General features: G+C 35.0%; 1 protein-coding gene and 1 long non-coding RNA gene across 3 annotated transcripts; one reads left to right on the top strand and one right to left on the bottom strand.

Moving 5' to 3' along the window:
• The first annotated feature begins 118,901 nt into the window (after nt 1-118,901).
• LOC141378532 (uncharacterized) lies at nt 118,902-121,931 on the top strand. The gene is made up of 7 exons (XR_012393262.1): nt 118,902-119,015; nt 119,120-119,227; nt 120,008-120,091; nt 120,212-120,266; nt 120,372-120,447; nt 120,522-120,698; nt 121,041-121,931. It is a non-coding gene; the product is annotated as an uncharacterized lncRNA (long non-coding RNA).
• Nucleotides 121,932-159,695: 37,764 nt separating this feature from the next.
• lrfn5a (leucine rich repeat and fibronectin type III domain containing 5a) lies at nt 159,696-276,340 on the bottom strand. 2 transcript variants are annotated; one of them, XM_001921639.9, is made up of 3 exons: nt 275,459-276,171; nt 176,063-177,470; nt 159,696-161,341 (listed from the first exon to the last, which is right to left on the bottom strand). In XM_001921639.9, exons 2-3 carry the CDS (start codon nt 177,448-177,450, stop codon nt 160,369-160,371), a joined length of 2,361 nt encoding a protein of 786 aa, XP_001921674.1. In that variant the 5' UTR covers nt 177,451-177,470; nt 275,459-276,171; the 3' UTR covers nt 159,696-160,368. The 2 variants fall into 2 exon arrangements, 1 of the variants encoding a protein (XP_001921674.1); XR_012393253.1 differs by lacking the exon at nt 159,696-161,341 and adding an exon at nt 175,146-175,189 and having other exon boundaries at nt 175,555-177,470; nt 275,459-276,340.
• Between the last annotated feature and the right edge of the window lie 12,018 nt (nt 276,341-288,358).

The raw sequence follows: 288,358 nt of genomic DNA, 5'->3' as shown, positions 1-288,358 counted from the left end.
AGGCACTATACAAATAACAGAAAGCAACATTTTTGCTGTAATCTGACTCAAGAAGTCTGAAAGTATTTGAAGTGTTTGTTCAGGATCTCTGATGTCCCATAAGCCGTGATGTCTTAGTTCTGATGAGTCAGTGTTTTGTGGGAGAGTTTACTCCGTCTGTAACTGCTGTGCTATGAAACTGCAGATCGTGTGAATTTGCTCTGAAATGCTCAGCAGTGACTCATGAGCTGTGGATCTCGTGGATGTAAGCAGTTGACGCTGAAAACTTCATATTGACATGCAGACATTTAAGACCCTCCTGCTTTCAAAGTTTGTATTATTATCATTTAGCAGTATTTGACAAAACCTGCATAAGAGCTTTACGCAATGATGTAGATTTAGTAATCATCTACCGAGGTATTTTTGACATCACACATCACTAAATAAGTGCAAGTGTAGTCTTTGGCAGACATAATTACAAGGTAAGAGTTTCAAGTTAATCATTGTAGTTTTCAAGTTCACTTACAATTACTATTACTATGATTATAATTATATATTTACACTATTACTATAACAAATTACTGTATTATATAAAGTAAATAAAACAACCTAATAAAAAAAATATATATTTATATATATATATATATATATATATATATATATATATATATATATATATATATATATATATATATATATATATATATATATATCAATATTGGAGTTACTTTTGCATGCTGGAGGAAGGACGACACCATGGCTGAAGTATTTCTTTTAGACAGGTAATGTTATGTTTTAACACGATTTTAGTCACACAAAACTGATGTAGATTGAATTGTTTTATGAATGGGTTATATGGAGGCAAGTGTTGTTGCCTTATAAGAACGTCTTATTTGTTTTATTTTGGCTAGAAAAATATTCTATTTTAAATTTTTTAAACACCATTTCAAGGACAAAATTATTAGCCCATTTAAGCTAGATATTTTTTCGATAGCTATATATTTTTGTGTCTACAGAACAAACAATTGTTATACAATAACTTACCTAATTACCCTAACCTGCCTAGTTGCCTAATTAACTTATTATATATATATATATATATATATAAACATATACACATATATATATACACACACATATATATATATATATATATATATATATATATATATATATATATATATATATATATATATATATATACACATTTTTTTTAATATTGGACAGTTTAAATGTTTAGAAAACATAGAAAATAGCAATATTCATGTCAACATGTTAGCATTCCACTCTAAAGGTTATTGCGCACTGAATCCGAAATTCTCGTCTGTAATTTTCATGTTAAAAAATTAATTCAACCTCAAATTGTGTCAATCGTATTCACACATTGTATTCAAACCTTTCATCCATCATAAAAAAATTCGTACCGAGTTCAGTTTTATCCGCTTTTCGCATCCGAAAAATTGCTTTGAAAGGTGTTTTGACAGTTTAGAGCCACCATACAGTGAAAAGCTAAATACAGAATGCCGTCACTTGAGGTACAGCTAACTTTATGACATAAAATAAAGAGAGAATGTGGCGGACAGTTGAAAACCCCTATATCCTAGATTCAGTGACTGTTGCACCTTTGTCTTGCTGCTGTTAGGTGTGCATATGTGTGTGTCCATACATTTGACCTACTGCCCATAGACGTTATAATAGAAAGCTTGTAGTCTCGTGGTCCGCTTTCGGCCGCAATCTATTATAATGTCAATAGGTACTGCCAGTCTTTGTTCAGGATTTGTTTAAATACAAATAATGTCAAAATTTCACTGCTTTCCTGAAATAAACTTTGCATTTGGGGTTAATCAGAGTGCAGGTCTTTGATGATGACTCTCCTTCCTCAACGCAGTATTGGAACAGAATATGTAGCCCATTTCTCTGTCAATTTCTGCTTTGGAAAAGAGAGAAGAACTAAGTATCATGGCTTGAACTGACCTTAAAATGTTTAGCATTTTTTTATAATGGATTAATAATTATGCATCAAACGCAGTGTGCCAAGGTTTGTTTACGTGACACATATTTCATATATGAATACGAAGAGAAAAAAAAAAACGCTTGTGAAAACTTGTAACTTCAGTGTGCAAAGACCTTAAGAAACGCTGGGTTATTGTTTATTTTAATGTTTGCTCATCTCAATTTAATATAAAAAGTTTTTGATTGACTGACAGTTCTCAAACATAGTAAAACTCTTACACATACAACCCAAAAAAAACTTTTACATGTGCAATTCAACGAAGAACAAGAGAAAGCAATAAGATTAGTGTCCTAAATTTAAAGAAATCTTCTTTTCCACAGCATACAGTAAATGTTTGATAACCATTACGATTAACTTAATTAGCTCATCCTGCAGTGCACCTCTTTAATTACAGAGCTCCAAAACGACTGCCATCACAGAGAAACTCTGTTTTCTGCCATTTCACATTCCATGAAGAAAAAAAAAAAAAACAAGCAGCACCTTCTTTATGGCCCTCAATTTACAATCAGTGCAATTCCAGAGATGGGCTACAGGTCATTTACTGGGCCTCTTGGAAATCAATGAAGAGTTTTGCCAGCACTGAAGGAGCGAGCCGTGGAATGACTGCTCTGTGAATATCAATCTGGTCAGCATTGCATGGCAGACGATGAAAACAACAAGTGCACGAAAGCCTGTACATCACGCTGTTATGACTTAATTAGCTTCAAATTAGACACAGTATCATTAAGCCACTCACCAAAGGTTATTTCACTGATGCGTGCTTAATAGTTGTTTTGTTCAGTCAATTGTTGAGGAACATTCACCACTGTATTTAGTAGTGTTTGTCTTTATTCTTATTCTGAAATTGTTTAAGATTTGTACTGACTTATGACATGAATACTTGTAGTGACACGCAATTGATTCAAATAGTAAACATCTGAAATAAAATGACATGCTATTGTTTATTACACAAAGTATTATTATTATTATTATGTTTCTTTATTTAACCAGATAAAAACCCATTGAGATCAAGATCTCATTTACAAGAGTGACCTGGCCAAGAGGTCTGCAACACACAATTTATATAAAAACATAAAAAATAAAAATGTAATAATATTATTAATAAATAGAAAATTTATATAATATAAAAATACAGCTCAGTTTTTCAGCTTTACCACATTTTAATATATTAAAAACACATACATTGAGAAATGGACTGTTGTTGTTTGTTAAAAAGGACATGTGTATGTGTTCAATTACACATTGTCACACAATTACACACAATTATTGGAATGCCATGAACAGGAATACAGAGTCTTGGAACTTCCTATACTCAGCAATGGAGGAAGGCGGGATACAAGCATAGAAGGGCGATGATCCAGGAGGAGGTATGGAGCCTGGAGGAGGAAGGGCGAAGGGCAAGGAGCTAGCATCCCAGGGAGCATGGATCAAGTGGGACCCACCCAAGAGGAAGATCACATGGGAAGATCTTTGGAGATTAAAACCTTTCTGTATCTCGATCTTGTTAGGATCAGTGTATGACACACTCCCAACTTCGACAAACTTGCACAAGTTAAGAGAAGACCAATTGTGCAAGCTGTGTGGGGAGAGGGGTATCATGGCACACATCCTGTCAGGGTGTAAAATAGCACTTGCCCAAGGTAGATACAGGTGGCGCCATGACAAGGTGCTCATGACACTCGCTAACATCTTAGAGCAAGAGAGACGCAAGAAACGCCAAACACACAGGAGAGCAACACCATCAATCAAGTTTGTAAGAGCGGGTCAAAAGCCACCAACCACAGTAACAACAAGAACCAATCTGCTGCAAAAGGCCCAATCATGGAAAATGAAGGAAGACCTGAGGGAAAGACTGCGATTCCCCCCGGTTGTCCAGACAACCCTAAGGACCAGATGCAGTACTGTGGTCTGAAGAGGCAAAGAAGATCATTCTTACAGTCCCGTGGGGGGAGGTTTGTGAGCAAACGTTTGAGATGAAGAGTGCCAAATACCAGGACCTCTTGCATGACTGCAGGGAGAAAGGTTGGCAGGCATGGCTCTTCCCAGTCGAGGTCAGCTGTAGAGGACTTCCTGTCCAGTCAGTATGGAGGATGCTTACAGCCACTGGGGGGATAGGGAAGGAGAGAAAGATAACTGTTCGCAGGATGGGGAGGCAGCAGAGAGAGCTTCTTGCTGGTTATGGAGCAGGAGAGAGGAGCTTAGCTTGAAGCCAAGGGGAGTTGATGGGCATTGATTTGGCCACCGCTGAACCACCAATGTTGTGGGTGTTGCAGTTTAGGGTTGAAACACCCAATGATCATTGGGTACCGCCTGATGACGTCAACTCTACCTGGCCATGGCTACATTTACCAAAAGTGAATGAAGGAGAGGTATCTTTGGATGTAATTGTAATTATAAGCAAATTAAATGTAGTAATGTTCAACCTAATTTGTTTATTTAAATTTAGCTTATATAAATTGTTTGCAACAATTTGCAATCAATAATTTCTTTCAGTGTCATTTATTTATTTCCCTTCGGCTTAGTACTTTTTTCGTCAGGGGTTGCCGCAGTGGAATGAACCGCCAGTGCACTATAATGAAATACATTTTTTGCAGAAAAATAAGGGTTACTTTTCACTTTTAGCTAAATTATTTACAATCACTGATAATATACTTGTTTTAAATATTGAATACAAAGTCAGTTCTATATAAATCAATTCAGAGAAGCAGAGCAATACAAAAATATTTGCTAGATAATTGTAAGAAATTAGTTTGTGATAATATAAAGTATAAATTTAGACAGGGCGACGTAGTGGCGCAGTAGGTAGTGCTGTCGCCTCACAGCAAGAAGGTCGCTGGGTCGCAGGTTCGAGCCTCGGCAGGGTCAGTTGGCGTTTCTGTGTGGAGTTTGCATGTTCTCCCTGCGTCCTCGTGGGTTTCCTCCGGGTGTCTGGTTTCCCCCACAGTCCAAAGACATGCGGTACAGGTGTATTGGGTAGGCTAAATTGTCTGTGGTGTACGAGTGTGTGTATGAATGAATGTGTGTGGATGGATGTTTCCCAGAGATGGGTTTCAGTTGGAATAGCTTCCGCTGCATGAAAACGTGCTGGATAAGTTGGTGGTTTATTCCACTGTGGAGACCCTGGATTAATAAGGGGACTAAGCTAAAAAGAAAATGAATGAACGAATGAATGAAAATTTAGAAAAGCAGAGTCATCAGCTACATTTCCATCCACCTTTATTAATGCACATTTTGGATATGCTCATAAAAACGGTTAATGAAAATGCGCATTAAAAAAACATGCACAAACTGAGTAATGTGAAAATAATGTTAAATTTAAATGTTAAATAACTGTTGATATTTGGTCCCAGATATTCAGGAAATTACAATATCTTTTATGCAATATAGGTATATGCAAATATATACAGTTTTGCAATCCAGCAAAATTCTTATTTTAAACGCAAAATAATCACAAATAAAATGTTGGGAGTTTTCAACTTGTGCAGTAATCAGATGCAGATGAAGGGCTAGGGATTAACATGTGAAGTCTTAGCAAATATGAGATATAGAGATCCAGTGATGCGAATTTTGTGTTTTATGCGTTTGATGCACTTCAGACTACAAAAGAAAGTTGAAGCAAACATCTAACAAACGGAGCAATGGAACAGACGAACGGAGATTGGATCACGAATTACGGCTGCTGGACATGACCAAGTTGACGGACATTATTTGTGCTGTATATGTATGGCTGATATTATGGTGTGTGTCAAATCAATAAATTTTTTTGTTTAACTCTTTACCTGCAGTTAACGAGAGTAACCGCTTTCCTGCCATGAGTCTTACGACAATCCGTGTTTTAGGTGTTTTGCAGTAGGGGAAGTCCTAACGCTTATCCTACAGTATGCGTAAGGTACATGATGTCAGATGCTCCAGTGAGTGAAATCTGAGATAAAGTAAGATCGTGGATAAGAGTTATACAAACTTCCTTTAGCTTAAACCCTCCCGTTTTAGATCTTGTCTTGACAAGAGACCGAAATATATATATATAATTAGTCATTTATATATATTTTTTAAATTGCAAAATTGTCTGCAAATTTCTGGGAATTACCGCCACAAAATCAGTAATTTTTACAGCCCCCCAAAAATTGTGAAAACTAGGGGATCTGTAATATGTATTTCGATTAAAGAATATTTTATTTGTCCGACAATTGCACAAGCTTGAGAAACAATAAAATATTTCAGAAAAGCAGATGCCTATTTATATATTATGCATATTTTAAAAATTCCTATATATATATATATATATAAATATTCATTCTTTTTCTTTTCGGCTTAGTCCCTTTATTAATCCAGGGTCGCAACAGCAGAATGAACCGCCAACTTAATCAGCCCGTTTTATGCACCGGATGCCCTTCCAGCCACAACCCATCTCTGGAAAACAATTCCCATACATAATATGCCTATATATAGAAATATGGTGTCATTTGTTTTAAATGGGTTGTGTTTTGATACGTGTTGTTTAAAATTAATTGTTATTTTTAGTTTATATTAGTCAGGGAGATACAGTATCAAATATAAAAAAAAACAGCAAGACATCAGTTGCTCCAATCTATCAGTAGAAAATTAAATTAGTTCACATTTTACTCCTCTGAATCAAACTGTACAATTATTACCTCTACAATAATATCAACAACAATATTAAGGACATAAACACTAATAATACAAAATATATCAATAACACTAAACCATCAAATAAAATAAACAAACTAAACAAAGTCAAATAAAATATCATTTTTAAAGAAGAATGGTAAAAAGACATTATGGGCCATAACAGCAATACATATAATATTTAAATACTGTACAAACGTAAAAAAAGCAGTAAAAATAATAATAATAATTAAAAAAAATATATGTAAAACATATAATTTTTCTTTGTGCCCTCAACCTAAAAGTTCTTTTTAACTCTAAGTTAAACAATTAATAGTTAAATTTTAATTTTCTACCTACAGTTGTGGATATTTAGTATTTATTCAAGTAGATAAATTATGTATTGAGTAAAGAAGTTACTTTTCAAACAAATTAATTATAAAAAGTAATTTAAATACAACTGTAACTACGTAATTAGCATTTAATTACGATACAAAACTTGCCAAATGCTGACAATGCTACTTAGGTTTTAAAGTCTCTTAGTCTTATAACTGAAAGGCTTAAGGCTTTCATGATGAATGGACCATTTCTGGGTTTAAAACATCATAAGCATTTGTAAGGAAAAGCTTAGCAGGTGCAATGTTTAACAGTTGTTCCCTCAGCAGCTATGTTTAATTCTGTATGTAAATGTAATGGCTATGTTTATATGATGCAATTATTTCTTGTCAACGCTACTAAATATTTTAATGCTGCAACATGCACACTCACCCTCATGATTGAAGTGCTCATAATCTAAACGATAAACATTAAATGAGACACTTTGAGGTCTTCTTGAATGTTTATGTACTGTATCAGTCAATACTGTAAGTGCATATATTGTATGTATAGTGGAAATGAGTGAGTATGTGCGCTGTACAGTAAAACAGTGATCCTCAACCTTTTTATCATTGCAGTCCGGTCAACGCTTTGTCAACGCTTTGACAATTTTAATGTGAAACCGGCTCTACCATATTTTTTAACAGTGGATTTTTGTCAACCACAGTTTACATTTTTTCTCCTGTAAATTTTACGGTTATTGCTACCATAAGCTGAAAAGCATTCTACTGTATTTTTACGGTAAATTTCTGGCAACTACAGCTGTCAGTTTTTTACCGTAAATTTAAAGGGATTTTTTTACAGTGCAAGTTTTACTTGTGGAGAAAAATTAAACGCGCACATTAATGATGACAGAGACCCACTAGTTCACGTCATTCGCCAGTTAGAAAACTTTATAGTACTTTATAATACTACAATTCTGAACAAAAAAGCTGTATTATATCTAGCACTTTTTTTAGTGGTGTAGCAAGCAAAACTTGTCACTTTTTACTAATCTACACTTGCCATGCTATTACTGACCGAATATTCCAAGTTGCACAGTAAACAATAAGGACTGCATCACAGGTTGTCTTTGTTAAAAAATTAACCAATCTGAATACAAAAACCAACTTCACCTCAGTAAAGCAGGTTAGGCGTTTTTTACTTAAAGTTGTATTTACTTATGTTCTGTTGTTAAACTAAATAAAAATCTACATTATCGATGCTGTAAAAGGTCGCTTTTGAAACTGAAAACAGTCATCAATCTATCACCGGAAGATTTCAGTGGCTGAACAACACTTCTTTGCATATAACCCATTCATAAAACAACAAAATCTACTTTCCGCTAAATCAGCTTTGCGTGATTAAATACTTTTAAAACATAGCATTACCTATCTAAAAGAAATACTTCAGCCATGGTGTCATCCTTCCTCCAGCTTGCAAAAGTAAATCCAATATTGATTCAGGACCATTGTCACTTGTGTCCAAATCTACATTTGTTGACAGACAGTTTGGGCTACTTATCAGAAATATGGGGATTATCGGCCGGACGAATTTTAATTAGATGAACATTTTTTAGTTTTATGCCTTAACCAGAATATAAAAATACATATAAATACATTTAGATCATTTACTTTAATCTTTACTAGTGGAATGTGAAGAGACTTTCGACCAGCACAACAAAAAATGCTTCAGAAGACAATCACCTACAGCATCTTTAATGCCACTATGAATTACCATGAACTAACAATGAACAAGTTCTTTTTCATTAGCTAATGTTTACCACGATAAACAAAAATGGTAATAAAAGTATTATTCAATGTTTGCATATACATAACTAGCTAATTAAACATTATATTGTAAAGCGTAACAAATTAATTTATTTTTTATTCCCACTAGGCAAGGCAAGGCAAGTTTATTTATATAGCACATTTCATACACAATGGCAATTCAAAGTGCTTTACATAAACAATAATAAAAGAAACAAGTAAAATAAAAATAAAAATAAATAATAAAAATGCGTAAAAACAAAACAAAACATAAAAACAGGTAAAATGTTATATGAAAGAATGAAGAAGAAGAGAAAAACATGATAGTGCAATCTGTCGGACGCAGCACAGTGCTCATTCAGTAAAGGCACAGCTAAACAGATGTGTTTTCAGTCTTGATTTGAATGTGCCTAATGTTGGAGCACATCTGATCATTTCTGGAAGCTGATTCCAGCAGCGAGGGGCGTAGTGGCTAAAAGCCGATTCACCCTGCTTTGACTGAACTCTTGGAACTTTTAGTTTATATGATCCTAATGATCTGAGTGATCTGTTAGGTTTGTATTCAGTGAGCATATCTGTGATGTATTTAGGTCCTAGGCCATTTAGTGATTTATAGACCAGTAACAATACTTTAAAATCTATTCTGAATGTAACTGGCAGCCAGTGTAAAGACCTGAGGACTGGTGTGATGTGCTAATATGTTGCTGTTTTTTTTTTTTTATTCTTGTTAATTGATCTTATATTTATTTATTCATTCATTTTTCTTTTATTGTCTACCACTTTTACCCAGCCGGTACAGTTGTCAAAGGACATCAAAAACACTTAAAAACATGTCAAAAATACAAATCAGTTTAATGTCAAAACCTTGACGTCCATTTGACATTCACAGACTGATGTCCTTTTGACCACCAAAAATAACCACACAGAAATTATAATCATATAAGAACATTTTGTTTTTCTTCTGAAAGTTTTAATTCTAAATTTACATAGCATTTTGAATCCCTACAATGCATGTAAACTAACTTGATGTCGAAACAACATCAAAATAACATCTAGTATTGGTGTCAAAACATTATTAGATTTTAAACATGTTTGACACCAATGATAGATGTCAATTAGATGTTGTTTAGACATCAAAGTATTCAACTGACATCAAATTAATTTAATTTTTGAACATATTTTGACATGTTGTTTTTAAATGTCATTCTGATAGAGCAATCAGCCACTTGTATCTTATTCTAACTAATATTTCATTTTTCAATTAAAGTTTTTTGTTTGTTTATTGTTGTTGTTTGACTAACTGACTGACTGATTCATGCATTCATTCATGCATGCATTCATTCATACTTTCTCCCACTTTGCAATCTTCCTTGAAAAATTTCATGACAACTAATGTGTCATCATTTGTCAGCAGCTCCATCTGCCTCAGTCAAAGTCCAGCCAACAAACTGTCCTTCCAAATCAGTCACTTTGTTTACATGCTAACTAACCAGAACTAATACAGTGGTAGAAAAGTGCAAATGTACATGGGAGATCTTTCTCTTTGATGATATATGTGAGAGCTGTATTATTAAAGTCTGAAGAAATGAGGTCATCGCTCAGTGGACCGACCTCCTGACTTCAAATATATGTCTACAAGTCATGAATGCAAATGACAAATTCGAGAGACCGGGTTTAACTTTGCCTTCTGCATTCACTCAGATTACCATCTATCAGCTGGTGCATTTCATCTGAGGCTTAAACCTTAATACTCTTTATTTTAATCTCTTTAGAACGACACCTAATGCGCAGTAACGAGAGCGATAATGACTTCCTATAAACAGATATCAGTCAAATATAATCTCCTAAAAGGTTTTTCTTTTTGTGTGCGTGTGTGTCAGCATCAGACTTTTGAAGCGGTTTATGCCCAACATGAGTGATGGTTTGTTCTAGGAAAGTATGTCACAGATGGTTTGTGCTTCACTTTTACAAGCTGCAGTTTCATCAATAAATATGCCATAAAGTGAAGCTCCAAAATAGTGAACAATTTATAAACAATTGACTTTTTTTTTCTCCAGAAATAATGCAATCTTCATCATTCAAAAACTGACAGGCTACACCAAGCTAAACATGTAAAACAGTGGTTTACAAAATAATCAAGACGCTTTATTTTGGCTGTTTTTAGGATCGTTCTCTTGCTGAAACGTAAACTTTGGTTTCATCTTCCTTATCCTGACAATGTAGATGTTGGACTGAAGCAGCTAATATCAATTTACACTGATGAAGGGCAGAGGGTTACTGAATAATTACTGAGAGATTTCAGCTGCTGTCTGGGATTTCACTATCTTTCAATACCTTCCTTTCTTCATGTGTTTAATACGTTTCCTTTTATCATTTCATTTTATTACACATAACTTAATTTGTAAACTAATTATTTAGTTTTTTTCTCGCATAGATGCATTTCTTTGGTTGTTTCCAACATCTTGGGAAAATTCAACAGCACCTTTAGAATTATATATATTTTTCTGTAAATTAGGGCATTTTAATGTGAATTTTGCGGTTTTCATTACTCGTTTCTCATGCGATACTTCCAAATGGAAGCCTAGCTACTGTGCCCCAAGATTATTGCCGCTTCAGTGCTAATCTGGTGGTCAGTTCTAACGTTATTGAACTTACCATTGAGATTATACAAATTATTTTAATTTGTCTTTTATGAATGACCAGTCTTTAGGGGGCCTTAAATGGTGATACAAAGGGCAACTTTTATAAAAATTCTGACTAGCAATCAGGGGTATTGCTAGACATAAGCTGCAGTTTCATCAATAAATATGCAATAAAGTGAAGCTCAAAAATAGAGAACAATTTATAAACACTTGACTTTTTTTTCTGCAGAAATAATGTAATCTTCATCATTCAAAATCTGACAAGCTACACCAAGCTAAACATGGAAAACAGTGGTTTACAAAATAACCAAGATGCTTTATTTTGTGAAAAAAGAATTCACAAAATAAAAACAATGCAATCAAAATTAAACTGAAATTATGGGAGGACAAATAAAGTTGGCAAACAACAACAACAACGTATACGTATAAGGGATAACCAGAAGAAGACACCACATGTTAAATATGAGTAATCTTAAAGTCGCATTTACCAACAAATATTACTCCAAAAGACTATGACAAATTGAGGTGAGCGAAATTAGTTAAAGACTTGTTGCAGGCACACCACATAACACAAGCATGGTGTCAGGCCTCTTTCACAGTGCACGGGCTAGCAGGGCAAAAAGCAGTGTAAGTGCACAGCGCATGAGCAGCGAGCCGGTTTTCACATTAGCAGCATCTGTTGCATTTCTATTTATCTATATACAGTTAAAGTCAAAATTATTAGGCCTCTTGAATTATATTTTTTTTACTGGGATGGCGTTCATGAGAGACTATACCTGTGCAATGATTCAATGGATTTTGATCTTTGTGCGATTGTGCACACTCCATTTATACACACATCTGGATACACATTTTGTTTTAACTTGTTTGCTTTAAATGTACTTTATTAGTTTTTATTTGTTTTATAATTGATTTGTTAATTATTTTAATAAACACAATCTCACCGCAATTCGTAACTTTTTGATTTAGTGGCTAATTCATATGAATTCGTACGATCTAATTTGTACAATTTAGTATGATTTACTCATCCCTCAATGACGGTTGGGTTTAGGAATGGCACACCTCCTTTTTAAAATCGTTCAATTTCATACGACTGAACTCCTACGAATTCGTACGAATTAGCCACTAAACTGGCAAAACAAAAAATACTTACGTTTTCTTATGAGATCAGGCTGGTTTTATTGTTATTTAGTTATAGATGAAATATTGAAATTAAGTGTTATTTTATAAGTTACAGAACCCAATGTCTAGGAGTAATAAAAATATATTTAATAAAAACTTTTGTCTGTGGTATAGACCTTTTTCTTAGAATGCAAAATTACCCATTATGCTTTGCGTGTATGCGCAAGAAGAATGCTAAAAACTTCCGGTCGGCAGCTGATGTGTATAAACATTTAGACAGCTTTGAAATGATAGTTTTAATCTATTTTAACAGCTATTCACATCTTTGAACTAATACTGATAATGATCAGCGCCACCTCCAGGATTGATCATTTAAAAAAATGCAATCTAATAGGATGGAAAACTACAGCATTGTCAGACGGCATCTTCTGTTGTTTAAATGAAGCCTCGTCATCTCTAAAGTGATCATTTTCTCTCTTTTTAAAAACATATAACCAGCCCAAACAAATGTAATTCACCAAACTGTTTAACCCACACACATAGCCTGTACTGTCCCACTAACACACTGATTTAATTGTGTAATTTAAAGTGTCACAAAGTAAAAATAAGGTGGCGTTTTGAAAAACACATACCGTGGCGAATGCTACACAATACACTAAATGAAATATAAACAGCTCCCGATTAGAATCAACATGCAAATCAGCCAGCAGAGTATCAGTAACACGCTATTGAAACCCATTTTCAGAGTGCAATTTACCAGTTGTAAATGCTGTAAACGGAAGTTATAAACATTCTACCGGAAGACGCTGTTAGCTATGGCACCCTCCATGCAGGAGCCAAGAAAAAGGTCTATATTTTTTAATTAAATACAAAATAAATCAGTAAATCAACACAAAATAATGCTGCAAATTTAAAAAAAAAAAACAACCCAGGCTCAATTTTGAAAAACTGCTTTTATTCACATTTCTGGAGAACGCCAAATACGTCCCAGGAGCTATGCTTGTTTGCAGTTTTTGTTTTCGCGAATCTACCAGAGGTCGCTGTGTACAATTTTTGAGATCTCAAATTTCTCTCGCAAGTGCCATTCGTGCCTGCTGTTCTTGCATAAATCAACCATAGTTAGCTTTCGACTAACTGATTGAATCACTGACTAACTGGCCAATCGACTGACCCACCCTCCTCCTCCCCTAAACCCAACCAATAGTATGTTTAAAAGCACGTACTGACCCGCCCAACCACTTCCCTAAACAGGACCAACAGTTATAAAAAGCAATCCAGAAAAAAAGGCTCGCCTGATTTTTAGCACTTTTTCTGATTTTACCACATTCTCACACTGTTATTTACTTTTTACTTGATTAACCGTTGTCATGGTCAGCTCCTCACTGCGTCTTAATTCCACCAATGTAAATGGCGAGCTAACTGGACAAACTGGTAACAGCGGGAAAGCAGTCCATACGGAGATAAGTGGTCAGCTGTTAAGCACGAAAATGAACTGTGTCATACCGCCCAGTATCGTTTGTTTTAAAAATGAAATGCAGACATACGTACTGGTACATAATTCGCAATCAACAAAAATGTATGTACGGCTACATTTTCAGAATGAGCCTGTGTTGGAAAAGTCACAGCAAAATCATTAATTTTTAGGTAGCAATTTTTTTTAAAGTCCTGCGAAATCTTGGAGGGACTGACAGCCCATAGTAAACGCACACCATGTCCAAATGTAGGAAAGAAGACAATGGCAAACAAAGCCGTTTTTTTTTTTTTTTTTTTTTTTTTTAGCACACAAAGTGTTCTTGGAGCTTCATATGATTATAGTTTTGTTTTAAAACTTCTTAGAATATCGTATAATCATTACTGTCTAGGAAGAGCTCTCGGATTTTATTTAAAATCTTCATTCATCATCAGAACACAAATTAAGATCTCAGCTGTTTTGAACAATATGATGGTGAGTATTAATCACAGAATTTTCTTTTATTTTTTTTCGAGGGGTAAACCCTTTGATGTTTTCTCTTCAGGTTGTAAAAGCCACCAGGCATAAATCGGGGCTGCATTTTCTCCTCTGTTGTCTTTAGTATGGTGTCCTTGGTGACCAGTTTATAGTAGCACAAATAATCCCCTTTGAATAGTGTAATGAGATGTAGACCAACCGGATCTGTCTTTCAGTGCTGCTTTGAACATGGGGGTCCGACAAAAACAACAAAATCCCCTTCTGCTCTTTGCTTTTCTCTTTATTACCGTTTAACAAATTCCTGGAGCTGTTCAAGCTCTGTAGATTAGATACAGAAGGGTGTTTTTCTGGTCTTTTGGTCCTGGTGAAAGCAAACATCAGGGCTCAGCAGGGTATTTCTAATGAAGAGGATGTTGAACACAAATGCTGTAATGGTCTTTTGCTGTAGGCTTGCACCAGAAGTGTGCTTCATTGTTGGTTTCAGCTTGTATAATTGCTTTTTTATTTTTTAATCTGCACAAACGACTGGCCAAGCATTGGTGCCGGTATTAAACCCAGTAAACTGTCTATTTGACTAAAGTAACATTTTAAGCTGCCAATCACATCCTTCTCTTCTGAAGGTTGATTCATAAAGAAATTAAAATTATGCCGCCTTATTAGATAAATCATTTTGGCTGAACTTTACAATACCCTTTCAATTTATCCTTTGCAAATATTCCAATATTAGAAAGTATTGTTTTTGCATTGCCATGTCATTTACACATACTGCACATATACACACAGTACAGAGCTGTTGAATACTTGATTTTGGTTAACTGATGAACTTTTGAAGGTGGGCAACAATTGTAAGATTACCACAGAACTAAATTAGTTCTAGAGTGGCAAATCTTGATTGTAATATAGCTCCATATAACTATGTCCAATAGTATCTATATACACTACCTGACAAAAGTTGTGTTGTTGATCCCAGTTGTAATAGTAACAAATAATAACTTGACTTCAAGTTGATCATTTAAAAGTGGCAGATGGTGGATTTTTCCAACGAATAAATTTGAACTGCATCCCAATCATCACAAATGATGCAAAATACCTATTGGAACCCGCATGGACCCAACATTCTCACAAAAATCAGTCAAGTTTGGTGAAGAAAATAAATCAGGATTTTGGGTTACACTCCATATGGGTGCGTCCAAGAGATCTGCAGAGTGGATAACATCATCAACAGCCTGAGGTACCAAGACATTTGTGCTGTCCATTACATTACAAACCACAGAAGAGGGCAAATTCTTAAGCTGGATAGCGCTCCTTATACTTCAGCCTCCACATTAGAATTGACCAGCCCAGTAACCAGACATGAATATTATTAAGCATGTCTTGGGTAAGTTGAAAAAAGAGGCTTTGAAGATGAACCTAAAGAATCTTTATAAACTCCGGGAGTCCTGCAAAAGCGCTTTCTTTGCAATTCTAGATGACTTTATTAATAAGTTATTTTTGTCATTGCAGAGATGTATGGATGCAGTCCTCCAAGCTTATGGGAGTCATACACAATATTAATTATTTTTCCACTGCACCATGACTTTATATTCTATACTGTACGTTATTTCTGTTAAGTGACAAGACTTTTATCTAAGCAAAGTCAGACCTCACTCTCCTAATTAGATTATTAAAAATCAAGGCATGATCATATTTTATATTGGTAAAATACAAAACTTTTGTCAGGTAGTGTAAATAAATTTTATTATAATATGATATCTGAACAATGTCTTTAGGTGTGGGAATTATTAGAAAATTAAATTATCTGGTAACAAAATAGTTTGTTTTCATTAGTTAATTGCAATACTTGTTAAATAACAAAGACACTATTTCTAAAGTGTTTTTTTTTTCCGTTTTAAAATTTTAAATTTGTCTTATTTCTATTTTGGTTATAAGGCAGCTGTAAGCTTGATTCTTGTGTGTTGCACACAGTAGTAACCGATCCAATTGGATGTTTTTTTTGTTTGTTTTTTTTATCAGATTAAGCATGTGTCCATTGGTGTTGTCATCTATGGTGAAGAAAAGAACTCTGATTGGCTCTGTAGTTTAGCGAGCAAGTCGTGAGAAAAAAAAAGCAAAGGGAAATAAACTAACTTAAAACTAAAAAAATTCAAATATCACAGAGAAGATCCTCTAATTTAATAAATATGTATGTGATAACTTAAATGCACAAATACAAACATAACAGCATGATTCTTCATAAGTGAAGTAATTAAAATGATTAAGCCTACTTACAGTTGATGTCAGGGCTGGGTCAATTGGCATTTTTGTGTGGAGTTTGCATGTTCTCCCCGTTTTCGCGTAGGTTTCCTCTGGGTGCTCCGGTTTGTGTACTGTATGTGTGTAAAAGAGAGTGTATGAGTGTTCCCCAGTGATGGGTTGCAGTTGGAAGGGCATTCGCTGCATATAAGGCTGCTGGATAAGTTGACAGTTCACTACGCTGTGGTGACCCCAGATTAACAGGAGGGACTAAGCCGAAAAAAAAATGAATGAATGAATGAATGATAACAGTACATAATATTTTACTAGATATTTTTCAAGATACTAGTATTCAGCTTAGTGACATTTACAGGCTTAACTTAGTTAAAAAGACAAGTTAGGTTAATTAGGCAAGTCATTGTAGAACAGTGATCAAAAACGATATTGCTTCAAGGGGCTGATCATTTTGACCTTAAAATGTTTTTTAAAAAATGTAAAATTAGCCGAAATAAAACAAATAAGACTTTCTCCAGAAGAAAAAAACATTATGGGAAATACTGTGATAAATTGCCTTGCTCTGTTAAACATCATTTGGGAAATAATTGATAAACAAATGTATATATGCGGCCCTAATTTTCATTTTCCTATGTAAATGATAAATATGAACTATTAATAATAACTACCTGCTGATAAGGACAATTATTTCCTCTCACACCGGCATTCCTGTTCATTTGCATCATATTGCATTAAATCAGCTGCACCTCAGGTATAACAAGCACCATGAAAACATCACAAAGATTACAGTCAACGAGAATCCAGACAAAGCCAACGCTGTGCAATGCCAGTCGGCTTTCATCGCCTCTAGTTTTCTGGCCCTTATGCAGCTCACTGGGATGTGCAAAAGAGCCACTCACTCTTTTGCTGTCCTTCTCCCTTTGCCTCTCATTCTTTATCCCTTTTTTTCTCTTTTCCGCTGTTGGACAGAAACTAGAAGTGCTTTTCATTTCCCACTGGCAGGTCCAGCGGTGCTGCCACTTTGCTCATCCTCCTGTGGAGCTTTTTTTTTGCCTCATCCTTCTGAATCCCCCTCAGCAGAAGCCCAATGTTCTCGCTTCATCTCCATCACATCCACACTGACTGATCCGATCAATATTCCTGCACTACCACACGCTTCAACAGAACTGATTTTTCTTTCTCTTTCAACCTTGACAACTTTAGGGGTGCCAATAGAGATTTGAAGGATCTGCTGAGCACTTTTGTAGTCATTTGAAAGATTCTGTCCTTATTATATATGTGGGCAAATAACCGTTGTTCATGTTCACCACTGCAGCCACACATTCTTTTTTTAAGGAATAGTTCACACAAAAATCAAAATTCTGTCAACGTTTACTCAGTCTTTGCTTGTTCCAGGTTCTTTCTTCGGTTGAACGCAAAAGAAGATGAAGAAGGTTAAAAAGCAGTAGCCATTGACTTACATGGTATTTTCTTTTTCTACAATGAAAGTCAGTCGATACTGGTTTACTGATACGAAAAAAAAAAACATATCTCCTTTTGCGTTACACACAAGAAAAAGAAAGAAAGAGGTTTGGAACAAATATGTCACCAAGTCTAAAGCCTCATTCACACTACGAGCGATTGATAATCGACCGTTCATTTCAACGAAGAATAAACGGCTTCTGCTTGTGCGACAGCGTCTGTTGTCGACCGGGTCAACTTTATGCGAACGAAGAGCAACTTTCTTGAGCAACAGCCAGTAGGAGCCCCAGTAGAGCTCACATGATCTCTCAGCTAGCTCAAAGGCCAGTTGTATTCTCTGTGCTGTAGACCTACACATCCCTGCGTTTGCAGCAGATTTCCACCCCGAGTGGCAGGCAGCAACAAAGTCGCTGATAGTGTGAATGAGGCATTACTGGTTGATAGCATCGGTTGAATGCTTTCAGTTTTACTTTGATTTTCCTGTTTGTTATAATCCAAATCCGATATACAATATAGACAACCTGTTGGTAACAATTGGAAGATGTACTGTATGATAGAGGATGTCTCTCATTATTGACAATCATTATAACATTTTTGGTATGCTTTCTTTGTATATACTATCAATGCTCTTTAGTTTTATTCTTAACAACTCACTGGCTGTTGTTACCACCCTCCCCAGTTACGTCTTCTGGGTCTCAGAAGCACTTCCATACCAACAGATTACAAAATGTTTTAATACTTTCAATAAAAGCACTATAAAACATGATCAACAATGTGTTGTCAACATTAAAAGACAGTAATTTCTTTAAGAAGCACATTCTCTGTTGAAGCTTTTTCCTTACACAGTCAGTCCATTCATCCCACTTAGGTTTATTGCCCAACATCACACCCAAATATTTATAATTTGTTACCAACTGAATTTGCTCACCATTATTTAATATGAGATGAGTTTAGCTTTGTGTTCTCTCTCTAAAATCAAAAACTATCTCCTTATGTTTTAGTTTGAATTTGTCCCACTAAAAAGAAGTCAAGAACAGGGTCGTGTTTATCTACGTGAAGGCTACATGAATCAAAGCAATAGTGAGCGATCTCAATGGCTCAGACACGCATGTGGGAATAGTGGGCAGGGAAAAACAGCTCATTTGCATTAAGCTTGCGATCACTCATGTGCACGTCTATATTTTAAATAAAGAACTTCTTGAGCTGCTGATAAAAACGTGCGCATGATTATAGAAGCACTTCTGATGTCCGATCCTTTCATAAAAGGACAAACACAAGCATGAAAAGTATGAAAAAACAAAGAAAAAGCCAGAAAAAACAAAGAGAAAATTGTTTCAGAAGCCTAAAAGATGAACAAACTGACATACTTATCATCGCCCTTTGGACTATTATGAGCTCGGAATTACTATCTAACAGAGGTTACATGTGCTGCTGAAGATTAAAGATACCGATGAGAGGTTTGCCCTGACTGTGAGCTATATTATGTTCCGTGTTGTTTTTGAAGCCAAATAAGGACTAATTGTATGCTGCGTGTAGTTTTTCTGTAATTGGTAACATATCGGAGACTGTAAGGGTCTGTATGTGTTCATATATGCTTCATTTATTTATTTATTTTATATAATTGCAGGCGTTACGGTTTAGGCTATTTCACACTGTCATTGATCTGCAGTTATAATTAAATCCTGTTCATAGAACGGTTAGTAACGAACATTTATACACAAGTATTTATGTGTATAAAGCATCTGTTTTGTGACAAGAGCTTCTCATATGATATATAAATGACCCGTACAGCTTTACTTTGACATTTCCTCGAGCGAGAATGACATCGACTGAAACTTTCTGTTGTATACCACACTCATCAAAAGGGTATCCTTGGTACCTTTCAGACAGTGAAAACGCAAGCCTGATAAAGGTGACCAGTACCGTACTGTACAGTACCAGTCGGTGAAATAGTTCATAATAGAATGGAATAGGCCGATAGTTCATACTTATTACCTGAATTTTTCATAAAACATTTATTACACTGTATTTTATTAACTTTAATTTAGACAGCTTGACCAAATCTTTAAACCTAGCTGATCCAGCTTTACTTTTTTTTTTCTTTTATTAAGAGGCAATGTCAGTGTGTGTGTCTTTGCATGCATATGTGCGCTTCCAAAGTAATTTGTGGTCACCTGGTCACTGCAAAACCATCAAATAGATTATTTTATTAGCAGAAATGTTATAGAAATTGAGAAATAGTTCAGCTCCAAATGAGAGCTGGCTGTTGATTAGGGCAGCATAAATTGAAATGTCAAATTCCCATCTTGACTTCAAAAAAGGTCATTAAATGCAGACTCCTCTGAGAGAGACGTTCACAGGTTGTCTGAGGTTTTAGTTCCTCAAATCCTTATCACAGGCTTAACAGCATCTGCCTGTTCTCACGGGTCTGCTTCAAAGATTACGGAGATGAAGAAAAAATGCAATAGTTTTAATAAGCCCAACGCAACATTTGCTTTCTACAGAACAAACCGAAAGACTTTTTTCAAGAGTTAACAGAGAAAAAGTACTGATTCAGAACACTCAGATTACCGTTATTGAAGGAATCATTCTCAAACCTCACAAAAACAATCAAGCGGATGATATGCAAGTGATTTCTGAAACTGCGTAAAGATTATCAGGATTGCTGAAAGATAATCACAGAAACTCATCAACTCCGAGTGTAATATTCATTTAAAGCACGCACTCGCACAATCTCATAAAGGTATAATGTGGGACGCACAGCAGCATGAAGAGAGCAATATCACAAACTAATAAACATCGCAATGAGTCGAATTAGGGCTGAAATTGCATATGTTGTAATATACAGCTATTGTGATGTACTTTGCACATAATTGATTTGTTTGGCAGTTTTATGTATTTGGCAGTTTTTATCGAAAGCACTGCCAGATTCAGAGATACTGACGAACATCTGATGAACTGCTCTCTATGTGAATTATTGATTTAAATAAATAGTAGACTACTGGAAAAAGAAATGAAGTCTACTGTATTACATAATAAAAGTAGTGCTGATATTTCTTAAATTGTGCTTATATATTTTCTAACACTTCTGTCTGAATCTGACTGGATGATCGAGCACTCGTACAGCCTCTTTACACTTGTGTATTACTCTGCTCACATAGAGTGACAGTGGATCAATAGACTCCTATAGTTTGACAAATATTGCAGCTGTTGGACAACATAATTTACTTTTAAGGCTTTTTAGACGAGAATGTAGTTGTTTACATTGCAGCTATGCAGTTTATTTATAAGGATAATGCCTATTTTAATGACTTAAAATTTCGGAACATTCAGCGTGTCAGTAACCATCAGCCTGTCATAATGAGCACAGCAAAGACGGTTGATGTTCCACCACAAGATGGCAACAGAGACTGCATAATAAGTCCTTAAATACCCAAATAAATACCCAGCGTAAATTTCAAACTACATCTGATCAAATCATTATAAAACTGGTAAGTGCACTTATAAGTTAATCTCTCTCTTTTCTATATAGCGCTATATTTATACCATATCAATCTGGCAGAGTTTGCATTGCTTTGGCTTTTTCGAAGTTAATTATTGTGATCTCTCGATTACAACAAAGAAATACTGGGAAATCTCTGTAGACTGATGGCATTTCATGCCGTTCAGCCTTATAATCTTAAAATATGAGCAAAATCACCTGTTTTGTCATCACTTTAGAAATTACGCTAGAAAATCATTCAAATACCAGCTCTAAAGATCATTGGTAAATTAGCATCGGTTTCTGCTGTTCTGATGTCAGCTGCAGATGTGAATAATTGATGGAAGAAAGTAGTTCCTTTTATAAAATGGTTTTTGAGGCTCTGTGTTTGTTTTTCCTCTTTATGTACACTCGGCCAGTAGCCTTGAGCCAACGCATGCAACCGGCCAGTGTCTATATATATATATATGTCATCAACTTCAACTATATATATATATATATATATATATATATATATATATATATATATATATATATATATATATATATATATATATATATATATATATATATATAGTTGAAGTTGATGACAAAATTATTAGTATATAATATTACATAATAGTATATAATATATTTTTTAAAAGCATTAAACAGGTTTTTGGTGCGTTAGTTCACGATGACAGTATATAACTTTTTCTTTTTCTTTTTATTTTTTAGGTAAAAGTAGTTTTAAAATGAAAACTGCTTTTATTTTAGCCAAACTAAGAGAAGTATGACATTTCCCAGAAGAAAAAATATATAATGAGAAATACTGTAAACATTTGCTGTGGGGACCCGTGATATATAAGGGACTAAGCAGAAGGAAAATAGATGAAGGATTTTTTTTTTTAATCTTGTTTTTTTACGTTTCATTTATTTTTCTTCACCTTAGTTCCTTATATATCAGTGGTCGGCACAGTGGAATGAACCGCCAACTATAATATATGTGGTCACACTTTATTTTGATGGTCCGTTTAATAAATTTGAGTTACATTGCAACTAATTATCATTTGATTAAAGGTGACTGTTAGGTTGGAGTTAGGGTTAGCGTAAATTGACATGTACTTGCTAAGCTTTTTATACTCTACTAAATGTCTGTTGAAGAAGCAGTATCAACAGATATTAAGCAAACAGTCTACTAGTACTCAAATGGACCATCAAAATAAAGTGTTTACATACATGTTTTATGCAGTGGATGCCCTTCTAGGGGCAACCCAGCACTAGGAACTACCCATACACTCTCGCATTCACATTCATATACTAAGGCCAATTTTGTTTGCACAATTCTTTTATCATGCATGTCTTTGGACTGTGGGGGAAACCAGAGCACTCACGCCAACACAGAAAGCAAACTCCACACAGAAATGCCAACTGGTGCAGCCGGGTCTCGAACTAGTGACCTTCATGCTGTGAGGCAACAGCTAACCACTAAGCCACCATGTTGCCCCGTTTTTATTGGCTAGGAATAGTTTTTAAGCACACAATCCATATGGAAAACATGATTGACAACCATATGCTAATGCAATGAAAGCATTGTCGGAAACTCATAAAAAAAGATTAAGGTAAATAATACAACACACATTTCCTCCTGATATCATGCATAACTTGTCACTGTGTGTGTTTTTTTTACATATGCATATTTTGACACCTGCTTCCAGGCATGTCACAAACCTCACGAGACAGCCGTATAAACATATTTTGCTTTGTATTATAATCAGTTTCCCTATTTTTAGACATGCAATATACTCCAGCATAAAACACAGCTGTCAAACGCTGAAAGGAGTCTTATAGAGGATTGCAGTAAATGTGATCCTAGACATGCATTTATATAACCTGTAACTGTGATCTTTATTAGATCAGATGGTTTGTTTTTCTACTGCTTTTAACTGCCAATTTTCTATGGCTGATCAATAGATGGCACTGTTTTCTTTTTTGCAGCTGCCCTGTTGGTGTCTAATGCAGCCTGTTCTAGGTTTCCTCAGATGTTTAACTGAATCAAGCCGCTTCCCATTTGATGCTTTTCTCTTCCTGAAAGTACCTGGCAACAGCATCTGCTTGCTACTGTAAGTATCAGTGAGATCCTAGTTTTGTATTTCACTCAAGATGGATCTAAGATGATCTATTGAGGTCATTTACTGCACAAAAGCTAAGTCAAAACAGGATTATTCTAAAATGGCTTGCTGTAATGATTCAAATAATGAACATATGCCAACATACTACTGCATTTATATAGCAACACCATTTTGTTACTTTTTTATTTATATGGGTCTGTATTGGTGAATAATGTTAGGAAAAAAACTGTTTAAAATCTATTTCCCTGCTGTTTTTATTAAAGGTTGTACACTTTCAGCTTGTTTTAGTGTATAATGCTGCTTTTATACCGATAACATACAAATATAAAGTCTCACTTTACATTAATTGTCCTTAACTACTATGTACTTTGATCAAAATATAAATGCAATGTCCTTAATGTGTTGATAATGAGCACTTCTGGTGCTTTTGAGGTGTAATACAAGTGGGTTAAGGAAAAGTTTGGTGGTATGGGTAGGTTTAAGGGTGGGTTAATGTGTCAACAGTGTATTTCTAAGTATAATTACAGAAATAATTATATGTATGTATTTAATTAAGCATGAGTACAATCCAAAAACATGTATTTACACAATAAGTGCATTTTAACAAATAATTTTAGTGTAAGTACATATTAGTTAAGGCCACTTAATTTAAAGTGAGACCATGAAATCTTAAAAAGTACACAGCAAAATTCACTTCACAAGAAGGAGTTTTTATTTCTATGTGATCCTGGATCACAACATTAAAGGGTGTATTTGTAAGAAATACCAACACCACATTGTATGCAAGAAAATGCTTATGAACAAATGATTAGAATATTATTAAACAAATATAATGTTCCATGAAGACATTATCCATTGCTAAGAGCCTAATTTAGACAACTTCCAAGGTGATCTTATCACTAGATTTTTTTTAAAACATTTAGATTCCAGATTTTCAAATAGTACTTTGAATAAAAATGGTGACTTTGTGTCCTCTGCATTACAACTGTTTTACATTCATAATAGTTCGGTTGCAATACAAGCTCATTTGAAAATGAACCCCAGTATACATTTCTGGAGAGCACAAATTATGTAGCCAGAGCTACTTACGGCTGCATTTCGTCTTTAAAGCAATTGTTACAGGGCAGTATGACGCTGCAGATGACCTGTTAATTTTCATGCTACCAGCTGACATATTATTTCCATGTGGATGGCTTTTCCGCTGTTACCAGTTTGCCCATTGGCTCACCGTTTACGTCAGCGGACTTGAAATGCAGAGAGCAGTTGACCGCGATGACGATATTCGGGTCTGGCGAAGAACGGTTCCAGAAAGCAGGTAAAACAAAAATAAAAGGCAATAAAAGAAATAAGTAAATAAGAGGGTGAGAAAGTGGTAAGATCTGAAAAGGTCCTAAAAATCAGGCTTTTCTATTTCTGGATCGGTCTTTCAGTCAGTCCGTCTGATGGATTTATGTGAAAACATCAGGCGCAAATGGCACTCAAGAGAACTTTGAGGTCTGAAAAACGCGTACACAGCGACCTCTGGTAGATTCAGGAAACAAAAAATGCAAAAAAATTTACTTCCTGAGACATATTTCGTGCTCTCTAGAAATGTATATAGGAATATGTATCCATAATTAGCCTGGGTTGGTTCTGTACAATTTCATAATGAAATCTTGAATTGTGCTCCAACTTTAAACTTTAAAAAATATGTGGAAACAGTATTCGAAAGTAAGAGTAACACATTACTTGAAGGGGACTTTATGAAACATTTATAATCATGACATGACATGAACATGTTCACCATGAAGGGAGGTTTTATGCCTGCCTATGACAACTGTGATTAAGTGTCATTAGCTCAATCATGTAATTATATAAAGGTGACATGAGTGATGTATGATATCTCTTTGTTATGAAAACTTGATATTATCAAGACAAGATAACTTGTCATAAATCTGTCTTAAACATGATTGTCAAGATACCATTATAATAGTGTCATGAATTTTTTAACAGCATCATTAATATTTTTTTAGGCCTTGACTACAGTATTACAAATTGAATAGTTTTTTTAATGTCAACTAAAATCAATTAAATTAAACATTAATTATACATATTAAATATTAATCATATTTATTCATTCATTCATTTTCTTGTCGGCTTAGTCCCTTTATTAATCCGGAGTTGCCACAGCGGAATAAACCGCCAACTTATCCAGCACATTTTTACACAGCCAATGCCCTTCCAGCCGCAACCCATGTCTGGGAAATTAAATATATTCATGATTATGATTTAGGATAAGTTCTGTTGTCTTCATAATTTGAAGTTGCCATAACAAAGACAGGTATTTATTTGTTTAAATCAAGTTGTCATGACATAGACTGTCACTGGACGTTTAAAATGGCGTAACGGAGCTAATGACACTTAATGACAGTTGTCATAAGCATGCAATAAATCTTTCATATTCATGACATGTCATGATTATAAGATGACAGTGTTATGAACACCCCATGTAGTGTTATCAAAGTGAGAACATGGAAGCAAGAAGCTGCGATTGTTTTAAATATAACGTGTTCTCCAGTGTTTGCTTTCTTTCTTTCTTTCTTTCTTTCTCTTACTTTCTTTTTCATCTCAGCATATGTTTAGTAACTCCTGAAAATATATAGTGCGCAGAAAATAAGTATTGCACACGTCATGCTTTTATCCTGGGAATATTATTTCCTGTGAATATGGAATTGGAACAAATTTTGTTAAAAACATAAAAACAAAACACACACACACACACACACACACACACACACACACAAAAAGAGTTGTGTGTGTAATAATGAAATGACACAAAGAGAAAGTACTAAACTACTGAAATGTATTTAATACTTTATATAAAAGGCTTTTTCGGTGATGGCAGCTTAAAGGCGCCTCACATTGGAAACATATGACTTCAACAGGGTGTAAAAAATCTTGAAGAATCTATGAGTTTCTTCTATCAAATCTGATCTTTATTTTGTATTTTATATTGGATTCAAGCCAGATTATTGGCTGGGCCACTGTACAGCATGATTTGCTTTCTTTGTAAGCATTTGAGAGTTTCCTTGACTGCGTTTTGGATCATTGTCTTGCTGAAATGTCCACTCTGGTTTAATCTTCATCATCCTGATAATGTAGATGTTGGACTGAAGCAGCTGATATTCATTTACAATGACGAAGGGCAGAAGATTACTGAAGAACTACTGAAAGATTTCAGCTGCTGTCTGGGCTTTCACTGCATTTCTACACCTCCGTTTCTTCATGTGTTCAATACTTTTTCCCTGTGTCGTTTCATTACACATAACTTAATTTGCAAACTAATTGGATTTGTTTTCAGTGCATATATAGAATTTATTGGTTGTTACCAACATCCGGGGAATATTTTTATTCAACAGCATCTTTAGAAACATGTTTTCTGAGAATAAAATGTTGAAGTGTTCAATACTTATTTTCCTTGCTGTATATTAATGCCATTGACACAAAGTAATGTTTATTTTTATTTTATTTTGCACAGTCAGAGGCAAAATTATGAGTGTGGGGGACCCTTAAAATCAATCAGCCTTTATTTGTCACAACACTTTCGTATTAAAAGGTCAACAAAATGTATCAGGGGTGTGAAAAAAGGCCCCTTTAAGCGCAATATAGCAGCGTTTACGCATACAAACAAGTCATTTGTCCTGTAAATGTACAATGTGTGTTATGTATGTAAGCGTGACCCTTAACAGCAGCAGAACCAGACCCTCATACAATTTCACAACGGGAATCACAAATTCTGCTGATCCACAGTGTCCTTGATTGGGATGTGCTGGTGTCGCGGGGGCATGTTTGTTTGGGCTGGGGAAGGCATGTTGGCAGGTGGAGGTTGTAAGGTTACGATCTGTGTAGATACATGGAGTCAGAAAGCGGTGATTCAGAAGCACCAGCTGCTCTGTGGAATCACAGTAAATGTGTCAGCAGTTGTGTGAAGTGTCAGCCACAAGAAGAGGACTTGCGTCAGCAACCCTTCGCTACCCGGAACAGCAATGGCCCCGCACATTTTGTCACGTTAGGTTTTTAGATTGCATTATAAATCAGTATGTGGTCGTGCATTTAAGCATTTATTGGCCAAATTAACTCCCGTCATCGAAAATGGGTGAGTTGTGATGAGTATAATGTGTCAGGGGAACTAGTGATGGTGTTTATGTGAAGTGATAAAGTGTACAGCGTTTGCTTAGTGGGTGTACCGGAATTGCTTAGCGAGCTCTTACTGTACGAACTGTGCGAATCAGGGTTCCCACTCCAAGCCAAATTCTAAAAGATTTTAGGTCTTATCATACACCAAGCGCAAGACATGTTTGGCGTGATTTGTTGCTATTTTGCACCATGTTGAAATAAATAGCAAATCTCTTTGTGGACTCTTGGATGTGCTGGTCTAAAAAAAGAAGTGTGTTAAGGCACATTGTTGGCGCGTTGCTATTTTGAGGAACTGAAATACTGCGCCATTGACCAACTAAAAGTTGGTCTAAAGGTTAGTTATGCATCTATGTGGTCCAAATGCTGATACATTGCTTAATACACACAGGATGTACAGCAATACACAAATATATTTACATATAAAAAAATAAAATATTAAAATGTTACAAAAATTATTATTTACATAAATATAAAAATCACTACCCCGACTCCTTACCCCGGGGGACTTTTTTTTTGTTTATTTATGACAGTTTGCATTTGTATAATGTTATTATTATTAGCAGTATTATTTATTATATGCATATTTATATCTGTTTTAATAAAAACAAGTTTAGATTGGTCCACCTGTCGGGTTTTGGAGATGTATGCATCACCATATGCCATAAGAACAAGACATGTGTTTGAATATAACCAAAGAATATAGAGCGATGTGTGTTTGTCTAAATAACACAGTTGAGAACCTGTGCTGTTAGTAACTGTACTATGGACTGGGTGCTGTGATCAGATACTAAACCAAACTACCCAAAAGAAATAATAAAATGGAAGGGTGGTGGAAGATGGGTCTGAAATGTTGGCAGGATATGTTCATTGGATTTATATTTTTTAAGGTAACTGATTGCAAACAATGTATATGGGCTGAATTTAAATAAATAAATTAGGGAAAAAATAACCAAAAATGAATTGTTTGTTTAAATTCAGCCCCATTTAAATTGTTTGCGATCACTTACCTTAAAAAATAGTAATCCAATCAAAAAGTTTTCAAAGGTAACTGGCTGCAAACAATGTATATGGGCTGAATATAAACAAACAAACTAAGGTGAACATTACTAAAAAAAATTGTTTAAATTCAGCCCATATACATTGTTTGCAACACTGTTTTCAGTGTACATTCTTGCAGCACCGTTATTATCTATTTGAAACACTAAGCACGCACACAGACAAAGACTAGATTACCCAAGATATGTCACTTGTATAGTTTGGAATGGGATAATATGCCACAGTGACTATGGGCTCTCCAGCAAACAAAGCCCTGTCTTCAAGTATAGCAACCAGATATCAATAGCTATGTATATATAGCGATATATGCATGTTATTTACGTCAGCTACTGCTGCTGTATGGTTATGAACCCCATGGGATCAGCAAATGCACCAAGTGTGAGAAGCTGAATCTCAGAGAATACTTTCCTCACAGACCTGAAAAATGGCTTCACACGTATTTTCTGCATGTCTCCCATATTTAACACACATAACTCTATGCATGAGCTGTGTTCTGACTGACACTCCCCTACGCAGTGTGCATTGCTTCCTAGTCCCTTCTCTTTCATTTCTCTCTACCTGAGCACGAGAAACATTTATTTAACTTGGCACGCTGAAGTATGTCAACGCACGGCTATGCACAAGGCATGCGCCGTGGGTCACATGATCATTTGATGCACATGTATAAATCAGCTTTTAAGGTCAGAGGCTGATTTATTCTTCTGCGGCCACTTTGCAGCCACATCTAATCTCTGGTTATGTAATATGACGAACCAATTCTTGAACCTTACTTTGCACTACATTGATGATGATTGTAAGCTGCTCCAGAGATGCCTTGAGACGGCATATTTACCACTAAATTCTAATTATTATTTACGTTAAAATATTTGTTTACAGGAGATGAAAGAAATGCACTGTTTAAAATATTATTGACAGGATATACAAGAGTTATTATATTTAGAAGAGATACATTTAATGTGAAAACAATTTATTTTGCTAAAAAGAATTGCTGAAAGAATTGACTGTTGGTCTTAGGCAATGTGTGTTTTAATTCCAGTTGTTCATTGTTAATGTTCAAAAAATAACCATAGATAGTAGTGTGTTTTCTTCAGTTATTAAAAAAAAAAATCAAGTAATGCTTCCTTCACTCGAAAATCTCTGACTTGTAATACATGAGCATATTTACTGTGCAAAACTTGTCAGTGAACCATGAAGGCAAAAAATATAAAAATAAAAACAAAATAATTGTTCATTAACCATAGTCAAGTTAAAATATTCAATTAATCGAGATTTTGATTTTAGGCCAAATCGCCCAGCCCTATCACACATTGTCAAAACATCCAATGCAAAGACAATAAATATGTATCAAACAACACTAGATTCAAGCAAATATATAATATTCAATTTAAAAATAATGTCAATTTTAAAAATGTATTGTATGATCCATATGTCCCATGATGCAATCTGGATTTCACACATGTTGTCTTTGTGTATTTACATTGTAGATATTAGAGGGCTCATTTATGTGATTCAAATTTATCCGCATGAACTTTGCAAGCAAAAGGATCAACAGTATTTATTTTTTCATCGTTTTTGCCACTCTCAGAATGCACAGCTTCTGGAACGGTTTTTCTGTTAGTAAAAACATGATATGGCCCCTTTAAGAGCTCTACAGTGAAAAACCTATTCTCCATGTAAATAAGCAACCGGCCTAATTTTTCTTTAGCCTCATAACTAAACAACAGCTATAATTGGGTTTGAGGAAAAAAAAAAAAAAACATGCAATGTTCTTTGCTTCTGCTCAGACTGCATCATGCAATACTCATTTTATCAGACTATCGTCTGGAATAATTATTTATCACTTGAACTGGAACTTCTCCACCCTGGTCTTTAAATTGGCTGATTAAATGTGACCACCGGGAGTCATTTCGAAAGGATCGTTGCAGTGCAGATATGATTTAAATCCATGAAATATGTCAGCATGAATGCATCCATCAAATGGACCCCCAGGAATTATTATCGATACATCACCCAAAAGCCTGTTACATTACAATCATCAATGAAATCTCACTTGTGGGCTTTTTCCAGGTGGATATGAGCATGTATACATGCATTTATGGATATTTTCCCTGAACCAGTGTACTGTATGTTGAGAACATTGAAAGGCAGAGGATAGTATAAATCATTAAAACTGTATTGCTGGTTAAATTACACTAATACAATACCTGAAGTGTGTGTTACCCATACAGATGCCCTCCAACACAATACAGAAACAGACTGTGAATTTTTATGTTGACTGTAAAGACCAATATACATATAAATTAATTCCCACACCAAAATTAATACCCACCAGGACAACATTGCAGCTTCTCATTCAAAAAAATGTTTATATAGCGGGTTATAATCGCACAAAAATGTATTAAAATGTAAGTGAATTATAATGGAGCAAACCTTTCTGTAATCGTAGTAGTGCTGTGTGTAATTTGTTTAAACCTTTAAGGTGACATGCTGACTGACTGACAGGGCTGCGTGATGCCTGCAAACACAACGTAGCTCGTAACTTGTTACATAAACGCACTAAATCAACCTTCAGCAGCATTTAGTTGAGATTGCACAAGAAAATCTGATAAAGAACAGAGGAAATCACCATGCAAGCAAAGAGATTTGCATGCTTTTACTCCTGAATGCGATCTCAACTTTTAATACTGCACTCACGAAATCTGTCACACACACACACACACACACACACACACACACACACATATACATTTATATATATATATATATATATATATATATATATATATATATATATATATATATATATATATACACTATTGAAAATGTAAGTTTCTCTGAATTTACAGGATTTACTATAGTAGATATGGTATTGAGTGAAGGATTAAGATTTTTATTCATTAGTTTTGACTGAAAATCAAGGATATTACAGATATATTCCAATCACAAAAAAGTGAAACAAACTATTCTTATCAGCTGTCATGATATGACAAATCATACCTCATTCATTCATTTTATTTTTCATCTTAGTCCTTTTATTGATCTGGAATCGCCACAATTGAATGAACTTATCCAGCATATGTTTTATGCAGCGGATGCCCTTCCAGATTGTTCCTTTAGTACAAAAAAAAAAGTAAAGAACTGTTTTAATAATTGAAAATCCCTCAAACCTAAAGCTAGTAAGTTCAGTGGGGGGCTCGAGCTTTGCTGTCATTTGATCATTTGTCTTATTATTTTTTAAATCTTAAGAGTTATTCTGGCGGTAAACATCTGCAGGGCTGCCTTGGGGCCAGGAAGCAAACTGGAGCCTAAAAATGTGCCGGAGAGAAGAACCTGGAGCTGCTTCCCACTGGCAGAGACGGCGTGACTGCTGTGTGTCGTTTCACAAGAATAAACCTGCTAACAAGACTCGGGACGGATGATATTCCAGCTCAACAAAAGCACTGTGATAATAACGTCTTAAGGCTAAGATGCTTTCTCACATGTGCTATTTAAAACACCCTGTAAACCTGACTACATTAGTTTAATGGCTGTTCAGCATGACACTATTACACCAGTAAACAGACTGGGCATTTAATAAAGTCTCCACACCAGCAGGAGGCCTCAGTGAGTTACAAATAGTGCAATTTAAGAAAATGGTTCAGAATGTTTAATTCCTGCTTTCAAATTTGCCTATTTTGATAAATATTAGATTAAATAAAAAGCAATAGGTCATAATTGGTGGTAACAACAGCCAAAATAGTTCAATATAAACAACAAGGCTGCAATTTCTACAGTTAAAAATGCTAAAACAAAAGTGACAGTGATCATTTGTAACATGATTAACAGCAAACTACCTTAATATATGGTAAATAACTGTGAATTGATTGCATGACAATTTTCTGTCTCTACTACTTTTTTTTCTTTTCTTTTTTCTTTTTTGTATATCAATGATGTACATTAGAGTTTAGTGTCACATCTTTTTTTTAATTCTACTTTAATTTTCAAGCAGGGCTCATTTTGAAAACGTACTGCTAAAAACATTTCTGGAGATCGCGAAATTAATACTAGGAACTACGTTTTTGTTTTCGGAAATCCCCCAGGGGCCACTGTTTACGTGTTTACGTGTGGCAGTCAGCTGTCAGAGTGAAAAGGAACTGTGTCATACCACCCGTAGTGTTCGCTTTAAAGACGAAATGCAGCCATACGTACTTCTGGCTACATAATTTGCGATCTTCAGAAATGTATATAGGGCTACATTTTCAGAATGAGCCTATGTTGTTAATGTTATGTGTTAACATGATGGTTTTTGTAAGTGGTGGGAATGATACATCCTAGTATGTTAATCTGCCTTTGGGAAAAGTTATTTGTTATAAGTTTTGGCTAATCACGTGACTTTTCCATCCCTACATGCTTATGCTTCCAGTTTGAAAGGGTAATAAAGCTTTAAAACATATGTGTATAAATTAATGAAATATGTCAAATTTACCATACAATTTTGAAATATCTTTATCACATTTTTAAGTGTTAAAATCTATTTTAAAAAACGATTCAAGTAATATTTTGTGAACACATAAAAAGTACTATTCTATATTTTACTCGGGTAAATACAGCATATTTTAAATATCAAAACTACATAGTTACAGCAACAAGTGCACATCTGTCAACCCCCTATTTTTACATCCCAATGCTGACAGGTATATTGACAGGTATACTGACAGCAATAAACAAATTTGACACTTTCAGGAACAAGTTTGGTGACCCCTGCGTTAGATTAACAATAAAGCTGACACCTTTCAAATACATAAAAAAAAAAAAAATTATATATATATATATATATATATATATATATATATATATATATATATATATATATATATATATATATATATATATATATGCCACAACTGAACATTAAAGATGATCTGAGTGGCGGTCTCCAAAACAAAATTAAATCAAGAACAGACTTGAAAATGTTGTGCCCACAGGTGTCTTTAAGTGAGTTTAATATTAAATTATACAAATTAATAAATGACTATAAAAATTAAATGATTGTTTGGTGTCGCGAGTCATTGGCATTGTTATTTTGGGGATCTCCAGCTGAAAATTTTGGAAACCCCTGGCTTAACAGATGCTGTAGAAGTACAAGTCATTGAACACTTTGCCCTGCCAGCCATTTGTATCATGAAATCCTATATGACAGTGAAGTGTTTATAAAATCTTTAATCTCTAATCCAATCTACCTTTTAAACAGTGTGTCAGGACAAAATTATATTACTTTGTAATATGCATATGGCATATAGGCTCATTACAAACAAGAGTAAATTAAACTGAACTGAAAATGACGTGTAATATAATGCAGTCAGTTCTTCTTTCGTATTGAAGCTACAGTAAAAGAAGAGCAACGCTTTGTCTCTAACCTGTTCTGACAGTTAATTATAAAGCAAAGTAGAGAATTTATACTTCCTTTACATTTTAGGCTTCTTTTGTCATGCTTTAAAAAGCAGGCACATTCATTATCATCAAACATGAAATGGTGCCCAACTACAGCAACAATGGGAACAAAGTTATTTTATGGCAGCTCAAATGATTTGATGTCAGCCGCAGAGGCGGTGTTTCCATACACCGTGTCAGAAAAGCATCACAAAGCATACTTATCTGCATCGCATTCGTCACATAGTGCGCATGGTAAAATTAATTAGCCTTAGTACAATCATAAAACATTAATAGAAGCAAAATCAACCTGTTATCAAATTTACATTGCCTATGGCTCCTGGAATTTACTTTATTCATAATAAATTTGCAGCAGTGTTTTTTTAATATAATCAAGATACTATTGTAGTTTGTATTAAGAATTTACTTTTGTACTTTAAGGTTTTTTAAACTGCAAACTTAAATCCACATGGTATCGTTGTGCTTGGCTGGAGTGTAGTTTACCATATTAAAAATGTTTGTAGTGCGAATCGACACATTAATAAATAATCATATTTATTTCTGAACTAAATTTACCGAGATTGACAGCTGCTGACATTTGCCAAGCAGATTAACAATAGAAACGTGGCGCGGATGTGAATGTGTCAAAGAGTCGAGGAGTAGTCTTTCTGTGAAAATCAACTGAGGCTTTACGAGGAATAATGTGGCTAAGACGTGAAGGCTGGCGTATCTGAATTTCATGAGTCTTTGATGGGGACCTCGCTTTGATGGAGGTGATGAAAAACACATTAGAGTGGAGACTGCTAGATACTCTGATACCTGCGCTCATTTTCAGCCCGGCCAGGATTGATGCATTATCCAGTGCTGAAAAACCTTTCTCCACCTCAAAATGTGTTTGCACATAGTATGTTTGGTGTTAATTTCTTGTCACATTTTTCTGTGGTTCTGTTGTGTACATGTATGTATGTATGTATGTATGTATGTATGCATGTATGTATGCATGTACGTACGTACATATGTATGTATTAGGGCTGCACAATATATACAGTTGAAGTCAGAATTATTAGCCCCCCTTTGATTTTTTTTTCTTTTTTAAATATTTCCCAAATTATGATTAACAGAGCAAGGAACTTTCAATTTTAACAGTATGTCTGATAATATTTTTTCTTCTGGAGAAAGTCTTTTTTGTTTTATTTTGACTAGAACAAAAGCAGTTATTAATTTTTTTAAACACCATTTAAAAGAACAAAATTATTAGCCCTCTTAAGCTAATTATTTTTCAGTAGTCTACAGAACAAACCATCGTTATACAATGACTTGCCTAATCACCCTAACCTGCCTAGTTAACCTAATCAACCTAGATAAGCCTTTAAATGTCACTTTAAGCTATATGGAAGTGTCTTGAAAATTATATCTATCTGTGAATGCTCCCACCAACGCAGATATAGAGCCAGATCGCACTGCTACTGGTATGATATTGCTCATTTACATAAAGAGCACTACTCTTTAACTTTTTTTAATTTCTATTTTCTATAGCATGCTATATAATGCATATAGAATATACAATAATATATTTGTGCATATACATTAGATTGATCAGAACCAAATTCAAAACTGGAACTAATCGATTAAAAAAAGAAAAAAATATATATTCATATTTTTAATAATTAGTATTAAATGAAATAATATTAATAATAGGATCAAAGTCCAACAATTAGTGCACATTAAAATGAATATGTTGGGGGAAGCATTAATTAAAATTGAAATAAACAGGAAAAATAAAGATATGAATTCTAAAAAAAATAAATACATATACATTTTGCAATTTGTAATTTTTATTTATTTTTATTTTTTTTTGCAAAACCTAATTCAAATTTAAATGTATTATCTTCCTATTCCTAAAGATTTTCTTTGTCCAAACTATTTTAATCAATATAACTGTGCAAATTCACCAAAATTATTGACTATACTCACTGGGAAATGAAAAAAAATAAAAAATTCAAAAGAGGATGTACTCATTTATGAAGAGTGCATTGTATATAATAGCTTTAATAACTAATTTATAATCACAAATATCATAAAAAATATTTCTTAAGGAGGCTTATAATATTGACCTTAAAATTGCTTTACATTACTGTTGTTTTTTCTAGCCAAACTAAACTGAAAGACTTCCTTCAAAAGGAAATAAATATTAAAGGAAATACTGTTCTACATCATGATGTAGAACATGATGCTCTACATCACTTGCACAATATTTGAAAAAAACAAAATAATAAAAAACAAAAATCACACTTCAACAGTAAATGTTTAAAGAAACAGGAACAGCCTTTAACCTGACTTACTGACAATAAAGATGATTAGAAAAAGCATAGCTGCTCTCTTCCATTCATAACCACCATGGGACTAATTATAGCGATATAAGCAAGACATAATCTAATTATGTTCCGCCCAGTGCTCACGTATTCCGATGAATTCACTCTCAGCCTGAACGAACAGCTTTTCTCTTTACATTGGACATGAGGATGATGGTTAACATTCTCCAGACGCAACCTTTCATTTTGTTCTCTCATTATATTATTTTATGGACTTCAGATGTAATTATACACTCAATCCAGACAGAGTGCTAACATTAAGATATGCTGTAGCACATTCATTAGGTATTTGATGTTTTTATGGGTACACTGTGGTCCTAAAGAGAAGAACGTAGTCAGCAGCAATACCCAGGTCAGCTGAGGTGTTTAAACAATGCACAATTAGTACTAATATGCCAAAGTGTGTCAAGAAATGTACCCTACATTAGATGTCTCAAGCTCAAATTGGCCCAAAAAGGCAGCTTTAACATTAAATGACAAGAACTCACCATCCTACAAACACTGAATATTAGAAGTATTATTGCGTCTTAAACTCAAGCACCTTAAATACACCATCCGAGGCTCTACAAAAAAAATAAAATTAAAAAAATTAAAATTAAAATTATGAGGTTTGGCACCCTCTTCTATCCTATATTGAATGCTCAGGGGTTACTATATCCTGAGGGAAAGTTTGAAAGTGAACGTTTTTTTTTCCTATTTTTCTATGGGGTGTAAGTATATTTGTTGCTGTGTAACGTGTTAATATGTTGTTCAATTTGTGTGTTTAGTGAAAATTGAATACTTTTGACAATCAATTAAATATTTGAATAATAATAATAATTAATGCATCTCAGAACAACAGAAATTACATTTATATTTCAAGCATTAACTGTCACCAGTAATAATGCACATCAGCATGTTCAACCATGTCACACAGCTGGTGAAATGTATGTTTGGCTGTGCATTAGATACAAACTCAGCCGTTCTTCCACAGAGCATATGCAGTGAACACTATCTTTTTTTTATCTCTTGTTGTACGTATTAAAGCGATAGTTTAAATTGCTATAAATTGTTATTATTGTACTACAAATAATAGGCATATTTATTATTATTCTGCAATCAATTATTTCTTTACCAAAAGTTTAACAGACGCATGTAAACAACAGAAAGCAGTTTGGGTAACTTAAGTGACTTTACTGGCAATTGTTCTTCTCAACAGCTTTGTTTTTTCTTTTGTAAAACTACAACAAAGAGGGAAAAAGTATGGATATATTCACATTTACTTCAGTATGTTCATTTCATCCAACTCGACATCAAAATTGTACAATTGTACACATGTTTTTTAATATAAATCTTAATACACATATGAGAAAAATGTATTAAATGAGACAATTTGTATATAATTAGCATAAGTATAGCACGAAAGCCCAAAAAAAGTCAAAATGCAGGTGGTATAAAACTGATAATAATTGAATGACTGATAAAAATTGAATATTTTTACAAAAGTTTTAGTACAACTACACATATTTTCAATGTTTAAATTAGTCACAGAAAGAAACTGCACGTGTGTTGGTTGATTAAATACATTGAGAAACTGAAAGTAAAACTAAATCATACATATGCACAGTAGTACTGAAAGGCCCAATCCCAATTTTATTTTTGTACCCCTACCATTTCTCCTTGGCCCTTGAAACAAAGTATAAAGGGAAAGGGCTTCAAAATGTAACCCTAAGTAAATGGCACAGCACTACAACACCTGCATACATCATCGCGATCTCTTGCTTCTTATGAGATCGATGATAGCGACTGCTGTAGTTGTTCCAGTTCGGTATTTATATTCAAAAGTATTTATATACAAAAGTTATTATTATTGATTATAGACAGCGAAATTGATCTGTTTTTATTTTAGCGGCATTTTTAAAATGCATGACAGTAAAACACAAACACTTATGAGTGCATTAAAACATGTCATTGTTTGTTTTAAAAATTTGTAATAATGACAAAAAAATACTAATTTGTGCATCTCCTGACTTCCGTGTGCAGCCATGCTGCCATTATAGATGGTGTATTCTGGAAAATGTTTTTACCCCTTGGTTTTGAGTGTGGTCCTAAAAAAATCTCTGTTTCAAGGGCTGTCTAGCCCTTCTCCTTAGACCTACGCCTTCAAGCTAAAGAGAATTGGAACAAGGCTAAAGGGTAAAATTGGGCCTAAGTGTAAGATAAAAACCACAAGTGGCTATGCAACAGCACAACAACATAAGTAATCGGTATATGCAGGAATCGTAAAGGTATTTTCAATACCTTTTTAACACTTTTTAAAGACCTTCTTAGAATATTTTTAGACCAAATCGCCACTTTAAGTTCTAATCAGTATTAAACCTTTAACCTAACAAACAGTTGTTAATAATCAGTTGTAGTTAAATAAATCAATGGAGCACAAATATGCAACAGAACTCAGATAAGCTCAGAAGAAACAAAGCTCGCAAGAATAAATTAGTTTTTTTGTTATTAGTTAAATTGTTTTCAGCGACAGGCTTCAGCCACTGTTTAAACTTATCTTTCTCCAATAAGGAGTACGCAAACTTACATTTTCCCATTGTGCCATCTGTTTCACTCTATGGTTTCGATACAACTTCCGGTTTGTCACAAATTATGTGAGATCAACTGGACAGAGGAGCTTGGCTGGACACGCCCCAGCCCGAACCAATCGCGTGGATCGAGCACACAGTTGTTAATAATAGGAGGAAAATAAAGATTTTTATGCTTTTTTCCTAGCTTGCAGCTAGCTCTCTGCAACTCTCAAATGGTCACCATCTGAAGCTAAACAGGGCTGCGCCGGTCAGTACCTGGATGGGAGACCACATGGGAAAGCTAGGTTGCTGTTGGAAGTGGTGTTAGTGAGGCCAGCAGAGGGCGCCCAACCTGCCGTCTGTGTGGGTCCTAATGCCCCTGTATAGTGACGGGGACACTATAATGCTTAAGTGAGCGGTGTCTTTCGGATGAGATAAATAATATATATATTACATAAATGTGTTATATTTTTTACATCAGTTACGGGTCAGAGCGAGGAGGTGTAAATAGCCTTAAAAAACTGTGCATACAGCCCATAGATACTTACACTAAAATGTTACATAAAATTGATTGTATTAAAAATATAAATATGGTATCAAAAGTATGCAGAGCGAGATATTAATGAATAGTTATACATCCTTGCACCTTGAAAAAATAAATCAATCGATCAATCAATCAATCAATCAATCATTCAATCAGTCAATGTCTTTGTTATATTTAGTCAATACCTGCAAATATTTTACTGAATATTTTACTTTCATTTGCAATAGTATCCAGCTGCAGACTTTCACATGCAAGCTGAGATACGCAGTCTCAGACATTTGGTCTAAATAGAGCTAGTGACATCACTTTGAGGGGTAGGGTTAGGGGCGGGGTTAGTTGTATGCACTAAAAGCATGCATGCAGGCTTAGCTTGCATGTGAACCCTGTATTCAGCTAGACCCTTCTCATTATTTGTGCAAAATCTTTTATTAGTGAACTTTAAGTAACAATAAAATGACCCCATTAAATATAAAAACATCATGAAAACACAGACCCATACAGATCTCATTACACTTTTGACATCAGTTAGGGGTCAGAGGGAGGAGGTGTAAATGGCCCGCAGGTTGGCAGTTTGACACCCTTTTCCTACACAAACCTGTACCACTGATACAGTACAAGAAAGGACAAATCCATGCATCATGTCAAAGCTGACTACGTATCAAAATGTTGCATCTAATCAAGTCTCATCAGACCAGACAAACTTTGGCAATTTTTTTTTTTTTATAATTTCTGACTAAAGTTTATATGAATTGTAGCCTCAGTTTGCTGTCACCAAAGTCTCGTGTCCTTCAAGGATAGATGTGCTGTGTTTAGAGATGCTCTTCTTCAAACCTCAGTTGTAAAGCTGGTTATTTGAGCTACTGTTATCTTTCTATCAGCTGAACCAATCTGACAATTCTCTTCTGACCTCTGCTTTAAGGCTGTGTTTTCTATTGTGGTTCAGGCAGTAAAGAATAAGGGTGTCAAGATCCTCCAAATCCTCGATTCGATTACATTTTCGATTCTAAAGTCACGATTCGATTCGATTTTCGATTATGAATAATTTATTAATTAATGACCAATTAATTATTTATAGCCTACTGTTTAAACTACCTGACCTGCATGGTCTTTGTTTTACCCATAAACAAATCATACAGTAAATGAATAAAGGCTAGATACACACAAAATTAACACCTGTCAATTTTCTGCGGGACTCGTGAATAGGCAGTGATCTGTGTCGTTATAATAGCGACGGTAAAAAAAACGCACAACCAACAGTATCTGAGGTGTTTGCTAAAATGACTAAGTACAAGTGAGTGAAAGATTGAAGCAGTCCTCTGACTGCCTGGACCTGCTGTCTCGAGCGCATGGCTGTGTGTGCGTCTGTGTCTGTGTGGTCACGTGATGTGCATTTTCAGAGGTAGAGAGGAAGGAGGGCTGCTCAGAAATGCTAAACGCCACTGTGGATGTCAAATCGTTGTCATTCTAAAATGCCATTTAAAAACAAAGACAGTGTAAACAGGGCCTGAGTGTGTACTTTTCGTGAGCGGATTTGCAACGGGGGCGGGCGGAGGATCGCGATGCCGGTGTCTATCGGACGAACCGTACGTAATACGTACATAGCAGAGCTTGCAAAACTGTGGGGTTTTTTTGTCGACAACACGAACGTTGTCAACATAACTCACTGGAAATCCAAAATGCTTACACATCGGCGACTTCATTGAAAGAGGAGAGGGTTTAAGTTCTGTCAACGGGTCTCCTGCTTCTGCAGTTTAACAAGCACTTCAACTAACAAGCCTGTTTTTTTCCCGCTTGGCAAGCCAAGCTGACGTGACATGGGGGCGTGGCAGCATCGACGATTCTATTTTTTGATTTGATAATCGAAATTGAGCATACATTTCGATCGATTTCGATTAAAAATCGAAATCGTGACACCCCTAGCAAAGAAATCTGCACAATTATGGTCTCGCCACCTTCTGCCACATATACCAGTGACAGAAATAAACCCAGTTAGAATAGCAATCTACAGATATGCACAATTCATATAGGCACAATAAATTCATAGCTGTGTTTTTGCATTCACCTCATGTGTAGGCTAAAGTAAATAGATTTTTCAATGTCCTTACCTGGCTAATACCACAGCCCCGGGGTCTCCAACTCTATATGAGATCCCTCTTCTATATAAGATTCCACTTCACTGTGGGAATCAACTGCATTCCGCAGGATGAATTGCAAGATTCTGCAAGAAAACAAATGTGCACTCTTAATAGCCACATCTGTATGTTGTATGTAAACATTACTATTATGTAGTATTATACTGTATATACTGTAGTATTGCAACATTTAATGTTAATGCTAAATCAAAAGTAATCCACAGGATATTTGAGAGTGAAATGGCTTAAAAGTATTTTCTTACGGCTACACTTGAATTGATTACAAAATTAATGAACTGAATGATAAAACAAATGATAAAACAAATATTTCTGCCCACACTGTAAAAAAGAGGAATCTTTCTTGTCTTAATTTTTTTGTTAGTTGAATAAAATGAACTTTTCTTGCAACCTAAATTATTCCAACTGACGATAAAATATTAGTTTAAACTTTGTACAGCTAAAAAAATTGTTAAATCCTGATTAAGTTAAAGTAACAATAAAACATTTGTTGTCATGACTTTAAAGCTACACTGTAAAAATTATATGATAATTTAGAAAGTTAACTGATAAAGAGAGAGAGGGAAATAGCAAGGCCTAAAAAAACAACCCTTCCATTACCATGTGACCAAAACCACATTGCAGACCCCCAATGTCTACATCTCAGACCACGATTACAGTTCTAGCTTTAAAACATAATTTTAGCTACATTTGTGCCTTCTGTCCACGCTATCCCAGGGTTTTCACCCAACAAAAATTAAGACTTGAAAATGTGGCAAGAGGGCATTTACATATGGAGGACATCAGAGGCATGACTGATGACATTTTCTCCCTGATTGGTTCTTTTAGGTAATTGTGTATCCTCCCCTTATTCCTCAATCCCATATCACATGACCAATATGCTATCAGAAGACAATAACAACATGGACACAGACATGGAAACATTGCTAACAATGTTATTCACACATTCACTCATTGATCAATCGCTTATTCATTGTTCAACTGGTCAGCATTGTAAACTAAATTCAAAGGGGAGCAAATACATCCTGTTTATACTTGAATACACATGCCGAGAGTGCGTTTTGGTAAATTGATGTAGTTTGGTCACATGTTCAGGAGTATTTATCTTGCAATTTGAATAATTTTGGCATGAGACCTCGTCTCATTTACTTCCATTCATTTTTAGACCTTAAAAATTGCTTGTTGCACTGTTTGAAGTTGCAAACTGATATTTTCTTGTAGTATTATTCTACTTTGTATAGATATGAACACACTTGTTTGTAGAGTGAGAAGTTAATTGTTCCTAGTCATTCCTCCCAAAGGCTACTGAATTAGAAGTTCTAAAACAATTGCAAAAAAAACAGAGTTATCTTTGAAGAATTAAGTCAATATCGTGAATAGGGATCTTTTTAAAAATTCTAGATGAAATGCCAGTGTGGACGTGGATCGTGTTCGTTCTTAAACACCATTTTTGGCCACAGCCATGTCACCCTGTAGCCCAACACCGGTTACTCACTGAAGCTAAGCAGGGCTGAGCCTGGTCAGTAGGGAACACTAGGTTGCTGTTGGAAGTGGTGGTAGTGAGGCCAGCAGAGGGCGCTCAACCTGTGGTCTGCGTGAGTCCTAATGCCCCAGTAAAATTGAAGGGGACACTACACTGTCAGTGGGTGCCATCTTTCAAATGAGACGTTAAACCGAGGTCCTGACTCTCAGTGGTCATTAAAAATCCCATGGCACTTCTCGTAAAAGAGCAGGGGTGTAACCCCGGGGTCCTTGACAAAGTCCCTCAATCGGCCCTTACGATCATGGCCTCCCAATCATCCCCATCCACCGAATTGGCTCTATCACTGTCTCTCCACTCCACCAATAGCTGGTGTGTGGTAAGCGCACTGGCGCCGTTGTCTTGTGGCAGCTGTCGCATCATCCAAGTGGATGCTGCACACTGGTGGCGGTGTGGAGAGACCCCCCCCCCCCCCCATGATTGTGAAGCGCTTTGGGTGTATGGCCATACACAATAAATGCGCTATATAAATACACATTACATTTACATTACATTTTAAAACTAAAACGCATTAGCTTAAACAGCATCTCGGCCTTTTTTTTAAAGCAAATTGCATTAAAACATTCCTAAAAGTGAATGTTTACCAGAGTAAATTAAAATGTATTTAAAAATTTTGACTCATGATTATGTCCCATATGATGATTTAGAGTGGATCAATTAAGTCAATATTTGAGTTAAACATGTTTACTTAAAACTGCACAAATTCTCCCATCAAGTTTGTTTTTTATAGATGACTACATTTGCTCTGAAGAGGCATACACACATTTCTGCCAGTTTTTATAAATGAGACTTTCATGGCCTATACCTTGCATTTGGTAAGAAACACATGGTTTGCGATTAAAAATAAATAAATGTTTATGATGATTCTCAGTTTTTCACTGCATCAAAAAGACATTCTCACCCCCAGAACTACCACTTAGGGTTGTGGGTGAAATCCCATCAACAACTACCATCTTACATTCAGAGTCACTTTAATCATTTCTTCTTAAACATGATGCTCAGTTTGAACTTCAGGAGATCATCTCAACCCCGTCTACATGGCTAAATAGATCGAGTTGCATATGCATGCGATTTGCTTATTTCAAGAAAGCTGAAGTTGAAACTTTGAATTGAAAAAGCACATCAGAAAAACTGAGCACATCTCTCCTGCCTTCAGCTTACAGTCTAAAAGAAAGTCAATGTTTGCCATCACGACTGATCTATCAGCTGTGAGCATAACAGATATTATTAGTGCAAATTTAGTATGGCAATCGATAGCATCCACAGTTCAAGCTCCAGCTGTGCAAACACTGCCGTCATGCAGAAATGTGGACTGGATGGTTTAATTGAACCACTGAACTGTGATTCCATCAATATCCTTTTTCATGATGTTTTTATATTTAATGGGGTCATTTTAATGTTACTTAAAGTTCACTAATAAACAAGTTATGCACAAATAATGAGAAGGATCTGGCTGAAGACAGAGGTTACATGCAAGCTAAGCCTGCACACATGCTTTTAGTGCATACACCTAACCCCGGCCAAAACCCTACCCCTCACAGTGATGTCAATAGCTCTGTTCAGACCAAATGTCTGAGACTGCGTATCTCAGCTTGCATGTGAAAGTCTGCAGCCCAGATATTGATTAAATATAACAAAGACATTGATTGGTTGGTTGGTTGGTGGGTTGATTGATTGATTGATTGATTGATTGATTGACTGATTGATTGATTGATTGATTGATTGATTGATTGATTGATTGATTGATTGATTGATTGATTGATTGATTGATTTTTCAAGGTGCAAGGATGTTTAACTATTCATCAATATCTCGCTCTGGATACTTTTGATATAATATTTATATTTTTAATACAATCAGTTGTTTATGTATCGTTGGGCCGTATGTTTTCAAAGCTGCCGAAAAACATCCTGTGAAAGTTTGCCATTTCTTTATCTTTCATTTTCATAAGGATTCCTAGAACCAGAGTTCATACGGTCATGGAAAACCTGGAAAAGTCATGGAGTTTTGACAAGGCATTTTAAAGGCCTGGAAAAGTTTTGGAAAAACAGAAAAACCCACAAAGTTTTGGAAAGGTCATGGAAATTACATTTACATTTAGTCACACTTAAGCTGAGGTCACACTAGAGCTTTTGCCTGCAAAATTCTGTCGCACAGTGCTGAGAAAAGGGGCACGGTTAAACAATGTGATTAGACATAAATAAAAGTGAGCGATTACTCCATATTTTAACTTATTTTCTATTGCTCTAACACAGGCGGTTCATTCAACCCCAGATTAATAAAGTGACTAAGCCGAAAAGAAAATGAACGGATGAATGACAGGTCTTATCCAAACACATAATGCAATTTAGCGGGTAAGAATTCGGCATGCTTAAACTTTCGAATGCAGTGTAAAGAGAAACTTGTTGCACGTGCTTGCATTTCTGGTCTGCTGCATTCGCATGCCTATGAATAAAAATATATGGAGCGAAATGTGCCGTGTGATCGCAGCTTTACAACAGAAGTTGTTTTACCTACTATTAGTAGTTTAACAAACTATTAGCATCATCTAAAATTGGATTGACAAATATCTTTATACTGGAATGGAGGTTAGTTGTTTTTATTTCTTTTCTTGGCCAATAACACACTCTCACGTGATAGTGCTGTGTAAGCATCATCTATTTTAAATAGATATAAAAGTAAATTAAAACTAAAGTGATTGTTGCATGTTTTATAATATGCTATATGATATAATAATTGCTTTTCCTATGATTTACCAAGTGCATGTAGACATTACATGAAACACCAGGGGCATCATGTACGAAGACTTACGTGGAAATCTTACTAAAACATTGCGTACGCACAAAGCTGTAAATGTGCGTACACATAAAAAAATTCAGATGTATAAAACACTGCGTACTCCGAATCTCACGCATATTCTTTTGTACATCCGAATGAACGTGAAACTGAGCGCAACATGCACGAGCACAAAACCCCTCCCTGCCTCCTCCCCCGTATGAATATGCTAATGACTATGCTAATGGCAAAACCCAACGAAAAAGCAATGGCAAAATCAAGCAAAAAGAGAAACTTTGAACAGAATGTGAATTGGAGGCGCTGCTTTCGGAGGTAGACCGGAGAAAAGCGGTGTTATTTGCAGGTTTGTTCTCCGGAATTAATAACAAAAGAAAAAAAATAGAGTGGGAGAGTTTAGCTGATGCGGTTAACACAGTTGGGTCTGAACATCGCACTGAGAGCATTTAAAAAAGAAATAGTGTGGTTTATATTTGTAAAATGTTGCAGCACCCTCAGCAGTCTCAGTGGCGCACCTCGTAAGACGCATGTGATCATGTATTGACACGTTCGAGCATAAACTCGGCTCGAATCCAGCGTCTGATGAACTCCTTCTTCTTTTTTTCCCCGCTACATATCAGATTTTGCCCACTATTTATCACGAGAAAGACAAGTAGGAATCATCAATAAGCTTGTGCATCATATTTTATTTGCACATTTATTGAATGGAAATGTTTTTGATTTACGCATGCAAATTCATCTTCAGATAGTGTCTTTATAGCAATGTGCGTGCAGTAGGTAGCTCAGATTACATTGGGAAAACAGGCGACTGCTGCAAATTGTGCTTTAATGTTAAGCTGGTCAACTGTATGGTATGGAAACCTTACATACCTACTAGATGAACCCGTCTCATACAGCTGCCATTGCAAGGCTCAGACACTTTGTAGAGAGGAATTTAACACAACTGCCTCTAGGAGTCGCCAATGGAAATAAAACAGACACGCACAAAAAATGTGCGTACGCCAGCCAGAAAGCTGCCGTGAAGCTGCGCACATTCCCACGTTCAGTTCATCGTTAGTAAATCCAAACATTAGCGACTCTGAGCGTGAAACCTGGCGTACGCAAAGTTTTTGTGCGTACGCAGCGTTGATACATGAGGCCCCTGGTCATGAAAATGGACTCGAAAATCATGAAAAAAACATTGAATTTTTGGAGAAAAAATGTAAATGAACAGTGTAGAACAACAAGTATGGTGTAAAAATAATCAGAATACAGTTAATACATAATGCAGATCAATAGACACAAGTACTCACTCAGTTGAAACGATGTTTAAATGCAAGCACTGTAAGAAACAACAGCTAACCACTGAAAACAAGTAGTGAATATTGTAAAACACAATTTAAGTCGCCTGGCATTCCATGATTAAATTCAGTGATTAATGCCCGATGTGGAAAACACATTATATTGAACCTCGATCAGACACTGTAGAATGTTTTAAGATTTTAATCATGGTATGGCATGACACCTCACCAGAAGCTTCCAGGCAGCAGGGATGCCAGGTAAAAGAAAAAATTCCAGCACAATAACAACACAACATTTGTCCAAAAAAAAAAAAAAAAAAAAAAAAAGTAGCTTAATTGTTTGTTTGTTTTCCTTGTCCAGCATCAATTGCATGATTTCCGCAAAGGCCAATATTCACCTTTTTTTTTTTTTACAATTTTATATGACAATATTTTGCAGGATACATGTTAAAATTAGTAAAAAAAAAAAATTAAAAAAAAAAAACCAAATTAGATCCGCATAACTATCGTTCTGCTCATTTAATGTCGTGCCGTCAGACTGTATTCTTCACAAGAAAGAATTCTATGAAGAACATTATGAAAGTAGGCCAAAGATCAAATAAATAAATGCTACCCACAACTGTGTTTTCAAAACAGCCCAATTGTTCAAAAAAGAATGACCCTGTCAATACTGCTGGGTGGCCTTATTAATATTAAAATCCTTATTTTCTCTTTTAACTAGTATCATATTACCTGCCTATTATTAAGATATTGGCTGCCAATTAGTATTATTATAAAGAACATATACAGGATGATTCTACACTACTAATCATAACTAATACCTACACCCAACTACTACCTTACTTACTATTATTAAGCAGCACGAGAAGCTTTTTGTAGCACAATTCATAGTTAATAGTTTGTAAATAGCATTAATTTACCCTAAAACATATGACGGAATTTTACACATCACAACTATTTTACATGTTAATATGAGGTTGTATGTTTTAGGGATGACATACAGTATTTTATTTAACAAAACAAAGATAAAGCCATCTTTCTAGTAAACTCTTTATATTTTACAAAAATGAAGAGTCTCTTGCATTTCATGAGCTCACCAATAAAGTCCATGAACAGCATTAAACACTTCACTTTTCTTTTTTTTTTACCCATGAGCCCCTGTGTGTGACTCTTTCCTAAAATTATCTCCAACCACGAGGCGCTGGCATGTATTTGGAAGTGATGTTTTGGCGGAGCATTGTTGTGCTTATGCAGCGTGAGATGGATTCAAGCTGTGATACTCATGTGCTACACAGGAACATTTCGCTTCCCCCAAAAAAGAAAAAAAAGAAAAGAAACTGTAGCACATGGCAGCTCAGAGTCTCCAGCTCACTGCTCTCCACTTTCATTAGTTTACCTCACTTTCTGTTTCCCAAACAGATGGCACCTCTGTGAACACAAGACAACTAATTTCCTGGGAAAGTTACCATTCTTCATCCACGCTTTTTAATCACTGCAATAACGCTGCTTTACAGACATTTAATTCCTTGTTGAAATTACACAAGAGAAGCTCTTGATCTGGCTTTGATAAAGTGTAAGGATGAGCTGTAAAGACCAAAACAAATGTGTGTTTGACAGAAGTTCAAATCTTAATTTTTGGGTTTTATTAGAATACATTATATTAAAGGTGCTGTAAGTCTTTTACCATAATATGTTTGCAAATATTTAAGAAACATGCTATGAAAACATTCTTGTTTATCTGAAGAACAATGCTGAAGTCCGATATTTTGCTTTGAAATTGTGCTTTCCATGTCGGAACTGTCTTTGTTTTGGTCCCTTTTACCAACCCAATGCAAGTTTAGCCAATTATATTCCGGCACCCTGGCTTGGTTTGGTGGAAAACTGTATATTTCATTCATTCAGTCATGAAGGCTCTCAGAGTAAGCGTCTGTGACCAAAATGCGAACTTTGATGGACAGAAGCAGACTCCGAAATGAGATTCAGATCGAGGGCTCTATTTTGACGATCCATGCGCAGAGCGCAAAGCGCAGGGCGCAAACGCATTCAGGGCGTGTCAGAATCCATTTTTGCTAATGTAAGGACGGAAAAATTCGATTTGCGGCATAGCGCATGGTCTAAAAGGGTTGAGTTTATTTTCTTAATGAGTTATAGGTTTGTTTTGAGGATAAACCAATTAGAGTCTCATCTCCCATTCCCTTTAAGAGCCATTTGCGTCGCGCCATGGCACATTTGCTACTTACATGACGTAAAGTAAGTGTAAGTGGGAAAACTGAGCACTTCACTATAGCAAGAAAACAGTTAAACAGAGCATCTGCAGCGCGAGAATGAGAGATAAATTATCTAGTTTCACTTTCGCTCTCGTGGATGGGGAGACGTTGTACGCACAGACATCAGTTAGCCTATAAATAATTAATTTTGTTTGTTAAGCGTAAATGTTTGTTTCAAAACTATTTCTAAATTCAGTTCTAATTTCCAGCCAACGAATAAATGAACAACAATAACGAAGTGTGGTCAAAAATGATTAGAATCCTAATACACATGCTGTGCCCCATATGGTCTAAAACCTGACAGGTGGGAAAATCTAAGCTTGTTTTTTAATAAAACAAATATAAATATGGATATAATAAATAATACTGCTAATATTATTAACATTATTCAAAAGCAAATTGAATTAACTGAAAAAGCCTCCCGAGATGAAGGCATGAAGGCAGTGATTTTCATATTTATGTAGGCTAGAAAATAATATGTTTTGTAATATTTTAATCCTTTATATTTATATCTGATATATATATATTCTTATTATATCCTATATATCCTAAAATATTTTTTAACTTTTTCATATGTAAAGTTATTTGGTTATTGCTCTACATCTTGTGTGTATTAAGCAGTGTGTAAGCGAGGCGCACAACTAACTAGCTCTGCGCTGGAATTTAGTTCGGCTTTGTTTTGGTCTAAAGAACAGTTTCTCAAAATAGCAACGTGCCAGCAACCAACCAAAATGCGCCTGCTTTTTTTTAGATCAGAACGCCTATGGGTGCATATAAGAGTGCAAATACATTTGCTATTTAAATAGCGTAGCGCAAAACGACTCTTGCCCCGAGCTGAAACAATTTTTTATGACAATATTTTGCAAGATACATGTTAAAATTAGTAAAAAAAAAAAAGAAAAAAAAACACCAAATTAGATCCGTATAACTATTGTTCTGCTCATTTAATGTCGTGCCGTCAGACTGTATTCTTCACAAGAAAGAATTCTATGAAGAACATTATGAAAGTAGGCCAAAGATCAAATAAATAAATGCTACCCACAACTGTGTTTTCAAAACAGCCCAATTGTTCAAAAAAGAATGACCCTGTCAATACTGCTGGGTGGCCTTATTAATATTAAAATCCTTATTTTCTCTTTTAACTAGTATCATATTACCTGCCTATTATTAAGATATTGGCTGCCAATTAGTATTATTATAAAGAACATATACAGGATGATTCTACACTACTAATCATAACTAATACCTACACCCAACTACTACCTTACTTAATATTATTAAGCAGCACGAGAAGCTTTTTGTAGCACAATTCAAATTGAATTAACTGAAAAAGCCTCCCGAGATGAAGGCATGAAGGCAGTGATTTTCATATTTATTTAGGCTAGAAAATAATATGTTTTGTAATATTTTAATCCTTTATATTTATATCTGATATATATATATTCTTATTATATCCTATATATCCTAAAATATTTTTTAACTTTTTCATATGTAAAGTTATTTGGTTATTGCTCTACATCTTGTGTGTATTAAGCAGTGTGTAAGCGAGGCGCACAACTAACTAGCTCTGCGCTGGAATTTAGTTCGGCTTTGTTTTGGTCTAAAGAACAGTTTCTCAAAATAGCAACGTGCCAGCAACCAACCAAAATGCGCCTGCTTTTTTTTAGATCAGAACGCCTATGGGTGCATATAAGAGTGCAAATACATTTGCTATTTAAATAGCGTAGCGCAAAACGACTCTTGCCCCGAGCTGAAACTTGGCGCTCAGAGTTCCACATGAGGTGGTTTTTATCGATTCAGTTCAATTCGACATCTCGGTGCATCACGGTGCTTTCCATACACAGTTTTGTATTTTCTTCACAGCACAGCAATTGTTGTATTAAAATGTATGTATGTACGTAATTATATATATATATATATATATATATATATATATATATATATATATATATATATATATATATATATATACATACATACATAATAAACAGCAGTGACGATCACAGCTGATCCATGATAGACACGGTGAAAAAAAACTCTGCAGACATGCGCTCGTGTCTGTATCATACCTGCCAACACTCCCGTTTTTCCAGAGTCTCTCGTATTTTAGACCCATCTTCTGCCCATCTCCCATATTGTTCTATCTCCCGGAATACTCCCGGAAACTCATTTTGGCCGGTTTGGCACAGCCGGAGCCAGGTCTGGGGTTGGTGCTCATATGCGAGATCCTCGTGGCGGGGTTTTATCCCATGAAACCTGGCTGGGCTCAGCCTGAAGGAGCAAGGCCAACCACTTGCAGAGGGAGCCGTTCGGGGCCGGTGCATTGTGGAACAGGTAGTGGTCGAAGGTTAGGACCACGACAATCGACGATCATCAGGCACAGAATCTAACCAACGTAATGGTAAGATTTATAATCTAATTATTACCTATTAAACGTCTTTAACATTATTAAATATAGATGCTGAACCGCTGATAATTGTTCACTTGCACTGAGTCAAAGTTTTAAAGGTCAATTTCAAACGGTTTATTTTATTTTCAAGATCTAAGGTGAACTATCTGCTGCTGCTTTCAGTAATATGGCAATAAATGTCACGCAGAATGGCATTTAAACCTACCTATCTGTTAACACTAAATAAAGCACATAAGGTGTACCTGAGGTGATCATTGTCAGTTTATCCTGTTGTTTATCTGCAAGAAATAGAAGCCTTTCTAAAATATTAAATAAATAAAAAATTCAGGTGTTGGTTAGGACAAAAACATATATTCCTTTTATCGCATGCCGTTGCTTTTATTTAGAACACGACTTAAATCACTCTTTAGGCATGATAGTTAGGAATTCTCCTGTTGCTGTTGTGAATCTGGCAACCTGCACTTGCCAGGAATGCATTACCTAGTTCAACCATTTTATTATAATGACAATTATGCCTATTTTGCAAATCTACATTCAACAACTATGGCTACACAAATAAAATCAACAAACAAAGAAATAAAAAAAGAACATAAATAATGACTGAATATTGGAATTATTTTGCAACTTGTTACAAAAGAAAAAAAAAAAGCTTTGTGAACGCAATTTACAAACCACTAAGAAAAGACAAGAAATCTATACAAAAATGACTCACACTGTAATATAACAGGTTTCTATTGTCTATTTCATAATAGGAAAAAAATCAAGGATGGGTCAAACTGTTTTTAAACCTAGAGCGCCAGACTGTCTGTTTTCATTCTACAAAAGCAAGAAATATGAGAAAGAAGCGATCAAGGTGTAATCATCTAATCAAAAAAAAAAAAGTAGCCAATTACACACACAGCATCTTAAAATTACCTCTCCACAGACAGAAGTCAACAGAAGATCCCAGTAAGTCTGAGACCACGCTCATTCATGCAGTCTGATGATTGCAATTACTGCATAAATGGCCATTATCATCTGAGTAATTATGTTGCATTGTTAAGGAGTTCGACTGCTGAGAGTTCTGCGAGTTTGAAGGGAGCATGGAAAACACATGAATGCAATATTTCACCAGGACTCTTTTCACAAACATGACAGGCAGCAGAGCAGTCGGGTTGCTGCAGAGACTGCATGCATTCAATAGAAGTCTACAGTGCAGTAGTCATGCACACTGCAGTCACAAATAAAGGCTGTGCTTTACAGTGTGATTTACAGTGACTGAATCAGATTTTAAACAAACAAACAAACCAAATGGATAAAAAAAGAAATAAATATAAAATAAATAAATGCTTGCCTAAACAAAGTAATAAATGTATGTTTAAAAAAAGAAAAGCATATCATTATACAACAAACAATTCCTTTATTATACGTGTTTTTGTCACTGTCATTTTGTTCCACTAAGAATTAAGGCTGTGCAATTAATTGAAAATTTGATTTCAATTTTGGCTTTTAACGATTATGAAAAAGTATTATTCGAGATAAAATGAATATTGCATCATATACTGCCCCCTTTCCAGTTGTACACATTTGTTGCCCTGCAAAGCTCAGTTCCACAAGAATATGACTAAAAGCATGTACTGCTATGTAACCTTTGCAGCACGGGATGCACAAAAGTCAATGTCAAAGCGTGGTGTTTATTTTTTATTCATATTTATGTAATAAACAAATGAGTTGAGGATAAAAAGACATGTGAAAGTGAAACCATTAATCAGAACCGCACTGCTCTTAAAGTGACAGCGCGCAATATTCCTGCTGCTGACTGTTTTTATCCTTAATTAAACAACAAAAAAACAAAATCACTCACTGCTCTAGACTGAAGGACTTTTGTAGCTGCATTCAAGTTTTCCTTACAGTGAAGATGCTGAAAGCACAGTTTGTTAGATATTTGTATTTTATTGTATTTATTTCCCTTTCTTTATTTACAGGAAGGAAAATAACTGTGTGTGTGTGTGTATACAGCTGAAGTCAGAATTATTAGCCCCCCTGAATTATTAGACCATCTGTTTATTTTTCCCCAATTTATATTTAATGGAGAGCAGATTTCTTCAACACATTTCTAAACATGATAGTTTTAATAACTCATTTCTAATAATGGATTTATTTTATCTTTACCATGATGACAGTGAATAATATTTTACTAGATATTTTTCAAGACACTTCTATACAGCTTAAAGTGACATTTAAAGGCTAAACTAGGTTAATTAGGTTAACTAGGCAAGTTAGCGTAATTAGGCAAGTTATTGTATAACGATGGTTTGTTCTGTAGACTATCGAGAAAAAAATTGCTTACAAGGGCTAATAATTTTGTTCCTAAAATTGTGTTTAAAAATCTTAAAACTGCTTTTATTTTAGCCGAAATAAAACAAATAAGACTTTATCCAGAAGGAAAAATATTATCAGACATACTGTAAAAAGTCCCTTGCTCTGTTAAACATAATTTGGAAAATATTTAAAAATGAAGAAAAAAATTAGTAGGGGGGCTAATAATTCTGACTTCAACTATATATATATATATATATATATATATATATATATATTTATATATATATATATATATATATATATATATATATATATATATATATATATATATATATATATATATAGTTGAAGTCAGAATTATTAGCATCTTAAGGCTCAATTAGCGTAATTAGACATTGTATAACAGTAGTTTCTTCACCAGACAATCAAAAATATTGCTTAAAAGGGGCTAATAATATTGACCTTAAAATAGGTTTCAAAATATTTAAACATGTTGTTATTCTAGCCAAAATAAATCGAATAAGCCTTTCTCCAGCAGAAAAAAATATTATAGAATATACTGTGAAAAATACCTTGCTCTGTTAAACATCATTTGGGTAATATTTTTATTTTTAATATATTTTTTAGATAATTATTAATAAAAAAAAATTACAGGAGGGCTAAAAATTTTGACTTCAGCTGATAATCATTTTGAATAACCGAGATTACGACCAAAATAATCGTTATTATAATTTTTCCCATAATCAAAAAGCCCTACTAAGAATACTTCTATCACAAAAACAAAGTCCTCATATACGTAAACCTACCCCAAAATAAAGCTCTTTCTGGTTCTGATTCTAATATCTTAATGTTTTACTTAATACTTTAACTATACAACTGAATAATATTTTGACAGTTGTAATAAATATATTGAAAAAAAAGTAGCAAAACACTTTATTGAGGGAAAAAATACTTTTGATCAGTCATAGCCAAATCTCATTCTCTGCCAAAGTTGTTGTTTACGCGCTCTTTTTGGTGACATGTTTTCAGCATGTTTCAACAGACACACAGTGCGAGTCAAACATGGTTCCTCACAGCATGTGGGACATGGTGTTTGCAGCCCGGGGTCCAGAAAGCAAACACCCATCAACTTACAACTTTCCCAAAGAGATCAATAAGGGGGTACTGAACATAATATGTGGCTTGTGCACAAATTGACGGGTGTGTTTTTTTTCCCCCTCTCATTGTCGCTGCTCTTCCTCTGTGAGCGTTGCGTGAGTTGCTGGAGATTTGGAAGTGTGTGATTTAGACAGATGGATCTTCTCATTTGAGCTGACTGACAGTTCACAAGCTGTCAATCATCCAGGAGAAGATGAATGTGAGAGAAATGCACCAGTGAAGGGCTCAGAAACACATCCCACCTTCTTGCATGCTGGGATAGACTGATCCTCTATCTACAGTAATGACTGATTTTACAGCAGTTAAACTATGCCTTAAAGGGATATTTCACCCCAAAAATTCAATCATTTACTCATTAACTTGATCCAACCTGTTTTACTTTCTTTATTCTGTTGAATATAAAAGAATACATTTTCAGAAAGACTGGAAACTTGTAACTATTGACTTCCATAGAATTTCTTTTTCTTACTATGGAAGTCAATGGTTACAGGTATTTAGCATTCTTCAAAATATCTTCTTTGGTGAAGAAACTCATGGAGGTTTGCATTTGCAATTTTAGGTTAAATATGCCTTTAAGAATTACTTCAGAAATCAAAATGTGCTCTTAATTTAATTTTTTTATTCTGTTTTTATTCTTCAGAAAATTTAGGACAATTTTTAGCTGAAACTGAAGTCCATGTAAACTGAAAGCTGCATTTACATGGACCCAAATATGAACCCAATCTTAAAAAGGACACATATAGGCTTTAAATAACTGGCCAAATTCCATAAAAAATTAACATTGAATTAAATTACAAAACTAAATCTAAATGATCTAGATCAGAGATGCCCAAAACAGGGCTCGCGGGCCAAAGCTAGCCCATGGGAACCTTTGATTTGGCCCACCATCCTATCTAAGAAGAAAAGGAGAGTGATGTGGATGGTTTAGAGATTGTCCTTTCAAATCTAAAGCAACCTTTCGTTTGTTTCTTTTATCATTAAAAGCTAACTGAAAACAATGTTTTAATTAAATAGTGTAAATTAATCAGATTTAGTTTAAATGTACATACCGTCACCTGATGAATAGGAGGACAAATCAAGACAGAGGCAGCTTCTGCGTGACTAGTATTTAGCATGGAACTCGGCTGTGTTAAGTGTGATTTTGTTTTTATTGCACTAAGTTATAATTTCACTTTATTAGGTAAAAATAACTATATTTATTATAGTTTTAGAATTTGTTATCATTTATTTTTGTTATAATTTAAGTTAATTTAAAGTAATGTTTTCCAATAAATTAGTAAACTACCCATGGCACCTATAATGTAATACAGTTTGGTATATTTACCTTCGGCCAATGCACATTTTGCATGCTACTATTTTTAATGTTTTATGACATTTGTTTCAATTCAGCAACAAGTGCCCTGCAAAGTGGACTCTACAGGCTATTCCACCACGATTTCAGCAAAAGGAGCATTCAAATATTATTTAGTGTGATGCAATGCAAATGTGCAACATAGAGGGTTGTCGAGGACCATGACTAAGAAAATGGCGACTTATGCCGAGTTCAGACTGCATGGGTTTAGCCCAGATTTTGATTTTGAGAAATCTTCAAACAAATGGCAAAAAAATAAAATAAAATAAAAAATCGGTGCTCGTGCACGTGAGTGACAATCATACAGCATGAACTATCAAAGACGAGATGTGAGAGAATCGCTGACGAGTTGCCCACACCCGTGAGATATTTGGCATGCTAAATATCTGGAACTGTCTGCGATTCAAATCATGCTGTGTATAATGTGTTCTGATTGAAAACAACATTGACGATCACCTACAAAAAATGAGAGAGCAGCATCCACTAGTATGGACATCTGCAGGCCAGTGGGAGGTTAGGGGAGAAGTTGAAAGCGCTCATTTTCAGTCCATTTCGACCCAAGAATTGGATGAAAAACTAGTGGAAATTTGACAGGAGAACCTGTGTCTGTTTAACGTGTCATCTGAGCAATATCACAACCAGGTTGAAAAAGAAAAAAGTTAAGGAGAAATTGCTAATTCCCTTTTATGCCAGGCAAAAGAAGTATCTTTTCTACTCCACTAAAGGCTTCTTTCTCATTATGTAATTAATAACAAAAGATATAACGTTACTACATGACCTCGTGTTGCTTCCATGTCACTTCTCGCATGTGTTTGGTTGTGAGACATAGTTTGGACAAAGTTGTCGGCAGTTCTTCCTATTGTAAAGTCATGCAGTGTGAAAGCCTCTGTCGCCAATGCATCTTGCAGTTTAAGCAAAGCAGTGACGAAACGCTACCCCAGATAGTCATGCAGTGTGAAAACATCTGTGACACGACTACAGTCTGAACTCTGAACTAAGAAGTGAGTCAGCAGAGCGATCAGCAAACAGGCATTCAGTCAGGCATTTACTATAGATCTTATCAAATACAAATGTGACCGTGTTGATTGTAATTGGTGATGACCTGAAATCTTGATGCACGCACCATGCTCGACCAGACGCAATGCTTTCACCACAAAACAGTCACCCGCGTGCAAGGACTCCAAAAGTGACTAGGCCTTAAAAAAGCATCCTTGTCGCATGTGTGAGATAGATAAATACCTATTTTCTTTACACATCCATTTTGTGGGAGTCCCGCAGATAATTTAAAGCACTCACAATCCACAGATTACTATTTTAACACTCACACCAGCATTCACCGATCAAATCTTGGCCCTGTTGCATCGAGTTCTACAAGTGCAGGTCTGTAGGTCAGACGAGCAGTTAAAACAAGCACAGAACTGCTTTAAATAAGCAGGTTATTAAGCCAATCTGTGATTCTGAATGATGAGTGCAAAGTAAAAACAACATATTATTTATTTCTCATTATACATAAAATGTCTAGAGATTTATTTATATATTACCAGTTATTTCTGGTTGTATAAGATGGTGGCCCACCTGCAATGAGCCACAGGTTGAAAACAACCAATCTAGATGGTCTAAAAATACCACAGTGACATGTAACACATGGAAAAAGCTGTTGTTGGTGATCATAAGAGTGTCATAGTAGTGTGAAATCGCTGCTTCACAGTTGTTTTCAATGAGTGTACCACTTTTTTTTTTTTTTAACAGCAAAAGTGTGACAAGGGTTGGGTGCATGATTTAAATCTAATGACATACTGCATAAATGCACACATCAATCGCATCAATGTGCATGCAAAGCCCATGTTCATATGGATCAATCAGAAGCATTTCATTCTGATAAACAAATATAATGTTTACTGGGACTTAAAAACATATACAAACATATATAAGCTAAATTAATACCCCTTGCTCTGGATGATAATTTGAGTTTTTTTACAGCTCAACGAATAATCTGTGCAAAAAACTGAACATTATTTACAACAGTAGCCGATTTCCACTGTCAGACCTGTGCAAGCAGGGCCAGACCGGCCCAGTAACCTCAGACCTCGAGCAGCGAGGGCAAAATCAGGCTGTGTTTTCACCGTCAGACCAGAAGCCTCACAGCATAGGGAAAACCACCTTTAACACGGCTTTCTAAAACAATGTCACACAACATAGCAAAGCAGAAGCTGAAAGAAATCTAGATAACAAAACGATCAGAACAGAAGCTGATGTTAGGCCTTTACATACAGCAAATGTATTTCACCTCTTCAACCATAGCATGTACTGTAATGTAGTTTAGTAGCATGTAATGTAGCAGTAATGTAGCAAAAAAATGCAGCTGCAATGTTACAAAGTTAACTCTAAAAGGAGAAAATTCGGTGCTTTCTAATTTCTGCACTATTCAATTCTATACATATTCATATATTCAATTCTATTTTTAAATATACAAGTAGGGGCGTAAAAGTTTACAAATTGTTTTAATACAAAAGAAAATACATATATATATTTTACATTTGATGAAACTAATATCATAAACCATTGCCGTATACTATCCATCCTAAATAGTATCTTAAAATACAATTAGTATGCCCCAAACCATAGCTAAAAAGCATATGCCAAAGGTTCCCGGGTGGTTTACTACTTCCGGTAAAAATTCAAAGTGTAGAAGCGTCCATACTCTAATCGTTAATATTGCCCACAATACATTGCATGTTTGACATAAATTTGATTAGAACTACAAATCGGGTAAAAAGTGTAAACAAACTACAAACATGGCGGACGTGTGAGACCAATCATCAGGTAGAGAAGCTTCAGTAAAGTTGTTTGAGTTGTTAATCTAGCCAACTGGAACATATTTAAACCGTGTTTTCAGTGTTGTATTTAATCTGCACCAACAATAGTTGTTTCCTTCCAAAAATGCGAATAACTTTATGCTCAATACTGGATTATCGCATAAAGGATGTGCAAATAAAGCAGCGTTTCCATCCAACGAGTCACTTCCTGATTAACTGGCGCCAAATTTCAACAGTAAAAATGAAATTTGCTGTGGTAAAAGAAGCTGCGTGAATCTTTTCTTCAATTAATAAATGACCTCAGAAGGCAATCCTGACATGCAGTGAACGCATGGTGGCATTTGAAGGTGTGAGACGCAGAGCACAGACACTTTTGATTCTGGAGGTCATTAATAATATAATAACACTAATACTGACACGGTTAAGGCGTTTTAGAATGACCAAAACAACATTTCAGATGATTTACAGTGTACACAGCCTCCTGGTTTGTCCATTCACACACATTATAACAAAGTCACATGACTATTTTTAATGAACATACTGGTTTCGCTAAAAGTGTTCCGATCATAGTTTATGCGCATCTTATCGAATAAAAAGTTTATCCTACTCATTTTCAAAATTGATAAGCATTTTGTGATTTCCATCAACTGTTTTTTTAATGTCATACCCATGTCATTATACACATTTGTGTCCTGATATATATAAAATATGCACACGGGCACACACAAATAAAAAGTAATGATGTTCCTGCACCACGAGTTTCCACTCAAGGCAGTCATTTTTCATGGGTCAAAACCTGTAAATGTTTAGTTATTGGTTAGCTTTTCAATGCTAAGCTATACAGCATGTTGTCAATATAAAGTGAGGAAAGGGCAAGGCTGTTTAACTCTGCTATCATTACACTTTTGACTAAACCCCAAAAATGACTGCCATATTCTAGAAGGTAATTCTTTAAACAGTGATACAACACAAAATAGTGCCGCTCCCTCCATCTCCTTACCCTGAAGACTAAAATCAATCTTTATCTATTTTATGACACTTCAGTTTGTAGTGCGTATTAAGTGGCGGTCATGTTTCAGGATTCGTTACCTTTGCAAAGTCTCTGGAGACTCTAAGTAAAGGCTGCAGTTGTGGAATAACAGATGCGGTTTCTATTCTTTTACATCCTACTTGTTGCTGTTCAGTCCCTTTTGAGCAAGTTAAAGCTTTTTTTGGTGCTATTTTACCAGTAAAAGTAAAGCTGCTTAATAGTAGTACACAAAGACATTTTTCGCTTCCAGACCTTCTTTAAAAGTACAGTATACATCTAATGTACAAAAATATTAGCTATAAAGAGTGATTGGTTTGGAATTGGTGAAATGCGTTTGGGGGAAAAAAATAAAACATATGGTCAAAATATATATTTGTTTTGCCTCTCAGAGTACAGGGGTCTGTTCTTCGTACCTCGCTTAAATGATCTAAGATTATTTGGCAGATCCTGGATCTTTTAATCTTGATAACTGATCTCTCGCTAATTTGGTTCTTCAAACAAGTTCGCGAATCAGATTAGAATGTCTGGATGAACTGATCTGAGATCGCTGCGTGTGTTGTGAAGGACAGATCTATCGATCCTAGAAATCATGATCAGCAATGCAACGATTGGCTGACGGCACAGCAGCGTAATGACATCATCTGATTAATATTCAATTATCCATGTGAGCAAAATTGCATCAAATTAGCAGTAAACGGCTTGTTAAATATGACACGCAATAACTTTACACATTTGTTGTGAGCTGCAGGCTTTACACTTTCATGTGTCAAGAGTATTCATCATGTATTTTAATGCATATCAATGTATTTAGTTCTACATTTAGAAAAGATTTTCTTTATTATAGTAGCCGTTTTTTAATCAGTGTAAAGAATAACTGGTTGTTTACAAAAGCATTGGTAAAGGCGTCTGCAACTTTTGTGAAGCATCAAATCACCGTCATATTAACTATCAAAACATGTTTATGACTGCATAAATGTATTATTGCTTTAAAAAAGTCACATATTGTGCATGTTTATTATACACAATTTGTACTAAGCGATCTAAAAAGTTCATATCAATAAGTTTTCTCTTTGCACCACCAGGTGGCAGTCTTTGTACTTTCATTTCGAGAGTGCAGATTGCATAAGTTTTATTAATATATATAACTTTATTTATTTTATTAATAACTATACCTTTATATATATAGTTTAAAAAATATTTACTCTTTTCCCAAGTGTATATAACTACTACTGTAAGAAAATATCAGAATTCGGTGCATACTTTCTGTATTATATTTGCTTGAACTGAGCCGATCTAATCCTGTTTATATAAATTGAACCTGCTCCTGATCAGGTTTAAGCTAGCAGAACTGTTGCTATGACAACAACTCTCGGATCAGCTTTGAAGAACGAATCGATCCTGGATCGTTTCAAATCGTCAACATCCAAATCCAGCTAACTGAGTAATCCACGTACGAAGAACGGACCCCTGGACAGCAGTTTCAGCTTAAAAAAATAAAAAAATAAATAATATTTCCCACTTTGAAACAAAACAAAAACATCACCTACATCTTGAATGACCTGATGGTGAATAACTAAGTCTATGTGAACCAGAAGTTGCTGCAGAATGATGACTTATTCTCAACTGAAATAGAATTAAAGGGCGATGCGATGGTGTAGTGGGTAGCTCTATCGCCTTACAGCAAGAAGGTCGCTGGTTCGAGCTGGGGCAGTTGGCGGTTCTGCGTGGAGTTTACATGTTCTCTCTGTGTTCAAGTGGGTTTTCTCTAGATGCTCCACTTTTTCCCACAAGTGCAAAGACATGTGGTATAGGCGAATTGGGTGAGCTAAAATTGTTTGTGTGTGAATGAGTGTATATGGATGTTTCCTGGTGATGGGTTGCAGCTGGAAGGGCATACGCTGCATAAAACATATGCTGGATAAGTTGGCGGTTCATTCCACTGTGGTGACACCAGATTAATAAAGGGGAAAAAAGCAAATGAATGAATAAATTAAATGGAATTAGAGTAGAAGCCAGGTTTTTTGTGTTTCTCCTATCACCTTTCACTCATTATTGACTTAAGGGGTGTGTTTTTTCTGTGGGTTAACTTACACAGATTCATTGTTCACCTTAAAGAAACACTGCTTTTTTTTTTTTTTTGTAAATATGCTCATTTTACAAGTCACCTAGAATTTTATCAGTTGAGTTTTTTTTTTTTTTTTAATCCATAAGGGTGTGGCAGGAGTATTTTTAGCTTAGCATAAACCATTAAATAGAAATTGACCATTAGTATATTGTTCAAAAATTCTAAAGAAAGTTTAGATATATTTAAAGCTTGACTCTTATGTAGTTACATCATATACTAAGACTATATAAATAAATAAATAAAAAGTAGTAATTTTCTAGGCAGATATGATTTATACTCTCATTTTAGCGTAATAATCAAGGAACTTTGCTGCTGTACCATGGCTCCAGCAAGCACAATGCTATTATGCAGATCTGTGACTAACGTCCAATTCACATAAGGTGTCAGTGTCAACGATTCCCATTCACTTTGATTGGGTGACGTCAAGCATTGGCAAACTGATTTGTGCATCCATCAGCGTCCTGTGGGGAATTTTTTAAATGCCAACGGAAGTGTCAGCCAATTAGTTTGATTTATGCAAATACTCCAGCTAGAAAGTAGCCAACTACGAATTAATTTAATTGGCTGACGATGCTATGATAATCGAGTCAGCCCCAAATTCAGACATGCCCTCTATCAAGCATTGACACTAAAGCCCCCTGTGAATCGGGTGTTAGTTACTAAGCTGAGGACTATTTTCAGACGCTGTGTGGTCAGCAAAATAGGAGTATAGTTCCTAGCCATATCAACTTAAAAAAATAGCACATTTTTATTTTTAAATCGGTCTTCGTACACAATCTAACTAAGAGAAGAAAAATGATTGAAACACTTTTACATGTCTTTGTTCAAGATGCTAATGGTCCAATTTTTTATGCTAAGCTACGCTAAAAGTGCTTCCGCAAAATCTGTAGATCACCTAAATGGATTTAAAAATGATCAAATTCAATTGTTTATTAAAAAAACAAAAAAAGTGTAGTGTAGTCTAACAATGTGTGCTAGCAAATTAGACATAGTACATTTGGATTTCATGCAGACTATGACTCCACATTTTCCTTTTTGAATGATAATTCTTGTTTTCTGTATTGCTTTAGTTTTCCGTTTGGTTTTGTTTACACTTGGCAATATGCTAATAGCAGTTGCTCTTGATGGTGTGTTGACCGCAATAAGTCATGATTAGTAATGAGGGAACTTTTACCATTACCCAAACCACCCACAATGCTAAATGTAAATACTGATGTGCCTACGACCGAGGACATTTATTCAGTTTGAGTGGGTTGAGGTGCCATAACATGCAGGATTTGTGCCATAAGTGGGGGGTTTTATCCTCAGATGGTTTGAAGACACTAGTCGCTCAGTCATTTACTCACCAATTTGTCCAGCATTGTGAAATAAGCAATCTGAGAATGAAAAAGACCCTTTTGGTATTCGATATCTAGCAGTTTTCTTTCCTAATGATGTCTGCTTGTGCATTCAAAGTAAACAATGGTGCTTCTGAGAAAGGCAGACAAACAGCTCACCTCATCGATGCGGCTTTAAACATAAACGAAAAGAATTGATTTGTTCAAGATTTGAGAGACCAATAGACTTGTTATGTAGCTTGTTTAATGTCAATATCACTGCTAAACAGTTGTAGTTCATATATAATTTTTGACATTCATTATGCGATCCATTTCATGTCATGTAAATTAGGTAACTTATGTAAATGCATTTGTGATGACAAGGGAGGTGAAATAGAGTTTTTGAACTTAAACGGTTTGTTCAAACAAAAGTTAAAATAATGTTATTAATTACTTTGCTTGTCTTTGAAACAAAAATGTATACATTTTAGGTACATTTTGAGAGCTCACTCATTCTCCATATACTGTAAAGCAATGGTCCTGAAAAACACCATAAAATACCTTAGAAATTACTCTAAATCAGGGGTGCCCATACATTTACTTAAAAAGGGCCAAACACATAACTTGTTTGAGTGATGTGGGCCAAAGTTAAATATACTTGTACAACATTAAATTTGCCATGGGTAATTTATTTTCTCATATTTCAAAATAACAAAATAATGTTGCTTAATAAAACACAAATTAATGATGCAGTATCATCCATCATGTTTTATAATGAACTTTTTATAAACAATCTATAACATGATGGAGTTCAATGCTGAATACACTAGTCAAGCTGCTCCTGCATTTGCCTTGATTTGCTCACCTATGTCTTGTGCATTGTGCTCTGTCTGTCAACTGACAGTATTTATATTTTATGAAATGATTTGAAACTATCATTTTTTGTAGCTCATCGGTTAAACAATAAAACTAAAGGATATGTTACATTTGAAATGATGATCTCTGTCAAAGGAATTTGCCCTAACCCAACTTATCATTCTCCCTCTCTTTAGGGTGGTAGGCCAAACCTACTTTGGACACCTCTGCTCTAAATAGACCATATGCCTTTATTGGTCCACACTGAACATTATCAAGCTACAAAAATACTTTTGTGAGCACATATAATATCAAATGACTTTCGGTGTCAGTATGGGGTGTGCTTTATTTATTTTTGAATGAAACCTTAACCTTTTAATAAATATTATTAAGGGGAACCTTTTTTTGTTGTTATTATTATTGTTTTATTACACATTCATTACCCAGTTTAAATACTCTAGTTCAGTATGCCTGACCATAAGTTATTGTTTTAATTTGCTCAATTATTTAGATGTGTAATTGTGAGATGTATTTTAAAGTAGAAAGTTACATATCATATTACATTATTTTGAAAATACTTAATATGTTGATAGTATTTTTAGATATACATTTAAAGTATAAATTGCATAATATAGTTAACATTGATACAGCTTTAAAATAACTTAAAACTACAAATACTGAGATATTAAAATATTATATAAGGGATATATAATATCGTGGCCAACCTGTGACCTCAATCAAGACTGACCAATAGAATAAGGTGTTTTAGAAGATCCCGCCCACTGAGCTGCAGCTTTCAACTCGCAAAACTTTTCAACTCAAAAGCAAAGATTTCAAATCCGCAAAAATGAAACAAAACCGAAAGCAAAATGAATGAGCACACAATGAATTAATCTGTTGGTAACTACATAAAATGGCAATAGTTTATTTTTTTTTTTTTTTGCAGTATGATTTTTTTTTAAATAAATGTTTTTATTATTATTATTTAATAATCTTTTATTTTTTATTGCATTGTACCTAATTTTGGACAAAAACTTCATATGTTTGTTTGAATAATAAAGACGCAAAATTAACCCCAGCATTCATGGGTTCAAAACTTTTTAACCCACAAGCAAAACATTTCAACTCGCAAGCAACGATTCTAGATGTACAATAAATGACAGCAGAAAAAAAAAAACTAAAAAAATGAATGAGTGTGCAATGAAAATTCTGGTAACTGCATAATAGAACAATTGTTTATTTTTTGCAATCCAAAATATTTTATCATTGACATACGTTTTTTAAATAAACATGTTTTTTATTTGAAATCTTTTATTTTTTAATTACTACACACTTAATTTTTCTTTAAAACAAAATATTTTTGATTGAATAATTAAGAAACAAATCTAACTCCATATTTAATTAGGGTTGAAGCACAACTGTGCAGAGCTGCGGCCCTCCAGGAATCCAGTTTGAGACCTATAGTTTAAAGCACTTTGAAGCAAATTGGTTAGTTCTACTTGCATGAATCGTAGTGCGCTTACGGCATTCTGGAAAGTTTAGATGTTTTTCATCTAGATGCAGCTGGAAAATGCACCCATATGCAAGTCATGCAAGTTGCGCGCCTCCATTGGAAGTGACAAACTTACACCCTAAGCTTATTGGCATTGCTTCCAAAGTATGCGCTCAGCAGCCACATTTAAATACTATACTATAGTATATATATATTTAAATACTATACTATAGTATATATATTTAAATACTATACTATAGTATACATTTAAATACTATACTATAACAAAGATAGCGCTTCATATCAAACTTTTTTGAATCTTTATTGACAATGGTGTTCGGTCAATAAATACGATACAGATTTTATCGCCCAGCCCTAAAATATAATCTTTCATAGTTGGCTGAAATAAGCTGTTTAATTATGTTACCAGTGACATTAAACAACCCACATAAGCCTATTGGTCTCTCTAAAGTCTTGAACAAATCAATTATGTTTGATTAAAGCTGTATTGATGTGGTAAAATTCTTATCCGTCTTCCTCGGAAGCGCCACTGTTTATATGAACACATTAGAGAACATTACCCTGCACCTGTTTCCCTATGGCGAACTGTGCGTGCTCTGTTTCTATCAAGTCTCATAAAAGTTTAATAAGTGAATCTAAAAAGTAGAGGCTTTAATGTGGCAGATGCGGAGATAAAATGAGGTGGAGTTTTAAGCAGCAGCAATTTTTACTGTGCTCTTTCCTCACACTGATTCACACAACAATGTCTTTCAGCGTCTGCGCGATCGGAGATGTGTGTGTGCATGCGTGCATATGTGTGTGTGCATGCTGCAGGGGCGATACTCCACCTCGACACAATTAAACAGACGTGATTAGAGGAAAGGGTGGTGATGGAGATATTGATAATGACAGTGGCATTAATTAAGATGAGCAAGTAGAGTGAATGTCTGCCGCTCTGCCCCTAAGCAGATCTGAGAATTATATGACAGTCGTGTTAAGTGCAGTCGAGGGGCATATGCAGCATTAAAGGGAAATATGGCAAAACGAGTCGATTTAGAAACAGTATTTCATAAACAGGGGCTTGTATTCCGTTTAGAGCCTTATGACTGATTTATGACTGATGATTCTGTAACAACTTAAGGGATTTAAAGTGTGATGATCTAAATTTAAATAAATTATAGGATGTTATAAAATTAAGTTATATACATTTTGTTTAGGTAGGTAGGTTGTTAAGTAGGGTGATTTGTTACTTTAAAAAAGTGAGTTAAACCATTGCCTTAAATGCAGCAAGTTGAATTTACTTTAAAAAGTCAGTAAATCCATTGACTAGTTAACTTTTTTTATTATTATACACTTTATTTAAAAATTATAGGGCAAAGAGTTTGCTCTGTCAACTAATCCCTTTTTACAGTATAAAAAGCACCAGTTACATAAATGTCTACACATTTTCAATACTACAGAAAGCACAAAAGAGTTCAAAAGAATATATTTAATAAAGAATAGTAAAATATGTACTGTACTTTTTAAATTAAATTTAACTTTAGGAAGTTTAATAATATATATTTTAAAATATTTTTCACAGCACAATTTCACTCATGTATCGCATCATTATTTCATTTTATCATTATTGGAGACATACAGTTGAAGTCAGAATTATTAGCCCCCCCTGAAATATTTCTAAACATGATGGTTTTAATTACTCATTTCTAATAACTGATTTATTTTATCTTTGCCATGATGAAGGTAAATAATATTTGACTAGATATATTTCAAGACACTTCTATTCAGCTTTAAGTGACATTTAAAGGCTTAACTAGGTTAATTAAATTAACTAGGCAGGTTAGGGAAATTGGGCAAGTTAGTGTATAATGATGGTATTTTGTTTTGTGAACTATCGAGAAAAAAAAATTGCTTAATTGGGCTTATTATTTTGATCTTAAATTTTTTATTATTATTATTATTAAAAACTGCTTTTATACTAGCCAAAAAAAAAACAAATAAGAATTTTTTCAAAAGAAAAAAATATTATCAAACATACTGTGAAAATTTCTTTGCTCTGTTAAACATAATTTGGGAAATATTTAAAAAACAAAAATTAATACAAAAGGGGGCTTATAATTCTGACTTAAACTGTATATAAATATATATGTATACACACACACACACACACACACAAAATTGTTGTGTGTGTAATAATGAAATTATTATATTAATATATATATATACAAATATACATATACATGTATACATGGTAACACTCTATAATAATGCACACAAGGAATTATTTATTAAGCATTAGCAAATAGTTAATTCATCATTTGTTAAACAATAACTCTAAAAGACATTAGTAAATAGCCTAAAAATAAAACTACAAATACTGTATTCTCAACTCAAAAACACATGTATGATATTGTTTAATTATTTAATTTGTATACTATGTTAATGGCACTTTCGTTAAGAGTTTAAGAGTTGGTGGTTTTTAAGTTCATTCTGAATAAGTAAATTATTAATAAACTATTCAAATTAACATTTATACATATAATTTAATTTAAATTTATATATTTATTATAGATTTCTATCATTTATCATTTAATAATATGTATTTACTTATTACTTAGCCATACAGTAATACACTGTAAAACCCAACAGTCAACTTTATCAAATGAGCATAGTTAACTCAATTTACTGAAAGTTAATTCTACTCATTTGAAAAGAGTTTTGAACTCAATGTTGAAGGTAATGAGTTAATTAAACGCCTCATTACTTCAACTTAAATGGATTAAGTTCACAGTACTCATATAGATTCATTTTTAACTCAAATGGTTTGCAATCGGTTTCTTCAAACGGTTTGAGTTGCTTTAACTTATTGGGTTTTAGAGTACTCTGATGGTTTGAGTTATCTTCGTTTATTGGGTTTTACTGTGCTCAAATTGCTTCTTTTACTCAAATGGATTAAGTTCACAGTACAAATTAGGATTAGTTGTTGAACTTAAATGATTTGTTGCAATCAGTTTCCTCAAATTGTTTGAGTTACCTTAACTTTTTGGATTTTGCAGTGTAGTTACTTTGTATGTTAATGCATACTTTATTAACACAACTTGCAGTTTTGGGACATAATCTAAAGTTGTTTGTAAAGTTGTAAAGTTGCTAAACACAAACTGTAATGCGTAATGTTTCTTAAGCTCCAAATTAGCATAAAATAATCCCTGCATTACAAAACTTAGCATACAGAAGTTTTATAGCAATAATATTGAACTGTCATTGCTGTATTTTTCAATTAAGAGTCTGCTCTTGAGGATGCAGTGGATGTTATTGTTGTATTGTATAGTGGATGTGTTGTGTTAGTCTGAATTGAAAAGCAGTGTGTATTTGTGCGCATCTGAATGGCCTTAGCTGCCCTCTGAAAGTCAGCAGACAGAACAAAAGCAGCGCCGGTGCTCTGGGGTCACTACGAACACTCAAACAACAGTCTTTCCTGCTGTTTCTCTGGCCTGGTGATGTACTGAAAAACCTCTGGGACAAAAGCTGCACGCTCACGAATCAATCCTCCCAGTCTGCAACTTCCCTTACATAACCGCTCGTATTTCTTCATATCTCATTATTCCTTCATTTGTTTCTTTAATTAAGATAATGAATTTGTTATGAAACACAGTGAAGGAAGGAAGCCCAACTGATAACAACATTTCACAGGTGACGGAGCATTTATAAAAGTGAAATGTTGTTCACGAGGTGTTGACAAAGAGGAAATTATTTCCAACCTCCACTGGCCTTTGATTAAGCAAGACTGAATTTGTAATCAAGCAGCTCACATTTTTCCCAGCTCGTTTATGACTGTCTGTTTAGAGCAACAGTACTGCAGATTATTCCAAGACTTCACAAAAGCTGAAAGACTACAGTAAAGTCAGTCAGTTTGTATTGATGTACAGTGTTACATAGTTGAGTCTTTTGAATACAGTAAACTGTTCTTGAATGGCTGCACTGTAAATTACAAAATAAAATAAAAAACATGCCATCCCCTTTGAATAAAAAGTAATATAAAAGAGACATTAAAATATTTTCAAAAGTGGCTTTTTTCAGCAGAAAATTCATGACATTTTTTTAGCTGAAATTATGGTCCTTGGTAAAACAAAAAGAATACTCATGGCTCCTGAAGATAATTGAGTTCTTTAAAAGGGTAGTCAAGAGTGTATTATAAGGTTTGGTTGTGTTTAAGGGGTGCAAAGCAATGTGCAAGTAATGTAAAATGTTTATATATATTTTGAAAGTTCGTTATGAGATGTATAATTCAGGGAAAGAGGCCACACTAAGAGACATTGCAGCTCAAGTAAAGATTGTGGGTGTTTACAGTGGTTTGATAGATAAATACAAATTTTTAGCTAAATTGTTAGCGGTGCCAAACAGCATTTCCCGTTGTTTATATTACTGTTAGCACAGATCAATTTTAACAAATAAAAATACGTAAGCCGCCTTTCCACTGCACACAATATTTGGACATGACTGTCGGAATACGCCCCCTTGTGGCAGTTGCACAAAATTTTCAGTTCTGACGTGCACCATGGGAGAGAGGCTGTTCTCGCAGTGTCCAAAATAATGGAGTGCAAAAGCAATTCTCCGTGGTTGAATGAATAAATTAATGAATACTAGAAACTCAGACTGCTAAAAATATTGGAGGGAATGTGGGGAAAACAAAAAACATTATATTTTTATTACTTTATTACTTACATTTATGAATAGAAATGTTTATATATATATATATATATATATATATATATATATATATATATATAGACTTTTTCTGATTTAAAAAATAAACAAATAAAGACGTATTTCGCATCTCGCGCACATGAAACTGCTTGAACAACACTGGAATACATCACATCCGGTCACATACTGTCTAGTCCCAGGAGTTCAAATATTTCAACGGATCCACAGCTCAATCCGGATCAGAATTTTCCGCATACAAGATGATCGAAATTCCACGCAACTACCGGACTACTCTGGTCTGTCACTTGTCATTTGTCGTGTGCAGTGGAAAGGAGGCTTTACAGGTTGTGGCTCACAATATACAGCTTCTGCTATCATGGTAGGAGAATCCAGAATCATTAGCCGAATCCAGCACCAAACTGGGAGGGATTAGAAGCTGTCCTTTGTCAAATGCTAGAGCTATAATTTTTATAATTCTCTGGAACATATATAAAATTAAATTGTTAGCACTTCTGTCTTTCTGTTGTGTCCTCTGGAAGCCCAAAAACAGAAACAGAACAAGCTCTGTGGAAATAGCAGCGTTTGGACAGCATTTTAGTTTTCTCTGCTTTAACATTACAGCGCCTCTGGCCACGGCTCTTCGCTGTGAACTTCATTAACCCGGATGTTTTTTTTGTAGTCCTCAAACTTCATTCGCTTAGGTTTTGCTAAGCTAACTTTGTAAAAATCCAATATCTCCCTTTAAGTTAAACTTTGAGCATATTACATTACACAACAACTAAAGTTTAAAATAATATACCATAGTAGACCCCCTTTAAATGTTCAAAACTAACGATTGGATTTTGAAAAAAAATCAATGATTGATCATTGTGTTAACTTTATATTAACTTATTAATATTAACTTTAATCCACAGCCTTGGCAAATAGTACAGATTGAGTTCATGGCAGAAAGCAGCATGACATTTTGTTTTGTTCTGTTGTTTTAGTTTTATGGTTAGTTTTAGATTTAGTTAACTCCAATCATCCAATTATCTACACAAAGCTTTCGAGTTTTGTCTATATTTATTTTATGAGCATTTTAAATGCTTTATGTAACATCAAAATAAAGATATTTATAGACCCCTTTCACAAGATGATTCTGATGTTTTTAGCAGTCATCCTTGAAAGTTTGTAATATTTGAAAAAAAAGTACATTCATAAAGCTATACTTTGTATTATATCATGCTTAAAATTGCGGAAACAAAAACTGCTGCTTATGCAAGGTGTTTGAATTACAGCATCAATGGGTGAGACAGTAAATTTGACATTATTCTCTCTTCTGTCTGCTGTTATCAGTCTCAGATGTGTTTTCTTTTTTCTGAAGGTCTTGATAACACTGTCATTGAGATTTTCTTTTATTATTTGAGCAAATAGGAAAGTAACAAAATAATTTGAGTACTTTCCTATTCACTGTGCAAAGACTAGCATAATGCCATTCAAAAGAAACTATAATTATAGTTAGCATAATACATGTGACAATGGTTTGTTACATTTTAGAAAATATTGGACAATATTTAGAAAAAATTATTGGTCAATTTTTGTCTCACAAATTTCAAAACAAACAATTAACTTTTTATTCCATTTTATTTTTTATCTTGTACACAACATGCTTAGTAAAACACTACAAATATTTTACTCGCAATATTGAGACCCTGAACTGTCCGGCTTGACGGCTCCATTTTCAACTTCACCCCCACCTGCGCTCGGCTAATCTTGTTAATCGCTGGCTGCAGCCGTGCTTCATGTCGAACGGTTCAAATGATTCTTGAAGACAATAGGTGCGTTCGACTTCATGCAGCGCTGCGCAGATCGATCGAAATCTGTCTTAAAGCGGTGCATTCTGGTTAGAAATCTTGTCCGGATTGATGCTGCGCCGACGCCACGTGACTGTCACATGTGGCATCAAAGTACCGCGACAGCGCTCCGAGATCAGACGGCAAACTCAGACCATGCAGCTTCTGAAGAGCGACTGCAGGAGCTTTGATGACGACACCGATATTACACGATTGGCCAAGTTCACCACATGACAACAAACACGTGTATTTCGGGTTTATAATTGGACAAATTCCGATTCAAAAGTTTCAAAACAAACAATTCACTTTTCACACCCTCTCTATCCTGTACACATCTTGCTGATTAAAAGACTACAAATATTTTACTGCAGTATCATCTTTTGTTAAATAATCTGGTTATAAAGGTTAGCTTGTTTGCACAGGTTTATTTTTTAATTTTTTTTATACAGACTATTTACTGCATTCATCTCCATGAACGATTTAAATGATATATTTTAGTGTATATTTTAGTGAATAACCTAAATATGAACTCAAATAAGTCTTACAGACTTGAAATAAGAAAATCATCATCATTGATCCTGCCCCCCTAAAGCTCTCTTAACAAATTAAAGTAAAGAACTATTCTATTAAATAATTATAAAATGGCTTTATTATTATAATATAAATATATATTTTATTTTCTATCTAGCAGTTTAAAGGCTACCTGCTCTTTCTGGGAAACTTCTACATAGCTCACTTATTTTACCTTTTGTTCTTTTCAACACAATCTTTTTGGATTAAAATGCTTTTTTGAAAATTCATTCATCATCCAAAATAATGTCATTTATTAAGACCTAATCAAAACACCTTGTTTTGCTTTTTACATAGGAAATTTTTATATCTATAAATGTACATATATGTAAACCCTTTTTTAGCAGATTCAAACAAGAAGTATTAGCCTAAAGATTGATGTTTAACTCCTAGAATTTGAAAACGAACCTGTTCGTTTTTATGTTTATATTAACCTCTCATTTCCTCTTATTTCTCTCATGCATTTGTTATATATTTTATTCATAATTCTCTCTTATTGTTTAAAAAGGAACTACAGTTTGAAGAGCCTGTATTCTGTTTTATTTGTAAATGTTTTGTTGTTATAAATAAAAATAACAAAAAAATATGATGACGCCATGTGATCGGTCATCATGACTGCAGCAACTTTGAGTCCCGAAGTGTCCAGCTGTCCGTCTTGACGGCTCCGTTTTCAACTCCGACCCCTCTGCGCTCGGCTAATCTCGTTGATCACCGGCTGCAGCTGAGCTTCATGTCGAACGCACCTATCACTTGTGTTTAAGTGAATCAGTCCATTTTGCTCAATAATACAGGGATTTCCTGCCACCTACTGACAGTTTTTAAATCATACAATATATATATATATATATATATATATATATATATATATATATATATATATATATATATATATATATTATCCACGACATGCCAGTCAGTCTTAAATAATAATTATTGACAAAATTAGGGGTGTGAACCTACACTGGTCTTATGATTCAGTTCCGTTACGATTATCATGTCATCAATTTGGTTCAATTCAATGGGCTCTATTTTGACGGTCCATGCACAGAGCGCAAAACGCAGGGCGCAAACGCTTTCAGGGCGTGTCAGGACGCGTTTTTGCTAATTTAAGGACGGGAAATCAGTTCTAAAAGGGTTGAGTTTATTTTCTTAATGAGTTATAGGTGTGTTTTGAGAATAAACCAATTAAAATCTCATCTCCCATTCCCTTTAAGACCCAGCTGCGTCACGCCAAGAGCGCATTCGCCATTTACAGGACGCAAAGTAAGTCTAAGTGGAAAAAAATGAGCATTTCACAAGCAAACAGTTAACAGTTAACAGTTTTTTTTTAACAGAAAACTGTTAAACAGAGCATCTACTGCGTGAGAATGAGAGATAATGGATCTACTTTCACATTCGCTCTTGGATAGGGAAACCTTTACGCAAAGAGACATCAATTAGTCTATAAATAAATACTTTTGTTTGTTAAGCGCAAATATTCGTTTCAAAACTATTTTTAAATTCAGTTCTAATTTCCAGCAAACGAATAAATGAATAATAATAGCAAAATGTGCTCTAAAACCTGAGTTATATCCTAAAACACATGCTGTGCCCCATATGGTCTAAAACCTGACAGGTGGGCAAATCTAAGCTTGTTTTTAATAAAACAAATATAAATATGGATATAATAAATAATACTGCTAATAATAATAACATTAGACCGGGTTAGTTTTGGTCAAATGAAAAATCTATTATAGTTTCTCAAAATAGCGACGCACCAGCGGTCCGCATCAGAACGCCTTCCTTTTTAGACCAGAACGCCTATGGACGCAAAAATGAGCGCTAATGCATTTGCTATTTAAAGACCGTAGCGCAACGCCTCAAAACGACTCTTGCGCCAAGCTGAAACTACCAAAAGACTACTGCGCCACGCCTTGCGCCACACTGCGCCGGGTGTATGATAGGGCTCAATATCTCTGTGCACTATGGTGAATTGAGTGAGAGTGAAGTGAGAGTGAGAGAAAAGAGAGAGAGATGGAGTTTTACAGCTTTCATTTTCTTCCAAGCAATGAAATAGTAGCTCCTGTGTTCTGCAGTACCTTCAGTGTCAGTGAAAGACTGTCCAGCAAACTTACAAGCAGTGAATTGTGCACAGTTGACTGTTTTTAAGTAGTTGGAACATTTAATCACTCATCCTCGCCTATTATGCCATAAGGCATATGAAATAAATGAGTATGCAATAACCATAGACTGCAAAAGATATGGACGTATTATTTGTGACGTCAACCCTAGGTTTCTGAAGAGCGCATATAAAGCTACCAGTAGCCGTGGCCAACAGTCACCATTTTTTTTTTCGCTCGTCATCACACCGACCAGGGGTGACCAAAAAAGGGCAAAGAGGCGGAGCATGAGTGACGCTACAGACACCTGCTAGCATTTTGCTAAGACAAGCTTTTCTTTGGGAGAAACGCTTAATACTTTATTACCTGCGACTCTCTTGTTTTCTGACATCATGGACTTGGTTTTATACTATTTCATTAAAGTGTTTAGTCTTTTAAAAACACTGTTGTAACACATTGAGCCACTAAGCATTGTTCTTGTGACGTTTTGCTACTGGAGGAAAGTGCGAATTACTTCTTAACACTTAAAAACTACATAGTACATTTAAGGCTATTGATGAAACCCAGGCACAATACTGAATGACAACGCTCCAGATGACTGTTCTAGAGCCTACAGCTAATCAATCTGTCAGATTCTGGAATGCATTATAGTTCTATACACAATTATAAATAATAAATTATCTTAAATTAAACAAATACATCTATAGATGTGGTATATAAGTATATAAGTGCACTCACTTAGGAAATAGAGGCAACTTAAACGGTTTGTGAACCCAATTAAGTGCACATAGCATGCCATTTCATCTGATAATTGTAAGAAATATTTCTAAAAGGCAATTGACTGTGTAAAGCCACATAAAACAAAACAAAAAGACAATATATATGCTGAGTTTAGCAGCTAATCAGCCGTAATCAGCTGAGGTGACATGACAGTGACCAGCAAGACCTAGCACCCTTAATAAAGCAGACCTAATACAACCTAATATAAACTAAACTGATTGAATTATAAAAAATTCACCCCCTCACGATTGTCATAAAGGTTAATATTAGATATATACACCAAAACCATCTTTTAAACCAGGCTGTAAACATGTTTTTATCAGCTGTAAAATTGGAAAATTTAGCATTGCAGACAGTGAACATCTGGAGTTCCTGGAGCCAGCCCCTAAAGGTGAGTTGATGAATTGCAGTTTCAGTTACTTCTGTAATGGTTTCACAAGAGAGGGAGCGGGATGTTGCCGGTTATGACCTTTTACTGAACCGATATTAAATTGTTCGCATGTTCATCATAGTGTAGTGAAAAAACAATTAATTTTGACACCCCTAGACAAAATCCTAGTAAACACCAATACATTTTTTTGACAATGTCTCCCATCAACTACCTAACTTGTCCAATGTAAAATCTAGGTCACGTTGTGAAGTGTCACACATAAACATCAGTATTTGTCAGCATACTACAGTCAGAGATCACAACACCGCAGATTCCAGCTGGTCAGACATTGCTTCTCACAGAAAAAAGAACGTCATAGAAAGGATTCTATTTATTATTTAGCGTATGCTATTAGAAAACTTACCCTAGTCCTCTGTGTAAATAATTGATGAACAGTTGTATAAGTTACAGTTAGGAGATTACCACCACTGGCAGTGCACGGAGAAAGCCATAATACTTTTATGGGGCTTAATTTCCACTGGATTATACATAAATAGCTTCTTTTTTCATGTAATTGAATTGAAGGATTTAACGGCAGCTCAAACTCCTCATTTCGCACAAGTCTCATATGCAGATCAGTTAATTGTGGTACAAAGGACAAATAGGGCAAAGCTTCCTTCCAGATTCATGCTCAATTTAATAGAGATTCTAACCATCCCCCTTTTATATCTTAAATAAAAAACACAATTCACTCATGTCAATCTTGTTTAATTTTTAATGATAATGTATTAAAAGTAGACTTCCTCTAGACGTACCTGCCCGAGGCATATGAAATTTTAAATATGCTAATGCGTCACGCTTCCAATATCTCCCCTCTCGTTAATATCCATGATGCTCTATTGCACATGAACAAAGACATTTACGCTGCTTGAGCAAGTGTCACATGCAAAACTCCGAAAATATCATGTTAAAAAAAACACATCAAAATGCTCAATAAATCTGTAATGTTTTGACTTGGTGAAAACATTTACAGTCGAGGTCACAATTAATAGCCCTCTTGAATTATTAGCCCCCATGTATCAGAGTATATACACAGGAATCAGAGAGTAAAATTTAAAGGATATTTGCATCCTTTTTTAACACTCTTTTCATACATTTCAAGACCTTAAAACCAATTTAGGTGCCAAAGAGGCAACCAGAAACCCTGGCAAGATTTTGACTTATACAGTTTATTTACTAAATATTAATGTAAGAAACTAACCCAACACTAAAACATTAATCATATACTGAATAAACATCTATTAAATCTAGCTAATTCAGCAGGTTGGTGCAAATAGAACTGCAGAAATTATGGTGTTGCCTTGGTTACTGCAGTAAACAAAGCAGCATGATGTCAAATCTAGTAGATTTCATTAGATTTGATAAACTAAACCGCATCCTGATATTTGCAGAGTTAATTCAGGCAAACCTTAGCACACAACCATACATTGCATAATCAAAAATTATACATTTTAATGCCTTGCACAATAGCATTTAAGACTTTTTAACAGCCTTAAATTTCCCCACATTGATTCATTAACTTTTAATAGTTTTTGAGACCCTGTAGACAACCAGTGTATATTTTGTTCCCCAATTTCTGTTTAATAGAATGAATATTTCTTCAACACATTTCTAAACATAATAGTTTTCTCATTTCTAATAACTGATTTCTTTTATCTTTGCCTTGACAACAGTATAAAATATTTTACAAGAAATTGTTCAAGATGTATATATACCGTTATATGTATATATACCGAAAGTACCGTTGTAATTTCTTTGAGACCTACACTGTATGCAGTTTAAGTGTAAAATGTTTTCAATCAGATAATGTAGCAAATTTGGTTTTGGCGATCTAAACGAACAGGGCTGTGACTCACTAATTTAAATGTCATGAGTCTATTAACCCTGATGCTTCAGGCCTGCAGACTTAACAGGACGTCGCCCCTCTCTGTGACATTTCATTGTCTGTTTGTGTCATGTGCAGAGCGAAATATCATTACCAAAAATAGAGTGAGCAAGCTCCCAAAGCAAGTAAATTTAATATGAATAAAAATACCTGATATTCTTATTATTATTTAACTGTTTATGCCATTTGTGTATTTTATAATATCCATCATTACAGTAGAATTATTAGTATTTATTATTTCACTGGATTTACATTTTATAGTTATGTCTGGGTAAAACGTACACTGTAAAACCCAAAACGTTAAGCTAATTCAAACTGTTTGAGAAGATTGATTGCGGTAAACCATTTAGGTTGTGAAACCAAATGGTTTAACTACTGTAAATAAAGTACTGCAAAAATATTGTGTGTTTACATTGTCAAATATTTAGATTAACTTCATTTCGGTTATTAAATCAGTATGAGTTTTGGTAATAGAAATAATTAAGTCCAAACAGCTATATAGCTACTCAAATGGTTTGGTACTGGCTTCTAGCATTAGAGTTAAGTCAACACACACAAAAAAAAAAAAAACTAATTTATTAATTCACAACTCATTTGGTTTGAGTTCTGCTTAATGAAATAAGTTTAAGTTACCATAAATATAACACTACTATATAAAGGTTGATGTGAATTTCTCTGGTCTGACTCACGGCACCAAACTGTTGTGAAACCTTTGGTTGTCTTCAAAGCAGAATCCTTTAATAAGAAGAACTCAGCATGGCGTCATCGAAAGAAACTCAGTTGGTACAACGGACACTCAGTTTAAATACATTTGATACATGTAGGGGTGGACAGTCATGGTGGGGACAGTCAAACAAAGCATGCAAATCAAGTGTTGTTGTCGGCAGGGTAACATGCCTTTCCAGGCCCGATCTCATCAGCATATAAGTACATATTCACGATACATTTAAGCATTAAAACAGTGTGCAAATGATGTTCTGGAGACAGAGAAGACAATAGATACAGCCGTGCTGTGAAACTGATCATTTGCATTACTTTGGAGACCGTCAGGGCTCAGGAAACCAAAACATTTTAAGGTCTGTTACTCCCTTAAAACAACTTTTTAGTTATAGATAATATAAATGTATATTTCCACATGGTCACAGTATCAAATGTAATACAGCATGCTATTTTTCACACTTTCCACTATTTATGTCTACATCTGTACAGATTAGATCATCTTTATTCTAAATTTGACCTTGAGAGATGTTATATCCACGTGATATCTGACCCATTTATATGAAGTTCAGTCATCTTATAACTTGGCAGCATCCTCTAATACAGGAAGTGCAATGCTAGACACTTTTCTTGGCACAGACAGCTTGGCAGAACTGTCCACAAACACACACATACACTCACACACACAACACCCTCACATGCTGCCTTTGTAAAGATATACGCTCATCGGGGACACAGTATCCTCACAGAAAGTCCAAAATAGTCCACTGGCAAAGCACTTCAGAGCTTGCTCATGGGAAGGACAGTCATGTGTTGCTAATTTAGGGTCTTAATATGAGGTCTTGCTGATGATGCTGGAAAGAAACTCAAGGCTATAGGGAAATGGTGTGAATGAAGCATTTCCAAGTCACTGGCTGAACAGAACTGTGGCTCATTTGCAGTTTTCTGACTGTGCAGCTTCACTTTTAGATCTTTTGAAAAGACAGCTGGTGACTGGGAGAAAATCTTGTGTCATGGAGGAAAGAAAAAAATAAATAAAAAGAGTATCCATCCCACATACATTAGTAAAATCGAAAAAGTACCTCATGCCTAGATAAAAATGAACCCCTAGCAGTGAATTAGTACTGACTGCAGTAAGAGATCAAGGATTGTAAGTTTAGTCCCTGCCAGCTTAAAATCACAAGGAAATATAACTAGTTTACATAATGTCTTCATTTATCTCTGCTGGCCTTCATTCTGCCTGGATGTACTTTATCTCTTACTTAAAGGTCTTGTGAAGTGCTTTGAAACGGTTGTTTTTATTTCGTGTTTGACGTAATCTCAACCAAAACATAAAGAGAGGGTGGGACATAGTGTAGCTCCTCCCCCTTTTAAAAAACAGTCAATAGCGTTTTGCTTTACCACCACTCTGCCAGTGGGAGTGGTTGGGCTCAAGTGCATCAACTGTGAAGCGTCTTGAAGGTGGTGGGACATGTGCAATACCAGAGAGAATTTGATTGGTCACAATTGTTTGTGAAATTGATGTAGGAGGTGAAGTGAATAAAACCGTTAAACCATTTAGGCCAGGGGTCTCAAACTCGCGGCCTGCAGGCCATTTGCGGCCCTCAGTGCAATATTTTGTGGCCCGCGCCGACCGCTGTACACTGACAGAATCAGCGGAGCGGGGAGAGAGAGCGCTCCCCGCTCCGCTGATTCTATCCGTACACAGCGGTCACTGGCATTCCCCGCCCGCCATGTAAACAAAGGGGCGAGGATGCCGGTGACGTTACCACGCACCCCGCCCCTTTGTTAGATGCTGTGACGGGCGGGAAGTGTGGAGGGGCGTTGTCGCGCGCGTTCTGATCAGCTGTGTTGTCGCGCGCGTACTCAAGAGCGGTGTTATCGCGCGCCTAGGGCAGGACCGAGGGTGTGTTGCGTCGCGGGGGCACTTTTGATCATTTTGGAAGGGCACTTTCTATGCAAAACTAAAAAGGGCATGTGCTCTGCACAGGTTGAGCCCTATGTGTGCACGTGCCTGCCCTGCATCTTATATATATTATAGGTAGATACAGACTGGTACAGACTGGAGTGGGGTGGGGGTGTTTTATTTATACATATATACGCCTTTTTTTTAGGTGAGGGAATGGAAGTTTTGAGTGAGTTCCCCCACTTTTTTCCCTAGGACTTCAATAAGTCAAAGTACAGGTCTAGACTTATTGATGATCATCTTCAAGCCATACTGAGGGTCTCAACTGCTTTCGCTCTAAAGCCAAATGTGGTTCAGATTTGTGAGAAGAAGCGCGGTCAAGTCTCTGGCAGCAAGAAGTAGGCAAAAGATGCCATGTTCAGAAGAACTGTTCATAATCTGTTCACTCAATGTTCTATTAATGTTCAGGACACTTCATGTTCAGAAGAAATAATTAAAACTGTTAATAATGACATTTGAGGACTTTTTTTTGTGAAATCCCTTATGCGGCCCAGCCTCACCCAGACTTTGCCTCCTGTGGCCCCCAGGTAAATTGAGTTTGAGACCCCTGATTTAGGCAGAAGTGAAAAACTACACGCTTAATATGTTTAATTTTTTTTTTTATTTTCTAAAACTGAAATCGGTCACTGTTGGTCACTAAAAAATGAACAATACTGATAGTATGTTAAGAGTGACGTCACGCGAAGCGGCTTCCGCGTCCAATCGCTCAATAGGGTATATGCCGAGCTAGTGTTGTTCCCATACTGATAAACTTCCAGTGACCTGTTATTGTGGGGTTTTTTTCCATTTATTACGGTTCCTTTTATAGCATCGATGTTGTAATGTCATTAAAATACAATCAGTTAAATAGACTTTGGCATTTAATGATAAAAAGCCGTTAACTCGCACGAGCCCGTCAGAATCGTCAGGGTAGCGCAGAAGCTCCATTGACTATACTGGGGTAAAATAAATGCTCATATTATAAAGACAAGGCGAGGGAAAATGTAATTTAATGCGGTGCTTCTTGTATAATCTGAGAACTACATTATATAGGATATCACTCAGCCAGTGGTTATTGGCAAATAAAAAGTCCTATTAGCATTGCATTCTTCTGCATATACCCTATTAAGCTGTATGGGGAGGCTCATCAAATGGTAATAATAAACGTTTACAAATCGCTGTAATATTTTCGAAAATCTCGATCGCAATATATATGTCCATGCATAATATCCAATGGCCAGAAAGTGATTCACTTATTAATAAATTGTTAAAATGTTGGTATTTGTGATGCAGCAAGTCCAGAGACTCTCATGTACACCATGATTGTAAATACAACTCACTTTAATTTGTGATATAAATAAAAAGTGGCTATAAACAAATATTTTCTCAATTTAAATGAGGCAGCTTGGACCCGGAAACAGTAATTCAAACGTCACCAACACGTCACCACTTAACAAGCGGATAATAATTATATTTCCACTAGATTTTAACCCTAACCTAGCCTAACCTTTATTAATGAGACTTTATTGTAAAGTGTTTAATAGGATGTAACATTTCACCTGACTCACGATTCGATACGATTCACGATACTAAACTCACGATTCACGATTTAGTCATGATTTAACAAAGTTTTTTTTTTCTTAAATTCTGCACATTGTTTTGCAAAATACAATATATTTTCTGCCATAACTACATTGCTATTTTAAAAATAAATAAAAAAATAAAAGTATAATACGAACGGAAGACTCATTATTATAAACTAAACTGTGACTGTGCTGCTATTTTACATATTTAAAAAGAAATATCAGAATATCTGTGTTATATCTATGTTTTCTGGCATAAACTGAGGTATTTGCACATTTACAACCTCCCCTGTTAAAAAAAAAAAACTCTTTCACTGGGGACTCAGATGGCTGGTGTGGAGAGGGAAGCTTTTTCTAGACCAGAGAGCAGTGTGTACAGAGCTGGTCAAAAGGCCCTCTGCTCTAGTGGACTGGCCACTGGCATCAAATACTGATCATAAAATGACTAATTATATAGTAGCATAGAGACAGGAGTTAAACATAATTATGAAGGTGAATAATTAATAATACTTGTATAAATATTTGGTATACGTATCAGTGTGATACACTTAATAATCTTAAACCTTTTTAAATGTTCAATATTAACCTCCTAGGGCTTAGTGGCCACATAAGCAGACAGCACATTTTAGCTCTTAAGTGGCTATTTAAAATACTTTGAATGTTATTTTATTTTGTTACAGAAATGCAGTGTCATACTGCAACTGTTTTGTAGCATACAAAATGTTACAAACATTATTGTTAACTGTCTAAAATGGGGGAAAATTGTTGTTTTTACTCTTTGATAGTCAAAACATGTAAAAAATAAATAAATAAATAAATAAATAAATGTTATGTATGCATTAAAAACAGTCAGGAAAATTTTTTATGTAAATTCGGACCATGAGTCCACATATATAGACATAATTTTTCTCTAAAAGTACATCATATCAAAAGATGATACTTGGGTTTTATTCTAATTAGGTTCTAATAAGCTCAAATAGCAAAGAAAAAAAAAAAACGCATGAAAAAAAAAAAACACATTGGGCCTTAAAAGGGTAAACAAATACTTGTTTCATTACATTGCAATTTCAGGCAAAAAGGGGGTCCAGGCACATTCTAGCAAAGTAAAAAAATTATCTTATAGTTCATAAAGTTTCAAACACAAGCCAGAATGACGTAACAAAGGTGTTATCAATCAAGCGTGCATTTTACATACAAAACCAATGCACTGTAATAGAATGCAAAAATAATATTTTTATTTCCAAAATCAAAAGAGCTTATCTCCATTCTCCAGACTGTTTACTTTCTCTTTGTATCGTAGGTTTCCTCTCATGGAGTGCTGCTTGAAAGCTGCCAACACTTGTACAAATTGATTCAGCTTTAAGTAAGTCTAAATGTCTGTATTAAAGGTAGATTATGGAACTTGATGAAGAACTGCAGATGTGCACTATTCACAGATGTCCCATAAGTGAATTCAAATAGATTGCTAAAATAGCCCCATTAATCATAAAACCAGATATTATTTAGGATAAGAACTGCATTGTGCCAGAGAAGCACTTGTTCTGCAATAAATCTCACTGATAATGCACTTGGTTGAAACCCAAACGCTGCTCTCATCACTTTAACATCCAGCCCTTGTTAGTGGACTCTGTTTCTGATCGAGGACGACTCCTTATGCGCAAGCCAACACAGTAGCCCTTCACACACCTACAGGTTTTACTAGAAACTAAATATTTTAAAGATCATGTTGCACAAAGCCAGTTTGGGTTTTTACAAGTAAGTTCGCTTTTTGTTTCAGCAAACTGTGCTTTCGGCCTCAAGAAGGTGCTGGTTTTTATCAAATTTAATCTAATTAATACAGTGTATCCAGAAAGTATTCATAGCGCTTCACTTTTTCCATAATTTTTTTATGTTACAGCCTTATTCCAATATGAATTAAATTAATTTATTTCCTCAAAATTTTACACAAAATACCCCATAATGACATTGTGAAAAAAGAGTTTTTGAAATTGTTGCAAATTTATCAAAAATAAAAACCTGAAAAATCACATTTACAGAAGTATTCACAGCCTTTCTTAATACTTTGTTGATGCACCTTTGGCAGCAATTACAACCTCAAGTCTTTTGAATATGATGCTACAAGCTTGGCACACCTGTTTTTGGATGCCAATTCCTCTTTGCAGTACCTCTAAAGCTCTATCAGGTTGGATGGGAAGCGATGGTGTACAGCCATTTTCAGATCTGTCCAGAGATGTTCGATAGGATTTAGCTCTGGGCTCAGGCTGCGCCACTCAAGGACATTTACCGAGTTGTTGTAAAGCCACTCCATTGATATTTTGGTGCTGTGCTTTGGGTCATTGTCCTGCTGGAAGATAAAGTGTTGCCCCAGTCTGAGGTCAAGAGCACTCTGAAGCAGGTTTTCATTCAGGATTTCTATGTACATTGCTGCATTCATCTTTCCCTCCATCCTGACTAGTCTTCCTGAAAAACTGCTGAAAAACATCCCCACAGCATGATGCTGCCACCACCATGCTTCACTGTAGGGATGGTGTTAGCCTGGTGATGAGCGGTGCCTGGTTTTCTCTAAACGTAACGCCTGGCATTCCCTTAAAAGTCTCTTGTTTCTTATGGTCTGAGAGTTCTTCAGATGCCTTCTGGCAAATTCCAGGCGCGGGGGTGGCTTATGTCTGGCCACTCTACCACACAGGCCGGAATGGTGGATTGCTGCACAGATGGTTGTCCTTCTGTAAGGTTCTCCTCTCTCCTGAGAAGGTTATTGATATATAGGTTATATAGGTTATTGATCACCTCCCTGACTAAGGCCCTTCACCGCTGATCATCAGCTTAGATGGCCGGCCAGCTCTAGGAAGAGTCCTGGTGGTTCCAAAGATATTGTACTTCCAGATGATGGAGGCCACTGTGCTCATTGGAACTTTCAGAGCAGCAGAAATTTTTCTGTAACCTTCCCCAGCCTTGTGCCTCAAGACAGTCCTGTCTCTGAGGTCTACAGACAATTCCTTTGTCTTCATGCTTTGTTTGTGCTTTGACATGCACTGTCAACCCTGGGACCTTTTAAAGACAGCTGTATGCCTTTTCAATCATGTTCAATCGAATGAATTTACCACAGAGAACTGCAATTAAACTGCTGAATCTCACAACAATTCATAACTTTTTAGTGGCTAATTCGTATGATCTCATCCGTACAATTTAGTACTATTTGCTTATTCCACAATGACGGTTGGGTTTAGAGGTGGGGTTTGGTGCCATGCCTCCTCTATCTGTCTTTGCCTCCTTTTTTTAAAATCATGCTTTTTTCATACAACTGAACTCATGTAATTTGTATGAAATAGCCACTAGACTGACAACATGTAAAATACTTCTGTTTCCTCATGAGATCAGGCTGATATATTTGATACAATAAAGCCACTCCCAGTCCCTGCACTAAAAAAGAAACATTTGTTCAAACTACTTATTTAAAACAAATAGACACAACACAATTTTTGAGGATTTTTTTTTTCAGGACAGTGTTTTAAGATCAGTCCACTTTTTCAATTTGTAAAAACAATTAAGTACACTTAACCGATTAAATCCAGCATTTTTTACAGCGCGTGTCTCTTTTGTCCCAAACAAAGTTTTTATACTAAAAATATTTTTTAGTAAAAAAAGTATTTCATTCTTGTTGCTAATTTTTATTTTAATATTATATTATTTGTCCATTCATTATATTTTAATATTATTATACAATCAACAATTTTTTTATTATTAACATTAATAATGACTTTAAATTAATCATTTTACATTTAAATATTCACATACTGTATAAGTTTGCTTTAATATATGCAGCTTTAAAAAAAATGACTTTTAAGGTTTTGGTGAGCCTACATTATCAAAATCAATTTACTAATTTGCAATTACAGAATATTTCATTTAAGTTGCCTTCTCAAACATTTGCTGCATTAGCACTGTTTATTTCTGCCTTGTAAAAGTGTTTCATTTGATTATATATTGTGATAATGATTTCTCTTAATCTTCAACAGAGATGCAAGTTGTTTGACTCTCTTATGAGAAACTAATCAAGCTAACAATCGCATGTGCCATGTGAATGGTTGTTTGCTGCATGTGTCACACGTTCAGCTGCATGGGCTCCAGAGTTAATTAAAAAACTCTGAGTTAGCCCCAGAGTTGACAGAGAGTGTTATATCAAGCATTGTAAAGCAACTTAACCTGATCTTAACCAGGTTATATCTGTTCAATTGTAGTCTGCAGCCTGGCACTCATTAAACACGTTTTTGTTCAACATGTGTCTGTGTTTAGTCACAGTGTTATGACAAGTTGCAATATAACCAGCGAATTACTGTTAAGATGCTGCCTGAAAACAGCAGCCAAGTTTCTGTTGATTTCTGACAAGATCAGACGACAAAAACTGTGTAATCAGATTGGTGTCATTGTATAATTTTAACATTTTAGCCTATGATTCCACTCTGATTATCTCAAGATCTTTGCATTGTGTTGTTTTGTATTTGGGCTCATTTAATGAGCTTTAAATTCAAAACCTGCTTTAAATAAATATGGGTGAGCTATGCTTTACCAATGTCTGCTTGCATATACTACTGTTTTTACATATACTTAGTATTGTTTGCTGCCTGAAACAATACTGCTTGTCCATCTTTGTAAAATAGCTCCAATTGTAACAAAGCTCAAACTAAACACCTGAAGAAGCAGTGATATTCAAGTTTGCTGTGCAGTGACCCATTTAAATGCTTTTAAATAATTATTCAACTGTATTTTATAATGACATTTCTCTATTCTGTCTTGTTCATACACTCCTATTTAAGAGGTATATCTATAGACTGATCACAGTATGTCTAATCCCCATGTCATACAGATGACACAACCTTGCAAGTTTTATTTACTTTAAATCAGTTTGCTAATAAAGATAATCACTCATTTTGTTGAAGAACTGTTGACTTGATTAACCAAAGTTTGAAGGGTTAGTGGAAAATCACACGGCTGCCCTCATAGTTCATCATAATGTACACTGTTTTCTTTTCTGTGTTTCTTTTCAAGCCACAATCATTCATCTTCTCTATTGTTATTCCTCCGTCGGCTGGAGGTTGTCATGGAAATCAAAGCAGACAAAGCTGGCTGACTCCAGAGAGGGATTGAGGACGTCTGAGGTTGAGCTTAAAGGAAATAAGCATCAGCAACATGTCTGTGAAAGATGAATCTGAGAAATCCCTCTGACGGTGGTTATTATGGCCATAACAGAAGGTGTAATGTGTTTTTAATGGCCGTGTCAACCACTGCATAAATGTATGAAATAAAAAATAAATAAATAAAAAACCATGTACCTAGATTAGACATCATTTCTGAAGCAAATTTAAGAATTTGTTGAGTGAGTGTGAGTCTAAATTGAATCACACACACATACCACAATATGCTGAATTAATAAAGTACTATTTAAACTGAAAGATTCCTGAAGTTTATAGATACTATATTAGCAAACCACTTGTGAGTAGTCATTCATTTTGACCCGTTATGTACTATAAAATGTACTATGGGATAAAACAATACCTCCAGGAAAGTGGTTGAGAAACACTGCGTTAGAAAAGCTTGGGATATTTGGAACTTTGGATTTTCCATTAAATTGTGACAGTTTGCAAAGGTTATGAATAATTTTGGATGTGCAAATTTAGTTTGAGAACTATAAAAGCTGAGAAATGTTTTTCCACGATGATGCCTCTTTTACTGTACATCGTCTTTTTATTAACTAGATTAGACAAAAAAAAAATCCTTTTTGGTTGAATAAAAGTAACTAAGTTAGAATTTGCCAGGGGTATGAATAATTTTTAGTTTGACGATATATTATATATATATATATATATATATATATATATATATATATATATATATATTAGGGCTGTAACGATACACCAAACCCACGATTCGGTTCGTATCACGATTTTTGACCCACGATTCGATTCGTATCACGATTTTTTATTTTATTTTTTTCGTGTGGGGTGGGGAAAAAAAAGATTTTTAAAACTATTTTTAATTAAATAACATTTGAAAAATGTTTATAAACTAAACATCAAAGAACAATATTAACTATGCAAATTATTAACAATATAAATAGCCATATATAAAATAAATAAATAGCCAAAGCTATATCACTTCTGTTTTCTTTGTAACAAAATACTGTTGAAAAACCAAACTAAACTCCATTGTTTAGATGGTTCAAGCATGTTGAAAATTATTTTTCAATCAAGTTCTCTTGCATAGAAAAAGTAAATTAAATAGGGATGCTCATTTCGTTAATTTTGCTAACCGACAACCGCCGCTCATTAATCGGTTATTAACGGTGAACTGGTCAGATTACTATTAATTTTATATTAAACAAATTGACGTGTCTATTTTGTGTATGACACATTAAATATTGCATTTTAAAATACTGATTTATTTTTATATATTAATAGCGGAACAGAACAACAGAGCATCTTCACGCACCTGCAGTGTTTAGCACAGAAGAGCAGAATAATCTAAATAAAATGAATAAAATAAATAGGACTGCCCTAAATTATTTTCACTTAAATAATTAATTTATTTTACAAACCGAAAATACTGACTGATTCTTTTTAATAACCGGCATAGGCTTTTTTTCCAATCATATGTTTATTTCTTCCGTCAAATAAAAATCGCAGACTTCCTCAAATTGCTCGCTCCACGGAAAATATGCATTTATTTAATGCCCTGCTGTTATTATTATAATCACAAAACCTTTTACATTTTAATAGAAATCATTATTTTAAAGATTATGTCCTGATATGGTTTCCTCTCTCTCCCTCGCGGTTCAAGTGCGCGCGCTGCCTGATGAAAAGACAACAACACGCGCGCATATGTAGACTTTTTGTAAACAGTTTGTTCCAATATGATATTGCATTAATCTGCGTACATGCTTTAAGCTGTAAAATAAAAAGTTAAGCCTATTTGTTGAGTTTATTACGCAGATCCAGGTCAACATAAGCGCTGGTTTAGTATCAACAGGTCTGTATCAAACAGCAATATTCTTCTTCCATTTGCTTCTTTGGCAAATGTGTCTGTAGGCACGGGTTATACGTTATCATCCCGCAAATTAAGTATGCCTTGCAGTTAAACAAGTGGCCGAAAACAAGGCGCACCTTACTGCCTTTATGTTGACAAGGAAAAAAGAAGAGGCTCGGTCCTCTTATAAACGACTGAATCAGCCGGGTATCGATTGTGCAAAAGTGTTGCTGTCTGTGTTGTTGCAATTGTAATATTTAATACTATTGTGATATTCAAGATGTGTATATTCATACAGCTCTGGATAACTTAAAACAACGATTAGACCTTCAGAGCGGCATTAATGCGTCCTGAAGTAAAGCGAAACGGCTATAAACTCCAGCAAGATAGAGTGATTATATGCAGAGCCATATACCTTTATCTCTAAATAAAGTAGGCTATAACTATAGAAACTGTGTTTATTTTAACTGAAAGCTTCGTCGTGTTTTCTGACCTCACGCACCTGTCAGTCAGCACTCCCAAAGGTTCAAACAGAAAGCGCACTGCACAGTTACAGAAAAGTGTGGCTGTTACCTGACATCTGGCGAATGCCCATCCCTCTCTGCGCAGCCACATTAACAGTGTGAGCAAATCATCGTATATGCGCTGAAAATCCGGCCGCTTTGACAGCATTGGCAATGTTTCTGGCGTTGTCGGTTGTCAAGCGGGGTTAAGTTGGTTTTGTTTTTGATATTCTTGACACATTCAGACGGCCCCTTACTAAGAGCTCTGTGCGAGCTCTCCCGGCTAAATATTGCGAGGGCTTAAACGGAGCAGTGCTTGTAATGTCGAACGAAAAAAAGTGTTAATTAGCTCAACTTTTGCAGGCACGCGTGACGTTATTGGAAAGGTATCACGGGGTGGGTGTGTCGCGATTCTTCCTTATTACACCGCGACACAGGATCGTAGATCTGAGTGTCGCGATTTCGATTTTATATCGTGTATCGTTACAGCCCTAATATATATACACACACAGTGCATCCGGAAGGTGTATGCCTTTTCAAATCCAAATGTCCAATCAACTGAATTTACCACAGGTGAACTCCAATTCTGCTGCTGAAACATCTCAAGAATGATCAGTGGAAACAGAATGTACCTGAGCTCAATTTAGAGCTTCACAGCAAAAGGCTGTAAATGATGTGCATTTGATTTTTCAGGTTTTTTATTTGTAATAAATTTGCAACAATTTTAAAATAATCTTTTTTTCACATTGCCATTATGCGGTATTGTGTGTAGAATTTTGAGGAAATAAATGAATCTAATCTATTTTGAAATAAGGAAAAAAAAATTGGAAAAAGTGAAGCATTATCAATACTTTCGGGATGCACTGTATTGCTTTTTCTAAAATCTGAAACTTAAGATATTTGAGTATCTTTCCACATTAGATATCTATACCATATTCAGTTTCCTGGTAAATCAACTTGCATAAAAATGCGCAGTAACCGTATTTCTTCTGCTTATAAAAAATATCACATTTTCCAGAGCACCACAGGCTACCGCAAATCACAAACAATGTTCTGACGCTCCACTAAAGTGCATCATCTTTCTTAGACATCTCAAATGGCTTTGTAAATGTATGGTAACGCTCATAATAACAGTAATGAACGTTTAGAGTCAGACTGGTCCAGAGAACTGCTGGATAATAACACCCAGATGCAGACAGCAGGGATTCTGGGTATAAAAAGCAGATATTTTTCTAGGAAGCCAGGCCTATTTCACTTCTTAGATATATGATGCAATCCATAAATAATTTTTTATATAAAGGAACAGCCAGTTAACACTTTACAACTTCAAGGGGGGAAAAAGCTGATAAAAGAATTTAGTAGAACAATAGAGTTTGCCTAATGGGATGTCTAAACAGTTTTCTGAATGGTGACATTTAATCATATCTAAAATCCTGTTCTAAACAAACTTTATGCAGTTTTAAAAAGTGCATCTAAAAAAAAGCTTTAGAGCAGATGGATGACGTAAAAAACCTGTACTGTGCTGAAGAGGTATTTTAAATAGACTATCATTGCAAGTCATTAAGCACAGTTCAGCTATTGCTCTAATTTGATATCAATACAAAAACCAGCTTTAAAGATCATGCGGTGTGACCCGGGAGTGCTTTTATTTCGCTTTATACGAATGCAGATTTGTCCGGGGGATGAAAAATTCCCTCACCAATCCATCTCGTTGATCCATGCGCATTAATTAGGCCCACTTGAGCTGAACGCTGACTCCTTTCTTTTGTAACACCTTGGGTTTTTTTAGGACCATCCCCATGGTGCTTTTCGTGCATTCCTAACAGTAGCTTAGTTATTCAAACAAATATTAAAAGTTGATTTGCTTATTGAATAGCCTTGGCCAGAGCACTGTCCAAGCTCCTTATTAAAGCTAGTGGGTGTTTCTTTCAATATAAATCCACATTGTAAGAAAATGCTTTTTAATTATTTCAGAATAAATCACCTATGGTCATGCAGTTTAAGTTCATTTTAAGCAGCCCCTTAAGAGTATACATTTTTTCGTGTAAAACTGCTTTGCAAACTCAAAAATAAATAAATAAATAACTTAAACTTACAGAATTACATTATAAAATATGCTTGTTTTCAGTGTTCTATATTCGGATATATGTTATATATGCTTATGTATTCAGAAGGCTGAGAAGATCTTGCATCCATTCGGTTAGTTAAAGGTCGTTTCAGGATAATGTGACATATTGTACAGTGGCATGACAAGGAAATGATGTGGATGTGGTTTGCTTGTCTATAAGAGGCCTTGTCAGTGTAAATCTGCCCTCACAAAGTAATATGATTAAAATTACATTAACCCCAGCTGATTCTTTTAGATCTGTTCTGACAGCATGTGAGGGAACAGCACCACATTCTACTGTTTCACTGAGACTTGTTTATGTCCTTAACTCTGTCTGTCAAGCCATCTGTTTGTCTGCCTATCTATCAGTCTATCTATCAATCTACCTATCCATCCATCCATCCATCCATCCATATATCTGTCTATTTATCTGTCTACCTATCTAATTATCTACATATCGGTCTATCTATCTGTCTATCAATTAATTCATATTTGTATCTGTCTGTTTGTCCACTATTCTTTAGATATGTCAGTCTATAAAACCTGTCTGTCTGTGCATCTATCTATCTATCTATCTATCTATCTATCTATCTATCTATCTATCTATCTATCTATCTATCTATCTATCTATCTATCTATCTATCTATTTATCTATCTATCTATCTATCTATCTATCCATCCATCCATCCATCCATCCATCCATCCATCCATCCATCCATCCATCCATCCATCCATCCATCCATCCATCTTTATATCTGTCTGTTTATTTACCTGTCTGCATATATATTTATCTACATATTGATCTATCTATCAGTCTATCAATCCATCCATCTTTGTATCTGTCTGTCTGTCCATCCACTATTCTTTAGATATGTCAGTCTATCCATTTGTCCATCCGTCCATCCGTCCATCTATCTATCTATCGCCTTTCCATTTTTCATGTGTTTCTAACACCTAATTTATATGTCTGTCTACATATCTATTTGTCTTTGTGTCTGTCAATCTACCCATCCATCTAACCATCCATCCATCCGTCTATAAATTTATCTGTCTTTCTGTCAATCAGTCTGTCTGTATACATGTGTCTATCAATCTACCTTATCCATCTATCTGTCTTTATATCTGTCTGTCTATTTATCTGTCTGCATATCTATTTATCGACATATCGGTCTATCTGTCTATCAATCCATCTATATTTGTATCTGGCTGTCTGTCTGTGCACTATTCTTTAGATATGTCAGTCTATCCGTCCGTCCGTCCGTCCGTCTGTCTGTCTGTCTATCTATCGTCTATCCATTTTTCTGTCTGTCAGACTGTCTAAATCTGTTTTTAATCACCTATCAATTTATCTGTATGTCTATCTGTCTTTACGCCTGTCTGTCTATGAATTTCTGTCTTTTTCAATATGTCTATCCATCTTTCTATCTATGTGTCTGTCTGTTCGTCTATCTATCTATCTATCTATCTATCTATCTATCTATCTATCTATCTATCTATCTATCTATCTATCTATCTATCTATCATTACATGTACATTTATTTATACACTCAGTCTCTTAATGAATGAGCTATTACTGTGCCATGTTAAATATGCAACAGAATACAGACACATTTTAGTACTTATCCTGCTTAAAAGACAAAATCGGTGATTGGCATTTAAAGACATAGCTTGTTTGTTTTCCCATCTAGACTGTAATTAATGTTATGCTCTGTGAATCTCTAATTACAGTGATTTTCTCTGGCAGTGAGGCAGAGAGCAGAGAAAAATGCTCTGACAGCTATCAGCATATGCATTTTGGGAGGAAGGTGATTTCAGTCACGAATCCCCCAGTACATATACTGCTTGCATGGTCAAAAAGATTGACAACATTCTGTCAGTGAGTTGTTAATCTATGTTTCGTTTGTGGGGAATGCAGCCTGCTTGTTTAAGAGTTACTGGAGCCTTGCATTGATGGAGTTGTATTGATGGCTAAAGCGGCTGGTTAATTACCCGTGGATTAGCAATGCCACTCATTTAAAGAACTGGCAGGAAATCTCAGGTATTGCATGCAATTACTTACTCTGTGCAGTAAAGTTACTTATATAAAATAATAACAACAACAACAACAACATGAATAATAATATATATTTTATTATATTTAATTCATAATATTATAATGGTATAATTTGTATATACCTATTTATATTTATTTTATTTTGTGGGGTTACTTAATCGTTGTATTTTGTTTTATTTTATTTTTGAATTAATTGTATACTTTTTCAGCAATAATGCATACATAGATACAAACAACAAATTAAGATAATTAACAATTACTACTTAAATTACATGAAGCCTTGTTAAAGCAAGCATGCATAAAAAAATAATAATAAATAATAATAATAATGCCAATCATTTATTTTTTTGGTTCAGTTTATTTGTTTATTATTTAATTTGATTGGTTTTATATTTCTTTTATGATTATTATTTTATATTTTGAAAGAAATGTATACTTTTTCAGCAATAATGCATAAATAAGTACAAACAACAATTTTACATAATTAAAGAGCCCCTATTATGCATTGTAAAAGGTCATATTTTGGTCTTGGGGTTCTCCAATAATAGGCAACCAATGTCAAAAAACACTTTCATTGTCTTTTAATATGCATTTATTTTACTTAATTATCCCAAAAACTCCCACATGATTTGTTTAGCGATTCATTTGTTCCCAAACCCCTCATTCACATGAGGCTAATCTGCGCTGATTGGTCGGATGACCCAGTCTGTTGGGATTGGTCGACTGCGTTCAACACGTTTATGAAGTAGCACAGAGTATGTCTTAAACCTAACTCCCTAAGTAATAACAACCACACATTAAGTATAAATCCACACAGGGGCAAAAGAACTATTTTGAAAATTTACTGTGCTATATGTGTGTAGAAACAGCTGATGGTGGCCAAATAACAGACAGATGAAATGCATTTAAATCGGTAAAGGAAGAAGCACGAGTTGCATTTTCATCATGGTTTTACATGCAGTAAATAAATAGCCCATAAAGAGAGATACAGTACAAGCACTGTATTCTGTATTTTGCAAACTACAGAAAACAAGACAATAATTTTAGTTACACTTTAATGTTATGATCCGGAGGAAGAAACCGAGCCATATGAACTATAACAGTTACTGACAAAGTCCCATACATAATAGTTTATGCTCCTCCTTTAATTTAGCAAACAGCCAATGAATCCCAGGTTGCAGCATACTGTAGGTTATTGTATCAATAATCTAAAAAATGACAGGAACAAATGCGGCACTAGGATGGCTATACTGTGGTATCATTGTGAAAATGAACTTTAACCCTTTATTCCCCACAGCCAAATCTGTCAACGATCATCATCTTCGCATCATGATCATTCTCGTGATCCCCTGCGCTCTGCTAGTGTCTGAAAGGAAAGGCACGTTCACGTTTTATCAGATCGACACTTCGTATTTGGTGAAGCCTCATATCAATGTCGATGCATTCGGGCAAAAGATCCGCACCCAACACAAGTCATTTATTCGACTCTGAGTCAACCATTTTGTTGAAGAGTTAATAGTTTTATACACAGTGCACTTTCAGATTTAAACCTCAGCTGGATGTTTTCATTCACTTAGTGCTGATACACACTGCAATGAAGGTCATTTTCAAAAAAAAAAACATAATAGGGACTGTTTTAATTAAATGAAGCCTTAATTGTTAATTAAATAAAGTCTTGGTGAATATACATACATTCTAAACGATTAATGCAGCATGTTTATTATTTGATTGTATGTATTTGCTATTTCATTGCTATTTTATTTTATATTATTTTGAAAGAAATTATATTTTTTCAGCAATAATGCATAAATAAATAAATACATAAATTAAATAAATATATTACGATAATTAATTACTGTTTAAGATGAATCCTTATTTGTTAAATAACTGAAGCCTTAGTGAGCAGAAATAAAAATTTAAAAATTTTTAATAAGTTATTAATGCCAACCATTAGTCAGTTTGGAGTCAGTTCATTACTTATTTAATTTTATTTCACTGCTATTTTATAGTTTTAAAGAAATATATATTTTTTTAGCAATGATGCAAAAATAAATTCAATAAATTAAGATAATTAACAAATCACTAATTAAATTGTACCAAGCCTTGATAAATAAGTAAATCTTGTTGAGCAAACATAAAACCTTAAGTGATTACTGCAACTTGTGCCTTTTTAAATACCCTCAAATGCAGGTGTCACATGCTTTGCTTGTTTAATGAGAGCATGACCTAATTGTTTGAGTGGGTCTTTATCAAAGTTAGAGATGTGAAACAGGAACTGGATCAAGCCTCTAATGAGAAACCATGTTTGTTTGCGCCTTTAAGTAGCAATTGTTCAGCATCCATCCCAGCCATGTCTTCACCCGCAGTTTCTCCTGCCATTACAGGCCATTAATCTTCAGCAGGAGGTGCAGTGATCTTGAGCTAAATATAGCCGTGAGTCTGTGGGCTTGTGCAGAGTTGCTGAATGACTGATCATTGCTTCTTCTACACCTCTACAGCTAAAACTACACCACTCTTTCTCTCACTCATCTGTACACGGAAATCCTCATTTTATGGCATATAATAAACCTTCATTAATTCAGCGAAGAGTATACAGCCTGAGACATTTTTTATTGTGTTTAAGTTTTATATAAATAGGCAAGTTAGGTTAAATAGGCAAGTTATTGAATAACAGAGGTTTGTTCTGTAGATGATCAAAAAAATGCAAATGATAAAGTGGCAAATAGTTTTGACTTGATTTTTTATTTGCTTTCTTTGGCTTTTTACTAAAGCCAAAATAAAATATATAAGACTTTCCTCGAAAGATAAATATATACAGTATATATAGGAAATACTCTTAAAAATCCCTTTGTTTGTTAAACATCACTTAAGAAAGATAAAAAAAATAAAAAATTATTTTGACTTCAACTGTATATAATGATAATTATTTGGTTAGTTTTCTATTTGTTAGTTTTCCATTTGTTCACCACTTGCTTTAAAGCGTCTTTAGCAGCTGCATCAGCTCGCTCATTTCCTAAAAGCCCGCCATGTCCTGGAACCCAGCAAACAATGATGTGATAAAACTGATTTTGTAGTTGGTAAACTTTAGTTAAAATATCGCCAATCAAAGGATCATCATTCCTTGAAGATTTCATAACTTGGAGGCATGATTTGGAGTCTGTAAAAATTATAGATTTCTTTTGTTGGGCATCATATACTGCAATGCTAAAAGTATATAATGCTGAAGATGGCCATTTTGAGCTCAGAGAAAATAGTAGCTGTTTTTGTAGAATGTGCCTTTAAATGCAAATGAGCAGGTTCTCCCTGCCCACCGTGCTCACACGTGTCTGCTTCTCCTGCGTTATGTCACATAAACAGCACTTAGTGACAGAGATAAAAACAAAGCAGAATTTCAGTTTACAGGGTACCCCTGGGATCCTCCAAATGAAATTCAAAGCTTTAAAAACCTTTTTAATACCATTTCAAATGAAATTTAATGCCAACTGTGTACCCATTCCGACAGAAGTATGAGGGGAAAATGTCAAATCTGTATACATTTTAAACCCTAGAAAATAATTATGTACAAGTGGGCTACTTGAATTAAATAAAACATATTATTTAAATTATCAATAATATATAATACATACGCAATAGCGTAGTCGTCCACCTAGTAGCGAATATGAAGGTCAATAGGTGGTTGGCGCTGACGAGCAGTACTGCACAAGGTGTGTTTGGCACCCCTCATATGGAAGTCCAGGACCATAACACCCATCGTCGCTAGCTTGAAAGATTTCTGGCACCAACAGAATTAGGCGTCGCGGTCATTTCCTGGCAGAGGCTTGACCCAAACGTAATTCGGATTCCATGGCAACAGCAAATTAAACCAACACTTTTAGCAATTTTAGCTGACACAATTTTAGCTGACAAACTAGGCTAGTGTCTATCTTGTTCTATATCTCACTTGCCTAGTAACGGGTGCGTACGCTTTCACGTTTTCTGTTATGATGTGGAGCGCGAGGTGCACTCAATGTTATGCTACATGAATTTTTAATTAGCCAACATTATTAACAGTTAATTTTGTTACGGTAACTTACTTCAAGGAAAGGCAAAAATAAAAGAATAAAATAAAAACTCAATGTAACAAAATCGAAGACTTTGTATAGCAAATTCAAGGCTATTAAGGCCTTAATTTGAGATTATTAAATGTAAAACTTTTTTCAATGCTTTTAAGACCCCGCAGGTACTCTGGTTTATTAGTACCAAGTGAGGATATTTGATGTACTTGTGTTGGAGATTTTTTGACTTTTGTCAGGTAGTGTTGTTTTATGATTACCTGAATAAATTACAAAATGTTATGTTTCTTTTATCAACGCATTAGCTGTGTTTGCTATCAATTGGTTTCTAGACTTTGTAACCAGTCCTTTTTCAACCACCCCCGCCCCCCCAAAAAAAATCTAGCTTATCCATACCAATCACAAAATAATTTTAGAATACATAACTTGTATTAGTATTTCATTTCTTCTCTTCTTTGTAATCTATATTTTACTGAAGAGCAAAGGTTAATTTATTCATCTGCCTCAAAACAGGCAGTTGTACTGTTTTTGCAATCTTTAAACGTTACACGAAGAGCTGCTTGCTTTTGCACACAGACATACAATGTAAAGCTAATGGAAGGGCTATCAGGTGTCAGAGGGTTTTAACCTGCCTGCTACAGTCATCGGGGAGCTGACTCTAATATTAATACAAAGCCGATTAAGTCTCCACCACTAGACCCCTCACATAAAAAGACAGGCCAGGATTGGATGGCACCCTGAAGTGATACTATTACAGACGTATGCTGAGCAGACCATTGCTGTCTCTTTTTTTCTCATTCTGTCAAGGTCAGGCCTGTAGCTTGACACCTCTGCAGATCTTCCCATCATACACATGCTGCCACGGGCAATATTGCAAAAACTGACACTGCGTGCTACAGAAATGCTATTTTTATGTAGATATCAAGAGACGCTGAAATATATATAACACAAACTTAACAGAGAAAAATCTGCATACATCAACACTGTGCAAATCGCTGCATATAACAGGAATTACCAAATGCCATTCAAAATGTCTCGTTCTGGCATGTGGAAAATGTCAAATGTGACAGAGTGGGAACCTGCAGAAATAGCACTGGTGTTATGGAATGAGACTCTGAAAGCAAACAAAAGAGAACTGTATTTGCAAAGGGAGATATTACAAGGACAGGATCTTATTTCGTCTAATTAAATGTAAAAGCATTTAATTAACAGAAGGAGTTTTGGAGTTGCTTTATTCCTTCTCGGACAACTCAAAACTTTCACCATTGCTAACCGGAAACAACCAACAAGGCTAGTAATTTCATATTGTGTCCTACACATGGTGACATGGTATCTTTTCCATGTTAATACAAGTTTTTGACCTAACCATTCCAAACGACGCCATGGGAAATTTATATTTTAGAAACATTTTTTATTTCAAAATAGTCACAGCAAAAAAACAACATAAACTGCTATGTAGGATTGTCAAGATACCATCAATTCAGACCACGATACTATACCAGCTGAAGTATCACGATACCAAGTAGTATTGCAATACTGTATTAATTCATAACTCAAATCTACGAAATAAAGCAAATTGTCAGACATACTTTATTTTATATGTCATAATACTTGAATCAACTCCATTACCATCAGGGCTCAAAATTGCGACCATTTTGGTCGCATATGCGCCCGAAATTTTATCTATGCGACATCACAATAAATTTGGGAGCATTTGAGCTAGTGCATAAAATTGATGTTGTGCGATCGTTTTTTTACAGCAAAATGTTCACCACATGCACAGAATTAGGAGGCATTCACTCATTAAGCATCTTTGCACTTAAAAACACCAAAAGCAGCGCCCAGGAATGGTTTAAGACAGTTGACATGTCAACTTGCTGCAGTGAACAAAGCATGCAATGCTTGCCCCACCTTCAAGCTCTTCTTATTTGGCCCACTGCGCTAGAACAAAACGCGAATGGATTAGTTAATATCAGCCGTCTTAATATCAACTCAGTCCCGATGACAGGAAGCTAGAGCCGCGAAAATGTAAAGGTCCGGTTACAAGAGAATGAAAACAACACTGACAGATTTCGTTTTAAAAACCACCTAAAGCTACTAATAATGGCACATCTGATTAGTAAACATGTAATGAACGTCAATTCAGCATTTACACTTTTAGAGGAGTGAATAAAAGACTTCCAGTGTTTAAAGTCCGCTATGAAAATGACTGAAGCATTCACAGTAAAGCCGGTGGGACAGAGTTTTCAGGTAACAGTGTTTGCACTGAATCTACACATTTTAAGCATGAGATGTTCTACCGTTCACGGAGCATTTACCAAGATAAAACTAATATTGCAGCTTATGAAAAGACCTTTATTGCTATTAAGTTGACGTATGCAATTAATAAGTTATATGTCAATACCCTCTGTGAAATATGAGACACCACCTGTGAGAACAAAGTACAGTTATTATTGTTAATTCAGTTAATCTCATTTCACATCACGCTGAGTGTGCAGGGCCAGTGAGCGCATGCAGATTTTTGTTAATTTGTTAGTTGTGATTAGAGTGTTAATATATTATAAAATCTGTTAATATAAAACGTGTATTAACGGTGCTCATAATTTTTGGTGGATGCGACAAAATTTTGTCTGGTGCGCCTAAATTTTTGAAGTTTGGATCGTTAGTTGTGCACCTCGCTTAAACATTGCTTAATACACATAGGATGAACAACAATACGCAAATATCTTTACAAATGAAAAAGAATTAAAGGATTAAAATATTACAAAAATGATTACCTTCTAGCCTACATAAATATAAAAACCACCACTGCCTCCATGCCTTCATCTCAGGGGCTTTTTCAGTTTGTTCATAACAATTTGCTTTTGTATAATGTTATTAGTTGTAGTAGTAATTATTATAGACATATTTACATTTCTTTTATTAAAAACAAGCTTAAATTTGCCCACCTGTCAGGTTTTAGACGATATAGGCCATACCATGTGTATTTGGATATAACTCCGTTTTTTGAGCACACTTCGTTAATATCGTTCACTTATTCGTTTGCTTTAAATTAGAACTGAATTTAGAAATAGTTGACACAAATCTTTGCGCTTAACAGATGAAATTAATTATGTAGGCTAATGGATGTCTGTTTCCCTATCCACATGAGTACGCGCACAGAGTGAAAGTGAAAGTAAAGAATGAGGAGGCTCATTCTTTCATTCTCGCTAGTGAAGCATTAAGTTTTTCTTACCTATAAATTCTGTCATATAAATAGCTAATGCGCTATGGCACACACAACTGACTCTTAAAGGGAATGGGAGATGACTGGTTTGTTCTCAAAACACATCTATAACTTATCAAAAGAACAAGCTCAACCCTGTTAGAGCATGCGCCGTGGCGCAAAGCAAATTAATGCCATTAATGCTTTTGCGCCCTGCGCTTTGGACTTTGCGCCTAGATCGTCAAAATAGAGCCCTTATTATTACACTATGCCTAAGTATATCCAGATTTTCATGGCATGGCACCTTAAAACAACTGCATATATCAACAGCCTATATATAAAAAAGTGTGATTTGTTTCAACTCCAGGCTTTATTGTGTGCTTCTTTATTATAAACCTTTTCTTGGGATCTCCAGGATGTCAGTAGACAGGGTTTCGGTCTATTAACCTGAAGACTACAACGACTATCAATGTTCTAAAGTATTTTGAAAATTCCCGGCCTTGTATTCCTGCCATTGTAGGCAATATTTATCAAGGACACTTTTTTGTAGGACAAAACACAGGCAACTCACACAGTTAAACGTTTAAAGGTGCGAAACAAACCACTGGGAAAAGCATTTCTTCACAGCACAACCACACACTTTCTAGTAGGACCTTCTTTCACAGTTCATTAACCTACTTTCATATGCACATCTATTCAGAAAAGCAATCTCAGGCCAAGATGAGAGAAAGAAAGGCGATTTCTTTGAAGGCCTGCTCTCAGTCTGAAGGTGGCTGATTATTCTTGCATCTTTGTGCTCCAGTGCAGCTGAATTAAATTCTGGAATCAGATGTTTTTATTTGAATCGAGCCGGTGTGCTCTGAAGATAAGAATGGACTTTTTTTTATTCATCTTTCTAGTTCACCACTCATGTAACCAGAAGATTAAGCTAGGATGTGTGAACACAACATTTTTGCTTTAAAAGTAACTTTTTTCTTTCTTCTGAAGAGCTTGCTAAAAATCAGTTTATTTGCACAATATTAAGCGCGGAAAGAATTATGCAAATCAGACAACAGTACAAACACGCCTAAAAAAAATGTAGAGCTGAATGCAATTTGTATGGTGCAATTACCAATCTCACAGGAGTTGTACATTGTGAGAAATCCTACAACAATCTGCCAAATTGACTGCCAGCATCTCTCCAATGCATTCAAATACTTTGCACATTTGGATATGTGCCTGCCTTTGTTGCCTTCGCCATCATTTGATCATCGTTTGATAAAATAACCATGATCATTAGATGGGTTTTCCAACCCTGTTCCTGAAGGCACACCAACAGTACACATTTTCAACTTCTCTCTAATCAAACACACCTGAATAAACTCGCTCATTCATTAATTTTTCTTTAGCTTAGTCAACATTTCAGAGGAATACCAGAGCAAAATGAACCGCTAGCATATGTTTTACACAGCAGATGCTCTTCCAGCTGCAACCCAGGAGTGGGAAACACCCATATGCACTCATTCACTCACACACACACACACACACTCACACACTATGGTCAGTTTAGTTTATTCAATTCACCTACAGATGTTAACACTTCAATATGTTTCTTCTGCTCGCCGTCGCAGCAGTAAATGCACCTACAACTTTTGACCAATGGGATGCACTTTAATTATAGACTTTGTCAGCTAAAACATTAACACACAATTTTCAGCTTTTCCTTTTCACAATGCTGTATGTGTACTAGGGCTGGGCGGTATATCGGGTTCTGGGGATATATCGATACGATTCCCAACGCGATGTGGTATTTTCCAAAGTTATTCATATCGATATGGTTTGAGGCCACCCATGCGCATTCTGTGTGAAACAGACCACTTCAAGGTAGCACGTGAGCACCACTTGCACAAATGTGCGCATGCCCAAATGAATGATTCAATCCCCGAGTCATACAAAAGATTTGTTCAAAATGAACGAATCATTCAAGAATGACCCATCACTGATGCAACATGCAGGAACATGCAGTGCCGGTGTTGTATCTAAATCTGGCGACCCGGACAAATTTGACTCCCCTTCGGGTGCACGCACGTCATACAGCACCTGCTGCTGTCACCGCGGTTTATCAGAAACCTTTTATCGATCATTTCTTCTGCAACTGACAGAAAGAACGAACATAGAAGCTTTGACAAATTGACAAGCAGCACTTGAATGTGTTGAAAAGAATAAAAAAATGCCAAAATGGGAGGAACTTATACAGCATTTCGAAAATAAAACCACCTCATACTCACTGATTATATGTTCAGTATTTTTTACACGACAGTCTCTTCTTTACATGACTATTTAAATTTATTTGCTTAATCTGCCTTTCATCACAGTACTTTGAAACAATTTTGTTACTTCTCATATCTATAGTCTGTTCGTTTTCATCTCCTTATTTAATATTTAGCAAAACAAGTTAAGACAAGACTAAATAAAAAGTGTAGTATTATTTATATGGAGTGAAAGACTGATCTTTAGATATCTTTGATATGTGCACTGTTTAATAATTGTGCACAATACATACATGTAAATGTGTAACTAAAAAACACATACAGCTGATTTAATTGTTGCTGATTTAATCACACAACTGTGGTATACAGGATTACATAGAACACTGTAATTGTGACATAAAATGCTGTGTTTTTATTATTTTTATATTCAATGTGGTTGTTTTCTGTCCTACAATACTTTTTGTTGTGTTACTATTTAAGTGTTTTCTTTTTTGCTCTGACAATGTAGCAGTGTTTTCTATGGTTCTGTTTATTTTGTTATTTGCACAATAGCACAGTAGTGTATAGTTTTAAGCAATAAATGGTGAGAAGCATAGTCCTAGGTTGCGAATATTAAGCAAATATAAGAATTAAGTCCTTTAGCCTATATAGTGCTCTATTAAATTGCGTTGGGGTAAAAATAACGTTCGATTTCTAAACCCCTTTAGTTTTATCGAATATGAAAAAAAATCTCAAAATTTGCAATCAAATAAATAAATTAAACACAGATTGTAATGGTATACGTCAGTGGTTCCCAACAGGGGTGTCCTGGCCCACAAGCGGGCCTCAGCAAGCGTCATTTTTTTAACATTGCTTTGCAGTGGACAATTAGGAGAATGATCATCTTGCCTTAGTTCATTTTATTCCCTAGCTCATCAGTGGTCCTCAACCAGTTCGTGGATCAATTGGTAACAGAGTCTGAACAATATTTTAATAAGGATTTATTAAAAAAATAAATGTTCCCCTTAAAGGTATATCAATCAGTTATGTAAACAAAAAGTTTCGATAAAAGGAATTTTTGGTGCTTTAATAACCCTGTGGTTTGAGCATTGACACAAAGTGCGCTGCACTTCAAGCTTCCAATGCATGTTCCTGCTTTTGAGGTGTCACCCACTGTTTACTGCACGTCTTTAAACTGCAGGGGGAAACTGGAGCACCCAGAGGAAACCCACATGAACACGGAGAGAACATGGAAATTCCAAACAGAAATGCCAACTGGCCCAGCCAGGACTCAAACCAGTGATGTTCTTCCTGAGGCGACAGTGCTAACCTGAATCAACTCATCAGAACATAAGAGAATCAAATCCAAAACTTGAAATTATTGAGTCAGATAAGGAAGTCATCCCAAAAATGTACTGTTGGTGTGTCTCCAGGAACAGGGTTGGGAAACACTGCATTAGAGAATGCATATAAATATCTATTTAAATAAAATCATGTTTACTGCCTGCTTTTCGTGTGCTGTAACAACATGACATTAATTGCACCAGAAGAAAAGCAACGAGATCTGAGACCACAGTGTGTTTTATAATGAGCCTGTTTTAAATATGAGGCATGTTTGCACTAAAGACTGACAGTGACTTCAATTAAATATGGCACAGCTCTTTTTCAGAGCATTTAGCACCTGGCTTTGTTAGAATGTGGTAGTTAGAAAATGAGACGAGATGTTTTTCATGCTTAAGCGCTGCACGCAAAAGTTCAACTGTTTCATTAACATGCTATGCTTTTCATGTGTTGAGTTAAAGATTTAATGACTTGAAAATGTAGTTTGCGTATCTACACAGACAAACAGCAGTCCATTTATAAAGCATTTAAATGAGCGCAACTAAACCAAAGCAAGCGTATCGATTTTCTTTAATTTCTAAGGTGTTAGTAGGAACATCTAGGGAAATAAGAAAATTCTTTAATGTGTGCCAAATCAATATGTTAATTATATTCTGTGTGGCATTCTATTAGGCGGCTATCATGTAATGTACTCTGCACTCCTCTAAATGACTGACCTTTATTTTATGTCGTGTATTGATTTCTTCAGCTTCATGATGGTCAACCGAATCACATTTTCTGTTGATTTCTTTCCACTTATGATGCAGTATTGATGTGTTTTGGGTTGAGGAGCATCAATCAAGGACACAGAAACCGGTGAAGTGCCCTTATTATGGTATTTTCTGCTGGGTTCATATGTACTACACAGTCGATTTTGACTCCCAGGTCTTTTTTACACTATAGATGGGAAACCGCAGATTACACGCTGGTTTCTGAGCAATCATTAACAAGCCATTTTTAATGACATCTTTGAAGACGGAATAAGCTATTGACTTTCTGAAACAAGAGAGTAAACAAACCTTGAGGAAATATCATAATTGGTGACCTATTGTTGTCGCACTGTAAAAAAAACGTGTAAATTAGCAGGTTTTTCTTTGCTCATTTATGCTTTTGAATTGCATTATGATACCAAAGCAGAGATCAAGGTCCCGTAATTGAGTTTATGAACACAAATAAATGAATAACATTTGAGAATCACAAAATACTGAAACTGTTAAAGAGATAGTTCACCTAAAACTGAACATTCATCATTTACTCATCGTTCACTTCTTCCAAATCTGTTTTTTTTCTTCTGTTGAACCCACAATAAAATGTATTTTAAAGAAAGCTGAAAAACATATTGTTAAAATGTTTCTGATAAACCGCTGTTTGTTTACCTTCAAGCTCTGCTTCAGTTGCTTGATGCGTGTGCACATGAAGGAGTGCTCCAGTGAACGCCAGCACACACACACACACACACATTATGTACATCTCGACATGCGAAAGTGTTCCTCCGAATGTTTTTATCGAAGTAGTGAAATGTGTAAACATTTAGCTGCAGTCTGCACTTCTGCCTTTGTATGTCTGTGGGACAAATGCTAAAGCTTTAAATAAAAGTGAAAGCATCAACTAAAGCCTGACCGCTTCTACTGTATGTTTACAAATACAAGCGCTGCCATTTAGAGCTCGTTACTGGTTAATGATGTCAGAATTTACTGGCATTTTGGAATGAATGTGTGAATGGTCTTTTCCAAAAAAAAAAATTTAATTCTGGAACGTCCTTGCCTGTGTGAACAGCTCTTTTTTTAAAATTTAGCAGTAAAGTCGCTTCGGAAATTTTCCTAATATTAACTGGTATCGCTGTGTGAAAGGAGCTGATGTTTGTGGGGAACCAAGAAAAACCATTTGTTTAATGTTCAAATTGACAACTTTAACAACAGTAAAAATGACAAATTCTTCCCATTAGGGAAAACCAGCAACAATAAAGAATGCATGATTATATGGTGTTATGATTTGCTATCAAAAATTGTCATTAAAATAGAAGTCAATGGGGCAAAAACATCCACGGACATAATGAAAGGGTAGTAAATTTGCCCAAAGAGAGAATTGTTTAATTTTTTTGAACAGTTTCAAACCAATTTCCCAAAATATGAGTCAAAAAAAGATTTGTCACCAAAAAGCATTCCATTTGCTGAAACACAGAGAAAGTTGTGGCCAAATTAAGACTCTAACCACCCCAGAGTGGATGAAAACATCCCCAACAGCACATAAGGGTTAACTAACATTATACGAATTTGAAGCAAACACACACAGTGTTGTCCAGACGATTTAAAAAGACTGACCACTCATTCCAGGCAGTTCAGAATTGCTTCTCTATTTTTGGTAAACCAACTCCATTTATTGTGCACTTTGATACGTTTCAGACCTTTTACATGATACCCATGATGCAATGAAGCATTTGAGCTCTATGGAAGGAAAAGACTATTGACAATCAATTCAATGGTGCACTTGGTGGCTGCAAGGCATTTGACAGATGCAATTGACTGATTCCAGCTCTTCCTGGCTTTCGGATCATGTTTCCAACTCGTGGATGTCGTACCAATAAGTGAGCACGAATCTGATGCCGATGGAAACGCAACCCATCGATAGCCTAACATGAACAAACTGAACACAATACCTCAGCGTAGAACATGGCCGAGATTACAGCAGGATCTTTAGAGATTCAATCATGTCTGCTAAGCGGCTGTGAGCGGAATGCACTAGATAAATCACAGCGAACATGATCCTGCAAAGGCACACTCAAGGACAGCCGGCCACTTAATTCCGTGCATATCATTTTGTTTTAATGGTAGGCGGCAAAGTGTTTAAACTGTTTGCATTTTAATAGCGTCTGTGTTGGAAGAGAAGATGAGCTGGAATGAATATTAGAGTGGTCTATTTTACAGCCCATTCCTCGGGGGACATCCCCAGCCCAGCGGTATTTGTCACGCTCTGTATGGGAGTTAGAGACTTTAAAATATGAAGCCAACTTAATTTGGTAGGGTTTATCCCTCAGCTGAAATTGAAACAGCGATGTGTGTGTGTGTGTGATGTAATTCGTAGGTGTACCCTGTATCATCTTAACCCAAGTCTGTGCAAAGAGTTTGACTGGGAATATGTATTTGGTTTTGGTCATATTAGCTTCACATGCTATTTCATAGCATTAAAAAAAAAAAACATTTTAAAACAATTTCTTTTCTATAACAGTAATGAGAAATAAAAAGACATCAACCAAAATAAATACACAAAATAAGATGCCAATCTTAAACTGACTTACATTGATAAAAAAAATAATAATCTACAATCTACAACCATTTTTAAGGCTTTACATTAAAAAAAAAAATAATTCCTTTAAAGTCTATCCAAATAAAAATAATTGTCTTATAATATCAAAAATAGGTCATTGCAAAAGTATATGTTTGACAGATAGGTTGCCACTGCAATACTGACAACATTAAGTATTTTCTTTAAGTGTCCACGAGTGTGTCTCGAGCAGGGGTTCCCAAACTTTTTCTTATAAAGGGACAAAAATCAAACTTGATTGAGAGCTGTGTACCGAAGTAAAACATACCCAATTGTATTAAATTAAATATGCCATGGGTAATAATTAAAAATAATGCTGTTTTAAAAAATATTAATTAATGATGCAGCATCTTTTTTTGACCATTTATAATAAACTTATTATAGTAAAAACATAATCTCATTTATATCACATTGAAGTTCAATGCCTAATACACTAGTCGAGCTGCTCCTGCCTTTGCCTTGATTTGCTCACAGATGTCTTTTGCGTTGTTCTCTGTCTGCCAACTGACAGGATTTATATTTTCAAAGTCTGATTTATTTGCAACATTTAATTGAAACATCAACTTTTTTGTAGCTCCACAATTAAACAAAGAAACCAAAGCTTCCATTAAATTTGAAACGACGATCTCTGTTAAAAGCTATTCGCTCAACCAACTCCCCATTATTCACCCTCTCTTTTCACTATATACAGTGCATCCAGAAAGTATTTATAGTGCTTCACTTTTTTTTTTTACTTTTTTTTTTGTTACAGTCTTATTCCAAAATTTATTAAATTCATTTATTTCCTCAAAATTTTACACACAAAACCTCATAATGGCAATGTGAAAAAAAGATGTTTTGAAATTGTTGCAAATTTATTAAAAATAAAAAACTCAAACCAAATTTGCTGTGGCCCTACTTTGGGCACCTCTGGTATAGAGTGTCCAATACTTTTAATGATTTATAAATAACCTTATCATGTCTTTGATTAAAAAACAGTTAGATTTAAACTTATAAATTGAGCAAATTTGCTTTGAGTAACATTTTATAATACTGATTTTAAAAAAAACAATACAAATAATGTAAGATATGTGTATCTTAAAAAGCTCAGAGCTGGTGTACATAATGGTATGCTGTTAACTGCATCTCAAATCGCACTATCACTATTCAATAAAATTTTGTAGATTAAACAGTATAACTCATGCATTCACTTAAAAAAAAAAAAAAAAAATATATATATATATATATATATATATATATATATATATATATATATATAAAGGGAAATATAAAGCATAAATAGTCATCACTTTAGATTAGGTCACAAAACTGCATAAAGTTGAGTTAGTTCAGCAATAATTAACATCCATAGTAACTATTAATATATGCCTGAATAATAATATATATAAACATTGATTTCAATAGTTTATTAATCAATTACTAACTCATTCTGAATGATCTTAAAAAACAACCATCTATGCTTTAATAACTGCTTTGTAAATAACGCAATACTGAATTTAGTAATGAAAAATAAATCATTAACAAAGTATGAAAGTACAATTAATAAGCACATTATAAATGTGGGTATACGTCTAGAGCATTTATAGCAGCAGTTATAAACTGCTTACTAATGTTTATTAATGTAGAGTTGATGCTTAACAGATAATGAATTCCCTATTTGCTAATGCTTAATAAATGGCTCATAGTGTGTAGTTATTATAAAGAGTTACCAACATTTTTTATTATCAATTAATCTAAATTTTAAAAAAAATCCCAGCAAGTATAAGAAAATTCACAGTAGCTTCTAAGGATTTGTTTTGGTTTTCAAAATAATGTTGAACTCTTTATGCACTCAACAGTTGCAGATTCGCTAAGATAGTGGAAGGAGATGAGCTATCGACCACTGAGGTTGGATTACTTTAATTATTTTGGATTGTGCAAGCAAAAATCTCCAACGCAAGCAATTATTCCCCATATACCCTCCCAATGGTGAATGCGATTGTACCCAGGATAGGTATTATTTGGTAGTTTAGTCATTTATTTCACATATTTGGCAACTGTTAAACATCAACTGGAAAATAGTTTGAATATCTGTTTAGTGAAAATAAATGTTAGTGTTCCATTTAGACACACTCATACACCACTTATTTGAATGTAAATGTGCACAGTGTTTCATTTAGGATGCAACCTATATGTATTAATGGTACAAATAATAGCACTTTTAATATATAGTTATTTTAATATGTAATATATTTAATATATAATCACAAACATTTACAGTTTTTGTTCTGTTCCATGTTGCACATTATAAAAATGATGCTGCAGTTTCAGACTTGCTTTCTAATTAGATGTTCTATATCTGTTCTATATTAGTCTGCCATGTTGCTTAGTGACAATCAAGTGATAATCAGAATAAAAGACTATAATAAATGAACTGCTTATTTGTGTAAACCTGGTAATACATGTATGCGGTGACATTTGAACTTGTCCTACTTCAGAGATGTCTTTTGTCTCCATATCATAATCATGAGAGAAATGTAGAGTAAGACATATTTAGAACCACTTATTTTCAATGCTCTCAAGATTTACAGGAAGAAATAAAACCAATTCACTTGTGCAAAACACAGGATACAGAAAGTGATGCGCCCAGCACTTAGCCCCAACTCAGTGTTATTAATACTAGATGCTGCAGTCCATCAGATCAATGACAAGAAGCTAATAATTTCTATCAACAACCTGTGCTGCTAAGCAAAAAGCTGGTTATAGGACAACTGAGCTGCGGTCACCTATAATTAGGCACTGGCAGCTCTTTTGTGTGTGTGTGTGTAGCTGAACTAGTGCTTTTTTGAAACAGTGAATAAAAGAATAATTGGACATTGTATAATGAGTGTGTTGTAAAGCGAGTCCGTTAGTAGGTGTTTGAGAGTGGGTGTTCAAGGCTTTTGGCTTCCTCTGTTTAAATTGAATATCTCAACAAAAGCAGCACATGGGATTGTTAGAATCAAGAGTGGAGATTCTATTCAGATTTTAATTGATTCTAGACTGAAACGAGCTAAACTGTTAGACAACAGTTTCAGGGCACACTGACATGGTGGTCATATCACATTGTGCTTTTACAGCACATATCTTTCACAAATAGGTGACCCATGATGACATTGAAATGAGATCTGTATTGGATATGTTACAAAATCTCATTTGAATGTGATATATGAACAGTTTAAAATGAATAAACAAATTAAAATGCATATATACTAGGGCTGCATGATATTGGAAAAATCTGATTTTGCGATAATTTATTTTTCTTTAATGTGTATTGCAATACGAAGACAGTTCTGGGGAGTCAAAACAGTGTTCAGGTAAAAAAAAATAATAATAATCACAATGCAAGAAATACTTTTCTTACTTTGTCTCGTTTCTAGTCCAAATATTTAAAAACTTTTAAGTTTTAGGTTTTCCTTAAAACAAGCAAAATTATCAGCCAGTGGGGTAAGTCAAATAATCTTGTCTTAGCATACACATAAAAGACAAATGCATTTGAAATTCAAATCCTCTAAAGCAGGGCTATTCAATTAGCGGCCCATGGACCGAACTTGGCCACTGATACAATTTGTTCTGACCCTTCAAATAGTGTGACCATCAAAAATAATTTTAGCTGGACATCCATCGTAAAGAACTGCAGGTATGAGTAGGTAACTGGTGGGCGATCAGGCTGGCCCACAATGTAAAGCGCTATAGAAATAAAGATGAATTAAATTGAAAATTTTATTGTCTTTGCTTTGAAAATTGCATGTTTGAACTAAAAACAAGACAAATTTCTAAGAAAAACATTTTGCATAAATCGTATATATATTCCATATAAATACAGTAATTAAATACAATTCTGTGGCTTCCATTCAACTATAAATCAGACTTAACATTAGGCATGGGACAATAACTGTGTTCAAGGTATAAAGCACTTTTGGAAAAGTCAAGGTTTTAACTTTTTTTTTTAAAATGTCTAAATTTTCTGCTACAGTATACTGTTCCTATGGTGTGAGTGAGATTTTTTTTATTTTATTTTTTTACATTTTTTTGTTGTTGTTTTTTTTTTTTCAGGACAACATTATCTCCAGCAGAAAAGATCTCCACAGTTTCCGTTTTAATTTTTGTAAAAAAATAAAAAAATTAATAAATAAATAAAAAAATCTATGTTGACAAATGAAGCCAGAAGTCAATAATTCATTTAAATGATTTAGCCTGACATGTTTACGGCTCCAAAATATTTGAACTGTTTCTCAAATTATAATATATTTTGTTTACAAAAGGTTTTGTTTTTTACCCAGACATTTAAAAGGAATATATTTTAGAGCACTAATCTCTATATCGTGATACTGTGCAACCGTGATATTTTTATCTAAGGTTATCATACCATCAGAATCTCATACCGGCCCATGCCAACTTAACATTGCATTACTTGTGATGTGACTATTGCGGGTACGCACATTGAGATATTGATGCTGAAATAATTTATATTTAGCAGCCCTAATTTGTCCTTAAAATAGATGTTTAGCTTGCCCAATCTCTGAAAATAAATAACTTATTAATTAAAAACTTTACTTATACAATTATACAAAAATATACAATTTTAAACTACCTTTTGGGGAAAAAAAGCAGAAATGAAAAAAGTATTGTTGCAGATCTCGTTAAATAGAGAACACACTTCACAACTCACTGATCGACTGAAATGGACAATAAAAACATTTTATAAAGGTTGGTTGGTCGTTTATGGGCTGTTAAATATGACATCTGTTAACCCTTGAAATAATCATTCTGGTCTTGACCTTCTCAGCTGTAACAATGTTAAAAAAGGATACAAAAAATATACCATACTACAGTATTCTAAATTATTATGTTACTTTTTACAGTAGCTGCCAAAACAAAACAGTTTTAATAAATGAACGATACACTCAATACTTCATTTAAAACATTTTAAATTAATACAAATATCCATTTTATTTAATATTAAGTTAATATTAAGTATCTTCTGGCTGAAATACTTTACAAATTACAAATAATGGATTTAAATTGTTAAAAAGACAAATGGAAAAATGCAAACCTCACAAAATGTGAAGAAAAGAAGAAAGTGGATAAAAAATATATAATAATAATACAGTAGTTTGACCTTGTGAGATGGATAATGAAAAATTCAACATTCCCTGAAGGCTAAGCGTAGGCTTTCTCTGATAATTTTACAGAAAAATGGACAATGCATCAAAATGGATGCATTTGCAGTGAATTTCAAAATGCTTCACTAATTGTCAAGAGTGGCAGGTTCCCATTTTCTATCATATTCATGTAAAGTGCCAGCTGGCAAGACTGTATTTCTGTATATGTGCCAATCACTGACCGCTGACCATTCTCATCACACACACGCACACACAAACACGCAGTCACAATGTGCTGGCACTGATAGGCATTCAAAATGTCTAAACCAACAAAAAGCGATTTTTTAAAAACTATTTAAACTCAAAAAAGCTGCTGTTACCATTTATCATAAACCACAGCTCTGCACAAGACAGAATGACAAATTCTGAGTGATGATCATTGTTTTATTAGTGTCCTTAATAAATCATCTCAACACTGACTGTATTTTCTGACTGAATGTGATGGATTATGCCTAAATGCACAAACAAGATTATGTATCGCAGATCAATGTTATTATGTGAAACAACAAATTAAACACATGGAGAATTTAAGTGTCCATACACTCTCAGAAAAAAAGGTACAATGAGGGTACAATTTTATTCCTAGAGGGAACAAAATATAAAATTGTACCTTTAAAGGTCCCATATTGGTCCTTAGGGTACAATTTTGTACTCAAATGGGCAGTTACCAACCAAAAAGCGGCCTGCTCCACAACCACCTATGAGCCCACCTGGAAGAGCCCTCCGATCACACCGCCAGGGCCCAAACAACAACGCCCCATCTTCAGCTGGTGAACACAAGAGCTCTCTGTGATGTGTGTCGGGGACCTGCTTAGATAACAGTGTCTTTATCAAATGTTTTCAGAACAAGCAGGAACCCAGTGTGTCTGTAGCTTTCTCTAAGCAGATATGTGTTGTGTTAAGTGACAGAAAACCAAAGACTTCATCAGGCCGTATAGCAAATCATTCAAATCTGGTGTCTATTAAATGTAGATCTGAGACTACTATAGAAAAAACAGCTAAAACTGTTAAGTTAGCGCTTTTAAACATCAGATCGCTCAACAATAAGTCTCTTTTAGTCAATGATTTTATCAACACAAATTGCCTTGATTTTATGCTTTTAACTGAAACTTGGCTAGATGACAGTTGTAGCGCAGCAGTTCTAAATGAAGCAGCTCCTTTAAACTTTGACTTTTTGAGTGTTTGCAGAGCTAATAGGAGAGGTGGAGGCATCGTTGCCCTGTTTAAAGATGACTATGAATGTAAACAAGTGTCATTTGGTGACTATCTGTCTTTTGAATATCTGAGTATAGCACTAAAAGGTGCTCCACGCATCTTACTAATCATTATCTACAGACCTCCAAAATATTCTCCAGCTTTTATTGAGGATTTTACAGAGCTGTTATCAATAGTAACCTCTGAATTTGATTATTTTAGTATTGCTGGGGATTTTAATATTCACATTGATAATCCAGAAATCAATGCTGTAAAAGAACTGATGACTGTTTTTAACACTTTTGATCTGACTCAGCATGTTCAAGGACCCACACACAATCGTGGACACACTCTTGATCTACTTATAACTAAGGGTTTACACATTTCATCAACTGTTGTTAAGGATGTGGCACTATCTGATCATTTCTGTATCTTTTTTGATATATTGATCACTCCAGCTATTAAAGACAGATCAGTCTCTGTCAGAAAGAGATGCATAAATGAGAACACTAGTGAGCAGTTTATGAAGGCCATATCACTAGCACCAAGTATATCTGCAGATTCTGTTGATTCTCTCCTTGATTTATTCAATTCGAAAATTGAGAATGTCATAAATGACATCGCTCCTGTTAAAGTCAAGAAGATGACTGGCAGGCAAAAGGGATCTTGGACAAGGTCACCGAAAGTACAAATGATGAAAAGACAGTGCAGAAAAGCTGAGCGTATGTGGAGAAAAACGAAACTAGTAGTCCATTATAACATCTATAAAGACAGTCTTCATGCCTTTAATATGGAACTAAACACTGCTAGACAGACTTTCTTTTCAAGCCTTATAAACAGCAACTTAAATAATGCTCGTACACTCTTTGCAACGATAGAGAGACTCACAAACCCCCCCAGTCAGATTCCCAGTGAGCTCCTCTCTGAAAGCAAATGTAATGAGTTTGCTCATTTCTTCACTGATAAGATTTATAATATCAGAAAGGCAATCAGCTCATCCAATCAACCAAGTTGTGTCGATATCAAACAAGCTCAACCACAACTTAAGAAATCAGACACTATGTCTGATTTCATGGCAATTAACAGCAAAATCTTAGAAGAGACTGTGCAAGTTATGAAAACATCAACCTGCAGTCTTGACACGCTCCCCACATCATTCTTCAAAACGGTGTTTACATGTTTAGAAATGGATCTTCTTAAAGTGGTAAATGCTTCACTTCTATCAGGGGTTTTTCCAACCTCACTTAAAACTGCAGTTGTTAAACCCCTCTTGAAGAAGAGCAACCTGGATAACACCCTATTGAGCAATTACAGGCCAATCTCAAATCTCCCTTTCATTGGCAAAATCATTGAAAAAGTTGTTTTTAACCAGGTTAACAAGTTCTTAAACTTCAGGGGGTGTTTAGACAATTTTCAATCGGGGTTCAGAGCACATCACAGTACAGAGAGCGCTCTTATAAAGATAATCAATGATATACGCCTAAATACAGATTCAGGTAAAATAACAGTGCTGGTATTGTTGGATCTCAGTGCTGCATTTGACACTGTCGATCACAGCATACTTCTGGATAGGCTGGAAAACTGGGTCGGGCTATCTGGCACGGTCCTCAAATGGTTTAGATCTTACCTAGAAGGTAGAGGTTACCATGTCAGTATAGGTGACCATAGGTCGAGGTGGACACCCATGACGTGTGGAGTCCCACAAGGCTCGATTCTTGCACCTCTCCTGTTCAACCTTTACATGCTCCCTCTAAGCCAAATAATGAGAAAGAACCAAATCTCCTACCACAGCTATGCTGATGACACTCAGATCTACCTAGCCTTACTGCCTAATGACTACAGCCCCATTGACACCCTCTGCCAATGCATTGATGAAATGAGCAATTGGATGTGCCAAAACTTTCTTCAGTTAAACAAAGAGAAAACTGAAATTATTGTGTTTGGAAACAAAGATGAGGTTCTCAAGGTAAATGCGTACCTTGACACTAAAGGTCAAACGACAAAAAATAAGGTCAAGAATCTTGGTGTGACTCTGGAGTCAGATCTGAGTTTCAACAGTCATGTCAAAGCAGTCAGTAAATCAGCATACTATCATCTCAAAAACATAGCAAGAATCAGATGCTTTGTTTCTAGTGAAGATTTAGAAAAACTTGTTCATGCTTTTATCAGCAGCAGGGTGGATTACTGTAATGGACTCCTCACTGGCCTTCCTAAAAAGACAGTCAGACAGTTGCAGCTCATCCAGAACGCTGCAGCCAGAATTCTAACCAGAACCAGAAAATCAGAGCACATCACACCTGTCCTCAGGTCTTTACACTGGCTGCCAGTTACATTCAGAATAGATTTTAAAGTATTATTACTGGTCTATAAATCACTAAATGGCCTAGGACCTAAATACATCACAGATATGCTCACTCAATACAAACCTAACAGATCACTCAGATCTTTAGGATCATATAAACTAGAAGTTCCAAGAGTTCAGTCAAAGCAGGGTGAATCGGCTTTTAGCCACTACGCCCCTCGCTGCTGGAATCAGCTTCCAGAAATGATCAGATGTGCTCCAACATTAGGCACATTCAAATCAAGACTGAAAACACTTCTGTTTAGCTGTGCCTTTACTGAATGAGCACTGTGCTGCGTCCGACAGATTGCACTATCATGTTTTTCTCTTCTTCTTCATTCTTTTATATCACATTTTACCTGTTTTTATGTTTTGTTTTGTTTTTATGCATTTTTATTATTTGTTTTTATTTTTATTTATTTTTTTACTTGTTTCTTTTATTCTTGTTTATGTAAAGCACTTTGAATTGCCACTGTGTATGAAATGTGCTATATAAATAAACTTGCCTTGCCTTGCCTTGCCTATAAAGGTACAAATGTCCAGATTTAGGTTTGAAAGGTACATTTTTGTACCTTTTATAGCACATTTGGATACAAAATTGTACCGTAAAGGACCAATTTGGCACCTTTAAAGGTACAATTATATATTTTGTTTCCCTATAGGAACAAAATTGTACCCTCAGCTCATGATAAGATCAAGACACCATATAACACTAATTTAAATGTATTAATCCTAAAAATTAATACTAAAATACATAATTTAAAAATATAATAAATAAATAAATTGATTGAATTAAATATTTTAATAATGACATTTTTTCATGTATTTAAATTACATTTTTACTCAAAAATGTTAATAAATTAATTTATAATTGAATGTAATTTTAATCATTAAAAAACGTAAATACTGGTCTTTGCTTACTGTTTAAGACCTTATAGTTTATAGGATGTAGAATAAGAACCATGCAGAGTGACAGCATCTTCATACAGGTGGTGATGTTGCTGTCTCTTTAAGAATTTGGCTTGTTGAGACGTTATAGTAGTGTTTGTTACTGAGGCGGTCCGTCGAGTATGCTGGCTGTTTACACAGAACTTCGCACGCTTTTCAAAGAAAAGTCTATTTTGGAGTCCACACTTTTCAGGTAAGAATGTATTAAAGATGTATTTTCAGTCTCATTTTTACATGTGAAGCCGTGTTCTGTTGATTTTGTCTGACTCTCGGGTCTCGGCTTTCCCCCGCTTTAAGTGCTCCGGGCAGGCCTGCAGGATGGAGTTTGCTAAGATGTCTGCTGCTTATTAAAGAAGTTAATACAATGTGATATCGAAGTCACCGAGGGACATAACGTTATAGACGGTGAGTACTATATGCTGTTAGTTCCCTTTATCGCCTACGTTACGTATTCGCGCCTTATATCTTACGTTACGTTACTGCTTTATTAATAAGTGTTGCCGCGGCGGAATATAATCGCAACCAAGATAGCAAAATACACTCGAGCCAGTTGCGGCGGCAGAAGCGAGCCGACGCTGCCGTATCCGTGCACCGGAATCGGGCCGTGAGTAATGTGCGGTGTGGCCCGGAGCTGGCTTCGTATACCTTGATATAAAACCTTTTGTTATTAATACTGGAAATTTGTAATTATCGATAATGTTTTATATTCTGAGGCCATTTTTCTAGCCACGGTTGACCGCTGAAATGTAATTTTAGACAGTTATATAAGTTACACCGCCATTTTGTGAAGAAAAATCACAATTTTGTCAGCGGCAAATCGACTGATTATGTAAACGTGGCTAGTTACAAACGTGGCGTGTGTATGCTTGTACATATCTTCGTTTTAGTGTCTAAGTTACATTAATGTTGAGGAGTGTCCACAAACTCTCATGTCCAGAATTGTTGGTGCTTTACTATCGTTTAACGTTATACTTATGTTAATGTAGAATTATTAACATACCATGTTGTATAAATCTACGTTTTAAGTTATACTTTGTTCCTTAATGTAATAATTTGTCTCATCTGTTCTGAAACTGGTACCTTGAGCTATTTTACCTATTTTATTAATATCCCAAAATAAATAAATAGTTATTGCTTTATCTTATTGCTTTCCAGAAGTTTTTGAAGTTTCCAATTGTCTTTCAGGACAAGATTGAACAACAGACTGCAGCCTAACAGCATCAGACAAATGAAGGCATGTCATATGAAAGCATGGCTCAGTTACAAGATGTAAGTATGTCTCATTATCTATACCATGGTTTTAATGGCTTACATACTATTTTAAATTTGTAGGTTTTTACTTACAAACAACAATAAATGTACACCCACATGTTTAAAATTATTTTCTAGGTTTTCATCGAAAGATGAGAGATCAACTGAAGAATGCTATGGACCTGACTCTAAGGTACTCTTTCTAAACTTTCTCCGCTTGATTATTATTATTAAATTCTAGCTTTGGATGGATTCCTTCATATTTGTTTGTATGCCACTGCCACATCTTATGTTCCAGGAATTGATTTTACAGCAGCTCTTCTCATGTTGCCAGCCTTGTTAAGCGAGACACTTCAACATTTCGTTGTGCTCTGGTGCGTATGTTGTTTTCTGTTTAGTATATGCTGTGATAAATGCATTTTATAATGCTTGATATTCTTTATATTAGGATGACGCAGTGGGTAGTGCTGTCACCTTACAGCAAGAAGGTCGCTGGTTCGAGCCTCGGCTGGGTCAGTTGGCATTTGTGTGAGGAGTTTGCATATTCTTCCAGTGTTCGTGAGGGTTTCCTCCAAGTGCTCCGGTTTCCCCACAAGTCCAAAGACATGCGCTATAGCTGAATTTGGTAAGCTTATTTGTCTGTAGTGTATAAATGTGTGTGTGAATAAGTGTGTCTGGATGTTTCGTAATACTGGGTTGCAGCTAGAAGGGCATTTGCTGAATAAAACATATGCTGGATAAGTTGGTGGTTCATTCCACTGTGGCAACCCCAGATAAATAAAGGGACTAAGCTGAAAAAAAATCGAATGAATTAATGAAATTAATATTAGTCTTTTAATCTGTGATACTTTTTTTTTTTTTTTTAATCAGTGAATATTAATTATTTTACTTTCTATGCATGTTGATTTTCTCTTCATCAGTGATAGAGTGACTGATATTAATGTAATTATTGCTTTGTCGCTTACAGTGAACCGTCTTCACCACATCCAACAATTCAAGTACAGGAGGAGGCCACTGACTGGACAACTGTGTTAACAAGACGAGTCACGGCAGTCTTCAGAGTTGATGGGATTGCGATTGGCCGGGCTAATGATGTAAACGAATATACATTTTTGACATATCCATCTTATTAGAAGAACACCTTGATGTTTCTACAGTGGAATGTTTTGAATGAACGGTGGACGGTGACAAGCCTCGATCTACTCCAGTTACCAGAGTGATCTACCAGAGTGATCAACCTTGTTTTTTGTTTCTCTACATGCTCTTGGGATAATCACAATCATCAAGTTAATCCAGCACTCTGCTATCATTAATGCATAAAGCAAATTTTTAAATAACTTGTGGTCCTAATGACTATCAAAGAACATTTTCCAGATATGAGTGCTTTACATGTCATGTTTATCAAAAGCATAAACACATATTGTGTTACAACAAATTACAACTCCACTTGAGGAGTAATCTACTGATGTTGAGGAAGAGGCTACTGATGTTTTTGGTTTTCTGCACTGTTGAAACAATTTATAGAGAAAGTTTGCCTTCATTCTGAAATTCAGAGAAAATGTTGATGACAAATTATTTATTATGACCGAGTATTCTGACTAAAACAAATACTTTGGACTTTATAAAGTGCAGTACTTGATGTAGCCTGTGTAATGTGTTTATACATCTTAAACAGTATTCTTGTGGTCTTTGTATTAAGTGTAGATTATTTAGTTTTTATTCTTATCTAAATTGTTCTTTTTACTGTTTTACATGTCTGCTTTATACTTGCTGTGTAATTTTATTTCTTAACACATTCAGTTGTGAGTTGTAATGAAATATTTCTACATTAATAAATAAAAATGGACATCTGTGAACCAAAATATTTTATTTATTTATTTGTGCATGCAGTCACCAAAGGATCAAAATGCCTGGGTCAGTACCCTGAAAATACTATATAATATAAAAAGGTACATTTTTGTACCTTCAGTGTCTAGGGTACAAAATTGTCCCTTAAAGGGTACAAATGTAGAAGGTACAATTTTGTACCTTTAAATAGAGGTACAAATTTGTACCCTTAAGGGTACCACCCCAGTGACGGGCCATTTGTACCCTAAAAGGTACAATTTTGTATCTTTTTTTCTGAGAGTGTAGAGAAAAATCCTTTTTTTTTTTTTTTTTTTTTTTTTGCTTCACAACCTTCCACAGATTATGCTTTTTAAAAACAGATGGCTATTATTATTATTATTATTATTATATCTTGCACATAAACGTTTTAGGACTCACATATTCCTGAGACTCACTTCTGGAAGCATTAATCACAGAGGTGCTCTGTCAAATGTCATTGCAGCATTGAGAAGCAACACTGGATATCAATGATGTGTTTCATCTAAAGGCCAGCCATTACATTACAAGCTTCTTAAACGTTTCTATTGCTAGAGAGGCTTTGAAAGACGGCTGAGGTTTTCTGAGACACCAAAGGTATTTTCTGAGGACACCAAAATACTTCAAAAAAGTATTTAATTACTAATCAAAATTATTGTTAAATTAATTTTCTAAAAACTGGGTTTGAATACTCAATTAGTTAATATGTATTGTTTTGGCGCTACTGTATGTATGTAGTGGTGTTGTTTTGCTTGTGCACACTCTCTCTCTCTCTCTGTCAAATCTCTTAGGATCCCCAATTCCATTTTCCATTTTCCAGTTCCATTCCAATTCCATTCCATTTTCCCATTCGTCCATGGAGACCTACATCATCATTACTCCCTGTGGCATCATCACCTTTGCTGCCAATCAGAAAGGAAGCTCAAAGTTTAAAGCAGGGGTGCCCAAACTTGGTCCAGGAGGGGCAGTGTCCTGCTTATTTTAGTTCCAACCCCACACCTGAACCAGCTAAACAAGCTCTTTCTAGGTATACTAAAATGTCCAGGCAAGTGTGTTGAAGGAAGTTAAAGCTAAACTATGCAGGACACCAGCCCTCCAGGACCGAGTTTGGTTTAAAGGGACGCTAGAACGGAAGCTCACTCTCTTGTTCTGCTTTGTTTGTGTGTTTTTGGCTTGTGTTGTTGATATTATGATGATTTGACTTTAAAGTTTGATTTTGTTCGTGTTTCAAAGGTGGTACCTTTTTGTAAAAGCTTGTTTCACAATCTCTGATCATCAGTGTCTGAATTCCCCTTGGGAATTGAGGAGTTTAGAAGTCAGGTGACCTTCATCTTGCAACACGCAAAAAACTCCTATATCTATATACAAGTCTATAAGTGAGAGTCACTCGCTGTAAGTTTTTATACACATTTTTGGTTAGAAGTGTAGTCTAGATATGGCATGCAAATGCTGAAAATGTTTTATTTGTTTGTTTGTTTATGTTCTATTTAGCAGTTTAGATAATAATTTTCAGCCAGTTTTTTTTGTTATATTGCTTTCTTTTAATTTAAATCATCTTTCCCTTAACAACATACATTCATTGATTTATTTTCTTTTGTAAAATACTTCAACTTGTACATCTTATTTTTTCTGTTTGAAATCTTTTCACTTGTGTAAATAAATTCACTTATTTTGTCATATTTGGCTGGCATTTCGTTATTTTGCCACCAACTCTCATCACATTGAGTCACATCAAAATGTTACCCATTTAACCTAGAGCTAAACGTTACAGTCATAACAGTATTTTTATTATTTGACTCAATACTACTTAAAATGCATATGAGCAATTCCGTTTAAATGTCAACCTTGCCATGAAAAAAATAAGTTTTTACCAAATTTCACAAAAAACACAGAAACAGTTTCTGTAAGCAAGTATTTCATAGTACTTTAAAAATACTCAGAAATGTATCGTCAGTGTTTCAAACTATTCTTTTAAATTTGCCAAAATAACACAATTGGCAATTTCACAGCTGTCACATTCATAAGGGAAAAGTGTCACATCCATAACTAAATTTTTTCCTTATAAATGTGAAAATATGAAATAAAATAAAACCAATAAGTTTTGTTCTATAAAGAGCCAACTCTTACCCTTTTGATTAGAATTGTTTCCTTTGGGTTGTGCAGTTCATATCACAGAAATTCTACAAAGTATGCTGTATACTGTAATCTTGCAGACTTTTTTTGTCACATCCACAACGTATGTTTATTTTCCACATTTAAAGTACAAAACATGTTTACAGATATAAATTTTTCTGGTCCCATAACTCTGGGGTGAGTTGTTCTGGAAAATATAAACAAAACTTTTAATGTAATGTTAAAATATGCTTTCTATGTGAATTTATGTTTTGAGTTTTTACTGCAAATGTCACATCCATGAGCAACGCTGGAATTGCTCATATAAATCTCAATGAATGCATAGACAAAAGACATTGAACTCTTTTAATTATGTAAATTTAAGTCAAATAATAACAATAAAAAATTTTTGAACATTATATGTTTTAATTTCATTTTTACACAAGTGCAACTGCTGTACAAATTTACCATTCTTTAGTTCAAAAATTGGGTTATGAATATCCCATTAACACACAAAATCTGCATGCGCAGAGATCCACAGATTTCTAGCCTATCATTGAGTCTATTTAATTCATTGTTTAAATGTGTGTAAATGTATTCAGTTTTTAAACTAATTTCAGCAAAAGCATTGACTAATATAAAAAGTGTTTATTAGATTTATTTACAATACAGTTTGTAAAGTAATATTTTCTGTCTTTTAGAAGATATATTATATGATAGACTTGCTTTGTTCACCAAATAAGTGGATCTAGATGAATATGGATTGCAACCATTAAATAAAATATAAAAAGCTATTTTTTTATACTTTGCAAGTACATGTCAACTTACACTAACCTTAACCCCAAGCCTAACAGTCTACTTATAATCTATTGAGAATTAGTTGGCATGTAGATGCAACGTTGCTTAAAATCAACAAATGGACCGCTAAAATAAAGTGTGACCAAAAATATCTGCAGATTCTGTCTGGCCCTAGTAATGAATAACTATACAGTATGTATGTGCAATTGTCTTGCAACCTTCTTTAGATGAAAAGTTTTATCATATTGCAAAATAAATTTGATTAACAATAAATACAATGATTACATTGCTTAGCTGAATTTATACAGAAAGAACTGTACCACTTATGTGCACTATTTAAGGCAAGTAACATATAAATATCTGTTACTAAATTACCTAGGAATTAAAAGTAATCCCTTCACTTTTTTAGCAGAAAAGTCATTTAATATAGTAGCTTTGTAACTAATCACACCCAACACTGACTGAGGGTCACTACTCATACACTTAGCAGGATAAAGAATATCCTGAATTACAGATCATTCATATTTATAAGTTCCATTAATACTGATATATTCAAAAATCAGGTTGATATTTTTAGGGAAGAACCTAAATTCAAAACTGGGTTACTGCAGTGGCGAATGACACCTGTCTTAAGGAAGACCTTCAATAATTAATGAAGGAAGAAAGAAAAATGTACTCACCCTTCACAGATATGGCATACATGAATGAGTGATGAGCTTCCTCCTTGCTTGTCCTTTCCTGTAGGACAAAGAAACACATTAATTCAAATATTGGCCTTAATAACATCATTTTACCAATTGTTACCTCATTATTATGCTTTACAGGCATAGTTCATGCATCAATTGAAGTGTGTAAAACAGCTCAGATTAAGATATTGGTAATACGACTTCGGCTTTTTGACACAATAAAAAGGCAACTTTCTTTCTATTCTACAAAAAAAAAAAAAAAAAAAAAAAAAAAACTATATATATATATATATATATATATATATATATATATACACACACAAGACCTAAGATGTAGGCTGTCATTAGTCAATAATGGTTGCTTTAATTTTCAAATAAATAGTATAATTTTATTTCTACATTATTAATTCCTACTTTCTTATCTTTACTGGTGTGTTTTGTGTTTGATTTGTTTTTGGATAAGTATTTGAATTAGCGAGCACTCCCTCTCAAATAATGGTAGTGGCTTTTGTTTATAGAGAAAACAGAGTTACTTTAAATAAAATTGAGACATGCAATTTCATACTAAAATAAAATTTAAAGGGTTAGATGACCTAATCAATTATTCTCCCCTTTAAGTTCCTTTCTTCTGCTGAACTTTAAAAAATAAAATATTTTGACTAATGCTGGTTGCTGAGACCCATCGACTTCCATAAAAGGAAAAAAAAATACTACGGAATGCCTAGTCAACCAGCATTTTTCAAAACATATTATTGTGTTCAAAAGAAGAAAGAAACCCAAATAGTGTTTGAACAGGGGAGTAAATAATTTTACGGGTGAAATATCTCTTAAACTTCAACATTTGGGATTTAGATTCCTAACTAGTGAGCTAAAACATGCTAGAAATGTGATAAACATTGCTGTTAAATCATCTTATTATTCTAGCAACATGATAAAACATGTTAGCTGCGTGAAATCAATCCGAGTATGAACCTGATAAACCATATGCTAAGATTGTACTAACGTTATTTATCAAGTGTCAAATCATGTTAAGATATTTAGCAACCTGATCCAACATGATAGCCCTGTGCTCATGTTCAAAACATGTTAGCAACCTAATAAAGCATGCTGTTTAGCGAAATAATGTCAGAATCATGCTAGCATCATGCTATTTATCTAACGTATACCTTAATCCTGTTTCTAACGTTAACCTTATGCTTTACAACTATTCGAAGTTTTTTTTTCTCGACTTACGTTGTTACAAGCACTTCTCTGTCTTTCATTTCAGTAGTTTGAGTACCTGTTTGTACGACAGTGAAAACAAGGAGGGTGCAGGAAGCGAGTTGGAAGTTGACGGTAAGAACACTATCTGATTGATCCATTTAGTTCATCCATTCAGTGAATGAATCACCGTGAGTGAAATTGATTCATTTAAAGAACCGGTTCACTTGAGTCATGGTGATTTAAACTGCAGTTCTTCTCGTTCTTCACGCCCTTTGTAATTTGGAGAACGAAGGGCTAGTGGACGCGCAAACTCTTTTTTATGTCGTGTTTTTTAAATATTTACAGCTTGTGTTACAAATATGCATTTTTGAGCTTTATCACTGTACTTTGTGCGCCCCACGAAATGAATATATATATATATATATATATATATATATATATATATATATATATATATATATATATATATATATATATATATATATATATATATATATATATATATATATATAYACACACACACACACACACACACACAYATATATATATATATATATATATATATATATATATATATATATATATATATATATATATATATGTATATATATATGTGTGTGTGTGTGTGTGTGTGTGTGTGTGTGTRTATATACACACACACACACAYATATATATATATATATATATATATATATATATATATATATATATATATATACATACATATATATATATATATATATATATATATATATATATATATATATATATATATATATATATATATACATATACGAAATCGTGATATATATTTACATTATTGTAAGAAATGGGTCAATAGAGCCACCGTTTTAGTCCTCTGAAATGAATATCCCTGCGTCTCAATGTGCATATCCACCTTTGTGATCGAAATGGTATACAACGTTTTTAATATTCAATAATCAGGGTGGAAAGCATGCATATTGAGGCACAGGCACTGTTATCAGGCACACTTAAGTTACTTCAAAAACTAGCAGTTGCACTTAGCCGACAATAAGTTTTCATATTTCATTTACATTTTTTGCTGATTTTATTTAACAAAACTAAGCAATTGAGAGCAATTGTGAGTTGATGCTACTTTGCCTTATGGCTAGTCCAGTAAATGACTTACCATCAATAATGTTACTCGTTTTGCACAAAAGTTCGTAACACAAAAAAAAAAACATATTCTATCATTCATTCATTTTCTTTTCAGCTTAGTCACTTTATTTATCTGGGGTCGCCACAGCGGAATGAACCGCCAACTTATCCAGCATGTTTTACGCAGGAGATGACCTTCCAGCTGCAACTGTCACTGGGAAACGCATACACTCCCAATCACACACAAACACTACGGACAATTTAGCTTACCCAATTCACCTGTACCTTGTGGGGGAAACCGGAGCACCCGGAGGAAACCCATGTGAACACGGGGAGAACATGCAAAGTCCACACATAATGGCGACTGACCTAGCCGAGGCTCGAACCAGTGACATTCTTGCTGTGAGGCAACACCGCTAACCACTGCGCCACCGTGCACCCACACAAAAAAATGCAGAAAACTAAATCTAACATATAAAATGTTATGCCTTTATGCTTTGTTTGCTCATTACTACATCTATCTGTGTATGAAGTCAAACTAAAAAGAGGGGAAAACGCTATGAAAATGGCAAAAATATCTAAATTGACAGGTGTGTCTGCCTGCAGTGTCTCACCTGAGGGTTTTCCCCCGCACATAACATCCATTTTGAGGCCAACCATTGTTTGTTTATGATTGCATGTCATTTTCAATGGCTGCTTAAAACTGTTCCAGAAAATTGAAAGTTGTCTTGCATTTCACCGTTTTATGAAGGTAGTAGATTCTTTTTTATTTTTCTTTCTTTAAATCGCCTTTGTGGATTTAATTTTGGTCCTGAAAAGAATCTATCATTTAAACAGAAAGCGTTGTCTGGTTAGAGTAAAAGTAAGGCATTAGAATTCAATACACGCCGTGTTCTGTTTAAATGGATGGCTATTAAATGAACTGTCGGATTCTTCATTTTCACTCCTCTCCAAAAGTGAATAGAGGTCTCATTGTTGAGTTTTGTTTGGTGACAGAACACAAACCGTCAAACATTAGCTTGCCAACACTTCTCTTCAGGTGCTTTTATCACAAGCAGAAGCATTTAATGAGAGAGGAAAATTTGTTTCAACTGTGTAGCAGACATGAGTGATTTAATTTCAGATACTACACAGCTGGGATAAACACTGCTGTAATCAAAACCAAATGCAAACATGGCCATCCGTGGAGCTCAGCGACTTTTCTAAACTGCCTTTCAGTTCATAGGATTTCTACACTACTCACTGTATGTGCAGGATAACATTTTTTAAGAGCGGAGGGGGGATTAGAAAGGCAACCATAACTCAAATAACTACTCGTTACAACCGAGATAAGCAGAAGAGCATCTCTGAATGCACAACACGTCCAACCTTGAGGCAGATGGGCTACAGCAGCAGAAGATCACACCAGGTGCCACCACTGTCAGCTAAGAACAGGAAACAGAGGCTAAAATTCGCAGTTGCGTTGTCTGATGAGTCTCAAATTCTACTGTGACATTTGGATGGTAGGGTTAGAATTTGGCGTCAACAACATGAAAGCATGAATCCATCCTGTCTTGTATCAATGGTTCAGGCTGGTGGTGGTGGTGTAATGGTGTGGGGGATTTTTTCTTGGCACACTTTGGGCCTATCAGTACCAATTGAGCTTTGTGTCAATGCCACAGCCTACCCGAGTATTGTTGCTGACCATGTCTATTCTTTTATGACCACAGCGTACCCATCTTCCGGCAGGATAATGCACCATGTCATAAAGCGTGAATCATCTCAGACTGGTTTCATGAACATGACTATGAGTTCACTGTACTCAAATGGCCTCCACAGTCCCGATATCTCAATCCAATAGAGCACAATTGCGATGTGGTGGAACGGGAGATTCGCATCATGGATGTGCAGCCGACAAATCTGCAGAAACTGCGTGATGCTATCATGTCAATATTGACCAAAACCTTTGAGGAATATTTCTAGTACCTTGTTGAATCTATGCCATGAAGGATTAAGGCAGTTTTGAAAGCTAATGTGGGTCCAACTCGGTATGTACCTAAAAAAGTGGCCGGTGAACGTATATTTATATTTAAACAAATTTATTATGCTTAAAATGTGAATGTTATGCTGGAGATTCACCTTTGCCTTTAGCCGACAAGAATGAATAGGATTTTAAAACATATTCAAAATGATTCACAATATTACTGTGTATATATATATATATATATATATATATATATATATATATATATATATATATATATATATATATATATATATATATATATATATATATATAAATTTAGCATTAGTCAAAAACATTTTTAAAAATATTATATTATATGGAAAGGTGAAGCACAATTTTATTTGAATTGTGAACATTCAAAAAAAATGTTAATTTAGAATTTATAGGTAATATTTTGATTTAGTGCACAAGAACTTGTAATTGTCATAGTTAAGAAAAAGTCTGTGCTGCTTATTTTTTACAGAATTGAAAAAGTTAAAATAAAATTATAAATATCTTAAATTTTTTGATAAATTAAAAAATGACTGAAAGTGTTAATTCATTTTTTTAAATGCATACTTCATAATTTGAGCTTTTAGTATAAAACTTAATATCATGGTCTACTTAAAAACAAATTAAAGAATTATTCTTTGAGTTTATTTGATTAAACATCAATTAAAGAACCCACAGGTTTTTTTCTGCAATTGAGAATCATTTTATAAACAAAAACTAATTATAAATGATAATATTAAGGGGATGACATTTCAAATATCATACAACCCATTTATTTTTAATAAATATTTAATTTATTTAACTATTAATTATTCAATTTAACTATAGTATGTTTTATTTCAATTAACAAGATATTATAAATTTAAAATTTATTTAATATGTTTCCTATATTTTCCCACATTTTCTTGTATTGACCCACTTTTATTTTTGATAAATATTTTTTAAATAAATGTATTTATACATTTTCGTTTGTTCTTTTATTTTTGGTATTTCAGTTAACAACAATATATTAAGAATTTGTAATAATTTATTTAATACGTTTACTTTATTTACTCAAATTTTGTTTAATTCACCCCATTTTATTTTTAATGCATATTTAATAATTGTAATTTATAATAAATAAATGTATTTAGAGAAACTTGTTCGTGCTTTTATCAGCAGCAGCAGGGTGGATTACTATAATGGACTCCTTACCAGCCTTCCCAAAAAGACAGTCAGACATTTGCAGCTCATCCAGAACACTGCTGCCAGGATTCTGACCAGAAGCAGAAAATCAGAGCACATCACACCGGTCCTCAGGTCTCTACACTGGCTCCCAGTTACATACAGAAAAGATTTTAATGTATTATTACTGGTCTATAAATCACTAAATGGGCTAGGACCTCAAACATTACAGATATGCTCACTGAATACAAACCCAACAGATCACTTAGATCACTAGGATCAAATAAACTAGACGTTCCAAGAGTTACTTCAAAGCAGGGTGAATCTACCTTCAGCCACTATGCCCCCTGATGCAGGAATCAGCTTCTAGAAATGATCAGATGTTCTCCAACATTAGGCACATTCAAATCAAGACTGAAAACACATCTGTTTACCTTTATTGAATGATCACTGAGCTATATCCGACAGATCAAACCATTGTGTCTTTCTTTTCTTTTTTATGCTTTTATAACCTGTTTTAACACATTTTAATCTGGTTTAATCACTTTTTATTCTTTGTTCTTTTTATTTTCTTATACTTGTCTCTTTTATTCCTGTTTATGTAAAGCACTTTGAATTACCTTTGTGTATGAAATTTGACTTGCTTTGCCTTATATTTTTCTTGCTTTTATTTTTATTTCAATTAAAAACAATTTATTAAATATTTTATTTGATTTTTTCAATAAGTTTCCCACATTTTCACGCCTTTGCTCCAGCAGTCACGAAGTCCACTTTACAGAACAGAACACGATGTACCCTAGAGTTCCTCCACTAATTTGATTTCCTTTCTTACATTTTTGGACTATTTCCAGTCAATAAACCTTTTTGAAATGCCCCGATGAGCAAGACTGAGTGCATGTGCTACAACCGTAACATCCATGCACTGATATATTCTCTTGTAATTGCCTTCTAACCGAATATGCAAATGCCCAACTACAGAGTAAAATAAAAAAGCCTATATTTGCGAATAGAAAGCTTTGTTCTTTTATTTAAACATTCCTATTTTAGACTTATTCATACAGTCTATTAAAGTCATTGATAACTAGGAGGCCGTTTGCTGGCAGAAGTCACATTTAGGTTGGTTTTAAAACAGGACGAATGTACTATTATATTCTCTATAATAGACCTCTGGGGTTTCTTTGAAAGCCATTACACTGGCTGAAACAGCGTCGAGATTCACGAGCTTAAGAGAAGGAGTCATTTGCATAATGCGCACCTGCAGATCTTTTTAATGTGTTTTAAAGTGCTTACCACCCCAAAAAACTCGGCCTTTTCAAATAACTTTACATGAAAGTTTTCTCAAAGCTGCGTGATTGCATCCAATTATTTATTAATAAGGTTTTTTCGCAGCCACTGTGAATGGGAGTTTTGGGTTTTTTCTCCGTCACATCTCATGATGATCTTGTTCATTACAGACGCTCTGTGTGCTTGAAGTTCAGAGAAACACAGAAAAAATGATTTCAGGCCACTCAAAAGGATTGTATCTCAAAGGCTGAGAGAAAAAGAGACAGATCTATTGTAATGAGATGTTCCTCTACTGTAGAGTACAGGCAAAAATAGCTTTTCTTGCTGCCTTTTGAAGGGCTCTTTTGGAAATATGATGGATACCTGCTTGTGGAGGCCTGATGAAAAGAGCCAATTCAATTAATGTTTTTGTCAGTGAAGCTTGTTGTTACTTAGGAAGTTACATGTCATTTGTCCTGTGTGATCTTACGTTTGAAGTGAGTGATGGGATGGGATGTCATTTCACCCAATTGGTCCTTCTGAATGGTTTATTTTGATGAAGCTGTTCAAATGAATGGTTCAGTACACTGTGTGGCACTTTATGAGATAAAACATTGCAAAAAGTCAGGATTTTCATTGTGATTCCTGTATTTTCTGGAAAACAAGTCACACTGTCTTATTTTAACATCTCATTATAAAATAATGCCAATGTTAAATGTGCTGTATGTAAGTTTTTGAAACTTTTAAAGGATAAAAATACCATAATATGTTTGCAGATATTAAGGAAACATGCTAAGTGAACGTTCTTGTTTATCTGAAAAAGAATTCGCATTTAAAAATGTGTGTTACGCGCTGAAGCGTCTGTCTTTGTTTTGGTCTCTTTAACTCGCCCAATGCGAGTTTAGCCAACTATATTTCAACACTCTAGGTTGCCTTGGCGTATTTCATTTATTCATTCAGTCATGAAAGCTTTTAAAGTAAACGACTAAAATGTGACCTCCGGTGGACATTAGCAGCCTCTAAAATGAGATGCAGATTCAGAGTTTCACATGAGATGGTCATTAATTAGAAAAAAATACAATTATTACGAACAACATTAGATGAGAAGGATACATTGTAACCCTGTGTCCTAACAAAACACTACTTGACAGGATTTGCAGCGATAAGCAATTTGGCTGTTTGCACCAGATGAAACACGACAGAAATTTAAATATGGCTATTCATAAGCACAGAATATGCACTCACTGCACTCCAACAAAATGGTAAGGTTTATAATCTGATTAATGCATATTAAACCTCTTTAACATAGTTAAATGTACATGCTGAATGATTGATATGTGTTGTCTTGCACTGAATTACAGTTTTAAAGTTCAATTCCAAACGAAATTGAAGAAATAGAAGTTGGTTTTAAAATATAAATTTCAGTTGTTGGTTAGAACAAAGACTCCTTTTACTATGAAAAATATTCCTTCAACCGTGTGCCATTGCTTTTATTTAGAACATTGTTTAAATCAGCTTTAAATCAACCTCAAGCACACTGCTGTAGGTGTCGTCAATCTGGCAACCTGCATTTGTGTGTGTTTTGAACCAGTAGTGCAATACCTAGTTCTACCACTGTGTGACAAACATACTGCGCCTTTAATGTTCATAAAAACAATAGTGTATATTAATGATACAGTGAGTGTTGAATCATGAATCATTATAGCTATCCTATGGGACTTCTGCAAAAATCCTGTTCAAACTTATTATCATGGTATGAAGCAGAGTAAAACTAAAAGTGAAATTAAATGCTGAAGCAATTGCTTATAAGGGATGATCTCGGCATGAAAGCAGGGGTGTTTTATTATCCCATGGTCTACTGCATCCTGTTCTTCTATTGCGATCATGTGGAGAAGCAGTGCTGTCATTTTATGTACTGTAAATATATTTTAAGTTTCAGTTAATGCTGCTCTGTGCAGTCTAATAAAACACACAACATATTAAAACACATTTGGTGTTTCTGGTGCTTCCAACCAGAACTCTAATGTGTATAACGTCACTAGCATGAACACCGATCATAGTCCATCTCACTACTCTCTAAACAATAAAGGTGCAAAACCTGTCACTGAGGTGGTCCTTTTCAAAAGGAACACTTTTGTTCCTTACAGGTGAACACTGGTACCTTAAAGTTACACTTTCTTACCTTTAAGGTACTATGAGGTACACATTCTTACATTTAATGCATTATTATATACCTTTAAGGTACAAATTTGTACCTTACAAATTTTAAGGTAAAAAAGTGTACCTTTTGAAAAAAGGTACTACCCCAGTGATAGGCTTAGTACCATTATTTATGTAAGTGTAGTTATTGCACACGCAAAATTGCACATTTTTTGGATTTGAATAGTCATAATCATTTGGGATAATGTAATCTGTAAAATGTATCTATTAGTTCCCTTCAGTCCACAGCAAATCTAAAATGCTGATGCAACAACCCAGTAGTGGTTGTTTCAGCTTATTATATTAGTAATGTAACAAGTTCAGTTGTGCAAAATGTATGATTTTTAAAAATGCACCAAACTCCACCCCTAAACCCAACTATTATTGAGGGATGACCAAATTGTACAAAACTGAACAAATAAGATCATACAAATGTATAGGATTTAGCCACAAATTTTAATGGTACAAACAGCCATGAGACAGCATTGCAACATAATACAGTAATTTTCAATCCAAAATGGTGCCGTGTTGCAATTTCAGTCCAATAACTAGAAAACTACAATGGTTTTAGTAAAGTACATGGAATTGAAAATGCTCATTTCTGAAAATAGAACCTCTGTCTACTCTGTGAAGACACAGTTTAATTCATACTCACACAAAATCACCTGAAACATGGGACGTTGCCATCTGAAATGAGGCAGACACTTCTTGAACTTAAAGCAGCAGTTTTTTATTATAATAACAAGCACAGGTTTTGACGCATGAAGTCCCTGTCAAGGATAGAGATGAAGTATTCTGAATAAAGGTCTGTTCCAGTCACAGCATGACTAAAAACACTTACCTTTTTCTCCATCAGCCTGCAGCTGAACTTCTGTTTCAAGTGTTGCGTCTCTGCTCATAATGAATCAGAATCATTTAGAGACATAAAAAGACATTTCTGTATTCAGTGACTGAATGAACCCAGTGAAGTTACAAAGAAAAAGGGTAGATCGCTCTAATTTGAATCCAAAAAGCCAGACTGATGACCTCTTTTGTTAGTTAAAACTAGCTCTTAAAGTAATAGTTCACCCATTTAACATCTAGCTGACGTTTGTCTAGAGTAGAACAGTAAAGAAGCTGAAATCGTTGTCCCATATAATGGAGGCCTTTAGGTGCCATTACTTTAAGATTTGACTACCTGAGGCTTCTGGCAGTGGGATGAGGTCTTATGAAGGGAAAGGTTCACTCAGCCTGCAGAGGAATCAAAGTCCTGGTCAAACCTTAAGACCTCACTGTTTAATCTACAGTGTTCTAAATTTACTAGGTTTATGTTTAAGTGAACAGATCTGATAACATTTCTTCTATATTTCAAATAATAATATTGTCAACTTTGAGTACTTTAACCCTTCAAATGTTTTCATTTGATTTATTTTAAACAGAAAAACCATACACAAAACAATTCTTTAAACAAAATACATTTCAACATGATCGAAATGGAGCGGGATGAAGCACAAGCTTATCATTTTGCCCAACTTATTACCACACACATCATTCGTCTGTTACTACAACTTATTTCTTATTTTACTTATCTCTTCTTTTCACATGAGAAATATATGCTTTACATGAGAGAGATTTCATCCTTTTGGCATCTTTACATATTATATGTTTTATTCCATTTGTACATTTACATTTTATAACACGGACCCAAAAACTACATAGAGCTCTATTTTAACGGTCTAGGCGCAAAGTCTGAAGCACAGGGCGCAAAAGCATTAAGGGCGTGTCCGAATCCACCTCCTCCAATCGGCCTTTACTTTCACTTTCTCACTTTCGTGGATAAGAAAACAGTGTTGTACGCACTCCACTGAAGACATCCATTATATATAAATAATTTCATTTGTTAAACGCAAAGATTATTTTCAAAATTATTTCTAAAATCAGATCTAATTTCCAGCAAACAAATAAATGAACAATAATAACAAAGTGTGCTCAAAAACTGAGCTATATCCAAACAAACATGCTATGGCTTATGGTCCAAAACCTGACAGGTGGACAAGTCTAAGCTTGTTTTTAATAAAACAATTATAAATATGCATAAAATAAATAATACTAATGATAATAATAACAATATACAAAAGCAAGTTGTCATGAATAAACTGATAAAAGCCCCCCGAAGAAACCATGGAGGCAGTGGTTTTTATATTTATGTAAGAAGTAATAATTTTTGTAATATTTTAGTCCATTAATTATTTTTCATTTGTAAATATATTTCTGTATTGCTCTACATCCTGCATGTTTTAAGCAATGTTTAAGCAAAGCGCACAACTAACATGCTCTGCGGTAGACTTTAGACCTGATTTCAGCTGGTCTATTGTACAGTCTGTTTTAGCTCCTCAAAATAGCAAAGCGCCAGCAATGCGACTTAACTCACCTCTTTTCTAGACCAGAACACCCATGAGTTTAAAAAGTGGCACAAATGGATTTGCTATTTAAACAGCAAAAGGTTGCGTTGTTCTGACAATAGCAACATGTCGTGGCAAACACGTCTTGCGCCTTATTGCGCCGGGTGTATGATAGGGCCCATAGTATTGCAAACAGCCATTATTTAAAATTTCATCATACCTTTCTCATTTATTCTTTCTCAATCTCCTCCATTCATCATTATATTCCATTAATAATAATAATAATAATATTAATAATAATATATATATATATATATATATATATATATATATATATATATATATATATATATATATATATATATATATATCTTTTTAAATTGGAGATGCGTTCTTAAAACAGTCTAAGAAGAAGAAGACGAAAGAATAATAAGGTTAATATAACGGTATGTTGGTTTTCTCAAGCCACTATAACAAGATGACAAGGGGGTGGATACAGTTAATGCCGGCAGCTAGCTCTCTGCAACTCTTACATGGTCGCCCACTGAAGCTAAGCAGGGCTGCGCCCGGTCAGTACCTAGATGGGAGACCACATGGGAAAGCTAGGTTGCTGCCGGAAGTGGTGTTATTGAGGCCAGCAGGGGGCACCCAACCTGCGGTCTGTGTGCCCCAGTTTAGTGACAGGGATGCTATACTGCTCAGTGAACGCCGTCTTTCGGATGAGACGTTAAACCGAGGTCCCGACTCTCTGTGGTTGTTAAAAATCCCAGGATTTCCTTCGAGAAGAGTAGGGGTTTAACCCCGGCATCCTGGCCAAATCTGCCCACTGGCCTCTGTCCATCATGGCCTCCTAACCATCCCCATATTCAATTGGCATCATCAATGTCTCCTCTCCACCAATCAGCTGGTTTGTGGTGTGCGTTTTGGCCCAAAATGGCTGCCGTCGCGTCATCCAGGTGGATGCTGCACACTGGTGGTGGATGAGGAGATCCCCCCCCATTGTGTAAAGCGATCTGAGTGCCCAGAAAAGCACTGTATAAATGTAAGGAATTATTATTATTATTATTATTAATAGGCAAGACAACCAATAAACACAGGAGAACTAACTTGAAGGCGTGTGACATGAATAAAAACACAGACAGGGTTACATAGGCAAATCATTGGACAACAGTAGTTTGTTCTGTAGCCAATCGAAGAAAAATAAGGTCTAATAATATTGACCTTACAAATTATTTTTTTAAAATGTCAAATAAAAAAGGCTTTTAATCCAGGCAAATTAATCAAATAAGACTTTCTCCATAATTCAAAAAAATTATACTATGAAAATTATCGTGCTCTGTTAAACAGCACTTGAGAAGTAAAAAAAAATTCCCAGCAGGGATACTAATTCTGCCTTCATCTGTATATAAGAGAACGGTAATCTCGACTACAGTATGCGTTCATTAATTTTAGCACAGACAGTCCAGGTTTAGATTTTTGCTAAACTGACTAACACATGTACTGTAAGCATAAAGCAGCAGTTTTCTGCAGGAGCAGTGGTGTTGCATTGATCTGTGTATATCTGAATGGATTTATCATCATTGTGAGTGTGTTTAGCTCTGCAGATAAACCCTGACCCGCAGTAAATGCATCTCTCTTCTGCTGAGTGTTGATTGTGTGGTGATGGATGGCGGCGCTGTGTGTTTGAGCTTTATCTGGAGAAGCTGCGCTGACACTGATGGACAGAGTTTGCTTTGGTGATCTACATTGCTGGTGGTTGATGTTTAACTTTGAGAAAGACTTGATCCTCTCTCTGTGTGCTTCAATAACTGAGTTTGATGTTCGTTCATGTTGTGTGAATTTAAAGGGCAAGGATTAAACTCTTTCACTCGCGCATTCTGGGGCTGCTACAGTAGGTTGAAATGATCCTTTCAATATTGTTTATTATTTGAACAAACTTCTGTCAAATAAAATACATACTAAAATACATATTATTTTATAAATTTACTAAAATATAATGCATTTGTTTTTTCCAGTGTAGTGAGAGACTGCAGATTATATTAGTAAGTATATTTTTAATTTCGCTTTTCTTTAAAAAAATATTAAAATAAATTAAATTAAATTATATATATATATATATATATATATATATATATATATATATATATATATATATATATATATATATATATATATATATATATATATATATATATATATATATATATATGAAGAGTTCAGATGCAAAAGCCGCCAAACTGAATTTCTGCCAAAAATAAGCTAATTATATTAAGTGAATGCTTTGGGTAGTACATGTTCGTCAAAAAGTTTTGTTTGAAATCATCTAAATCCCAGCGTCAGCCCATTTAAAAATAGTAGTTTGTTGGCAAAAGCCGCTAAATGTCACTTGTCTTTGACAGCAAAAGTCGCTGTTTTCCGAGAACCAATCAGATGTGCGAATCATCAAGTTTTTAATGTAGCATCGCGCTGATACGCCGGCTTTATGAGGCTTTTCTATTCCACTCTCAATTTCGATTTTAAAAGATGAAGTTTGATGAGCTCCATGAGCTTGTCTGACTGTCAGTGAATGGCAAATGAAAACGTCCCTTACCTCAAAACACTTTGCATTATAAAAAAAAAAAAAAACACAATTTACAGTCAGAAGTGCAACATGCATTCATAACGTGTTTTTGACCAGTGACGGTACTTTAAATGACTATATAGATGTGACTATATCCGATTTATTATACATTAAATAGCAACTCCATTTCACAAAATACGAAGTTAAGATGCCGTTCTTTTATCCCGCATGGGTGCTCTGAGGATAAACAAGAGACAAAAAAGAGACCAATATCTTGAGTATAGTGAGGATGAATAAATGACAGTTTCTGAGAGAAATCCTCTTTTTTTCACAGTAGGCCTACCTTTTGCTTTATTTGCTGATGTAAGTTATGTTTTAAAAGATAAATATAATGTATAAAACTATACATTATTTTTATTACTTCAATTTTTTTTTTCAGTAATAGACAATGCACAGATATTGATGTTTCACAATGTTTTTACTGCATTACTTGAATCTAACAAGCTTATTTACAATGTTTACATTGCTCCACTTACATTAAATCCAAATCCCAAATATCAGCAATGACAGCAGATTGTTAAGATTTAATTAAAGTCAATTTTAATGTTATTGATTAATGCACTTGACAGATTTCATTCATTCATTCATTTTCCTTCTGCTTACTCCCTGGTTTATCAGGGGTTACCCCAGTAGAATGAACCACCACTCATTTGACAGATTTATCTTTTAATTTCAGGTGGTTTGTGTATGTTTTCAGTTTGGTAAAATAATCTCTAATTACATCTTTAGGGATTTTCAACTAATTCAAATGTCTTGTACCAATAAGTGGATTAGAGGGTTTTGCATTAAAAGCAGACGAGGATTTCGCTGGTTTTGACAAAAAAAAAATTTAAGTTGTTAAAAAACAACACAACTGTCTAAAGTGACAATTTGATTTGATAATAAGTAGTATTTTATTTTATGAATTTTAAGAGTAGTGGTTGCATGAGCACACTGCATATAATTCAGTTATTTTTAATAAGCATAGAATTTATATAACAGTACAACACATAATACTATTATTATTGTTTTTTTAACCAATTTTTGTACATTTAATTTTATTTTAAAACTCCAAACAACCTTTTTTTTCCTGCAGAGATGTGGCCTTACTTCACTTTTTTTCTTTTAGACAACACAGTGCTCTATAAATAAGAAAACAAGTGATAGGCAATGAAGCCGAGAGCTGCGGTGGGTTTGCTGTTAATGCCAATCACTGGATGTCAGGCTTAAGTCAGGATTATTGACCCTGTCAGTCACGATGGACAGTAATCCAGATTCACTGAAACGCTGCTTTTCTGTTGGACCTGCAGACACTGAGAATGAAGGCCAGTAGAGCAATGATATGCAGTCACTCATGATCATGACCATGTGTGGGAATATTCAGTGTCAACATCATTTCAAGCACAAGACTTCACTTTCAGGCTTCACCTCAGTTTAACTGTCAGAACATAAACTACAGAGATCGAAATCACTGTTATCAGTGATATCACTTCCAAAACCATTCAGGGATTGAAGTTTATCACTTAATTTTTGCAACCCAGTTTATACAAGCAAATACAAAGCATAGAAAAGTACTATTACTTTTATTTCCTTTTCAAAATGTGAGCAATAATTATTATTACAAACAAATATAATTCTAACCAGGAGCACGTTTAACCAGATCTTCTCGATGTTCTTTCTTATTAATCTGAAACACAGTCTGAGGAATTGTGTTTTGTATCATAATGACAAATATGATAAAACTGGTAAAGACTGGTAAAACTGAATGCAGAAGTAATCCCACCGGTTCTACCCCAGCCAACCCGCTCCAAGCTGGTATCGAACAGACGACCTTCTGCATGGGAGTCGGTTGCTCTGCCAAGGAGGCAGAAGACCATGGCCTCTAGCATCTGTCGCCAGAGCACCTTTAAAGTCAGAAGTGTGAGGTTTACCTGCACAGCACTTACTAGCTGGCCTCTGTTACACTCACGCCCCTAAACCTCACTCCCATCCGGGTCACGGCATCAATGTAACCCCGACAGTCCTATTCCACCCAACCCGCTCTAAGCTGGTATCAAACCGACGACCTTCCGCATGCGAGTCGATTGCTCTACCAGGGAGGCTAAAGACCATCATGGCCTCTTGCATCTGTAGCCAGAGCACCTTTAGAGGTCAGAGGCGTGAGGTTTACCTGCACAGCACTTACCAGCTTGCCTCCGTTATACAGGTTAACTATGTCTATTTATAATACCTTATATTTGAGTGTAACTTCATTTGAGTTTAATGCAATTCTGTGCACGACTCGATTGTGTAAAACTGCTTTGAAACAATAACTATTGTGAAAAGTGCTTAAATTGATTTGGAAAAAGTACATCCATCCATTCATTCATTCATTCATTCATTCATTCATTCATTCATTCATTCATTCATTCATTCATTCATTCATTCATTTGTTTTCAACCGCTTTTCCGGGGCCGGGTTGCAGGGGGCAGCAGTCTTAGGAGAAAACCCCGCACCTCCCTCTTTCCAGACACTGCCTTCAACTTCTCTGGGAGGGTCCCGAAGTGTTCCCTGGCCAGCCAAGAGACATAGTCCCTCCAGCGTGTCCTGGGTCTTCCCCGAGGCCTCCCTCCGGTGGGAAATGCTTGGCGTCCAGGTTTCCAGGAGGCATCCGAAACAGATGCCTGAGCCACCTCAGCTGACTTCTTTCGATGTGGAGGAGCAGCCACTCTACTCCGAGCTTCTCACTCCATCTGCTGTATAAGGGTGGACCCTGCCGCCCTGTAAAGGATGGTATCCGAGATATTGTCCTTTTGGTCATGACCCAAAGCTCATGACTATAGGTGAGAGTAGGAATGTAGATTGACTGGTTAATCGAGAGCTTTGCCTTTCGGCTCAGCTCCTTCTTTATTACAATGGACCGGTACATCGACTGCATTCCTGCTGCCGCTGCACCAATCCCAAAAGGAAATGGTGGCTTGCCATCTCCAAACGGGAGGAAAGTCTTTACCCCAGGCGGAGGAGTTCAAGTGTCTTGGGGTTTTGTTCACAATTGAGGAAAGGATGTGGAAAAAAAGTAGATCTATTTAATTTATTTAGTTTTTTAAAAATTTGAAACATTTACCAACGACTATTTTTATTTCATTTGTATTAGCTTAAAAAACAGCAACAGCTTTAAAAATTTGGTAAATATGGTTGATAATGCTCCTGGTTACACTCTAAAAAACATTGGGTTGTATTAACCCAACGCTGGTTAGAATAAGGATTAACAAATGGGTTAAAGAAATACAATTTTTGACCCAACATTGGGTTAAAATAACCCAGCATTTCTTAAAAGTGGAACCAGGAGCATTATCAAATCATCAAATATTTGGCAAATCTTTAAAGCTGTTGCTAAAGTTAATACAAGTTCAATAATAATTTGTATTCTTTTAAATTTATTCATTCTTTCGTTTTCTTTTCGACTTAGTCCCTTTAATAATCAGGGGTCGCCACAGCAGAATGAACTGCCAACTCATGCAGCATATGTTTTTTATGCAGCAGATGCTCTTGCTGCTGCAACCCATCAAGGGGAAACATCCATACACTCTTATTCACACACAAACACTATGGAGAATTTAGCTTAGCCAATTCACCGATAGTGTATGTCTTTAGACTGTGGGGGAAACCGGAGCACCAGGTGGAAACCCACGCAAACACGGCAAAAACATGCAAACTCCACAAAGAAATGCCAACTGATCCAACCAAGACTCGAACCAGCGACCTTCTTGCTGTGAGGTGATCGTGCTACCCCCTGCGCCCCAAAATGAACCCAACATTTGTTTAAAAGAACCCAGCATTTTTTAAAGTGCATTCAGAAGCACTAATAGCCAAATATTTACCAAACTGTCAAATCGGTTACTTCTTTTATTCCAAGCTAACAAATGAAATATTGATTTTTACGATATTGTCAGATTTTGTAATGAACAGAAATATTTTTTTCTATGTTCAAAACCAACAGACTTTAATTTCTAGAAAAGAGCAGCAGAAACTGAACATCATGTACTGTATGAGCCTTTAAGACGAACTAAAATGACTAAATTATTATTACAAATAACTAAAATCAGTCGATGATTTGCACTGATAAAATATTTTCTTTACGTTGCCTTCTCAATTATATATTTTTAATTATACTTTTTCTTTTACATGTGCTAATGAATCATTCTCAATATGACTTTTTTTGTTTTCATTTTGTCTCACTCAAAACAAAACGTTTGTGTCTGACTTTTCAGCCATGACTGCACTGCTGTGTGTATCTTCTGTCTGAGTTTGTGTTTGTGTGTGTGCTTACCTGAAACCTCTCAGACTAATTCATCCCTCATGTTTACATGCTCATTTCTTCCACACAATAGAGAGAAGCTATATCGTGGAGAAGAACACACTTGAATTTCACTCTCTTAAAGTGCAAATCAATGCTAATGGAGAGGAATCAGAAAGTGGACGGGACACACCAGAAACTGTCCAAACTGCTGTCCTCGAGCCTTTTAAAGCTCTCCGGCGAAGCTTTGGGAAAATCATCAAATAGCAGCTTCTGGGTTTCAGATATACGCTAATTGAATTATGGCTAAATGGAAAACATTTTGCCTCATCACTATGAAGTTGCTCAGACGTATAAATAACACTGTCACTCTCACCAAGCACTGAAACTGTTCTGATTTTGCTTTCACAATAGTTAGCTGAAATAATGTTGAATTTTCTAGATTTCTTGACTCTGTGGAATTTACACAGGACACAAATCTTTATGGTTATGATTTCATAAATATTCTCAGTTTGTCTGAATTGCTATGATTGAGTACCAGTTTTCTACAAAGCCTCGCCTTCTGAAAGTCTGGACTATTTGATTGGCCTGCGGACCCTCATTGGCCTTCTTTTCCTCATCCTGCTTTGAGCAGATGTTTAGCTGAAATAAAAATCTGGCTTTCAGCTAACTTTTTAAAATTTAACAGCGACAAAACTGAAGCCACACAAAACTGAACACACACACTCTGGCAGGCGATGCAGCGTATGTGGACGTCTGAGCTCCAGGCAGTCATCTACCCATATGAGAGCTGTGCACGTTGGACTGTTCATTTCAAGAGTTCACCCTTAGCAGGTGATTGATTATAAAGCTTGTTTGGCATGCTGTCTCGGGAGAGAGCCCTGAACTCATGAGATCCGCGAGCCCGGGGCTCCCCCCGTTGCAGGGCGAGAGGGAAGTCCAAGTTCAGGTAGGTCTCGAGTACTCCCCTGCTTGGTAATGTTGGAAGTAGAATAAAATGCTATGAAGTGTCTATGCTGTCAATTTAGATTTGTCAATTTACTTATGTTACATGTTTTTGGTCTGTGGGAGGAAACCGTAGAGCCCGGTGAAAACCCACGCAAACACGAGGAGAACATGCAAACTCTGCACAGAAACGCCGACCTGGCCAGGTAGAGTCCGAGCCAGTGGCATTCTTGCTGTGCGACCGTGGTGCTAACCAATAGGCCTCCGTGCTGCCCTGACAAGGAAACGGGAGGAGTAGGGGTGGAAGGGGGGATTCTTCAAGACAAAGATGGTTGAGGTAAGATACTCTGGTTATTTATAGTGGTTAAGGAGTCGTCTGATTGGTGAATCAGCATTAGCTAATGTGGACCAGGTGCTATCAATCATAAGCACGTGCTCCTCTCGAAATTAGTTTATAAATAAACTTCACCAAAAATCTACCGCTGGATCTAATTTCACTATATTTCTTAAACGGGATATCCAATTCATCTTGTTCTCTGTCCAACAATATATTCCCCGACTTTTTGAATCTATTACATGTTCTCAGGTAACAGGTTCTCAGGTTTTGACTGAGTGCAAAGATAAGTTCATAATCATAGAGGTGAATGTCTGCAGCTCCGCCAGCAGCATTTTAAAATGAAATAGCCTCTTCAGACTTTCAAAAACTCAGTTTTTGGCGCTCGAAAACTCTGGTGTAGCGTGGAAGGGAGGCATAACCGTAGCAAAACTTACGTGATTTAAAACTAAAACGTATTAGTGTAAACAAGGCTTTAGTCTACTTAGCTGTTTTCCGACCAGTCATCATTTACCATCTTTAATGACATGCATGATGTCATCAAGAAGGCAGAACTTATGGGTGACTTCCAGAAAAAAAAAATCAAAAACAAACAACAGCTACTAAAATGGAGTAGCTATAAATGCTACGAAATGGCTATAAACACTACTAGTACAGCTATAAATGCTGCTACTAAAACTGGCTGCTATCATTTTTATTATTATTATTCAATCATTCATTCATTTTCTTTTCAACCTAGTCCCTTTATTAATCCGGGGTCGCCACAGCAGAATAAACTGCCAACTTATTCAGCACGTTTTACGCAGCGGATGCCCTTCCAGCTGCAACCCATCTCTGGGAAACATCCACATACACTCATTCACACTCATACACTACGGACAATTTAGCTTACCCAATTTACCTGCATGTCTTTGAACTTATGGGGAAACCGGAGCACCCGAGGGAAACCCACGTGAACATGGGGAGAACATGCAAACTCCACACAGAAACACCAACTGACCCAGTCAAGGCTCAAACCAGCAACCTTCTTGCTGTGAGGTGACAGGAATACCTACTGTGTCATTCATAGTTTATTACTGTCCAGAGATTTATATATATATATATATATATATATATATATATATATATATATATATATATATATATATATATATATATATATATATATATATATATAGGACAGATAGATTTAGAGGATTTCGATCTAATGCACACGTTTGCCAATCATTTTTCATAAGCCAAATCTATTCCTGATTTAATTAAAACAGTTAATAAAAGAATGCTGCATTATTGAAGCGAACAAAGCAAACATGGCATCTCCTTCTGTATAATCAGACAGTGTTTCAGCTTTGCATACTGATTTTCTGATTTTGGGTATATGTATTATAAAGCTGACACACAGGCAGAGAGTAATGGAGATGCTGATTTAGATTTGTGTTTTGATGGAGGATTCTGAGCGCTAGCAGATATTATTGGCTGTTGGGAAAGTTGTGATGACATTATGTGCAGTCAAGATTGGCTCCTCTTAGAGATGCAAGCCTTGAAACAATCATTAACCTAACATTTAAAATACATGTTTTTGTTATTATGATTAAAATAATTGGTGGTTCATTCCGCTGTGGAGACAAGTTTAAGACAAGTATTTGTTGCAACATAGGCTCATTCTGAAAACGTAGCCCTATATACATTTCTGGAGATCGCGAATTATGTAGCCAGAAGAACTTTACGTATGGCTGCATTTTTCTTTAAAACGAACACTACGGGGCGGTATGATGCCATTCCTTTTTCGCAGCGGACTGCTTAACCTCCATATGGATGGCTTTCTCACTGTTACCAGTTTTTCTTGCTTGCAGCATACATCGTCGGACTTGGGACGCAGAGAGGAGTTCGAGCCTGAAAAAGAATGGTTCCAGAAAGCTCGTAAGACAAAAACAAAAGCTGCTAGTAAATCGATGCTTTTTAAAGCACTATTAGTTGGGTTTAGGGAAGGGGGTGGGCCTATCGGTCGGTTGGTCAGTCAGTCAGTTGACAGCGGCCTCTGGTGGATTTACACAAGAAAAGCAGGCACAAAAGGCACTCACGAGAGAAGTTTTAGATCTCAAAAGGTGTACACAGTGGTCTTTGATGGATTCGCGAAAAACAAAAACGGCAAAAATCCTAGCACTTGGGACGTATTTGGCACTCTCCAGAAATATATATATAGGGCTATGTTTTCAGAATGAGCCTGGGTTGATTCCATGTGCAATTGTGTTTAGGGCTCCACAATATATTGTTTCGGCATCAATTTTGCAATGTGCAAGTGTGCAATAGACACATCGCAAGTTCTGCAATGTCAAGTTGTGATTATATTTAATCAGGCATTACAGTTCACAACACAGTAGCTTCTTTTTGAAATGTTAACCTTAGAGTGAAAGTAAATTATTAGCATTTGTTTTTAAGGCCTGTGTTTAAGCATTTCAAGCTAATTTAATGCATTTGCGTACTATGAATAAAACGTTTGTAACTTAAAGATTATTGTACATTTATTTAATTATTTACTATTATTTAGAAAGCGATTTCTTTTCTGTTGCTGAATTCTGTTCGAGTCCCCAGTAAGTCATAAGTTATTGTTTATTTCATTTGTATGCTTGCTTTGTTACACGTATTTTACTTTGCTTGTCATTTTTGAATTGTATTTTAGGCACATACACTCTCCTATAGGGCGACAAGGTGGCTCAGTGGTTAGCACTGTCACCTCACAGTAAGAAGGTCGCTGGTTCGAGTCCAGACTGGGTCAGTTGGCATTTCTGTGTGGAGTTATTTTGCTTATTTTAAAGAAATAATAATAATAAAAAAAAAACGCTTGTTGAATTAAGATTTTTTAGATAGTTGTTCTAAATTAAAAACAAAAACCAAGTAAATATTTTTGCAATGTATTTTTGCATTCCACATAATGTTATGTATATTATCAATAAACTACATTTAAGCTAATAAATAAATATATATATATATATATATATATATATATATATATATATATATATATATATATATATATATATATATATATATATATATATATATATATATATATATATATATATATATATATATATATTTTTTTTTTTTTTTTTTAAACCCACGTTTAAACATGATTGTGTAGATTTGACAATCCAAAGCCTACAGCAATAATACTTGGTTCAGAGGAACTATAAAACAAGCATGTTGTCAAAATACAATATTTCCAAATCCAGCTTTTCTGAGTATTATTTTTAAAGTCTCATAAAAGCAAATGAAACATCCCGCATCTTCACAAAAAACTTCACTGTGGATTATAAAGACATCTGTTCATTTTTAATCTTGCAAGCAAACCACATACAGAAGGTCTCTTGGTTTACAGAATTGTGTTTTTTTACAATTTAGTTTATGGAATTCTTTATTATTGTACAGTAGTATCAGAACATGAACATGATGATAATTTTTTACATTTAAAAGTAAATCAAAACAATCTTTCATTACGAAGCAGAAGGATAATCTTAGGTTGTCCGGCAAGGCTTTATTCTAGGATATAAATAAATAAACACTTATTTTTTCTTGTTTGAAACATTTCTCTAATTTGAGCAGCAAATATTCTAAAACAACTAAGTCAGCTATTAAAGTGAAAAAAAAAAAGTTAAATAAATAAGTTAAATAAAAATAAATCTAAAATTATATCAAAATAAAATCTAAAAATAATTCAAAAATAAAATCTAAAATTATTTAAATTTTAAATCTAAAATAAATAAAAAAATTAAAATAAAAAATAAAATCTAAAATTAAATAAAAAATAAGATCCAAAATTAAATAAAAAAATCTAAAATAAAAAAATTAAATTAAATAAAAATAAAAATCTAAAATTAATTCAAAATAAAATCATAAATTAAATAAAAATAAAATCTAAAATTAATTAAAAATAAAATCAAAAGTTAAAAAAAGTAAAAAAAAAAAATAAAAAATTGAATTAAAAAATAAAATCTAAAATTGTATTATATATAGTATTAATATGTATTATCTTATATTATCTGTTAATGAATGTCATCGATTCTCAGCCTGCAGATGATGTGCAGATCTGTTGTTAATTTTCCCTTGCATTCATGTGCATCAATTCATAAACAATATAAAATGTATTATGATTATCATTAGCAGTAATTTACAAGTTATTTCAGTTTAAAATACCGGAAATATTGCTCATTGAAGCAAGTTGAGCAGACATCCCTGCGAATAACAATTATGCTTTAATTTCCCCCTCAAGACTTGGTTTTAGTTCTGTGGTGGGTTTTCCTCTTCCTCTAATGAGCTGACACATGCCGATTAAAGACTCGTGACAGAAAAAGTAGAGTGAGGGTTGTTAAAATGTCAGCGCCCTTGGCTAAATCTTGATGGCAGAGACACATGGGCCTCTGACTTGTGAATCTCCCTGTGAGACAATAAAGCTGAAGAGGGATGTAACTACTCCGAGCGGAAAGCATATGTGTTCACAGAAATCTTCCCAAAGCTACTTACCATTAAGAGTCCAGGGCTTAACCGGGCCACAGCAAGGACATTTTTACATGAGCTTCTGTCACTTGAGTCATTGGAAGAAGCTGACTTTTTTCCTCCTCTGACAATGGTGAATTTATCTATTCATGTATTGTTTACATCTTGAAATTTTGCCCAGATAATTAAGACTTCACATCTCACAATTCAGACTTTCCCCTCCCAATTATATGTATACATGTTCTGTTAAAGTCCTCCTTATTAGCTGCCCTTTTTTTCTTTTTTTTTTCTTTTTTTCAAATATTTCCGTATTATTGTCTAAGAGATCAAGGAAATCAGTATTTCACAGATAATATTTTTTCTTCTAGAGAAAGCCTTATTTGTTTTATTTCGGCTAGAATAAAAGCAGGTTTTAATTATTTTAAAATCAATATTATAAGTCCCCTCAAGTAATATATTTTTAGAATGTCTACAGAGCATGTTATACAATGATTTGCATAATTGCCCTAACTTGCCTAATTAACCAAGTTAAGCCTTTAAATGTCCTGAATACTAGCATCTTGAAAATGTTCTAGTAGATATTATTTACTGTCATTCAATGGCAGTTCTAGACTAGAGCAACTGGGGGGCTGGGCAGGGGCCACTTGTACTTTTAGGGAGCACGCTTTAACCTACATCACAAACTACTAAAACAATTATTAAGTCTATTTTTTCATGCATCACTCTGCAGTCTTCATAAACAAGCTACATAAAAAAAACTTAAACTCAAAATAATCATCTATGTAAATTTATCTGACAAGTAACTTTGTATTGGTGAATGACAACACATTTCTAACATTCAACTACATCAAGGCACATTTTTGCGCATGTAAATTTCAGCTCCCGTTAATTTAAAATAATGTTTCCCGAGTGATCTTTAACAAACCAAAGAGATTTTCACAGTATTTCTTATTTCTGAAGTCATTATAAATCTTATTTCTCATAGTTTGTCTTGAATAAAAGGAGTTTATTATTTTTTTTAAACTATTTTAAGGTCAGTGTTATTAGCCTCCTCAAGAAATATTTACTTTATATTTTTTGATTGTCTAAACCAGGGGTCACCAATCCTGGTCCTGGAGGGCCGGTGTCCCTGCAGGGTTTAGCTCCAACTTGCCTCAACACACCTGCCTGGGTGTTTCAAGTATAGTGAGAGCTTGATTAGCTTGTTCAGGTGTGTTTGATTAGGGTTGGAGCTAAAATCTGCAGGACACCGGCCCTCCAGGACCGAGATTGGTGACCCCTGGTCTAAACAACAAACCAGTTCTACAATAACTTGACTAATAATTCTAACTGTCCTACTTAACATAACCTAATTGAGTCTTTAAATTACACATTAATCTGAATACTACTATCTTGCAAAATAATTAATAAAATATTATGCACTCATTTTCACCTTGGGAAAGACAAAAAGTAGTTATTAGAAATAGTCTTTTTAAAAACTTTTATTTTTAAAAGCGGAACTAAACGAGAAGAATAAGACCTTTACATGAGTGAGACTGAAAACTAAATTTGATCAATGTGTTACATCTGTTCTTCGGTACTTGCTGACTGTAAATTCAAGACTGCATTTCCTGACGTAAACCTATGTACACTCAATTTCTGATTAATAATAGACTATGCATGATGCTAGAGGTCTGCATTCCTGCGGCTGTACCGTGGGAGCCGCGGGACCTGACCAGATTTCTGCGGCGCGGGAATAAATTTCCGAATTAAACGCAGGATCGGTCGGTAACTGGTTTAATTTTGGACGGGAGCGGGCCGTCTAGCAACATCGCTCCCGACTCCCGAGCACATGTATGTGTGTGAACGAGACAGCGTGATGCTGCTTAGCTTGTTTGTTGCTGTGTGTGTGTGTGTGTGTGTGCGCAAATGAGAGAGAGAGAGCTTTGTCTGTGTGTGTGTGTGTTTATACAGACAGCTTGTTAAAGGCTGTCTAGACTATGTATAGCTGGGTGGTTTTCGGGTTTTGTTCTCCCCTGCTCTTTAGCGGGATCGGGCATGGCGGGTAGAAAATGGGGTGGGGGTGTGATGTCAGGTGACCAAAGTTCAATGTCTAGCCAGCGTCTAAGGACAACGTTATTTTGATGTCCAATAATGATGTCGAGCCAACATCTTAAACAAACATCATATTGACATCAAATACTGACATTTATTGGTCAGGAATGGCAACCAAAATCCAGTATCTGATAGACTTCATAGTGGTAACGTTCACACAACATCAAGCTGTAACATCATTAGACGTTAATATTCGGGTGATTTTAGGTTGGACATTGACATCGTCAGCCTGATGTTGGGTTCTGATGACAACCCGATTTTCATTTCCAAACCAAATGCAAAGTCCCCATGATGTTGGGGTACACGTCAATCTGACGTCATGTTGACGTCTTGTGTCTGCTGGGTGTTTAAGGCCACTTCGGTCATCATCCAGTAAACATCCTTCATCTTCTCATCAGTGACATGCATCTAAACATGCATCTGGTTCAATCCGTGTAAAGATTTTGGACATCTCTTTGGACGTTTTTAACGCTTCCAAACAGTTTGCTGCAATTATAAATTGCACGTCTTGAGGTATTTCATTATGTGTGATTTGATTGGACAGGAATCACAGGATGGATTTTTCTAACCCCCATCAACAGGAAATTATAAAGTAGTGACTGCAGGCTGAAGAAAAGTTGTGGAGTAAAAGTACCAATACAGCACTACAAATGTACTCAAGGAAAGTAAAAGTACACATTTTGAAAACTACTTAGTAAATAACAACTTCTGAGAAAAACTTCTGTTACAGTAATCTGAGTTTTTATAGTTTGCTATTTTTCACCACTGCCTATAGGATACACTCCTTCTCTTATGCACCAGGCACTTTGTTAGAAACACTTTTATGTTTCTGTTTGTACAGATACCTCTTTTTTTTATATTTTCATACTTTGTACTTTTTCTATTTCATAACTTCTAATTATTATTATTATTTTTGATGATGTTGTTATTATTTGAATTTATTTGTATTATTTGTGTAAGCATTTCACTGCATATCAAACTGTGAATTTAATATTTATGTAACAGATTTTTAAATAATAAAAGTCTGACTTGTGGGATGATCTGAACTGTGTTTGAATTGTGTAAAAAGTGTGATTTTGGACATAAAGACTTGCAATTACCTTTTCACTTATAATGATGAGGCCGAAACAAGCTTCCAACTCAGAATGTAAGTACAGCTGCTAATCCACTTTGTTGATTCTCAGCTTTAATGTTGACCCGAGCCTGCTTGAAGACCTAGAGGGTAATTCCTCATACTTTGTTTAAAGTCTCAGAGGACGTTACTTAACCTGTTAAAAAGAAATGGGGGTATCAGCTCCTTATACAAGAGTATAATATCATTAACACATTCTAAACACTCGTTGCTCTCATTCCTTCTGCGCCAATGAGTAAATGATGTGTTGCACTGTCATCTTAATCAGTGCATAATGCAGATGCTTTAACGAATGATGAACCACCGAGAATCAGGTTCTGTTATTTGCTCACATTATCATTGAGCTGGATTGGAGCTCACACTAGAAGTACATACTAAGGAAACCAGCACGCTGACAGATCTGTTTTTATTTTTCATTGAGCTTAGAATTTTAGGTTTTTGTTTAATAAAAAAAAAAAAAAAAAAAAAAAAAAAATATATATATATATATATATATATATATATATATATATATATATATATATAAATATATATATATATATATATATATATATATATATATATATATATATATACACACACACACACACACACACACACACACACACACACACACACACACACACACACACACACACACACACACACACACACACACACACACACACACACACACACACACACACAGTTGAAGTCAGAATTATTAGCCCTTTTATTTTTTTTTAAACATTTTTTTATATTTTCCAAATGATGTTTAACAGAGCAAGGACATTTTCACAGTATTTCTGATAATATTTTTTTCTTCTGGAGAAAGTCTTATTTGTTTTATTTCAGCTAGAACAAAAGCAGTTTTTATTTTTTTATAAACCATTTTAGGGTCAAAATTATTAGGCCCTTTAAGCTTTATTTGTTTTCGATAGTCTACAGAACAAACCATCATTATACAATAACTTGTCTAATTACCCTAACCTGCCTGGTTACCTTAATTAACCTAGTTAAGCCTTTAAATGTCACTTTAAGCTGTGTAGAAGTGTCTTGACAAATATCTAGTCAAATATTATTTACTGTCATCATGGCAAAGATAAATCCGTTATTAGAAATGATTTATTAAAACTATTCTGTTTAGAAATTTGTTGAAAAAATCTCATCTCCGTTAAACAGAAATTGGGGAAAGAAATAAACAGGGGGCCTAATAATTCAAACTTCAACTCCATATATAAATTTTTTAACTTTTCTAACAACTTTGACTGTTTACATCTTGCAATTCAGGGTATTTTTCATGCTATTCGGACATTTCACAATTATATCTGAACATTTTTGACACGTTAGTCACTGACTTCTAGGGCTGCACGATTCTGGCAAAAATGTGAATCACGATTTTTTTTTGCTTAAAATCAAGATCATGATTTTCTCACGATTCTGTAAATGTAAAATAAGGGTTATTATGATTAACAATAATAATAGGCTAATTCTCAAACATATGATAAGACAAGAATAATAATATTAGGCCTGTGTGTAGGTCTACTGTTGCATTAAATGCTAAATTCTGTATAGTCATGCTGGACTTGAACAGACTTTCCATACTGTATGTCCTGTTTGTTAATTCACAGTAAAATGATGACATTAGAATATAACTATTCATAATTATACAATTGAATTATTATGTTTAAGACATGTGCTTGTCATTTGTTATTGAAAACATTTTTAGACCATTTGTTTTCACTGGTAAAATTAGATTTTTGTTTTTATCAGATATCTTCTTGCATTATATTCAACATTATATATACATTTACATTTAGTCATTTAGCAGACGCTTTTGTTCAAAGCGACTTACAAATACATTATATATAGGCTAGGGTTGTTATACTGACACAGTAAACATTTATTTTCATGCACAACACTTTGTGTTAATATAAAGGAAAAAAAACTTATCAAATGCTTGTCGTAATCATAACTCTAAAATGCAATAGGATCATTTAATTGATGTGCGCACAGGTTTCACTTTCACTTCCGAGTGCGGCTCATGGCTGCTGTCACTGTGAGAAAAAACACACACATGCAAATAATTAAACCTTCCGCACGGCCCTCAAATGATCGCGCTGTGCAACAAACTGAACGTTATTTACAACTTCATCACCTGTTATTCACAGCCTATGCAGGTTGTGTTTAATAAAGTAGGCGTCATGCATGCACACACGTTCTCGGTAGTAAACAAACATTGCGTCAGCTCACGTGTGATTTCGCGGCCACAAATACATCATTACATGAAGACAGAAATGACATTTCTGGGTAAATTATACCTTATAAATACAGTATGTGACACTTCAAATGCCATTTGAAAGTGTCAATGTTGCTGTGAAGACTTGTGCGAATATAATTGGCTGAATCGTAGAAAAGCTGAATTAAGAGCGTGTGTAGTGTCGAACCGAGATCATGATCTTTTTTTCGATTAATCGTACAGCCCTAGTGTCTTCTATATATAATACTAAAAAGTTATGACATTTTTATTTAAAAAAAAAGAAACATTATAAAATATTTTTGTGGTGGATTAAAGGTGTATAACGCATTTATAGTTTCGGTGCTTAAACTTGCTTCTTACCTGAAGCTCATTATAATAAACACAAACAAAATAGTTTCAATTTTTTATTATTATTTTACACAACATAAGAACACAGCAGATGTTGTCTTCTGTACATGGATTTTTTTTTTGTGCCTTACAACAAAGGCAAAACCAATGTCACCGAAAAGAAAACGCTTTGTTTTTTTAAAAAATATCAATTTAATAACAGGTCCCAGTATCAAGTCCTTATATACTTGTGTGTTTTTTTTTATAAGAGTTTTCTATAATATGCAGGAAATGTCATTTCCTTGAATAGAAAGGCTTTTTTGTGAAATCTCTTATGTTTCTTTCCATCCGTGTAAGCGATCCAGTAGGAGCCCCTGATAAGAGGACACAGGAAGGCACCGATGCTTTCCTCTTACCGTGTGAAGTGAAGATGGCGACGTGTGAATCTCACTCTTACACCTCCATCAAGGCAAGCATCCACAGTAATCCATGGGTTTCCAGAAAACAAAAAACTTCAATAAAAAAAGCTGAAAATATGATTCGTAGATGGAAACAAAAGAAATGGTGCAAAACGTGCACATTCATACAATCACATACAGTACAATTAGATATTGTGAGAGTCTAAAGCAGGGGGTGAGCAAGTTCAGTTCTGAAGAGATGAAGTTCTGCAGAGTTTTAATCAAACTACTTTAATAAAACACAACCAAACAGATTTAAGGGATGATTCATGCAAAAATGATACATTTCTTACCATTTCCTCAACTTTTATGAATTTTGATCTTCTGTTGGACACAAAAGATATTATGAAAAATGATGTAAAAAACTGCCACTGCCACCCATAGTAGAATTTTTTTTCCCCAATGTAAATTTTTTTTTCAACATTCTTCAATATATCTTTCTTTGTGTTCAACAGAAGAAAGAAACTCAAAAAAAAGTAAGAAAATTAGCAAATGATATCAGAATTTTCATTTTATTTTGAGGTGAACTAAGGCTGCACAATATATTGTTTCAGAATCAATATCACAAAGTGGCCATCTGTAGTAATCATACCATAATATTTGCAATGTTGAGTCTGAATTATAGTTGAACAGGAACGACAGAATTGTATTTAATTACTGTTTTTATAGGAAATTTATGCAGCAAAACAAAAACGCTTTTCTCACTTACAATTTTCGTCTTGTTATTAGTTAAAATATTTACATTTCAAAGCAACACGATTATTTTACTTACACCACTTGCAGATAATTGTACTTGTTTTAAAGAAAGAATAATCTTAATTTTGATTTATTTCTTCTGAAGTTGAATACAAAACTACATTTCTTATTTAATATAAGAATTTTTAGATATTTGGACTAGAAAAGAGACAAAAGTAAGTAAGAAAAGCATTTTTTTTTTAAATTGTGATTATTAAGTTTCTGTCTCTGAATACTGTTAGATTCCACAGAAAACCATCAAATAGAGCTATCTGTCTATCTTGTGAAGCTGTATTCATATCGCAATATTTATCGCAGAAAAATGAAGTATCACAATATTAGATGTTTCCAATACTGTGCAGCCCTAGGGTGAACCAAATCAAATCACTTTTATTGTCACATCATCACCAGCACGTGTGCTATGATGAGTAAAAAGCTTAGATATTATAGAAAACCCTTCCTTTAAACAAGGTTTTCTAGAGCTTTGTGTGAAACTGCATCTACCCAGCGGGCACCTTGATGTCAAACACCATCAAACATGATGTCAAAAATGCTAATGAATTTGATGTCAAAATCTTGGCGTCCTTTTGACAATCCTACACTGATGTCCTTTTGACCACTAAAATAACGCAAAAAGTATTACAATAGAAAAAAAATCTGAAAAGCCTCCATTCTCTGTGTTGGGCACGTTCCTTTAAAAAGAGTCATTAGTTATAGTTACTAGTTATTTCTCACAAATAGTAACTGAGTTAGTTACCGAGTTACATACTTATAAAAGTAACTGCGAATGAAAAACATTGTAACATAAATATAAAACATTGTACACTAATCCACACTATTTTAATGTTGTTGTCTTCACATTCTCAGTTACACCAATCATCAGCACTCGTTGGTTATGTGTCCCGCTCTAGCCCACACACACACAATGCAGAGAAAGAGAGGTCCTATGGCAGAGAGACACTGCTCGCATGAAAACCACTTCAGTGTTGTCAATTATAGTAATGTACATTTTATTAACAGTAATGTTAATGGCATTGTAATAAGGGGAAATAGTAATCCAATTGATTACTCGTTACTGAAAAAAGTATCGCCATTAGTAACCTTGTTTATTAATAGCGCCGTTGTTCCCATCACTGTCCTTTCCAAATTCAACATTTAGATAGGGTTTTGTATCCTTATAATGCTTGTTAACTACCTTGATGTCAAAACTACATCAAATTGACATCTAACATTGGCACAATTTTGATGTGTGTTTTGAAGTCAGTTTTAGATGTCAATTTGACATCAAGGTAGTAAACTGACATAAAATCGATTAGCAATGTTGACATGTTTTTTTTACAGTTGAAGTCAGAATTATTACCCCCCCCCTTTGTTTTTCTTTTCTTTTTTAATTATTTCCTAAATTATGTTTAACAGAGCGAGGAAATTTTCACAGTATGTCTGATAATATTTTATCTTCAGAAGAGAGTCTTATTCATTTTATTTTGGCTAGAATAAAAGCAGTTTTTAATTTTTTAAGCACAATTTTAGGGTCAAAATTATTAGCCCCTTTAAGCTACTTTTTTTTTGGTTGGTTGCCTACAAAACGAACCATCATTATACAATAACTTGCCTAATTACTTTAACCTGCTTAGTTAACCTAATTAACCTAGTTAAGCCTTTAAATGTCACTTTAAGCTGTACAGAAGTGTCTTGAAAAACATCTAGTAAAATGTTATTTACTGTCATCATGGCAAAGATAAAATAAATCAGTTATTAGAAATTAGTAATTAAAACTATTATGTTTAGAAATGTGTTGAAAAATTCTTCTCTTCATAAAACAGAAATTGCGGAAAAAAAATAAACAGGGGGGCTAAAAATCTGACTTCAACTGTAGCTTTGACATCAAGGTGCTCTCTGGGTAGACACTATAGTGCCTTATATCAGTGTTTCTCAACCATCTTCCCGGAGAACCACTAGGACTGCACATTTTTCGTGTCTTCTAAACCAAACACACCTGATTCAGATCATCAGCTCATTAGCAGAGAATGAAAGACCTGTATTGTTTGTGACAGACAAAGAAGAGATCTAAAATATGCAGTGTTGCTGGTCACCTAGAAACACTGCATTATATTATTGTCTTGGTATGGTATCTTGGTATGGTATAGCATTGTCTGACTTCATTGCTTTCTTCTGTTCATTATTTTTACCCACAATCCATCCAATGTACACTCGTTGAAACACCAATTTTCCAAAATGCAACGTGAGCCAGTAAAAAAGCAAAAGATGAGGAAACATGACTGACATTTTCCTTCTCTTGTTTATAATTTATAAGCCAGGATTGCTGGAGAAAATAATAAATAATGTATGTTCACACGTGTTGGGTTGATGATAGCTATTTCTTAAATATTTTTAGATACATTTATATTTTTTGATCTATATCTTATTTGTTTAAATAAATAATGTATGGACAACATTTAAATGACGTATAAACAAATAAATGTCAGAGTAAGTTTATACAGGATATATATACAACAGTTCTGTCTGGTTCTTGAATCTAATTGGCTGATAGCCATGAGATATTAAAGTAATATCAGCATTCATACAGCCGCTTTACCCTCGTGTATTACTCCACCACACCAGTGGCAAGCAGACGACTACAGTTTGACAAATATTGCAGCTGTTGGACAACATATTTTTCTTTTAAGGCTTTTTTACATGAGACTGTAGTTTAGAGTGCAACTATGCAGTTTATTTAGAAGGATAGTGCCTATTTTAAATATTTATAATTTCTGAGATTCAGTGCGTTGGTGGCCAGCCTGTCATACTGAGCAGAGCAAAGACAGTTGACGTTCTGCCACAAGATGGCGACAGAGACCGCATAACATTTCCTAAGGGGAGAAAATCAGCATTTTTTTGTGTCTATTTCAAACTACAACTGAACAAATCATTACAGAACAGGTAAGTGACATTCTAAGTCGATCTTTCTCTTTTGTATTTTTTAGTGCAGTATGTATGCCACAGTAATCTGGTGGTGTTTGCTTTGCTGTGGCTTTTTAAAGGTTAAATTCTTCTGATCTCCCAATTGCAACAGTAAAATACTGGGAAATCTCTGTAAACTGATGGCATATACTGTAAATATTTCATGCCGTTCAGCCTTATAATCTTAAAATATAAGCAAAATCACCTGTTTAGTCATTATTTTAGACATTACGCTAGAGAATCATTCAAATACTAACTCTAAAGTGAAATTGGTGAATTAGCTACGGTTGTTGCTGTTCTGACGACAGCTGCAGATGTAAATGAAAGGGGTTTTTCGACTCTGTGTTTAATTTTCTTTTTTTTATATACACGATTATGCCGTCAAACTGTTGTATAAATGCAATATCACACGAGTAGCAGTGGGATATGGCTATATTCAGTCACTGGTGGGACACTAAGGCACTCAGCCTGCGGCCTCGAGCCAATGCACGCTTCCCATATACAGCCATATCGCACTGCTACTCGTCTGATATTGCTCATATATAGTATGAAGAAAATAAAAACAGCAAGTAGAGGTTTTTTCTCCTTTTTGTAAACAAATTATACAATAACTGAACGGTGACATTCAGCTAGTGGTAGGTCGCTAGCTGAAGGCTCTCATTCCAATTCTCAATTTAGTTCCTGATATAGGAACTGCCATACACTTTATGGAGATTAGTAAATGAGTGAATGGTTTCAGACGCAGTTTAGAAAGCTACATTCAGGTGAGTTTTATTCTAAGCCAGATTAAAACTCTGCAGGACTTCAGTTATCCAAAACTAAAATGACCTACCACTGATTTAAACACACACACACAAACACACCCACACATACATACATACATACATACAATGAGATGCAGGCACTCCATCATACATTCACACTGTGCTCTCAAGAATCCACTCGGAACTGGAAAATGCCGCTTTTTCACTGTCTAGATTAGAGTTTGCCATTTGGACAAGCATTCCGTTCATGGACATACTCCGCTTGCAAAACACATTTCCCAGCTTCTGCGAGCCAATGTAGCAGTGATGTTTTGACAGGTTCTCGTTCAAAGAGTACCTGCGTTTGGCCCACGCTCCTTCAACGGGCAGAGTCATATACTTGGACGTAGACGGACGCGCCCTTCTTAAAATGGGGGTGTCTTTGAAGCGGGACGGGGGTGGAGGGAGTGGGGCAGGTTGGTAAAGGGCGGTGGAGTTGTTGCGATTGGTATTTTGCGTCTCTGCATTGGGCAGCACTTCTGCTTTGGGCTGCTCAGCTGTCGGGACGGGCTTTGGCGCTGGTTTGCGCTTTGGCTTTAGTGACCCTGAAGAGCCGGGAGTCGCCCAGCTTTGACTTACCGTGGAGGTGGAGGTGGAGCAGTCTGGGATGGAGGTCTCTGAGGTGTGCGTTTGGGAATCCGGAGGTGGAGGAAGAGGTGCGGCGGAGCTCTTTTTGCCCCCCTCACCCTCCTCCAAGCTCAAAGCACCTTGTTTGGATGCAGACGGAGTGACGGTACATCCTTGCGCACCGTTGGTTTGTGAGTGCACATCGATGACTGACGTTCCCTTTGCTGCGTCGCCGCTGTTGCACACTTTATAGCGGATCATGAGGATGATGATGAAGACGAGGACGGAGGCCACGATTATGCCACCGATGATGATGATCATAGTGCCGCCTAAGAACTGGGACTGCATGAAGTGGCAGCGCAGATATTCAGACTCTGTGGTGAACTGGACGCAGCCCACAACCCGCGTGGCCGTCAGGGAGGTCATGCCATCATCATAAATGGCCAGCACACAAAGGTCGTACTGTGTCCCGGCCGCCAGGTTATTCACAAGGAAGTTTTTACTCGTTGGGGGAATCATTCTGTTGGGGGAAAGAAAAGAACAGTATTTCAATAAAACATTACATGTTTCATTCATTAAACTGCTCTACACATTCTTAACAACCTCAAGAGTAGTGGCAGTTCTTGCAAAAGTGTAATTTACATATTTTTTGGGTCCAGCGGTAGCCCTAAGAGTAATCTCATACATATATTCAGAAAGAGGGAAAAATATGTTTTAGGTACTAGGGATGTACAGATCACAGTTTTTTTTTTGCCCTCGAGTCCGAGTCATTTAATTTTGAGTATCAACCAATACCAAAACCCGATCCGATACTTCTATAATACATAAAAAAAAAGAATAAAGAAGAGAGAAGAAACAGATCAAAGATGTTCCTTATTTTTTATTTAATCCACCTTATTTTAACATTTAACAACAATCAAGTAAATATAAAATAAATCTAATATAAAAACAAACAGCACCTCAACTTAAAATACCCAGCAGCCAAACCCAAGTTTACTATGACAATGTTGTCATAATCAACTTTATAATACCTCCAGACCGTAGACTTCAAGCTGCTTCCATGTTCTACTTTGCCAGCATTTAACCAATAGCATGTTATGATAGTGATGTTATTCTGCAAACGTTGCTGTTTCTGTGTGAAGTCAAGAGATCAGCAGGCATATATATATAGTCCTTATTGGGAGGTAACGTCCGGTTCCTATGAAGTCTGAAACCGCATGATCAGGCACGATTTCCAATCACATGATCGGATCTGCCATTCCTATTAGGTACGGTGTTTTTTTTAAACTTTTTTACACCAACTGTTTTTTGAGTGTGTGTGTTTTATTGATTTGTATTAGGGATACACTGAGATGAAAATTCTGGGCTGAAACATTTAATATTCTTAATACACTTGGTTCTTAGTAATACGTATTTATTAAAAAATTTAATATTAAAAGTATTATATTATGAGTTGATAGGCACCATTTTACCAGTGCTGCCACGACAGAACAGTAGCTCTATTGCAAGCAACAGTACCAAGCACCTGGAAATGTCCCGTCGGCACATTAATTGAGTAGATATTGCTTTTATGGTAAGCAAAACCAAAGCTGCATACCGGCAGATAATTTCTGTTGCCCAAAATTTTGTGCATATCTAATCTGTAGTTTAAGTCTATTAAACAACTAAAGTTTCATGACTATGTAAAATGTTTAGAGAAAAAAACATTTACTACAGCACGTTGTTATTATTGTCATGATGGATCATTGCTTGTCAATTACTGACCCATAAATTTGCATTTGAGTCTCTTCTGGTTAATATTATATAATGTACGTATTGTACACTACTATTTAAAAGAGAGTGGTAATAAAATAAAATAAGAGAGAAAAATAAATAAGTGAAATAAAGAGGTGTAAGGGCATCCGCTACGTAAAAAAAACACCACAGAGAAAGTGGCATATAACACCACACCAGCAAAGGGAGCCCTTGCTCAGTGTTGCCAGATTGGACGGTTTTTAATTTGAAATTTAATTGTGTGTGTAAAAATTAGCATAGGCGGGCTGGCAAAATGTAAGCGGTTTTGAAAAGTAACTTTTATATGCAACTTATTCAACAAAACTGTGTGCTCCTACTCCATTCAGTTGGTAATGACCAGTGCTTAGCGCAAACTGCGAGGACCCACCCACATGAGAAGATGAAGGAAAGTTGCATCAAAATCTCCCCTTTGCGTGCACGCGCATCACACAGCGCCTGCTGTTAAGCTTACAGCAGTTTATTATGATACCTTAATCAATCTTTTTTTTCCACAATTGATAGCAATAACAAACATTGAAGTGTTGTCTGATTGACAAGCAGCATCTAATTATGTTCAAAAGAATTGAAATGCCAGATAGGACAAATTTATAGCCCATTTCAAAAGTAACTCATGGTCTAACATTAAGTGCAGTGTGCGAGTGAGAGAGGGGCAGTGTTTCAATGTGCTCCAGTTATGTTGTGATTCTGTGATTGCTGGTGGTGGTTGCTACATGGTTAAAAATTATGACAGGTTAATTAACTGGGTTAATTTTGATTTAAATAAATTCAAATCAAATAAAATATTTATCTAATATTTTGGGTGTTTTTTGTGCGTTTTGGACAGCTTTTGGGCTGGATAGTCAGTTATATCTGGCAACGCAGTTTGCCAGTTTACATGCCTTACTGAGCGTTCTTCTATGTTATATCCAGCCTGCATTTCTATGTATGATCCAGCCTGTTTATTCAAACATACATACCTTGCATTTGCCCTTTTGCTCTGTTTTTTGGACTGTTGTTTTTCCCTTGACCCATTGCCTGCCTTATCACTCTCGCCTTTCGGATTTTCCCTATGTATGTTGAATGATTCGGACTGCTTCTCTGGTTGACACTCTGTCTGATTTCAAATTCATTTTAATTTCCATGCATCCATCCATCCATCCATCCATCCATCCATCTATCCATCCATCCATCCATCCATCCTTTTTGGCTATAGCACTGGAAATCAAATCCTAAATTAACAACCTTAACAAGAAACTAAGCAGAAATAACAGGTTTGCAGATCGGCAGACTGTACAAAAACACACCATTGCTATAAGCTACAGATCAACATGCTAATATTTAAGTCGCATTTCCATGTGTGTATCAGACTCGCATCAGAAACACACAGTAAACCCATTGTGCTATTCCCGAGCATACAATAAGCACATAAAGCAAAGGCTGGTATCAGCCCTATCTCTTATCTACTCCATGTTTGCTCTGCTGCAGGCCTGTTTAATCACATCATCTAGAGAGCGTAAGTCTGAAACGCGACGGTAAATCAGCTTCGCCTCTGTATCTACAGGAAGTCCTGCTGTACCTGCAGGATCCCGAGGTCTGCTATCAGTCTCCAAACGTTCACTTCAGATGCCAACAATGACATCTCTTATCATTCGTCCCCACGCGTTCCACCTGTCGCTAACATTCAGCCCATTCAGCCGTTCAGCTCAAAGAAGTGCTCTGTGATTTTCCAAAGCAAACCAACTGGATTTGGGAGCACAAAGGCCCCGGTCAAAGCGTCCGCTGTCACACATACAAATGAATGAGCCGAGCGCTTTAAATACAGGGTTGTTCTAAGTAACTCAGTGTGTGTTTAATGATGTCAAGAGGCTAGTTGCTAGGGTCATGTTTCATCGAAGGGCTTGAAATATTTGCATCGTTTTAGTCTTTGAGTGAGTGCTAATTTAATGCAGTTGGACTTCATTGTTAGATGTAACATGTAATTAGCTGACTACTTAGACTATATTAGTGTGAGTATGTCTGAGGAGCATACGTTTAGTTTTTGTGGAGGAGTTAGTTGATAGGAGGCAGTTGATGCTGGTAATATGTGAAGCGGTTGAAATGTTTGCAATGCTTGGTAATGGCCAAAAATATTGGGTGTAAAAAAGTATTCAGACCACATACTGCACTTTTGCAAAAGTTTTAACATTTAACTGCACTTTTTAACTGTAAGATCTGTTTCAAAGTGAAATCGGCAGGGGACTTGGCTATTAAATATCTTTGATAGTCAAACTGTGCAAAGAAATTCTTTATAACAGAGATTTCTGAAATGTGACACAATTGAGTAGAGGATAAATGATCATTTTATGCCTTCAATTCACCTTCAGTTAGAGTTATAACATGCATTTCATATTCAAAACAATACTAAGGGCACTAAAAAATAATAGGGACTGGAGAACTTGCAATGATGAAATGACTATAGTTGTAAGCATTGTAAGCTTGTATACTGATTTAATAATAATAATAATAATAATAATAATAATAATAACAATAATAATAATAATAATAAATTAATAATAATAATAATAAAAATAAATATTATTATTATTATTATTATTATCTTTATTATTATTATTTATTAAAAGGAAAATAATAATAATAATGAAGATAATAATGATAATTTTATAATAATGATAATAATAATAATAATAATAATAATAATTATTATTATTATTATCCTCATTTATTATTATTATTATTATTATTATTATTATTATTATTATTATTATTATTATAAAAAGGAAAATAATAATAATAACAACAATGTAATGTAATGTAATGATAATTTAATAATAATAAGAAAATAATAATAATAATTGAATATTAATAAAGCAACAAAAGAAAATAATAATAACTATGAAAAAAATGAAGATAATAATAATTAAGTAATATTAATAAAAATAAAAATTAAATAATAATCATAATATTAATTACAATTATTATCATCATCATTATTAATAATAAATTGTTTTAAGTTGAATAAAGCTAAAGTGCATGCTACAGGACTTTTTTCTAGTGATTATTTTCTTTAAAAAATTTTAAGAGATTAAAATTGTAAAAATTAGGGTTTTAAAAATACTTTGTTACATTATTTATGAATTTATTTTAGTGTCAATTATATGTAATATATTTAGCCTTTCCCTCAATCTAACATACTTTTGGCAACTGATTTTTAATAAACATGGTATATATGCCTATACTGTCAAACCATTGGAGCATGAAACATTCATCACACATCACAAGAAAATGAAATATAAATGAAAATCAATTTACGTTGTTTGAAATATTTTATGTTAATATCAATGCTATTTTTGATGCTGTTTATAAGAAATGCGTAGATTAGATTCCAATAATTGGTCATTCTTAAAAATTGTGTACAAAGAAACAAAAATATATAGTTTTTTTTTTGTATAGCTCATGTATAAGCAAAAAAGGTTATGCAAAGTAATATCATGGTAAAAAAAAAAAAAAAAAAGCTAATTTATTTGTTCACAATCATTTGTTAAGTTAATTAGGTACAATGTGGTTAAAAAACAAACTAATCCAATATTTACTCCTCAGAAAAATGACCTATTTTAAAACATTTAAAAGCAATTTAAAATATCTTACAGAAAAAAAGTCAAATATAGGTGGTAAAATTTACTGCATTAACATAGCGCCGATTATTATTGCATGTACATGATTGATCATTATGGTGTCTTATTTATTCATTTTCCTTTGGCTTAGTCTCTATTTATAGATTTCTATCCAAACATATTTATTTACACACTCATACACTACAGCCAATTTAGTTTATTCAATTCACCTATAGCGGATGTCTTTGGACTGTGGGGGAAACCGGAGCACCGGGAGGAATCCCACACCAACACGGGGAGAACATGTAAACTCCACACAGAAATAACAAGTGGCCCTGCCGGGACTTGAACCAGCGACCTTCTTGCTGTGAGGAGACAATGCTAACCACTAAGCCACCTGTTATCTTATATAATTAAAATAATAATATTAATTTAAAAAAATTATTCATCTGTTAAGTGACATTTCTTCGCCTTACACAAGATTACTTAAGATAGCAAAACCCAATCAATTTTCCACTGGACATTTGGTGTAACTATGAAACATATTGTATTATGAAATCATGAAGAGCATTTCATATCAACTTAAAGTAGAGTAATAGCCGAAAGGTTTCAGAGCAACAAGAATCAAGGTAACAGCCATCATCATTGTGCCCATGACCGAGACACTTAACCCCGGGCTTGGCAGGGGATTGTCTCTCTTATAAGTTCATGGCACTAATCCGCGGCTTTATCACAGAAACAAATTCCAATAGCCCTGTTTTTGTGGCGAAAATTCAATTATGGTCCATGTTTCACAGCGACCGGCCTCTTGCTAAATGTGTTAACTGAGAAGGGAGCACTTGATAACAACAGGGGGTATCAGCCAGATGCTTCTCTAGTAACAAAAAAAAAAAAGGTCGAGATGTATCTGTGGTCCTTCTGTATGCCTCATTCTCTTTTTCTTTTTTTTTTTTTTGTGAAAAGAGCTTCCCACACAATGTGGTCGGTACACAAAATGACGAGGTAATGGCTCAGCTTCTGCAGTGTTTCCCATTGAGCACTCATGGCCAGTGTGTGTATGTGTGTGTTATTGTAATTAGCAGACTGTGGCTCATTTACAGCAGCCCATTGAGATAAAGTAAGCCAAAAAAAAAAAATAAGAATCTCTTTTTGATTCCCCCGAGCGAGTCTGTAAAGAATGTAATAATGAGAATGTATTAATGAGTACAGAGTATGTGAAAGGAAATACTGTTGGAGATAGCACTGACACAGATTGGGAGACATGTACATTGGTTTCTGAATATTATCAGTGCAGTAAACTGTAGTCGTTATTTAATTGCATGCTTTAACACACTCTAGGTGACCAGTCTCCCACAACCTCTTTAAATCACCAATCCAGATTGGCTAAGGCTGGTTTAAGATGCATCTTTCAGCAGGATTAACTGCAATTAAGAACAACAAACTAAAAAGCACTTTGTGAACTATTCAAGTATTGATCAGTTAATCAAATAGTCCCACTCCACACTCACATTGGTTGATTATTATGAGGATGCTGAAAGAGGATAGTTCACCCAAGTTTTTCTACTTTTTTATATATACATAATTATATTTAGGATTTTTTCACCTTTAATTGGGATGGTATAGTGGAGGTTATAGACAGGAAAGTATGGGGAGCAAAGAGCAGGGAAGGGCTGGTAAAGGACTGCGAGCTGGGAATCGCGGAGCTATATGTCAGCATACTTAACCACTAGGCTATTGGCACCAACAAAATCTACTTCCACTTGTTTTAAATTGTTCCACTGTTGTCAGCAAGTTACTGCAACTGCACCTTTACAGTAACATAAATGTGTTTTACAGTAGCTGGGCGCTGCCGCAATTTCATTTTACTGTAAAATAGCATTACCACAACTTCTATTTTTGGTAAAATGCCTTTTACTACATTTTAATTTTGTATTTGTAGTATAACAACTTTTACAGTACTTTTACTGTAATTTATTTACATTCTACTTGAGCTGCACGATTCTGGCTAAAATGAGAATGACAATTTTTTTTGTGCTTAAAGATCACGATTTTCTCTTGATTCTGTAGATGTAAAATAAAGCTTAATATGAGATTTTAGTTTTTTTCTCAAACATATGGTCAAACAAAAATATTAATATTATGTGTCAGTCTACTGGTTTCTAAAAATAATTCTTTTTTACTAAAATTTACAAAAATTTACTAAAATTCTGATGTTGAATTATGTTTGAGATATATTCTTGCAATTTGTCATTGAGAACAATATTAGACCATTTAATTCACTGGTAAAATCAACATTATATAGGCTAGAGTAGTTATACTGACACTGTGAACATTTATTTTTATGCACAACTGTGTGTTCACTATGAAAAAAAAATGTATCAAATGCTTGTCGTTATCATAACTTTAAAATGCGATATGATTATGTAAATGATGTGCACGCTTTCGGTAACATTTTCACTGCTAAGTGCTATTCATACTTCGTGCGTGGCTCTCAAACGATCACTCTGTGCCACAAATTGAATATTATTTACAACTTTATTCGCTGTTACTAACAGCATATGCAGGTTCTGTTCACTAAAGTAGACTCGCGCGCGTCTATCATTAAGTAGGGCGCGCGCCCGCACAGTCAGCAGCTCAAGTCACGTGTGTTTTCCCGGCCGCGAATACAGCATTATATGAAGACAAAAATATTATAATTATAATATTATATTATAATATATAATTTTTAGGTGAATTATACCTTATAAATACAATATGTGACTCTTTTAACATCATTTGCAGGTGTCCATGTCGCTAAGCAACGTGTGTGAAACAATGAAAAGACTCGTACAGCCGCCTTTGCTTCTCTCCTGAACTTGAAAATATGATTGACAGAATCGTATAAATGCTGAATTAAGATCATCCAGGGGGTCGAATCGAGATCGCGATCTTTTTTCGATTATCTGTGCAGCTCTACATTGTACACTAGCAGTATGCGTCACGGTGGCTCAGTGGTTAGCACTGTCGCCTCACAGCAAGGAGGTCGCTGGTTCCTGAATGAGCCACTTGGCATTTCTGTGAAGAGTTTGCACGTTCTCTGCGTGTTGGTGTGAGTTTCCTCCGGGTGCTCACATGCAATATTTGGTGTAGTTTGGCAGAGAACTATGGCTCTGTGTAGTAAACACTGCTCTATACACACACATGCTGGAGATTCATTGCTGATTACAGAGCCGGCTTTATTGAAAAAGCACACAACAATCACACGACTTTTCATTCAGATCAAGTTATATATAAATGACTTAACACAATAATTCATGAATTACTTTCGCCAGTTGTACCACTTAAAATGTATGGTGCAGAAGTGAAAAAAAAATACATAATTATTGTAATTTGTAAAGAATTTAGCAAAAAGAAAGCTGCTTTTTTGCAATTTCCTTGTTTTCTGAAGTAAAGCTTGTAAAATTAAATCAGCTGCCAACAGTACAGTAAATGTTTTCCTTTTGCTTTAGTAATTAAGCTAAGAACAATTCATACAATTATATATACTGAATATATACAGTTCCATTATTAGCTGCCTTTTTATTTTTCCCCCAATTTCAGTTTAACGGTAAGAACATTTCTTGAACACATTTCTAAACATAATAGTTTTAATAACTTGTTTCCTTAAAAAAGTAAATCCAATGAATTTAGTAAAATATTTTATTTTAGTTTTTTGGAAAATTTTGTAAATCCAATGAATATTTTCAAATATAAAGAATGATTGATATCTGCAAAAAAATCATATTGGCAAATCCCTATTGACATTTTCTTCTGTTAAACACATAAGAAGGTATTCAGAAGAAAATTAGTCGACTGTACCCTTGGTAACTTTGGTATTTCTTTTGTATTCAAAGGCTACCATCAACTGTCTGTTTATTAGTATTCTTCAAAATATCATAACTCATGTTTTGAACAGCCTGAACTTTCCTAAATTGTAAGCACGTGTTCATTTTTGGGTGAACTACTGATTTAAATGAGTACAGCAAAGTTTTGTAATGGTATGTTTATATATGTAGGGTTGGACGATTTGCCCTAAAATCAAAATCTCAAAAAAAATTTAACATTTTAACTCGATTACAATTATTTATTTATTTATTTTTTGGTCCTCATCGTTCACTGATAAGTTTTGTACAGTGAATATACTCACATATTACAAGTCAGAGATTTTTAAATGAAGAGTGCATTACTGATTTTTAAAAAATTAAAGGAAACACACACTACCTATATCTGTGATTATTTATTGTACATCAACGTTGAACAACTGAAATTAAAATGCCTAAAATGCAATGTCACTTTTTTCTTATAAAAAAGTGAAAATAAATTACTTGATAAACAAAATAAATTATTTTATTTATAAAATAAAAATAATATATATGTAATTTTCATATTAAAAATCGAAAATAAGCAGTCTTTCTTCTAAATAAAATAACTTCTGTTTATCCTGTAAATAATATTTTAAACCGTGCATTTCTTGCATCTTCTGTAAACAAATTCATTTTATTGTAATAGAAAATATGCCGTCTCAAGGCATCTCAGGCGCAGCTTACAATCATCGGCAATTTAGTGCAAACCTGTGACGTGTAGTTACATTTTTTGAAAGGTGCGCAGGTATGCAACCAAGCGAAGGCTGCACAGGACCATAACCATGCGATCGACACATAAGTAAAAAATCAAACTTAACAGAGCGGGGTCACATGACTCCAAACACAGTAGGAAACTAATTGAAAAAACTGACCTGGAAAAATTGGATCGATTATAGATTCTGAATGTTGATTTCGATTACTTTTCGATTAATCACCCAGCCCCATGTATATACTTTTTGGTAAATCAGCCTACAAATGTTTTCCTTGTAGACATCTCCTCACAACAATAGAAAAAGCATTTTTAGACTGACAGAATACGGATTAACATAAAGCAATACAAACAATACCATAATAAATCACAGTCACAATAGGAATAAAACACAGTACAGTCTAGTACACAAACAATCCCAGCATTATTCATTTAAGAGAAAATTAGAAATGGATTTCTAGCATTTCACAAAAAGCACAGCATTGATCCATCCATTAGAACAACATAAACTGGTGATGGATTTTTCTGCTAATGTACTGAATAAGATCTTTTTTTTTCACTTTGCTGTTGTTCAAAGGTCCAAAGTCGGCTCATTTGTGCGTCTAGACTGATTTTTGGGGTAGCTCTCTGCTTGCCAGTTCAACTGTGTTAGACAGATTTTTAAAGTCAATCTAGAATCTACAAATCTATTATTTTAAAGAGCGTACGTATGTATCTGACAATTTCCCACGTACACATTTTAAGAAATGAATGGGGTCTCAAATTACTTAATTTTCCAATTAAATCTACTCAAGTGGAAATTTAAATAGTAAAAAGTTTCAAAAGTCTGAGGGTGCTTTCACACTTGATTCAATTGTTTGGTCCGATTCCAAGTTCGATTGTGTTTACACTGTCTTTTTTCCTTCTGAACCCCGAAACACTTGCAACATCAAGCTGCTGATGTGTGTACAGCTGTTTCTAGGTGATGGACAGCCACAAAAGCGAAGGCAGCAAAATAGAAAGACATACGCACATCGTGCTTGTTCTGATTTCACTGAATCTTTTGGTTTTGCTAACACAGAGAGCCACTTGTATCTATCTGTCACAAAATTCTTAAAAACGTTCAGAACATCACACAATGTCTGCAGAATTCATTTTTGGAAAGACGAGCAGACATTATCACTGTGTTCGCACGGGGTCAGTCCCGATTGTCACCAAGGTAATATCAGGTGATACACAGACATACACATATGAATGCACATTATGAAAACTTAAGTTTGTTCAACAGTTAGTGGTTCACTTTTATTAGTTGGTACGACACTATTAATATCAGAAGTGAACTGTATCAGAGTTTATGCAAACTGTCCTCCAGACCACCATCTGAGTTCAGAAGACATTATTCACATTAGCTAAACATACTGAACTTTAACATCAAGCGAACACGAATGTGGACCAAAAGTGCAAGTGTGAAAGCACCTTGAAAGGAGAGTTTGTAAGATGGTGTAAATAGTATTTATTAATAGTGGTTATTTAGTTTTACAATACTTTTATATATATATATATATATATATATATATATATATATATATATATATATATATATATATATATATATATATATATATATATATATATATAATGTGACATAAATAAATTCTAAACTAACTTTAATTTTACTCCTTTGTTTTAAGTTTTAAATAAGTTGTCCTTGTTCGACCAATCATCATTATTAGCTTTCCTGTAAATTATGTTTTTGGAGATTTAATTAGCTAAGCCAAAGCAAAACGAACTAATTTGTCTTTAAAAAATACATGAAGGTGATTAAGATTTACAAAAAATGATTTGTTTTTAATAGATAATACTGTGTGCTTAAGTACAGCTGGCTAATGATAGATCTGTAATCTGTATGAAAAGGGTTTACTGCATTTAAACTGCTGGCATTGCTGGACAATCTGGCAAGAGAGTGGCATATGTTTGGCGAGAGTGATGAAAAGCTGTAAAACAAAGATTGTGCAGAAAGACTTCATATAATGATGGTTTTGGGGGTTTTGTGCAAATGACTAACCTTTTGCCAGCAGTTGTTAATTCAAATTCACTAAATTTGCTAATATATAAATGATGTTAAAAAATAAATGATAGGCATATGCACATGTTAAAAATTAGGTTCCAAGGATAGGCCTGTCAAGGTATGTAATTTTTGTTGTTCAATATATCAATAAAAAATTAAGCAATAAGTGATGTCATTGTCATTTTAAGACATTTTATGCCACTAAATATAGAGATTAAATAATACAACATCATAGTGAAGCAAATATCTTTAAATACTTAAGGGACAAAAACACTTCATTCCTAAGGTTAGTTATATTTTGTAATATGATGTTCAAAAAGTGAAGCTTTGCAGAATGTAAATGTACCTTTAATGGTTTTAACTGAGGGTGTGACACTTGCTCCATGAGACGAGACAAAACACAAGATTTGGTTCACGAGAACAAGACGAGATGAGATTTTTACACTAATTTTTAACTTAAATTTTATTTTATCTTCAATGATTAAATATATGAAAGGAAAATAGTTTTTTATTCAACTGGGAAAAAAAAAAATCACAAATTGAAAAACTATTCGGGTGCTTTTTTAAATTCAACTCTTTAATGAATGTCATTTTACTTCTATTTTGATCAATTATATGCCATAAAAGACATAACATGTGAATGGAAAATAGTCTTTTTAAATTTGAAATCATTTTAAATATTAGCTGAATATTTGCTGATATATGAATTTAAAATTAATTTTTATTTAACCAAAAAAATATCAATAAAATTTATAAAAAATAAAAATCACAAAATGCTAAACTATTTAGTTGTTTAAAAAAATTGTAATGAAGGTAATTTTATTTGTATTAATTTGTGTTTACGACGATTCTGACTATCAGCATATCTAAAGTGCTATTCCATTAAACCATGGTTAATGTGTGTGGCTGCAGTTGTAGCCTCTGTTGGATGCATCAGTAGCTGAACTCCGATAACAAAAAAAGGAGTTATGTCACACCCGCCTGTCCAACTGATTGACATGCAACTCCGAGGCCACCCTGGGTTGCCAGGTTTGTGCAAAGCACTTGAATTGCGGTTCAAATTCTGTCTCCAGTCTTCAATGCTAATTGCAGCCACAAGCTCCATCATAACATCAAAACACACGAGACAACTTTTCACCTCGATGAGAAATCTCATCAGGATTTAATCTTGAATTTTAATGTTATTTGTGAGCTACTGGCTTATACCCGCTAGTTAAGATATTGGCTGTTTATTAGTATATATCAAGTATGATTTTAATTTACACCCCAAATCCTATCCAATACCTAAACACATCTACTACCTTACTAACTATTAATAAGCAGCAAATTTGTAGTTTATTGAGCGAAAAGTCTTAATTGATAGTTTATTAAAAGCAAGAATTGTACCTTAAAATAAAGTACACATGTATTAAAAATCAGGCTGAGATTTTATTTGTGAGAACGAGACCCAAGGAAAGGCCTGTCATGGTTTGTCATTTTTGTTGTACAATACTGTAAAATGTCACAAAATTATAACAATAAGTGATATAATTGTCATTGTAAAACCATTTTCTGCCACTGAATATAATGATTGAATAATACAGCATAAGAGTAATGCAAATATCTATAAAAGCATTTCATTCTTAAGGTTAGCTACATTCTGTAATTTCATGTTCAAAAAGTAAAGCTTTGACAGCAGTCATGCAGAATGTAAATATTCTTGCCTTGGCTTATAGCTGCTTATTATTAAGATATTGGTTGTTTATTATTAGTATATATATGAAGTATGATTTTACCCAATACCTAAACCAAATGTCATTACTAACAGTTAACAAGCATACAATTAGAAGTATATTGAGCTAAAAGACTTCATTAATGGTTTATTAATAACAGGATTTGCACCCTAAAATAAAGTGTCTCCCAGAAAGTGTTTCTCATTTGTGCAACTTCTTCCCAACTGTCAGTAGTTTTCAGGGAAATGTGAAAACTCAACTTTTCTTCATCTGTCAGTAAGCATTGTTTCTTAAAAAGTGATCTGAGCTCTCTTACACTTTCAACAGAGATTAGAGATGACAGAGGCTGCGCAAAGCTAAAATGTTGCTAACATTCATTTTTTCCGTAAGCATGATGGGTGCTTTATATTGTCTCACCAAAAATTATTGAGGTCATGTCCATGTATTGTGTGATATAAGGATTATTGCGACAGGTCTACCATTAGGAATAACAACACAAATTCAAAACTCACTTATTCTTAGTATTTAATATTTAAGTATTTAAAAATCCGCATAAACCAGAAGCCGAAACAGTTTTTTTTTTTTTTTTTTGCATTGTGATGCAGTTCTTAGAGCAGTAGTCTCAATCTTAATTCCTGGAGGGCCACATCTCTGCATAGTTTAGCTCCAACCACCTCCAACTCACACCTGCTCAATAGTCTCTAGTAGTCTTGAACACCTTGATAAGTTGGATCAGCTGTGTTTGATTAAAGTCGGAGCAAAACTATGAAGAGCTGCGGCCCTCCAGGAATCAAGTTTGAGAACTAAGTCCAAGAGAAATTCAATATTAAATGAGGAAACAGTGAGCGTGGCTTGTTTTTTCTACTGCAAGCTGATTGGATGTAGTAAAGTAGCCAGTTCATTAAGTAAAATCAGGAAAAGGCTTTCGGAAGAGTTATTACAGCCTAACAGACTCCACCTCCTTGACATTTTTGTTTGATGTTAAAATAGATATGAGAACCTTGGATAAAAATATCACGGTTTCACGGTATTGTGATTATTGCTCTAAAATAAACTCTTTTTAAATGTTTGGGTAAAAAAACTTTGATCGCAATATATTTTATTCTGTGATATTTTGGAACAGTAAACATGTCAGGCTAAATAATTTAAATAAATCATTGACTTCTGCTGTCTTCATTACTTAAAAAACACAGATTTCTTTGCAATTTAAAATGGCATCTTTGGATATCTTTTCTGCTGGAGATACTGTTGTCTTAAAAAATGTTTATAAAAAACCCTACACATACCTTAGGAATGGTATTACAAAAAAATTTGGTGGTTTTAAAACCTTGACTTTTCCAAACCATGGTATACCTTGAAAAGTTACCATCCCATGTCTTGATTATTCACCACAAAACAAGCAATATGAGTTTAAAAAATCATATGGTTTGATTTCTTTTGTACGTTAAGGTGGATTTAACCTACAAGCAAGAATGACGGAATAAAAAAAAAAAGTGAGCATTTCTTACCTGTAAACAAGAGAGTCATCGTAGGTTCCATTGTACTGAATCTGAAACATGCGTATTCCAGGTATATTCCTCTGAAAGTTGAACTTGATGAGTGCCGTGGAGGAAGTGGCTTCTGCCATAACCACTCTCTTATCGGAGCTGGTCTTGGTGTCACCGGTGTGGTTGCCACCGTTTGCTCCTGCCCTTGTAGAAGTGGAGATATCAGAAGAGCCCGGGTCCGGCTCCTGGATGTTATTTGTGCTGTTGCTGATGTGTGGAAGCTTAATGATGACCAGCTCTATGGTCTGATGAGCCTCCCCTGCAGGATTGGAGGAGATGCAGGTGAAAGAGCCTGTGTCTTTTACTGTGCTTATCAGGATGTCCAGCGTGCCGTTGTTGTAAACCAGCGTGCGTGACGTGTTCGAGACTAACTTTCCCTCGGGAGATATCCAATGTATGGCAGGTTCGGGATCTCCCCTGGCTTTGCACTTTAATGCCACTCGTTGGCCCTCCAGAACCCTCATTTCGTGAGAGTGCCTGGTAATGAGGGGCGGCTCACAGAGGAACTCCTCCTCGGGGATGGACCAGAAATAGCGTCCAGAGAGGTGCAAAGGTGTGGCGCAGGTCTCCAAGTCGTCCTCGCGATTGAGCCGCCGAAGCCACAGTAGCTCGCAGTTGCAATGTAAAGGATTGCCTCCGAAGCTTAGCGCAAAAGAAGAGGGATTCATAATGCCGGATGTTGCCAGAACCTGTGCTCGTTGGAAAAGAGGGTCCGGTGGGAGCTTCTGGAGCTTGTTGGAGGTCACGTCCAAGCGATTGAGCTTCTGTAGGAGGGAGAACGTCCCCTCAGGAATGTATTCAATCATATTGTGGTCCAGACTGAGAGTGTGTAGGCTGGTCATCCTTTGAATGGCCTCCCAGGGGATGGTCTCGAGGTTGTTGTAGGATAAATCCAGCTCTTCGAGGGCTAGTAGGTCATTAAAGGCTCCCATGTGGATGAGGGTCAGTTGGTTGTTGTTCAGGATTAGATGATGCAGCTTGGACATGCCACTGAAAGTGTCGTTGGCTATTCGCGTCAAGCGGTTGTGGTCTAGATGCAAGGCTCGTAGGTTTTCCAGGTCTGCGAATGCATGTGGAGTGATGTAGCTTATTGTATTCCTGGATAACGTAAGATCCACCAGCTTGGTCATGTTGGCCAAGTCTTTCCGTTTGACGCTGGTGACAAAATTATCAGCTAGCCGGAGCTCCACGGTGTGCCTGTCGATGTTAGGGGGGACGAAGAGCAGCCCTTTTTTGGCACAGAGTGTTGCGAGGTTGGGGGAAAGAACCTGACAGACGCAGCGCTTTGGACAGATCTGGGCCTTCACTGCCATTCCGATAACCAACAAGCAGACGAGCAGTTTTTCCATTGTAATTCAGGTTTTTACACCTGGGGAGAGAAAAGAGGGGAGAGAAAAAAAGACAAAGGGTGTGATTAATAAGCTACTGTGGTTTTGAACTGCAATTTTAAGCAAAGCAGGCCTTTATTCAGTTAGAGCATAATTGCATTTGTAGATGTTTATCAAACACCAGTGCTTAGCGCAGCCAGAATGCATGTGATAACAGCAGGCCATTGGTTATCCTGCAGTTATTTCAGGAAGTGCGATAAACAGTTCATCTTGCACAAACAAAACCCCATGTCAGATGTAAGAAATCAGCATTTTGTATCACAGCGGCAGCAAAAAAGAAACTCATAAAGCAATTCCAAAACAAGGGAGTCACTAAAATAGTCAACATTTCTTTGTGAGATCATTCTGGGCCATGTTAATAAAAAAAGCTTTCACCCCATAGTGAGGAAAATGCTATTACTGTATATATTATGGTTTACCCAATCAAATGTTTGTGTCCAAATCAGATCTAATATTACGCATTGGTGTAACGATATTCAAAACGAACTGATAACCTATGGTACAAACTGCAATACTCCCATATTTAATCAAGGTACCCTGCACCCTCCACCAAGCCTCCTTACTGAGCCCCCACATACCAGCCTACCTACCACCCTACCTTGGCCCTTACCCATCATAGCCACCCAATCACCCTCATCCACTGAATTAGCTGTATCACTGTCTCCCCCCTCCATCTGAACAATGGTGGTAGTGAGGAGAGACCCCCTCGTACTATTGTAATGCGCTATGGGTGTCTGGCCATACACAATAATGAGCTATATAAATGCACATTAGATTACATTACATCACTTTATCCTCTAACCCCAAAGAGCAATGATATAGCAAAGGGAGAAAATATTTAATTAGATAAATAAGACAAAAATATGTGTATTAATTGGACATATGGGCCTTGGTGAAGGATACCGGATGATCCAGATAACCCAATCAGCCCTAGTTTTTAAAAGTCTGCATTTTAAAACATAACCACAGAGTTATTAAGCTAAAATGGTTTTGCTGCCTTTCCAAAAGTCTCTGTTTTTGAGTGTAATAAGCGAAATAGTTATGCTATAGATACTAGTATATCTGCAGATATGAGATTTTGATCTAATACTTGATTTTCCTATTAACTAGGTTATTAAGGTTATTGTCAGTCCAAAATGTTCTTTGAAGTTCTTAATATTGTTTTATAAAATAAAAAATAAAAATCTTACAGGATATATGTCTGCATTTAATATTTAGCTTTTGGTGCAATATCAGACTGAAATTAGTGGTACTTAATGAAAATCTACAACATTGCAAAAATGCTGGCATTGCATACATTACACATTCCTTATGGACCACATTCATAAAAGTATGACCACATAGAGCAGCTAGTTCAGCTCTGCAATCCTGTCACAAACTGCACCTTCCTTTACAACAGGTGTGATAGAATTAATTAGCTGACTCTTATAGAGCCAATTTAGTCTCAAAAATAACAAGTTCAAAACGCAATTCATAAATACACATATCTAATTTGTAAGTTTAAAACATGATTCATAAATACACAAATGTATTTCATAAGTTTAAAACGCAATTCATAAATACACAAATCTAATTCGTAAGTTCAAAACACGATTTATAAATACACAAATGTAATTCATAAGTTTAAAACACGATTCATAAATACACAAATCTAATTCGTAAGTTCAAAACACGATCCATAAATACACAAATCTAATTCGTAAGTTCAAAACGCAATTCATAAATACACAAATCTAATTCGTAAGTTTAAAACACGATTTATAAATACACAAATGTAATTCATAAGTTTAAAACACGATTCATAAATACACAAATCTAATTCGTAAGTTCAAAACACGATTCATAAATACACAAATCTAATTCGTAAGTTTAAAACACGATTTATAAATAAACAAATCTAATTCGTAAGTTTAAAACACGATTTATAAATAAACAAATGTAATTCATAAGTTTAAAACACGATTTATAAATACACAAATCTAATCCGTAAGTTCAAAACACGATTCATAAATACACAAAACCAGTTCATCTGGCAAAAATATCTATGATTTTTACTTGTGTATTTACAAATTGTGCTTTGAATTTACAAACTGAATTTTTAAAATCTTGTGCTGTGCGTGTATGAACATTATTTTGTAAATGTGCTATTTTTAAGACTGATCTTGGACTTTACACACAACAAGCTACATATTAGTATATACATACCGATTTAGATGTTTTAATATAACATATATTAACACCACACAAAAAAACAAATATATAAAAATACCACCACTTGCCCATAAATAAGTAACTTCATGAAAAAAAAAAAAGGTCTGAAGTAGCTAGTAATAAGTGTGCATGGCAACACTGCTGAAAATAGATCGATGCAGTCTTTAAAGGAGTGTGGGTTATTTCAGGCAAAACACATGGATAACAAACGTCACGCAAACAATATGCTATTTTAACCCTTCAGTTTATTAGCAGCACATTAGGTACATTAACTCATTTAAAGCTAGTATGCTTTATCCATTGATTCCAGGGCTTTTATCGCAACATCATCCTTGTCTCCTTTCCTTACACTTCTTCTCTGCAAGGTGTGACTCACTCTTTCTTTTTTCCTACTGTAAAGTCCTTCACTCTCCATTAGAACTGTGTGGGTGAACAGAAGAGCTGTTTTATAATGACCGCGAGTGTGAACACCAATGCGTTTGCAAGACCCTGACCCAGAGGGGGCAACTGTATTATATTTAATTATATAATTACGCTGAGCTGAGTATGTAATGACACAATACGAGGTCTAACAACTCTGCACTTACGGAGAGCACTGCATTAAAAACAGCCATCATTAAATGGCAACAGAAGCTGACATCAGACTATGAAATCACTGTTTGCACATTAGACCTGAAATTACCCGGAGAAGAATGATCACTTACTGATTATGCAATCCAGCTGATGGGCTTAAAGGGACAGTTCACTCCATAGTGAGAGTTTGTTTACTTACTCCCAGAGCCGTTTTTTCGAAGTTGATATTTAGCCACACCATATTGGGCTTTCGTAACAATTTTTTTTTTACGAGGAGAGTCATTAGCCCAACTTTCAACCTCCAACCTGGAAGAACTGTGGGGAAAACAGGAGCACCCACACAGAAATGCCAACTGACCCAGCCAAGAATCAAACCAACGACCTTCTTACTGTGAGGTGACAGCGCTACCCACTGCGCCACCGTGCCCCCCCATATTGAGAGCTTACTAGCATTTATTTACCCTCACATTGTTCCTAACCTGATATTTTCTGAACTCAATTGTGGAAGATCATTGAATGTTCATATTTATACACTCGTATTGCTATCTTTATGGGGACATCCCCCAGATGTAATGACTTTTTACTGTACAAAGTCTATGACTGTGCACCTATACTCTGAATGATTTGGATTTTTACATTTTGATATTTATTCATGAGCCATTCTCCTCATGGAGACCAAATATGTAAAAAAAAAAAAAAAAAAAAAAAAAAAATATATATATATATATATATATATATATATATATATATATATATATATATATATATATATATATATATATATATATATATATAATATTTCTTTAAATACAAATGACAATTTAAAAAAATTGTGATGTAAAAAAATTTGGATATATATATATATATATATATATATATATATATATATATATATATATATATATACAAATTTATTTACATCACAATTTTTTTTAATTGTCATTTTTATTTAAAGAAATGTTATGCTGAAGTTATGTTTGGGTTCATTCATTCATTCATTTTCTTGTCGGCTTAATCCCTTTATTAATCCGGGGTCGCCACAGCGGAATGAACCGCCAACTTATTCAGCACATTTTTACGCAGTGGATGCCCTTCCAGCCACAACCCATCTCTGGGAAACATACACATTTACACACACACACTCATACACTACGGACAATTTAGCCTACCCAATTCACCTGTACCACAAGTCCTGGACACAAGTTCCATTTCCTATTGGGCCAGTAGAAAAAAATCCATAGCGTTGAACCCTGTACAGTATTTAAAATAACAAGTTCTCACATACAATTATATTAAATTATACTAAATTATGATATTAAAACCCTCTTACTTAAAAATATATAGCATCTAGCATTTTGTAAATTATTAAGATATAAAATAACAATTAAATAATTTCATTTTATTTATTTCAGTGAAAGAAAACAATTTTTAATTCTTCAAATTAACAATAATAACATTTAACATCCTGCCTTATACAGTATTTTGTCTTTCACATAAAAAGATAACATACATCTTTTAAAAAACTAAATTTTTGTCTATTTCTTTGTGTGAAAATGACAGAAAGATGACATTTGAGCACAGCTGGACTAGATAAAACACTCCCGTTTCACATGAACTGCTCATCCTGTGAAACGAGCGTCTTCAGCACACAGGAAACTCAGAAGTTCCCTAAACCCCTCTAAAATGCTGCCGCTCAGTCACACAGCAAATGCAAAGATCATGTTCTTTCGCACATTGCAAGTCTTCACTATTGATTTTCACTCCACTCTGCGGACGAGACCAAGGAGCGGGATTTGAACGAGCGAGAGAGAAAGGGAAGGGAAAAAAGGGAAAGAGCGAGAGATACAGAGAAATATGATGCCGTAATGGAGACTGATGTGTTGCGCATTCGAACAGTTGGGAGTAGTATGTGGAGTGTATGATTCATGATGACTCTTCTCTGGCGCAGTAAAGCATTATAGGCAGGTGCGCATTATATTTTGCCTCAAAATGCATTGAATAGCAAGCCACATAAAAGGAGGCTCAAATGTGTTCGAATCAAATCCAAATAATCACAAATGAATCAATTACATTTCTATGTTATATTTAAATTCAAACAGACATTAAATTTAAGATATTACATTTAAACAGACATTGTTTGATTAAATGTGAAAAGCATCAGAACATCCCAAAATGTAGATTTAAAAATTAACTGCTTTGATCCAAAATTGAATTTATAACACCTTTTTAGGGCTACCATGCTAAATATTATTTTGTCTATTTTTTTTTTTCAGAAATTGCATTTAAATTTGTGTTTACATATATTTACAGACCATTTATTGCAGCCAAAAACAGTTTGATTACCCGCATTCATCTAAATATTTTTTATGAACTACAAAGGAAAACATTATACAGGCTGAAATGACATGCATGTGAGTAAAGGCAAGTAAAAGTATGCTTTTTAATGAAGTAATCATCTAAAACATTTGTTAAATCTGACATTAGTTGAAGGTACATTTGTAATAATCGTTCTATAATAATTATTCTTTCCATTTGTTCAATTGATTGATTGATTGATCCATTAATTGGGGATGTATGATCAGGTTGTTTTGCCCTCGAGTCTGAATCATTTGATTGAGTATCTACCGATTCCGAAACCCAATCCGATACTTCTATAATATATAAAAAAATAACAAAGAAGAGCTAAGAAACAGATCCAGGATGTTCCTTATTTTTAATTTAATCCACCTTATTTTAACATTTAACAACTCCTTTAACAAACAGAGCACTTCTGTAAGGTTATAAATAACATAAATTCTTCACTTTTGGACTTTAGTGCAACAGTAAATATAAAAAAAATCTAATATAAAAATAGCACCTCAACTTAAAATACAGGCAAACCCACGTTTACATATTTCACAGTTTGCTATAGCAAAGTTGTCATCATCAACTTTATAATACCTCCAGACTGCAGACATACTTGCGCTTTTCGCTTCCTACTTTAACCAATAGCATCTCTGCAACAAAGTAATGTCATGCCACATGCGTTATTGTACTTGTGAAGTCAATAACTGTAGATGTATTCAAAAACAATGAGGATATATATATATATATATATATATATATATATATATATATATATATATATATATATATATATATATATATATATATATATATATTAGGGATGTAACAATATTGTAAATACCGTCATACCGCAATAGCAATTTCTTTCAATATTACTTTGGTTGTGACTCAATAAAATCATAGGTCTTTTGGTGAAAACTTTGCTGAGGCGAATGAAGCGAATGGGAGGTAGCGGAAACTACAATTCTCATCAGCCCAGGCATGGCCATCATCCTTTGCGGTCTGTTGTTGCTAGAGATCCAGTAAAAGTGAAAAGTTTGCTGAGGCGAATGGAGCGAATGGGAGGTAGCCGAAACTACAATTTTCATCAGCCCAGGCATGGCCATCATCCTTTGCAGTCTGTTGTTGCTACAGATCCAGTAATGCAGAAATGAAGGGTGCTGCTAGGAGCGGCAAAGAAAAAGAGCTAAAAATGGTCAAACCTAAAGCGGGTTTTAAATCAGATGTGTGGAAGCATTTCAGTTTCTCTCTAAAAAAAACAAGGAAGAAGAAAAGGTGACAGAAAAAAAGGGTATGCAGGCACTGCCAGACTGTGCTGAAATACAAGTTGGGGAATACGACTAAGATAATGGAGATTCTTTTAGTCAAGGGGACAGCAGAACACAGCACACTGCTCAGATTGATGGAGACATTGACTTGTACCACCAAGAGACCTCTATCTCACTCATGGCTTGTCCTTTCGAGTGGTGTTTTTTTTTTTTTTACATGGTTTAAAATTTTTTGGTATTAAAATTTTATAATTTAAGTTCCTGTTTGAAAGTTTACAGATAGATAATTTGTATGTCATTGATGTGTTCAGTGTCGAGGTAACCTGAACATTCTAGCACTTTTTTTTTTGAGTCTCTTCAATAGTTTTGTTTTTCCTTTAAATGATTCAATAAATACCGTATCGTGCTATTCATACCGAGGTATTACCGTATTGCGAAATTTTGATACCGTTACATCCCTAATATATATATATATATATTCGAGTCCTGATCTGGAGGTAACGTCCGATTCCGATAGAGTCTCATACTGCGTGATCAGGCCAGATTTCCGATCACATGACCGGATCTGGACATCCCTATCTTTAATAAAGTCAACAGATCTCTAAATAAATGCAGGGGAGAATTTTGCAATTTGGGCACCCTAGGCAACTCCAGCCATGTCACCCAAGTCTTAAAACGCACTCCTTTCTACACTGAAAAATAATTATTCAGCAAAATAGTTGCTGGGAACAGTTTATGGGAATTGAAATATAAACAAATGAAATTTAGTAATGTTTTACTTTATTTGTTTGTTTAAATTCAGCCCAAATAAATTGTTTACAAATCACTCAACTTATTTTTTAGTAAATCCAAGGAAATCATCTTTGAATCATTTCTTTCAGTGTACTTTTATTTTAATTTTTTTTAAATTTTGATTTTATTTTTTTAATATCAATCTTCTTTTATCTTCTATCCTTCACCTTTATGCAATCTCTACATTTTAAAGGATTAGTTTTCTTAAAATGAATTTACAACTAAAAATAATAAATATACTTTTATTTATTTATTTTTTATAAATTTGACTGGACTGCTCTGTGATTGGAGTGGTGGATATTTAATTTTATTATATTATTATTACAAAACATTACATTATTATAATAATATTATATTGTACTGTATATTAAATAATATTTAATTATGTAAAAAATGTTATATAACGATGTTATATAAAGTTTATAAGTATAATTTATACTTCTAGATATTTATTGGGGGCCTCAAGCGACCGCTTAACTGGCTTACTGGTTAAACCCACCCCGGTCCATTGAACCATCAGTTCACAGAATAAATGCAGATTCATTCATAAACAAAACACTGCTTATGGCAATTATGTTTATCATAAATAAACTGTGATGTTTTTATTTTTATTTTTTGCCCACAGCCTAATTAATATGTTTAATTTGACAGCCCTAATTGAAATATTTCGACTACATAATAAAGCAGTAAAACCCATTCTTGTGCTTTATGATCTAAAATTTGAATTGTGCTATGGCAGATTGTATAGGAACATCATTCAGCAAGTAGAGAAAGTGTTTGCTCAGATTATTCCCAACAGTTTTAACAGCAATTAACCAAGCAGCTGTTTACTTCATAAAGGAGACAATTCTGCCAGCTTTTACTGCATTACCAGTAACAGTGACAGTTTTGAGACAAATGCTGCTTAAACCTGGTACTTTGTGACAAATAACTGCATTTTATCCCTAAGACTATAGCTAAATGTTTGTTCGTGCTTCTGAGGTTTCGCGATGTTGTGAAACTTCTTTCATCACCCTTCTCTATCATTTATGCATGCAGATACGAGTATTAGCACATTAGCATTTCCTAGTTCTTCAAAAACTTAGAGCAAAACTACCGAACAATAGGGCTCATTAATTTGCATATTTCATGCTTCATTAGGGGCATTTAAAGTGATAAACAGAAAAACACAACCAGTCCTAAAAAACAACACACACAATAACATTTTCCTCCTCCTATCCAGTATGAACTAATGTCTTTCTTAACAGCGATTTACAAATGTGTAAAATTATTTGCAAAAATTACATTTAATTTACATTTCAATGTTTATGTAACTTGTTTCAAACTTGATCAACGGCATAAAAAAGAACGAAGACTTTAAAAAAAAAAAACTTGATAATTTAAAATATCATTGCCTATTTATTTATTTTATGAAATAAACAAGCACTTAATTTCTATTAAATTCAAAACATCTACATACAAGTAATGCATCTGTAAGAGGAATGCTTTGGAAATGACATGGTATTTTATTTATAGGCCAAAAAAGAAAAAATAAGCAGTATGTCCAATTTTTTTTCATTGTTACATTGTTGAAACATACCTAGATGAATTACTTCCACTGGTGAGATTCTGAAGAGTACATCCAAATAATACTCTTTTTTTTTTTTTTTTTTTGATGATGATGATGATGATGGTGATGATGATGATGATGATGATAATGATGATGAATGTGTAGAAATGCTCATTAATAACTTTGATGAGATGACACTGATATCATTAAACATTCATTGTGACTATATGAAATATCAGTGAAAAAAAAAAAAAAAGAGTAGTGACTAACTGGTAGTTGAAAGAAAATAATATGCTTGAGGTTGAGATGTGAAGAATTGAAACGCCATATAAAACTATAGAAAACTGTAATATTCCAAACAAGGATCTCAGGTATGTTGTTTGCAATTGTGATTGGGATAAAATTGTGCAACCTTTATGACACAACACAAGTCTGCTGCTTTAACAAAAACTAATGCAATTAGCAATTGGAAGTGCTATCTTGGATTGAATAGTTTTATTTATGATTCAAATGTTCTTGTTTTGAGCTCATGTGCGCCAGAGCATCAATTGTAATGAAAAATTTGAAAATAATTTAAATGTAAAGGTTGAAATAAAAAGAAGAACAACGACATTAAATTAAAGGTGCAGTAGGTGATCTGCCACTATGCTAAACTGTTAGCATAATATCTTTGAAACACAATCTCTCCCCTGCCGTCCAAAGCCACGCCTCCTGAAATCACAAACTCACACACCACAACATGACAGCAGACAACCCACAAGATCATTACATTTCTGCCTGGCGAATGACGTCAGTGATTGGCTGTCGGCATGCAGGAATTACACTTATTACTAAGCCATACTTACATTCTATTTCAGATTTAATATTCAGAGTAGAGGTACACAATAAAGGGAGAGTATCACAGGTTGTCATTGTTCAAAAATGAACCAATGTGAATATAAAACCAGCTTCACCTCAGTAAAGAAGGCTAGGCTAAATAGCGCTATTTACTTATGTTTTGTTGTTAAACTAAATAGAAATCTACATTATCAATGCTGTAAAAGGTCCCTTATGTAATTGAAAAGTCACATTAATCTTTCGCCGGAAGATTTCAGTGGCTAAACATTCATAACCAATTCATAAAAACAACACAATCTAGATCAGCTTTGCGTGACTAAGATAGTTTTAAAACAAAACATTACCGGTCTAAAAGAAACCCTACAGCCATAGTGTCATCCATCCTCCAGCGTGCAAAAGTAACTTCATTACTGTTTCAGGATTTAAAAAAGTTTTGATTCAGCATTTGGTCTTACCATGAATGTGATTGTCTCGAATGGTGGATATGTGTGAACAAAGATGCGCTGTTGTACAAATCAACATTTGTTGGCATACAGTTTGGGCTATGTATCAAAATTATTGGAATTGTCAGCCCGACAATATTTAATTGGATGAACATTTTTTAGTTTTATGCCTTGTTTCTGAAGACAATCCCCTACTGCACCTTTAACCACAATGCAGCATGCAAAGATGTAAGGTTTTCAGCATCTAAGACTTGACTAAAATCCTGAAATATTTAGCTGACTAAAACTTGACTTGAGGGGAAAAGCAGCTGAATGTTAACTATAAATGATAAAAAAATAATAAATAAAATAAAATGGACATTTGACAAAGGAGGATTAAAGCTAAAGTTTTTAAAGTTTTTGTAAATGACACTGAGGGTGCTTTCACATCTAGACATTTGTTTCAGAACAAAGTTAACGCGGCTCGTTTGGGATACTTTATGTGAATCCAGCAATCGCTCTCGGATCCACGCCAAATTAATCGGTCCGAGATCGCCTGAATGAGGTGGTCTTAGTTTAATTGAAATGAACTCTGGAGCGGATGTATAGAGAGAAAGCAAAACGATCTAACAAACTAACAAACCAGGCTATTTGACATATGTAACAGACATATATACGACTATATGAAGAGAGAATTATGAGAGAATTATGAGTAGGGCGGGATGTCATTCCAACCGGTAAATGTGCATTTCATGTTGAATACGAAAGTGAAAGCATGCTGAAATGTTAGAGTGTGCTGTTTATCCGTTAGGAAAATTGAAAGAAATTACCATCTGATAACTTCCATATTTTAGTTGTATAATTTTTTGTATTACGGCCGACGGGGCTTCACCATCAATGCTTGACAGAGGGCGTGTCTGAAGTTGGGGTTGACGCAATCATTAAAGCAGGGTCAGCCAATGAATTTAGTCAACAATCAGTTACTGTCTGAGCTGTTGTATTTTCATACAGCAATCTGATTAGCTGACGCTTCTATCAGCCCTTAAAAAGTTGAGAAAGTCACAACTTCTGCAGCGAGCAACACCACTGAAGCGGCGCCAATGGATACACAATGCAATTCGGCAATGCCTGACATCACCCATTCAAAGTAAATGGAAAGTGTTGACGCTGAAGCCATGTGTGAATGGCTGCAGTCTTGGTTCATCTGTTATTTCTCTCTAAAATTTAATCCTATAATCCATAATTCTAGCCAACGTTTTTTAATAGATTGATGGATTCGATAGATTTTTACAAAAATTGACAACTGAATGAGGCTATTCATGATAAAGTCATACCTCTATGATTTATATTTGGTGACAATGTCTGTGGATGTCATAATTAAAGTGCACATTTTCGCTTATGTCTTATTGCTCATAAATTAATAAATTAAATTACCGACATATGACAGCTGAGCGAATTCATGGGACTCTAGGAATTAACCCTAAAACTCTGACCAATGTGAGAAGGGTTTACTCGCAGGTGACTTGTTTTGGTGTGTTTAGTACAAACCGCAACAATAAGATTACTATACATTGTAACAAGTTTACCCGTTTCCGAAAAAAAAAATGGATCTACAGGTGGGAAAGCACCTTAATGCAACACATGATAATGAGACAGATGTAGTTCATCCAGATTACATTCATAGAACACATTTTTAAATCACATAGAACATATGTTTTTATTATTTCATTATAAAATACTTAGAGAACTTGATTTCATATGTGTAAACGGTGTTCTTATATGCACCGGCGACTCTTGTTTTGAAATTGACATGTGTCTTTGCATCTGGCTATAATCATAACACTACCATTGCTCTGCTGCAGCAAACAGTGTACATAATTTGCACTGTATACAAATGAACTGTATGTACAGAATACCCTGCAGACACATTACATCAGCAGCGTACTGAGTGGAATAAATTTCACATCCCACAATGCACCAGTGTAATGGATGAATCAGTTTTAATATCAGATGTGATGAATCTCGTTCCTGACTCATTATATCAGACTAGCAAATGTCAGGCAAAATGGAAATCAACTGTTTAGTATGTACATGATGAACTTACAAAACTTAATCACAACACATTAAAAGTATCATTACTTGCCTAAAAATGTAGTACTAGTAAAAGTATCTGTTATAAATATTACTCAAAGTATGAGTAAAAAGTAGACATTAAAAGTAATCAAGAGTAATGATTAGCATTATGCTATAAAAAGTTAGTTTAACAAATAATTTGTGAATGTGTGTAAACGTAACATTCTGTAGTGCATTTAGTCATTGCTCTGGCACACAACGTCATAGGATGCTAATATTAGGTTAGATCTAGGTTGGCTGTCAGATGACCAAAATTCAATGTCTAGCCAGCGTCTAAGGACAGCGTTATTTTAATGTCCAATAATGACATTGATATTTGGTTGATTTTAGGTTGTGTTAAAAAGTGACCAAAATCTAATGTCGAGCCATCATTTTGAAACAACGTCATATTGAAGTCAAATACTGACATTTATTTGTATGGCAACCAAATCCAACATCTGATAGACGTCATAGTGGTAATGTCCACACAACGCCAAGCTGTAACATTATTAGATGTTGATATTTGGTTGATTTTAGGTTGGACGTTTTGTAATTTCCATAGACAAGAAAAAATAACATAGTGACTAAAAGTTAAAGAAAAGTAGTGGAGTAAAAGTACCAATGCAGCACTAAAAATGTACTTAAGGAAAAGTAAAAGTAAGCATTTTTAAAACTACTTAGTAAATTACAATTCCTGAGAAAAACTACTCAATTACAGTAATTTGAGTATTTGTATTTTGTTCTTTTACACCACAGATTGTGTGGAATCCTACATTTTTCACAGTATATACTGTAAATGAAGATGTGCATAAAATGACACTCGTTTGACTAAAGAAGCAATCCATAGTGAAATTTTACACATTTAATATCACATATGTTTTTAATAAGACATCAAACTGCTCCAAAACTCTGAATTTTACAAACTGAAACGACCTTAATATATATATATATATATATATATATATATATATATATATATATATATATATATATATATATATATATATATATATATATTTATATATATATTCTATATATATATAAAGAAAATAATAAGAAACAATATTCCAGTCTCATCACATCCAAAGTGTCAATGCAAATCATGCATGGTGAACTGCAGCACATACAGTATTACATAATCTAATGAAACAACCTCCAACATAAACAGGGAGCTCTTGATCCAAACACATTATGTACAACTACAGAAAACCAATGTGAAAAATGATCAAAGATCCTATTAAAAACACCACATAGTCAGTTTAAACACATCCAACAATAAGCCGCTTTGTATAAAAGTGTTCTAAATGACAAGTGACCATTCGGAATATCAAGTAGAGGATGTATGAACAACAAACCCTCATGAATAGCGTAATGATAGCTACTGTAATGAGGAAGCTGAAGAGTGCTGTCAGTCACTTTGACGGGAAGCAATTGGCGTGCACTTCAGTGTGAAGAGCAGCCCCAAGACAAACACTCGCTAATCAAGCATGTCTGAGAGAGTATGGACGTTTCGCCCCACCACAGCCCTTAATGAAGTGAGGCGTTGGGTTCAAGCAAAGCACGTGCATCTCACAGCTCTTCTCTCTTTTGCAGATCTGCTCTGTAGAGGTATGAAACCTCCTCTGTCCTGAATTAACATATGGCAATATTCAATAATACAATATACTGTGTTACAGTGGCTGCTCCACTGTAAAAAAGACTTTTATTAGTTGAATCAAATTAACTTTTAATCAAACAGACTAATAATATAACTTAGTGTAACCTAAACACTTTAATTAAAAGTTGAAAGCAACATAAGAACAAATATTTGTTATATTATTGCTTGATTCTGATTGGCGGATGAATATTCTTCATTTGTTTTCTAGTAAACGTACAGCTAAAGTAGTCCCAGGCAGGACCGGATCAAATTATCAGCCTGATGTCGAAACTATTTTACATATTGGCAGGAAAGTGAATAATTCAAATTCGTTGTTTTTTATTCTTCAATGTGGAAGTGCGTTCGTTTTTTGCGATTTGTTTTAGAACTTCTGATTTAGTTGCCTATGGGAAAAATGACTTGGAATATATAAACGTCAGAAAACGATCAAACTACTTGATCCACAAACAATTGTGTTCATGACAATACATACAAAGTAGAGTAATATAATAAGAAAATGGAAGTGAATGAGGACGTCTCGAGCCAATGGCGGCACTCGCTTGTACGTCAAAAACAAGGTCAAATACAATATACCATTTTAAAAGGAAGTGTGCCCCTTAAACCTACCCCTTAATCGAAAAAAAAAAATGTATGACTGAGATTTGTACAAATTCATAACACTTCGCCACTAAATCGAAGTTACGAACTGCAGTGAGATTGCGTTTGCTTTTACTGCTTAAGTTAATTCAACAACAGTATGGATTTTTTAGAGTGTATATTTTGAAAACAAGCGCCTTAATATACAACATCTGAACAATGCCTTTAAGTGCACTAAGTAGGGTGTGCTTTCATTTCTAATCATCCAAAGGCCCATTATCAATTACTTCTTATATAATGAATATGCATAATGTTATTATTTTGTGAGCACTTACTTAAATTAAATTTAACATAAATTAAATAATTGGGCCGAACAATATATCGTTTAAGCATTGATATCGCAATGTGTGTATCTGCAATAGTCACATCAGAAGTTTAGATTATTCATTATATATATATATATATATATATATATATATATATATATATATATATATATATATATATATATATATATATATAAAATACAGAACAAACCATCATTATACAATAACTTTTCTAATTACGCTAACCTGCCTAATTAACCTAATCAACCTAGTTAAGCCTAAATATCACTTTAAGCTGTTTAGAAGTATCTTAAAAGTTTAATGTCATCATAGAAAAGATAAAATAAATAAGTTATTAAAAAATGAGTTATTAAAACTATTGTTTAGAAATCTGTTGAAAAAATCTGCTCTTTATTAAACCGAAATTGGGGAAATCAGATGTTTAAAGACAATATGTGTGAGATTCCGCAGTGTTTCATACATCTAAATTTTTACTGCGTGCGCACACTTACAGCTTTGTCCGTACGCAATGTTTTAGAACGATTTTAAAGTATTTAAAATTTTTTTTGTACATGAGGCCCCTGGTGAAGTTATATTCAATGCAAATGACTAAAAAATATAAATGAAGGTTAATGGAAAATTCTGCAGTAAAAGTAATTCTACAAACAAAACAAAAAAATCCTAGTAAAAAGATAAAGTCACAAAGATAAAGTACTTTTATGCACAGGCACTTTTTTTTAAAAGTTGGTATAAAATAGTATAATACAAAATGTACTGTATACTTAATAACGCACAAACAAATTACAGCACCATCACAAAATAATATAAAAAAATAGTATCAGTATTTGTGTCCTAAAGAGATTTAAATAAAAATGGATTTACATGGAAGCGCAATTACACATGAAAATTATCCATGTTTTTGGGTGAAATTTATCTAAATGTCTTCATGATTAAAACAAAAATGAACGTCTGCCACTGAGCGCAGAAAAAAAATCTACTCATTTCTACCAAAAGCCATTTTCACGCCCCATTGACAATTACAGTATTTATTTCTCATTTTAAGCATAAACACAATTATATTTCAGATAATGACTCTGTCTTCATTTTACATTAAGTAAATGCATCTTGATTTAAGGACATTTATGTATGAAGATCTAATTTAAGTTTTGCAATGCATTTGACATTTGTCTCTGTCTATTTTTGTTTACCCATATGTAAATACCTATTAAAGTCATATGCAGTATTTTTAATACACATACACTATACTAAGGCCCAATTCCAAATCTACCCTTTAGCCCTTCCCCTTAGCCATTAATTGTCCAAATTCTCTTTAGCTTGAAAGCGTAGGGCTAAGGGGAAGGACTAGATAGCCCTTGAAATGGAGATTTTTAGCACCACACTCAAAACCAAGGGGCAGGAAAATTCTCAGAATACATCATCTACAATGGCAGCATGGCTGCAGATGCAAGTAAGGAGATGCACAGATTAGTATTTTTGCCATTTTTACAAAAAAAATGTTTGAATATATTCATAACCGCGTTTGTGTTTTGCCATCATGCTTTTTAAAAACAATGCTAAGATAAGAACTGCTAAATTTCGATCTATAAAATCTCTAATAACTCCTGTATAGCAGTCCCACAACATACTTTACATAGAGGAATATGGGAGGGGTGTAAATGCACAGTATAGTTATGAGCTTATTGCCACATTATATTATTATAATAACATAATATATGCCTACAGCGATTTCCTGAAGAAAAATACCAAAATATAATGCAACTGGAATAACTACAGCAGTCGAGATCGTCAATTTCATATGAAGAGAGAGATCTCAATGACATTTGATGATGTGTGCAGGTGTTGTAGTGCTGTCCCATTTCTTAGGGGTTAATTTCAAAGGGGTACAAAAATAGAATTGGGATTGGGCCTAAAAATCCAATCATTAGATAAAATATACAGTACATTAATATGCAGATATAATGAAAGCTGTAGAAATATAGTTAATGAACCCTAATCTTATGAATTTGTAGAAAGAAATGGCAAAATAGCAGCATTCAATAATGAAAAAGTTCAAAATACTGTTCAGGTAAAAACAAGAGATCACTAATAAAACTGCAGTTGCTGACAGTGTCATTTCATTATACTACAATGCAAAAATGATAAGAATTTATGAATAATTTATAAGTATACACAATGCAATATTCTGTTCTTGCATAATGCTGAAACAATGGTAAATATTAATTAATCTCATATATCAGAATAATATTAGATTTGAGCTTAAGGAGTAATTTACCGTGCATTCGATATTATAATAATTAATCAATAATAATAATAATAATCAATAAGTTCTGAATTGGTGACACAGTGGCTCAGTGGTTAGCACTGTCGCCTTTACAGCAAGAAGATCGCTGGTTCGAGTTCGGGCTGGGTCAGTTGGCATTTCTGTGTGGAGTTTGCATGTTTCCCCTACAGTCCAAAGACATGCAGTATAGGGGAATTGAATACACTAAATCGGTCGTACCCACTCAGAAATAAAGGTACATAGGCTGTCAATGGGGTGGTACCTTTTCAAAAGTACACATTTGTACTTTAAAGGTCCATATTAATACCTCAAGGGTACATATTAATACCTAAAAAGTACAAAGGTGTTCCTCTTAATTATTAGGTACTAATATATACTTTTGAGGCACCAATATGGACCCTTTAAGTACAAATGTGTACCTTTTGAAAAGGTACCACCCCAGTGACAGCTCTTTTACCTTTATTTCTGAGAGTGTAGTGTATATGCGTGAATTAGTGTGCTTGGATGTTTCCCAGTACTGGGTAGCTGGAAAGGTATCTGCTGTGTAAAACATAAGCTGGATAGGTTGACAATTTATTCCGCTGTGGCGACCCCTAATGAATAAAGGGACTAAGTCAAAGGAAAATGAATGAATGAATAAATGGATGTTGTGAATTATCCAGAACGCTGATCCAGGACCAAGACTAGACACCCAGATCTATCTAACATTTTAGTTAACACAACTTTAGTACAATTCTGTAAACAACTAATTTCATTCATACATTCATTTTCCTTTGGCTTAGTCCCTTTATTAGTCAGGGGTTGCCACAGTGGAATGAACCACCAACTTATCCAGAATATGTTTTACACATCAGATGCCCTTTCAGCCACAAGCCAGTTCTAGTAAACACCCATAAACTGTCACATTCATACACATACTTATACACTATGGCCAATTTTGTTTTTTCAATTCACCTATATTGCATATCTTTGGACTGTGGGGGAAATCAGAGCACTCAGAGAAAACCCACACGAACATGGGGAGAACATGCAAACTTCACACAAAAATGTCAACTGACCCAGCCGATGCACAAACCAGTGACCTTCTCGCCTCTGAGGCAACATTGCTACTCACTGCGCCACCTACAACTGATTTATATAAGAATAAAAAAATAACTGGGATGGTTGAAAGCATATTTTGGATCTCTTCTTTGCTTACATATGTATGTGTATATGTTGACCTGAGTGTGACAGAGAGAGAATGACAAAGACATGATGTACAGAATTCCATGATTACCGTATGCATCATTCATAAGGTAAAACATGAAAACTGCTCCATAATTCACATTGGTCATATTTTACACACAACGCGCACATCAATTTTTAAGCGCCCTAAAAGGAGATGTTTTCCTCGGAAAAATATTACCATAAATATTTCAGATGTGTCAACAGAAAAGACATGAAGCGGGGGATGCAGAAATATAGAGTGGGTAAAGTGAAAGAGTTCAAGCTCATTCTGCAAAACTCTCACAAGATTTACATTTGCCGCTCTGAGGGCTTCATGTTTGAAGAGTTGTATTTGAGAGTAAAACTCTGCTAGCCTTGCAGATGACTTTTTCAATTGACAGCCATTCAAAAGATGGTATACAAAAAAAAGGATACAAATCACAATAATTTCATCCAAATATAACATGTTTTACTATATTTTACATGGATTTACAGTAGTAGCATGCAATAACTGCACTATGGTAAATCACATATTCAATTTGATTCAAGACTGTATAGTACTTTTCACAGCGGAATGAACCGCCAACTATTCCAGCATATGTTTTACACAGAGGATGCCTTTTCAGCTGCAACCCAGTACTGGAAAACACCCATAAAGCCAATTTAGTTTATTCAATTCACCTATAGCGGATGTCTTTGAACTGTGGGGGAAACCAGAGCACCTGGAGTAAACCCACACCAACACAGGGGGAACATGCAAACTCCACACAGAATCGCCAACTGGCCCAGGTGGGACTCGAACGAGCGACCTTCTTGCTGTGAGGTGACTGTGCTAACCACTGAGCCATCGTCCCACCCTTATACAGTACATGAATTGTATTATATTATTCATTTAGACAAACGTAATGTTTTAAAGGAGAAATGGAACGAAATTACAGTAACTGTTGCAACTAAGAATATGCATGTGTCTCAGTACTTAACGAAACTGGATTCTGGAACTCTCTCCCCTTTAACATACACACTCTGAATTTTTTCAATAGTTTAAATCAGGGGTCTCAAACTCAAATTGGTGGGAGGGCCATTTCAGTGATTGGCAATTCATAGGAGGGCCGTTTTAACATTCAACCACAAGAAAAAAGTAGAAACCTGATGCAATTGATTCACTTAGACATTCTTCCACAGAGAATTAAAGCTCCTCCTTTTGGTTTCTTGTTGTACGTATTGAAGGGGTAGTTTAAATTGCTATGAAAATACTACAATTTAAAAATAGCCATAATAATAATAATAATAATAATAATAATAATAAGTATGTCCCAATCAATTGTTGCTTAAACATAAGTTTAACGGATAAAGTAAGACAGCACAAAAAAGTTTGGGTAACTTTGTTGAGTTTACTGGCATTTGTTCTTCTTAATGTCTTTCTTTTTTGTAAATCTACAACAAAGAGGGGAAAAGTATGCATATGTTCACATTTACTTTAACATGTTCAATTTATCCAGCAGTAAATTTTAACTAATGCACATTTTTAATACAAATCTTAATATGCATATTAGGAAAATTTATTAAATGAGAGAATTTGAATAGAATATTAGCAAAATGATCATATTTACACCATCAGCATAATGTATAAGCCATGAACAGGTGTTTGTACAACAAAATACAGGTGGTTTAAAAGTGATTATAATCAAACGACCCTTTAATATTTACAAAAATAGAGCTTTAGTAAAAATAGTGCACTTACTGACACATTTCAACATTTAAATCAGCCCCAGAAATTATCTGCATGTGTGTTTCTCTCGGAAAAACCGAAAGTAACCCAAAGATATTGTACAGTGGTTTGAATATCTAGAGCTGGAGGATCAAAACCACAAGTGGTTATATGGATATATACAACAATGTTAGCCATTCAAAAAAATATGTTTTGTTGGTTCGAATCTCGTTATATTTTTGACATCAGTAGGGGGCTGGAGGAGGAGGGAGGGCCAAATGGCCCGCGGGGCAGCAGTTTGAGACCCCTGGTTTAAATCATTCTATAAACGCACTACTTTACACTCACCTATTCATGAGGTGTGCATTCTCAGTGTGTTTCATATTATCAGTTCATTTATTTTTTTGGCTTAGTCCCTTTATTAATCTGTGGTCGCCACAGCAGAATGAACCGCCAACTTATCCATCATATGTTTTACGCAGCGGATGCCCTTCAAGATGCAACCCATCACTGGAAAACATCCATATACACTCATTTACACACTATGGCCAATATAGTTTACTCAATTCACCTGTGCCGCATGTCTTTGGACTGTGGGAGTAACCCGAGCACCTGGAGGAAACCCATGCCAGCACGTGGAGAACATGGAAAACAACTGGTCCATCCGGGGCTCAAACCAGTGACCTTCTTGCTGTGAGGCGACAGTGCTAACCACTGAGTCACCGTGTCACATTTATTTGTTATATGTAAAATATAAATTTTCCCAGTTCTGGTTTGTGGCCGGAAGGACTGTGTAAAACATATCTCCCCTTTAAATTATAAGGTTCTATCTGACATTTTTGTCAAACTAGAGTTACTGACATATTCTTATTAAATGACATCTTATTTACATTATGGAATGTTTTTTTATAAGTTGTTTAGTTATTAAGACTTTTCATTTAGAAAAACAAATGTTACTCACATACTGTTTGCTATGGAATGCAAAAACTTTAAAGCTTAATATCTTAATAACATTCAGAACGCAGAAAGAACCTTATAATTCCAAGGTGACGATATGCTGGATAAGTTGGCAGTTCATTCTGCTGTGGTGACCCCTGATAAATAAGGGGAATAAGCCAAGGGAAAATAATGAATAAAATATAACTATGCTAAGCAACATTTTAAGTCAGAATACATTTTTTAGATGTGATTTCTTTTGTATACATGAATTAAATTTATGCTACGCCATCAAAATATCGCATCTGTCCATGTTTGATTTGGATCAAGTTGGTCAATCTTTGATCCTTTACTGATCAAACATCATGAACAATCTCCAGTTCGCTTTTGCATGACATAAACGCTGCAGTTGCTCATCTCACATCTCTCTGAAGTAAATGTCAGCTATATTTACCGGATGAATTGAATTTACACAGGATGAGAACCTAAAAAAAAAAAAGATCAAAAAGGATTCATTTGGACAGTTACTGTATTTCCAACACCAATATGTGAAAATCCCATATCTGGCCCATTTGCACCATGAACAGTGATGCACGGCAGATGTCAGAATAAAAATGTTTTTGAAGAAAAATGTGAAGATCTTTTCTCCAACGGCTGGGAGGGAGGCTGACTTGTTCTGGAGGATGCAGATCCAGACTTCAGCAGGAAGAGAAATGGAGCTGCATTTTTTCCCTCCTCGCACTAAGTGATGGCAGCAACATTTTTCAGGCTGCTTATTTAAGATTAATCAGCTCCTAATGGCAAAACACAGTGCAAAAATCTCCATAAAAGAGAGACGAGTACAGACTGAGAGAGATGGATTGAAATGGAGAAAGTGGAAGAAAAAAAAAGGGAACATCAACACATCCACAGTAGTTGCCTGGAGCAAGACCAGCCTCAGCATCACTCCCACTGACACAAACACACAGCAACACAATAAGACAGAATCCATACTAAACATTACTCCTTCCTGCATTCACTCCATCCTTTTCTATAATTTCAGCCTGTCTAGCCGTTTCCCCCTCATCTCATCTATCGACTGCCCCAGCTTTTTGTTTTATCCCCCTCAGGAAAATAACAGAAAAACACAAATGAGATATTTCAATATCTCAAGTATTTCTTCTATGCATCAAACTAAATTTATATGCAGATCTCTACTTTGCTGATAGACATTTTTGACATAATGACTCTTAAGTATTCTATCTAGACTTAAATTATTATATTATTATTATTATTACTATTGTTGTTGTTGTTAGGGGTGTGATGAGACGCTTTGATTGGAGACACGAGATTGGGTTCAACAAGATGAGACGAGATTTTTACACAATTTTAAAAAAATCTTCAATGATGAAATGGAAAATAGTCTTTTATTGAACTTAAAATAAATAAAAAAATAAAAATAAAATAAAATAAAAAAAATCACAAAATGTGAAACAATTCAGGTGCTTTTTTTAATCAACTTGTATTCATCATAAACATCATAAAGGGCATGCAAACACTGCCAAATATTTTGCTATAAACTCTACTGACTGGCTTTTTTCCTGTACAATTTCACAATTTCACATGAGAATCCAACTCCTTTCCACAAATTGAACTTTTTAACGTGTGTTTGGTGATGATGATGATGATGATGATGATGAAGATGTGTGTTTCTGTGGTCCTTTACTGACCGATAGGTGCAAAAAATAGTGTCAAACAACCGTGTCTGTGTGTATGCAATATCCTGTCGCAAAACGCAGCTAAAAGTCTTACACGACGGTAATAGTTTGATCACAGCGTTTACATGTCTGTACTGCACTTCAATAACATGTCTGAGATAGGAATACACATGTTTGTCTTAATTTGATTTGTGTTTAAGACAATTATGACTTCAAGCATACCATATATAAAGTGCAATTCCGTCGCATAGTTACGAACCGGTCAATTTGTGTAGCTGCAGTTGTAGCATCCTCTGCTTTGAGACGCCCTTCAACTTCAACCCATGAACTCCGATGAAAAAAATCGATGTTAGTTCACACCGCCCAGTGACATGCAAAACAGAGGAAGCCTGGTTTGCCAAGTGTGTGCAAAGGACTTGATGTGCGATTCAAACCCAATCCTGCCTCCAATCTTCAGTGCTAAATTTATTCTCACGCTCCATCATAACTCAAGAGACAACTTTTCAATTTAACGAGAAATTTTTACACGATTTAGTCTCGCGAGATCTTGTAATCTTGAGATCTTGTCACATCCCTAATTATTATTACTGGTATTTATTATTATTATTATTATTATTATTATTATTATTATTATTATTATTATTATTTTATTATCAGTGATTAGTATTATTATAATTATTGTTTATTATTATTATTATTATTTTATTGGTATTTTATTATTATAATTAGTGTTTATTATTATTATTATTATTATTATTATTATTATTATTATTATTATTAACAATAATAATAATACAATTGTTTTTGTTACTATCAGTATGATTTCTATTATTATTATTATTATTATTACATTTTTATTATTATCATTGAAATTATTATTATTAGTAGTACTATTAATTTGTTGCTCTTAGATGACATTAAAAAGAAAAAAAAATTGTAGTCTTCTGATTGAGAGGGGGGAAAAAATACTATGAAATGTCTCCACAAAAGTTTTAAAAACTGTGTCTGCAATTCAACAGAAGAATATTTAAATATATGCATAAATATATAAACTGCAGCAAACATTTAAATCTAAATATGAAAAAGTTGTATATAAATAATAATCTAGTCGTTTGCTTATTGGAATTTCAATCGAAGAAAAAGACCCTCGCAAAATCAAGTGTCAACTCATTTCCATATACTTTGATCACATTTCCATTAAAGTCAGGGATTTCAACATGACATTTCTTATTATTTTAATAACCACATTTTTTTTTAGATTATCCCTATCAGGTTTGCATATGTATATCCCAAAGTGGCACAGCATCACATATGCAATTATAATATCAAATAAAGCAATTTCACTGGCTGTTGTGCTTTTTGACACTTTGACAAACTGCATGCTGACACCATCACATTTCATTTAAGGCTCCAACCAGCTTCTATATCTCAATGCAATAGCCAGAAAAAAAAAAATATACACACTTTGGGCTAAACTGCATGTCAGCAATTCCATTTATGTCACTTTCAGAAATTATAGGAGAAACATCTGATAAAAAGTTACTTAAACGAAACAGCACTGGGAGCTATAGAGTTACAAAGAACAACCTCTAAATAACAAAATTGTCCTCTGGCTGATTTACCATGTGGCCTACTTTTTTTCCTTCTTCATCTAGTCTCTTCTGATCTCTCCCAGTGTACCAAAAGATGTCAAAATAAAGCAATATTTTACACCTCTGCCTGCTCTGCCAACTCTCCCCAATTTTCCGGAGTTACGCTTTAGAAGAGCAGAGTGCAGCAATCATGGGAAATCCGTTCTCTGGAAAGATAACCTATTGTTTAGGACTGATCAAACCTGAGGAGGAAGAATGAGTGTGTGTCTGCTTGTTTGTGTGTGTCAAAGACAGGAACAACAGCTTGAAAGAAAGAGAGCTGGCGTGCAGGTCACTTAATTGGATGAGAAAATGAATTCGGCGTTGCATATAAGATGGGATGAATTTTAATAAAGCGCATGAAGCTTATGACACAGGACAGATCCTATCAGGGGAATCTCATTTCTCTTTTGGTCTCTGTGAAATCCCTGGAGTCTGAGCAAGAGCAGATGCATCTATGCCCACTGACCCTTTTAATGCTACTCTAGCTGTTTATTATATGTAGGTGTCAATGCCATCAGACAGTGTGATCAGGAATGTTTTGGTCTCTCTGAGGCCACAGTGAAATGCAAGGGGGAAAAAAAGCTAGACACAATTTGTTCATTTAATGAAGCATTACAGTCGTTTCTGCATAATTAAAAGGTACTAAAACACTTCACCTGCACTGTCATAAAAGCACTGCTTTATGATGATGGCCACAGCTATGTGGTAATATTAATGTTTTATTATTTAAATAAATTATTAATAATAACAGATCAGAAAAGCACTTTTTAAATGTGTTTTTGAAATGCCTTTGTTCTATTTCACTCATTTACAAATGAAAAATGGACAAAAGACAAAGAAAAGACAAAGAAGGAAACTACAATTCCATAAAGCATAGAGAAAAAACATACTTTATTTTAAAATTTCTGAAACAAAAAATAAATGATTTGTACAATAAAAGTTGTTGGATGTCTTTGAACAATATTTTAAATGCTAGCAAAACATGCATTTAAGAATATACACATATTTAAGAACATATAGGGAGACTAGTTACACATTTACTGTGCTTAATGCTGTCTGTGGCTCTGATTGAAGGAATTGTGGGTAATATAGTTTTATGCTTTCAGCTGCTGCACAATATTATTGAAATAATGCAAACAAATAGGTTCAGCAAATTAATTTACAATTGATTAAACTTTATTAAGAGGTCACAACAGGTAAGGTCAATTTGTTTAAAATTATTTCTTTATCCAAAAGAGTTTTTTAAATTTATTTAAATTTATTTGTTTTACATTCAGAACCCAACTGTTGCTCTTTTATAATATGTGATCATTGACCACAACAAATTGTGATATATAGAAATTGAGAATTATACATTACATGGAAGTTGAATAAATAGCAATGCACATTACTAATCAGAAAATGTCTATGTATTAGTGGTGTAACCAATCACAAATCTCACGGTTCGGATTACATTTTTTAGATCAGCAAAAAGGAGACAAATGTCAATTGCTTTTTATTTATACAAAAATATTACTGCAAAACCCATTAAATTTAACAAACAGAACTTAAAACTTGTAATTTTAATGAAAACAAAAATCAAGAAAGAACCAGCTGAAAAAAGAATTCATCTTTCATTATAGGTGGACCATGTTTGAAAAAACTCAGTGACATAATTTTGATGGTTGTTTGTCTCCACTTATTGGTTAAACAATGTAATTGCTACAACATTCACCAGCATCAAGTTCCATCAAACGGTGATTTTAATCTTTACCATAAACATCAGTGTTTATATCTGAACTATAATCTGTTCTCTCAGTACTTCTATGTTATTTAATTGTTTGAAAACATGTAAAAACTGAGTCTTGCTCGATCAAACGCAGATTTGAATGCAGCACTTCGAAGGATTAATAAATGCAAATCATTATCATTATCATTTGTTATGTGGGTTTAAATTGAGATCATGATCTTTTAATGTTTATTTTAGCAGCTTTGCACCAAATGCATTAATGCAGGTTAAACACGCAGTGACGGAAAACACCTTTAATTATTAACCAAAGAAAGCATTTAGGTGGGTCTCACCGCAACTTTTTCCGTCATCATATTTTACAGAGAAGCTAAAATGCTTTCAAACACATGATTTAAATGACGCGGGAGGCGATAGTTACAAATGTTGGATAAATGTACAAGTTCAAAAAAAGTTATTAATCCCCGGGTCACGTGTGTTCTGATCTGTGGTTTGTGATCCGTTACAACCCTATTATGTTATACAAAATATCTTTATAGAACATGATTTTTATTAATATTCATATGATTTATGCAAAGAAGTAAAACTGATCATTTTGACCCATGCAATATATTTGTGGGTATTGGCAAAAATATAGCCGTGCAACTTTAGGTTTTGTGATTCAGGGTCACATGTACAGTTGAAGTCAGAATTGTTAGTCCCACTCTGAATTTTTTTTCTTCTTTTTTTGAATATTTCTCAAATGATATTTAACAGATCAAAGAAATTTTTACAGTATGTCAGATAATATTTTTTCTTCTGGAGAAAGTCTTATTTGTTTTATTTCGACTAAAATAAAAGCAGCTTTTAGTTTTTTCAAACTCATTTTAAAGGTCAAAATTATTAGCCCCTTTGTTTTTGATAATCTACAGAACAAACCATCATTATACAATAACTTGCCTAATTACCCTAAAATGCCTAGTTAACCTAGTTAAGCCTTTAAATGTCACTTTAAGCTGTGTAGAAGTGTCTTGAAAAATATTGAGTAAAATATGATGTACTGTCATCATGGCAAAGATAAAATAAATCAGTTATTAGAAATTAATTATTAAAACTATTGTGTTTAGAAATGTGTTGAAAAAGTCTTCTCTCCGTTAAACAGAAATTGAGGAAAAAAATAAACAGGGGGTATAATAATTCTGACTTCAACTGTAAATAAAATGCTTTAGATTTACAAACAGTGTATATAAAAACAGTATAAAAACAGCTCACATGTGACTCATGAATACTAATCTAGTTCATTAGCCAAACTGTAGGAAGTGTTTGGTTGCTGGGCAACATACCAAACCAGTTTTAATCATAGGTGTGCATATATCAGCTAATCAAACAGTTTTAAACATAGCTCATCCAATCCTTTTAGGCTCAGACTCAGAGCATAACATAAGGGGATTTATAGTGGTCCAATTTACACATTCCAATAGTGAATCCTAATTATAACCTACTATTACTCTTTGTCTATAATTATCTATGTGTGTTTCTCCAAGGGAATTTCACCTCTCAGGCTCACTGGAAAAAAAAGCTTCTACTTTCTTCCCCTAAAAAGCATACAATCTACAGTTTTCTTCAGCTGAAATAAACACCACGGGCAGTTAAATAATGCAGTTAATGCATAATAATGCAGTTAAATTAAAACTGCATGCCTTTTCACGCAAATTATGATTATATTTAATTATTCTGTTTCCATTAGCAGGGCTCAACAATAAGGACTGCCCGGTGGCCCGGAGCCAGCGTGTGAGGCGCTCTGGACAGTAGACAGAATTGTTACTGGCCCGATTCGTAGTGCCTTGTCACAAGAGTTCAATTTGTCTGCGACTATTTGTCAATTGCATATGAATACAGTCTTAGAATCGAGAAACAGTTTGTGTTTTTAAGCCTTTAAATGCTGCCTTCTCAGTGATGTCGTAAACACCATGTTGCTTTTCGGTTCCTTCTATCTGATTGGATGTTGTGAGCATGTCGTTTTTTTGTAACCTGGTAAAAACCAGTTTAGCGAAATCAATTTATGAGGCTAAAAGAATGTCTTGGAAGCAAACATTTACATGGATACAATGCGAAGATATGCTCATTATACATTTTTTAACATTTTAAAAATATAAAAATTCTAGATTCAAAACACATTTTTTAAAACAATATTAAAAACATGTGGCTAAGAAATATCTATTAACTTAACTTTTTTTTGGTGGGGCCAGTGAAAATATTCGCAGGGCAAGTAAAAATCTAAACCGCTGACCCAATCGGGCCAGTAGAAAAAATCCTTAGCGTTGAACCCTGATTAGGCTTACACAGTAGTTCAATACTACAGAATTAATTTTTGTCAACAAGGATCTATTTCTGGCTTTTAAATGTCTCTTTGGGAATTTTCCTCCTCAGGCTGACTGGAAAAATGTGCTTCTACAATCAACACTTTTGTGCAACTCTAAAAACAAACCTATACATACAATTCCCTGAAGTATTCAGATGGAAAACACATGCACACTTTATGATCATGGGGAAATTTATCAATGAAGAAGCTTACACAATATGTTATAACCTCAAAACTGTCAAAATGATGGGTCTATCTTCATGCACATAGCTTCTCCAACGTGTGCTTTACCTCATCAGCAAAAGCACTGAGCTTTGGTTACAAATCATGCAAAACAGATCGGACAAATACCTCAAAGCTGTGTAAAAACAAGGTAAAACAAAACGGCTGCTTCAGCAAATGTGTTTTCATTGCACCTTAAGCACCACTCATTGTCCATTTGATTTCCAAAAAGCTGCAAATATGTGCAGGGAGAAGGATGCTATGGCTTATAGTGTTCCCACAGTCATGTTTTCCCCAGTTTTAGAGGTTTGCTCACCTAAAAATAAAAACTGGAAGATGAGGGAGCTCTCAACTTTCACCTAAAATGTATTAATTTCTGTTTTAAAGAGGAACAAAGGCGAGTAATTAATATCAACATTTTCATTTCTGAATGAACTATCACTTTCCTGTAAGCTTTTTTCAATAGGCATGTCACTTTAATGCCTCATACAAACTAGCAGCAACTTCGTAGTTGCCTGGGTAGTGACAGAAACCACTAGTGGGCCTTTGTTTACGGCGATATTCACAGAGAGCAAATGAATTTACATGTCACTGAAAGTAAACACTGTTCAGAGAAAACACTAAATATAAATTTAATCAATACATAAAACACTTAATTACAAAGATGATCAAGAAAAAAGTGTGTTCTCTGTAATTTCGGCTATTTATATGTTTCAAACGCACGTCTGTGTAGGCCTCTGCAGGAGCTGGGAGAGGATTACGTGAGCTATACTAGTGCTCCCATAGATATATACACCAGATATCGCATATGAACCCTGAGCATGCAGCAATACCGCCACCACGTTTGTACAGTGCTCCCAGGACAAATGTCATTCAACCGCACTAGTCAAGACTAAAGCCAATGTGAAGATGCTGAACTTTAGCGTTGTGTACGGGGGTAGTAACGAGCAAAGAAAACAAAGCACAAAGGCAGAATATTTCATACGTAAGATTCATTTTTTATGCTTTTGTTTGTTACTTTTGTGCTCAAGTAATGTTATTGATGATAATACTGTCTCTTACTGCACTGACTATAAGGCAAAGAAGCACCAACTTGCACTAAATACTTGGCTTATGCTAGTTTTGTTGAATAAATTAAGCAAACAATCTTAATGAAATGACAACAATACGCTGCACTGCCAGAAACTTGTAGTATTGTCGGCTAAGTGAAGTAACGGCTAGTTTTCAAAATAATTTTTAAGGGTGCCTGATAGCCAGGGCTTAATTTGTGACGGAACACGCCGGATCCGGCACCTCTGAAATCTGATCCGGCACCTAATTTTACCGATCCCCCTCCTCACCCGCTCTCCTCATTTTTTTCCAAGACCCCCCCACAACCCTCTTCACTTACGTCCGCGACAACAACCCCCGCCCTGGCTATTAACTTGCCGATCTGTTACCCTGGTCTGTTCCGCGATTCACAAATGAGTAGATATAGTACGGAAAAGTAGATATGCAAATTGAGATGCAGGGATATCGATGGTTTACATGAGTTTTTCATAACAGTGATTCATTCACAAACGAATCGCTTCTCTGTTAGAATTATAAGTGAAAGTGGGAGAGGGGGTGTGTTTCAGCACATGGATTAGATCAAATTTAACAGGGAGGGAAGATAATACATTTCCATGCACACAAGTACACAATCTTTGCCGGCAATGCCCGTGCAGTCACTCATCCATCGATATAAAAAAAAAAGTGATGTAAAATAATAATTTTCAGAATTTAAAAAAGATATTTGCAAATTGACCAGTGGAAAAACTCCAGATCATAGACGTATGTAAAAATGTGTATATATCTACGGCTCCAGATGGCAGTCCTCTACTGCACCTTGCACTGCAAAAAATGCTTTTCTTACTAAGATTTTTTGTCTTGTTTTTAGTCTAAATATCTAAAAGTTCTTAAATCAAGAAGCATTTTCTAGACAAGCAAAACATATTGTCTTGTTTTAAGAAATAATATGCCAAAATGAAGCGAGTTTTCTCTTAAATCAAGCTAAATAATCTGCCAATGGGATAAGCAAAATAATCTTGTTTTTTCGATTTGTGATAAGATTATTTTGCTTACCCCATTGGCAGATTATTTAGCTTGATTTTTGAAAATGCTTATTGATTTAAGAATTTTTAGATATTTGGACTAAAAACAAGACAAAAAATCTTAGTAAGAAAAGCATTTTTTGCAGTGTGATCACACATTCATTTCAAAGGAGCGCTACCCTGTACTAAAATGGCAGCTCTATTGACGCATTCCTTCCAATAGACAACAACTGCGTAAGTGTCATTTAATGTAAATATCTATGTGGTGCTCAAGAAAGTCACTCTTCATTTGCATGAACTAGAGCTGCACAATATATTGTTTCAGCATCGATATTGCAATGTGATCTTCACAATAGTCACATCGCAGGATAAGCAATGCTGCGTTTGTAATACAATTGATCATTTGCATGTGTTTGTTTTTTAATGCCTGTAATTGTATTATTACTTTAAAAGCATTTAGATATTAAAAAATTTTACCATTTTTTGACCATAACTATGACTATTTCTTGAATTATTATTATTTTTATCCTTCAGTTACTGTACTTGAATACTGTTAGACTCGGGAAACAATAAAACACTTTATTTTAATTGTATCTCGTAGACGGAGGTCGCCAGAAGTCGCTCACTCTCCTTTGAAATGAATGTTCACTTGTCGCTTTGTCACTCCGAGTCACTCGTTGCATGAATGAGGGTTAAAAATGGCAGAAAGCAACCAACATTTGATTCCTACACAAATGACACCACAGACACACACTGCAATTTCAAAAGAGACTAGGCTGATGCTTAAATAAATCATGACAGAAAATCAAACAAGTCTCCTAAGCTTTAAAAGATCAACCTCCAAGCAACAAAACATTACTCTCAGTTCATTTAAACTGCAACCTGCACTAACCACTTAGAAGCAAACAAGAACTGAGCCAAAGGGTTACGGCAGGCAACCTGAGACTCATCTTGACATGAGGACAAGCGTGTGCATGCGGACACTGGCATATGTTTATAAGATCTCTGTGTGGGATCATGTGTCTGATGACTGAAGCTCAGCGGGAGTTCTTCTGTTCTGTCTGGCTGTCAGTGTTTGACCCAGCACTCACACACACACAAACACACGCACACATGCACCAACATGAACACACAAACACACACAAGCACAAACAAGCACACATGGACGCACCAAAGCAGTCACACACGCACAGACGCACGCACGTATGCACACACACGCACACACAAACAAACACAAACACACTCACACATAAACACAAACAAACAAACAGACATACACACAAAGACATAGATGCACAAACACATTCACACAAACAAACAAAACACACACACAAACACAATCACACATACATGCACAAAGTCACTCACATAAGAATACACACACACAAAACAAACACTAACACAAGCGCACACACAAACACATGCACACCGACACACACATACACACAAACAAACATGTACAAACAAACACACACACACACACACACACACACACACACACACACACACACACACACACACACACACACACACACACACACACACACACACACACACACACACACACACACACACACACACATACAAGGGACAAGCACACACAAACACACACACACACACACACAAACACACCAACGCAAACATAAACAGACATTCCAGGCAAGTACACAGAAACATAAACACACACACAAGCACATGCACACAAAATGACACAAACAAATGCAATCAAACACACACACACATACACACACACACACACACACACACACACACAAAAACAAGCACACACACACACACACAAAAACAAGCACACAAACACAAACACACACACACAAACACACACACACACACACACACACACACACACACACACCCCTAGTGACTCTCTGGCTCCTCTTGGACCCCCTGCCATCTGCACCTCTCACAGCCTGTTAGAAGAGCTTCACCCCCCACTGGGAATCCTCCCACCTTGGCCACTGATCACAACCGGAGGAGAAAGAGAGCCAGCATCACGGCCTCAAGCTGGGAGAGAGGAGTGAAGCCGGCGGGTGTGGACAGAGAAAGGCCTCCAGATACTTCTGCTGGACTGTCACCACGACCCCATGGCTTTTGAAGCAGAGGCGCCAGAACGCTTTGATGTGTAACAGAGCATCTGTAGCGCCTCCGCTGGGAGACCAGTGTGAGAAGAGATGGCTGGCCGGAGGGTGAAGGGCTGAAATCCCTCTTCACCTTATTATCATCACACTACTCTCGGCCTAAATGTCCGCCCACAGTCTGTTTGCTGACGGCCTGATGCATATCGCACACATAAATGGCAGAATCTGGAGCTCAGTTCTCATTGGCTGGGTTGCGACTGAATTAGGGCACAGGTAAAAAGTCAGACATACAAGACAAAACACACAGCTTTGAGGGGGGAAAATAAATCACTTAACTGGATTTAGCAAAGATTGCAAGGTTTGTGGTTTAATATTTTGTTCGCTAGATATCCATCAACAGAAGTGTATATATGTAATACAATCACTGGCCTTTTTATTGGGTACACCGGTCCAACAGCTCATTAATGCAGATTTCTTCACAACCATCTCTAGGGTTTACAGAGAATGGTCTGAAAAGAGAAAATATCCAGTAAGCGGCAGTTCTGTTCTTGTTGATGCCAGAGGTCAGGGGAGAATAGCCAGACTGGTTCGAGCTGATAGAAAGGCAACAGTAACTCAAATAAGCACTCGTTACAGCTGAGGTACAAAGAAGAGCATTTCTGAACGCACAACACATCCAACCTTAAGGCAGATGGGCTACAGCAGCAGAAGACCCCTCTGGGTGCAACTCCTGTTAACTAAGAACAGGAAACTGATTCTACAATTCTTCAGGCTCACAAAAATTGCACAATAGAAGATTGGAAAACCGTTGTCTGGTCTAATGAGTCTCGACTTCTCCTGCGACAGTCAGAGGTTATGGTCTGAATTTGACGTCAACAACATGAAAGCATGGACTGCTTTGTTTCAATGGCTCAGGCTGATGATGGTGGTGTATTGGTGTGGGGGATATTTTCTTGGCACACTTTGGGCCCATTAGTACCAACTGAGCATTGTGTCAAGCCTACCTGAGTACTGTTGTGAATGTTTATCTCTTTATGACCCCAGTGTACACATCTTCTGATCTTATTTCCAGCAGAAGAACGCGCCATGTCATAAAGTGAAAATCATCTCAGACTGGTTTCTTGAACATGACAGAGTTCACTGTAATCAAATGGCCTCCACAGTCACCAGAACTCAATCCTATACAGCTGAATGTAGTGGAACGAGAAATTCGCATCATAGATGTGGAGCAGACAAATCTGCAGCAACTGTATGATGCTATCATGTCAATATGGATTAAAATCTCAGGAATATTTTCGGTACCTTGTTGTTTTTATGCCATAAAGGGTTAAGGCAGTTCTGAAGGCAAAAACGAGTCCAACCTGCTACTAGTAAAGGCTGATTTATACTTCTGCGTCAAACGTTGGCGTCGCTGACGTGCACCTCTTAAAAAAATGTAACTACATGTCGCAACAACGCGTAGCGCAAGCTCTGTGATTGGTCGGCTTGGTAGCGCTGACGAGTCTGGACGGGACCGAGAGCCATGTGAATGGTGCGAGCCCAATGGAGCGATTGTTTACAAGTGTGGAGTCCCGTGAAGGAGCTCCGGATGGAAAGTTTTGTTTTGTGTTTACCTCATAGTAAAAGTTCTTGCACGTCCGCCAGTTCCTGCCTCAAAATGAGTGAGTTTGAGCCACTTGTACATCCCGGTAGTGTTCAGGAAAAGCAAAACACAGGTGAAGAAACTTGACACAGAGGAACATTTACACCTCACTGCCAACTAGCGTTTCGGAAGTGTTAATGCAGACAAACAGAGACTGCGCGCAGAAGTATAAATGCACAGCTACGCGCATTACATGCGACGTGGGTTACACCGGTCACTTGACGTAGAAGTATAAACCAGGCTTAAGGCGTACCTAATAAAATGGCCGGTGAGGGTATATGTCGGTGCTGTGTTTAGATTAAACAACAAGATAAAAACACAACTGACATTAAATAATAACAAGAAAAGTCTATAATAAAAAAAAGTTCAAACAAACAAACAAAAAAAACTTTGCAACCAGATTTTTTTTTCAAAAAGCAGTTCAGGAAAGTTCTTCTTCATTGAATATTATAATTTTTTGTAAACCAAGTGTAAACTTGGTTCAGACATTCAAAATCATACAGTGCTCAGTACAAATGAGGTCAACCCATTTTGAAAATGAATATAGGTATTATATTTTGTTGCATTTAAAAAACAGGTTTATTAAACAGATATATTTTTTAAACAATATTTTAGTCACCAAACATATTTAGAGATAGAAAAAGAAAACATTTACATTTATGCAAATGTGTTGCCAAAAAAATACACACAAAAAAAAAAAATTTCAACAAAACTGTAAATCTGTTTTGTTTCTCTTAATTTTTGCTCTTTAAAAAAAATAATAATTAAATAACATATTTTGGACAGTTATCGTGAGTCATGTTGTTATATAAGCACAAGATTTAGCTTCAGTACCGACTAATCTAATGTAAATGCACAAGTATAATATTGTAAAGAATCCTATAGAAAACATTAAATTAAAGCAGTTAGCGGTGTACTCGTATATCCTGACCACTATTATGCATTTACAGCATGTAAACAAAATGACCGGCTCCTTTATAACTGAAACAAAATGTTGATTCATATTTTTCTTGCTAATTAACTGTTACTGTAATCTGTGTGACAATTGTCTCTATACAATTTTGATCTTTAGTTTTTTGTAAAGGGGTACTTTTGAGTCAGTCCAATTTAAGAGTGTAAATATCTTAGCAGCTTTGCTACTGTTAGGCCAGTGCAAGCCAGGGTTAACAATGAGCTGGACGGCTCCAATAGCCCCAGACCTTTAGCCATGATGCCAAAAATCACACTGTGTTCACCGTGTCAGACCAAAACTACTCTAAAACCCACCATTAGCATGCCTGCCTCAAACAAACATCACATGATGGAAGCATTGGTGATCCTTCATTGTGTTAATGACCTATTTTAATTGATTGAAATAATATTTTGATATTATTTCTAGCATATGCGCTATTTCCACAATACATATTTTACAATAAAATATTGTAAAATGAACTGCAACAATAAAATAATGTTACACCGAGGGTTATTTATAAATTTATGTCAGTTTTGCACAATTGTGATGCCTTGTATTTTGTATTTTTAACTTTATTTTCAATAAAAAGAAGAGAAAGAGGGGGAAAAAAACCTGATCCACTATCATGGTGGATACTATCATAATACTATCATGGTAATATACACAGAACTATTCAATTAGGCATTTTATGTCCAAAAGCAGACACATTTAGAAACATATAGTTAAACCCTCATATTTTACAGCAATAAAAAGGTAACACTTTATTTCAATGGTCCACTTTAGATATTTGACTAGCTTTGAGGGGTCAGTTTACCCTAAAATAACAATTTACACACAGTTAAACTTCCCCAAGTGGTTTTAAATCTTTATTAGTTTATTTCTTTTAAACACAAAAATGAAAAACATATCCTGAAGAAAGCTGCAATCTTGCAACCATTGTCTTCCATACTAGGAAAAACAAATACTAATGAAAGTCAATGGTTACAGGTTTCCAGCTCTTTTCAAAATATTGTGTGAGTAAAGGGTGACAGAATTGTCCTTTTTGGGTAAACTATCCAATTAAGTAACTGTGTGACATGTCATCTAACACTCATAAGTCAAATTGTTTAATTAGTAGATACTGCAACATTTAATGAATGTCCCTCAACAGACAGTCTATTGTCTGTAAGTAACATTGTAACTAAATCTTGGCTTATTCTACTAATCCTCTACTAATCTACTAACTGTCTGCTAATACACTATAATGAGACTTGGCTGTCATGCACATTTAAAGGCAAATTATTAGCCCTCCATTCAAATGTGTATTTTTTTAAATACAGTTGAAGTTAGAATTATTAGCTGCCCTTTTTTTTATATATTTTATATTTTATATTTGTAATATTTTACAAATGATGTTTAACTGAGCAAGGACATTTTCACAGTGTGTCTGATAATCATTTTTCTTCTGGAGAAAGTCTTATTTGTTTTATTTTGGATAGAATAAAAGCTGTTTAAATTATTAGCCCCTTTAAGCAATGTTTTTTTTCCCCGATGGTCTACAGAACAAACCATTGTTATACAATAACTCGCTAATTATTCTAATCTGCTTAGTTAACCTAATTAACCTAGTTAAGCTCTGAAATGTTACTTTAAGCTGTATAGAAGTGTTTTGAAAAAAAACTGTAGTAAAATATTATTTACTGTCATCATGTCAAAGATAAAATAAATCTGTTATTAAAACTATTATGTTTAGAAATGTGTTAAAAAAAAAGTCTTCTCTCCGTTAAACAGAAATTGGGGAAAAAAATAAACAGGGGGGGATAATAATTTAAGAGGGCTAATAATTCTGACTTCAACAGTATTTTCAAAGTACAAAATCAAACAAAAAGTGCTTAGGGATAGCTTAAATAAAGTGTCTGTGCTTTTTGGGTAAGGGATTCATCGAAATAAACAGCGAAAGTCAGACCAAAACACTTGAAAAATGTGAAAAAAAATTAAATAAATAAAAAAGCCTTTATTGACATGGCTTATTTTAAAACTGCGCCAACGCATCTCACCAAAAACTGTTTATTTCCAATATACTTTTTCAATATTTTAGTACAAATTTCACAGTACCTGCAAAAATCCTCCTGGGAAAATTTTAACTCTTAATAAAAAACTGTTTTTATTATTATTATTATTATTTTTTTTTTTTTTTATATTAAGCTCAATATTATTAACCATTAATTCTTTTTTTTTTTGACTTGCCTAATTAACCTAATTAACCCAGTTAAGCGTTTAAACTTGCACTTTAAGCTGAATATAAGTATATTGCAAAACAGCATACTTATGGCAAAGACAAAAGAAATAATTTTTTTAAAATTAGTTAACATTATTATGTTTATAAATGAGTTAAAAATCTCTCTGCCAAACATCACTTGGGAAATCTTTTTAAAAGAATTAAAATTTTCAGGTCTAATAATTTAGTATGAGCAAGTTATGACCAAATGAGTGGACGATTTTTGCACTGTATGATACATAATGTTTAAACTGATATGCATTCGTTATGGGGTTGGGTGATGTTACCAACTGTCAATCACTCTTTCCGCAGGACTCTGGCATAAATAGGCAGTGTGATCTAGTTATAATGGTGCCCACAAACTTGGTTGGTAAAATAGGTGCACAATCAACAGCATCTGAGATTTTCGCTAAAATTAATAAGTACAAGCGTGAAAGCAAAAGATTGAAGTACTGCACCAACACTGTGACACGTTACCTGATAGATTTAAAAGACAGAAGAGTTGTTAGATAGAGATAAGATTAATTAAATATCATGTTTAACAAGATGCGATCAGCAGGACATCCTTGATAGTCTGTCCGACGTGCACTGCTCTCTGGGGTGACTGCTTGGGCTCAGAGTCAGATGTGCAGATAGCCTACACTGCAGCGCATGACAGTGTGTGTGTGTGTGTGGTCACATGATGTGGGTTTACAGTGATATAGTGTGGAAGGAGGGCTTTTGGTGAAACAACAGTGTGGATGTGAATCGTTTTCATTCTAAAATGCCATTTTAAAACTAAGACGTACTGGTGTAAACAGGGCCTAAGTGTATATTTTTCGCGAGCGGGGTTGCTGCTGCGTTAGGGGCAGGAAGATTGTGATGCCGGCTCAGCATCGTGATGTCTATCGGCCATCAGCGATGGACGATGGCATCATCAATCGACCCAACCCTAATTCGCGACCTCACAAAACACCATTATTTTATCATATTATTGGATTACATGAATTATTAAGAGTTATCAGTGTTATTCTGATGCTTTTACTACATACAAAACATCCATAACATAGCACACTCATGTACAGTACAGTATGGCAGCCCTCAGCATCATCAAAAGCAAAACGCCAATGATAGATCAGATGAAACATGTTTGTGATGTGCGCTTTCCAACACACCGCCCAGGGCTGAAATACTCGCTCTGCCATTCAATGTGCGATTAAGGGCTGAGGCCTTCATTCTTTCCACCTGAGCTGTCCATCAGTTGCATGGCACCAGGGCTTAGCGCTCTGGAAATCTCTCTTTCCCAGAACTCAAAGTAATTGATCCAGATATGTGTTTTTTTTCCCAATAGCCTTTTGTTTTGGAGCTTTAACCAATGCAGGGGGCAAACTCTGCTCCAGTTCATGTCTGTTTAGCGCTATTATATACAATGGCTTAAATATCTTCTGTCAGCAGCACTTGTGATTGTATCACATTAGAGATTTTATGCAAGCGTCTCTTATAAATGTTACATAAATGACCAAAAGCATTCGCAGAATTGACTATTGAAATCCTTAGTGTCATTAAAACCTCTGCTAAATCTGTCAAGCTGATGCATTTCAAATCCACTAAAGACATAAACATTTCAACAGTAAGAGATTTGCTGCTAATGAATCAAGATGCTTTTAATGTCACTGTTGTTACTAATCTATTAAAGGTATCAAATCTAAATCATATTGAATGAGTACTGAATCCTCATTTGACTCATTTTATTGAAACAAACCTGATGGAAATATTGTCACCTTGGAATTATAAGGTTCTATCTGCTGCGTTTTATTTATTTATTTATTTTTCATAACATGTTTAAGGTTATCAAAATGAATGTACAATGTGCTTTTATAGACATAATTAAAAGCAAGTTTTACAAAAAAAAAAAAAAAAGTGCAATGGGATTAGAACTTATATGTCATTCATTCATTTATTTTCCTTTCGGCTCAGTCCCTTTATTAATCAGCGGTCGCTACAGCGGAATGAACCGCCAACTCATCCATCACATGCTTTTACGCAGCGTATTCCCTTCCAGCCACAACCCATCACTGGGAAACACACATACACTCTTGCACACACTCACATACACTACAACCAATTTAGCTTATTCAATTCACCTGTACTGCATGTCTTTGGACTGTGTGGGAATAGAAATTGTAGTAATCCTTAAAAATCTGAAAATAAGTAAATAAGTCAAAAGACAGATGAAGGTAAGAAAAAAACAAAGAAAAAAGGAAAACATCATACCATCTATAAGTACTAATATTGGGTGAGCAATTGGTCACAAAGTGTCTGGAAAGGCAGATAAAACAAAATATATTCTAGAATATAGACAAGTCATTTAAAAAAAGAACATTAGAACAAAACATATATAAATATGAAAAAAAAAATAATAATAAAAATAAATAAATAAATAACATACAAACAATAAAATACTATTTCTTGTGAGCTTCCGACAACCAAACTCCTCATCCAAAAAAAGCACCAATCAGCATTTTAAATGTTTTGTGATATAAAGCTTTAAAGTTTTTGCATTCCATTTAGCAAACAATGTGTGTGTAACTTCTCTTTCATACATAAACATGACAGAGACCCTAAATGTACTCAATGTAAATGATCTGCAAATTGGGGTAAAAAAAACGGCAAATGCAGATAAAACCTAATTCTAAAAAGTAATTTTCCACTTGCAAATACAGGGTTTTATCTGGCAGATCATTAATTGAAGCATTACTTTGTAAACATTAATTTAAAAAATGGTGTTGTAGCAATATGCTGATATTTGATAAAGTTCAACTTTTGCTTTATTTAATGTTTAAGAATGAATAATTTTTTCCTGTTCAAGTTAAGCATAAAAGACTGCTAAATATTTTGTCGTGTGCAGATTTTATTTTATGTAATTAATTAGGTCATATTTATTACTGTCATTAAGACTCCATGAATTAAGTTAACTAGTAGCCCTTCAAGGCTTAAAATCCAATTTAAAGACTTTAACTATCTGGGGTCTGCAACAGTGTATCCGCGTTTTGAGGCGTCTTCTCCTAATAACTCCGGAAAGAACTTAAATTACACTTTCAGTTTTGATCGTACAGATAAGAGCAATACATCAATCAAATCTGTTAGGTGTTTATTTTTTGTGTGTAGACTCACAATAACAACAATCGTGTGTGCTTTTGCAAAATAAGGAAAATAAACAGTGTACGCATTCCTTCTTTTCTCTCTCGGCGAACTGTTTTTAGAAAGTGTCAATATAATGCACTGAAACAAAACACACAGACATGAGACATATATTAAAGAAAGCCTGAAGTGTCTACTTTTAAATGCAGTGAGTGCGTGTTAAAAACAAATATAGCTTGATAAAATAATCATTATGAAACCAACACTATGTCTAGTTTCTCAGTCTGAGATCATTATTTTTAATGCGACCACGCCCATGGGGCTTTGTTATTACAAGAAAACAGACAATGAGCAAATTAGTAGTTTAACAATGTTTAATAAAATCTAAAAAATGTTTTACTAACTAAATAAAAATATTTCACATTTAATATAAAGGAGCAGTCTGATGGAATGACAAAGTAAGCTGATCCTGATTGGTCCTCGTGCGTGCATTCAAAATGCTGCTTGGCTCACGGAAGGAACCTTATAGAGCCAAACTAGAGTTAGATTTTGTAAATAAAACTTTTTTAGATAAAACTAAAATGTAAAAAGCATCACATGATGTAAATAAGTTGTCATTTAATAATATGTGAATAGCTAATTTGACAAAAATGTCAGATAGAACCTTTTAATTCTAATGTAACAATATAGTGAGGATATCACATTGAAAATACAAGAATTTAAACCTGTAAACAAGGAAAGGGTTTTTTTTTTTTTGATGAATAAAAATGAAGAAATTGCATGATGTTAAACTGATAAATATTTTAGATTGTGTTCTATCAAAACATGGTTGTCTTAACAATTGAGTTTAAAACCCTCATCTGACAGATGTGATCAAAACAAAACCCTTTAGAATTAAAAAAACAAACTGAATTTAACACTTCAAAAATATGAAAATCTTAACCTGTCAGCAAACAAAGTTTCCGGATTTTGAGCTAATTAAAAGCAAGTAAATGCTGCATTAATAATATTATGCTAAATTAATCAAAAACATTTCAGATTTTGCACTAGCTCGATTATCAAATTAAATGAATAATTTGAAGGTCTTTATCAAAACTAATTTGTCTCAGAAAATAAGTATAAAAACATCGAATGACTCGTATGATCAAAACAAAACCCCGTAGCCATAAAGCGATGCCCGAAAAAGGAAGATCACATTCAAAACTGAAATCTGTAAACCAAGTTTCAGGATTTTGGACCAAATAAAAACAAGAACTGCTATGTAAAATGTCTGTGTTAAATTAACAATAAATATTTCAGATTGTGTACTAATGTTAGAAATCAAATTTAATTAATATTACCATTATTTTTAATAACAAGAAAAGGTATTCAATTTAACTTGATATATTTATTTATAATGTAATCTCATCTCTCATTATTATACTGAAAATCATCTTTGTCCCCACCCAAAAAAATCAACACATATCAGCAAGAATCAGTAACAAAAGTATGTTAGACAAGGTTCACAATATCCAACACAGACTCACTGGTAAAATGTGCACTGGTGTACACTTTTGAGAACTGAGAAACCTGTACTTGCGGGTACATATGCTGCATTTTATGTGTTAAACTGAACTCTATGGGGCAATAATACTGACTACTTCCTTCATATAGACATGTTTTCCAGAGTGACTAATTTGCGAGGTAGTGAACGGCACCAGACTTGGAAGGCAGAGTGGAGTGGACTTGGGTTCAAAACCAGGCAAGAATGGTTCCACAAACCAGAGAAAAGAAAATGCAAAAAAGAAGCACCATAAAAAATACTATTGGATGGGTTTAGGAAAGGAATATATGGGTCAGTTGACGGTCAAGCTTACGTTCGCAAGGAGGATGTTAATATTCTCTGAAAGGTATACAGCCGGCCCTAGTGGATTTACGAGAAATGGCACGCATGAGAAAACGTATTTGAGATGTACACCGCGCCCTCTAGTGGATCTGAGAAAACAAAAACTGCAAGACAGTGTAGTCCAGGGTACATATTGGGTGATTCTCAAAAATGTAGTCCTGGGAACATAATGAGCCTAGGTTGACAATATCAGGCCAAATCCAATTATGTGTGTATCCTACTGAAGTGTGATCTAAATGACTGACTTTCCACATAACATCAGATCAGATTCAATGTGTTCAGATCCTGCTTTTTGATCTCCATTTCACATGTTTTTAAGAGGCATGCATACAAAGCAGTTATGCATGGCTTACGTTGCCATTTCTTAACATCCAAAGAGATGCATATAGACCAGAAAGAAAGAATTTCTAAAAAAAACACGTTTTCTACAATGCATTTGTTTTAAAAGAGCTCATTCATACCAAGCATGCATTTGCTTAAACGTGAGTTTCAGCACCCAGGAATAGTTTAAAAAAAGCACATAATAAAGCTCAAGGGTATCTGGATACAAACACTTATCTACTGTAAACCGAAACGTGCAAACGTTGTTCTTAATCCAAGTTAATTTGATTGAGCCACTGCTTTGGAACTGACAGTGATGAGCAGCGCTGAGTCTGAAAGTTGAAGATCTTTTAACTTGACAGTGTCAAGCTGTGTGCATATGTGCCGAATTTTAAAAGATGTAAAGGTCATACATGTCCATCAAGCACATGTCTGCATTGTAAAACAACAGAAAAGTAGCCCGTTGGAAAGGGAAAAAAAAATGCATTCTGTGTGAACCACCCCCTAAGGCAAGAAAGGGACTGAAAACCACTCCAGAAATGACATTTAAATAGCATTTCAAACCACATATATGCTTGTATCTAGAAACAGATTTATGAAAATCATATTCCAAGACATACCAAATATGATCAGATTCCAATTGGATATGCACAAAAATGTAATTCAGACTGACAGTCTAAACAATCTCGAGAACTGTCGACCTGAATGCATATGATTTATTCATCAAAAAGCAATAACCGTCACAACAACACATGAAATCTTCATATTATGCAATGCAAATCTAAGCCTCTCTACATCCACACAACCCTTGCAGTTGTGATGTTTACGCCGGGTGTGTTTGTTTGGGGCTTTGCTTCAATGTGCTTGCTATGAAAGTGTCTGTAAGTATGTAAAGTGAAGTGAGCGTCTTATCTCTGAGCTGAGAGCCGGGCTTTATGACGATCAATAGTCCTCTCCCGTTCTCTCTTTGGCTTTACTCCTTCTCAAAGTAAAGGAAAAAGAAAACACACCCAGTGAGGTGATTACCTCATGCATGAAGTTCACATCACCCTTTCAGCCGAGCAAAGCTTTATGGGATTACAGGAAAACAGCAGCGGAAAACAGGAGGATGAGTGCGGGATAACTGTCGGTGCACCTCAGAGGACAGGTTAAAGAGGGGGGGAGCTGACATTTGAGCTAATGCTGTTACGATTGTCCCTGTAAATATCTGTAAATATTAGAACTGGGTTCAATCTGTCAGAGACTGGGTAAAGTATAACAAGACTTTGCAAAAGGTTAAGATCTAGGATATAAATGCTTTGAGCTGTTTATTTGAAGAGGGATATCAAAGTTACTGGCTGTGTGATATTTCCCTAAATGTATAAATAAGATCTAGTAGTGCATGTATAAAAGAGCAAGTAAAAGAAACATCTAAAGGGATTATGTATTGTACGATCATGTGGCTGCTCAACAGTACTTAAAAAAAGATTTGTCTTTCAGCTGCATACAAGTACAGTAGATTACCAATCTGTTATAAATCAGTCAATCAATCAATCAATCAATCAATCAATCAATCAATCAATCAATCAATCAATCAATCGAGTAACCGATCAATCAAAATATGACCAGACTAATTTTAGCACAGATATTTCAGAAATTTTTATACTGCATTTTGTGTCCTATATCAGTGGTTCCCAAAGGGGGGAAAGGAGGGGGGGGGGTCACTTTGTTGTTTTAACTTTTAGAATGACTATATTTTAATCATATGCTTTAGAAGATACAATAGTAGCAGCAGATTGATTTTATGTCAGCAGCAGGGGCAAATTTAACCAATATGCAAAGTAATTGGCCGCTTATGGCCAAATTTAATCTGAGGGCCCCAAAATAAATACCTAGAGGCATAAATTCTACCAATAAATTATATATAACATCATTTTCAATCAGATTTTGTATGATAAGAGTCTAAAAATAAGTTCAATGTTTAATAAATTACAAATGTGCCAAAAAAAAATTATAACCAGCTAAACCAGTTGGCATTTTGCATGCTCTCCGTGTTCACGTGGGTTTCCTCTGGGTGCTCTGGTTTCCCCTAAAGACATGCACTAACAATAAATTGTATAACCTAAATTGGCTGTAGTATACGAGTGTGTGTGTGTGTGTGTGTGTGTGTGTGTGTGTGTGTGTGTGTGTGTGTGTGTGTGTGTGTGTGTGTGTGTGTGTGTGTGTATTGGTGTTTCCCAGTACTGGGTTGTGGCTGAAAGGGTATTTGCTTCCGCTGTGTAAAACATGCTGGAAACGTTGGCAGTTCATTCCGCTGTGGTGACCCCTGATAAATAAGGGACTAAGCTGAAGGAAAAGGAAGGAATGAATAAATGATTTAATTTAGGGTTGACAGTGCTTGTCAAAGCAAGCATGAAGACAAAGGAATTGTCTGTAGACCTCTGAGACAGGACTGTCTTGAGGCACAAGGCTGGGGAAGGATACAGAAAATTTTCTGCTGCTCTGAAAGTTTCAATAAGCACAGTGGCCTCCAACATCTGTCAGTAGAAGATGTTTGGAACTACCAGGACTCTTCCTAGAGCTGGCCGGCCATCTAAGCTGAGTGATTGGGGAGAAGGGCCTTAGTCAGGGAGGTGATCAATAACCTAATGGTCACTCTGTCTAAGCACCAGCTATACAGAAGGACAACCATCTGTGCAGCAATCACGCCTGTTTGGTAGAGTGGCCAGACGGAAGCCACTCTCCACCTGGAATTTGCCAAAAGGCATCTGAATGACACTCAGTCCATAAGAAACTAAATATCTGGTCTGATGAGACTAAAATTGAACTCCTTGGAGTGAATACCAGGCGTTACATTTGGAGAAAAAAAGGCACCACTCATCACCAGGCTAATACCATCCCTACAGTGAAGCAAGGTGGTGGCAGCATCATGCTGTGGAGATGTTTTTCTGCAGCAGGAACTGGAAGACTATTCAGGATAGGGAGAGATGAATGCAGCAATGTGCAGAGACATCCTGAATGAAAACCTGCTTCAGAGTGCTCTTGACCTCAGACTGGGGAAATGCTTCATTTTCCAGCAGGACAATGAACCAAAGCACAGCACCAAAATATCAATGGAGTGGATTCACAACAACTTGGTGAATGTCCTTGAGTGGCCCAGCCAGAGCCCAGACCTAAATCCTATTGAACTTATTGATTTCTGGAGAGATCTGAAAATGGCTGTACACTGCCGCATCCCATCCAACCTGATAAAGCTTGAGAGGTACTGCAAAGAGAAATGGGCAAAAATTCACAAACACAGGTGTGCCAAGCTTGTGGCATCATATTCAAAACGACTTGAGGGATCTAATTGCTGCCAAAGGTGCATCAGCAATGTATTGAGCAAAGGCTGTAAATACTTCTGTACATGTGATTTTTCAGGTATTTTAATTGTAATAAATGTTGCAACAATTAAAAAAAAAATAAACATTTTCACATTGTCATTATGGGGTATTGTGTGTAGAAGTTTGAGGAAATAAATGAATTTAATTCTTTTTGGAATAAAGCTGTAACATAAAAAATGTGAAAAAAGTGAAGCGCTATGAATACTTTCTGGATGCACTGTGTTTGCAGTGTTTCAGCAATCTTTGACCTATAATGCAATGATGTATTAACCTAAAACATACCTCATTGTAAATACTTACCCTAAGATGCACACACACAGTAAGACGAAGTATACTTTTAGTGTGTTTCAGCCGGAAAAAAACAAGTTCATTCTAACCACATAATGTACATAATTGCATTCTGACCACAACCTCCCCACAAGACTCTATTTGGAAGAACTGCAGCATCATCGATTTAAGATTTACTAATCTCCAAACGAAAAGCCAATTGTGACCCGAATAAGCAACATTGCGGAGCAGACTTCATGACAGCTTTCAAAAGTCCTGCTTTAGCTAGATTAAGCAGTTTCTCCTGACCTTGTACCGTAAATAAAGAGCTACCTAATCATAATCCAGACCCCGAAAGAACTTTTTCAAGGTGTGCCAGTCCTCAAGAAACAAACAAACAGCCTTATAGAGTGACAAGCACAGGGTAATGAGCTCAAACAAAGGCCCATGAAGAACGACAATAAAGAAATAAATTATTCACATTCCAAACAGCAGCCACAAATGAAAGTGGCGCTTGTGTGATTTCATGTTTCTTTGACTATAAATAAATTAGACTGCTGTGCAGGCAAAGATGCAGGTGTTTACACCCCTATGGACAAGCAAATACACAGATGCATAGAATCAGTCCAAAGTGTGGAAGATTTTTTGTTTTATAAGCAAGTCTCTTATGCTCATGAAAACTGCATTTATTTGTTGAATAATATAATAACCTTTTCTTGGTGCATTGCGATGCAGTTTTGAACGATTCTGCATTGATGCGATAAAAACAGAACTTTTTTTATAATGCTACACCGCATTTACTTAGAAAATACAATGAAGTAGGCTACTGATTATAGTGTCATGCCCTGTTTATTTAAAGTACATTTATATGGTCTTATTTTTGTATCTAAGGTACAATATTTAATATTTATCAATATTTTTAACAAAAATAATATTTTAATTAAACAAATATAAAAATCCAGCAAAATCCAGAAAAACTGAATGTTTCAGTAATCTCTTAATGTTTTTCATAACTGTCTATAATGTATAAACTGACTCGATATTATAAACCTGTAATACCATTTCACAACATTACAGCAATTCCAGGGCTAATGATGTGATATTTGCAGCACATACTTGAAACATAAATTACCAATGAACGTACATGCTAACAGTACACTAACTAACAAAAAGTCTTGTTGCCAATCCAAGTTTTAGGAACAACAAATAATAACTTGACTTCTAATTGATTGTTTTATATCAGAAGTGTCTTATATAAAAGGCAAAGACCTCTAGATTACACTTATTTTACCAAAATTAAATATGATCATGCCTTGACTTTTAATTATTTAATTATGACAGTAAGGTCTGACTCTGCTTAAACAAAAGTCTTGTCACTTTACAGAAATAATGAACAGTATAGAATATAAAGTCATGGTGCAGTGGAAAATATTCATATTGTGTTCGACTCCCATGAGCTTGGATGACTGCATCCACACATCTCTGCAGTGACTCAAATAACTTATTAATAAAGTCATCTGGAATTGCAAAGTAAGCGTTCTTGCAGGACTCCCAGAGTTCATCAAGAGTCATCTTCAATGCCTCCTCCATCTTAGGCCAGACACACATGCTCAATAAAATTCAAGTCTGGTGACTAGGCTGGCCTATCCTGGAGCACCTTGATCTTCTTTGCTTTCAGGAACTTTGATGTGGAGGCTGAAGTATGAGAAGAAGTGCTATCCTGCTGAAGACTTTGCCCTCTCCTGTGGTTTGTAATGTAATGGGCAGCACAAATGTCTTGATCGCATACATACTGAATGTAACCCCAAACCATGATTTTTCCTTTACCAAACTTGACTGATTTCTATGAATCTTGGGTCCATGCAGGGTTCCAATAGGTCTGCTGCAGTATTTGTGTTGATTGGGGTGCAGTTCAACAGATGATTCATTGGAAAAATCTACCTTCTGCCACTTTTCCCAAATGATCAACTAGAATTTATTATTTAAAGAAGTTATTATTTGTTGCTCTTAAAACTGGGATCATTGACAAGATGTCAAGTAGTGTACTGTTTATTGTAAAATCTATTTTATTTTCTAAAACAACTAACTACAAAGTTAAGTGATCAGAAAAATACCTGAAAACGTGTTTTATATTTTAAATGAGGGAAAAAAATTTCCACATGTAACCCAAAAAGTATGCGAGTTTACAGTATACAAGATACTGTGTAGAAATTCTGTGAATTAAACTGCAAAAGCCAAAATAAATAAAACTCATGAAAAGGACGAGTTGGCTCTCTATAGAACAAAAAGTATTTATTTTATTTTACTTTGCATTTTTTTATTTGAAATAAAAAAGCTGTGTTATGATTGAGACAGCTCTCCTTTACAGATATGACAGACTTCAATAAATTAAAGTTATTATTATTATTATTATTTAATAAGTTAAAGTTAAATGTTTATTATACAATAAACATTTAACATCTAAAATTTGTAATTTTATAAAATGAATAATGAAATATCAATAATAATAATAATAATAATAATAATAATACCTTTTTAATAACACTATTATTATTATTATACAACAAACATTTAAGAAGTTGTAATTTTATCAAATTAATAAAAAAATATAAATAATAATAATACATATTTTAATAATACTATTAATATTATTATATAATAAACATTTAAAAATTTTAATTTTATAAGAAGAAGAAACATTCATGTCTTCTTTTTAAAGGGACAGTTCACCCAAACATTGAAAATTCTGTCATCAATCATGTTCATGTCTGGTGACTGGGTTGGCCCAGCACTTCGGCTTCTTTGCTTTTAGGAACTTTGATGTGGAGGCTGACGTATGAGGAGCACAATCCTCCTGAATAATTTGCCCTTCTCCTGTGCCCTCTCCTACAAAAATTACTTTAAATGGAAAACATGAAATAATAATTATATAATATTTACATACATATACAAGTTTTAAAAGATTTGAAGGGACAGTCCACCCAAACAATGAAAATTCTGTCATCATTTACAATACTCACACTTGTTTGTCTTTCTTCTGTTTAAGTCATTGGTTACAAATGTTCAGCTTTCTTCAAAATATCTTCTTTTGCGTTCAACAAAATAAAGAAACGTACAACAGTTTTTAAACGAGATGGAAAAGGCAAAAAGTTACTATCGCAGCATTTTTCCCATCATGCATCGGTTTGTTTATTTGATTATAGTTAGATCTCTAAATCCTCTTGTCTCACGAATGAGCGTTTGCAGTGCAGGGGTCACATGGTTCCTCGCGGCCATGAGCGCAGCTTAACCCTAAACGTCTCCGCAGATTTGATCATTGCCATCTGTGTGCGAGCTGATGTGATTTGATGTGCGCACTCCGGCTATCCATGAACAGACATCAAAACCTGCAACAGATGGACGCACCGCAGCTCTGTCAAACAGAGGACAAGTACATACACAAACTCACACACCGCAGAAACGAGCGGAAATAAGCACATAATGCAGCACACTGTGTATGACAACACCAGCATCTCCCGGTGAGCTCATTACTCGGACTCGGTGAGTCCTGCAATTGAAAACCACCCGACACTACAAAGCGTTCCATTGTGCTATACTGAGCAATGCTCATTTGTATTTACAATGGTATAAAAACACTTTCAGGCAGGCTTCGCTTTTTTTTTTTTTAAGTATCTAGTTGTCTCTGAAGAGGCTGGGTTTAGGGATGGGCATTGTTCAGAATAATCTCTTTTAAATATTTAAGCTTATAAAGAAAAGTAATGTTTAATTGTTCACTCATTTAAAGTAAGATTAAGATGAAGGCTATTATCTACTGTGTGTTTCCGTCCACCTATTTTTAAGTGCATTTGGAATATGCGCAAAAAAAAAGATTAGATCAGTGGTTCTCAAACTGTGGTACGTGTATCACTAGTGGTACGCAAGCTTCCTTCTAGTGGTAAGCTGAGGAATCGATGAATAATTAAAGTTAAAAAAATTAACACGCTTTTAACCCGTTGACGCATCCGATCACACTGATGTGATCAGTAAATTGATATTAATAGGCTAAACCTTTTGCATTATTTCAATTTTCTAATGTTTGTACCGGTTGTTGGGGGCGTATCCCATACTTTTAAATCCCAATGTTGACAGGTAGTTTAATGACTTTTCTGACACACAAAGCCTACTCTAATGCACAGTAAGCAGATTTAATTTCTAATTTAAATATGTAAATCCAAATCATATGTTCAAATTCAAGTTAATGTTTAGATTTCAAAGATATACAAATAAGTATATGATCACATGTAGCTTATATTTAAGAGGTCCAAGGAAAATTTCCAGGTTCTGATAAATAGGCTACTTTGTAAATACTTTACATTTAAGTACATCAGTTTTCTTTTTGCTTTTTAGGAACAGCGCCATTTTAATTAACTTTTAGAAGCACATTTTAATTTAAACATTATTATTATTTTTATTTTTTTTTACCTGTAAGCACATTTAATGTTCAAACTATTTATAAAGTTTAAAGTGGCTGACAATAATAAATATTCTTGATAATAGGAATTCATCTGCAGTGTTTTGGAACTGTGCAGAGCTTTAGCTGCATAATTAGACATACTATGCTACTGTATTTTAAAACTGGTACTTGGAGAGACAATTTTTTTTCTGAGGTGTTACTTGGTGAAAAAAGTTCGAGAACCACTGGATTAGATTATGGAAATGCTAAGATGCCATAAATTTTGAAAATGCACATTAAAAGCATATCCGCATAACCGAGTAGAATAAACTTTTTATTCGATAAGAAAAAATGTGCAAAAAATACAATGGAAACATGTTTACTGAGCAAATTCCAGCATGCACATTAAAAAAAACTCATGTGACTTTTTTATAAAAGATCAAGTGATGATAAAAATGTGTGTGAATGGACAAAACAGCAGGCTTAACACATTGTAAATCTTCTGAAATGTTGTTTTGGTCATGTTAAAACACCGTAACCATTTCATTTTATTATTTTTAATGATCTCCAAATGGTCAAAAGCATCTATGCTCCACGTCTCACGCTTTCAAACGTCAATATTCAAGTTTTGAGCACACATTTATTTTGTATTTTTAAATGGAAACATACACTAAAACCCAACAGACAACTTTATCAAATGAAATAAGTGTAGTTACTTCAATTTACTAAAAGTTAATTCTACTCATTTGAAAAGAGTTTTGAAGTCAGTGTTGAAGGTAATGAGTTAACTAAATACTAGGGTTGGGCCGATAGATGATGTAATTGTCCATCGCCGATGGCCATTAGACAACACGATGCTGAGCCGGCATCACCGATCCTCTGCCCCGCCCCCGTCGCAAACCCGCTCGTGAAAAATACACATTTGACCCCGTTTACACTAATACGTCTTAGTGTTAAAATGGCATTTTAGAACGAAAATGATCCACATCCACACTGTGTTTTACCTAGCATTTCTGAACAGCCCTCGGTCCGATGAAAACGCACATTACGTGACCACACATATGGAGTCAGAAAAGACTCAAAAGTAATTCACGCAAAAGACACGATGTACACATGCGTAGCCAAATTCATGTGCATAAAATCAAATTCACGTGCGTAAAATATTTATTTATATTCACAAAAAATTTTCACATGCACAAAATAAAAATACATTTTCATAAAATACATTTCACAAATGCAAAACACCATTTGCAAATGTATAAGAGTGTACAAAAAGTGTTGAATGTTTAAAACTTGCGAGTTCATCCTGAATGAGAATGTGCAAATCCTCTTTCACGTACGACTCCCCCTGGATATATGTGTGTGTGTATTTTTGAGACTTTCCTGGCAGAGTCGGGGCAACTCGTAGCTTTCAGCCAATCAGATGAGAGATGTAGTCGATGACACCCACTCTGCGCTCCATTTGCGAAGACTGTTCCTCTCCAGCATGGCGAACGGAGCCGTCGGCAGTCGCAGTCGCAGTCGCAGTCGCACTTTTTTTCATTTATTTATTTATTTATTTGACCATAGCCTCATTAATTTTATTTTATTTTTTTTTTCATTTTTATTGTTAAGACATATAAAACTGTAAGGTTGTTTAACATTTGAAGCTCTAAAGCAGCTGTTTTCTTGAAAAAGATGTGATAGTGTAATTAGAAACTGAATTGGAAATGACATTATTTTAATATAGTCCTTTGTGAACTGAGGTGGGCCAGTCTAAGGCTTGAAACTCCAAGGATGAAAAGGAGTCCCACTCTGATTATATCTAATGAAAGTAAATAATAATCATAAAATATAAATAATGAACATTTAAATTGATTTTAAAATGATCCTTATTAAAATAAATGTAGAGTTTCTGCAAAAAATGCCACAAGTTGTATAAATGTATTATCCACTGTTTGAATCTGTACATTTTTCTCCTTGCTTATCTCACAAAAGTTCAGATTACTATATTTGTAGATGCTTATTTTATGATATTTTTTAATCTTGTTCTGGTAAAGCACTTGCTGAAAACTTAAAAAGTGACTAATATTTTATTTCTCACTCTGAAAGCAATTATGAATGATGTCTAGAAGAATTTCTACTCATAAAGCAAAAATTTTAATACAGCTTGAAAAAAAAAGTTAACAATGACCTGGAGTTTTATTTTAAAACTATTTAGTTGAAATAATCTGTCAAAATTCTTGCTGTCAGGTAACGTCCCGATCGTGTGAAAGAATGGCCAATTTTCAATCATTTGCCAGTCGATCAGGAGAGCAGTCTTTCATGCATTCTGCAGTTAAACTGATTTCGATGTTTGGATATCATGATTCCTCACTGCGGTTGTGTCATCGTGATAACATTTTTACACAACAAAGTTTAAAGTAATTCCAGACTTTGCTGTTCCTGAAGCAGCCAATTAAATACAATGAACTTGCGCCACTCAATGCATGAAGATGTACAGTATCTGCGAATTTTAGTTTGCGTGCTCAGTATTTTTTATGGATTGACTGCATTTATGACCCAAATGTCTTTATTTTTGCAATCATTGCTGCTGATTAAATATATTCGACCAGTCTTTAACACCCCAAGCTCTAACATAACACAGGAAAGAAAATGAACAAATGTCTGTTCAAAGCATGACTGGCACATGTTTTTTTTTTCCCTCAGAGTTTGTTACTTCCCTTCTTTCCCTCTCCAGCAGGGCTCTGATCTCATTTGCCTCTCAGTATTGATTTTGCATTTAAGGATTAATGCAGAGTCTAATGGACAATCAGTGGGAATAGCACCCCACCTCCCTCTCAGTCTTCTCGGCATCAGGAGGAAGAGACCGCCGAGATCTATAATCAATTTGTTTTGCAGCAATGCTTGCTGTTGTTTTTGGCAAATCGCTGGCTCGTCTTTATTGCTTAAGACCTGAAGTTTCAAGATGCTCTTCAAGAACATCATTTTAATAGGAATTGGTGTCTAGAAGCTAAATATATTCTTGAGCTATCATCAAAATACTATTTCCAAACTGTAAAGGAAAAACAAATTAACATCATCAGCTTTATTTATTTATTTGTTGACTTACAATGTTTAACTATAAATGTATAGTTAAACATTAACTAAACAATTAGTTATAATTTTACCCATTGCTAAGGGTTTGGAGAATGTCAAAACAACAAACAAAAGAAATCTACAAACTAACTTACCTGAATAAAAGTAAATCAAATAAACAACATACTGTAGGTTTACCTCACTTACTAATTAGCTAAAAACAGAAGAAATGGCCTCCTCCTCCACTATTAAATACATTACCAGGCAAATTTAGAACAAGAATAACATGATGCCATGTTAAAACATTCTATTTAAGGGTTACAGCGCAGCTACAATATACTGATTAACTGTCATTAGAACCCTTTTTATTATATCTTCTTTCCCAATTCAATTTTCCCATTTATTAAAATGTTTGTAATAAATGAAGGTTATTGACCACAATCCGACATTTTAGTTTGTAATTTTCGACAATATGATAACCTTAAGTTATCATAAAGATATAAAGATATCACGGATTGATGGTGTTGTGATTACTGCTCGGAAATATGTTATTTCCAAAGGTCTAGGAAACATTTAAAATATTTTGGAGCAGTGAACATGTCAGGCTTAATAATCCAAATGAATCATTGACTTCTGCTGTGTTCATTAGATTTTTAAATAGGTTTTAAAACCTTGACTTTTCTAAACTAAATGGTTATCGTCCCATCCCTAGCAAGCATTTTTAAAAACAAAAACCTTCTTTTTTTTAAGCTTGCCAATGTAAACCACTAAATTTATACAAAACCTGCCGTAAACATCCTGTCCTAAATCTCTTTTAGAGCTTCAATCACAAGTTGCGATACTAAAATGTAGTGAGAATGTCAAGAGAGTAAATAAACATTCATTTTTTGCCCTTCTATTCCTGGGTGAACTACTCCTGGAGACTTCTAGCTAAATGTTCAGCTTGTGTCTCACTAAAAGGAATTAGTAAGCAGCAGAAAAACAAGCCACTCTGCACTTTAGAGCTGATAATTTTGTCCATGCAGCTTTGCACTTGTCATTTGTTTGCTTTTGTTTTTTCATTGGTTTGAGTTTTTTTAGACTCTGGTCTGGTGGAGCAGGCTGTCTCAGCTCCTCTGGGTTCTCCAGCACCTGTGTCAGCTGCACCTGGGGTCTCGCAGATGGACTTTCTCCCCGGTGGGGTCTCGTCTTTACCGCTCTCCAACCTGAATCTAAATGGCACTGCCCGTGGCAATGTCTGTCTGGCTCATGTGTCTCAAACATTCCCCACCGCTTCCCCTCCAGTTCCTCATCAGCAAAGCAAAGAGAGCTTGAGGCCTCTCTGATCAATGCTGCACGGATTGAAGGCGCTATTTCACTTTGAACCTGCCTCTGGCATTCACACATACACAAACACAGTGCTCTCCACTGATAATGGAACCCTTGGTAACTTTAAGCAAAGAATGCTGGGAAATGATTTTCCTTTTTTAACCATTTTTTTTTAAATAACAATAAAAAAAACTGAAGATACTTTAGTTTGTTGTTGAGGATGAGGCTTTTTTTTAAACTCTTTTAAACTAGGGTGAGATAGTTCTTGAAAAACAAAAAAAAAAAAACAATTTGTTTCTAGTTACTAGGGCTGGGCGATTTTTCCAATTTTTTTCATTAATTCGAATTTACGTTTTAAGACGATTTCATTTTGAATCCAATCGAGAAATCGCGATTTTTTTAATATATATATATTTAATACATTATAATGGCACCAATGCGCTTTGGTTCACTCTCTGTATGAAGCAGGAAGCACACCAGAAGCGCCTCTCGGCAACGCGACGCGCAGCACCATGGATTTTAGAATGCTAAACAGGTTTCTATACATACACCAGCGCTGCCCAGCCACAATTCACGAAGCAGTTCATATTTCAGCCGGCCCACAGAGCGCTATCTGATTAGTTTCATGTTAAATGTCATGTGAATGTGCGCGTTTGGTGTGTGATAGTTTAAACTGTCATGTGCGAGCCGTGTTGTGGCGTTTCTGGTATGCGACCTGCTTGACTTCCTGTTAAAGCGTGAAGTCATGTAGGATTTTACTTGTTGCACGTCTGTGCGGATTGTCAAGATATTCCCTCATCAAGTCGATAAACTCGATCTCAACATGTATGAAAGACGTAAAAGCCTGCCATGTGAAAAACCACGTCGACCTTTTGGTTTGAACACGAGTAGAGGTGAGGGACTGTAGCAGTTAAAATGGAAGTACCCGCCCCCATGACGTCATTTAGCGGACATAACTGAAAACCAGACAGATCAGGCACCATAATACAGAGAGTGGAGCAAAGCACATCAAATGATCGGTATTTAAAAGGGGGAAAAAGGAAAATAGATTAAATATATAATTTTATATTAGACACACATCTGGTGCTTGTATTTGCTCCTGCTATACGTCCACAACTTCACACATTGGGTTAAATTAGGCTTTACAGTTTCCATGTTCACTTCTTTACTTCCACTGTATCTTTTTAAGAAAAAGGCAATATGAAGACAAAGTCAAAGCCGAGCTGACAGCCAGTCTTTCCTAGGCTCAGCAAAACTTGCAAAAAATACCTCTGTATTCCTACAATTGCAATATTTACACAAATATTTCTTATTCAAATCTTCAGCAACGCTATTTAACTCGTGAATTTGTTTTACATTTATTTACACCTTGACCGATTTTTGTATGACATGGCCATGAAAAATACAAAGTTACTTTTAAAGAGAATGTTACTTCAGTCATGTTGTTGTAATGTTTTGAGAAGACTAGTAACACAATAAAAAAATAAAATAAAAAATTTTAAAAAAATCAAAATCAAAATCTTGAATCGGTCAAACTTTATAAAAAAAATAGATTTTTTTTTTTTTTTTGCTAAATCGCCCAGCCCTACTAGTTACAGTTTGTTATGTAAAGAAAATACATGTTGGCCAGCATTATGTAATAAGTAGCTGAAATAAGCACAAATGTCACAGCATGTCAAAACATCTCAGGGTCCCCAAAATCCCCTCAGACCCCTGGGGGTTAAGGTCTGATTTCTTTAAAAATCAGTGATTTTCACTGCCTGATAGATATACAATATAAAGTGGGTCTCAGACCAGAGAAGAAGCACTGCATTAAATTACATTTCCCCCCACCATGTCTTCAAAAAATTACAGTTTTACCTCAGTATTTTCACTGCAATTTCTGCACTCTCCTGACGATGCTAGCAGCTACACTGCCTTTCGTCTTATTTTATGCTTGAACAACTAAATGAATGCTTAAGTCTAATTAACTGAATGTATTATAATTACATTACAACACCGATACTGTAAAAGGAACTGTATGAAATTCAAATGAGTCACATTAAGCTCTGACCGGAAGATTATCATTTGCTGAAAAACACTAGCTGTGAAAATGCTGTACCGTAGAGCTGCACGATTCTGGCTGAAATGAGAATCACGATTTTTTTTTGCTTTAAATAAAGATCACGATTATCTCACGATTCTCTAGATGTAAAATAAAGCTTAATATGAGTCTGCAATTATTATTGTTTTTTCTCCAACATATAGTAAAACAACAATATTAATATTATGTGTAGGTCTACTGGTTTCTATAAATAATTCTATTCTACTTATAATAATTATGATGTTGAATTATGTTTGAGATATATGCTTGCAATCTGTCATTGACTACCATTAAATTCGCTGGTAAAATTAACATTATATAGGCTAGAGTAGTTATACTGACACTGTAAACATTTATTTTCATGCATTCGCTATGAAAGAAAAAACATATTAAATGCTTGTCGCAATCATAACTCTAAAATGTGAAATGATTATGTAAATGATGTGCACACTTTGGTTACATTTTCACTGCTAAGTGCTGTTCATACTTCGCGTGCAGCTCTCAAACGATCACTCTGTCCCACAAATTGAATATTGTTTACAAATGTATTAACTGTTATTCACAGCATACGCAGGTTCTGTTCACAAAATTAGATGCGCACACGTCTATCATTAACTAGAGGGCGCACCTGCCCTCTCTGTGATAACAGCTCATGGTCAGCAGCTGACGTCACGTGTGCGGCCGCAAATACAGCATTATATGAAGACAAAAATGACATTTTTCGGTAATTTATACATTATAAATACAGTATGTGACTCTTTTAACATCATTCGCAGGTGTCCATGTTGCTAAGCAATGTATGTGAAACAATGAAAAGCCTCGTGGGGCCGCCTTTGCTTCTCTCCTGAAATTGAAAATATGATTGGCAGAATCGTATAAATGCTGGATTAAGATCGTCTAGGGGGTCGAATCGAGATCGCGATCTTTTTTCCCAGCCTTATTTCCCAGCTTTTTTCCCAACATTTCCCAGCCTTCTTTGCTTATATTTACCAATGCTGCCAATATTAGTAGAGGGCACTGTATATAACACAGATTGTGCTGGAGGTGCAGCTCAGGTCAAGCTCTGTCCTGCGATCCAAACCAAATGATGCATATCCCATTATTCACCAAAGTAGGTCACAGTTTATATACCAATGGCTCACACAAAAAGTACAAGCTGCTCATATCTAGGGCATGGAGGACAGAAAAAAAAGTATTTGAGGTTTTGAGCCTACATTTGCTCTCTCAGAAGATTGAGAGGTCCGGCCAGGACAGGTTTCAGTGTTGTCGTTTTCAATAATGTCACAACGTCACTCTCAGTGGTCCCGTTGTGAAAGCCACTTGTCACCGTCCCACACAAACACTGAGTACAAGGGTTTCTTCAGATCACTCATAAGCCCCATTAGAGCCACTTGGCAAAAGCAAATTCAGCGACTGACTGTTCACCTAGCCATGTTTGTTCAGTCTGAAAGCTCTAATATATTCAGAAAGCAAGTGTCTGCTTACAAATGAGACTGGCGAGAGTTCTTGAAAGGGAAGGATGGGATGCATCAGCATCACTCCACAACAACAACAGCAATGAGAGTTTGTGCTGATCTTCCAGCTGCTTTATTCTGCTCTTTGCTGTCATCTGTATTAGAGACATTTCATGAAAATATATGTATGTGAAAATTAATAATATACAGTACTAATAATATACATTAACAATGTATTTATAAAAATAAAAAATAAAAATAATGCAAAATATCAGGAAAAAATTTCTAACTAAAAAAAATCAATAACATTTTTATAAATCTTTTGTTTCTCTTGAATTTTGTTTTTTAATTTTTTTAATTTGAATATTGTTCCCTAAAATAATTGTGGGTGTACTAACTTTGGCCAGTTATCATAAGTTTTATAAATCTTGTTAGATACGCTACAGAATTAGCTTTAGTACTGACTAATCTAATGTATACAGTATATATAAATTTAACATTGTAAAGCTTCCTATAGAAAATATTAATTTAAATGAGGGATTTGTGAGGGGTGTACTCATACATATTGAGCATTGTATGTGAATATTATAAATTTGAATATTTGTAATATTTGCATTTTTTATTTTAATAAAAAATTTACATTTTATTTTATAAAAAAATGTAAATAAAGAATAACAGCAAATATTCCAAACCAACTATATACAAATAAATATGAAATGTATATACAAAATTTCTGCCCTATTTTGTATATATACACTTTCAGTCAAAAGCTTGGAAAATGCGTACTTTTATGTTTCTAAAAGAAGTCTAATATGATAAAATAAACAAATTAATAGAATCAATTAATAATTAAATAAATATTTTTACAATGTAAAAAAATGTGAATATAACAATATATGTGATTATTTGTAATATTTGCATTATAAGAGGAATCTTTTTTAATATAAATTAATAATAAATTTGGATATAAAATTCTGATAATAAGGAAATACTCCAAGCCCCATTTTCTATATATTCCTGCAGTCAAAAGCTTGGAAAAATTCATATTTTCACAAACAAACAAACAAATAATGTAAAAATATGTGAATTAGGGCTGCACAAAATATCTTTTTAGCATTATTATTGTAATGTGTGCATTTGCAAATCACATCGCAGGATACCAAGCTATTTCAAATGAATTTAAACCATTTAGACAAGACTCGTGAAGTTTATCACTTTAACAATGATGGATTGCGTTTAATTATTTACATAACAAAAACTATAGCACGCTATGTTTCATTTGATTATTGCATTTCTGTACTAATATAGTGTTCTCAGCACTATAACAAACCCTTAGTTAATTTCATTTTTATCTTTGTTCTATTGTTTTTATCTGTGTTTTGTTCAATGCATATAAAATATTTTTTTATGTATAATTTTGTACATTTTATGCAGATGCACTCCAGTAAAAAACATCCCAATCAATGTGAAATTACGAATATTTTGAATATTTGCATTAAGATGAATATTTTTGTTTATATTAATAATAAATGTAGATATAAAATTCTAATAATAAGAAAATATTTAAAACCTACTATATAGAAATAAATATGAAATGTATATAAAATTTCTGCCCTATTTTGTATTTATACTTAATACACACTTTTGTATATATAGCTTGGAAAATTGTATTTTTTATTTTTTCAATAGCTTGGAACATTTTATTTTTTATGTTTTCTAAAGAAGGATAATTTAGTAAAATAAATAATTAAATCAAAAAATAAAATGAATACATAAATAAATAAATAAATAAATAAATAAATAAATGTTTTCAAAATTAAAAAAAAATTTATTTCTATATTATAAATATTATTATAAACTATATTTCTTTTTATTTATACTTCTATTATTATATATTACTATGTTATACTATGTTAAATGGTTAATTATCTATTAAATTAAATTAAATTAAAGTCTCATCTGATAACCAAAAAAAAAATCTATAAATTACTCTGATAATGCAGAAACAGCACTATTTTCCAGTCTAAAATTTCCACCTACACACTCTCATCTTGATCACTTGTTTTTTTTATTTATTAAGTGAATAGTTTCACCCTGTTATCGACAATACAGCTGCTAATTACATGACTATCTCAATCCTCGATCCACAAATAGAAAATGCAGTGAAAAAAGAACAGCAGTAGGTAGTCAAAAATCTTCCTCTGTATTGATCAGCCTCGCAGCACATTCATCCAAGCCTTTCCACAGTCATATTTCTGTCTCTGGGTAGGCCACTCTGTTATGAAGTGCTGTCCATGATTAATATTGAAACTGTATTAAAACTGCCCTCTGGTCTGCAATGATCTATGATGCGCATTCAGCTCACTTACCGTCCCTGAATATGTATGGAAAGCCATAAAATTTAATGGTGCTTTACCTTTCCCAAATGCGGACCACAATGGGATGCCTGTCTGAGGGAACAACAACAGACTGCCCCTTTGTAAATCCTATAAAACAAGGATTACGAGTGCGTGCTGACCACATGTGAACAGTATTGCAGCTATATTTCATGCAGAATTGGCCCATGTGGATAGCCTCTGGAAATGCTGACCACAGAAAACTTAAAGCATCAGACGAGGAGCAAATCAGAGGCATGTCTTCAAGATGGCAAAACAAACAAACAATTCCATTCTTAAAGAGACAGTTCACCCCAAACAACAACAACAACCACAACAACGGACATTTTTGTTTTAATTTACTCAAAGATGTAGGGGATTTTTTTGTTTGTTTAGTACAACATGAATATTTTTTGGCTGAAACTGTGGTCCTTGGTGATTTACATATGTTAACTGCTATCTGTACTTTCAAAACCAACAAATAAAAGCTAGGGCTACACGATAGTCACTAAATAAGTATATTGTCATCTTACATGAGAAATACTCATGCAAATCATATCACTAACTTACAGAAATTTAAACAGCTCAATAACCAATGCTTTATAATTACATCATTGTTATGATTACTTGAAACAATTGTGAGAAATACACTAATATTGTTGTTAAATTTAGATGAAACTCACTTTTCAAAGCATTTCACTCTCAGAAATAAAGGTAATAAACCTGTTACTGGGGCAGTACTCAGTGCTTTCCACAGGTTTGAAATATATGTGGTCGTAGCCGGATTTAAACACTATTTACCAACATCACATAATTAGTTAACTATATGTGAAAAATGATAAATAAATGACAGAAAAGCAATAAAAACAGACAATATCTCTCAAATGATCAATTACAAGATTAAAACCTGTAGATTTAAAAAAGGCAATTAAACATTACTAATGGCGTACATACATTCTGCAGCCAATTTCGACAAGTCATTTCGTCCTCTTCGAGAATATGGTAAAGTCTTTCTGAGTCCTTTATATGAAAAAAAACAAATTTAATGGTTTCGCTTACCCTCGTTACTGTGCCTGCGCCAACGAAATGGTTAAACATTTTCCACTAATTAATTGATTGCGAATGTTTGGTTAGATTGGGCGGACACACACACAAAAAAAAGGATTTTGACATAACTGGGCGGCCTGCAAAATGTTGAAAAAATACAATTTTGTATTTTTAGGGTACAATTTTGTACCTTTAAGGTACTATGATGCACACATTTGTACTTTATAGACATTAATATGCACCTTGTACAAATGTGGACATGTCAGGTAAAAAAAAAAGTGCATCTTTTGAAAAGGTACCACCCCTGCGGCAGTGGTACTGTACCTTGATTTCAGAGCAAAGGGGCTAAAATAAATAAATAAAATATTAACATAATCATGCAATTGACTTATGTCTTTTCATTTAAATAATAAAAAACGTATTTGAGAACATATTATTTATTTTCAGTTTCTTAACTACATTTTGGTTAAATTCTTAATAACCTCTTGTTGTAATGAACAGGTTTCATGATCTTAATTAACTGGATATACTTTTGGACTACTAACATTTATTTTAATCAGCTAAAAAGGAAAAAACGTGGTTTTATACTTTACAGCAACACAGTTTTATGTTATTTTAATTGCTATTTATCAGTGTTAATAAAATTTACCATTGTTTTAAAGCAGGTAAATTAAAAACACAGTGGTTAAAATATATATGATTCTATTACACTGTTTTTTCCCCTTTTTTCAAGATTTAATATGAGTAAGTATTTTGTGTCTCCAGAATGTGTCTGTAAAGTTTCAGCTCGAAATACCCATCAAATTATTTATTATACCTTTTTAAATCTGGGAAATTTGAGCTGTTACAACATTGTAGCTGTTTTTGTTGCCCGTGCCTTTAGTGCAAATGAGCTGGTTCTCCCTGCACAGCATTCCTACGTGCGTGTCAGAGCCACAGAGATCCCTCTGTATTGCTCTGATGTGTGTAGCTTTTACGTAGATAAACAGCACAGTGACAGACAAGAATGAAGCAGGTCTCCCTTACTACAGTAAAAACTTTCCCAGCTGATATTTGATGTATCTGTTGTGGATTCAAGCCTTTCTGCAATGATGAGTCCCACACAATGTCGTTATAAAGTTTGGACACATCTTGTTTTGTGGATATGACTATACATGTTAGTATGGATACATGTTGATAAGCATCTGTCAATCAATTTGGCGGGTGGGGAAACTGCACTCCTATGTCACATTGCGGTAGGCCTCAAAATGGGAGATTTTGGATCCTATTTTAAGGTCATGAAACAAAAAAAAGACTTACTGTGTTTCTATTGATTTTCACCTTAGGTGCCCTTTAAAAAGTTTACTTTTACTCCTATTAAAAGTTGTCAAATTAATATGAAATAGTATATAATGATTTTGTGCATCTAAATGGCCAAGCCGTAATACAGGCAAAACAAAATGAATACCCATGACTCAAAACAATACAGTCTACAATACTCAGAGGTCTTATAAAGCATAAATATAATAAATAATATTAAAAATAAAACTTCATTTTGTGCATTGCGACTTGTTGATTATCAGTGTTTATGTATTCCATCTAATAGCTGATGGCGTACACCACAGACACATCTCAGAAATTATACGTGTTTGTGTAGGTGTGTGTATGTGTTGTGTGGGTGTCCCATCTGAAGAAAAGCTCTGTCACTTTGGTAACTCATGCAGAACAGTCGGGCAGACAGGAAGAGCTAAAAGCGTTTGCTCCCACTGTGATGTTTTCCATCATAACATGCCATAAGCGCTCTACTTTCAAATCAACACACATACATGTATACACACAATAACTCTGACACACACACACACACACACGGGCAATGAGGAGGGATTCAGAGGGCACAGCATAAAAAAAAGCCAAAATCATCAATATTCTGCAACATCCTAATGATTTGCTTCCTCTGAAGGTCAAGACAACAAGCCGCAAATTAAAGGTGATCGAGCCAACAAAGCACAATATGGAGAGTGAATGGAGATGAATGCACTCTAGGTTTATCCAATAAAGCTAGGGATAATTACAGGGTCATTAGGATTTAATGATAGTGATGATTTCGCCTGTACTCACGCAGTATAAAGCACCTGGGGCAAGAAAAGATGACATTGCAGTGTCTCTGACCTATAAAAACACTTTTGAGAACTAATTGGCTAAAAATAGATCATTAATCAATCAATCAATCAATAAAAAAATATAACACCACTGAGATAGTCAATGCTCACAAGCAATAAATACAATCTAGGGCTGCACGATATTGGAAATAAGTGACAATGTGAGTTTTTTTTGACTACAACATAGATTGGGATATGAATAAAATTTTACCAGATGTCTTGAATATCTGTATTTGGCAATAATGAAGAGCTTTAGACTGATTTGGATGATTTCATAGGACAGAAAAATTACAAGCAAATATAAATACAGCAAAGACTAATAAAATAGACAGTGTTTTATGGTTTTCTGGCGAGTCAAACAGTATTCAGTGACAATTATTGAATCAAAATGTAAATAATACATTTGTTAAAACTCAAAATCTTGAAAAAATAAATTTACTCTAGTAAGGTTAAGGTCATTTCTTAAGGGCTGAATAAACTAAAACAACTGACATTACAAATCCTGCGATGTGACTATTTTGGATTTGTACAGTGTGGTATTAATGCTGAAATGATATATTGTGCAGGTTAGTCACGATATTGAAATTTGATACCAATCGGTACTGGAATTTTAAAAACGTTAATTTCCTACTAATATTTGAGCGTGTTCTTTAACAGTGCTGATTTGCCATCGTGTTCACATGCTCAACAGAAATGACTGTGATTGGTTATGTAATCAGTTCACCGAACACTTTACTGAGTGTATCAACAGATTTAGGGACACTGGAGCGTTTTAAAGCCGTGAAGATCAATCGATACATCAGCAGATCGCTTGTATGTCAGCTTATAAATAGACCAGCCAATCTTTGGCTTTAAAAAGCTTTAAAGTGACATTGATTGATTGGTTGGCTGGTTGACTGATTGGTTCACTGGTTTACTGATTTATTCGTCTGGTTTACTGATTGGTCGTCTGGTTGACTGATTGGTCGACTGGTTGGTTGTTTGGCTGGTTGACGGGTTGGTTGTTTGGCTGGTTGACTGATTGGTTGTTTGACAGGTTGGTTGTTTGGCTGGTTGGTTGTTTGGCTGGATGGCAGGTTGGTTGATTGATTGATTGATTGATAGATTAATTGATTGATAAAAAAAAGATTATACATCTGATTGTACAAAGATCATACAATTGATTGGTTGACTCATTGGTTAATTGACTGGTGGGTTGTTTGGATGATTGGTTGACTAACTGAATGATTGATTGATTGATTGATTGATTAATTGATTGATAAAAAAGATTAAACATCTCTCTCTCTCTCTCTCTCTCTCTCTCTCTAGAAAGATATAAATAACTGTTTATCAAAATTTTAATACATACAAAAATCTTTCAATTAAATAAAAACATGTCAAATTAAGTGGACTGGTTTTTTGGACAATACATACAGAAAACTTTTTAATCTAGCAAACAAATCAAACACGTCACAACTATTTAATTAAATAGCAATTGACCAATAAAAACAGAGATAAAACAATCAATTCACTATTTAAATAAAATGAAAACCATTTCATGCAATAAGCTCCAGCCATTTTAAGTTGGATGTGGGCATTTAAATAACTGGTGAATAACACTAATTTAACAGTGACAGCATAAGTCTCCATTTAGATAAACAGGCATGTGTTTTACTGAAGCATGTGAAGTGGGCAGACGCTCCGAGATTTCCAACAGTTTCCACAGTAACCAAAGCAGAGTGAAACCTTGAGTAGATTTCTATGAAACTTAACTCTGCTTTTGCGGAGATGAAGGATTCTGTTGCTTCTATTTTGACCGCATCAATCTCACCTTGATTTGATTTCCACAAGGTGAACTCAGTCTACTATCTTTATCCATATCCTAGCCAAATTTGCAGTAAAACAAAGTGCAGACAGTGAGCTTAAGCGTCTGGTGCTGAAGACAAAGTCATATAGCACTGTAATAAAGCAATCAGCTGAGTAATGCGAGAGTCATTATGGAGAAAGTGGATCAAAGAGAGAGAAAACAAATGCAGACGGGTAATATATAGATAAAGAAAGCTTAAGAGGAGACAAGAAACGACAACAACAAACACGCCAGTATTGCACACAACTTTTTGCTAGTTATTTATTACTATGTAAGAACTACATTAAACCTTTCCACTGTACACAGTAAAAGCATGACTTTAAATAAAATACCATTTAATTGATTTTCTTTCTTTTTTTTACCAATTATGAAATTTACCAGCCTGATACCGTAAGTATTTTACGTTTAGTCAGTTTAGTGGCTAATTCGTATGAATTTCTACGAGTTGAGTCATGCGAAAATGTACGATTTTAAAAAGGAGGCATGGTACCCAACCCCGCCCCTAAACCCAACAGCCATTGGGTGATCGTACTAAATTGAACGAATTAGATCGCACAAATTCATAGGAATTAGCCACTAAATCAAAAAGTTACAAACTGCCGTGAGATTGCGTTGAATTTTTAAAAAAAATTCTGAGTGAAGAAGTCCTATATTTCTTTCAGTGTGCACTTCAACTTCAAAATAATGTAAACAAATACAAAATAATAATTTTTAATGATTATTATTATTATTGTTATTATTGTTATTGTTTTATTATTATTATTATTATTATTATTATTATTAATAGTAGTAGTAGTTAAAACTATAGGTAAATACAATCAGAAGAGGCAATAGGCCTGAATCAATATATCGACTTATTGCACAACACATGGATATAACCTCAAACATTTTTGATGATGCAACATATATCGCCCATACATAAAAAGCAATTCTAGCCACATTTTAGATGATTTTGCAACATCTCCTTCTCTATTGAAGGTGTCAGTGTCAGTATGGTTAAAAAACACTATAGTATTTACCTTAAATTATGTTAGTATATATTTTTATGAGAGTGTCTGAAAACTGAAAATAGATCTGGTAGCAGATATTGCAGCCTCTGTTATGTTTTTACCTTGCAATTTTTATGTTAACATTTTTTATTATTTATCTGTTTAGGATAAATGTGTTTTTACAATCTGTTTCCAGTGCCTATTCATTAAATTGTTAAAATTACTTTAATTCAATTGCATATTCTTAACAATACAATATTATGTGTTCTTTGGAAGAGTATACTTGCATTGTGATGATATTATATTGTCATTGTGGCATAAAATGGCCTAAAAATGACAATAATTTATCACAATATATTTGGTTGCAATATATTGTATATCAGAAAATAGATATCATGACAGGCCTAATAGGCAAAAATCTTTATCAGCAGGTCCTTAATCAAAAAGTCGAAAACCAGAATCAGCCAAGAAAATTGCATTTAGTGCATCTTGTGGCAGTTTGTCATGTTGAGGTAAAATATTGTAGATATTAAGTTTACATTGTATTATAAATGTAAAATAGCCTAATCTTCTTTAAATAAGACATGTGACTTTTCTGATGTGCAACCTTTTCAGCTGTTATTCTAAAAAACAAGAAAAAAAAAAAGCTGAACACTCTCAGACTATACAGCTCTGCATTATTAGGCTACTGAGGTGGGGTTTTTATGTGCAATAGCTGTTAAAACAATTATGTGGCTCTTTTTTATTTACCATTTGTAAAATGATGTTCACTCTATTCAGTTTAGAAAATTTCAGTACTGTTTGAATTAAATGTAATTGCATTCATTGAATCGAGAAAGCTTGTAAATCAAAAATCTGAATTGATACCCAGCCCTAATATGCGTTGTGTATAATTTCATTCAGAAATAATGAAAATACACAGTAAATAAAAATTTTGCCGACTTAATATTTTTAATGATATAAATAGAGCAACAAGGTGGCTCAGTGGTTAGCACTGTCGCCTTACAGCAAGAAGGTCATTGGTTCGAGTCCCTGCTGGGCCATTTGGAATTCTGAGTGGGGTATGCATGTTCTCACCATGTTCGCATGGGTTTCCTTTTCCAGACAAGCACTATAGGTGAATTGAAAAAGCTAAATTGGCTGTAGTGTACGTGTGTATGGATGTTACCCAGTACTGGGTTGGGGCTAGAAGGGCATCCGCTGTGTAAAACATTTGCTGGATAAGTTGGTGGTTTATTCCAATGTGGCGACCCCTGATTAATAAAGAGACTAAGCTAAAGGAAAGTATTCTATGAGAGTTGGAAGTAACGCACACCAGACGCGCACATTTGCATGTTGTTTAAAATGAAACTATTCAGATGGCGCTCTGTGGCGCGGCAGAAATATGAACAGTGTCCTGAGTTGGGGCTGGACGCCGTGGACAGCCGCGGCACTTGTGTACATACAATAATAGAAATCTATGTTTAGAATTCTAAAATGCACGGCGCTGCGTTGCGCGACACATGGTGCATGTATTGTGCGACCTCCTTAAGCTGAAAAGAAAATGAATGAATGACTGAATATAAATATTTATAATAATATATAATTAGGGTTGTCGCGATACCATTAATTCATGTCACGATACTATACCAGCTGAAGTATCATGATACCAAGTAGTATTACAATACTGCAATTCAGAACTCAAATCCATGTAATAAAGAAAAATGTCAGAAATACTGTATTGTATTTGTTATTATAGGCCTACTTGAATTTAATTTATAATTCCCTTAGTATTGAAAAAAAGTATTTGCATGTCTTTTCACCTAAAGTGTATTCATACCAGGAAAAAATACATAAAATAATAATAAATACATAAAAGTATTAATATAAAGAGCATTTGTCCAACAAACTTAGGCTATATGAAATGGTCAAAAATAGATTCAATGTTTTCCCGTTGCTATTTTGGGTTTTCATCTTTATTTTTTAGTAATTCAAAATTTCACTTTGTGAGTTGTTCTTTTTAAGAGATTGTCACAGTTGTGGTAGCTATTAAATCATAATGACAGGAGCAGAAATGAATGGATTCAGATTCAAACTGAAGCATCAGAAAATATGCAAAAGGCTACCATAAAAGGCATGACTTCTACACAGTTTTGCAACCTAAGAAGGCTCCATAGACTATTAAAATACAATGGTCTATTATTGCCAAAACGTGAGCATTTTAGTGACTTTTCCACATGCAACATCATCTATTGTAGACAGACTGTTAATGATGATACTATCGTTTCTAAACTACAGTGGCACAACCAGTATTTTGGAGCCAGTATCACGATACTATCATAGTACAGGTAAATCGTACAACCCTATATATGACTTAAATAAATATAATATTTTAGTTTAATCAAATTTACTTTTCTAGTCATCTCAAATAGCATCAAATCAAACTGACTAAAAATACTAAGCAAAACTTTGTATAACAAACTTAGTTGATATAATCATTAATAAAATAAGTCAACATAAATCAACATATAAAATATTTATTGTCTTGACTGTGTCATTACATTTTTTTTTACAGTGTGGACTACATTTCCTAGTTCGAAATGAAACAAAATTATATATTTGTGCAAAACATTGGGTAGATTTCAATGAACATTAACTCTGCTTTTGCAAAGATGAAGGTTTTTGCTGCTTCAATTCTGACAGCATCAATCTCACCTCGCCAATATCCTAGCCACATTAGCCATAAAACAAAGTGCAGACAGTGAGCTGAAGTCATATGGCCCTGTAATAAAGCAATCAGCTGAGTAATGTGGAAGTCATTATGGAGAATGTGGATCAAAGAGAGAGAATACAAATGCAGAGAGTCAAATACTGAGAAAGAAAGCCCGGGAGGAGACGAGAAAAGAACCAGGAGCATTAAAACAATGCATACATTACGGCACACCTCTGACATCAAAGATATGCTAATGTTCATAAACAGCTCAGAGTGATGCGAGCATCGCATGCCGCCTCTGTCACAAACCAGCAGAAAACACAGCAATCAAAAGCAAACACCCGGGTCGCTCGCTGCCATATTGCAGACATTTCATATGTGTTTAGCTGAACATTTGGAATCGTCTTGACATCCAAAAGAGATTTTCTTTTCGATCCATGCAGGAAAAAAAAAAGTAGAGCGAATGATTTTTTTTACTTTTTTTTTTTTTTTTTGCTTTGGGGGAGAAATATACTTCAACACACACAGTTGTCAGTCATAACTCTACACTTTGGTGGTTGCTACAGTAGTATGATTTGTGCATAATAAGCAGCAGATCTTCATGCGTGAAAGTAATTACGATGCTTCGAATTCCTTTCACTTCTTTTTAATTGTTATTTCACAGTTACTGGACCAAGATTAATCACTAGTCTCAGCCTCGAGACCGCCTACAGTGCGTCTAATGCATACTGCAGACACACACAAAAATGGGAAGATTTGTAAACAATAGCAAGACATGGTCTGACTTTATGTAATTTTGGGATACTCGTTTTTATTTAATTATAAAAGTACCAGACTGAGGAAAAGAAACAAACAATACTTAACATTAGAAAAGTAAAAAAATGGAGTAAGTCATTGATATAGTTATTTCATACCAGCAAGCCAGCTGTTTTCCCTTCGTTTATGTATCCTTTTCTTTTCACTTTGTTTTGTTTTCTCTTTGCTTTGTTTATTTAATTTTTTCACATCTTTGTTTTGTTTTCCGTTTTGCTTTGGTTTTGTTTTTACTTTGTTCTGTCTTCATTAGTTTTTGCCTTGTTTTGTTTTCCCTTTGCTTTGTTTTCATTTTTTCATGTCTTTGCTTTGTTTTGGCTTTGCTTTGTTTTGCTTTGGTTTTGTTTTCAATTTATTCTGTCTTTCCCTTTGTTTTACCTATGTTTTGTTTTATTTTATTTTTTGCCTTGTTTTGTTTCCCCTTTGTTTTACTTTGTTTTGTCTTAATTCTCTTTTGTGCCTTGTTTTGCCATCGTTTTGTTTTTACTCTGTTCTGTCTTCATTCTCTTTTTGTCTTGTTTTTGTTTTTGATGTTTGTTTCATTTTGCCTATATTTTGCTTTGGTTTTGTTTTCACTTTGTTCCGTCTTCAATTTGTTTTTGCCTTGTTTTGCTTTGCCTTTGCTTTATTTTGCCTGTTTTGTTTTCATTTTGTTCTGTCCTTGTTTTGCTTTTGCCTTTGTTTTGTTTTGCCTTTGTTTTATTTAAATTTTTTATGTCTTTGTTTTGTTTTGCCATGTTTTGTTTTACCTTTATTTTGTTTTTCCCTGGTTTGTTTTGCCTATGTTTTGTTTTGCCTTTGTTTTGTTTTATTTTTATATATTTGTTTTGCCATGTTTTTTTTCACCTTTTTTTCCTTCTTTTTTGTTTTCACTTTGCTTTGTTTTCTTTTTTATTCATGTCTTTGTTTTGTTTTGTTTCACTTTTGTTTTCCCTTTGTTTTACTTTGGTTTTGTTTTCAATTTATTTTGCTTTGCCTTTGTTTTGTTTTTCAATTGTTTGCATTTAATATTTTCCTCTTAGTTTTGTTTTCCCTTTTCTCCCTTTTCATTTCTTTTCTTTCCTTTTTGTTGCTTTCCTGAGCAGAACAACTGTCTCACAGTAACATTGGGATATGTTGGACCTAAAAGCAAACCAAAAAAATCTGTTCTTAACTTATCCAATTACTTATTCATAAAGAGAAGCATTTGCTTCCTTTCTAAATAAAGCTATTTTGCATAATATTTATAAAAACAATTCATTGAATCACTCATTAGCAAAGGGGCTTGCAGCTATGTTGGTTTTAGAGTCAGAATTATTTATATATGACAGGACTAAACTAGCCAATAAAACACAGTAAGTCACTCTGCATTACAAGTCATAGCACATTTCATACTACAAACAAATGAGCCAGAAAATACAGCCAGTACATTTCATGGAGTCATTATTTGAATAAGTTGCAATTCTTCTGCATGCTCATCCATTCTTGCAGAATCATTGATTTCACATGTTCTGCTCCTAAAGAACATTGCACTTTTATTTTTTTCTCTTCTTTTCATTCTTTAATAACACATTTTATCTGTTTTTATGTATTTTATTTTATCATTTTTATTTTCTTATACTTGCTTCTTTTATTCCTGTTTATGTAAAGCACTTTGAATTCTCACTGTGTATGAAATGTGCTTTACGAATAAACTTGCCTTTCCTTGCCTAAATGAAACATAAAAACAACCTGCAACTTTACATGATTCAAACAGCAACTACCAATCTAAATAGATTGTTTATTTACGGAGTGAGCCACAAAATAAACCAAAATTATATGCCTACGGTCAGAAATCTGTCTCTCTGAGATCAATCATTATTACTCAGTTACTGTCTAATCAATTGTCATTAGCGGTTAAGGTGCTGATGGGAAGAATCAGGCTTGCAATCTATATGTGCTGTAGGGCCTTTTAATTCACACTTTCCAAGTTGATGGGAAATTCACCCTGCTCATATTCCCTGAGCCCATACACAGAGCCTCGTTAGCAGAGCTTCATCTGAGCCAGAACAACCAGGTCCAAACTGGCAGCTATTTACTACCATATGGCCCTGCAAGAATGGCATGCTATCACTTGCACTACTGTATGTCAAATAACAACAGTAATATATTAATTAATTTAAATTATTACTGTATATTAGCATTATGATTTCTTTTCAATATACATATATATACACATGAAGTGGGGAAAATAAGTATTAACGCGTCATGTTTTTTCCCATAATAATAATATTTAACTAATAATATTTCTAAAAGAGCTGCTGACATGGAATTGAACCAGATTTTGTTAAAAACCCAACAATACAAACATAAAAATCAAACAAAACAAAAAAATCTGAAAAATGAGTTGTGTGTAATTACAATGGAATAACAAGAGGAGAAAGTGCTGATCTACTGAAATGTATTTAATACTTCATATAAAAAGGTTTTTTGGTGATGGCAGCTTAAAAACTATTCTTTAATTTAGAGAATAAAGTCACATGAATCGCTCAAGCGACTTCAACAGTGTAAAAATGTTGATAGTTTTGTGGGTCTCGTCTATCAAATTTAATCTTTAATTTTGTATTTTCTACATTGGCTGGGCCATTCTACAGCTTGATTTTCTTTCTCTGAAAGCATTTGAGAGTTTTCTTGGCTGTGTTTTGGATCATTGGCTTGCTGAAATGTCCACCCTGGTTTCATCTTCATCATCCTGTCAATGTAGATGTTGGACTGAAGCAGCTGATATTCATTTACAATGATAAAGGACAGAAGATTACTGAAGAACTACTAAGAGATTTCAGCTGCTATCTGGGCTTTCACTGCCTTTCTAAACCTCCCTGTCTTAATGTTCAATCCCCGCCTTATTTCATTTTACTATAATTTAATTTGTAAACTAATTAAATTTGTTTTCTTTGTATATATGGATTTCGTTGGTTGCTACCAACATAGGGGGAAATTTCATGTCAACGGTACCTTTAGAAATATGTTTTCTGAGAAAAATGGTGACGTGTTCAATAAATATTTTCCATGCTATTTATTTAAAAAATTATTAAATTAATACAAATTGTTATTATCATTATTATTTATTTTTGTATTTATTATTATTTTTATTATTATTATTATATTTTCCTCAATCAATTTTGATTGTTTGTTGGGTTTTTTGGTTGCGAAATTATCACAGCATCAGAGCAACTAATTATTTTATTTTTAATTTATCTGTTCATTTGTTTTACTCATTCATGAAAGAGCACATTCAATTATTAGAAAGTGACAGTAAATCCAATAACTTTTTTTTTCCAAATTAATAGTGATTCTGTTGTGCTTTGTACCCATGAAATTTAAAAGAGCCAAAAATATTAAGCCATATTAAGCCACTACGTATGTATTGTAAGATATTACAATAAAATATGTACTAACTAAATATGTATATAAGTATATGTATTATAGATCATAGGTCTCAAACTCAATTCCTTGCAGTTTAGCTCCAACCCTGATCAAACCCAGCTGATGCAACTATTAAAAGTGTGACTCTTTTGAACACCTTAAATATTTGGATAAGCTGTGTTCGATAGAATTGGAGCAAAACTGCAGAGCTGCGACCCTCAAAGAACTAAGCTTGAGACATATGTTATAGATAATTTTACATACAGTATATATATATATATATATCTTCTTCTTCGGCCTTAGTCCCATATGGTTGCGGGGTCGACTCTTTGGAACAAGTCCTCCATTTAGACTTGTCCATATAACGACTTTTTTTTACACATTGCGGCCGGCCTGTCATCTGGGCCTGTCACCCTCATACACTCATACACTACGGACAATTTAGCCTACCCAATTCACCTGTAGCATGTCTTTGGACTGTGGGGGAAACCAGAGCACCCGGAGGAAACCCACAAGAACGCAGGGACAACATGCAAAATCCTCACAGAAATGCCAACTGAGCCAAACTGAGGTTCAAACTGAATTTAATAGAGAAAACGTCCTTCTCTTTCAGCATAAACTGAATTTCCACAGCAGATCCATCACAGGCCTTTGTTCCACAACCTAATAGGTTACAAACGAAGCGCTGCTCGTTAGCATGTGATAGCTATTTTATCCTCTAACAGAGCCTGGCTAACCTCTCACAGTGCTTTGACAGACACATTTCCGGATCTGTAAATCCTCCCAGGTGCTCATTGTATTCGGTGGCATCTCTGGAGACTCTGAGTGGCACCTCTGGAGTGACAGACGGCCTTTGCTCAGCTCATGAGTCTGCCTGCGCTGGGACATAAACTCACGGTGACAGCCTCCATTCAGGCCTCCCAGGTGTCTCTCTAAAACAGCTATTCAAGCTTTCAGCTCCTTAATGAGAATCAACAAAGCATCAAAGCCTTTCTAAACTCCCGCTGCCTGTTTTTCCATAAATGAAGCTCTCTTTTTGCAAATATGAGAATGAGTGTCAAACATTGCAAATGTTGCTTTTATTTTATTGTGTTTGTGTAGCAGGCATGGCATTTAAGTGTCCTGCAGTGCTTTATGCTACACTTCTCCAAAAAATATTAAATTAAAAAAACATATTACCAAGTAAGGCGACACAGTGGCTTAGTGGTTGGCACTGTCGCCTCACAGCAAGGAGATGGCTGGTGCAAGCCCTGGCTGAGTCAGTAAGCAATTTTGTGTGCAGTTTGCATGTCCTCCTTGTGTTAGCGTGGGTTTCCTCCGGGTGCTCCGGTTTTCCCCACAAGTCCAAAGACATGCACTATAGGTGAATTGACTAAAATTGAAATTGAATTGAATAAACTAAATTGGCCATAGTGTATGTGTGTGAATGGGTGTTTTCCCAGTGTTGGGTTGCGACTGGAAGGGCATCCACTCTGTAAAACATATGCTAGATAAGTTGGCGGTTCATTCTGCTGTGGCAACCCCTAATGAATAAAGGGACTAAGCAGAAGAAAAATGAATGAATGAAATTGGCCATAGTGCATGAGTGTTTGTGTGTGAATGCGAGTGTATGGGTGTTTTCCCAGTACTGGGTTGCAGCTGAAAGGGCATCCGCTGCTTAGAACATATGCTGGAAGAGTTGGCGGTTCATTCCACTGTGGCGACCCCAGATGAATAAAGGGACTAAGCCGAAGGAAAATGAATAAATAAAATTGGCTGTATTGTATGATTGTGTGAATGCGAGAGTGTATTGGTGTTTCCCAGTACTGGGTTGCGGCTGTAAGGGAATCCGCTGCTTAAAACATATGATGGAATAGTTGGTGGTTAACTCCGCATGCCGACCTCTGAAATAGAGACTAAGCCGAAAAAAAATGAATGAATAATCAACATCGCCTTTGGTCCGAGTCAAAGCAGACTTTCCTGCTGTGAATGATCCCTAAAAAAACATTTTAAAACCAGTAAGTATTTTGTTTATTCATGAAATGCAAAATTTTACATTAGTTTTAAAAAAAAATTAGCTTTCCATCTTCAAAAGGATGAAAAAGCAAAATAGCTTTGTCTAATGAACAGAAATACACACAGTTAAATTCTTGGTCACACTTTATTTTGATGGTCCACTTGCTGAATTTAAGTTACATTGCATCTACATGACAACTAATTCTCATTAGATTATAAGTAGACTGTTAGGTTGGGGTTAGTGTAAAACTTGCAGTCAACAGCTAAGTGTGTGTGTGTGTGTATGTATGTATATGTATGTATGTATGTATGTATGTATGTATGTATGTATATGTATGTATGCATGTATGTATGTGTATATATATATATATATATATATATATATATATATATATATATATATATATATATATATATATATATATATATATATATATATATACACGTATACTTAGCTGTTGACTGGAAATTTTACACTAACCCCAACCTAACATTACAATTATTTATTTTTCTATTTATTCATATTATTATTATAACATTTTTATTATCATCATCATCGATATTGTTTATTTGTTTGTGGGGCTTTTTGGTTACAAAATTGTCACAGCACCAGAACTGTTTTTTTTTTATTTTACTATTTATTCATCTGTTCATTTGTTTAACTCATTCATTCAAAAAGGACACATTCAATTATTAGAAAGTGACAGTAAATCAAATAACTTCATCTCAAATTAATTATTTGTATCCATGAAATTTAAAAAAGCACAAGACTTTCTTCAGAAATATTACTATTACTAGCCCTATTAATAATCTAATTGTTGTTATGATCAATAATAATGTACAAAAACAAAGCATTAATGTAACATATTACAAGAAACATTTGGTACATAATGATTTTGAATATACATATGAAAAGCTTATTAACTGTATATTTCACAATGTTTTGCTCCATTTCTAATCAAACTGAAACAGTGCATATGTGAGCATTGCTGAATTTAATAGGGAAAACATCCTTCTTTTTCAGCATAAACTGAATTTCCACAGCAGATCCATCACAGGCCTTTGTTCCACAACCTAATAAGTTACAAACGAAGCGCTGCTCGTTAGCATGTGATAGCTATTTTATCCTCTAACAGAGCCTGGCTAACCTCTCATTGTGCTTTTAAAAACTATTTTAAAACCAGTATGTATTTTGTTTATTCATAAAATGCAAAAGTATACATTAGTTTAAAGAAATGTAGCGTTCCATCTTCAAAAAGGATTAAAAACATAATACCTTTGTTTAATAAACAGAAAAACACAGTTCATTTCTTGGTCACACTTCATTTTGATGGTTACATTGCATCTACATGACAACTAATTCTTACTAGATTATAAGTACACTTTTAGGTTGGGGTTAGGGTTAGTATAAGTTGACATGTACTTCCAAAGTTTCTTACAGTCAGTTAAATGTCTGTTGAAGGAGCAGTATTTCAGCAGATAGTCTACTAATACTCAAATGGATCATCAAAATAAATTGGTACCAAATTCGTTACTAAAGAATTAAACGTATTTCTTCACCAAAATATTTCTTAAAAACACAGGGACATGACTTTGTTGAATAAACCCATGTATCAAGGACAAAATGTAACATTCTAGTTAGATCGTTTAACATTCTAGTTAGAATTCTAGCTCTAAATAGTTTGACAGAGCAAATAACCAACACCTTACATTCATCTTTCCTCTGATGAATTTCTGCACCGCGAACCAGCCTGTTTTACTTACAAAGAATGCTCTAAAACACACAGAGGCCAAACTAGCTCAACACAACATACATCATGTAGCTGTTATCTCATGGCAGTTTGTGCTTTCCTCCAAGTGCTTAAAAAGTATTTCTCAGACAAACAAGTAACTAAAAATCACCAATCCACCCAGGTCACAACAAAAGTGCCGTCGCCCCCATTAAACCCGGGCCTGAAATAGTTTGCGGTGCGTTATAAATCACAGGCTAATGAGCGAGAGCGAGGTGGTGATGCATTAGTATTCCACCCAGCTGTAGGCAGACTTCTATCTGCTTTGAGCCTCTCACAACCATAGAGGGAGGGGAGAGAGACTGCATTAAGCCATTATAGTCTGATGTTCGCCCTGAATACAGATGTGCATACAGCCATTTCAGTCCATCATTTAGTGTCAATATGCGCAGGAGACAGAGGCCAGGGGAGGTAATCATATACGCAATAAACGCACCTACCGAATCTTTATCTTCATCAGTCGGGCCAAGTGAAGTGCAATTAGGGTCTCCTGGCGTAGGACACACAGCCTAGCCGCTCTTTTAGATTTTGTGCTTGTGTACGCCTGTAGATAAGCAGCCATTTCCATTACCAGAAAGTCGGTGCGAGATACAGCAAGAGCTTTAATGCGCTCTTTACCACTTAAGCGAGTATATCAAGCATGCCGTGTGGTACTGTCTCATTTTATAGCCGCTGCAGACTTCTTTTATGACTCAATATCTGCTTACTTTAGTAAGATCTGCTTACTGCAAGCTAAACCTGGCCAGCCATGTTTGCAGCAGGGGAGCTGTATCAGATGCCACCCACTGCACTGGACGCTTTATTTCCAACAGATCAGCTCAAAGCCAATGAAGTGCTTTTTACTTTACATTCCACTGTTCAAAATACAGGTTTAAAAAATGAAGGATTTTAAATACTTAAGAGAATATGTATATTCTGGGTGTAATTTACAAAACAGAGCAAGTTAACACTTGAGCGCTATATTAGAAATATGCAGAGGGCAGTGGAAATTTTTTTGCATGTGATTTACTGACAAAGCACAAATTAGTACACAAATGCAGCAGCACTATACAAATACACTTGAATTTAATTGAAACCAGCAGAGTCGATGATGATAAGATGTATGTTATCTACTAACTACACAGGCACACAATGGGATAAATGGCATGCTTTTTGGCATACTAAGTAATAATGACAAAGAAGTTTTGTTCAATGTTGTTCACACATTGGGTATAAAAAAGCAGTTTATACATTTGATATGACATTTGAGCATTAGAACGATTAGATGGCTGTTAAAGGATCTGCAGTGAACTATAGATGCTAAGGGCATCTATACTAAGGCTGCACAATATTCATTCATTCATTTTCTTGTCGGCTTAGTCCATTTATTAATCCGGGGTCGCCACAGCGGAATGAACCGCCAACTCATTAAGTTTTTACGCAGCGGAAGCCCTTCCAGCCGCAACCCATCTCTGGGAAACATCCACACACACATTCACACACACACTTATACACTACGGACAATTTAGCCTACCCAATTCACCTCTACCGCATGTCTTTGGACTTGAAACACCTTTCATGACCCCATTCAACTTAACTTCCTATTTAAGCACTGTCCAATCGTACAATACAAATGTTTTTATATTATTATTATTATTATTATTATTATTATATTAAAATGATCATACTATTTTTTTTTTAAATGTAACCACTAATTTATTTTTATTATTAATGAATTTTGTATTTTATATCACAATAATATTAATATATTAAACAATCACAACAAAGCCTTCTTAATTTTAAATTGCAACGGCCAATGAAAGATTTTATTAAAAATAATAAAAATTAAATCGTCCTTTTTTTTTACTCTGAATTGGTTTCTAAAACAGGTTTGAAACCTTTTTAAGAAATCGTGTATTATGAATAGTGCAGTGTCTTATTTATATCCACAGAAAAGAAAGATATGCAGTTTTATGTTAAAAAAGAAATCTGTGTTTTTGAAACTAACGAAGACAGCAGAAGTCAATTCTAAATTGTATTTATTTAGCCTGACATGTTTACTGTTCCAATATGTTAAAAAAAATTTCTTGAAATAAAATAAAATATGATCAATAGGGAAAACATTGCAGTTTTTTACCCAAAGATGCAAAAAGAACAGTTAAAGTCAGAATTATTAGACCCCCTGTTTATTTTTTTCCTAATTTCTGTTTAACAGAAAGATTTCTAAACATAATGGTTTTAATAACTCATTTCTAATAACTAATTTATTTTATCTTTATCATGATGCTAGTACAGCATATTTGACTATATATTTTTCAAGACACTTCTCAACTATGCTCAACTAGAATAAATAGGTTAACTAGGCAGGTTAGGGTAATTAGGCAAGTTATTGTATAACAATGGTTTGTTCTGTAGAGTATCAAAAATTTATATAGCTTAAAGGGGCTAATAATTTTAACTTTAAAATGGTTTTTAAAAAATTTAAAACTGCTTTTATTTTAGCCGAAATACAACAAATAAGACTTTCTCCAGAAGACAAAAATATTATCAGAAATGCTGTAAAAAATTTCCTTTTAAACATAATTTGGGAAATATTTAAAAAAGAAAAAAGAAAAAAAAAATCAAAGGGGGGCTAATAATTCTGACTTCAACTGTATTTTAGAGCAACAATCACAATTCTGTGATATTTTATCTAAGGTTATCATACCGCCTGAATCTCATACCGGCCAATGCCTAATGCAGATGCACTACAGCTATTTAAACAGTAAAATAGAGTTTCAAAAGCCAAAGAAAACAGTAAGCATAAACTGCAATGAAAAATATAACCATCAATCCTAAGTAACATTTTTGGCCTATGCAAGCAGAGTAAACACTTTGAATTTGATAGTATGGCTTACTTTACCACTTTATCATATGAACTTGCACATTCATTGGATTGATTGCACAAGCATGTGGCGCTGTGTGGAGCAGATTAAGGCCATTCATGTTGTGGATGAATCTTCCTCCATGCCTGAAATCTGATCAGTTCAGATAAAATCAGGTCTAACGCTCAAAATGCACTCCACAAAAAAACACTTCCTTTTCTTTCTCCAAACACAACACAAATATTTATCCCAATTTCTCCTTGTACAAGCCTAATATTTACAATTAGATTACACAGGGGATTGGCGTTGCTGAAAGGCCTATAACATGATCATCATAGAAAAAATATGAAATGTTTTTTATATTCTTATGTATATAAATCATCGCAAGGCTGTTCTCTTCAGATGACGAGGCTTAAATAAGTGCGGTATGGATGCATGGGCTACTTTAAAGAGATAGCTTTGGTTAGCTAAGCTCTATTAATCTTGTTATGGATGACACAGGCTTTGCTCCACGCAGAAGGTAGCGGTGATATGCTAATGCAGTTGACAGCTAATGCACGCTGATGATTTATTTCTAGATCAGAGAGGCCTGATGAAGCTTCAGTAACTAAAGACTTTCAGAAACACTGCAACAACAAACAACTCCACTAAACAGCAACACTCCTATAATCTTCAACTCTATCAGGGCTTTGGATCACAGCACTCGTTTTATGCTCTACTTGATGACATTTAATCGAAGCCATTGTTAATTAAGTGTTGAAATGTGGGTGAAAATCATGAAATTTGTCAAGAATACGCCTGTTACTACAATTACTGTAATTTTTGGAGACATCCAATGATAATGGTGCAGTGTACATTTCAAATAAGGAATATTTATGTCAATAAACAAATATCAAAGATGGATCAGATGGACATTTTTTCTGTTAAAGGCAAAGTTCCGTGACCATTTTCTCGACTTTCAGTTAAAAAAAAATCTATTTGAGTGTCTTTCTTCTGTTGAACACAAAAGGAGATGTTTTGAAAAATGGTTGCTGGGATCCATTGACTTCCTAGTAATTTTTTTTTTTTTTCCATGGAGGTTGATGGATCCCAGCAACCAGCCTTCTTCAAAATATCTTTTGTGTTCAACAGATGAAAAGAACACATTTGAAAGTACATGAGGGAGAATAAATCTTGAGGTAGTTTTCATTTTTGGGTGCAATATCCGGTGAGTGCGCATTTTGGTTTCAGTTCAGAAATCTATGTTGTCCATTTCTTGTCAGATATTTTCGTATAATCTTCACTCAGAGATACCTAAACAAATAAAAATAAAGTAAACAAAATATAATCTCAAATAAGGCTGCGCCGAAAAATTGGACCATTGTAACCTTTGATTTGGCCTGCCATACCATTTGAGAAGAGAGGGGGAATTTTGGGGAGGGTTGGGGGTTAATGAATTTCTAATTTAGTGTAACTCTTCATTTGTTAGTTTTATTGTTAAGCTACAAAAAAAAAAAAAAAAACTTAAATGTTTCAATTAAATGTTGTAAATGAAGACAGATGCAGCTTGACTAGTGTTTTCAGCATTAAACTCCATAATGTTATGAATGGAATTCTTATGTTTTAATTAGATTCAAATGGATTAGTTAATATGCTTAAAGTAATGTTTTCTATTTATTTTTATATAAACAAGGAAATTATTGATGGAAACTTTGTAATACAGCTTGATATATTTACCTACGGCCCACAGCCCTCAATCGAGATAGTTTGTTGGCCCTTCATATAAAAAAGTTTGGGCTACCCTGCTTTAGACTTTTTTTTTACTCTACTGATCTGAGAGCAGCTCAAAAAGCAGAAATGTGCAAAAAATGGAATCTAAAAATGTGTTGACATAAGAGATGTACCTAATTTTTGGCCAGCGAAAATTTATCAATTGGGGAAAAAATAAAAAGGGGCTCTAATAATTCTGACTTCAACTGTGTGTTACGTAATTTATTATGTTATGTCATTTTATGCTTTTTTTTTTAGATGTTACTATCGGTACAGAATGTTAGTCTTAAGCAGTGTTTCTCAACCGTACCTGGAATACCACCAACACTGCATGTTTGCAGTGGATGTCTCCTTTAGATGTAACCCCCTTTACAAGTCTTTCAGGGCGTACTCACACTATGTACAGTTGCCTTGAACCGGGCCAAAGCACGACTGTCCCCCCTCCCGCCCCCCTGCCGGCCCGCACTTACATCATAATCGGGCCTGTGCAAGCTTAAGTCATTGATGCTTCGCTGTTCAGTAGAGAAGTGCTTTCGCTCAGCACAGTGGGGATTTCTCTAGTTATATTGTTTTAGTCGTTTGATATGCAGTGACACAGTCAAATATTTCAAATAGTCAAATAGTCCTCGTGCTGCAGGAATTATGAGGTTTGCTAAAGGTGCAGCTGTCCTGCAGTGAGGGGTTTTCGTCTTTAATAAACTATGACAGTTTGCGTTCATTGAACAGTAAGAATGATTAATAAATCCATATGAAACAGTCCCTTAAAAGTCAAGTCTTGCCATCAGTTATGGGCTAGGCGCGTTTTGCACTCACACACAAGCCCCAGTGGACCGTGCTCAGAAGCGTACCGCCCGATTCAGAGCACTCGCACTCGCACTTCTCAAACGATTCGGGAAACGGGCCTGGCCACAGTTCGGATAGCATATGCTGCGTCCCAAATGGCACACTATACACTATGCACTCTTGCACTATGTACTTATGCACTTACACACTCAACAGGATAGTATATGTATGTGGTGGCATCCCAAATGGCACACTAATGTTTTTTTTATTAAGCGGAAATTCAAACCGTTTCCCTGATGATGTTTGACGGTTGCCAAATCAGTGAAATAAATGACCAAATTATTAAATAATACTTGCCGTGAGTATTGCGGTATTTAATCACTCTCGTAGGAGAATTTTGCTTTCACCATCCAAAATAAATAAAGTTATTCAACATGTGCGTCTGATAGCTCCGCCCCTTCCGCTACATAAGCAAACCTGCGTTCGTTGAGTTCGTGAAGTGTCCATCACTACACGCTTCATTTTACTGGCTGAATGAGTGCATCATCCGGGTAATTAAAGTGCACTTATTATTTTTAGAGTTTTCAGTGTTAACACACTACTTACACTATTTATACTACAAAATGGCGTAGAATAGTGCATAAGTATGCGATTTGGGACGCAGCTATAGTGTGAGTACGCCCTCAGTCTCCGCTAATGAGCTGATGATCTGAATCAGGTGTGTTTGGCATGGAGACATGGAAAATGTGCAGGGCTGGTGGTCCTTCAGGAAAGTGGTTGATAAACACTGGTCTTAAGAATTTCTATAATCTAGTGTTCTCCAAAACAGTGATAATATCGAATGCTTGCAGTTTGTCTCTTCTGCATAAACAGATCACCTCATACATCAGATTCTTGTCAAATCTTCTGACCAATCAAATCCTCTGTAGTATTTGACATGCCCTGTCCCCTTCAAAACACATCTCATTTGCTTTTAATTGGACTTGCTTGACCTCAACCACTCACTGCCAGAGCTGTAATAAAACAAACGCTTTTGTTTGATTTTAAAAGAGGAGGATCTACTAAATGTCCCGCTCTGTCTTCATGTTTCAGTTGAGATTAGGGTTGTAACGGTATGAATTTTTCACGGTATGATAATCGTCTAAAACAATACCACGGTTTGACGGTTTCGCGGTATACGGTATGTTACAAATGTTACAAAATAATAGAACAGTGAAGCAAATTTGACTTTTTCGAAATAATATATTTTTAGTTACTATAAACAACACCACTTACAATGAACAAATAAAAATAAGAAAATAATAAATAATGTGTCAAAGTCCAAATAAAGTCCAAATAAACATGGTGCAAATCCTCAGTAAAAAATAGATATAAATATTTACTATACTATAAATAGTTACATAACGAAACTAGATTCAATATGGAACATCCTTAGGTTTTATGTGCCAGCATGGATATGGTTGTCTGAGGATATGGATTTGGATATGGTTGTATGCAATGCAGACAAACAGCTGCACCTTCATTTGCGTCTTTTGAAAACAGCAAGAGCAGCAGTTCGTCTTTGCTGTGTCACTGTTTTGTCATGTTTCTGTGCTGCTGTGCATGCAAAAGTACTTAGTATGAGAATTATTTCATGCAAAACTTTTTTTTTTTGCGTTTTATTTAGCCGCGCATAAATGTATGCCTATCTCTCATTCCGTGTTGTTCAAAAAGCTTGGTCCACAAACAAAAGCGAAACCTATGCTTATTGGTTGTGATATAGCGAGTTTAAACCAATCTGGGCATGGAGGAGGGACAATGCATCAATGTATCATGTCTGATTTGTCCGGAGACACAGTGACGAGCGTTTCTTTGTCAAATCAGCGTTGTCAAATGTTGATGACGTAACCGCACTGATTCCGGAGCCTCTGAAAGTCCGCGAATGTTATGTGATACAGCACTCTTCTTTAAGCCAATCTTTGAATTGTATGAATCGGATCAGCGGATCAAAAGTTATTAAACATTTAAGAGCAATACTTATTTTTAGCCGCGGGCGGCTGTCTCGGTCTTTAAGGGTTAAAACCGTTGATATGCAATTGTTCATGGTATGATAATCGTGCACGTTCAAATCGTGGTAAACCGTCATACCGGTATATTGTTACAACCCTAGTTGAGATTACATCAAATGTCAAGTAAAAATGCACATTTCAAAGCCCTTCATGGGAGCTTTGTGTGTTGATGCACATAGTTAATCCTTTAATACTGAACATACAACTCAATATAAAGAAAGACCTTCGATAAAATCAAAATGCTTTACTTAAGCTGGGGAACTTGGTATGGTAGGGAATGGTAGAGAAGTCTAGAGAGTATTGACAATGCTATTATTATATTATTAGATTATATAAATTAGCATTTGTCACGTCGCCATCCCTACAGTGATTCATTTCCTATTTTAAACTTGATGGTCTCTAATTCATGATCATTTGTATATACCCCGCCTCAGCAGACCACATCCACTTTTGTCTATTATTGTAAACACACAATTACGACAAGAACAAAAGGAAGCCTCCACTCACAAACACAAACAAATAACTCATGGCATTATAGCCTCATTGGCATTTGGACACAGAATCTATTTCTATTCACAGCTGTCACTTTTCTCTTGCTTAAAGCAGCAGGGTGGCAAGATCAAAACAAGGCACCGGTGCCTCGGTGACAGCTCATTATCACAGACAAACACCCCCTAAAGTGACTCCCTCTCGAACCTCTGCCATTTTACCTCGCCGCCTCAACTGTCAATCTGACAACATGCACACTTTCCTCATAACCGACCGCCAGCACTCCCAAATCTGACATCCACAACGTTTAGAGCTGCACATGACCTCACTGTGGCTGTGTTGCGATGTGATCCCGCTTCAAAATCTGGCTGTTTTGACTGGAATTGTTTCAGTTTACGACTCTCGCCAAATATTTCCTGAACGCCCGCCCGAAAGCTTTTTACATCCCAGTGACTCAAAAATAGCTACCAGAAGATTCAGGTGGCACCTCGCAGCATCTGCTGAAACACAGTAGGGTTTTACCTGTGACAAAAGAAAAACCTTGGGGGTCTAATGTGTGATATTTTACAAATAATACTGGCAAATGTCTTAACATCAATGCCAACTATAGATGCCACAATACTTGATATGTTCTATAAATTCAGTATGACTTCCACGCTTCAATACTCATATGTAAATGACATTTTCTTTGAATTTTTTTTCAAGCTTTTTATTTCTCTCTGAACTGTCTCTGTGCATGTTTAAACGTATGCCAATCCACAATGTAAAATCAGTGTGTGCTAAAGTTAGGGATGCTTTCACATGAAAGTGACGTAATCATGACACGACACACCCACATCCAAACGCACAAACACAGCAGTGAACCCAAAGCAGTGGACAAAACAAAGTCACTCTGGCCCCGTTTCCACTAATACGCTTTAGTTTAAAAACGGCGGTTTAGACTGAAAACAAACCACGTCTACACTGGCGTTTCATCTAGTGTTTCTAAAAAGTTCTCCGTCCACACTACACCGCTGAATATGAACATCACGTGTCCACACACACACTGTCATGTAGTGCAGTGTATGAGCAAGTCTGAGCTCCAGGCAGTCAGTGGGTGCTTTGAGCACACCTCCCCAGGTGAGAGCAGCGCAGGTTGGACAGCTCAACAAGTATCTTCTGCCGGATCTCATTTCACTATAGTTGATAAACTTGATATTTAATTCATCATGTCTCTATCTAACGACTCTTCAGTCTTTTAAATATATTACTTGTTCTCAGGTAACGTGTTTTGGTTGAACTCAAAGATAAGTTAATATACTTATTATTAATGTAACTACGTACACTGATTCTGTATACTTTACTGATTGCTTACCTTTATTTTCTACTGTATATTGTATAAACTTATTTTTTACATTATACTTTCTTAGTGGCCACTATTGATTAGTAAAACTGACAAACAGCAAAGGAGACATGTTTTTTTTCCAGATTTTTCAATGAAAATGAAAGGCAGTAGTAATGTTATAGGCTTTGTTTTGTTATAAATGTACAGTGAAGCTGACGCTCATATAAATATGCAGCTACACAATGCATTTTTGATTAAATAAATGCAGCCTTGATGAGCAGGAAAAGTTTATTTTAAAACATTTAAAAACCCTACTCACAAAAAAACTTTTGACCGGTAGTCATGTATGTATGCCTGTATGTATGTACGTCAGTATGTTTTATTTTCTAAAGATTATCATTATCATTTTAACTATTAAATATATTACATAATTTTACGTCATTATTGAATAGATCCATTTTATTCAATCAATGACGTTTCAATACAGTATGCAGAGAAATATCTGCTTCTATAATTCGGTTTATGCAATTATAAAACTACTGCAATACAACTACAGCAGCAAAACTGTTAAATACACGAAAAACCTAAAAAGTACTGTTTATTTTAGCAGTAACTTTGCTTTATTGCAATCATTTGTGTTTTTGCTTGAAGATACATTTTTGAATTAATTATATTGACAGTGTCCAGTGTTTTATCATATACCCAACCGTACCCAAACCGTGTGTGTGTGTGTGTTTGTGTGTGTGTTTGTGTGTGTGTGTGTGTGTGTGTGTGTTAACTAAACACCAAAAGACCAAATTAACTTTTGTGGTCAGGCGGAATTATTGACATTTCACTAAAGTCAATTTTTTGACAAGTAGATGACAGAAACGGGTTTTGTCCTTGTGTTTATTCGTTAGTTCATTCGGTCATCATTAGTATGTGCACTGCATTGTTTTCATCAACTTAAACAGGTTAAAAATGTTTATTGAGCAATCAGTTTTTCTTGTTTTTGAGTTGATTTAGTATAAATCTTATGTTATAAAAGACGAATCGCTATGAAAGGCCTGTTTAACGCAATTAGTTATGAGCCAATGAAAGACTAAGACACTTCAAATAAAAAAGAAAAGCTGTATGATTTCTAACAATTAGCATTTAATTTAGCAGAGATGGCTCACATTGTGTGAATCACTGTGAAATGGATGCTGGCAAGAGCTGTGAGTTTTATCAAATATCTTGATGAGCCAATAAAATTATGTGGTTAAGAAGCTGTTTGCCATTTCCAAAAATGTTCTACATTTGTTTAGAAAAAAAAAACGTGTTTTGAAAGCTTGAAAACACGAGTTTATGAAAACAAACTGTAAATATGTGCACTAAATGTTCAGTCTATAGACATCCACAACATGGCAACCACAACAACAATGTTGTGGACTATAGAAGTACAGATAAAAAGTGTTTCTTTACAAAGGCATAAGAAGCTATTGGCCTGACATACAAATTAGAGTGCTTTTTGCCGTTGTTACTAATCTGTGTGAATGATAATATTTCTGTCAAACACATTCATCTGTCAAAACCTGTGTAAATAAGTCAGAATCGCTATCTTTAATAATTTACTAAGTTAAACACGTGAAAAACACAGACAGATTAAGAGCAATCAACAGGATTTAAGAAAAAAACACACACATATTAATATAAAAGATTTTTATAACACATAAACACTTATGTATTTCAGAGTTATGAGGTCAGGATGTGTAACCCTAGGTTTTAACCTCATATCCAGTATATCAAATCTTTAGTGACATGTTTACAATCATCTGTTTGACTCATGAATTTATCGTGTTTAATTCATCTGTTGTGGCTGACTGAACTCAGGGACAGGTCAGTCAACAGCTGGCCAACCAGGCCTGCAAATACTATACCACTCAGAGCAGATATTGCACGAATTTCCAACAGAAAACAGCATGGATGATTGACTGAAGAGATTAATAAGCCCCATAATCTTTGACATCAAACAAAGCCACCAAAGCTTTGTTTGAAGTTTTAAATAGCAACATCCAGATTAGTAGAGTATGTTTCAAATGAAAATTCTACAGATTTACTGCCTATATAATATTGAAATTCAATAAAATGAAAAGTAATAAATAAAATGGCTCAGTGGTTAGCACTGTCACCTCACAGAAAGACGGTCTCTGATTTGAGTTCCAACTGGATCAGTTGGCATTTCTGTTTGGAGTTTGCATGGGTTTCCTCAGGTTTCGCCCACAGTCCAAACACTAAGTAAATTTGATTAACTAAATTGGCCATAGTGTATGAGTGTGTGTGTGTGTGTGTGTGTGTGTGTGTGTGTGTGTGTGTGTGTGTGTGTGTGTGTGTGTGTGTGTGTGTGTGTGTGTATGTGTGTGAATGATTGAATGTATAGGTGATTCCCAGTGCTGTGTTGCAGCTGGAAGGGCATCCGCTGTGTAAAACATATGCCAGAATAACCGACAGTTCATTCTGCTGTTGCAACCACTGATAAATAAGGAAAAAGCCAAAGGAAATTGAATGAATAAATGATTAAAAATGAAATATTTTTGTAATTGTGTTACATATTCTAGCAAATCCTAAGCAAACAATGTTTGACACAATTTCTTCAGTGAAATGGAATAAATAGTGTACTTTTCTTTCCACATCCACACACATATAGGTCAGAGACGAGACATTCTGCATCAAATTAAGAGCACAAAAATGTCTTTACATTCACAGAAAGTGTCAACTTTTAAGAATCAAATAATCCAACCTACTTATTCTTTCATGCATTTTAATAAGCGCAAGTCAGTATAAAAGTGACCATACTAAATCATTGTTTCCCCTACATTTATTCTTCCATGGCGGGGCGCCACGCCAAAATTCATTCCGCCACAGCTACATTACAGCTCCTCGTTCAAAACATTTAATTTTTTTAATAGCGGGTAATAATAATCACACCAAAACATTTCTGGGGATATCCGCAACTTCATGTAATTTCAGGTGTTTTATTATTAATTTGTCAACTTTAACTGCATTTGGCACTTTCACTTTCATTCTGGCATGGCTCCCATGACAAACCAGATATTGGATGCAACTAAACTACTGGAAGATTGTTGTTTTAATGGAAGTTCATACAGCATGCTGAATGGGAAGAACATTTCATGATGCAGGTGTCTGTGGTCTGCACTGATTTGGTAGGTGCAAAGAGTGTCAAACAGCCGCGTGTATGTGTGGGTGTGTGTGTATGTGTGTGGATTCTGTGGAATCCGCTTGTTAAGTGAAGTAACACTGTTTCCGGGTCTAAGCCGCCACTCATGTGAGTTGTAAAATTATTTGTTTATGATCACTTTTAATTCATATCACACGTTAAAGTTAATTTTATATAAAGCCATAGTGTACACAACAATCTCTGGGCTTGCTGCATCACAAATAGGGGTGTCCAAATTAATTGTTTCTTCAATGCACCGTGATGCAGACGCGGACAAATCGGTATCGATTCAGTAATAACCATAACTGGTTATTATGTACTGACGTCATTTATCTCCTATGCGCTCTGTCGCGAGGGAGGTGAGCGCCGGTATTTACAACACTCAGCCAACTCAGGGCCGGCCCGTGGCATAGGCACCATAGGCAAATGCTTAGGGCGCTGTATATCCAGTGGGGCGCCAGAAATGAGCGCGCTTCAGTTGGTTTTGTTTTCGATTTTCCTGACACACATTCAGTTATAGATGGCAATAACTCAAAAAACTCTTACCCTAAAAAGATCTAAAGTGTGTTTCCTACAGAAAGACAAAGCTGGTTATGTTTCACAGCTGTCTTTCTTTTTTTTCGCTCGACATTACGAGCACTGCTCTGTTTAAGCCCTCGCAGTCTGCGTTTACTTTAGCCGGCAGAGCTCGCGCTGAGAGGAGCTCTGTAAGGGACCGTCGGAAAAGTGCTTATTTTTTTTCCGTTTTTTTTTCGTTTTTCTGCTCCGCTCAGCGCGAGCTCTCCCTGTTGCAAAGGCTTAAGTGTGTGTGTTTGTGTGTGTGTGTGTGTTGGTTTGTTTGTTTGATGCTGTCTATGTTTGTGAATGTGTTTGAATGAGAGACAGTGTGGTGCTGTGTGTTTATACAGACAGCATGTTATAGCCTCTTCCCTAAAATATAACACTGTATATGGAAAGCATCGTCAATGCACCGTGATGCACCGACATATCGAATTGAACCGAATCGATGGCATGATAATGGTAACCGAACCGAACCATGAGACCAGTATAGGTTCACACCTCTAATCACAAATACCAAACTTTTGGCAATTTATAAAAAAATGAATGACTTTCTGGCCATCGGTTATTAGGCATGGACATATATATTGCGATCGTGATTTTCGAAAGCATTAAATCGCTTTGTAAACGTTTATAATTACCTCTTCATGAGTCTTCCCATACTTTTGAATAGAGCGATTGGATCCGGAAGTCGCTTCGCGTGACGTCAAACTTAACAAGCAGATATCCTGTCGCAAAACGCGGCAAAAAGTACTACATGACGATAATAATTCGATTAAGGTGTTTACATATCTGTAATGCACTTCAACATGCGACTAAAATCGGCATACTCCACACGTCTTAATTCGATTTCTCTTTAGTTTGATTATGACCTTAATCTGATTAAATTAATCAAAAATCGCTGTTTACATGGTTGACTCTTAATCAGAGTTTTATCTTAATCGCATTAAAATCTAATTATTGGTGTCCATGTAAACGTAGTCACTGTCTGCGCCGAGAGGACGCAGCATTCTTAAGGATCCCTCTCACCCTGCTCACAGACTGTTTTCTATCCTGCCTTCCAGCACGCGCTTCAGCCTCCCCTGGACAAAAAGCAGCAGACTGAGGATCAGCTTTTCCCCCAGAGCGGTCTCCCTTCCCTTTTGAACTCTGCTTTTACTGACTCTTTTGCCCCACTAATACACCCTCACTCTCCTCTAACATATACTTCTCACAATCACTGCACTATTTCACATTTGCACATTTAAAAATTGCATATTCATTGCACTACATTGTACTGATTCATTTATTTAAACTGTACACACCCACAGCACATGGACATTTGTAATTGTTTATCTATCTGCACACTTCTGAATATTATTAGCAACCTGTATATATTCATGTATTGTAAATCTCTGTTCATAGCTAATACAACCTGTATATAATGTTCAAAGTACATCCATCTGTAAATATCATCATAGTTTTTCTATAACTACACTTTATAACTTATAACTGTATCCTGCACTTGCTGCTATTGCACTGCTGGGTAGAACTAAACTGCATTTTGTTCCCTTGTACATTGTAATGACAATAAAGTTGAATCTAATCTAATATGATAAGTTGTTTTAATTGCTTGATTTAATTAATGATATGTTATTTGAAAGGTATTTCATTTACTGTTTGTAAATTAGGATAAATAGTGATTCATTTATATGGTCAGAAAAACATTCATGTAACAAGGACACATTCTAAAGCTGTATTACACTGTTTTTTGTTTTGTTTTTTTTTGATACATGAAAACCCTGATTGTCTTTGACATTTATGCATAGCTTTCAGGTCACTTTCTATACTATTTATAGCACAAAATGCACAGGAACAAACCAGAGACATGGCTGCATCTCCAGACATCCGTAAACAGAGCCATATTGGGTTTCCCCATCTCAGCACAGTCCACATGTCTCCTAATTGCTCACATGCAAAGTCACAACTGAAACCATCTCACCAACATCCATCTCAAACACATGAACACAAAGCTTTCTGTGCGATTAGAAATCAAGCACAACCTGTGAATGTGGCCTACTAGTTGCATCATTTCAAGGAAAGCTCAGTTTATGCAAAATAACTCAATGAGTGTGATAAACCTAGTGCAATAACAGATTTTTTTTTTCTTTCTGATTCCTTACTCAAACAATCACGCAAGCAGTGGGAATCATTGCACTCTTGCTGGCTTCTTGGCTCTATCTCATCATATCATGGGTCTAAGCTCAGCAAGAGTAATTAAACAAGTCTGAAGGACTTTCTGGCATCCTGGCACCACATCCAACCCAGCAGAGAATTTTAGAAACAGCCTATGGTGCTAGGAAACAGGCTAATTTCAAATTCACTGTTATGTAATAGAGGAGGATCACTGATACACATACAGTAAATGATGTCCAGAAAAACTGGTTACTTTAACCACACCAGTCAACCATAAGGCCATGAAAGCATTCCGACAAGCAATTTGCACCTTTTACTAGATGTAAAATACAGAAGTCATTTGAAGTGGATGAAAAAAACGCAGGGCTTCTAACACAGCTTTTGCATGACTTCTTAAGGGTTCGCACTATATTTGAATCACACTAAAGTATTTGTGTCAATTTTTTTATCCACTTTAAATGTTGACTACTGTAATTTAAATATAGTGTGAATCCTAGTCAACATCTGAAGTGGATCAAAAAAACTTCAGGGCTTCTAATAAAGCTTTTGCATGCCTTCTTTAGGGTTCACACTATATTTGAATCACACTAAAGAATCCATGTCTTTTTGTGATCCACTTCAAATATTGACTACTGTAATATAAATATAGTGTGAATCCTAGTCAACATCTTAAGTGGATCAAAAAAAAAAACTTCAGGGCTTCAAATAAAGCTTTTGCATGCCTTCTTTAGGGTTCACACTATATTTGAATCACACTAAAGAATTCATGTCTTTTTGTGATCCACTTCAAATATTGACTACTGTAATATAAATATAGTATGAATCCTAGTCAACATTTGAAGTGGATCAAACGATGCAAGGCTTGTAATTTAGCTTTTGCCTGACTTATTTAGGGCTCACACTATATTTGAATTACACTAAAGAATTCATTTCATTTTTTTGATCCACTTCAAATGTAATTCAAATATATTGTGAATCCTAGTCAACATTTAAAGTAGATCAAAAAAAATTCAAGGCTAATTAGGGCTGCATGATTAATCATAAAAAGATTGTGATATTGATTTGACCCTACACACACTCTTAATTCAGCTTTTCTACGATTCTGCCAATCATATTTTCAAGTTCAGGAGAGAAGCATAAAGGCGGATGCGAACGTCTTCACATTGTTTTATACATGTTGCTCAGCAACATGGACACCACCAAATGGGTGTACTAGTGTCACATACTGTATTTGTAAGGTATAATTTACACCAAAAATGTAAGTTTTGTCGTAATGGAATGATGTATATGTGGCCGCGAAATCACACATGAGCTGATGCACTGTTTATTTACTGCAGAGATGATGCGCGTGTGCCCGCCAATGATGTATACTTCAGTAAACAGAACCTGCATAGACTGAATAACAGGTAATAAAGTTATAAAAAAACATTCAGTTTGCTGCACAGTGTGTATTCTGTTACCATCACTTTATTGTGAGTTAACAACCAGGACAAATTTAAAGTCTATTCAAGTCTACTATTACAAGTCTATACAAAATGTAGCATTTTTACCAACAGTAGACCTAAACTTATGCCTAAAATTATTATTGTTTTTGTACCATATGCTTGAGAAATAACAATAATAAAAGCCTTCTCATATTAACCTTTATTTCACATCTAAAGAATTGTGAAAAAATTGTGATCTTGATTTTAAGCAAAAAACAATTGTGATATCCAATTTAGCCAGAATCATGCAGCGCTACTTGTAATACAGCTTTAGCATGACTTCTTTAGGATCCACACGATATTTGAATTACAGTAAAGAAGTCATGCCATTCACAGAAGTCTTTCACTTATTCATACGCAAACTTAATGCAAATTCTGTATTAGGTGCTCTGATTTTTTTTAAACCACTTTAAATGTTGACTACTGTAATTCAAATATAATGTGAACCCTAAAGAAGTCATGTCGTTTAGCGAAGGTTTTCACATAATCATACTTCATGCAAAAGCTGTATTAGAAGTCAAATCTTTTTGATTAACTTTAATTGTTGGCTAGAGTGTGTATGTCACGTTACAGCTCAAAACACCACACATATACCTTTTTACATTTTACACTGTAAAAAAATGCCACACAATTAATTCATGTTGTCCCAACACAAATCCATTAAGTTAATGTAACTAATTTAAGTAAATTGAACATAAATCAATGAAGTTTCCCACCAAAAAATCTCCAGAATTATTTTGTTTTAGCTCATTTTAAATAAGTACCTTAAACAAGCAGCAAAGTCCTTTTTGCTTTAAATTCAAATGAGATTGTGTACTTTTTAAAATAGGGCAGGGCTACAAATGCCTATCCATCACCGTAACAGCAGATTCAAAACAGAATCTATATCTGTAGTCTATTGAGACTCCGGTGTTCATTTTTGCATCCTAAAACTCCACATTCATAATCATAATGCCTCTTATGCCTAGTTTAGACTGCTTGATTTTAGCCCCGATTTTGGCTCGCCGACAAGTTTTGAGAAATCGCCGACAAATGCCTGAAATCACAGGCAAATCGCTGCTCGTGCACGTGAGTGACAATCACACAGTATAAACGATCAAAGACGCGATCTGAGAGAATCGCCGATGAGTCGCCGATGCCTGTGAGATATTTGCCGTGCTAAATATCTGGAGCTGTCGGCGATTCAATTCATGCCGTGTGAATTGAGTTTTGACTGAAAATAACATCAGCGATCGCCTACAGCCAATGAGAGAGCGGCATTCACTTGTGTGTATGTGTGTGTATACCTGCTGCAGGCCAGCGGGAGGCTGGGGGAGAAGTTAAAAGCGCTCTTTTTCGCTTTATTTGGACCCACGAAATGGAGGAAAAACTAGTAGAGGTTTGACAGGACTCAGGAGCAACCGTGTCTGTTTGACATTTCTTACAGAAAGAAATGAATTTATTATCAACGTTGAGGAGAAATGGCTAACTCCCTTTAAACCCAGGTGAGCAAACATGTACATGTTCTACCCCATTAAAGGCTTCTTTCTCATTATGTAGTTAATAACAAAAGATATACTACATGTTTTTGGCTGTGAGACGTAGTTTGGACGAAGTTGTCTGCAATTCTCCCTATAGTAAAGTCGTGCAATGTGAATGTCCATGTCGCCGAACCATCTTGCAGTGTAAACAAAGCAGCGACGAAACGCAAAAGCCCAGATAGTCATGCAGTGTGAAAACATCTGTGACACGACTAGTTTGAAAATCATGCAGTCTGAACTCAGCATTAGTCGTTGACATTATCTTCAGCAGGTGAAAACTCTAATGGCAGACAGCTGCTTCTCACTCAGGGCTGTTTATGCTAATGAGAGAGACCATCACTAATGAGCAAGCTTTCCCACTCTGATGACATGTACAAATGGAGAATGTCAATCGAAGTGTTTTTATAAAATAAAATGATTTGGTTTTAACTTTAGAGGCTGCCTATATTCAATGATTTAACCCCTTATAGAAATGATTTTTGGATAATAATTAATTTAAAATGTGCAGTTTGTTATAAGAACTGTAATATGAATACCATAATACAAGGCATATGACTATCTTTCCATATACAGTGTCTGATCGGCATGATAAAACCATAGTTTCTAAGACCTTCATCCAGAAAGGCTGTGCGCTCGGCCCTCAAGAGCTGCTGTGTGAGCCATAAATTGAATTATAGCACCACCAGCCAGTGGAAGAGGTGCTGCAACTCAGTTACCCATCTAGTCGCTGTGAACATTTAAACATTTTGGACAGAAATATACAGCAACTTCAAATCAAACAGCATCTCTCCTATACTGATATTTAATGAACTTTGGAACCAAAGTATGTAATACTAATTGCTTTAAGAGGAAAGCAATTAAAGAATAAATAAATACAAATTGACAATCTGATAAAATAATCAATGGAATGTGACTTCATTAATATAAAACACATGTTTAGGGCATGATATTGTGCATTTAGATAAAATGTGAGTTTCAGAACAAAGAAATCATGCATAATTGATATTTTTAAATACACAATTAATTAAAATGATGGTCAATTCACTCACTTAAAAAACCTAAAGGTTCATGAGCATGCTAGGAATATGCGTTTTTGTGTAACAGAAGGTCTAACTATTGCTGTGCATTTTAGAAATATAATATAATATAATATAATATATCTGTGTAAACGACTTCTATCTCTTTGCATGTACTCAGAGTAATCAAAAAGCAGCATACAACTCAAACACCTGAATATATGCAAAGACTACTGCAAAATCCTCCATAATTTCATCTCACATACACCATTTTTCCCTCTTTATACGTGACATTTAAAACCAAAACCATTTATACCAAGAAATCTCCTGTCAATTACAGTAATTCACAAGAAAGGAAAACTTTGCAATTCAAACCCTGAAATATAACATGTCTTCTTCCTATCAGAAAAGATCACTTTTGTTTTATCAAAAAAAAACTGCATTAAAACCAAGTGCTCATATGACTGGGAAACGCCTCCTGTATCATCGACTGGAACTGTGCCAATGTTGAAGACTATTACTTCATTGCTTCAGAGTCCGTTTACAATTATATATATTCAAAACAAACAAATAAAGAAAATCACTCTTAATGTCACAGATACTGAGAACAGAGCAGGATGAGGATGCATATAGAAGCATTCATTTCAATCTTTCAACACAACCCCCTCTCCACCGCCCAACAACCACACAAACACACACACAACCTATCCATCCCATTATCCGAACTATGCAAGCACTCAGACCAAATCAAGGCTATATATTTAATGCATGAAGCTAATCTTTTACTATATAGCATTGTGAACTAATTCAATGCACTTACATAAAAAAAAACCCACACATGAATGTACCTATTGACCTTGTCTAAACACCAAATCTCAATCTTCCAAAGAAAAAAACGAGACTCGGACAACCTGAAGGGACAGTTAAATGTTAAAAGCCACACAATATTCAGAGAGAAAAGTTTACCTAGCTGAAGGAACGCCAGTCCTGCTTGAAGCACCGAGGGTCAGAGGAACCGAATCTTCTCACTTGTCATTATTTTCCCATGTTGTGCTCCACTGGATTCACGCTGAATTCAAAGGTGCGCGTGATATGAAGGCATCCAACTCCCCAAAGCCCATATCCAAAGACACTAAAATCCAAACGTTTTTTTCTCTCTTCCTTTCGACGTAACAGATAAATATCTCCAAAATACGCACTCTGAGGGACAGTCAAATTCCTGCGCGATGTGCCCGACGCCCCTCAAGAAAGCCAAGTACTTGTTTTCCTCTCAGAAGCGCGGAAGCTCGTGCCATTCTCCTCCCGCCCGTCGACGCACCTCGGTCGAGCGCGAGCTTTCGTCCGCATTAAAACCCGGCAAGTCAAATCAAATCTCAACAGGGAGACCTTTTCACCAAAGCACCTTTTTTACAAGTACTTCCCCGCCTGCTTAATCCACACAGTCACTGCCTTCCGCGCCTTCCCTCCATCCAAAAGGTATATCAAAAGTGCGTTCTCCTCAGGCGGCGAGCGCTCTCCACACGCGACTGAAGATGGATTAATAACTCGAAATGTCTCCGATAAGTCGATGTAACACACATGGGACGCTGGAATTAGAGAGAGAGGTCTAATTAATTGCCCGTGAAGCGGTTAGACGAAGCAAATTCCTCATCGTAACGGTGGAGCTGCTTAAACAAACTAGTTTTGCAGCAGCAGCCACTGCCTGGGATGATCCGCGTAACGGCTGCGCTCTCTCGCCTGCTGTGTGGATTGGGAGAGAGCGCGCAGGACGTCATCGCGGATTGGCTCAGACTGACGCTCGCAATACTTGATACGTGTGTCACTCTGCGCCTCTCCGTGAGAAGTGCTGTTGATTTAGTGCTCGGAGACGACGGAAAAGGTAAAGAAAACTAAGAATATGGCAAGCTGCTTTAGCGTTTATTCCTTAGAACCAAGCATATATAGGCTAATAAATATAATATTGTACTTTGTTTATTGGTAAACGTAAATTTGAAATACCTGAGCAGAAGTATGCTCCTCCCAGCAACACAGACCGGTCCACTAATGCTCCCATATGGTTCCAGTTTTTTTTTTTTTTTTTCTGCGTCCAGAAATTGCTGAGACTTTTATTTTAGTACTTAGATGTACTTTCAACTGAAATTAATTGAATAGGGGACAGGGCTTCCTTTTTGCCATTAAGGCTGATTTATACTTCTGCATCAAGTGCACACGTATGTATCAGCGCATCCTTCGCGCAGTCGTATAGCCCTCGCCATGGCTGACACGCACCTTTCAAAAAAATGTAACTACACGTTGACACATATTCAAAGCTCTGTTATTGGTCGGCTTGGAACCGGTAACAAACATGGGCAGTTCTGAGAGCCACAAGCCCAATGGAGCAAGAGTTTACAAGTGTCAAGTCCTGTGAAGAAGCTCCGAATGAAAACTTTTGTTTTGTTTTCACCTTATGATTAAAGTTGTTGCACATCAGCTGGTTCCCAGCTCTAAATGAGTTTTAGCTACTTTACATTAAAGTAGCGTTCAGAAAAAACAAAATACCCACGAAGAAACTCGACAGCCTGCTAGCCTTTCGGAAGTGTTATTGCAGAGCAACACAAACAGCACGCAGAACTATAAATGCACAGCTACGCAAGGCAGGTGCCGTGGGTTACAGTGATCACTTGACGTAAAAGTATACATTTTATTTATTCCCTTTGAGCAAACTAATTGTAAGAGGAGTGCAGTTAATAATATTATTAATGAAGCTGTCAAACTGACGTCAACAAAGGACCATCACACCAAACGCAAAAGACATTGATTGAAGATTACCAAACAAACTTGTTTTCATTAATTTGCTCAGTTTAATTAAAATAATTTTTGTAGATTTAGATTTTAAACAGGCTTTAAAAAGTAAAGATAATGTAAAACCTCGTTCTTTTTACCTACAAGGAACTTTTGATTTAAATTAGGGCTGCACAATATATCGCTTCAAAATTGATATTGCAATGTGAACATTCCCAATAGTCACATCACAGGATATGCAATGTTGAGTGTGTGTTATAATTTATCATTTGCATTGTAATTGTATAATGACTTAAAATGCATTACGGTATGAAAACTGTACCATTTCTGACCTTAACTATGATTAATTTATTTAATTTATATAATTAATTTAAATAATAATTTTTTAAAATGATAATTAAATAATAATTTATTTAATTATTATTATTTAATTATTAATTTATTTAATTATTAATATTTTATTAAACTAACTTGCTGCACTTGAATACTGTTAGACAGTATTCAGTTATATTTTAATATACAGTTTAATTGTATATTTTTCTTGATTATATTATGTATTGCTATGCATAAGAATACTCACAACACATGCAAATACAGAAATGCACTAAAAAGCACAGATCACAACGGAAATTTGTAGGGGGGACCCCAAAATGTCTATAAATTCTTTATTAGATGTTATGGGGATGCAAATAGTCAACATTGTTTCATCAATCTCTGACTCAGACTACAACAAAATGTGTCAGGGGGACCCCAAAAGTTTTATAAATTGTTTATAAGATTTTATAGAGATGCACTCCGACTGCAGAATTATCCCAATTAACCTAACATCATAAATTCTTTCCAAATAGAGATATTAAGTCATCTGGTGAAATTGTATTCACATCACCATATATATCGCAAAATAATAAAATATAGAAATGTTTCATTTTTCCAATATCATGCAGCCCTAATTTACACACAGAAAAGTTTCCTTGCTAACCAATGAACATTTCAGGTATGTTCTGGAAACCAGAAACTAATGTTCTCATTCTGAATTGCCAAGAGACTCGCTGCACCTTCAAAATAATAATAATAGTGCGTGGCAGGCTTACTTGAAATCTACTTTGCTAGAACATTCTGAACATTCAAATTTGTTAGATCGGTTGTTATTGAACACCTTTAATCCAACCATGATGCCTAGAGTGCTATTTAGATCATTATGTAAATATGTGGACTTCACTTTATTCTCAATTCACGAGTTCGCTCCCACAGATAATATGAAAATTAAGAGTATTTGGCATGCAGTCCGGGGAGAGAGTTCTGAGCTTGAAAATACTCCTGAGCTTGATCCGTTTCTTTGTCGAGAAAGGGGACCCGAGCTCAATGAGTCGGGTGGAGGAAGGATGTTGGATCAAGATATGAGAAAAGTAGGAGGTTCTGTTAATTATCTTAGTGTTTTCCTCCCAACGTTAGTTTAAAAACTTCATCAAAAAGCAAAAAATAAATAAATAAAGCACAGAGAAAACAGCACACTGTAAAACCCAACAGTCAACTTTATTAAATTAAATGAGTGTAGTTAACTCAGAACTGACTGAAAGTTAATTCTACTCATTTGAAAAGAGTTTTTTAAACTCTGTGTTGTCGGTAATGAGTTAATTAAATACTTCTTTACTTCAACTTAAATGGGGTAAGTTCACAGTATTCATATAGATTAATTTCTTAACTCAAATGGTTTGTTGTAATTGGTTTCCTCAAATGGTTAGAGTTGGCTTAACTTATTGGGTTTTACAGTACTCAGTTGGTTTGAGTTCTCTTTATTTATTGGGTTTTACTGTGCTCAAATGGATTAAGTTCACAGTACTCATTAGGATAATTTTTGAACGTAAATGGTTTGAGTTACCTTAACTTTTTTTGGTTTTACAGTGTAAAGAAAGACTAGCTGATGAATGTTTGGAAAAAATTGCAATTCTGCATTCCAGCCAAGCCATGTATTGTTTATTTATATTGCGTAGCACTTAAAATTACTGTTTAAAGCAAACTGTTTACTGTATCAAACATAAAAAAATTCCAAAACAATATTGAAAAGTAATTTTTTTATACTCACAGATTTCTGGAAAACAAAGACTGAACTGGTTAAATTAACTGGAGAAGATTTCCACGTCAAAGTAGGCAGAGCCCCGGAGAACAACTACAGTACCTATTGCATTTTTGCCACAGGCCAATGTAGTTCAAAAGTCTTTACCAGCAGAAGAAAACCTTTCCAGAAATCACCCTTTGGCAAGCTGCTTTAAACTTCAAATAAACGTCTGGTTTTGTTTGAAATGTCATAACATCAATTTGTTCTTCGATTTTGCTGGAAGTATATTTGAGTCTTAAATTCCATATGAAATCATGAATAGTTTTGTTTAGTCTTTTGCTTTGCTTTAATTAGGAATATGATAGCCTTAAGGTAATAATCTAGTACACTACAAAAGGATACATTCTTAGAGCCTCTCGTTTCCATCAAGATAAATTAACTCTTTAGAAAAATTAAACATTTATAAACAAGTTTATGACGACTATGGTTTCACATGAACCATAGTTCATAGTTTAACCATAATTACACAAATGTTCATATATATATACTATTATTTGACAGTAATATTTTTTGTAAGGTACATTTTCCCAGTAATGGGTTGCCGCTGGAAGGGCATTTGCTTTGTAAAACATATGTTTGATAAGTTGGCGGTTCATTCTGCTGTGGTGACCCCAGATTAATAAAGGGACTAAGCTGAAAAGAAACTACATATTATATAATATATAATATATTCTAAAGCTAAGGCGAATCAATCACACACAGTATCATTTTCACTGTGATGATATAATATGAACAATGTGATATTTCAACATATTTGGAATATTCTGTTTCAATACAAACCATAAAAGCACAAGTAACCTATTTGTAGTTGAAAGTAACTTTAAAATGAGACTACAGTACATTTAATTCAATTTATGTTAATATGGCTTGCCATAACTAGACAGGTTACCGTGTGTCTTTGACCACCGTTCAACGCATAACACTCAACCCGTTCAACGGAAATCCAGCAGATGGTCGGGATTAAGAGCGAACATGACGTGGTCCGAGCGCAGGAATGTCTCCTGCAGTGAATGCATTGACATCAGTGAATGGAGCTGCAGCTGATTAAGCCATAAAGGTTTGAAGTGCAGCCGCTGAAATACCGCTTTCACACTCGTGTTGTGTGCAACGAGAGATCGATTGCTTACGATCATATCAATAAAAGCGTCAACTCTACATTTACCTCCGCGTCCAGAGTTCACTCATTACACATTGCTTGACATTTCAGCTGTCGATATTGATGCAACTCTTACGCTCTTTGGCGTAATTTAAAACACTCTAATTTAAAAGCAGCAAACGACCGTCAAAAAGAAAAAGTCAGTATGCCCACAGGCGCATTCCTATACACAGGTCTAACTGCTTGCACAAACATTCATTCTCTCCACAAACCACTAAAGGCGCGTTTAAGTGCTGAAGGGTTCTGTTATGGTGATTCAGCACCATGGACAGCGATCACTGCAGCGTTTGCTTTCTTGTGCTTTATTTTAAATAATTATTAATTAATCCTTCATTCATTTATTCAATTTCTTTTCGACTTAGTTCTTATATTAATCTGGGGTCACCACAGTGGAATGAACCGCCAACTTATCCAGCATGTGTTTTACGCAGTGGATGCCCTTCCAGCTGCAATCCATCACTGGGAAACATCCATACACACACATACACTATGGCCAATTTAGCTTACCTAATTCACCTATACCACATGTTTTTGGACTTGTGGGGGAAACCGGAGCACCTGGAGGGAAGGCGAATACCGGGAGAACATGCAAACTCCACACAAAAATGCCAACTGACCCAGCTGGGGCTCAAGCCAGCGACCTTCTTGCTGTAAGGTGATTGTGCGCCATCGCCATCGCCATACGCGCGCCATACGCCCATTATTAAATATTATATATTACATTGTGTGTGTGTGTGTGTGTGTGTGTGTGTGTGTGTGTGTACGTGTTTTTGTGACATATCAGGACACAAATCTGTATAATGACATGGGTATGACACAGGTATTACAAAAAGGAGGTGAAATATGAGGACACTGGTGACGTCCTCATTTCTCAAAATGCTTATAAATCCTACAGGATGAGTTTAATCAGGGAGTAAAGCTGCACACAGTCTCCTGTGATGGTAGGGTTTAGGGGTGGGGTGGGGTGAGGGCAATACAATATACGGTTTGGGCTGCATAAAATGAATGGAAACCTATGTAATGTCCCCACTTTTCACAAAAACAAACATGTGTGTGTGTGTGTGTGTGTGTGTGTGTGTGTGTGTGTGTGTGTGTATGTGTGTATATATATACAGTTGAAGTCAGAACTATTAGCCCCCCTGAATGTTTAGCTCCCATGTTTATTTTCCCCCAAGATTGTTTCAGCACATTTCTAAACATAATAGTTTTAATAAGTCATTTCTAATAACTGATTTATTTTATCTTTGCCTTGATGACAGTAAATAATATTTTACTACATATTTTTCAAGACACTTCTATACAGCTTAAAGTGACAATTAAAGGCTTAACTAGGTAGGTTAGGGTAACTAGGCAAGTAATTATATAACGATGGTTTGTTCTGTAGACTACTGAAAGAAAAATTTGCTAATAAGGGGCTAATAATTTTGTCCCAAAAATGGTTTTAAAAAAAAAGTAAAAACTGCTTTCATTCTAGCCGAAATAAAACAAATAAGACTTTCTCCAGAAGAAAAAATATTATCAGACATACTGTGAAAATTTTCTTGCTCTGTCAAACATCATTTGGGAAATATTTAAAAAAGAAAAAAGGGGGCTAACAATTCTGACTTCAACTGTATGTATACACACACACACACGCACGCACACACACACACACGCACGCACACACACACACACACAGTTGAAGTCAGAATTATTAGCCCCCCTTTCTTTTTTTAAATATTTCGCAAATGATGTTTGGCAGAGCAAGGACATTTTTACAGTATGTCTGATAATATTTCTTCAACTGGACAAAGTCTTATTTGTTTTATTTCGGCTAAAATAAAAGCAGTTTTAAGTAAAAAAAAAAAAAAAAACATTTTAAGGTCAAAATTATTAGCCCCTTTAAGCTATATGCATATTTTTTTATGTATTAAGTCTACAGAACAAACTATTATGTTTAGAAATGTGTTGAAAATGTGTTGAAAAAATCTGCTCTCCTTTGAACAGAAATTGAGAAAAAAATAAAAAGAGGGGGCTAACAATTATATATATATATATATATATATATATATATATATATATATATATATATATATATATATATATATATATATATATATATATACTCGTTTTTACCACACAATATCAATCACTGTACAACAATAATATCAACCTTACAGGTCAAATATATGATTTCACATAAACTGAAATACACTAAATGCAATGAATGAGTTTTAAGTCCAGGCCATGCAATTGTATCTGATTGACACTTATATAACAGGAATGCAGATTTGCCCCCTTTCACCCCCAAAGAGTCGTGTGCACTTGTGTTTGAACATTCCTTTGACGCTGCAGTTCAAAGTAACCTCGCACACCGAGGTCCTCATGGAACAGTCTGTGAATTGTAAATGATCCACCCACTTCTTTTACATAAGACCACCATGCGTTCATTAAAACCATTTGTGCACACATGAAAAGTGTTTGACAGATATTTGACTTTTTACTCGGTCGGCTGCCTGGGCAATTCACTTCTCCTTATTTTCCCGCCAGCTCGCTCCATAAAATAAAGAGCAGTTGTTTCTCTGCGCTCCGTATAAATGCATGCAAGTAGAACATATCATTAAAACAGCTTTATGTGCAGGATCAATTTATTTCGAAGCACAGCATGTGTGTTAAGATGGGGGAGCTGTTGCACTGAACACTCTATTGCTATGGATTATTCAGTCCAGCACCTCCAGTACAGTCATTTATTAGAAAACATGCTATGTTTTCTCTACAGGGTGAATTACAAAACGGCCATGAAATCTGCTTATTTGTACTCTTTTATTACCACTCATTGTGGGTGTTTTCCTTCCAATGTAAACACTTCAACTCAACATTAACCAGCTAGCCCTGCCAAATAAAAAGCTCCCTTAACAATCATTTGAAATACTTTTAGTAAATCAGCACTTTCTATATTTCACCTTATTTCACTGGTTGGTCAATGCTAGGCTATGTTTCCAGACAGAGATCAATCAGGGATCCTAGACATGGGAATGGTGCCAATCAAGGCATTTTTAATTTATTCAAATATTGACTGTTAAGCATGACCCTTTATTTTATGTAAGATTTTATGTCAGGGACTTTTCCAAAATCACTTAAAACTGCAGTTGTTAAACCCCTCTTGAAAAAGAGCAACCTGGAGAACACCCTATTGAGAAATTACAGGCCAATTTCAAATCTCCCTTTCCTTGGCAAAATCATTGAAACAGTTGTTTTTAGCCAGGTTAACAAGTTCTTAAGCTCAGAGGAATGTTTATGCCGAGTTCAGACTGCATGATTTTCAAAGCAGTAGTGTCACAGATGTTTTCACACTGCATGACTATCTGGGGTTGTGTTCTGTCGCTGCTTTGTTTACACTGTAGGATGAATTGGCGACAGGGGGTTTCACACTGCATGACTTTACAATAGGAAGAATCACCAAAAACTTTGACTCAGTCTGAAAACTTCTGAAAAAAGTCTCTCACAACCAAACACAGGTGAGAATTGACATGAAGACAATGCATGCGAGGTCACATAGTATATCTTTTGTTATTAACTACATAATTAGAAAGAAGGCTTTAGTGGGGAAGAAAATGTACTTCTTTTGCTCACCTGGCCTTTGAAGGGAATTAGCAGTTTCTCCTTAACTTACTTTTCTTTTTCGAACTGGTTGTGATATTGCTCAGATGACACAGGTGCTCCTGCCAAATTTATACTAGTTTTTCCTCCATTTCTTGGATCCAAATAGACTGAAAAGAAGCCCTTTTAGTTTCTCCCCCATCCCTCTGCTGGCCTGCAGATACCCATACTAGTGGATGCTTCTCTCTCATTGGTTGTAGGTAATTGCCAATGTTTTCAGTCACAACTCATTTCACACAGCATGATTTGAATCGCAGACAGCTTCAGATATTTAGCAAGCCAAATACTCACGGGTGTTGGTTGTCACACAACCAGCGATCGCTTCCCAGAGGATCGCTGGTTTTCACACGAACTCTCTAAACTACATTTCCGCTTTTCCCAGGACTACACATTCATACATGCACTGCTCCCAAACACACACGTATGTTCATTCATCTATCCTGATTGCATCACCAGCTGAGCCTTGTTCAAAGACTGATTTCATTCCATTCATAAGCCACTCATTCACGCTTCCAGTTTGCCGAGTCTTGTTTTCCCAGTGTGACATTACGAAGCGTTTCTCCCTGTCTTGTTTATCCGTGTTTAGACCCTAGCTTTGCATTCCTAGTTATCCTGTTTAGCCGCCTGCTTTTCGACCTTTTGCTTGTTTTACGTTTATGATTCTGGACTGCCTAAATATACCCGTTTGCACCTGATGACCACTGCTTGCCTGACATTGAATAAACTGCATATTGGATCTTACCTTCTGTTGTCTCCTGTCACTCCACCCCAGTCGTGGTAACATTGGTGACTTGTCTGCGATTCTATCAGATCCATCATTGATAGTTCATACTGTGTGATTGTTACTCGCATGAACCTGTCGGCGAGTCAAAATCTGGGCTAAAGGCCTGCAGTCTGAACTCGGCATTAGACAATTTTCAATCTGGTTTCAAGGCACATTTTAGTTCAGAGAGCGCCCTTATAAATATAATCAATGATATGCACTTAAATACAGATTCAGGTAAACTAACAGTGCTGGTATTGCTTGATGTTAGTGCTGCATTTGACACTGTTGATCACAGCATACTTCTGGATACGCTGGAAAACTGGGTTGGGCTGTCTGGGACGGTCCTTAAGTGGTTCAGATCTTACCTTGAAGGGAGAGGTTACTACAGTATATCAGTATAAGATGACCATAAGTCGATGTCATGACATGTGGAGTCTCACAAGGTTCAATTCTGGCAATTCTTCTGTTCAACCTTTATGCTCCCACTGAGCCAAATAGGCACAGTGGCGCAGTGTCGCCTCACAGCAAGAAGGTTGCTGATTCAAGCCTCGGCTGGGTCAGTTGGAATTTCTGTGTGGAGTTTGCATGTTCTCCCTGTGATCGCGTGGGTTTCCTTAGCCTTACTGCCAAATGACTGCAGCCCTATTTACACCCTTTGCTAATGCATTGATGAAATGAACAGCTGGATGGGCCAAAAATTTCTTCAGTTAAAGAAAGAGAAAACTGAAGTCATTGCATTTGGGAACAGATATGAGGTTCTCAATGTGAATGCATACCTTGGCTCAAAGGGTTACACAACAAAATTAAGGTAAAAATGTCTTGGTGTTATTCTAAAGTCAGATCTGAGTTTTAGTAGTCATGTCAAAGCAGTAACTAAATCAGCATACTATCATCTCAAAAACATTGCAAGAATCAGATGCTTTGTTTTCAGTGAGGACTTAGAGAAACTTGTACATGCTTTTATCAGCAGCGGGGTGGATTACTGCATTGGACTTCTCACTGGTTTTCCCAAAAAGACAGTCAGACAGTTGTAGCTCATCCATAACGCTGCGGCCAGGATTCTGACCAGAACCAGAAAATCAGAGCACATCACACCTGTCCTCAGGTCTCTACACTGGCTCCCAGTTACATTCAGAATAGATTTTAAAGTATTATCACTGGTCTATAAATCACTAAATGGCCTAGGACCTAAATACATTACAGATATGTTCACTGAATACAAACCTAACAGATCACTCAGATCTTTAGGATCATATAAACTAGAAATTCCAAGAGTTCAGTCAAAGCAGAGTGAATCTACCTTTAGCTATTACACCCCACTGCTGGAATCAGCTTCCAGAAATTATCAGATGTGCTCCAGCTTTAGGCACATTCAAATCAAGACTTAAAACACATATATGTTTTTTTTATTTTCTTATTCACTTGTCTCTTTTATCCCTGTTTATGTAAAGCACTTTAAATTGCCACTGTGTATGAAATGTGCTATATAAATAAATTTGTCTTGCCTTGCCCTGCCTGAAGAATACCTGAAACCCATACTAGAGTAAAAAAGAACAAATACCTCACTGTGGAAGTCTCCAATTCTAATATCACTTCAATAAAAGTCTCAAAGTTTCTGATTTTAAGAGTACTTGGGGATTGTAATTGGTTCATATATGCACTGATTCTCAACAACAACAAAAAAAGAAACTGCTGATTTGTGAGGAGAGCGATGACTTTTATGTTCAATAAACAGCTCAACATTGCAATAAATCAAAGGTCGACAGAACAGCCTGCTTAAACATCTACAAATCCTCAAGTGGGCATAAAAGAGCATATATAACAACGACATCCTTAAAAGGTTCCCTTCAGTATAATGAATAATTAAAATGATAATAATTAGTAACATTAAAGTCAGAACTTGCTTTGGCTGTGCTGGTTTTGGCTTCATTGCTGACTGCAGCCCTGCCGCATACTGTATATCTGTAGCAATGCAGATGGTCTCAAAGCAACTTACCAAAAATAATAAACTAATAGCAGAATCTAGTATTAATGCAGCTTTTCTTATGAGCTAACTAACATAAAGACAGTGATGAAAACATTAGAGGCATGATGAACATTGCAATGCAACTGTAACTGCCTTCACTACACTATGTTGCTTGATGATATAATGTAATACTGAAGATGAATCTGCACAATGAGTTGTGCAATTGAAAGCATATTAAAAACTTCAGAGTATTGTCAGTGAGTTCATCTATGGAGTACAAACAATATTAGTACTTTAGACAGATTAGTATTAAAGGGGACCTAACACACCCCCCCCCCCCCAAACCCCCCAATTTTTTATGTTACAGACAAAATGGATTAAATTAATTTATTTCCTCGAAATTCCACACACAATATTCCATAACGACAGTGTAAAAAAAAATCTTTGAAACAGTTGCAAATGTATTAAAAATAAAAAACTGAAAAATCTCATGTACATAAGTATTCACAGTCTTTGCCGTGAAGCTCTAAATTGAGCTCAGGTATATTCTGTTTCCACTGATCATTCTTGAGATGTTTCAGCAGCTTAATTGGAGTTCACCCGCGGTAAATTCAGTTGACTGGTCATTATTGAAAAGACATACACCTGTCTTTATAAGGTTTCAGGGTTGACAGTGCATGTCGAAGCACAAACCATGCATGAAGACAAAGGAATTGTCTGTAGACCTCAGAAACAGATTGTCTCAAAGCACATGGCTGGGAAAGGTAACAGAAATATTTCTGCTGCTCTGAAAGTTCTAATGAGCACAGCGGCCTCCATCAACGTTAAGTGGAACATTTTTGGAACCAATGGTACTCCTCCTAAAGCTGACCGGCCTTTTAAGCTAAGTGAACAGAAGAGAAGAGCCTTAGTCAGGGAGGTGATCAATGACCTGATGGTCACTCTATCTGAGCTCCAGCGTTCTTCTGTGAAGAGAGGATAACTTTAAAGAAGGACAACCATCTGTGCAGCAATCCACCATTTAGGCCTGTATGGTAGAGTGGCCAGACGGAAGCCACTCCCCACCCCAAATTTGGCAAAAGGCATCCGAAGGACTCTCAGACCTCTGGTCTGGTCTGATGAGATTAAAATTTAACTCTTTGGAGTGAATGCCAGGCGTTACCTTTGGAAAAAACCTGGCACCACTCATTACAAGGCTAATAACATCCATACAGTAAAGCATAATGCTGCCAGCATCATGCTGTGGGGATGTTTTTAAGCAGCAGGAACTGGAAGTCTAGACAGGATAGAGGGAAAGATGATTGCAGCAATGTACAGAGACATCCTGAATGAAAACCTGCTTCAGAGTGCTCTTGACCTCAGACTGGGGCGGAAAGGTGCATCAACAAAGTATTGAGCAAAGGCTTTGAATACTTATGTACATGTGATTTTCAGGTTTTTTA

The sequence above is a fragment of the Danio rerio genome, chromosome 17 (genome assembly GCF_049306965.1).
Source record: "Danio rerio strain Tuebingen ecotype United States chromosome 17, GRCz12tu, whole genome shotgun sequence".
Classification (NCBI taxonomy): domain Eukaryota; kingdom Metazoa; phylum Chordata; class Actinopteri; order Cypriniformes; family Danionidae; genus Danio; species Danio rerio.
The sequence above is the reverse complement of the archived record's forward strand: the minus strand, read 5'-3'. Positions and strand labels throughout refer to the sequence as shown.

Bases quoted from the DNA above. Each gene is read 5' to 3' on its own strand.
- lrfn5a (XM_001921639.9), bottom strand. From the start codon at position 177,450: ATGGAAAAACTGCTCGTCTGCTTGTTGGTTATCGGAATGGCAGTGAAG. The intron at 161,342-176,062 runs GTAAGAAATGCT...TTCCCCCAACAG, and splicing joins GATGACTCTCTTGTTTACAG to AATGATTCCCCCAACGAGTA.